The sequence below is a fragment of the Saccopteryx bilineata genome, chromosome 3, assembly GCF_036850765.1.
Source record: "Saccopteryx bilineata isolate mSacBil1 chromosome 3, mSacBil1_pri_phased_curated, whole genome shotgun sequence".
Lineage (NCBI taxonomy): Eukaryota > Metazoa > Chordata > Mammalia > Chiroptera > Emballonuridae > Saccopteryx > Saccopteryx bilineata.
In genome coordinates this window covers 89378619-89666976 of record NC_089492.1, presented here as the reverse complement: position 1 = coordinate 89666976, position 288358 = coordinate 89378619, and the positions used below count along the sequence as shown (strand labels likewise).

General features: G+C 42.5%; 2 protein-coding genes, 1 long non-coding RNA gene, 1 other non-coding gene and 1 pseudogene across 5 annotated transcripts; 2 read left to right on the top strand and 3 right to left on the bottom strand.

Moving 5' to 3' along the window:
- Positions 1-83496: 83496 nt before the first annotated feature.
- Positions 83497-87832, bottom strand: LOC136329810 (elongation factor 1-alpha 1 pseudogene; annotated as a pseudogene).
- Positions 87833-93596: 5764 nt separating this feature from the next.
- On the top strand, positions 93597-148006 carry SRD5A2 (steroid 5 alpha-reductase 2). Its single transcript, XM_066266842.1, has 5 exons — positions 93597-93908; positions 137642-137805; positions 138945-139046; positions 142080-142230; positions 146322-148006. The coding sequence occupies exons 1-5, from the start codon at positions 93631-93633 to the stop codon at positions 146386-146388; spliced, it is 762 nt and encodes a 253-aa protein (XP_066122939.1). The 5' UTR covers positions 93597-93630; the 3' UTR covers positions 146389-148006.
- Positions 119558-119633, bottom strand: TRNAS-GGA (transfer RNA serine (anticodon GGA)). The gene has a single exon. It is a non-coding gene; the product is annotated as a tRNA-Ser (tRNA).
- On the bottom strand, positions 147762-160398 carry LOC136330278 (uncharacterized). Its single transcript, XR_010730267.1, has 4 exons — positions 160308-160398; positions 160154-160202; positions 149518-149749; positions 147762-147879 (listed from the first exon to the last, which is right to left on the bottom strand). It is a non-coding gene; the product is annotated as an uncharacterized lncRNA (long non-coding RNA).
- A 2388-nt stretch (positions 160399-162786) lies between these two features.
- On the top strand, positions 162787-269313 carry XDH (xanthine dehydrogenase). 2 transcript variants are annotated; one of them, XM_066266841.1, is made up of 39 exons: positions 162787-162863; positions 196300-196426; positions 199020-199148; positions 199514-199649; positions 212768-212825; positions 213836-213932; positions 215095-215203; positions 218364-218490; positions 219386-219447; positions 223090-223158; positions 223462-223548; positions 225047-225188; positions 227445-227537; positions 228119-228270; positions 230296-230389; positions 231874-231983; positions 233893-234077; positions 235152-235326; positions 237143-237226; positions 238682-238851; positions 240936-241059; positions 243497-243616; positions 244075-244171; positions 245060-245184; positions 246259-246392; positions 246965-247052; positions 248985-249071; positions 252323-252514; positions 252713-252858; positions 253660-253741; positions 254250-254345; positions 255766-255894; positions 256538-256612; positions 259097-259149; positions 260882-260996; positions 263530-263595; positions 264953-265141; positions 266615-266791; positions 268480-269313. In XM_066266841.1, the coding sequence occupies exons 4-39, from the start codon at positions 199608-199610 to the stop codon at positions 268528-268530; spliced, it is 4002 nt and encodes a 1333-aa protein (XP_066122938.1). In that variant the 5' UTR covers positions 162787-162863; positions 196300-196426; positions 199020-199148; positions 199514-199607; the 3' UTR covers positions 268531-269313. The 2 variants fall into 2 exon arrangements, with proteins under 2 accessions (XP_066122938.1, XP_066122937.1); XM_066266840.1 differs by having other exon boundaries at positions 223459-223548.
- The last annotated feature ends 19045 nt before the right edge of the window (positions 269314-288358 follow it).

Below are 288358 nucleotides of genomic sequence, written 5' to 3'. Positions count from 1 at the left end.
TTGGTTGCAGAAGGGAAAGAGAGAGACAGAGAGGAAAGAGAGGGGGAGGGGTGGAGAAGCAGATGGGCGCTTCTCCTGTGTGCCCTGGCCAGGAATTGAACCCGGGACTCCTGTACGCCAGGCCGATGCTCTACCGCTGAGCCAACCGGCCAGGGCCTAGATCTGTATTTTAAGAATCACATATCTAGCCTTGGCCTGACAACTCAGTTGGTTGGAGCATCGTCCAGATATGCAGAAGTTGTGGGTTTGATCCCTGGACAGGGCACATACAGGAACAGATCAATGTTTCTGTCTTTCTCTCTCAAATCAATAAATTTTAAAAAAAATTAAGAATCACATATCTAAGGACTGACCAGGTGGTGGTGCAGTGGATAGGGTGTCGGACTGGGGAGAAAAGGACCCAGGTTCAAAACCTCGAGGTCGCTGGATTGAGTGTATGCTCACCAGCTTGAGGGCAGGGTCACTGGCTTGAGCAAGGGGTCACTTGCTCTGCTGTAGTCCCCACCCCCAGTCAAGGCACATTTGAGAAAGCAATCAATGAACAACTAAGGTGCTGCAGTGAAGAATTGATGCTTCTCATCTCTCTCCCTTCCTGTCAGTCTGTCCCTATCTGTCCCTCTCTCTGTCTCTCTTTCTGTCTGACACACACACACACACACACACACACACACACAAAAGAAACTCTGGGAGATAATTCACAACACGAAAAGCACACAGGATAAAATGGTGGAAGTCGATCCAAACTTAGAAAGCAGTATGACACTTTGCCAAGGCATAGAAAAAGATGTTTGTTCTATATTGTAAGTTTTGTGACTCAACTCAATGACAAATGCTGCACAAAATATTTTTGATACTTTTTACAAAGAAATAAATTCTTAATGTCAAATTATAATGTCCTAAATAAAAGTTTTACTATTTTTTCATTTCTCTATACATTTACAATCAACAATAAGACTGTTTTTAATTTTTACCATTGACAAAAAATTTTAAAGGTCATTAAATTAAAATTTTTCTCTCATCATTAAAACCACTTTGCATGATTCCACTTCCTCATTCATTTTTACAACCCTACACTACCATCAAATGACAGTCTGTACTTCTCCTGCACAGCACCCACACTTGCCAAAGTCCTTTTACCTGCAACTTAGGACTGGTTAAAAGTAACTGCAGCAGGGATGTTTTTGCTTTCATTTAAGAACCAAGTGAATAGATGAACAAGGTCAGTAAAATAGTTTCATCCCAGCCATTGCCCAGCCACTATTTTAACAGTCTAAACTCTTTCCACCTAAGGGTTTTTTCACATGTTGCTTGCTCTAAACTTTCCCCAATTTGCCTCAAAATGTCTTGCCCCTTCCTATCTTTTAAGTGAGAGGGGGGAAATAGTAAGACAGACTCCCACATGACCCCTAACTGGGATCCACTCAGCAACTACTGTCTGGAGCCATGCTCGAAACGTGCTTGGACCAACTGAATCATCTCAGCGCATGAGGCTGAGGGCGCTTGGACCAACTGAACCATCTCAGTGCCCAGGGCCATGTTCAAACCAATAAATCCACTGGCTGCGGGAGAGGAAGTGGGATAGAGAGGAAGAGGAAGGGGGGATGAAGCAGATGGTCGCTTCTCCTGTGTGCCCTTACTGGGAATCGAACCTGGGCTGATGCTCTATTCACTGAGCCAAATGGCAAGGCCCACCTTCCTACCTTTTAGATTTTAGCTTAAATGTCACCTCAGAACATTCCCTGGTCATCCAATCTAAAGTAGATTCTCAAATATACTGCTCACAAAAATTAGGGGACATTTCAAAATGAATATGAAGCGATAAAAAACAAAAGCATTTTTTTTTATTAAACAAGAACATCAGTAAAGCAAATGACAAATCAGAGAAAGTTGTTTGGTTATGCAAATGAGATGCTGAAAGTACTAAGAGTATCTGCCATTCCCTGATCCTCTAATTTTTGTGAGCTGTGTGCTAGTCTATCTCTGTCCCACCTCAGTTTATTTCTTTCAAAGTACCTATCTTTTGGGTTTGGTGTGTTTGCCACCATATCGTCAAGAGTAATCACAGTGCCCAGTGGGCAGAATACATGGTAGATAAACTGGGGGCTGAATGAATAAAATGATTTGTCTTTAGTTGAAATGAAATCTAACTTCCTTGAAACTTGTAACCATAGACCCAAGTTTTACCCACTATAACTACATTAAAAAATAAAAGTATACCTTTTGGCATGTCTACTACACTTTAATAAATTTAAAAATCTTTGTTTTGTTAACTTGGGTACTCGTTTTTAGCAACTGCTACTGACATCAGAGATATAGCAAGGAGCAGTTAAGGGCATGGAATCCTGTACTACATTGCCTGGGTTGGAATCTGGTCTCCAACACTTGCAGACATAAATTGGATCTCACTTGTGTGATTTCAGACAAGTGATCTAACCCAGTGGTCCCCAACCTTTTTTGGGCCACGGACCGGTTTAATGTCAGAAAATATTTTCATGGACCGGCCTTTAGGGTGGGATGGATAAATGTATCACGTGACTGAGACAAGCGTGAAGAGTGAGTCTTAGACGGATGTAACAGAGGGAATCTGGTCATTTAAAAAAAATAAAACATTGTTCAGACTTAAATATAAATAAAATGGAAATAATGTAAGTGATTTATTCTTTCTCTGCAGACCGGTACCAAATGGCCCACGGACCGGTACTGGTCCGCAGCCTGGGGGTTGGGGACCACTGATCTAACCTCTCTGTACCTCAATTCCCTCATTTGGAAAACTAAGATAAGCCTTCAGTTGTATGACAGAATTAGAGATGATGTATATAAAAAACTCACCCCAGTTCCTGGCACAACAATGTTGTGCCAAAGCTACGACTGTCAAATGTCTGTCAAAACTACGACTGCTACCTCACCAGCTAGACAGGAAAACTCCTTGATAGTGATAACATATTTCTTTGCCTGCATCTCTAACACCTAGCTTATACAAGTCTCAACAAATCTTGATTTAAAACCATTATCCCACAAGTCTGAGTAAGGTGCCCCTACCACAGCTTTCCATAACACTCTGAAACTAGCCCTCATGTCATTTTTCACAACAGTCATGTTACTGTTCTGTCTCGGCCACCTGACCCATGTGGGCAGGTCTACCTTGTTCACCATGTTATCTGCAACACCTGCAATGAACATTTGATAATTAAATGAAGACATTCCTCTGGGCCTCCATTTTTTTATGAGAAGCATTTTACAAGTTCTTTTTTTGTCTACTTCTGTCCACTCCTGCACAACAAGCCAATTTCTGTCTTAGTCACTGCTGTCTCTAGTAACCCCTACTGGACCTGCCATAAGAGAGGTTTCAAAATATTTAGTAAAGGACTACTTCCTTTGTTATCCTAAAAAGTGTTGATGCTAGTTGTTTTCTAAGGAATTGAGTGCTACTCTCTTATTGGTTCCTTAGCGTAGCGTCAATATACTCAAGGCTCAGAAGCAGAATAAGTGGATTAATTATATACTGAATGAATGAATGGACAGGTCATTTTCCAAGACAGAAAAAAGATATAGCACACATGACAACCACAGTCCTGGACAGTAAGGCTGTGAGTGATTTGAGAAAGCCTACTTTGTTACATGTATTCCTATATATATATAATGCCGAAGTTCTCCAGTGTAGTTATATACTTGATATTAATTGAAGCTTTTGAATGGAGAAACTGTCTCCGTGCAGAAGACAATGAGGCAGGTAGCCGCTCTCCGTCTCTTTCTGACCTCCGGGTAGGAAAGATGTGGCTGTAACACGAGACCCTGACAGCCCTGGAGCGCGGCGCTTGCTCCCAGACCTGGTGACTCAGGTGACCCGAGCACAGTTCAGTGCGCAAAACCGGAAGAAATTGCTAGGGCACAGGACCTCCCGCGGCACCACATTCAGGCACTGCGAGAACCACTCTCTACCGCTCCGCACTCACCAACAGCGAGGCGGTGAGTCCAGGCCGGTCCATGGCCAGGAAGACAACTCTATAATTCGAGGCTGAGCAGAAGTCAGTTGCAGCCCCATTCAAAGGGCCCGGCCATCTTGGAGGCCGGGCCTGAGGGGCCCACGCTTCCGCAGTCACGTGAGGGAGGACCACAACAACTACACGTGCAACCTTGAGATCTGGGTCAGGAGGAGCTCCGAGGAGGGGCGGGGTCTAGGAAGTGTGACTGAACCAAATACAGGATCACCACTCTTGTGTGCCTTCCTTTCCTGCACCAGCCTGTGATTCGGCTACCCGCTAGAGCAGGGGCTGGGAACCTTTTCAGCTGAGAGAGCCATGAACGCCACATATTTTAAAATGTAATTGCGTTAGAGCCATACAATGTTTAACACCAAATACAAGTAAATGTGTGCGTTTTATGTAAGACCAACACCTTTAAAGTACAATAAGTCTCTGAATTCTTTTTAATAACGTTGTTATGCTGTTGCTAACCAATAATGAATAAAGAACTTCTTACCATTAATGCAACTTCTGGTGCTGCATGGTTTTGCTGATTGTTTTGTAGTCTGGTTGAAACGTATTGAGGTTAAGCTTCATGCAGGCGTTGAGACTTCCATCTGTTAAACGTGGTCATAGGTTGGTCTTAACATTCTTTAGATGTGAGAAAGACTGCTCACATGCATACATAGAGCCAAACATTGTCAGTACAGCAATACTCACACACTGCAGTGTGTGGTATGTGATGGGAAGCAGGAAGCATGTTCCAAGTTTTGACAATCAGCTGGTCTGCTGATGAAGTCTTTTCATTTCTCCCACTTGTGTTTGCTTGCCAACCCTGCTTGCTGTCATGCAAGTCTTCCCAAATCTTTATTCAGTGACTTGAACTTATTCACCCACATGTCCAAGGCCTTCGGGTCAGCAGCTTGTAGCTCAAAATCTCTGATGGAGACACCAAGGATGTAACTCAGGTCAGTGCTGTCCACTGCACACTCGTGTGGATGGGTGATGAACTTAAAAAGATGAGTGCGCTCATGAAATTCTCCAAAGCGCACTTTGAATGACTGCAGGAGATTAGATGTGAAGCCTGCTAGTTGCTGGAGATCAAGATGTTGAACAGGGTCACTTGCTGTACATGCATCTTTAAACTCTCCCAGTTTTTCAAAGTGTAGTAAATGACCTGTTTCAATGTCGGTGATGAAGAGTCCCAGCTTGTTTTCAAATGCAAACACTGCTTGTTGAAGGGATAAGACTGTATTTCCAATGCCTTGCATTTTCATATTGAGCTGGTTAAGATGTTCAGTCATGTCCATGAGATAGTAGAACTTCAGGAGCCACCCAGTGTTAACTAACTCAGGATGCTCGACGTTTTTCATTTCAAGAAAAATTTGGATTTCTCTCAGACAAGCCGGATTTCACTCAGACAAGGCTGAGCACCTTCCCTCTTGACAACCAATGCACATTCTGTGCAGAAGCAGACCAGGATAATTATTCCCAACTTCATCCAGCAGTGTTTTAAACTGGTAATCATTTAAAGCTCGGGCAACAATAAAGTTGACCACCCGAATGACCAGAGACATTACCTCACCAAGCTGCTCGCCACACATCTGACATGAAGTGCCTCCTGATGTAGGATGCAGTAAAAACTTAGGATGGGTCCCTTTTCATGTTCACAAAGAAGCCCTACGAATCCTCTGTTTTTCCCCACCATGCACGGAGCACCATCAGTACACACCAAAATAAGTTTATCCATTGGTAGATTTTTTTCTTTAACGAACTCAGTGAGAGACTTGAATAAATCCTCCCTCTTGTTGTCTCTTTCATAGGTAAAACAGCAAGACTTTCCTCACATAGTGTGTCACCAACAGCATACCTTGCAATCACGCTGAACTGGGATGAATGGCTTACGTCTGTTGACTCATCCAAAGCGAGAGAATGGTGCTGCATTTATGTCCTTCACTTGTGTTGCCTCAATTTGATTTGCCATCATGGTACAATCGTAAACAGTTCTTGCCAACAGAGGCATGTCTTTTATTTGTTTGATTATCTTATCTTTATCCGAAAAGTCGTCAAAAAGTTCATTGGCAACATCAAGCATGAATGTTTTGGCATACTCCCCATCTGTGAATGGCTTTCTGTTTCTCACAATTGCTAAAGCACCAGCAAAGCTAGCCGAATTCCAGTTACCTTGTTGGGTCTAAACACGGAGTTACTGCTGACTATCTTGCACTCTGCACAGTAGCTCTTGACATGCTTTCTTCCTGCTGTCCCCTGCTGGATATTTCGATGCAAATGTAGTGTGGCGTGTGTCGAAGTGCTGCTTTATATTTAACTGTTTCATCGATGCAATTTTATCATTGCATATTAGACACACTGCAGAACCTGCTCTCTCCACAAAGGTGAATTCCTCTGTCCATTCCTGCTGAAAAGTACGATACTCTTCATCATTTTTTCTTTTAGCCATCTTCTTCATCGAAAGGGTTTCTGCAATTAGCTAGCTGACTACTTGGTTGAAAGGAGAGAAGTTTATTTCCTGACTTCACAACAACCCATGTACATTACGCATTATCCAATAAAAATTTGGTGTTGTAGCCCTGGCCGGTTGGCTCAGCGGTAGAGCGTCGGCCTAGCGTGCGGAGGACCCGGGTTCGATTCCCGGCCAGGGCACACAGGAGAGGCGCCCATCTGCTTCTCCACCCCTCCCCCTCTCCATCCTCCCTCTCTCTCTCTTCCCCTCCCGCAGTGAGGCTCCATTGGAGCAAAGATGGCCCGGGTGCTGGGGATGGCTCCTTGGCCTCTGCCCCAGGTGCTGGAGTGGCTCTGGTTGCGGCAGAGCGACGCCTCGGAGGGGCAGAGCATCGCCCCCTGGTGGGCAGAGCGTCGCCCCTGGTGAGCGTGCCGGGTGGATCCCGGTCGGGCGGGAGTCTGTCTGACTGTCTCTCTCCGTTTCCAGCTTCGGAAAAAAAAAAAAAATTTGGTGTTGTCCCGGAGGACAGCTGTGATTGGCTCCAGCCACCCGCAACCATGGACATGAGCGGTAGGAAATGAATGGATTGTAATACATGAAAATGTTTTATATATATATATATATATATATATATATATATATATATATATATTTTTTTTTTTTTTTTTTTTTTTTTTGCATTTTTCTGAAGCTGGAAACAGGGAGAGACAGTCAGACAGACTCCCGCATGCGCCCGACCGGGATCCACCCGGCACGCCCACCAGGGGCGATGCTCTGCCCATCCTGGGCGTCGCCATGTTGCGACCAGAGCCACTCTAGTGCCTGAGGCAGAGGCCACAGAACCATCCCCAGCGCCCGGGCCATCTTTGCTCCAATGGAGCCTTGGCTGCGAGAGGGGAAGAGAGAGACAGAGAGGAAGGCGCGGCGGAGGGGTGGAGAAGCAAATGGGCGCTTCTCCTGTGTGCCCTGGCCGGGAATCGAACCCGGGTCCTCCACACACTAGGCCGATGCTCCACCGCTGAGCCAACCGGCCAGGGCTGTTTTATATTTTTAATGTTATTATTTTTATTAAAGATTTGTCCATGAGCCAGATGCAGCCATGAAAAGAGCCACATGTGGCTCGCTAGCCATAGGTTCCCGACCCCTGCACTAGAGGGAGGAACTCTCACGAGCAAATAAGCCTGGGCTAGGATCCAGATGCGAGGAACCCCTTGGTGAGAGCGGGGTGGAGTGAATTGTCAGCAAAGAGGCTTCCATGGAGGTAGGGGTCGTGCAGCTGCAGAACTAGTTTTTGGGGGCTAGCTTTGTGTTTCTAATCAGTGATTCCTTTTTGGCTTATCTCTTGGTTTCACCTGTGTAAGTTTTGTTTGAATTACTGTGAAACAGACCCAGTTATCAGAAGATTATTAAAGATATGGAAAAACACTTCATAATTCTCCACACTCAAGTTAAAGATTAGTGCCCTTCACTTCTCTTTATTGGCAGTTATTGCACTTAAAATTATTTATTTGTTCATTTATTTACTTGCTTATCTTGTTGGCTGTGGTACCGCTGTGCACATCTTTTTTTTTTTTTTAAATCCATTCATTTTCCTTTATTTATTTATTTATTTTATTTTTAATTTATTTAATTTATTCATTTTTAGAGAGAAGAGAGAGAGGGAGAGAGAGAGACAGAGAGAAGGGGGAGGAGCTGGAAGCATCAACTCCCATATGTGCCTTGACCAGGCGAGCCTAGGGTTTCGAACTGGCAACCTCAGCATTCCCAGGTCGATGCTTTACCCACTGCACCACCACAGGTCAGGCTGTGCACATCTTAAAGAACATTTATTATGTACTTAAAAGTTTCTTTCAGTGCACCTGTCTCTACATTTATTAAATAAATACCTTCTAAAATTTTATGTGTTAAGGGCCAACTACATCTCAGACATGGTGCTAAATAATTGATAATCAGTTTCTCACTTAATACAACCACATTGTAAGATATGCACCATGATCATCCTCATTTTACAGAGAATCCGGATGCTCCAAGGCTCAGTAGCCAATCACAAGCTACAGAGAGCATAGAGGACCCAGGCTTGCAATTTTACTTAGTGCCTTCATCAACTTTCCTCAAAACCTGTGCAACAGCCTTAGCAGGCTCCTTACCTGTTCTTTGTTATCAATCTTTCATACCCCTGCTGGAACCTTTATTCTCTATGAATGAGATGATCTAGAGATGATCAGCAGAATACCTTTAGGGTTTCAAATTCTGAGCTATCACTTACTGGAGTTGAGCCTAACTTCTCCAAGTTGAGTTTTCTCCCTTGTAAAGTGGGGATAATGATAGTAAAATCTTTGGTACTATTACAGATTAAGTGAGATAATGCATACACGGTAACATAGTTTTTAGCTCATATGAAGTGCTCTAGTTAAAGATAATGTCACTACCCTGGCCAGGGTTGGCTCAGAGGGAAAGCGTCGGCCTGTGGGATTGGCCTGGTGTGTGGAAGTCCCGGGTTGATTCTCGGTCAAGGCACACAGGAGAAACGACCATCTGCTTCTCTACCCTTTCCCCCTCTCCTTGATATCTCTCTGTCTCTCTCTCTGTCTCTGTCTATCTCCCCCTATCTCTCCCTTCCTCCCTCTCTCTCTCTCCCTCTCTTCTTCTCCTCCCTTCCCCTCCCCTCCTGCAGCTGTGGCTGGAATTGTTCAGAGCAATTTGGCCCCTGGCGCTGAGGATGGCTCCGTGGCTTCACCTCAGTCGCTGAAATGGCTAGGTTCTGAGCAATGGAGCAATGGTCCCAGATGGGCAGAGCATTGCCCCCTAGTGGGTTTGCTGGTTGGATCCCGGTAGGGGAGTCTGTCGCCCTGCCTCCCTGCCTCTCACTTAATAAAAAAAGGTAATGTCACTTCACTAACTCCTTATGCCCATGGACAACAGTCTAGCTCTTTAGTGTGATACCTCTGAGCCGGTCATTCTTTCCCTGGCTGGAGTACTCACAGAGACCATACACTTTCAAGCCTCTTCCTTTTACCTGTGCTGTTCCCTTGACCAAGAACATCTTTCTCAACGCTGCCTGCAGAACCCTGATCCTCTCCTGTTTACCACATGGTACCCTCCAGAGGCCATCTTAAAACATGCTAGTACACTTCCTCAAAGCCAGCAGAAGAATTACTTATGCTGTTGCTTGTCTCTTTGAAGGGCTCATATGAGTAGGTCAGGCCTAACCAAGCTAGTATCCCATTTGAATAACTCGAAGTCAAATGATTAGAGACCTTAATTACTTCTGTAAAATCTCTTTTGCCACATAGTGCAACATAATCACAGCAGTAATATCATACCAACAGGTTCTACTCACACTCAAGGGAAGCAATTATGCAAAACATATATATTAGGGATCAGTAACAATAAAAGTCCCCAGATATAGTTTAGGGTGATCAAATTAAACCAAGCTAAAGACTGAGCAGGGACGACTGGCTAATTCCCTAGGATGAACTTCTCAGGGTCAAGATAAATGCCCGAAAGTAAATTAGAAATTAAACAAAATAAGATTGTTAAAGGATCCCAAAATAAAAATAGTTTTTAAATGAAATGTAAAAACTCACAGAGGATTTTAAAATCCCTTCTCCCTAAGAGCTTCTAAAATAATCAAGATAGTTTGTTGTGGTTGTTTTTTAAGGGGCTGGAGGACTTTTCCTTTTCCTACGAATAGCTGCTGGTGTAACCAGGCAGCACCTCAATGAAAGCAGATGAGTGTATTGAAAACTTCCAGGAGGGAAAAGGACCAGACTGTGCATCGAAGAATGAGTGGCCAAGACAGAAACAAGCAAACGAATAAAACACCTCTGTTTAATCTTAGTTTTTAAAAAGTAATCTAATCAATATGTTGGAGAAGATAATCCATCTCTAGTCATTTTTATAAACTAGATAAAATTAATATTCTAGAAGCAAAGACACCAAAATTAATTCAAAATGAAGTAGATGTATGCAGAACAATGCCAATGAGAAGAAACTGGAAAAGTTGTCAAGACATATATATCCATTAAACATCATAGTTACCATAGTGACTTATGGGCAATTTCTTTAAAATTTACAAGGAAGATATAATTTTTGTGATATTAAGTGATATAATTTTGTGATTTTTGTGATATAATTAAGTTGATCAAGAGGATGAAAAACAGATGCAAACATTTTAAAAAGAATATTCTTATTTCTTAATATCAGAGAGAGAGGTATAGAGTCCGAAAGATCTGAAACAATTCCAGCATAAAAATTCATAATCAGGTAACAAACTAGCCCACTGAATAAAGTAAGAATCTATTATTTCAGACCAATATAAATAAATAAATAAATAAATAAATAAATAAATAAATGGAAAAGGGCTCTTATTACTCAAGAATTCTGTGTACGGACTAAACAAATACTACTACTATTCCTCCTACATTCTAAGGTCTTATAGCTGACCTGATAATCAAATTAATACAGATTAACAGGAAAAATCAGATTTTTATACATGCACATACATATGGGAATTGCATGAACAGTGAGGTAAAATTAAGTGTATATGTTAGTGTGGACAAAAGAGAACAGAGGAGGGCAGGGGCTGAAGACTTCAAAGGAGGTAAGCCATTTACAGGCACGCAGTTGATGAGCCTCAAATGTCCCCGGCAGATAAATTCTTGCTTCAATGGGACACGGGGGGTGATCTAGCTACCAGGTTCCTGCCAGGAACCCTCTCATCTATCTTAGTCAAGTTAGGCTAAGGGGACCATCCTGAAATTTCCTCCCCGGAGCAGGCTTTTCCATCTGAATCTCTTAGGCATGTAAAGGGGGAGAGCCAAAGGTTTTTTGTTTTTTCCAAAGTCGTTTGTTTCTTAATAACCAATTAAAATAAAAATCCCCAAAGGCAGCTTTGGGATGGCAAAACATCGGTCCTCCTTCAGCTGATTGATATAGAAAGGAAGCTGGAGGTAGAAATCATCATTTGACACCAACATAATCACCATCTTCATCATAACTGTTTCAAGCAAGACTTTTTAATGAATGCTTATGCTACTGGGTAAAACTTTGAAGACTAATAGGATACTCAGATAGTCTCAATGTATCTATTATTGAGCTGACACCACTTTGACAAAGCCATCAAAGGAAATCTCACTAGGAATGGACAAACCACATCATGTGCCTTCTGATTCAACATGTATTACTTCAGTGGTATTTCTGCCAAAAATACATAACCTGAACCTAATCTTGAAAAACAGCAGAAAATTAAACACATTTTTATTGTGTGCAGAAGCCTGTGGGGAGCCCGGAACAGGGCTGCCTGAGGCCAGGGGCCACACCACAAACCCCATGAGAGTGCAGAGTCTGGGGCTCACCTCAGCCTAGGCCCTGTGGTGGCAGGGCGTCCGAAAGGTTCGTTCCCTGCGTGGAATGCCAGAGGGGTGGGCACCCAGGCCGGGCCAAGGCCATGGCTGCCGCAGCTGGGAACCGGCATGGGTGGCTCTGGCTCCGCTGGCTCTGCTGGCTCTGCTCGCAATTCCTCCTGGAGGCTGTTGTTATTGGCTGATCCTTTATCGTTCTATAACAGAGCCTTCCTTGGCCTCTCACTAGAAACACAGACATGAGGAAAGAGGTCCAGAGAATTCCCATCTGGCTCTCAAGTCTGAGAGAACACAGAAAGAAGCTTCAAAGCACTGGAAATGGACAAGTCACTTTGTTGCAAAAAACCATAATAACTAATTTAACAAAGTGTTCCATGGCTGTCAAGATTCACATAGATTTGAGGTGAACTTGTTATACACCAAGAACAAGATAAAGGTCGATGCCCCAAACCACAGGCAAGTTGAATTAGAAAGAGTGGATTCATGGAGCCTGTTCCATCAATCACTCCCCAAGACCCTCCCCTGCCCCACATCGCCACCTCCCTGCAGAGCAGAGCAGTCAGGGAGGAAAGCCTGCTACTGCAAAGACCGCCTTCAGTATAAATGGTGGGCCAAGTCCTGTCTGTCCCAGAAGCACAGGTCTTCTCACCCTCCCTCGCCCAGCCGGACAGCCCAACATCGCGTGCCCTCCTCCTCTATATTGGCTGGTGAGGGACAGGAAAGAGAACAGGCCTCAACAATAGCCAAGACTCTTACGAACCACCCCTTGCTGACTTATCCTCCTTTCTGGAGGATAAGGTCACGATCTGCAAAGATGGTGAACAGAGCAGGTTACGGCCAGCAGGGAACTCTGCTCGGAGCAGCGATTTTGCCTAGCACCATGAAGGAGGGACAGCCACCAATTCCATACCACCCGTTAGAAACGGGAAAGCTCACAGTACACCAGCCCCGCCCCCAACACATCTCTATGGAATCACTGCTTATCAGACCACTGAATGAAGGATGTAGTGGTTCAGAAGAGAAGGCCCAGAGTCCCCTGTTCCTGTCTACACAGCCGAGCCTTCTGTGTATTGATGAGGGACAGCAGCCAAGGACAGTATCTGCAACTAAATAACCGCCAGCGGTTCAAGATGCGGTAATGACGGGGTGATGAAGGACGAGAGGAGGTCACGGAACCGAGCCCCGACCACCCAGCAGGAGCTGCCTGTCTGCCTTTAGCTGCCAGCTGTTCCTCAAGGACTCTTATCCTCCTCTTCAGTACTCCATTCTGAAAAAAGGTTAGAAGTTTACAAAATGGGCTCCTCTAGATATTATTAAAACATATTATAAAACTGCAGGAATTTAAATGTTCTGGCTTAGAATTTGGAAGACAGAGCGGTGAATAGCATAGGAAGCTCAGACAAAGAGGGGTATTGAAAACAGTGTTCACCCCGGTAGCTAACTGCCTGAGGGAAAAGCTATGAAGTTGGACCTTAGTTCTTTTCTTTTTTTTTTTGGATTTAGCAAATTTATGACCTTAGTTCTTAAACCAAAATAAAGTCAAAGTGCATCAAAGATTTAAACATAACAAATAGGAGTGACTGTCAGCAAGATGGTAGAATGGGAGGTGCCAGCTCTCAAACCACCTACAGTGATAGGACCTTCATGGGAACCCAGGGAGCCAGCTTACAGGTCCTAGGACCTCAATGGAGCAAAGAATCAGAGAATAGATGAGCTGATGAGGTGGGGGGATTTCTCTCTGCTGTCCTCCCCCCCCCCACCCCACCAAGGCAGCACAGCTCAGTGCCAAGAGAGGTTCCTCAGACTGGGGAAGGTGCCCACAAGGGAAAGTGAGGGTGAGGGAGCACCCACCTGCCCCACCCTTGAAGGGTGCTGCCTAGGAAGCCCACTTCTGTGTCACCACGTCCCCACCCTCAGACCTGAGGGAATTGACCCGGCTGTCGTCCATGTGTGGCCACTGGCAACCGATCCCTACAACCGGCCACACCATTCTGCTAGAGCACTGCTGTCGGACCTTAGATTGCTCTGATTCTGCTCTTTCCTAAACAAAGGACTCCTCCTCTCCACTTGTTCATGCCCCTCCGTGGGGGCTGCCCCCATCACAGAACCTTCAGGTAGCGCGAGAGAGATCTGCTCCAGCAGACACACAGTGATCTCTCCCTTAATGCTGGCCTCCATTCCAGCAACTGTAAGGATACATTTTAAAAGCAGTGACCACAGTTAGGTCAAAAGGATATTACATAGTTTTGCTCTGAAAGAATCTTAAATTATCAGTGGAGGTACAGCCCTGGTCAGATAGCTCAGTTGGTTAGGGCTTTGTCTGGAAACGCAGAGGTATATGGTTTGATCCCTTGTCAGGGCACAGACAGGAACAGTTTGGTGTTCTTCTCTTTCTCTCTTCCTTTTTCTCTCACTAGAATCAATAAATCCAAGCAGGAATGTCTGTGAGTCATGTGCTCTGATGGGGCCCCTGTTCCTCCTCTCCGCTCCTGGTCAGAGCAGGGTGTCCTCTCCAGGGCTCCCTACTGCCCACGGCAGGGGAATTTAGGGCTTAGGCTTGAAATCAAAGATTCATTTACATTCCATATTCCAAAGCTGAGTAACCAGGGAAAGTCACTTAAGCTCTCTGTCAAATGGGAAAAGTAACCGGGCCTGAGCAGGGTCACCGTGAGAGCCACTTGGCTAAAGCATCCCCAGCCCGGGCCTGGCAGTCAGAGCGTGCAGCCAGAGCGTGCCCTCTGAGGTCTGTCTAGTGTGAAGTCCATGGGGCTTGTAGCAATCGCTTTACAGCTCTCTTCCCATGTGTCCGTGCTGTGTGCGAAAGTAGCTCTGAGGGGACCTGCTGTGTTTGTCGTTCCCACCAGCCTCCATTTCCCCGTGTGCAGATGGCGCGCTCCCTTTGCAGGGCTGTTGTGAGAAAGTGGACATGACATGCAGCTCAGTGTACCTTGTCAGTAGGGCCAAAAGCTAGACTCCATCCTCAGCTGACCAAGGCCTGCCAGGCATGAAAACAGTTCAGTAAGCCAAGAGTTCCTGAGTGCCTACTGTGTGCCAGGCTCTGTTCCGGTGCCAAGGACAGCAAGAGTGGATGGAGGACTAGATCACTCGGCACCGGGGAGCTGTCACTGTTTGCGGTGCCCCCACTGCCGCAGCACACAGCAGGTCTGGTGGCACCAGTGTCAGTCCCTGTCACAGTAATTGGCCAAGGAAGGCAGCCTCTAAATGGCTAGTCCAAAGGATATTATTTAAATGCAGACATGATGAACTGGATTTCAGATAGCCCTGTGCTCCATAGCTCAGATAGCTGTGCACACTAGTGAGGACAGGGTTACCAGTAGCCAAGTTCCCTGTAGCTAGGGAGGAGGGGGGATGTCCCTGCAGAAGGCCCAGGCCAGGGAGCTCAGGAGGGGCCACAGGGTCACTTCGGAAAAATCTGTCTAATCCCAATTATGAAAATTTACCGCATTACTACCACTCCAAAAATTTCCCTTTCAGTAAAATGTTTCCATCAATCAGTATCCATGGGAAGACTTTAGTGGCTTTTAAGAACATCAGGAAATTGTTTTGTTTTTGTTTTTAAATCAAAGCAGTAGAAAGGTAATATAGAAACCAAAAGGGAATTTTACAATGAACTCTGACTCATTTTTAGTGAGTTCTATGCTAGCAGCAAATATGTAACTATGAAAAAAGAATTTTTTAATAGGTTTTATTTATTCATGTTAGAGAGAAGATAGAGAGGTAGAAGGACATCAACTCCCATATGTGTCTTGACCGGCAAAGCCCAGGGTTTCGAACCAGCAATCTCAGCGTTCCAGGTTGATGTTTTATCCACTGCACCACCACAGGTCAGGCAAAAGAAAAAACTTTTTTAACTCCTAAAAATGCTAAAGATTAAATAAGCAATAAAGTAGAAAACTAGCAAAATCAATGTTTATGCTATATACGAAATGGGCAAAAGATTCTTAAAGTGCTTACATGCATGCACACTTTTTTGTTCACGCATTAATTTTTTTCACAATATTTATTGAGGGACTATTGACTATGTTGCAAGCTCTGTGACAGCTGTTAAAGAAATGCCAGTGAACAAAGACAAAGTCTCTACTGGTAGAAGATGGACAAAACAAACAAACACATGCTACGCTGAGTGTTCATATGGCCAATGCAGGACAAACATCTGGGCAAGGGGCTATGAAGGGGGTGGGGTGGAGTACAACCATATCTTTGGTTCAAGTAGAAACCGGAATGAAGTCGGCAAGTGAGCCAATATCTCTGAGAAGAAGGTTCTAGGTAGAGGCCACAGCTAGTGCAAGGGCTCAGAGGCAGGAGCAGGAGGCAGTGTGGCCAAGCAGAGCAGTGAAGGGACGGGGGTAGGAGATGAGATCAGAAAGTGTGGGGTAGAGAAGAGGGCGGTTATGTGAACAGGGTATGCAGACTAAAATGGTTCAGCAGACTTGGAAGAAAGGAGTAATGTGATCTGAATTATTTCTTCTAAGGGTCTCACTGGCTGCTCTATGGAAAACGGGCAAGAATGGGGGTTGGGCCTGACCTGTGGTGGCGCAGTGGGATAAAGCGTTGACCTGGAACACTGAGGTCGCTGGTTCGAAACCCTGGGCTTGCCTGGTCAAGGCACATATGGGAGTTGATGCTTCCTGCTCCTCCCCTTCTCTCTCTCTCTCCTCTCTAGAAATGAAATAAATAAAGTCTTTTAAAAAAAGGGGGGTTGGGCAGTGGCAAAAGCAGAAACAAAGAGGCAAGTTAGGAGGCTGTTGACATAAACCAGCCAAGACCTGATGGTGAAGGGAGATGATAATAGAGGAGGTGAAAGAAGTGGTCGGATCCTGCACACGTGGTAAAGATCAAGCCAGTCAGGTTGAGACAGATGGATGTGGTGTGGGAAGGAGTAGATGACCGCAGATGCTGAAAGAGTTAGAACACAGAAAATGACTTACAAAAGATTATATAAAAATTATAACAAATGAAAAATTTCCCAAATAGGATGCTAAAATTTTGAATGCAGAAAACAGAATATATTTTTCTGAATTTAAATATGTTGGTTAAAATATTAATCAGCAACTTTGGGCTTTGAAAACATAAGCATCTTTAAAATGCTGGTATAAAGTCACATGAAGCGGGTTCACTAAGACTGTGCACAAATCTTCACTGGAGTTGTTTATGTCATCAGATTGCATACAATTTCAGAAGACCTCATAAATAATAATAGCTAAACCTTGCCTAAAACTCTTCTAATTTTCTATAATATAAAGACATTATCCCACATTTGTATTATGCACATTTCTATTCTGCAAGTAAAAAATTAAAAGGAACAAAAAGTTCAATAATTTGTCCAAAGTCAGAGACTCAGAGGTTGGATTTGAACCCAGGTAATCTAGCTTCAGAAATTTACTCATTCAAAAACAAGAAAATACATAGTTTTGGTGGAATAATAATAATAAATTGACTATTTGGTAACTTGGTGATTGTTAGTGAACAGAGACATCAGAGATATCAGCTATCAAAACCATAGATGCTGACTGGTGGTAGTACAGTGGATAGAGTGTCCACTTCAAACACTGAGGTCCTAAGTTCAAAACCACGTGGTCACCAGCTAGAGCACAGGCTTGCCAGCTTAAACACGGAGTCACCAGCTTGAGTGTGGGATCTCACCATGATCCATGGTCACTGGCCTAAGCCCAAACGTCACTGGCTTGAGCAAGGGATCATTGGCTTGGCTAGAGCCCCCGGTAATGGCACGTATGAGAAGCAATCAATGAATAACTAAAGTGCCACAGCTACAAGTTGATGCTTCTCATCTGTCCTTTCCTGTCTTCCTGTCTTTCTCTTCCTTGCTAAAAATAAATAAATACATAAAAATAAAATAAATTAAAAAAAACCAAGACACATAACCAGAAAAAGCAGCCTGCCTTAATGTGGGCATTGGGCATCATCAGCCTAAAATCCAAGAGTTCCCCCAGGGGTGAGCACCAGAAAAAGAAGTAGGGTTCTGCCTACTTACCCTGTCCCTCTCCCACAGTACCAAACTCTGGGCATCCTCACGTGGTCACCAGCACGTGATGGCACATTGGGTAACCCCTAACAGCTGGCCCCCAGGTATCCTGAAGTGGCCTAACTGGGCCAGAACATGCCCCCCTCAGCCCCACAATGGTATAGTCACGCTCAGCCAGGTGTAGTACCCTGCAGGTTTAGGTGGGGCAGACCCTTAATGCCTCTGTGCCCCAAGGCCCACCTTGTCCTTCATATTCAATTTAGCAAAATTGAAGTGCACGTCAGAGCAACCCAAACTATGCTCTATGAAATGTTAGCTCCAAGAAAATATTTATGTCACACTAAAAGAGGATTTCAGGGTCAAATAAGTTTGGAAAAGGCTAGATCGAATCAAACTAAATTTTTTAAAATTTAGAACTATAAAGATCCTTTAATTTTCTAACATGCTTGATTTAGTTTGTGAGGAGTCAATGTAATATGTAGCATGTCCCCACACCCTTGGAGTAGAGATTTCTTTGTCCAAGGAGCAAAATACAGTTTAGATGATGTTAGCTGAACCCAGGTGTGGGGAAATGGAGCCATGAGCCAGCAGCTGCCTGGTCTTGTACAGTCCTGGTGTGCCCTCTGCCTGTGATTACTGAGAGCTGCAGGGAACAGCAGGCATGTGCCCTTCAAGGGCTGTCTTTTCCACTACCAGCATGGGGCAGCAAACCTGCCTGGCTGCTGCTCAGGGTCGCACTTGTCGCCACCTATTGGTTAGAAACCCTGTTCTGGCAACTGCAAATGAAATTTCAGTCTGGTCAGTCGCTCCACCTCCTCCTCATGGGGCTCCAATTTGAGAGTTCCGGGCTTTCCAGGAGGAGATGGGCATGCAGGTATCTAAAGTCACACTGAGCAAGAGTGAGACTGATCAATTCCCTGACTCTTCCCCCCACCCCCACACATACACTCAGGCCTGTCGCTTAGTCGAGGAAATGTCTCCAGCTGACAAGAACTAGGGGCAAGTGTGTCCTCCACCCGGGAAAGCCCCAGGGGAATGAGGCAGGGCGGGAAAAATGCTTTCCTTTCTGATGGATCAGTACTGTGGTGGACTGAATAAAGGCCATGAAAAGATATCAGGTCCCAAGTCCTAGAACCTTTGACTAATTCCTCGTGGGAAAGAGCCTTAACAGATGTGATTAAACTGAAGATCTTGAGATGGGGATTCTCCTGGATATCCCAATGGGTCCTAAATGCAATCACAAGAGTGAGGCAATCACCTGGTAGAGGGAGAGTTCACTCACACACGCGCGTGCGCGCGCACACACACACACACACACACACACACACACACACACGAAAGGGGGATGTGAAGATGGAGGCACAGAGTGGACAGGAAGGAAAATTTCCTGAGCCCCAAACACCTGTGGGAAATAGGCCCGGCCCCTGCCACCACCTTGATATCCCATTCCGGAGTTTGAATGTGGACAACGTGACCTCACACCACAGCTAAAGTTGACTGTCCCAGTCCGGATGGATAATTCTGGACAGGTTATGTGTGAAGTCAGAGCTGTTGGTAGCCAAATGGTTTTTGTTTTCTAAGTTTGTTTATTTGTTTTCTTGTTTGCTTTGCCACATGGAAAAGATAAAGAATGGAAGCTGATCTTCAGAGTAATGGAACAGTTACAGCAGATAGAAAGCAGAGGATGGCTCCTGACTATATTCATGTCTCTGGTCCCAGTTCCTTCCCAGACTCAGTTGTTCCTTACCCTGGGCTCTGTGAGAAATCCCATAGACCCTTATGACAAATTCCCTCTCCTGCTTAAGTTGAGTTGTTTGGTATTACCAACGGGCTTATGACTCATCCAACTATTTCTTTGTTTCTGTCTCTATTCTAGAGATTATTTAAAAATATTTACATCCTAGGCTACCTTAGAACTATAGCTATCCATGAGATACAGCAGGGTCCAATAAAATATAAGCAGAAGTCATAGAAGGAGAACTTTTCATCAACCTCTTCCATTGAACACAGTTGTGGTAGTTGGGGCTATGGCATCCATCCTGATTCTATGAGAATCAAGCATGAGAACAAAAACTGAACATATGGGATGGTAAAAAGGAAACTAGACTGGATTTCCAATGGCATAATTTTGCTGTTAAAACAAGGCAAATCACCATTTTGGCTGTAACAGTAAAAAAAAAAAAACAACCCTATTATTCTATTCTGGTCTATTTAGCCAATATGTTCCTAACTGAAACATTTACAAACAAGAAGTGTGGGTAGCATAAAGAAACCCCAGATTGGGAGCTGAGTGGCCACGCAGTGAAGAGCTTAGTGATGTGTGTGGGGGTGGGAGGGATTGAACAGTGAAAGGAGAGCGTCAGGGGAGTGGGTGAGATACGCTGATGGGGAGGTGGGGCTGGAGAACAGAAAGCAGGACCAGCAAGGGGCGCATGTGCAGGAAGAGTGAACTGGACAGGGTCAGCGGGGCTGAGCCAGGGAAGCTGTGCGGAGGGCAGTATCAGAACCATGGCAAGGACCTGAGGGGACAGGAGGTGCCCAGCTGGGGAAAGATACCCTCTGCACAGACCTGGGGCTCAAAGGGGGCGGTGAACCAGGGCTGGTTAGAGAACTGTAGGCAATAGGAGAAGAAAAATCTTGGGGCCAGGTCTAGGCGAGGGTGCTTAGAAAGTGCCTTTTCATCCACCAGCTTATCTGACCCCTGCATCAGAGGCGGGTGCATTATGAAGATGCTATTGGTTAGGAAATTATGTCCCAGATACCAGTAAAAACAGCACAGGCTTTGCATTCCACCTGCCTGGCTAGTGTGAATCACACCTGTCACTACAGAGTGCCCTGTGTGCACTCCCGTGAGGCACCTGAATTCCCCAGCCACTTTCTTTATCTGTCAAGTGACAATGAGGAGAAGAAAATGTTGACCTTGAAGAGCATTCCTAAAGCTTAACTGAAGCAATAAGTCAAGTATCATCCAGCTGCTGGCACTTAATATGGTGTTTGGTATTGTTGTCAACCGATCTGCCCATGGTCCCTAAGGACACTACTTGGGTCTCCCATGTCCCAGTCCGATGCTCTATCCACTGTACCACCACCTGATCAGGTGGCAATTTCTTAAAATAATAAATATACATTTACTACATGAACCAGTCATTCCACTCCAAGATATTTCTTTACCCAAGAGAAAAGGAAATATATGTCTATAACACATTTGTACTCAAATGATCATAACAGCTTTATTTATAGCCTTCAATGGTAAGCAACCTAAATTTCCATCAATAGGTGAGTGGATAAACAAATGATAGTGTATCTATACAATGCAATACTACTTGACAATAAAAAGGAATGTATTGTGGATTCAATCAACAACAAGGAGGATTTTCTAATCATGCTGAGTAGAAGAAGCCAATCTAAAAAGAATATGTGCCAAAAATAAATAAATGAAATGAGTATATGCTATATGGTTCCATTCATATAAAACTCTATAAAATGTCAATAGTGACAGAAAGCAGATCCATTTGTTTGGGGAGGGGAGTGGAGGAGCAGAAAAGAGTGGGAAAAGAGGGGATTACAAAGGGACATAAAACTCTGGGCAATGATCCATATGTTTACTATCTTTTTTTTTTTTTGTATTTTTCTGAAGTTGGAAAAATGGAAAGGCAGTCAGACAGACTCTCGCAAGCGCCCAACCGGGATCCACCCGGCACGCCCACCAGGGGGCGATGCTCTGCCCATCTGGGGCATTGCTCTGTTGCAACCAGAGCCATTCTAGCACCTGAGACAGAGGCCACAGAGCCATCCTCAGCGCCCGGGGCCAACTTTGCTCCAATGGAGCCTTGGCTGCAGGAGGGGAAGAGAGAGACAGAGAGGAAGGAGAGGGGGAGGGGTGGAGAAGCAGATGGGCGCTTCTCCTGTGGGAAGAAGCTGGGTATCGAACCCAGGACTCCTGCACGCCAGGCTGACGGTCTACCACTGAGCCAACCAGCCAGGGCCTGTTTACTATCTTGATTGTAGTGATTTTTTCATGGGTGTATACATGTCAGAATTTATCAAATGATACACTTAAAGTATGTGTACTTTATTATATATTGCTTATGTTTTAATAAAATTAAAAAATATTTTATTTATTCATTTTAGAGGGGAAAGAGAGAGAAAAAGAGAGAGACAGAAGGGGGAGGAGCAGGAAGCATCAACTCCCACATGTGCCTTGACCAGGCAAGCCCAGGGTTTCAAACCTGCGACCTCAGTGTTCTAGGTCAATGCTTTATCCACTGCACCACCACAGGTCAGGCCAATAAACTTTTTAAAGGGTGGTTTTGACATCCATTTGAGTGTTTGAGGTGTGGGTGGGTCAACTAGGTGAGCATGTTCAGCTTGAGGTTGGAAAGGAGATCCAGAACTTGGGGGAGAAGCTGGGAGCAAGGATTTTAGGAGTACGTTGTCCCTTCTTCTCTCTCCCTCCTTCTCTTCTCACTTTCCTTTCTCTTCTCTTCATCTGACCACCATAAAGATCTGCGATGGTAAGTATTATTTATAGAGTCAGTAGTTGAAGGAATGGGAAAGGCTGGTTGCATCAAGGAATGGGTGCAAAGAAAGGTTATTGAGGAAAGAAACTGTTGAAACACTTGGGGAATGTTTGAAGGGGGATACTTAAGAATTAGAGAAACCAGCCTGACCAGGCGGTGGCGCAGTGGATAAAGTGTTGAAGTGGGATGCGGAGGACCCAGGTTTGAAACCCTGAAGTCACCAGCTTGAGTGCCCGCCCATCTGACTTGAGCGCAGGCTCACCAGCTTGAGCGCAGGGTCACTGATTGAGCATGGAATCATAAACATGGCCCCGTGGTTGCTAGCTTGAAGCTCAAGGTCGCTGGCTTGAGCCCAAGGTCTCTGGCTTGAGCAAGGGGTCACTCACTCTGCTGGAGCCCCCAGGTCAAGGCACATATGAGAAAGCAATCAATGAACAAGCAATCAACGAATAACTAAGATGCCGCAAGAAGAATTGGTGCTTCTCATTCCCTTTCTGTCTGACTGTTCTATCTGTCCCTCTCTCTGACTCTGTGTCTGTCAAAAAAAAAAAAAAAAAAAAAAAAAAAAAAAAGAATGTGAGAAACCAGTATTATTGGAAGAATGGTGGGCATATTGGAAAAGAATTAGTAGAGGAAATGGATGGACTACGTTGTGTTTTTGCTTAGCATATTTTATTTCTGTGAATGATGGTTGCTCTTGACAGGGCTTGAGAACATGTCTGTTGGGATGAGGAATAAGCCAGTCAAGCTCAGGGACTATGCTAGTTAATGCCCTAGTATTTCTGGTGGAGCAATATGTTGTTAAAAAAACAAAAAAGCACAAAACTAAATCCCAATAAAACTGATGTCCTTAGCAGATGGGAGACATTCCACATGTAACCCTTCAGCTAGCTTAACAAAGCAAGCAATATTTCCGTGGGTTTGCACCTTCCGTTATTGTAATTCAGACCACATGAAATACTGAGAGCCTTTAAAGAGATGTAGTAATTTACCCCTTGATATTTGGCATAAAGTGAATGAAAAAATTTAGTTTTATAGAAAAACGATTAGAAAAAAAAGTAAATTATATAGAAACCTACGTGAGGCCTTTAAACAGGTATCCTGGTTGCAGGATCTTTGATAAACTATTCAGCCTATTTCCTGCTGCTCTTGCCTGAAAAGGCCTGATGATAACTTCTAAAAACTTTTCAGTTCTTAGGTTTCTATTATACAAATGCACCAAGGGTAAATTAGTCAATTATTTCAAAGAAACCATAGGCATTTGTGAAAAAGAACCCAACAGGGGTAGAATTTCTACTTTCTTACATCCTTTAAATTTTTTACAGTAATAAAGAAATGATTATTAAAATCTTAAGACTTTCCAGGAAAGATTTAATATTAAGGTCAAGTAAAATATCCAGTCTTTAGAAAGTAGTGGGTTGGATTTCATACCTGTGGCTTAAGTTAACATTGTTCATGGGAGAACAAACCAAAGAAAAATAAACCAACAAAACCCAAACTCAGACACACAGAAACACTCCATATATTAAATACAGCGTTCTATGCTGACTGATTTGTAAGATGTCACACAGACCTGTGTTCCAGTTTCTGTTCTGATTAGCTGTGTGACTTTGGGCAGATTGCTGGTCTCTCTGAGCCTCTACTCCTCTGTAAGAGGGCCCATAACATCTACCTTACCAACAAACAGAACGTGGTGAGGAGTGAGAGAAGGGACCTATGACAAAGTGCCAAGGCCAGGTTATTCCGTCCTCTTTCTCGGAGAACACCCAGTGCTGACCATTGAGAGCATGGACAGATAGTTGGCTGCTGAGTGTAAACAGTCTCCCCTTCTTTGCTGCTTTTGCTCCTCTATCCTCTTTTGAGTCTGAGTGAGAAAGGTTCTCTCCTTTTGATGTACAGGTTTGGGTTGAAATAGCCAGGAAAGTGACCTGACCAGATTTTTTCCTCCTGCCCTATGTCCTTGATTCTGTTTCAACAAGGCAGTGGCCTCTGTGTCCTGGCCAAGCCGGGCTCTAGTGTTGAGTTGTCATGAATGAGAGAGTAGGAGGTGAGGTGGCAAGCTATGTGGGGAGCTCAGAGCTGGTATTTCCAAGATCTTCTGAAGGACTCCAGACAGGACACTAGCCTGGCTCAGGCAGGCTGCCTCTCCACAACAGCTAGGCTTCTCCTTAAACCTCCCAGATGTCCTACTCTGTATCGGGGTAGGAGTGGTCTTTGGCTTCGCTTTAAAGGAGAGGAAAAGTCCTGTTTCAAAGAATGTGTGTGCGTGTGGGGGGCTTCTGCTGTGGCTCTCAGTTTTTATTTCGTCTTGAAACTAAGTTTTCTTTTTTAGAAGGGATTAAATCAGCTTACAATAATAATCACCATGTGTTACATGTCACATACTTTTTTTTTTTTTACAGAGACAGAGAGAGTCAAAGAGAGGAATAGACAGGGAAAGACAGACAGAAACAGAGAGATGAGAAACATCAATCATTAGTTTTTTGTTGCGCATTGCAACACTTTAGTTGTTCATTGATTGCTTTCTTGTATGTGCCTTGACCGTGGGCCTTCAGCAGATGGAGTAACTCCTTGCTCAAGCCAGCAACCTTGGGTCCAAGCTGGTGAGCCTTGCTCAAACCAGATGAGCTCGCACTCAAGCTGGCGACCTCGGGGTCTCAAACCTGGGTCCTCGGCATCCCAGACCAACGTTCTATCCACTGTGCCACTGCCTGGTCAGGCACGTGTCACATACTTTATATCCATTAACTTAATTCTCACAATAACCCTGTAAGAAACATATTAGTCCCATTTTACAGATGAGGAAATTGCAAAGCAACACAGTTAGTGACAGCAGTAGTAGAGCCTAGATGTGTTTGATTTAAGATAAATTAAACCTTTTGTCTCTTAATCATATTTACTAGAACCACCTTACCCCATCCCACATGCCCCAAAAGGCATCCTGGCCTAGGGTAAGTATTAATTGAAAAGAGTTATTTTCCATGTAAATATTGAGATGTGATCTCTTTTCCTAATTGTCTCATCCATAGGATGTCATTATAGAAAGTTTGCCAGCTGGGAAAAGATGCAAAGGACCCCATAGCATCAATAAGTACAGTGTGTTCTCATAAAACTGGTGCTTTTAAAAACAGCTGCATTTTACTGAGAGAATTAAATAACCCAAAATTGAGGGTAATTTTTGCAACTGAATGAATGGAGCTGCATTAATGATCTATGAACCCAATTCTGAAGTGGTCCTCGGTTCTAAAATTCCAAAGGAAGCCAGAAGAGTACAGAATGCAATGTTCTCTTAGGCGAATGATCCAATCTTCTCAGGTTGGAAGGTCTCATTGGGAGCAGTCATGATACTGAATTATTTTATGATTTTACTCTTTTAGAGGCTCTTTTAAGCCCACAGAACAGAATAAGCTGGCCTATCTCTGAGCACCAGGGCTAGACCCAAATTGCATCAACTTTTCTTTTCTAGCTAAACAAAAACAAAAATTAATAATATTTTCTTTAAAACCGAAAAAACAAAAGTTACTAAGGAGTAGTCTGAGAACTGATATAAAGAAGGACAATTTTAGATTTTGTAACTTTCACTCAGAATTTTAACTTGGTGTGAATTGAAACTGTTTTAAGTTTCATTCACTTAAAGGCATAGGTCTAGATCTAGAAGCATTATTAGAACATTCACCTTGTTATCCACATTTAAGTTCACTTTGTTATCCACATTTAGGTGGAGTGATTGGTGCAATAGGATTCTCTTTTCAGTCTGAATGGGCACAGAAACATGGACGATCTTTCAGTGTACACAAAGATGTTAACATCATTCAGAAATAAGCTTAGATCTCATTGCAACAAATATATATATATAATGTTCAAAGTCTTTGGGGCTTAATTTGGTTTTAAAATTTCAGAGAGAGTTCAGTATGGTTTTTATTGCCTCAGAACATTATTTATAAAAATCCCAAGGAACCCGCTAAAGACCTATGGAGCTAATGAACAATTTCAGCAGGGTTGCTTGATACAAAATCAATATGAGAAATCAACTACATTTCAATATATTAGCAATAAATAATATCCAAAAGAAATTAAAAATGACCATCTATAATAGTTTAAAAAATTATAAAATAAGAATAATTTTAACTAAAGAAGTGTAAGACTTGTATATTGAGAGCTACAAAACATTGTGGACATAAATGAATAAAGAGACATCCCATGTTCATGGATTGGGAGCCTTAATATGTTAAAATGGCAGTACTCTCTAGGTTGATCTATGAATTCAATACAACTTCTGTCAAAATTCTAGACATTGACAAGCTGATCCTAAAATTCATGTGGTAATGCAGATGACCGGCCCTCGCCAGTTGGCTCAGCGGTAGAGTGTCGGCCTGGCGTGCGGGGGACCCGGGTTTGATTCCCGGCCAGGGCACATAGGAGAAGCGCCCATTTGCTTCTCCACCCTCCCCCTCCTTCCTCTCTGTCTCTCTCTTCCCCTCCCGCAGCCAAGGCTCCATTGGAGCAAAGATGGCCTGGGCACTGGGGATGGCTCCTTGGCCTCTGCCCCAGGCGCTAGAGTGGCTCTGGTCGCAACAGAGCGATGCCCCCCCCAGAGGGGCAGAGCATCGCCCCCTGGTGGGCAGAGCATTGCCCCTGGTGGGTGTGCCAGGTGGATCCCGGTCGGGCGCATGCGGGAGTCTGTCTGACTGTCTCTCCCTGTTTCCAGCTTCAGAAAAATACAAAAAAAAAAAAAAAAAAAAGTAATGCAGATGACCTAGAATAGCCAAAACAATCTTGAATAGAACAAGAAAATTTTAAGATTCAACCTTGCAATTTCAAAACTTACCACAAAGCTATAGTATTCAAGATAGTATGATACTTCCATAAAGAGAATTAAAAACCAGTGAAACTAAAGTCCAGAGGTAAACCCTAACTTTTATGGTTAATTCATTTTTCAAAAAGGGGCCAAGACAGTTCAATGGTAGATATAATAGTCTTTCAACAAATGGTGTTGAATAAATTAGATATGCACATACAATAGTCGGAATTGTATTTCTACCTTACACCATCTACAAGAATTACCTCAAAGCGATTCACAGCTCAAAATATAAAAGCTGAAACTGTAAAACTCTTAAAATAAAACACAGGCACAAATCTTCCTGACCTTGAGTTAGGCAATAATTTCCTAGATAGGGTACCAAAAATACAAATGACAAAAGAAAAGATTGATAAGCTATATTTCATTAAAATGAAGAATTTTTGTGCTTTCAGCCTGACCAGGTGGTGGTGCAGTGGATAGAGCGTCGGACTGGGATGTGGAAGGACCCAGGTTCGAGACTCTGAAGTCGCCAGCTTGAGTGCGGGCTCATCTGGCTTGAGCAAAGAGCTCACCAGCTTAGACCCAAGGTCCCTGGTTCCAGCAGGGGGTTACTCAGTCTGCTGAAGGCCCGCGATCAAGGCACATGTGAGAAAACAATCAATGAACAACTAAGAAGTCGCAACGCGCAACAAGAAACTGATGATTGATGCTTCTCATCTCTCTCCGTTCCTGTCTATCTCTGCCTCTGTAAAAAAAAAAAAAAAAAAAAGAATTTTTGTGCTTTCAAAGGACACTATCAAAAATGTAAAAATATAGCTTATAAAATGGAAGTTTGTATATCTTTTTTGAAGAGTATTCAAACTTTTTGTTCAATTTTATTGGGTTATATGACTTTTACTATTGGGGTTAAGAACTCTGTACATGTTGTAGATACGTCACTCATAAGATACATAATATGAAAATATTTTCTTTCATTCTATGAGCTGTGTTTTCACATTTCATATATGTATCTTATAAAGTCACTAAATGATGAATATTGTATAATTCTACTTCTATGTGGTACCTAGAGTAGTCAAAATCAGAGACAAAGTAGAATAGTGGTTGCCAGGAGCTGAGAGTAACTAACTCTAAACCTTAATCATAAAGAATATACATTTTCCCCTGCAAATGCTCATATATATTCTGCAAAACTGAGTATAGTTTGACTACAAAGAAAATCTGGTTTCAAAAAAAAGAATGTATACTTCAAGTGCTATTTAAATTGTTTCAGAGCAAACAAAAAAAGAACTTACAAATTTATTTATCAAGAGAACACAATAGCTAATACAACTTGACAAAGCATATTAAACCCTAAAACAGAAAAACAGAGACTATGACTTATCTTACTTATGACTATCAATGAAAATGAATAAATAAAATATTAAAAATCAGAATTGAGTGCACCTTAAAATCAAAGTACATTAGGTCCAACTGGGGTCTGGTCCAGGAATACAAGAGAAGGTTAGTATTAGAAAATAAAAAATAATCTTTATAAACAAGAGGAATAAGACAGAAATAGTGAAATTATTTATTTATTTATATTGATTTGAGAGAGAGACAGGAAGGGAGAGAGTGTGCATAAGGAAAGAGATGAGAAGCATCAACTTGTAGTTGCTTGACTTTAGTTGTTCATTGATTGCTTCTCATATGTGACAAGGGTGCTCAAGCTAAGACAGAGATCACTTGCTCAAGCCAGTGACTTTGGACTCAAGCCAGCGATCTTGGGATGATTTTGATGGTCTCATACTCAAGCCAGCAACCAGCAACTCAAACTGGCAAGCCTGTACTCAAGCCAATGAGCCAGTGCTCTATCTATTGACAGTGGGGTTTTGAACTGGAGACCTCAGAGTCCCAAGTCAATGCTCTATCCATTGCACCACACTAGTCAAGCAGAAATAGTGGGATTTTTATTGATATAATAATCTCAGCTCAAATATCAACATCATGTATTTTAGTATTTATGCTAAGTAAAAAAAGCCAGTCACAAAAGACCACATACAATAGGACATAATTTATATGAAATGTTCAGAACAGACAAATTTGTAGATATGGAAACAAGATTAGCAGTTGTCTAAGGCTGAGGAGTAACAGTGTGGGGTGCTAAAATCAGAATAAGTAAGTGGTACCACCATTGTTATTTTACAGTGTGCTGGAAGTACTAGCCAGTGCAATTAGAAAAGCAAATAAATTATAGAGACATACAAATTGTAAAGGAGGAGATAAAACTATCATATGTAGAGATGATATGATTGTATATTTTGGAATTGTGAGAGAATCAATTGAAAACCTATGTCAAACTTCTCCCAGGAAGAAATACAAATGGCCAACAGATATATGAAAAGATGCTCAGCTTCATTAGTTATTAGAGAAATGCAAATCAAAACTACAATGAGATACCACCTCACCCCTGTTAGATTAGCTATTATCAACAAGACAGGTAATAGCAAATGTTGGAGAGGCTGCGGAGAAAAGGGAACTCTCATCCACTGTTGGTGGGACTGTAAAGTAGTACAACCATTATGGAGGAAAGTATGGTGGTTCCTCAAAAAACTGCAAATAGAACTACCTTATGACCCAGCAATCCCTCTACTGGGTATATACCCCAAAACCTCAGAAACATTGATACGTGAAGACACATGTAGCCCCATGTTCATTGCAGCACTGTTCACAGTGGCCAAGACATGGAAACAACCAAAAAGCCCTTCAATAGAAGACTGGATAAAGAAGATGTGGCACATATACACTATGGAATACTACTCAGCCATAAGAAATGATGACATCAGATCATTTACAGCAAAATGGTGGGATCTTGATAACATTATAAGGAGTGAAATAAGTAAATCAGAAAAAAACAAGAACTACATGATTCCATACATTGGTGGAACATAAAAACGAGACTAAGAGACATGGACAAGAGTGTGGTGGTTACCAGGGGTGGGGGGAGGGAGGACGCAGGAGGGAAGGAGGGAGAGAGTTAGGGGGAGGGGGAGGGGCACAGAGAAAAACTAGATAGAGGGTGACAGAGGACAATCTGACTCTGGGCAAGGGGTATGCAACATAATTTAATGACAAGATAACCTAGACATGTTTTCTTTGAATATATGTACCTTGATTTATTAATGTCATCCCATTAACATTAATAAAAATTTATTTAAAAAGAAAGAAAACCTATGTCAAACAATAATAGAATTCAATAAAATAGTAGCATACAAAATCAATACAGAGAAATCATTAGTGGTATAGCTATATATCTGACCTATATCTCTATATATCAGCCTGTTAGAAGATTGGATCTCACTTAAAATAGCAATCAAAAAGATAAAATATGTAAGAATTCAACAAGACACATATGAAGAAAACTTTAAAACTTTTCTGAAAGATACAAAAGATTTAATTAAACAAATGCAAACTCTTGCATGGTCTTAAAAAACAACTTCATAAGTTGACAGTTATCCCCAGGTTAAGTTATATGTGTTACATGATCTCAACAAAAATAACAATACTCCCCCTCCCCACCCTCTGAAATGGCACAGTTTATTCTAAAGTCCATATGACAAATGAAACAAATAAGATCATTTGGTGATTATTTTACTATATATACACACAAATATCAAATCATTATGTTGTACCTTTGAAACTAATATAATGTTATATATCAACTATAACTTAATAAAAAAAATTAAAAGAAAGAAAAAAAGAAAACAGCCAGGAAATTTTAATAGAGAATAAGGAGAAACCTCACTGTATCAGATATTAAAGTATAAAGTACCAAGAATTTTAGAAGGATAATAATGGTATTTAAAGGAGGCACATGGGCCAATGGAACAGAATAGAGTGTCCAGAAATAAACCTATAAACGGACAGGAATTTTTTTTTTTTTTTCATTTTTCTGAAGCTGGAAACGGGGAGAGACAGTCAGACAGACTCCCGCATGCGCCCGACCGGGATCCACCCGGCACGCCCACCAGGGGCGAAGCTCTGCCCAGCAGGGGGCGATGCTCTGCCCATCCTGGGCGTCGCCATGTTGCGACCAGAGCCACTCTAGCGCCTGAGGTAGAGGCCACAGAGCCATCCCCAGCGCCTGGGCCATCTTTGCAACGGACAGGAATTTAATAGATGATGAAGTGATATCTCAATTCAGTGGGGAAAAATATGAATTATTCAGATAGTGTTGGGACTAGAAAGACATTTAGAAAAAGATAAGGCTGGATCTATATACTTCACATTATAGTAGAATAAATTTCAAGTGAATCAAAGACATAGATATGAAAAAATGAAGCCAGATAAATGCAGATAAAATGTGGCAATTGTTTTAAATTCTTTTCCCAGTAGATCAGCCATCAGATATTTTTCAGGAAGTTTCTGTTGATTTTTTTCCCTTTGAAAGGGCCATACTTCCATGTTTCTTTGTATGCTTTATGATTTTTGTTGAAAACTGGTCATTTGAACCTAATAATGTGATAATTATGGAAATCAGATTCTCCCCTTCCCCCAGTTTGTTGTTTTTCTTATATTGTGTTTTTAAAAATTGTTGTAGTCTGTATCTGTGTGAAATGTCAGCCTGAGTATAAACTTAAGGTCTTCAGGTCTTTTCTGAGCCTGTGCCTTTTTTGGGGCATGCATAGGAAAGCATTTTCTAATTTTTCCTGTCTATGCAGTTGTTTTTGAATGTCCTAGTTATTTAATGTTTGGCTCCTAAAAGGGGAAAGAGACAAATAAAAATTTGAAGTAAAAAAAAAAGAGCACAGGTTCTTTATATTCCCTGAAATTTATCTGAGCCATATGGGAGGGGCTTGTCACAATGGGGGAAGGTGTCACAATAATGGATACCTGTCTCTTTATTTTACCTTCGTGATCAGTAACAGCAATCAATACTCAGAGCATAGATTTCTTATCTTTGGAGGACCATGTCTTCTTTTTGCCCACTCGGGCTCCTATAAGCTGTGTGTAAGCGCTCCAGGAACATACATATGTACAGCTGCCTGCCATGTGGCTGGGGGTGCAGGATGGGTAGTTAATACAATATTAAGAGCTGAAATTGACCCAAATTAACCACATTTTACCACCCAAGCCTTTCTCTCAGAAGTTGCAAGTCTTCAACTGACTCCAGAGTTACAAAATAGTTACTTCATATAGATTCTGCCAGTGCAGTTGTTGTGTGCTTCCTATTACTCCACCCTCTCAGATTCCTCTTCTTGACTGGTACTTTTAAAGCTTAAACTAAGTAAAGGTTTATTATAGTATTGTCCAGGAAAGTTAAAAGGTAAATTTTGACTTTTAACTTTAAAAAATTTAAAAAAGTAAAGTAAAAAGTTTTTAAAAATCCCCCTCTCCTTTTTGTTTTTTGTTTTTTGTTTTTATTGATTGGTTTGAGAGTGAGAGAGAAAGGGAGAGAGAGAGAGAAATAGAGGAACACTGATCTGTTCCTGAATGTACCCTGATTAAGCATTGAACTGGCAACCTCTGTGCTTCTGGACAACACTGGAACCAACCAAGCTATCTGGCCAAGGCATACCTTTTAACTTTTTAAAAACGTTTTTATTTCAATTGTATATCATTTGTAGAAGTATCAGCTCCTGTTGAGTAGATTCAGTAATCACAAGGGAGTTGAAGAGGATTATCAGAAAGATCATGTGCTATGGACTGAATGTTTATGCCCTCCCCCATTCATATGTTGAAATCCTGACACCCAATGTATTGTTATCAGGAGATGGGGGCCTTTGGGAGTTCATGATGTCATAAGAGTGGAGCCCTCATAAATGGGATTAGTGTCCTTAAAAGATCAGAGAGCCTGCTTTCTCTTTGCTCTCCACCAGATGAGGATAGAACAAGAAGACAGCCATCTGCAAACAAGAAAGCTGGGCGTCACCTGAAGCAATTTCTCTCGGTACCTTGATCTTGGACTTTCCAGCCTCCAGAACTGTGAGAACTAAATACTGTATTTGTTTTTTAAGCTACCCATTTTTTTATTCTTGTAATAGTAGCCCAATCTAAGACATAATGTGAATTTCCATGATCTCTTTTGGGTTGTCATAATTTAGTTGCATTTATGAAAATCTCTTGGGCAAGAACAAGACCAGACTTCTACAGACAACTGAGATTACCTCCAAGGATTTTCTCTTAGTTAAAAATTTTCTCCTTGGAAGACTTCCTTAAAGGTAAGAGTGATGACTTAGAAGCTTTGTATTCCCAGGCTGGACATGGAATGCTGTTCCAGTTTTTTTTTTTTTTTTTTTATCAAAATAAGCTAGATGCTTCTTCACCATGTTATTTTAGCTTTTTCAATATTCTTTCATTTTTTATTTCAGCTCAGGTTTTCACTAATTATTTCACTAATTATATATATACTTTTTAAAATGCACAATACAAAGAGAGATGTCTTTGAATTTTATTAGTGAGAGGGCTGGAAACTAAACTCAATTGATAACTATTTAACATGTTATCATTAGTTTTATGTAGATTATTGCTAATTTTTTTACTCTACAGTTCTCCTGAAATCTTTGCTTCCAATGCTACTTTTTAAATTATCACCGGGGAACAAGTTTCTCTTTCATTTTCTGTTGCATGAGGTTTTAGAACTGTTTCTATATATTTCTGCATCACTGATTCCAAATCTGGAATAGTTTTTTGGTGCATGTTCTAGTTTTTATGCAATTTTAATTTCTTTTTGTTACAGTTAATGGCATGCATTGTTTTTTAAATTGGAGTTAAATGGCAACGACTCTTGGATTGAACATAACCACAAGGCAATTAATGTTTTACAAACATCACTTTTACATAATTGTAGTTGTTTTTAAATGTAAAAAATTATTATCTGACAAAAACACCCTCTTATTTTGTTTTAAGATTGAATCATGGCTTCTTCGAGTAGGCCATGTAAGAATAGTCCTGACACCTTCTGTTATATATATATGTGGCTGTTACACACTTCAATGTCAAAGGCGCAATATTACATCATTTGTGACATGTGCATATATTGCCTATTTTCAAGTTCCCTTTGGTGATCAAGACAAGAATTGGGCTCCTCATATTGTGTGTCATAATTGTGAGGAAATCCTTCGTGACTGGACAAAAGGAAAATGCAAAGGAATGCCTTTTGGTAATCCCATAGTTTGGCGTGAACCTAAGGACCACAGCAGTGACTGTTATTTCTGTCTAATCCATACAAAGGGCATCGGCAAGAAAAAACAGCATATGATTGCAAATCCTAATATTCCTTCAGCAATATGACCTATCCCACACTCTGAGACACTCCCAGTTCCAGTTTTCAATGGTTTTATTTTTTCTAAGGATGAAGAAAGTGAACATGGTGATCAAGTGTATTTTGATAAGATGCATGAGGAAATGGTTGTAGAATCTGAAGGGTCTTCTTCTGATGCCAAGCAGTCATTAACCCCTCAGCAGTTTAGCCAACCCGAATTGAATGACTTAGTAAGAATGACATAAAAATTGTCCTCGACTTTCTAAAGTATGAGGAGCATAACTGAATCATTTGTGTGGATCTTAAAATGGTAAATTTCCTGCTAGGACAACAGAGAGGTTTCATGAAGTATCCTTGCTTTCTGTGTTTGTGGGACAGCTGAGCTTAGGAGAAACACTGGACACAGAAGGAGCGGCCGAAACGTGAAGCTCTAGAAGTAGGGATGCAAAATATTGTGAATGAACCTGCAGTTAATCGAGACAGGATCATTTTTCCCCCACTTCACATCAAACTTGGTTTCATGAGCAGTTTGTTCAGGCTTTTAATAGAGAAAGTGAATGCTTTCAACATATTCTTTCTGCTTTTCCTGCCTTGTCTTTTGAGAAGATAAAAGCAGGTGTATTCGATGGACCTCAAATTCGAACCCTCATATGTGACAAAAAATTTTCCAGGAAGATGAATAAGGAGGAGAAAGCAGCATGGTAGTCTTTTGTGGCAGTTACAAAGAACTTCCTTGGCAACAAAAAAGCAGAAAACTATGAACTTCTGGTTCAAAGGATGCTGTTGGCTTTCTGAGACATTAGATGTAACATGAGCGTTAAGATTCACTTCCTGAACAGTCACTTTGATAAGTTTCCTGAAAATCTTGGAGCTGATAACAATGAGCAGACTATTGCTGGAGCATCAAATGAGATTGTCCTCAACAAGTACAAAAATGTAAGAGTTACAAACGCAAATTTTTTCCTGAATAGAATTGAAATAAGTTTTGCGCAAATTTTATGATTAAAATAAGTGTTTTAATATGTTCTATTTTGAAATTGTAGACAAATTCTGATGCAATCATATCTTTTAGTGTATTAGTGTATTTACTGCATTATATAAATTATTATATTTTCACAAAGATGATGCCCAAGAAGACATTCTACTTCATTATGTTAAACTAAATGTTGAAACTTTTACAATAAGATGAAAACCTAAAGTCTTGAATTGCAAAAAAAACCTGTAGCTTATAGAAAGAAACCAATGTCAGATTTGAGATCAGCACGCTCGAATTAGGTAAAAACAAGTGTTTTTGTGGATGCAACAAAAATTTTTTTCCCCAATGTTATCATAGTTTTTACCAAAACTTAAAGTCAGGTAGCGCTAGCCCTCCTCCCACAAATGTCCTTCTTTTTCAAAGTTGTTTTATCCCTTTTATGTTCTTTGTATTTCCACATGAATTTTAGTAGAAGCTTGTCAAATTTTTTAAAAAAATTTTTAATTGAGTAATTTTATTTTATTTTTTCCATTTAAAACTCATTTTTTATTTTTAAATTACAGTTGATATATACTGTATTAGTTTCAGGGCTACAACTCAGTAATGAGACATTACATAACTTACTAAGTGATCATCCTGATAAATCTCGTATCTCTCTGACACCATACATAGTTATTGTATTATTGACTGTACTCCCTATGTTGTACTTTACATCCCCGTGACTATTCTGTAACAACCAATTCATACTTCTCAATCCCTTCACCTTTTTCATCTATCACCCTTTCATCTGTCAATCACCAAAATGTGCTCTGTATCCATGATTCTGTTTCTGTTCTGCTCGTTCAATTATTTTGGTATTTTTTAGATTCAACTGTTGATAGATATGTATTTATTGTTATTGTTCATATTTTGGATGTTAACCCCTTATCAGATAAGAAGTTTGTAAATATTTTCTCCCATTTAGTTGATTGACTTTTCAGTTTGTTGATTTTTTTTTGGATATTGAAGCTAGGAAACCAAAGTCAATAAAGCCCACTAGATTTCAGCTATAATGTGTATATATGATATTAGGGTGGAATTTTCTTGAGGTCCCCCCAAATAGCCTAAGACTCCTGGCCTTATTTATATCTTGTGTATATTAATCAGAGCCAAGCTCCTTTCATTGAAAAAATTTTATGATTGCATTTATTAATATCCTTGGAAGATAAGAAAACATATATTCACGAAGAGATGTACAACAAGCCCTCTGAATTACAGACACACAGACATACAGACAGAGAGCTTAAAGCTTCAAAACCCCTTACTCCCATGGGCCACTCTCATTCATAGCAATGGGCTCACATGTTTTTATAACATTTGCAAAAGTATGATAATGATATTTAAGTCACAGCTGGTTAAGACTGCTGTCTCTTTCACTTAAGCCTCCTTTTTGTTACACTTTTTCCTTGTGTGGATTGACATGGAATGGTGACGGGCATTTTTGGGATCTGGCTAAGGGGAAGTTGAGCTGGGGACATGTTTAGTTTGAGTTTAGTAGATTGTGTTTATTTGGTTTTCAGTCACTTCTGTGTATAGTTGAGTAATTTCTAGCCATCTTGGCATAGGAATGGCCTGCAGGACTACTCTACTGTCCACTGAGCTGACTTAACCTGGCATCATGACATGAAGGTACAGGGCCAAAGGTCATAACCCAAAACAAACATTTTCTACAGTGCGTGGCTTCAGAGGTATGTGGATAGTGGAGGAAAAACAAAGTTTGAAAAATAAGGAGTCATAAGCTATTCTGTAAAAATTTTTTCCAGATTTTATAGCTTATATATTAAAAAAAACTTAATAGAGGTTTTCCTAAATTTAACAATGATCCTAAAAACTTATGTGGCATCACCAATAACAAAACTGGGAAGCTGAAAGAAACGTTTCTAAAATATCAACATAGAAAACCCATAGATTTTGATCAACTGTGCTAAGGGAGAGACTGAATTACCTTTCTGTTCTCTCTATTGAAAATGATATTATTATATATGAAGAGATGATTAAAGAGTATATAGGCAAAAAAGTATAAGGAAAAATATAGAGGTTAGGCAAATTAGTTATTTAAAATATTGTATGATTTTCTTTATTTTATGGTATTATATTATTTCTGGCTTAAAAAAATTTGTGCTTTGGGTTGTTTCTTATGAATACCAAATATTATATTTATAATTTTGTATTCCTTTTCTTAAAGAACTCCTCTCTCCAAATTGTGTGAGTTTCAGGCTTCATAAAACCTCCCAATAGGAAGCTAGCTCATCTGTGCATTTGGAGGTGGGATGGGGGAGACTGTGGTGTGATTTTTTATTTGAGAGCCTAAGGAATAGAAAAAGTCTGCAGTGGTGATTGTATAACTAGGCTAGAGAATCAACCAAAGAAGAGAGGGAAGAGGTAAGAGAGCTGCTCTGGGCGTTCAGCTGAGGCTAGATAGCATATCTTCATTTTGATATAGTGAATCCCTTGTGAAACAAAATGGCACCATTAAAGATCCTGCGTGAACAGTGAAGATCAGTGTCAGATTGAAGATTTGCAAAGTGGATCTGACAGCCGACAGAATGACTAGAGCTAACTCCTGTCAGAATCACATGAATCCTTTGATGCCTCGCTAGTATGTGATCCTGAGATGACCTCACTTTCCACTGGGGTTTTGCCTTGACCATCACTGATTTTTCTCTTGTTGACATACTTGTTCTTATGGTGATGAGAGTCAGAGTTTGTGAGTCCCACTATTGTGGTTTCTCTGACGCACGTCTGTGCCTAGCCTCCTCCATGGGAATAGTTCTCTTTCCTCTCTGGAGAGGATCTGAAGGCAGATGTGTGGTTTGACTTCAGTTAGCATTCTTGAAACAATTTTGATAACTAGGGCAGCCTCTCTCTGCTTGGACACTTTCTCATCAGGTGTTTGGGACAAGACCTGAAGTGCTGATGCAAGTGAGTAGAGAGGAAACAGTGTAGCATGGTCTTTGTATTTTGGAAGTCCTTCCCAAACTCTAGGAAACTAACCCAGTGGATTGCCAAGTGGATAAGTGGTCTTTGAAATGCAGAGGGGAGCTACTGCTTCAACAATGCAGTGAAGATTAATGACTGAACTCAGAATCTATTCCTATGGCTAATACATCCTTTGATAAGGTAAACCCAGCTAATTTAGAATGGGTGGGTTGCAGGAGAAATTATTTAAATTTTGCATAATTCGATTAGGTTCCCATTCTAATTTTGCTTGTAATATCTTACTGTTTTCTTTACCAGAAAGTTCAGAATATAAGCTACTCTCCACGGTAAACATAGGTCCATGAAAACTTGACAGAAAATGAGAGCCAAAGAAGTGGATTGAGTAGATAGGGAGTAGTGTATTAAAAATGTAGTTAGGATTTATTCAGTGGTTAATGCATGCCAGACATTGTGATAACTTGCATATATAAATCTATCTATCTATCTATCTATCTATCTATCTATCTATCTATCTATCTATCTATCATCCATCCATCCATCCATCCATCCATCCATCCATCCATCATCTAATGGAATGTTTTGAATGACTTACATAAAGATGAATTAGAGATTTAAGTATCCTTCTTAAAGTCACTCTTATCTGGATTCTGCTATGCTTGTATTTCGTGAGAGAGAGAAAAGTAGAGTTACAGATGGGTGTGTTCCTACACTGATGAAGCGATGCTAGGTGTATATCAACTCATGGGAAGTGAGGTGGAAACAAGGTGAGAACCACTTGCCTGAAGATGCTCTATGCAGAAAGATGTTGCAAGTCTTGTGTATTTTTCTCTCAAATCTTCCCTCCTTTGGTTCTCAGGCTCTTTGAGTTGAGGTGGGGGATGTTTATATCTGGGAGCAAACCTCTATGCAAGAATTAGCTTGGTTCATGTACAGGATAGGAACCAAACTAGACGGGAAAGTTAGAAGCAACCAGGTCAAAGCAGCTGCTCCCTACGCTGTATGACCCTTAGCAAAGTCACGTAGCTTTTCTCAGGTTTAGTTCCCCGACTTGTAAAGTGGGGGCTAGAATATGTGGTATATGTACCTCACAGGCTTATTGTGAGAACCAAAGGAGATTGTGAGCTTAGCTGTGATTATTATTTTGAGAGATCTGGTAGCAAGATCTTAATGTTCAGTGGGCTAAAGGCTCTGGAAAATGACATCCTAGCAGTGTATGGGAATGCCCTTAATGCCTATGCCTTTCTTTTCCTCCATCCACTCCCCTCCACAAGACCTACCCCACCCAACACTACAGTGACCCCTCCACTACCCAAGCCTCTGCTTCCCAAGTGCTCAAACACACACTTTCTAAACAAAAACTGTTAGGAACACTTTCAAAGGAGTAAAAGATCACCGACAGGGCAGGGCCCCATTTTTGGTAACATGTTGATACGGTGTTTGAGAATCAGTTCTGAAAGTCATTACTTTTTCCCTAAATGGAATTTTTCCTGGAAGGCCATAAAAATAGAAGGGATTAAAAATTTTACTAGGTTGATCAGGTTACACACATCTTCTGGCCCAATACATCACAAACAAGAAAATAATAAAAGGCATTTAAATGCAGTCTTTTTTTGCCAGGGGTCTTCCCAACACATCATAAAGCATTAGGACTTGACAATAAGAGATTGGAATCAGCCGTGCCTATAAACCAGGGCTCACTCAGCCTTTGTATTCAGGCTGGGAGAAAACTTGAAGGGCATGAGGGGTTGCACAAACAGGAATTGTGAGCCAGTGGGACTGTGCTCTGGGCCGCCTCAGGCCCTGTGGCTCTTCCTGTGCCCCCCTGCCGAGAAAAGCCGGAGCCTAGTTTGTCCATGGTTGCTCTGACCAGCAGCTTCAAACTTTTCCTGAAACTAAGAGCATCCAAAATGCTGGGCGTGACATTTTACCCGCAGTGCCTAAAGAGCTTTAAGTTCAATCTTTGAGAAGAAAAATCTAGAAGAATAATGTTATCAATAAAAATGGTGGATTTCCTTTGGAGGAAGATGAAAACTTCAGATTGTGACACTATTTCAGATGCCAATCAGTTTACCTTTGTTGACTTTTTTTTTTTTTTTTTCAACAGAGACAGAGAGTCAGAGAGAGGGGTAGATAGGGACAGACAGACAGGAATGGAGAGAGATGAGAAGCATCAGTCATCAGTTTTTTGTTGCGACACCTTAGTTGTTCATTGATTGCTTTCTCATATGTGCCTTGACCGTGGGGCTATAGCAGACCGAGTAATCCCTTGCTCAAGCCAGCGACCTTGGATCTAAGCTGGTGAGTTTTGCTCAAACCAGATGAGCCCTTGTTCAAGCTGGCGACCCTGGGGTCTCGAACCTGGGTCCTCCACATTCCAGTCGGAGGCTCTATCCCAGGGGTCCCCAAACTACAGCCCGCGGGCCGCATGTGGCCCCCTGAGGCCATTTATCTGGCCCCCGCTGCACTTCTGGAAGGGGCACCTCTTTCATTGGTGGTCAGTGAGAGGAGCATAGTTCCCATTGAAATACTGGTCAGTTTGTTGATTTAAATTTACTTGTTCTTTATTTTAAATATTGTATTTGTTCCCGTTTAGTTTTTTTACTTTAAAATAAGATATGTGCAGTGTGCATAGGGATTTGTTCGTAGTTTTTTTTATAGTCCGGCCTTCCAATGGTCTGAGGGACAGTGAACTGGCCCCCTGTGTAAAAAGTTTGGGGACCCCTGCTCTATCCACAGCCTGGTCAGGCTACATTTGTTGACTTTTATTCACAGTCCATCCCCTGGTACCTGGATAGGGAGCTAGGATGGGAGGGTGCTGCCTGCCACCACCATGCAACACTCTACTTTGTCCATATTTTATCACAGCATTTCCCACTGACTTGTCTCATCCATTTAGACTATAAATCTATTGAGTATTGAGTGACTGATATATTAGGGTTCAATAAACATTTGCCTTTATAATCTCTGCCTAAGCTTATTAATTTCTCTAGATTTAAAAACTGTTTTTTCATTGATGTAATCTCATCCCAAATTATATAATCTCTGCTTGGCAATTATCTATTTGACCTATTCCTGAATCTCTCATAGAAGTCTCAAAGTCAAAATATAAAAAATGTCAACAAAAGTTTATTCCCTACTGAACACCGAACTGTCCTTCTCGACACACATCTTCAAATTTTCTCCATCTCAGTAAGTGATACTGCATCTACTCAGTTATTCAAACTAGAAATTGAGACATTGCTTTTGGTTGTTTCTTTTCCTTGATCCAGATAGTCTGTTCGCTACCGAGGGCATCTCCAAAGATGTTTCAAAGTCTTCCATTTTGCTTCATTGCCTTAGTCAGGGTCACCCTCACCTCTCACCTGGACACAAAAGTAGGCTTCCATACGGTCTCTTTGTCTGCATTCTTTTTTTTTTCTTTTTGTATATTTTTCTGAAGTGAGAAGGGGGGGCAGAGAGACAGACTCCTGCATGCGCCTGACCAACTTCCACCTGGCATGCCCACTAGGGGGCAATGCTCTGCCCATATGGGGCATTGCTCTGTTGCAACCAGAGTCATTCTAGCACCTGAGGTGGAGGCCATGGAGCCATCCTCAGCACCTGGGCCAACTTTGCTCCAATGGAACCTTGGCTGGGGGAGGGGAAGAGAGAGAGAGAAAAGAGAGATAGAAGGGTGGAGAAGCAGATGGGTACTTCTCCTGTGTGGTGCCCTGGCTAGGAATTGAACCTGGGACATCCACATGCCAGGCTGATGCTCTACCACTGAGCTAACTGGCCAGGGCCTCCTCCTGTTTTTATACCCCTATTCATTTCTTATCATCCTGTGTTAGCTTTAGGCAAATTTTAGACATCTTTATCCATAACTGTTTTACTGTATGTGTATATAGTATATGCCTATGTGTATGTATTTGTGTATGTGTTCATACTCTTTTTTGATAAGCATAATTACTACAGTATTACTGTATTTAAAAATGTAATAATATTTTAAAATGTTAAATTCTTTTGAGTCAGTAATAAAATTCTCAATATATCATAAATTTCATAGTTTAACAGTTTTTAAAATATCAGGATCCTAAAAAGTTGTTTGTGATTTTTTGACATGTTTCATAAATCTATTTTAATTTCTTTAGTTAAATCTATTTTAATCTCTAGGGCCTCTCAACCCTGTTTTTCCTCCCTTGCAATCTGTGAGTGTCTCACAGTCTGGATTTTGCTCATTGCATTTTGTGGTATATTTTAACATGTCCCTTTGTATTATTATTATTATTATTTTTTTTAGTGAGAGATAGAGGGACAGACAGACTGGAAGGAAGAGAGATGAGAAGCATCAACTCATAGTTGCAGCACTTTAGTTTTTCATTGATTGCCTCTTATACATGCCTTGAGCTGGTGGTGGTGGTGGGGGCTCCAGCCGAGCTAGTGATCCCTTGCACAAGCCCGTGACCTTGGGCTCAAGCCAGCGACCTTTGGGCTCAAGCCAGCGACCATGGGATCATGTCTATGACCCCATAGTCAAGCTGGCAACCCCATGCTGGTGCTCAAGCCTGATGAGCCTACGTTCAAGCTTGCGACCTCAGGGTTTTGAACCTGGGTCCAATGCTCTCTCCACTGTGCCACTGCCTGGTCAGGCTGTCCTTACAATTTCTTGTTGATTGGTGGATAGATTTAGAGGCTTGATTAGATTCCAGTTTAATTTTTTTTTTTTTTTTGAGATGATTACTTATAGTGGCATTGTGTTTTTTTTTTTTATCAGGAGACTTGTGATGTCTGCTTGTCCCTCTTTGGGGATATTAGCAGCCATTAATTCTTGAATACTTAGATTCATTACTTCATTAAGTGTTATAAAACAATGATATTCGAGCTTTGTCATTCTTTCTTTATTAATTAGATGGGTTACATTAATAAAGAGAAATTTCTTCTTATCTACTATTTGGAGAGCAATATTACTGAAATGAAAAGGAATCTTCTGGCATAACCCTCCCTCTGATGACAGCTTAAAAAGCTGGACAGAAAAATAAAATAGTCTTAAAAGTAACAGTAAGAAATGATAGTGAATAATTATGAGGCTGTGGTCGGCCAGGAAAGGTAGTTCAGAGAGATGAACCTTGGCTGCTTCTGGCCTGGAGTGCTCAGTGATTGAGGCAGTGCTACACTTTTGGCCGGTCAGTGTAGGAAGGAGACAGGAGTTGGAGTGAGTAGGTTGATCCGCTGAAGAACTGCACCATTCAAATATGTTTTTGCCCTAGGGGCATGCCCAGTGTGTGTGGGGTGGATGGGAAGGATGAAAGGTCAAACTATACTTTGCAGTGGCAGAGACAAGGATCGGAGTCCAGCACAGTCCAAGGGAATTAAAAACTGTTGAAACGCTTATTGCTCAGGACTAAGACTTCAACAGAATATTCCCTGGGATTGCAGGTATGACTATAGTTTGTAGGTCATCTTGGTGAATCAGAAAACCTTGGTTGCCAACAGCTAAGATACTCAGGTACCTGATAGAAGGAGAAGTAAAAATACCCTCTGAAGGAATATAATACCTTTCAAGGCCTCGACTTACTTCTGTAAGTAAGTATAAAAGAAAATGACCAGAAAACTATCTAAAACAATTAGATATACAGAGATAAAACAACAAAGAACCAGTTAGAAAAGTATATAAGCAGAGACATCAAATATTGAAAATGACCAGATATGAACTGTGCTTACTGAATTCTATTTTTTTTTTTTTTTTTTTTTTTTTTTTACAGAGACAGAGAGAGTTAGAGAGAGGGATAGATAGGAACAGACAGACAGGAACGGAGAGAGATGAGAAGCATCAAACATCAGTTTTTCTTTCTTTCTTTCTTTTTTATTTTTATTTATTCATTTTTAGAGTGGAGAGAGAGAGACAGAGAGAGTGGAGAGAGAGACAGAGAGAGAGGAGGGGGGAGGAGCTGGAAGCATCAACTCCCATAAAACATCAGTTTTTCATTACGACCCCTTAGTTGTTCATTGATTGCTTTCTCATATGTGCCTTGACCATGGGGCTACAGTGGATGGAGTAACCCTTTGCTCGAGCCAGTGACCTTGGGTCCAAGCTGGTGAGCTTTGCTCAAACCAGATGAGCCCGCGCTCAAGCTGGTGACCTTGGGATCTTGAACCTGGGTCCTACGCATCCCAGTCTGATGCTCTCCACAGCCTGCTCAGGCTGTGCTTACTGAATTCATGGAGATAAATTTGGAGCTTAAAAATTTCAGAAGGGGCCCTGGCCAGATAGCTCGGCTGGTTAGAGCATCAGCCTTAAGCACAGAGGTTGTCGGTTTGATCCCCGGTGAGGGCACATACATGAACAAATCGATGTTATGGTCTCTCTCTCTCTCTCTTCCCTCCTCTCTGGCTAAAATCAATAAATAAATTTTAAAAAAATTCAGGAGGGAACTAAATACTATAAAGAGTGACATTGAATGTTTCTCCCTGAACATTAGGAACAAGAAATTTGTTCTCCTTACTACTATTTATCATTGTATTGGAGGTTCTATCGAGGGCAATTAAGATAAATAGAGAAGTAAATAAAAGGAATTTAGATTAGAAAGAAAGAAACAAAACTATCTCTCTTTAGAGATGATACAATTTTGTATATAGAAAATCCTAAATAATCCCCTAAAAAACTACTAGGAGTAATAAATTCAGCAAGATTGCAGGATATAAGATCAATATACAAAAATCAAGTGCATTTTTATACACTAACAATGAACATTCTGAAAATGAAATTGAAAAAACAATTCTATTTATAATGCATTAAAAAAGAATGAAGCCTGACCAGGCGGTAGTACAGTGGATAGAGCATTGGACGAGGATGCAGAGGACCCAGGTTTGAAACCCCAAGGTCACCAGCTTAAGTGTGGGGTTGCTGGCTTGAGCGTGGGATCATAGACATGACCCCATGGTTGCTGGCTTGAGCCCAAGGTTGCTGGCTTGAGCAAGGGGTCACTAGCTCTGCTGTAGCCAGCTCCCCCCCCCCATCAAGGCACATATGAGAAAGTAATCAATGAACAACTAAGGAGCCACAATGAAGAATTGATGCTTCTCATCTCTCTCCCTTCCTATCTGTCTGTCCCTATTTGTCCTTCTCTCTGTCTCTCTGTCTCTGTCACACACACACACACACACACACACAAAATAAATATTTGGATATAAATTTAACAAAACAAGCGCAAGTTTGTATGTTGAAAACTATAAGATGTTGCTAAAAAATGAAAGAAAATCTAAAGAAATGAAAAAATATTCTATGTTTGTGGATTGGGATGCTTAATATTGTCAAGATGATGATATTCCCCAAATTTATCTACAAATTTTCTACAAATTTATCTCAAATCGAACACATTCCCTATCAAAATCTCAGCTGACATTTTTTCCAGAAATAGAGTTCATATGGGTCTCAAAATAACCAAAATAGTCTTTTGTTTTTCCTTTCCAAATGAGAAGAGGGGAGATAGAGAGACATAATCCCGCATGTGTCCCTACTGGGACCCACCCAGCAACCCTCATCTGGGGCCCATGCTCTGCCCATCTGGGGCTATGCTCACAACTGAGTTATTTTTATCACCTGAGGCAGAGGCTCCATGGAGCCATTGTCAGCACCTGGGGCCAATGTGCTCAAACCAGTAGAGCCATGGCTGCGAGAGAAGAAGAGAGAAAGAGAGAGAGAAGGTGGAGGGGGAAGGAGGTGGTGAAGCAGATGGTCACCTCTCCTGTATGCCTTGACCAGAGTTGGACCTGAGACATACACATGCTCTACCACTGAGCCAATAGGCCAGGGCCACCAAAAACAACCTTGAAAAGGAAAAAGTTGTTAAGACTCACAATTTCTGATTTTAAAACTTACTGCAAAGCTATAGTAATCAAGATGATGTTGTACTGGCATAGTTAGACATATAGATCAATGGAATAGAATTAAAAATAATACTTTAAATTATGGTAAATTGATTCTTGACAAAAACATCAAGATAATTTAATGGTAAAAGAATAGTTTTTACAAAAAATGTTTCTGGGCCCTGGCAGTTTGGCTCAGTGAATAGAGTGTTAGCCTGGTGTATGGATATCTTTGGTTCAATTCTGGTCAGGGCATAGGAGAAGTGACCATCTTTTTCTCTCTCCTTCACTCTCCCTCTTCTCTTTCTCTTCCTCTCTCACAGCCAGTGGCTTAATTGGTTTGAGCATCAGCCCCAGACAGGGATTGCCAGGTGGATCCTGGTCAGGGTGCAGACAGGAGTCTGTCTCACTATCTCCTCTCCTTTCACTTAAAAAAAAAAAGGTGTTTCTGGAACAATTGGATATTCATGAAAAAGAATGAATTTAACTCAAAGTGGACCATAAACCTCAATATAAGAGCAAAATTTATAAAACTCTTAGAAATAGTAAGAATAAACGTTCATGGTCTTGAATGAAAATTATTTAAAAATTAATAATTTTTTAAAAGATGTAACACTAAAAGCACAAGTAACAACAAAAAAATAAATTGGACTTCATCAAAATGACAAACTCTTGTGCTAAAATAATCTCATCATAAAAGTGAAAAGACAAGCCACAGAATGAGTGAAAACATTTGCATTTTATATATCCAATAAAGGATTAGTATCCAAAATATATGAAGTACTTACAACTCAATAATAAAAAGACAAATATTCCCATTTAAAAATAGTCAAAGGATTTGAGTCAACATTTCTCTAAAGAAGATATACAAATAACCAAAAAACACATAAAAAGATGTTCTCCATCATTAGTCATTAGGGGAATTCAAATCAAAAGTATAGTGAGATTCTACCTCACACCTACTAGAAAGGATATAATAAAAAAGATGAACAGTAAGTGTGGTGAGGATGTGGAGAAATTGGGACCCTCATACACTGCTGATGGAAATGTAAAGTTACTTTCAACAGACCTATGCTAAAGAAAAATTTAAAGGTGTTTATTAAGAAGGAAAGTGATACCAGATGGAAGCTCTGCGATGTAGCAAGAAGAGAAAAGATGTGGTAAACACATAGGTGAATCTAAATGACTATATAAAGCAATAATAATGATATATCATGGTTTTTTTTTTTAGAAAAAAACAACTATTTTCTTTTTTTTTTTTTTTTAATAAATTTTTATTAATGGTAATGGGATGACATTAATAAATCAGGGTACATATATTCAAAGAAAACATGTCTAGGTTATTTTGTCATCAAATTATGTTGCAAACCCCTCGCCCAAAGTCAGATTGTCCTCCGTCACCCTGTATCTAGTTCTCTGTGCCCCTCCCCCTCCCCCTAACTCTCTCCCTCCCTCCCTCCCATGTCCTCCCTCCCCCCCCCACCCTTGGTAACCACCACACTCTTGTCCATGTCTCTTAGTCTCATTTTTATGTTCCACCAATGTATGGAATCATGTAGTTCTTGTTTTTTTCTGATTTGCTTATTTCACTCCTTATAATGTTATCAAGATCCCACCATTTTGCTGTAAATGATCTGATGTCATCATTTCTTATGGCTGAGTAGTATTCCATAGTGTATATGTGCCACATCTTCTTTATCCAGTCTTCTATTGAAGGGCTTTTTGGTTGTTTCCATGTCTTGGCCACTGTGAATAGTGCTGCAATGAACATGGGGCTACATGTGTCTTCACGTATCAATGTTTCTGAGGTTTTGGGGTATATACCCAGTAGAGGGATTGCTGGGTCATAAGGTAGTTCTATTTGCAGTTTTTTGAGGAACCACCATACTTTCCTCCATAATGGTTGTACTACTTTACAGTCCCACCAACAGTGAATGAGGGTTCCTTTTTCTCCACAGCCTCTCCAACATTTGCTATTACCCGTCTTGTTGATAATAGCTAATCTAACAGGAGTGAGGTGGTATCTCATTGTAGTTTTGATTTGCATTTCTCTAATAACTAATGAAGCTGAGCATCTTTTCATATATCTGTTGGCCATTTGTATCTCTTCCTGGGAGAAGTGTCTGTTCATGTCCTCTTCCCATTTTTTTTTATTGGATTGTTTGTTTGTTTGTTGTTGAGTTTTATGAGTTCTTTGTAAATTTTGGATATTAGGCCCTTATCTGAGCTGTCGTTTGAAAATATCAGTTCCCATATAGTTGGCTGTCTGTTTATTTTGATATCAGTTTCTCTTGCTGAGCAAAAACTTTTAATTCTGATGTAGTCCCATTCATTTATCTTTGCCTTCACTTCTCTTGCCATTGGAGTCAAGTTCATAAAATGTTCTTTAAAACCCAGGTCCATGATTTTAGTACCTATGTCTTCTTCTATGTACTTTATTGTTTCAGGTCTTATATTTAGGTCTTTGATCCATTTTGAATTAATTTTAGTACACAGGGACAGGCTGTAGTCGAGTTTCATTCTTTTGCATGTGGCTTTCCAGTTTTCCCAACACCATTTGTTGAAGAGGCTTTCTTTTCTCCATTGTGTGTTGTTGGCCCCTTTATCAAAGATTATTTGACCATATATATGTGGTTTTATTTCTGGGCTTTCTATTCTGTTCCATTGGTCTGAGTGTCTATTTTTTTGCCAATACCATGCTAAAACAACTATTTTCAATCAAAATAGATAAATATATTTGGGCAGGGATTATATATAATTTGGGGAGGGATAAGTGGTTGTTAAACTACTATAAACTCCTTGAATTTTCAGGGGAGTGAAGATAAGTATCAGACTTTGATATGTCAAGGATACACTAGCATAGTCATTAAGAGAGTGGAAAAAAAGTATGTAATTTTCAAACTAATAGATGGAAAAACAGAATGTTAAAAAACAATCAATTCAAAGGAAGGCATAAAATGAGAGGAAATAGAGCATAGAACAGGTGGCTTAAATAGAAGGAATTAAAAAGATGATAAATTTAAATTCAAATATATCAGTAATTTCATTAAATGTAAATATACCAAATGTCCCAGTTAAAAGGCAAAGATTAAAAATTTTAAAAATTTATTTATTTAAATAAATTTTTTAAAAGACTTTTTGAAAAAATATTTTTTATTTATTCATTTTAGAGAGGAGAGAGAGAGAGAAGGAGGGAGGAGCAGGAAGCATCAACTCCCATATATGCCTTGATTAGGCAGAGAAGCCCAGGGTTAACTGGTGACCTCAGCATTTCCAGGTCAATGCTTTATCCACTGCGCCACCAGAGGTCAGGCGCAAAGTTTTTTTTTGTTTTAGGAAATACCTATTTAGCCTGTTTATAAGGGAAAGATTAAAACATAAGTTTTTAAGAAGGTTGAAAATAAAATAATTAAAAAAGACACAGTAGAATAAACTAAGAGAACACTGGTATGGTTAGCATCAAACAAATATACTTTAAAATAAAAAGCATTATTAGAATGGGTCACTTCGTAATGATAAAAAGTTCAAACTACTAGAAAGAGTTAATAATTCTAAAATTTAGTTCCTGTAAGCTTTTACAATTTGTAATTTGGATGATTTCTTTCTCATTCTAAATAAACTTACTTTTGTACTGAGTATTGTATTAAAAATTCTGTATTATTTTTCTTAGAGAATTATCCTCACTGTCTAGTTACCTGGTTGTGTAAATCTGTCCCTTACTCACTGACCCCCTGTCTCTCTGGCCTCTTTTCAATTCCTTTAATGCACAAAGTTTCAAGGCTTTTGCATATAGCTGGAATACTGGCTCTTCCTCATCTTCTAGTTCTCAGCTTAAGTGATACCTTCCCAGAGCACCTTCTCTGACTGCTCAATAATTCCCCACATAGGTATCAGGTCTCCAATTATTTTCTGTCTTAGCCCCTTTTTTTTCTTGCTAGCACTTGTTATGATTTTAAATCATTTTAATTATTTGTTTCCCTTTTTTAAGGTTTATGAGGAAGAACGTACCTTCAGTTCTAGAATATAACCCCTATGAGGGCAGTAACTGTGTCTCACTTACCATTTTATTTCCAGGACTTATATAAATGTTGACTGAATAAAGATGAAGGAGTGAATGAGCAAAAAGGAGGCTATGGAGCTAGTATGCATCTGCTCAGGGCAGGTGTAAGCAGGGAGGATGAGCCTGGGCCCAGAGTGGTGGGTCTGGACTTAAGTAAGAGGTGATTCCAGGCAGGAGAATCAGGAAACCATGGAGATCCAGCTGAAGAAGATGATCCCATGTCCAGGGCAGGTCCTGGGCAGTGCAGAGGGAAAAAGAGAAGCAGGATAAGCCCTACCCTGGGGTCAGATGTGACTCTGCCTAGGGCTGGTGCTGTTCTTCATCAGTGGGTGATGAGTCCCATGTTCTAAGTACTCTGACTAAATGCAAAGGCCTCCTGTTTTCTCCAGCATCTTTTTTTTTTTTTGCCTAGAGTCATCATCTGCAAAACATACTACTTGGATAAGATAATCTGTAAGGAATTCTCCAGGTTTAATAATTTATTTTATCTGCATTCTCTTTTTTTCTTAGAACTTCATCCTCCCAGTCATGTAAGCTGGAAAACTTTAAATTATTATTTTTTCTTTTTTTAATGTTCTGCATTATGTAGTGATTTATTTTCAGAAAGCAAAGATGCCAAGTGGGTTTTTCATTTGGCTGACCCCTTCTCACCCTCCTGGAAATAGGCCTCACTTAAGTGCACCCCTCCCCCCTTTGAGCTTCAGTAGCACCCTGGGCTTCCCTGATTATGGCTCTTACTTTACTGTGTGCCTGTTTGTTGTCTTTATTCCCCATTAGATGGTATGAAAAGAAAGAGCGGGTCTGCCTGGTTCACATTTGAATGCCTGGCACAGCACCTGGAACTCATAAAAGCTCAGTTATTGTATATTAAGTGAATAAAGTGTGGATGAGAAAGGGGCCGCATATTAAACCTGAAAAGATCAGAGGAGGCCAACATGAAAGGCCTTAGAGACTCAGAGACCAAAAGTAACTATCGAAGATGGTCTGAACATAAAAATTCCTCTCTGTAAGCAGATTGTGGCAGATAGTCACGTACTAGGCCTGTAGCTTCCTTGGTAAAGGTCAATCTTTACCTGAAGTGAACCTGTCTATTGTCTTTTTGGTTGATGATTGCCTCTCTCCCCTCATGCTTCCCTAAGTTTTAATGATGAGTCAGTCTGTTTATTCTTTTTGATTCATTCTGTAATCTCCCTAGTCCAGATGTTATCACTTTCGAATTTCTAACTAGTCTATCTAGTTCCTTTGTAGTCCCTTACCTTCTTGGTATCTGCTTTACTTTTCAAAATCACCATCTTGTCCAAATCATCCCAAGATTAAAACACTTATAAGAGCATCCCAATGTCTCAGGATAGATTCTGAACTCTGTTTGATCATTAAGGGCAGATTTTGACCCCAACCTACTCTTCTAACCTTATCTCCCACTACTTCCATGAAGAAACTTCTGCTTCTTGAGTACTGGTTTGTTTTCCCCAACACATCGTGTTGCTTTTGATTGCCATACTTTCGTAAATTCCCTCCTTCTTCCTTGGAATTCCTTACTCCTACTTTTCCACCAGTGATCTGGTTAAGTCCTTTCTTCTCAAATACTTATCCTACTCCATGGTGATGTGACACAAATTATTTATATGGTCCTTGACATAGGTCACAGCCTTACATTTCCAAATCTCTAACCTCAAGTTCCTCTACTATAAAATAAGCCACTTAGAGAAGATGATTTTTTAAGTTTCCTCCCAACCATAAGTCTACAGTTTGCCAATTTCTTTATGTAAGTATCTTTTTCTTCATATTGACTGCAATGCCTATCAATTTATCAGATATTCTTGAGACTCTGCTCTGTGTCCAAATCTGTATTAAGCTGTGTGGGAAGTGCAAAGGTGAATAACAGAGAGTCCTGGACCCTCAGGGGTTCATAATCATGTGTGAGTGTGTATGTGGGAGTGATGGGGGAGGGCGGAGAGGGGTCACAAAGACAGGTTTAATCACAAGAAACTTTGATAAGAAGATAAATTAAGAGAGGTGTGATTGAAGAATCATAAAGTGAGGTGGGAGAGGGGAGAAGGAGAGGCTGATTTTGACTGGGAACATCTAGGGAAGCCCCAAGACAGAGAGGTGATGAGCTGGACTTTGACTGATAAATAAGACGTTAAGAGTAGAATGTAGTTTTGAGGAAGGAGGATGAAAAAAAAGCAATAATAAGGACCTGACATTGAGGTGGGAGAAAACAGGGAGGGTCCCAGAAATGGTATAGACTTCAGGATGGACAAAACGTGGTAGGGGGACATGAAGCAGTCTTCTCTGAGATAGGTTGTGAAAGGCTAAGACATTTGGATTTTATTTTTTATGATATTATTAAAGATATATTGAGCAGGGCCATGACCTGATTATTAATGTCTGTTGGTAAAGTGAAGGAAAAAGATTGAACAGAAGTTTGGAAGGTGGATAGAGTCAAGACTGAAATTTTCTTTTAGCACAGAGGAGTCACCTCACCAATAATCAATAAATAACTATTGCTGACAGTAGGGAGGAAGGCAGAACAGCATATTTGAGAGACGAGAGGAGAACTGCTTTCAACAAACTAGGCCTGCTATGTGCCTGGAGCTCAATGCATCCCTCTTTAGTAGGATCTAGGCTAGGGCAAATTTCACTTTATTTATTGTTCCTAGGTTGCTTTTCTGACACTGTGGGCAGGAAGGGGGTGGGTTGGGTGAAGGAACATTTTTGTAGAGAATTCTCAGCTGTATGCTGGAACTAGATGGCGAGGGGCCAGCTCATTTCTTCTTCCTCCAGGACGCTGTGGTGCAGAGGTATTTCTGAATCTTCTGCCCTTGTTGACTTTAACAATTCTGGGCCCTCAGGGAACAACACTTTCAGAACTAATAGAAAGGAGGTGACATTTAAAAGCAATCTTTAGTTTGGTGTGTGTGTGTGTGTGTGTTGTGTATAGAGAAATTCAGTTGGTAAGAATGTCAAAAGCTGGAAGGTTTTTCTCTTTTGTCTTTTATACACTCCTGCTATGTTCCTATCTCTTGGTTGATTTTCCTTAATTCCCTGGGTCTTGTTTTTTTCTGCCCACCACTCAAGCGTTCTGTCATCAACATTTCTTCCTGCTTCAGACTTTTTCTGGTGGTTCTCATATCTTTAAATTCCAGTGACAGACTGATGACTCATAGATTTTTATCTTCAGCCATGACCTCTCTCTGAGAACCATGCTTTCCACCTGAATGCTCATTATCTCCAGCTGTGATTTGTCCCTTAGGTATTTTGAAAAACTAAGATGTCTCAAACACAGTTCCTCGTGTCCCCTAAATCTGCATCTTCTTCATGTTTCCATGAATGACACCATCAATTCTGAGTCAACTTAGCAACTTCAGATGCGTTCTTAGCTCTCGTTTCCCTCAACACTGTGTCAATGTGATGGAAAAGAAGGGGAGAGAAATAAAGATGGGCAATATGGAAGGCAAAATCTTTCAAAGAGACAAAGAATGCAAAGGGAAGCAGGGAGTGCTGAGTGGTGAGAGAAGGTAGGCAGGGGCCAGATGTCAAAGGGCCACATCTCAAAGGGCCTCATAAGTCATGTTAAGAAATTTGGACTTGATACGGGAGGCAACAGGGACCCATTCATTGAAGGGCTTTCAGGATGGGGCATATGTGATGAGTTTGGGGTTTTTAGAGGGCTTCGTCTGACTGCAGTGTGAAGAATGGATTATAGGGGCTCACACTTGAGTCAGGAAGAATGTCAGGACCTGTATGTGGAAGGGGAAACAATGAGATGACAGAGATGAAAAGGCGAAGTCCTGAACAATGGCAAGCTATGGGGGCAGCAAGATAAAGTAGGAATGTTAGATGAAGAAGAATCCTTGGGGCATAGCTACTTGGAAGGTTAGTCCTACCTCAGGTGGGGAGAGAGTGAAGAGGACTGGGAGGAGAAAGCTGTGTGGGTGTGAGAACACTCGGGGACAAATAAACTAGCCCATGAGCGTGAGGCCAGGTCTGGACTCTGACCCATCTTTTCCCCTTATCTTAGCATATCTAATGTTTATTTGCATGCTGAGAATCGAGAGAAATAATCAGGAGATGTTGAGTTAAAGTAATTGTGGAATAAATCACAAAATACAGAACTTAATATTAAAAATTGGTGCACAACGTTTGAAATAGGACCAAAAGTATAGTCCTTACAAGCTGTACTTGTTATTATTCACAGTCCTTAATGTCTTCTTTAAGAAAGTGGATTAATTTCAATTTCTAGCTGTAGTTCATGGCCTCAATTACTCTGTGAATGGTTACAAGGTTGTTTTGTATTGCTCAAAAGCCTATGTAGGAATCATTTCTTGAAGATAAAGGGTTCTTCCAAAGAGGTAATGTTAATAAATTCACAGTGTTTCTCTGATTATAAAAAATTAAAAGGAGAAACTAAAAAGTCAGAAAAGAGAAATTACTCATATATAGTGTCTCTGCTAACAGGGACTTGGAATTACACTAACCAAGCAACATCTGTCATTTTTTTTCTTGGGATTAATTAGAATAAGGAAAGAGAGAAAAGTTGATTTCTTTTCAATGGGACCCTCAGACTGATAAAGGGCAGTGTCATGTGGCCAAGGGTGCTAAGGTCAGTTTGCATTAGGCTCTTTTATATTCTGGAAGTTACTGTGGGTGAAACTTAGGTTGTTGGGGAAGAGGTTGGAGTATCCACTCACCCACCCATGTAGTAAAGTGGAGGCTTTCCCATTATCTTGGTTAAGCAACTCAAGTCTTTTCTTAAGAAGTCAATATAAAACTTAGCAACTTTATTCCCTCATAAGAAACAAGTCAATGAGAATTAAACTTCACTTACAAACTCTTCAACTTCACATATGATCTGTATTAATGAATATCCAGACACAACAACTTTGCATTGTTGTGTAGTTTTATGCACTGAACTTAAGAATTCTTCAGTCTCTGAGCTCTTCATTGCCTCATTGTTGCTTTGCAGGTACAGGACAAGAAATGGATCCTTAATCTTAGGTAGTCAAATCATTTCAGCAGCTGAGAATTTGCTGCTCAAATCATCCATAGGTATATGCATTTAAAGGCAGCATTTTAATTTTTATATATACTGCTCACAAAAATTAAGGAATATTTCAAAATGAATATAAAGTGGTAAAATATCCCATTATATCTGAATATATTCCATTTCAGATATAATTTGTTGAAATAAAAGTGTGATAATTTTTTTTTTTTTGCAAGAGAGACAGAGACAGAGAGGGACATATAGAGACAGACAGGAAGGGAGAGAGATGAGAAGCATCAGTTCTTCTTTGTGGCACCTTAGTTGTTCATTGATTGCTTTCTAATATGTACCTTGACTGTGGGGCTCCAGCAGAGCGAGTGACCCCTTGCTCAAGCCAGTGCCCTTGGGCTTCAAGCCAGTGACCTTTGGGCTCAAGCCAATGACCATGGGTTCATGTCTATGATCCCACGCTCAAGCTGGCAATTCCGTGCTCAAGCGGATCGAGCCCATGCTCAAGTCGGTGACCTTGGCGTTTCGAACCTGGATCCTCTGCGTCCCAGGCCAATTCTCTATCCTCTTCGCCTCTGCCTGGTCAGGCAAAAGTGTGATAATTTTTAACTTACCATTTGTATATTGTTTGAATGAAAGAAATGTTGATAGCTGGTCAGTACTTGAAATCATGCTAGTACTATTAAAAATCCAGTAAAATGATGTGAATTTAAGATAACCAAATTTTAATATATACAATAGTTTGTTTCTGTAATAATAAAAACTACTGCTTGTTTTGCTGAAATAAAGGAAAAAGGAACTTGCCCACCCTTGGAAGATGTGGTGGCTCCCGCAGCTAAAGGTAGTTTAGACTGTCTGATGGATGTCAAGTGTGGTTCTGATTTGTTCCAGATGCTTGGAGTGTTGTTCAGACTGTGTCAAAAGGTCAGAAACAGGAAATCATTTTGATCACTGTAACAAATTGTTGTCATTGTAACAAATTACCACAAACTTGGTTGCTTAGAACAACACACATTTATTCTCTTACATTTTTTGGAGACAAAAGTCTGAAATCAGTTTCACTGGCCCAAACCACCTTCTTGGCAGGGCCGCACTCTCTCCAGAGGCTCATAGAATCAGTTTCCTTGACTTTTTCAGCTTCTAGAGTAGCACTGTTTGTGCTCGTTGGCTCGCTGTCCTTTCCTCCATCTTCAAAGCCACAGTGTAACATTTTCAAATCTCTCTCTTCTGTAATAGAACCTCTGTCTGCTTGTCTCTTATAAGGGTTATTACATCTAGAGCCCAGCTGGATAATCCAGGATAATATCCCCATCTCAAGATTTTTAATCATGTCTGCAAAATCCCTGTTACCATACAGTGTGTCCGTAAAGTCATGGTGCACTTTTGACCGGTCACAGGAAAGCAACAAAAGATGATAGAAATGTGAAATCTGTACCAAATAAAAGGAAAACCCTCCCAGTTTCTGTAGGATGAGCGGCAGCGTGTGTGCATGCGCAGATGATGACATAACACCGTGTATACAGCGGAGCAGCCCATGGCCATGCCAGTCAAGATGTGGACGGTAGAGGAAAGTTCATTGTGTTCTGTGGCTTGCTAAATTCTAATCCGTGACCAAAGTGCAACGTGAATATCGGTGCATTTATAACAAAGCGCCACAACATAGGAATAACATTACTCGGTGGGATAAGCAATTGAAGGAAACTGGCAGTTTGGTAGAGAAACCCCGTTCTGGTAGGCCAGAGGCTATACGGGATAGCTACCTAAGGAGCCCTAAAAAATCTGTGTGTGAGCCCACATTGAACTGCACTGAATAGGTATGAAACTGGGAGAGTTTTCCTTTTATTTGGTGCAGACTTCACATTTCTCTCGTCTTTTGTTGCTTTCCTGTGACCGGTCAAAAGTGCACCGTGACTTTACGGACACACTGTATAAGGTAACATTGTAGGTTCGAGGCATTAAGACCTATATATCTTTGGGGCTGTTATTCAGCCTACTACAGTCATGAATCCTCCCTTTATCTTTCCTTGCCTTGAGTGCCTATAATGTGTCCAATGCTGTTATGGTTCTTAAACACATACAGATCAATGAGAGTTTATTTCTACCCTTAAGAAAGTTAGTGTAGAGTGGGAGACGTATGCACATAAATTACTGTAGTGCAAAAGTACCACCAGAAAGGTTTACAAATAGGGTTTTCACAGGATCAAGGAGGGATGGCTAATCCCCAGTGAGAAACTGTCCTATGAGAGGTTTTTTAGTGGAATATTAGCCCTGCAGTCCAGATGAGGGTGGTGAGGATGTTAAGAAGTTGAAAACTGCAATCTGAGGAATAGTTCAATAACCTAGAGAGGAGAAAAATATGTTGGAGGATACCTGGGGAAGAAGAATTATTCTTTCAGTTGTATAGGCAAGAAGAACTAAGATTAATGGGTAGAAATAATAGGAAAACAGATTTGGCTTGACATGAGGAAGTACTTCTCAATATTTCCTGCCACTGAGAGTTGATAGGCAGGAGAGGGTGGTTGTTTGCTGGGGTTGGGGCAGACAGCACTTCTATTTCTCAAGGTATTTTGGTATAGACATCCTTCAAGAAAGATTTCTGAATTACACAAATCAAGAAGATTTCAAAATAACTTGCAGAACTCAGAGGAATGTTAGATCAGTCACAATATGCTATGTGATGCTATGGTAACAAAAAACACCACAAGATAGGTTTATTTCTTGCTTTTACTCATCCATTTCAGGTCAGTTAGGGGCTTTGTCTTATATTATCCCTGTTTAGGAACCAAGGTAACACGTTGGAATGTTGCTGGTTGCTGAAACAGGGAAGAGAATTCTATGGTGTCTCATACTGGCAAGCAATTAAACACTCCAGTCCCAAGTCATTGCCTTATTTACCTATGCCCCAAATTATTGCCCAGACTAGTTACATGGTCAATCCTACCATATAACTTGAAGAAGGAGGACTAGGGAATAGGTGAACAAAACCAATATCTACTACAGCTCACTTTCTGGACACTAAATATTTGGTTCACTCACCTTCCCACACACAGATTGCTTCATCCTCTCCGCAGGGGAGATGACTCCCAAACCAAGGATCTCTGGGGGAAGACTAGAGCCCCTACATGTAGTCCACATGTGGTTCTTGAGGTTCTTGATTGTGAGATTTATGGGCTAAAAGGACAAGTTATCTTTCCCCTGCACCCTGCAACATGACCTGTGTCCAAAGATGGAACAGGGATAGGATGACCACAGTAAACATTTCTGTTCATGAAGGAAAAAAAATGGGCACAGTAGCAATTCTGAAATCCACCTTGGTAAGTCTTTTGGAGAGCCCTTTACCCAGTGATGGTCCCTAGAGACATAGATGACTGAGAGCTTGCATCTAACCTCAAGAAACTCAGTTTAGATGGGGACACAGATGGCTGTTAAAGTGAGAGGTAAAAATAGTGTTTTGACAACATCAAGGAAGGATGGTTAAATCTCAGTGAGCAACTTGGGAAAGCCTCAGAGATTTGCCTCATGAGACTATTATAAGTGGAATATTTCTAGATTAGCTCACATTAAGTCTCTCTAACAGGGAGAGACTTAATTTATTATAGTCAGTCACTGGGGCCCTTGGCCCCACCCTCAGGGAAATTTCTTCCCTGACATTAAACTCAATGGCCACAAGTGAGCATTGGTTAAGGGTGTGAACAGCCCTCTTGGACCACTTGCTTTCTGTAGATATGGGGAATTGCAAGGGTTGTTTTAAATTTTGAACAATCAGAGACTCTTAGTCTAAGCTTATGCTTCCTTTGGTAAATCAGATATCTCAAAAACTTAATACTTTTTTTATTAATTTGATTAAAATGAATCCCATGTGACAAATAGTCATATCCACAGTTCTCTTTAAGACATAGTTCTCAGATTTTCTATATTTGCTTTCTCATCCTGATCTCTCTTTTGACTTAATTGAAATTGCATGTACCTCGAGTTTATTGGATTTAAGTGGGAGAATCACACTTTTATCACATTAGCCCTGAATTATTTTGCTAAGTGAAAGAATTTCCTTGGTAGAGTCCCTATAATAGGATTTTTGTTTGAGATGCCCTAATCTATTCACAGGTGTTAACTCTCAGTAAATGGCTTTTTTCAAAGATTTTAATTATTGATTTTATAGAGGGGTGGCAGGGGAGAAGTAGTTGCTTCCCTCTAGCTATTCCCTCGTTGCTTGTTATATGTGCCTTGATTGGGAAACCCAGAGTTCAAACCAGTGACCTGGGCGTTCTAGGTTCGTGCTCTCTCCACTGCACCACCACAGGCCAGGGAGTATAATGGTTCTTGATAGGATTCTTTCTTCAAGGCTAATTTTAATTGCATTTGTTTCTCAAATTTATCTTTACTGGTGGAGTTGAGAAGCAGTTGTCTCTTTCAATTCTGCTAGATGTTATATATTTCTTTTTGTTCCAGTTTGAAAAGAAAACCAATACTTTTATGAACTCATCTCTCTCCTTTTTTGCAGTTTTTTTTTTTTACCAAATGCAGTGATAAACACATTCAATTATTGTTCTGTTTTCAAATTCTGTATACAAATTCACTGAGTACATGACTGCCTCCCAAGTCACTGTTAGCTACAGTTTTACCAAATGTGTTGTTGCTAGGTACCAGAATCGCCACCTTCCCAGCCTCCAGTGTCAGTTTCCTCCTTCCGATTGCATGAGCTTTTAACCAAGGTCACAGATTTTAGGTTATTATTTAGTCATATCCCTTACCCCTCCTGTTATCAATATCTATACCAGTCAGAATAGGTTAGATGGTTAGATTATGTTACAGCACTAAACAACCCACAAATGTCTGGGGCTTAAATCAATAAAAATTTATGTCTTGCTCTAGTAAAGTCCATTATGGGTTTGACTTTGCTATTCCATTATGGGTTGGGAACTCTCCAGAACATACTAGTTTATATGGGTTGGGAACTCCCCAGAACATACTAGTCTATTATGGGTTGGGAACTCTCCAGAACATCTGTCTTCCATATGATGGTTTGACATCTCACCTCCATATCAATATTTGCTTTTACAGTTACTCTGACAGTGGAACAATGGGGTACAGTGTTGAGCCATGCAGAATTAAAATGTGTGACTTCTATGCTAAATTTTGGCTAAAATAAGCCACGTTTTGTCTCAAGGAATTCAAGGAAAGGCAATTCTCCAATAGGCCTGAAAGAAAAAGAATTAGATAGCCCTAATATCTATCACAGATGTCAACTTTTTATTTTTCCAGGTAAGAGCATTAAACAATGCATATACACATACAGTACTGATACACACTATACTATATTATAACATAATGTTAAATATTATACTGCATTATAACATATTCTGTTATACCAGATTATAATATATACATTTTATATATTTTATATATGCATATAGATATATATGTGTATGTGTGTGCATATACATATATATGTGTGTGTATATATATATGTAATGCTGGTGGCGAAGGCCAAGCAGGTCCATATTGGATTTGGGCAGATGGTAGAGAAACTGTGGAGCTGGAAAGCATTGGGCCATTCCATTTAATAGAGTCTCACAATGGCGGATGAGCAAACAGGCAGGGAAAACCACTTCTCAGGCAAACAAACGGCAAAAATGGCCCCTCATAGTGGTGGGTGGGCAGGCAATCCGCAATCTGCCGTGATCCCAAGCACCCATTGCCTTACATAGACTATCCACACTATCCACACGTGGCATTGTCACATGCTCATACATTAATCAAGCAAAGTGCTTGCAGCCTGTAAACCAGTGAGCAAGCCCAACACAGCTGTTTTCTCTACAGTATGTATATATATATATAAATCAGGCTTGAGCAAGTTGTAAAGATACAAATAAGTTGTGTGAGCAAGTAGCTCAGCCTTTTGGTAAGTTCCTTTTGCCCAGTTAATAAAGAAGAAAAAATTGGCTTAAGAGGTGTTCCACAGGATAGTCTGGCATCAGCTACAGCTCCATAGTCTCACTCATGGGTGGCCCTGAAAGACAGGATGGGAAGAATGATCTGTTGTTTACTCAGTTACGGGCCTACTGTATGAAAACAGCCAGCAGATTGGGGTGCTGTCCTACGAGATGTGGTATATGTGCTGAGCCAGCTTGTTCTAGAAGGTTCTGTTTCTCTTCATGTCTTCCATTATTCCATAGTTCACCAAGGGGAGGGAGTGACCTGGCTCCTTTCTTCATTATACCTAACAGCCCACTCACATGCATTTTCCACCCTATTTCTGCAACTTTGGGCTCCGTTAATTTAGAAGTCCCAGTTTCCAGTAGAGGTTTATTTTTACCAGTAGATGCAACATGGTTTAATTAACCTGGAGGTTGAAAATGCTACTTGGTTACTTTGAATTCCTCATGTGACTGAAACAAAAGGCAGAGAAGGGGATTACTGTACTGTATTGAGCTGTTGATCTTGGTTTTTAAGGAGAAATAGGGTTGTTGCTATGCAATTGGGTATGTTAGGAACTTCAGAGACTCTCTAGGTCATCTCCTAGTGCCTCCAGTCCCAGTGGTAAAAGTTAATAGTAGACTTTGTGAACCAACGCAGGGTAGTGACTTAGATGTTTCAGGAATGAAATTTTGAATTACCTTATTAGATCAAGAAAGATTTCTAGCTGAGGGCAATGGGAACATGGGTGGAAGAAGGAAATTACAGATACCAGTCATAGAAACAAGGACTTTAGTAGCTATGGATATTTTCTTATTAAGATTCTCTAAAGTAGCTTCCACATGTTTCATATTACAGATAAGTAAACCAAGGTAAACAGAAGGTCAATAACTTGTCTGAATTCACACAGCTGTCATGTATTGGGGTTGAGCTCTAACCAGATCCATCAGACTCCAAAGCCCATATTTCTTCAATTATATTCCAAAGAAGAAAAAGCAGGAATGCAATTTGAAAGAAGGTAGGTAAATGATTGGTATAAAGAAATGATGGTATAAGGAGAATGGTTCATGTAGAGTTTCGGTTACCTAGAAAAATCAAGACAAAACTCAGTAGGACAATTTTGCCATAATTCCAAGTCCTGTGGCAGGAAGCACAGAAATAGTGTGAGAGAGGAGGCTTGTAGCCGAGGAATGTTCTAGTGTGAAGTGCAAGTGCACTCACCCCTCTTCTCCCCCCTAGCAAACCATTTCTGTGCATGTGGTTATTAGGGAGGTAATATCACGTTGAGCCCAGCATTAATCCCACAGAACAATGACGCCATGTGTGTTTCATGCACTTAGCAGTTCTCAAATGTCACGCCATTGCGAAGGGAGCGGGAATCTAAATGCTTACTTGGGACGTGTGGGATGAGACTTCAAGGGAATCTGTTAGGCACAATTTTGAATTCTCTTCAATCTGGGATGTGCACAAAAGGATCAAAGACCGCAAAGAGCATTTTTGGGTTTCGGCCTACTATTGTTTGGAGTCAGGGCTGCTCCTGGCGTTCTGGAGGAGCTGGAGGGCACATCTGGAGGGTGTTGCCTGGATGCTCAAAATACCCAAGAAAGCTCTGTCATTTCTTCCCGAAGTGCTGCAGAAGAAGTCCCCAAGCTTGTGAATGGAGTAGCAATTCCATTTTGTCTGTTTGGGACAGGAGAAATCTTTGAGCCTTCTTTAAGAGGATAGGATTTAGAGTAAAGAAACAAAGGTGGTTTTTTTTATCTTTTTATTTTTTTTTATTTTTGTTTTTGTTTTTAATTAAGTGAGAGGTGGGGAGGCAGAGACAAACTGCTGCATGTGCCCAGACTGGGATCCAACCAGCAAGTCTCTTACCAGGCGATGCTTTGCCCATTTGGGGCCGCTGCTCTATTGCTTGGCAACCAAGCCATTTTAGTGCCTGAGGTGAGGCCATGGAGCCATGCTCAGCAGCACCCAGAACCAACTTGCTCATTCAAGCCATGGCTGAGGTGGGGAGGTAGGAGAGTCAGATGGTTGCTTCTTTTGTGTGCCCTGAACAGGAATTGAACCCGGGACTTCCACATGCTGGGCCAATGCTCTACCACTGAGCCAACCTGGCCAGGGCCAATGAAACAGTTTTAAAATTGGAAGGAAGGCCTTGGTCAGTTGGCTCAATGGTAGAGCATCAGCCCAGTGTGTGGATGTCTCAGGTTTGGTTCCCAGTCAGGGCACACAGGAAAAACAGATTCTTTATCCCTCCTCCTCCCCCTACTCTCTTTCTCTCTCTCTTCTCTTCCTGCAGTCATGGCTCAATTGGTTTGGGTGTGTTGGGCCCGGGCCCTGAGGATGGCTCTGTGGAGCCCCCACCTCAGGTGCTAAAAATAGCTCTGTTGAAGGATGGTCCCAGATGGGCAGAGCATTGGTACCGGTTGTGACGCATGCAGGAGTCTGTTTCTATATTTCCCCTTCTCTCACTTGGAAAAAGAAGCCAAATAATAAAATAAAATGGGAGGGAAGTCTTCACAAAAAGTCTCTTTCAGAATGGGAGACATTGGATATTAGTAGTGCTGAGGTGTCCTTGTCAAACTCTTGTTGCTCTGTGCAAGGCCATGTTTTGGTAGGTGCTCAGAAAACTTAAAAAAAAATTTTTTTTTGTTTTATTTTTAGAGACAGAGTCAGAGAGAGGGATAGACAGGGACAGAGAGATGAGAAGCATCAATCATTAGTTTTTCGTTGCATGTTGCAGCACCTTAGTTGTTCATTGATTGCTTTCTCATATGTGCCTTAACCACGGGCCTTCAGCAGACCAAGTAACCCCTTGCTCGAGCCAGTGACCTTGGGCTCAAGCTGGTGAGCTTTGCTCAAACCAGATGAGCCCACGCTCAAGCTGGGGAGCTCAGGGTCTCGAACCTGGGTCTTCCGCATCCCAGTCCAATGCTCTATCCAATGTTCTATCCACTGCACCACCACCTGGTCAAGCAAAAAATTGTTTTTTCAATTCTATAAATTCAATGTTATTTTTATATTAGTTTCAGGTGCACAGCATAGTAGTCAAACAATCATATATTTTACAAAGTGGTGCCTCTGATATTTCCAGTAACAATTTGGCACCATACATAGTTATTACAATATTAATTACTACACAGTAGTACCTTGAGATACGAACAGACCAACATACAAATTTTTTTTAATTTTTTTTTAAAGATATGAGCTGCGACTCAGTCCGTATTTTTGTTCGAGATCCAAGCAAAATTCCGAGTTACGAGTCATGATTTGGGAAGCTGCTGCTAGTTGGTGCGTTGGCACACGGGTCCAGTATCAGCAGTTTGATATACGAGTTGACTGACTTAGGAGCTTGGTTACAGAACGAATTGAATTTGTATCTCAAAGCACCACTGTATTTCCTATGCTGTACTTTATCAGTGGTTTTCAACCTTTTCACACTTGGGGACAGGAGAAAATAGAAGGATTATTTTGTGGACCGCTGAGGCAGAAATCACCCAGGCTATAAGTAAATTCAACTAAGATCATTGGGTCTATAATTTTCATGCAACATCAGGGTGGTTCACTCTTTCGTGGACCAGTACAAAACTTCTGGTGGACCAGTCCATGGACTGGCGGGTAAAAAACCACTGCTTTACATCCTTGTGCCTGTTTTGTAACTACCAATCTGTACATCTCAATCCCTCCATCTTTTTCACCTTGCCTCCCCCCCCAGCCCCCTCCCCTCTGGCAACCATCAGTCTATTATTTTATTTTTTTTTAACTTTTCTGAAGTGAGAAGTGGGGAGGCGGGGAGGCAGAGAGACAGACTCCCACATGCGCCTGACCAGGATCCACCCGGCATGCCCACGAGGGGCGATGCTTGGTCCATCTGGGGCATTGCTCTGTTGTGGCCGGAGCCATTCTAGCACCTGAGGTGAAGTCATGGAGCCATCCTCAGCAGCTGGGCCAATTTTGCTCCAAAAGGAGCCTTGGCTGTGGGAGGGGAAGAGAGATACAGAGAGAAATGAGAGGGAGAGGGGTGGAGAAGCAGATGGGTGCTTATCCTGTGTGCCCTGGCCGGGAATCGAACCCGGGACTTCCAAATGCCAGGCCGATGCTGTACTGCTGAGCCAACCAGCCAGGGCTCAGTCTATTCTTTATTGATGAGTATGTTCCTATTTTGCTGGTTAGCTCATTTTGTTCATTAGATTCCACTTCTGAGTGAAATTATACAGTCTTTGCCCTTCTTTGACTGGCTTATTTCACTGAGCATTGTGCTCTCATGGTGCATCATTGGCCTTGCTGCACGAGGCAGGGTTCCCTATAGTCCTCCTCACTGGGAGAGACTAGAATCAGAGGCTAGGGTAGAAGGGAGCCTGAGAGGGGGTCAGGCAGAGCGGGGGCCCAGGAGCGGAGGGGACATGACAGCAGTGTAGAGTCATGGAAGCTGGTTAGGCGCCAGACTGTGCTGTGAGCCCTGGGAGTGGGCACAGCGGGGCCATGTGCTCTATTCATGGGGGTCACTAGGCAGGCTTAACCTGGGGTATGTGCCACTTTGTAACAGTCACCAGCCTGGGGTTTGTTTTTTGACAGGTGTGACAGGCATATGAACATTCTTGAAGTGCAATGATTGATTCAATCTGCCTTCTAGCAGTCCCATGAGCTTGAAGGGCCTTTGACAGATGTTGAAAATTCCTGGTAATGTCACGAATGGAAAGTGAGGACACTTGAGAATTGATTGCTTTCTTTAGCTTTTAATTCCAATCTCCTTTTCAAATCTGTTTTCAACACAAAGTACAACAAATGTGAAAACCGACAGGATGAGCCTCATCCCTGATGCAGGCTTAACAAGGGCACACCCAGCCAAAAATCTCTGAAGCGGGAGGCAGGCGTAGCCATGCCCCTCAAAAAGCAGATGCTGCAATGTCAGTCCCCAAATAGAACTGGCTGAGAAGCAGCAGAACTGATGTAGAAACTGGACCAATCCCAGGCACACGTGGGTTCCAGGGCGAGCAGCGGACAGAGCCAGCAGCGCAGCAGGTCAGAGAGCGGCGAAGAGGGAGGCTGGGAGCTCAGGGAGAACCTCACCCAGCGCTCTTCCTCAGGTCTGCCCCATTGGGATGAACTGCCCCCACTCCACCTGCCTCCACAGGGTTTGGAGGTGTCAGTACTAATGAAATATAGGGATGTCCAGGTTTCTCTCCAGACATATTGCTTTGTAATCATCAGGTGATGATCCTAGAGTTTTGTTTTTTTGTTTAAACAAGCATGTTAAAGAAAATGCTGGCATAGAGGAAAGTGAATCTAAATCATGGGACTTGGCCTTGGAACCTCATTCTCTATTGGCCTTCTTCTGAAAATGTTTGCTCTGATTTGTGACTGGTGATTTCCATCCATGCTATGATTGCAGACTCCACGGTCAGGTGTGAGGGCCTTACTGTGATGGAACTAGAGATTGTTGTAACTCAAAGTGATGTTGGAAGGCACCTGGGAAGGCCAAAAGAGGCCTCTAGGTACTTGTCACGAAACAAGGAATTCAAGGGCATGACAGAGAGATTATGAAAGCATGATAAATTTGTTAAAGTGACAGGACACATTCGAGGAGTGAGAGCGAGTGACCTCGGAGAATAAATGCCACTGAGGTCTGAGTGGAAGGTTTTATTAAATGTGAGCAAGTGGAGGGGTAGGGTGGTCCTCTGCTTCTGCTGCTGGTGGGGCGACTGCCCACATGGCTCGTCTTTGTTCCTCTTCTCCAGATAGCGATTTCTGTGTGGTCCTCTCAATGACAGGAAATTGGGGTGGGAGGAGCCAGAAAACAGGTGGTCAGTGAAAGTCCCCTCTGTGATATTCCAGCCAAGGTGGAAAAGGGGTGGGGTAGAGCTTGAGATCTTTGTTACCTGTTCTAACCCTGTCTCCAAAGAACTCCTTCAAAAGTCAGGTAAGGGGACAAGCACCAGCTACTTTCTAGATACTGTGCCAAACATTTTTTATATGTATTACTTCATTTATTTCTCACAACAACCCCAGGTAGGTAACATTTTCTCTTATACACGTAGATGATGAGGCTCACATAGGTTAAGTAACTTGCCCAAGTCATGCACTTACTAGTATCAAAGCTAGTATTTCTTTGAACATTCCCTGGTTGACATTAAAGCCCTTAGCCTTCCAGCAAGTCTTCATCTTGGGGAGGGGAAAAGGAAGCACAGAGGTGTAAAATGGGGTGCCGAGAAAGTCACACAGAAAGTGACAGTGGATCCAGGATGGACCCCAAGACACTTAGGTCCTGCGCTGGGGCTCTTTCTATTAAGCCGCGCAGTGCCTGGTTGTGGTAGGAAGCTGGCACCCTGGCAGCCCCTTGAGGTCCCCTGCACAGAGTTCTTCCTGTGCAGTGCCCCCTGCGGAGGTTTGCACTCTGGACCATGCTATGCCCCTCTTAGCTAGCTTCACTGACCAAACTGAAGCCCGAGTCTCTCTGCCACAAACCCGGACCTTTATATTATCCATCTCTTGTTTGCTGTTTCCCCTGCATGAGGATAACTAAGACATCTATATCAAAGCCAATGTTTACAAGAGTCAACTCTTTTAGGTGAGAGTTTAAAATTTTTCCCTTAAAATGGGAGTCAGGCTTTTAGTTTTAATGGTTGCCTGTGCAAACTTACCTTGTACTAAGTATCAAAGCAAAGGTTGGCCAGGTGGGGGCAGGGAATGTGGAGAGGTGACCAGAGGTGACAAACAATCCAGTGGGCAGCAGGCTGTGTTCTTTGACCTGGTGAACCAAGACTGAGTCAGGGTTGCTGCCCAGTGGCCTCAGGACACTGGGGGAGCCCGAGCCCCCACTTCCCTCCCCCTCCTCTGCACCCTATTCTATAGCCTCCTGGTGCTCTGGGGATGTGCACTGAGTTCTCTTCTTTCCACACCTTCTCTCATGAAATCCCCTCTGCCACGAATGCTCTTCCTGATTTTAACCCTCTCTAATCAATTTATATTCCTTCTCTATAGTTAAGTTCAAACTCCTTCACGAACAGTCTTCATCCCTCATATGGAGATAGTTGCTCTCCCACTTCAGACCCCAGTACCTGGTGTCTTACACTGTTCCACAAAGTGTTGACTTCTGTTTCTGTCTCACCTGCAGGATCAGAGTTTCTTAAGGGCCGGGTATCTGGCCTTTCTTGCCCTGTCTTTTCCTAGTGCCCAGCCCAGCACTTTCCAGGACAGTGTCAGTGACTAAGGACCATCATACTGAACCCCCACAACTGGATCTCCAAACACAGGTCCGGCACTCAAAATTCTTGGATGGCCATCCACCGTCCAATCTCTGAGTGTCTCCTAGCTGAAGGATCTCACAGTCACTCTCTTCACAGCCCTCAACTTTCTCCCTTCTTTCTGTGGCTCTGGATGGGGAATAGCCCTTTCGTCTAGTGGCCATTTTAGAGCACATGGCTGGGTACTGGGGCATAGAGCAATTGTGTTTCTTTCTTGATCAAGATCCATTCGGAATCCTGGCAGAGTGACTCCTGTCCTCTGTTGACTTCAGGGTGCTGGGACGTGATAGTGGGTTTGAAGGATAACTGTGTACTTCTGTGCCTGAAGCTGTGGAACTGGCCAACCTGAAGAGGGGGCAAAGACAATAGAATGAGACCCCTGGGGAAGAAAAGGGAAGACCTCGGGGAGAAGGGTTAGGTGCTGTCCTTCTCTTCCCCAAGGACATCAGAAGAGTCCTCAGAGAGATGGTTGCAATGGGCTGTGAAGAAACTGAAGGGACTTTAAGAGAAATCTGGGGGCAGACTAGACTGAAGTAGCTGACACCAGAAGTGGTTTTCAGGGCAGGAACAGTCTAGGGTAGGGGATCCCCAAACTACGGCCTGCGGGCCGCATGCGGCCCCCTGAGGCAATTTATCCGGCCCCCTTCGCACTTCCGGAAGGGGCACCTCTTTCATTGGTGGTCAGTGAGAGGAGCACATTGACTATCTCATTAGCCAAAAGCAGGCCCATAGTTCCCATTGAAATACTGGTCAGTTTGTTGATTTAAATTTACTTGTTCTTTAATTTAAATATTGTATTTGTTCCCGTTTTGTTTTTTTACTTTAAAATAAGATATGTGCATAAAGATTTGTTCATAGTTGTTTTTTTTTATAGTCTGGCCCTCCAACGGTCTGAGGGACAGTGAACTGGCCCCCTGTGTAAAAAGTTTGGGGACCCCTGGTCTAGGGCAAACAAAACTGGAGGCTGAGTAGTCAGAGATTTGCTAATTCTTGGAGTGGAAAATGATGCTATCACAAGCTTGGATTCTAGTGGTTTCAAAGAGGGTCACTGGGACCCAGGCAGAAAAGGCTTGACTTCCCAACAGTCTGAGAGGATTAATGAAAACATTCATGGCTTTGACTGGAGAGTGACCTGGAAAAGGGAAATACCACACAAGGTTATGACCCTGAACTCTGAGTTTACTTAATTTCAAAGTGGTTGTTATATGCAGTAATTTCCTAATGAAGCTATAAAGTAAATTCTGGACTAAACAGTTGATGGCTGTAAAGTCCATGATGAAGAGAGAACTAAGGGAGAGAAGATCCAGCCACTGTCCCTGATGTAGACAGAAAGTCACCCAAACAGTAGGTGAAGTGACTGCAGGGCTTTCTGCATCTGGCCTCTGGGTGTGAGCATCAGGGTCAGGTTCCCATCTGGGCTCTGTTTCAGTCATTCTCACACACCCAGGTTACAGGCAGATTGGCCCCTTGGTCTCACACAGGTTTCTGGGCGAAGGACAGAGGGATGCACAGTTATCTCCGTGAGCAGGGAGTGAGATAGAGGTAATGATGGAAGGTAGGTGGGATTGTTTTTATTAATTTTGTTGGAATGGAGACAGAGGAGTGCTTTAAAAAGTTGGCCCCAAAGCAAACTTTTAGAATCAAGAATATTTTCTCATTAATATTTACAATTAAACTGAAGATCACTTTTTCAGCAGAAATTTTAATTACCAAATAGTAAAAATCGTACTTTCCAAAAATAACCCCTTTTAAAAAAATCAGACATGTGAAAAGAAAAAAATGTTTTGATAAGACATTAATGATAATTGAAAGTCACAGCCTATTCATTTAAGGATGAATGGAGCATGTATTAGAAACTGGATTCCTTCCATCACCAGACTCCCAAGTGCCCTAATGGTGACTTGGCATCCTGGAGAATGTGGTGAAAAAACTATACTGTGCTTGCAGAATCTAAGGAAATTTGGCTGCCAATATGGCATGGCACCCACTGTGGAGTTTTTTCCTGTCTTCCTTCCTATCAGGCATGTAGAATCAGTACAATTATAATACAAGCATTCCTTACTTTAGGGCATGGTTCCCAATATGCATGATTAATTAAGGAACAGCAATCTTACATCAACACAGTTCAGATTTCAATTTTTGTGGTTCAGTAACTGTGAGTAATTGCATAAAGTACAAACTTCCCTACTAACTCTTTGGTCCACAAACCACTATTCAAATAACAATTATGTATCATGACCACTGACCAATCACTTCATTTCTTTCAGACTGTTGGTGATTGGTCACTGAGCTTCTGTTACTCAGGTCACCCACAGACAGGAATGCCATTTGTAGTTGTGTTTCTTCCTTGTTTCCTGTGACCAGTCTTTTTAATTGAAAAAAAAAATTTAATGGAAATTAAAGTGAATGAAAATTGAAAGGCCCTGGCCGGTTGGCTCAGCGGTAGAGCGTTGGCCTGGCGTGTGGGGGGACCCGGGTTCGATTCCCGGCCAGGGCACATAGGAGAAGCGCCCATTTGCTTCTCCACCCCTCCTCCTTCCTCTCTGTCTCTCTCTTCCCCTCCCGCAGCCAAGGCTCCATTGGAGCAAAGATGGCCCGGGCGCTGGGGATGGCTCCTTGGACTCTGCCCCAGGCACTAGAGTGGCTCTGGTCGCGGCAGAGCGACGCCCCGGAGGGGCAGAGCATCGCCCCCTGGTGGGCAGAGCGTCGCCCAGGTGGGCGTGCCGGGTGGATCCCGGTCGGGCGCATGCGGGAGTCTGACTGTCTCTCCCCGTTTCCAGCTTCAGAAAAATACAAAAAAAAAAAAAAAAAATTGAAAGACAGAATTGCCCAACAAAGAAGAAAGTGCTAAAAGGAAATAAGAAGCAATAACAGTAGAAATAAAATTAGAATTGAACATAAATAGAGTTCTGGAAGAAATAACCAAGTGTGGGAATGTTGATATTACCATTGTTGGAGACTCTAGATATAAATCTTGCCTTCACCAAGACAAAGAAAAGAATCTTGTTCTGTATCATAGTCTTTTGGGATTAATTTGTTCTATTTTTCTAATCTTTTGAGTCTGATACTTTAATAACTGATTTCCAGCTTTTCTTCTTATATAATATATACATTTAATGTTATAAAGGCTCCTTTAAGCACTGTTTTAACTGTTTGCAACTTTTGATGTTCTGTTTTTATTACCACATAGCTCAAAATACTTTCTAATTTCAGTTGAGATTTCTGCTTTGACCCATGGGTTATTAAAATTATTACTGATTAATAAATATCTAAACAGTTGGAGATTTTCTAGCTTTTATTTTAACACTGATGACTAGCTTAATTTGACTAACTTAATTACTGAGTAATTTCTGTCCTTTCAAATTTGTTGAGGTTTGCAGTTATGGGCTTAATTGTGCCTCCCAAAAGATGTTGCAATCCTAATCTTCAGTACCTGTGAATGTGACCTTATTTGGAAGGAGGGTTTTTTCAGATTACTAAATTAAGATGAATTTAGCCATCATTGGGTGGCTCTAATCCAATATGACTGTATCCTTATGCAAAGGGAAAATTTGAACACAGAGATGGACACATGCTGGGATAATGCCACGTGAAGATGAAGGCAGAGATCAGGGTGATGTATCTATAAGCCAAGGAACACCAAATCGCCAGAAACCCACCAGAAGCTAGAACAGAGACATGGAAAATATTCTCCCTCACAGACCACAGAAGGAATCAATCCTGCCTACACCTTGATCTCAGACTTCTAGCCTTCACAATTGTGAGGTAAATTTCTGTGTCTGATAATGTTATGTGTCTAATAAAGTATAAAAAATCAAAACTATAAAAATAGGAGGAGAAGAGGAAAGGAAAACCAGCTAAATGATTGCCACACAGGTTTAATTAAAGGATATAATATAAAGCTGTCAAACCCAACAGTGGAAGCCAAAATAATGTAAAACATGCAAAGATAGGTACCAAAAATGTTATTCAATGGTATTCCAGTAGCAGAGTATCCCTAGTGGCCAGATTTTGGTTTATAAATACCATTTCCCATACCATTTTATAAAAAAAGTATAGGACACCTTGGGAAGTTGGTTGGTTTCAGGTTTGGGGCAGAGAATATCTAGGATGAACCTAAAATAATTTGTTTTTCAGAAAGCAAGTAATCATTTAGATTAATGAGATCATGTCAAAAGAATACAGGAGCCAGCCTGGAGAGCTCCCACTGGCCAAAATTGGAACAATTTGAAGATAAAAAAAACCCCAACTCTAAATGATTAAAACATATTAAACATAAAAAATAAACAAATCTCTAATCACACTGAGAAAAATCCCAAACAAGGCAAAAGCTTGCTTACTAACCAGTGAAGCTACTACTACAGCAGCTTCTTACTCCAGGTATTAGTAATCAAAGGGAAAGAACCAAGCACAGAGCAGACACTTATATTTGACAGCTACACTGATTTGAGTTTTAAGGAAAGATCTTCCTTACTGAAGAATGACTGCTAAAAAATAGAAGGAGTTGGGGAATTGGACAGTCACAAAGAATCACTGCCCAGACCCTGAGCTGGTCCCAAGGGGAAAAATAGAAATTTATAGTGGAGATGATCTGGTAATCACCACTTTGCCCTGATGATCGAATAAACAGCCCAATGGTGGGATAACCAGAGGCCATGTGCTATCTCCAGATGCAATGCCTGGTGGTAATGCACACAGCATTACCAGTGAGGTGTTCTTGCTTATAACATCTAATGTAATAAAGTCTTTAGACCTACTTCAGTTCATAAAAAATACAGAGGATACAGGAAAGAATTAAATAAAACCACAATGAAACAAATAGACAAACCTAGAGTGTGGCTGTTCTATAAGACAATTACTTTGGTCTGTTCAGTAACAGAAGAAAAAGAGGGTGGTTGTCCTCACTTAAAAGAGACTTCAGAGCCACATTCACCAAATGCAGCATGTGTTACTTGATTGGACATTGGCTTGAATAAACTGGTTATAAAAGGTATCTTTTGGGGGATGGAGAACTGGGAAATTTAAATATAGCCTCGGTCTTAGGTGATATTAGATTATTATGAATTTTGACAGGTGTGAAAAGTGCTGTTGTAACTATGTAAAAACAGGCCCTTTCTCTTCAGAGATACATACTAAGGTACATAGGGGTGAGATATTGTAAGGTCTGCTATTTACTCGAAAATACTTTAGAAGAAGAAAGCTAAAGGAAGCAAATATTTAAAAATATCAACAATTTAAAAAGCAAGGTGACGAGGATATGAGAGTTCATTATAGCATTTTCTTTACTCTTCTATATGTTTAAAAACTGCATTAATTAAAATTTAAAAAACATTTTGTGTCTAAAGATGTCCTGATTTGTCTTTGGGATTAGTGGAGAGGGAACTGAAAGTTATTGGTTAGAGTGATAGGATTGTTCCATCACTGTCAACTTCAAAGCCCTTAATGACAAGGTTGGAAAATGGTCAGCAGGACAATTAACCAGGACGTAGATCACAGGGAGTGACCATGTGTCCAAGGACTTCTACAGTTCCATCCTGCCCTGAGGCCTCGAGTTCTGTCTCGCTGGGGATCAAACAGTCCGGGACAGTGAAACAGTCATCAGATAGCTTTACACAGCTTGTGGCCTCCCCTCTACACAATAGGGAGGTTTGACTGGGATCAGTTGTCTCTTTTAACCCTGAGAGTCATTTATCCTGACATACTTGTGTCTCTGGCCCAGTGGAGATCTGGGGCTTAGGAGAAAATGGGAAGCTCCTGTGTAGAAATAATTCTACCTGTCATTGAAACCACCAGATTTGAGAAAAATAGAGAGTGGTATTTAAATAGTTGACACTTTAACTTTTAATCTCAGAGGATTACGTACAGATTCACTGAAAAATTTAGGCTATCCTTTCACTTAGAGATGAAGACAATGAGGTGCAGAGAAAGTAAGGACTTTGTTAGTGGTAGGGTTGGGGCTAGAACCCAGGTCTCTTCATTCTAAGTTCAAACTCTTTTCAACTTGTCATACTTCCTACTCAGTTGCTCTGAATTCCTTGCCTCCATCCAAATCCTTCCCTGGTGCCACAAGAAGTTCTTCAGAAGTTTCTTCCTTCCTGTATCTTGCAACCTACTTCGATAAACATCCCAATGATTACATTGCTTTACTTAGAAAAGTGGGGGAGGCACGGGTCCTACAACATAGAGCAGCATGTGGAGAGGGCCAACGAGTGAGGAGTGCTGGTGTCGGAGGGCTGTGCTGGGAAAGAGCACAGAGCAAGGCTGGTTGACCTTCAGGCAATATCTCTGTGGGTCCTCAAATGCTAGTCTGTCTTGTAGGGCAAGAAATTTGGTTTTGTCAGTGTTTCCAGAAAGCACAAGACTTTTACTTTTTTTTGATTTCAAAATATTATTTTCTTGTGTGAAATAGTTACAATGGCAGAAGTTTAAAAATCTATATACAATTAGCAAAATGAAAAGTTGTCAATTCTCGGGTCAATTAAAAAAAATTAAGCGGCAAACTGTCAAAGTGTAGGAACCACTGTTTTTGGTTTTCCAAGGAAAAATTGTTGACTTGGAATCTTGGGTCTGGCAGGGAGTGGGGTCTTTTTGGTTGTTATTGTTTTCCCAGAGGTAGATTTAAAGCTCCTTGCTTTCAGATTCATTCAGCTCCTACTCCCCACATACACTGTTCCTTTATTAGACCTTAGCCTTGACCTAGTTCTTTTTTTTCCTTGTGTGGACCTGTTTCTCCAAGAACACAGTGAACTTGGCCCAGCAGAGCTGTGGTCTGTGTCCACCCTCATAGCTTATATCCTTTGATGTCTGCACTTCCCTGACTAATGGCCTATCAAGTCTCCTTCAGGCCACAGAAGGGATGTCTCCTGTTCTTTCTAATGATTTTTTTGGCTGACTACTAGGGGAATGGATCACATTAATACATAAAGTATCCCATGGAACAGATTCTAATTTGATGATATAATTTGAAAGCTCTGTGTAACCCTCAAATATCTTCCAGAATGATCTGCTACTATGTTCTAAAATCCTCACTGAGTCATTGTGTAGGGGTCCTCTAGAAAAAAAAAAAAGTTAAATTTTGTTGACATTTGATATCACCTGGAAATAGAAGCACATTGGAATAGTTTAAGAGAGAGAGCTGAATGGTCCACTATCATAGAGAATTTATTTGATCAACATTTTAATTTTCTAGAATCTTATAGGACAGGGGCATGTAGGTGATGATGTAGGGTTAAGATGTACATCTGAGTTTTCTTTTCTAACTAGCCTAGGTTTCCATTCTGGCTAGAGGAGGTTGCTGAAGAAAGGCATGATGTGTATGTGAGTTTCTGTGTGTGTGTGTCCCTCATACCTGGAAGCAAAACTCACGTTTAATTTTGAAGGATATTTTCATTGGATATAAAATTCTTGGTTGAAAAAATTTTTCTTTCAGTACTTTAAATATATTATTCCATTATCTTCTGGCTTGCATGGTTTATGAGAAATCTGTTGTATTTATTACTTTGTTTTCCTCTATGGCATTTCCCCCCATGGCTGTTTTTAAGGTTTTCCCCTTTTTTGACTGGTTCTCAGCAATTTGATTATGAAATGCCTTGGTGTGATTTGGGTGTGTGTTCATTTTGCTTAGGGTTTATTAAGGTTATCGAATCCATAAAATGGAATTGTCATCAAATTTGAAACATTTCCAAACATCATTTCTGCAGTTTTTCTGTTTTCTTTCTTTCCTTTTCAGGGATTCTATTACATATATGTTAGATTTAAAAAGTTTTTTCACTTATACAAGTCATGGAGTCTTCATTCTTTCCTTTCCCCCCTTCTCCCATTTCTTTTTCCTCTATGTGTTTCTTTTAGAGAGTTTTGAAAAAATTATTTAATTTTTATTTTTTTTAACAATACTTAAGATTTTTTCAATTACAGTTGAAGTATAGCTTTATATTAGTTTCAGGTGTATAACCCAGTAATAACATACTTCTATAACTTACAAAGTGATCACCCCAATAAGTTTAGTACTGTACTCATCTGATATCTTACAGTTATTACAATATTGTTGAGTATATTCCCTGTACTACATGTTTCATCCCCATGACTATTATGTAATCACTAATTTGTACTTATTGTTACCTTTACCTTTTTCACCCATCCCCTCAACCTCCCGCCCATCTGGTAACCTCATCAAAATGTTTTCTGAATCTGTGAGTCTGTTTCTGTTCTGCTTTTTCATTTATTTATTTTTTTAGATTCTATATACAAGTGAAATTATATGGCATTTGCCTCTCTCAGTTCGAATTATTTCACTCAGCACAATACCCTCTAGGTCCATCTATGTTATCGCAGATGGCAAGATTTCCTTCTTTTTTTTATGTTTGAGTCCTATTTCATTGTATATGTGAACTTCTTCTTTATCCATTCATCCACTGATGGACACTTAGGTTGCTTTCATATCTTGGCTATTGTAAATAATGTTGCAATAAACATATGGATCTATATGTCTTTTCAGTTTAGTGCTTTGGAGTTTTTTTTTCTTTTCAGATAAATACACAGAAGCAGAATTTCTGGGTCTGTCTTTGTCTTTTTTTTTTTTTTCTTCTTTTCATTTTTCTGAAGCTGGAAACAGGGAGAGACAGTCAGACAGACTCCCGCATGCGCCCGACCGGGATCCACCCGGCACGCCCACCAGGGGCGACACTCTGCCCACCAGGGGGCGATGCTCTGCCCATCCTGGGCGTCGCCATATTGCGACCAGAGCCACTCTAGCGCCTGAGGCAGAGTCCACAGAGCCATCCCCAGCGCCCGGGCCATCTTTGCTCCAATGGAGCCTCGGCTGCGGGAGGGGAAGAGAGAGACAGAGAGGAAGGAGGGGGTGGGGGGTGGAGAAGCAAATGGGCGCTTCTCCTATGTGCCCTGGCCGGGAATCGAACCCGGGTCCTCCGCACGCTAGGCCGACGCTCTACCGCTGAGCCAACCGGCCAGGGCCTGTCTTTGTCTTTTGTTATAGCCTTTGCTTTAAAGTCTGTTTTGTCTAGAATAAGTATTTCTATCCCAGCTTTATTTATTTTTTATTTTTTTTGTATTTTTCTGAAGTGAGAAGCAGGAGGCAGAGAGACAGACTCCTGCATGCGCCTGACCAGGATCTACCAAGCATGCCCATTAGGGTATGATGCTCTGCCCATCTGGGGCATTGCTCTATTGCAACTGGAGCCATTCTAGTGCCTGAGGCAGAGGCCATGGATCCATCCTCAGCGCCTGGGCCAACTTTGCTCCAGTGGAGCCTTGGATGCAGGAGAGGAAGAGAGAGACAGAGAGAAAGGAGAGGGGAAGGAGTGGAGAAGCAGATAGGCACTTCTTCTGTGTGCCCTGGCTGGGAATCAAACCCAGGACTTCCACATGTTGGGCTGATGCTCTACCACTTAGCTAACTGGCCAGGGCTCTCAGGTTTTTTTTTTTTTGTTTCTATTTTTATAAAAAATATTTTCCAGGCCCTGGCTGGTTGGCTCAGTGGTAGAGCATCAGCCTGGCATGCGGGAGTCCCGGGTTCGATTCCTAGCCAGGGCACACAGGAGAAGCACCCATCTGCTTCTCCACTCCTCACCTTCTCCTTCCTCTCTGTCTCTCTCTTCCCCTCCCGCAGCCGAGGCTCCATTGGAACAAAGTTTGCCGGGGCGCTGGGGATGGCTCTGTGGCCTCTGCCTCAGGTGCTAGAATGGCTCTGATTACAGCAGAGCAACACCCCAGATGGGCAGAGCATCGCTCCCTGGTGGGCGTGCCGGGTGGATCCCGGTTGGGCGCATGAGGGAGCCTGTCTGACTGCCTCCCTGTTTCCAACTTCAGAAAAATGCAAAAAAAAAAAAATATTTTCCAGCCTGACCAGGTGGTGGTACAGTGGATTGAGCATTGGACTGGGATGCAGAGGACCCAGGTTGGAGACCCCGAGGTCACCAGCTTGAGCACAGGCTCATCTGGTTTGAGCAAAAAGCTCACCAGCTTGGACCCAAGGTCGCTGGCTTGAGCAAGGGGTTACTCAGTCTGCTGTAGCCCCCTGGTCAAGGCACATATGAGAAAGCAATCAATGAACAACTAAAGTGCCACAATGAAAAACTGATGATTGATGCTTCTCATCTCTTTCTGTTCCTGTCGGTCTGTCCCTATCTATCCCTCTCTCTGACTCTCTCTGTCTCTGTAAAAAACAAAAACAAAAAACTTTTCTATTCCTTTACTTTCAGCCTGTGTGTGTCTTTCAATCTAAAGTGAGTTTTGTGTAGACAATATATGTAACAGTCTCATTTTCTTACTCATTCAGTCACCCTATATCCTTTGATTGGAGCATTTAATCCATTTGCATTTATTTATCTTACATTCAATATTATTTTGTATTAATTTCAGGTGTTCAGCATAGTGACTAGACAATCATGTACTTTACAAAGTGTTCTCCCAATATTTTTAGTACCTTCCTGGAACCATATGTCATTATTACAATGTAACTATATTCCCTATATTTACATTCTGGTGACTATTTGTAACTACCAATTTGTATTTCTTAATCCCTTCACCTTTTCACCCAGCTCCTCAAATTCTCTACCCTCTGGCAACTATCAGCCTGTCCTCTATATCTTTGTCTGTTTCTATTTTGTTTGTTTATATATTTTGTTTTTTAGATTCCACATTTAAGTAAAATCATAAGGTATTTGTCCTTCTCTGACTGACTTATTTTGCTTAGCATAATACTCTCCAGGTCCATTGATTCTGTCACAAATGGTAAGATTTCATTTTTTTTATAGCCAAGTAATAGTCCATTGTATATGTGTATGACAACTTTTTTTTATCAGCTCATCTATTGATGGGCACTTGGGTTGCTTCCATATATTGGCTATTGTAAATAATGCTACAATGAACATAGGGTTACATATATTCTTTCAAATTAGTGTTTTTAGTGTTTTATCTATTTGCAATTAGGTAATTGTTGATATGCATTTATTGCCATTCTTCTTTTTTTTTTTTTTTTGAGAGAGAGAGAGAGGCTGGGAGAGAGAGAGACAGAGAGACAGGAACATCAAACTGCTCCTGTATGTGCCCTGACCAGGGATCAAACTGGCAACCTCTATGCTTCAGGTTGATGCTCCAGCCAATCGAGTTATCCAGCCAGGGCTATTATTTATATTTTTATCTTTCTTTTACTTTTCTTTAAGAAGTCCCTTTAACATTTCTTGTAATAGTGGTTTGGTGATGATAAACCCCTTTATCTTTTTCTTGTCTGGGAAGCTCCTTATCTATCCTTGGATTCTAAATGATAGCTTTGCTGGATGAAGTAATCTTGGTTGTAGGTCCTTACTTTTCATCACTTTAAATATTTTGTGCCAATCACTCTGGCCTGCAAAATTTCTGCTGAGAAATCAGCTGACAGTCTTATGGGAGCTCCCTTGTAGATAATAACTAACTGCTTTTCTCTTGCTGTTTTTTCTTAAGGAAATAATATGAATGCTTATTTTATTTCATGAGTGACAGAGAGAGAGAGACAAGAAGGGAAAGAGATGAGAAGCATCAACTCATAGCTGCGGCACTTTGGTTGTTCATTGATTGCTTCTCATAGGTGCCTTGAGTGAGGGGCTCCAGCCAAGCCAGTGGTTCCTTGGTCAAGCCAGAGACCTTGGTCTCAAGTTGGTGTCTTTGGGCTTCAAGTCAGCAACCTTTGGGCTCAAGCCAGTGACCATGGGGTCATGTGGGTGGTCCCACACTCAGGCTGATGACCCCACTCAAGCTGGTGAACCTGTGCTCAAGCCAGATGAACCTAAACTCAAGCTCATGACCTTGGGGTTTCAAACCTGGGACCAGCATCACAGGTTGACACTCTATTCACTGCACCACCACTTGTCAGACTTTCTTGCTCTTTTTAAGATTCTCTCTGACTTTAAACTTTGGAATTTTAATTGTGATGTGTCTTGGTGTGGGCTTCTTTGGATTCATCTTATTTTGGACTTTGTGCTTCCTGGACTTGTATGTCTATTTCCTTTAGTTCTCTATTATTATACTTACAAATAGATTTTATTTTTTAAAAAATTCTTTTATTTATTCATTTTTAGAGAAAAGAGAGAAAGAGAAAGAGACAGAGAAGGAAGGCAGGAGGCGGGCTCAGGATTAGGAACATCAGCTCCCATATATGCCTTGATCAAGCAAGCCCAGAGTTTTGAACCAGTGACCTCAGTGTTCCAGGTCTATGCTTGATCCACTGCATCACCACAGGTCAGGCCTCAAATAGAGTTTCAATCTCTTGCTCTCTCTCTTCTCCTGGCACCCCAATGATTTGAATGTTTGTATGCCTGATGTTGTCCTGGAGGCCCCTTAAACTATACTCATTTTCTTTTTATTCCTTTTTCTTTTTTGCTGTTCTGCTTGGGTATTTTCTGCTATTTTATCTTCCAAATCACTGCTTCAGTCTTCTGCTTCTTCTAATCAATTGTTGATTTCCTCTAATGTATTCTTCTTATTGTAGTCTTCGTTTCTGAGTTTTAAAAAATAGTGTCTAGGTCTTTTAAAATGCTGTTTTGACTAAGTTCCTTGGGCATCCTTATAACCATTGTTTTGAACTCTGTGTCTGGTAGTTTGTCTGCCTCCATTTTACTTAGTTCTTTTTATGGTGATTTCTTCTGTTCTTCCACTTGAGACACTATTTTTATTGTTGTTGTTGTTTTCATCTCCTCATTTTAGTTGCCTCCCTATGTTTTTTTTCCTATGTACTAGGTAGAGCTGATATAGCCCTCTTTCTTGGTAGAGTGGCTTTATGTAGTAGGTTTCCCATGGGGCTTAGTAGCACAGTCTCCCTGGTCACCTGAGCCAGATGCTCCCAGTGCATCTCCCCCATATGAGCTCTGTGCACCCTCCTATTGTAATTGAGCCTTAATTACTGTTGACACATCAATAAACTGGATTTATTTTCTGGCCAATCAACTGGATGGTCCTGCTGCAATTATAGTGGAGGAGTTGCTGTACAGGGGCTGATTCCAGTGAGCAGAACTTGCTTCAGCATGGCTCTGGTGCCTACCTAATTTGCACCTTGAGTGTGTTGTTCATGTAGGTGGTTACATAATGCTCTGTCATAGTTTAAAGCTGTCCACAGGGTGCACTGGCTCTGGGGCCTCCCAGGTCAAGGTTAGTTACCACCTGTGCTCTGCCAAGGGCCACTAGGCTGGGCTTGGAGTAGCCTGGGAGGGACCAAGCTGTGAATCAAGGATGGCTATTACTAGTGTCAAGCTTGGGGTCACTTAGCAAGAGTTACATGGCATGCTGAGGCCTGATACTGCTGTTTGGGGTTTGTGAATCTTGAGATTTTAGGAAGTCCACAGCATGCTCCAAATCAAACCATTTGTTTGGAAACGCCATTGGCAGGGTGTGGGTGGGCTCACAAGTTAGGAGGACAGGGCAAACAATATTAGTCAGGGTGATGGAGACTCAGATATGGTGCCTGCCTGCTGGTGCAGTGGGAGGAGAGTTCATCAAAAGAACAATGGCCACTGACAGCACTTCTCTCTTTGAGAAAGCTGCCCCTTGAACCCTCATCTCAAAGCCAGACAATTCAGTTTCTTCTCATTTGTCCTTAGCACCTTTCAAGTTGTTGACCTTGTGCTGGAGCTCAGAGTGCGTGCGTTTGAGTAAGTCTTTGTATGAGCCCTTTAAGAGTATTGCCTGAAACACTTGCTAGCAGGCCTTTATGTCACTCAACCATATTCTCTACTGGTTTTCATAGCCACAAATTATGTGAATTCTCTTCCTGACACTCTGGGCTGAGGACCCTGGTGTGGGACTGAGACTCCTTTCTCTTTAGGAGGGACTTCCTCAGCCAAGGTATCCCTCTTAATTTTTATTTGCCACATGTAAGTGTGGGACCAGTCTATTCTGTGTCTCCTCCTTCCTACCATTCTTGATGTGGCCTCTTCTGTATATCCTTAGGTATAGGACTTTGATTCAGCTAGATCTCAGGTGGTTCTGAATGATGGTTGTTCTATAATTTAGTTTTGATTTTGATGTGGTCATGGGAGGATGTGAGTACCATATTTACATTCTCCACCAGAATAGGCTTCTTGACCAGAAGCCTATCTTGGATAAGTTGTATTGCTATGTATTCAAGTTTTTAATCTTTTCTTTTACAGTGTCTAATTTATTGGTAATCACATGCAGTGAATTTTTATTTATTTATTTATTTATTTATTTTTTAAATTTTTTTATTTTTATTTTTTATTTATTCATTTTAGAGAGGAGAGATAGAGGGAGATAGAGAGACAAAGAGAGAGAAAGACAGAGGGGAGGAGCTGGAAGCATCAACTCCCATATGTGCCTTGACCAGGCAAGCCCAGGGTTTCAAACCGGCGACCTCAGCATTTCCAGGTCAACGCTTTATCCACTGCACCACCACAGGTCAGGCCTGAATTTTTATTTTTATCATTAATCTTTGTTTTAATGCATCTCAAAGTTCTGTTTCAGGTTTTTGGTCAAGTTGTTTCCATTAAAAAGTACTGATTTAAAAAACTAATATCTTAAAAACTTCCCTCCCCCCCAAAAAACCCTGAAATGGTTCATAAAACATTCTACTTTCCCTCTGAACATTTTATGATGCATTTTAATCATTAACCAATCATTTACTATTCAACTTAAATGACTAATTGAGACAAACAGTTCTGAGACTGTTGTCCCATCACTGATTAAGACTGGGGTGGCAGAGCCTGGCCAGGCAATGACACAGTGTGGTAAAGCATTGACCTGGGATGCTGAGGACTCAGGCTTGAAACCCTGAGGTTGGTAGATTGAGCAAGCACTCATCCAGCTTGAGCATGGGGTTGCCGGGTTGAGCGTGGGATGATAGACATAACTCCATGGTCACTGGCTTGAGCCCAAAGGTCGCTTGATTGAAGCCCAAGGTCACTGGTTTGAGTCCAAGGTTGCTGGCTTGAACAAGAGGTCACTGACTTGGTTGGAGCCATCCATTCAAGGCACATATGAGAAAGCAATCAATGAACAACTAAGGTGCTGCAACTACGAGTTGATGCTTCTCATCTCTCTTCATGTCTGTCTGTTCCTCTGTCTCTCTCTCTATATCTTTGCTAAAAAAAAAAAGGCAGGGGTGGCAGGCATTGGGGATAGTATTCAGTTGGCCTTCTGAGCTTTCTGGGCAGACTTAGTTACTTTGCAAGCTCTAGCTGCCTGCTTGGCCACTGCTTTGATGACCTCTACTGTAACTGTCTGTTTCCTGTCACAACCATAAAAAATAGCTCAGAGGAGGATAGTCAGAAATGCTTTCTACACACATGAGCTTGCCAGGAACCATATTGATATTGGCAGCATCACCAGATTTCAAAAACTTTGGGCCATCTTCCAGGTTTGTTCCAGAATGACAGTCAATCTTCTCCTTCAGCTCAGCAAATCTGCAAGCAATATGAACTGTGTGACAATCCAGCCTAGGTATAGATATATCCAGCACTGATTTGGCCTGGAAGTTTCAGAATCATTACCTGGGCTGTGAAGCAAGCTGCTTCCATTGGTGGATCATTTTTGCTGTCACCAGCCATATTGCCACAATGAACATCTTTGACAGGCACATTCTTGACATTGTTCCCAGGAAGAGCTTCACTGTAAGCTTTATGGTACATTCCATTTACTACAGTTGTAACATGGACCGTAGCAAAGGTGACCACCATGCTGGGTTTGAGAACACCAGTCTCTACTCGCCCCACAAGGACAGTACCAATACCACCAATTTTATAGATATTCTGGAGGGGCACATGCAAGGGTTTGTCAGTTGGATGAGTTGGTGGCATGATGCAATCCAGAGCTTCAAGCAGCATGGTTCCAATGGCTTTGTAATCTTTACAGGTAGATTTCCAACCCTTGAACTAAGGCATGTGAGCACTTGGCTCTAGCACGTTGTCACTATTCCAACCAGAATTTGGCCCAAGTGCTAGTGTGTCAGGGGTGTAACCAATTTTCTTAATGTAGGTACAGTGGTACCTTGAGATACAAGCAGACCAACATACGGATTTTTTTTTTTTTTTTTTTTTTTTTTTTTTAAGATACGAGCTGCAACTCTATCCGTATTTTTGTTTGAGATCTGAGCAAAATTCTGAGATATGAGTCATGATTCAGGAAGCTGCCACTAGTTGGCGCGTTGGGCACGGGTCCAGTATTGGCAGCACAACACTAGCATCTGGTTTTTTCTCATGTGTTACCTGCAGAATTAAGTCGAATCTCGTGCACTGTATCCGTTTTTGCATCCTTTTTGCATTTTTTACTAACTTTTTTTGTGTGTGCTATCATGGGGTCGAAGAAAGTGAGTGAAAGGATAGTGGTAAGAAGAAGAAGAGAATGATGTCAATAGAAGTAAAGCAAGAAATAATACAAAAACATGAGCATGGTGTAGGAGTGACTGAACTGGCAAGGCTGTATGACCGCAATACATCTACAATTTGTACCATCCTTAAACAAAAGGATGCCATCAAAAGTGCAAATCCAGTGAAAGGAACTACAATTCTGTCCCACTTAAGGACAGATATCCATGAAGAAATGGAGAAGCTTCTGCTGGTGTGGGTGAAAGAGAAAGAGCTGGCAGGAGATACAGTGACGGAGACTGTAATATGCGAAAAGGCACGTATTATTTACGGCAACTTGAAGAAGAAAGAACCATCAACCTCAAAAGAGGCAGCAGAAGATACGTTTAAGGCAAGTCACGCTGGTTTGAAAATTTCAAGAAGAGATCTGGCATCCACTCGGTGGTGAGGCATGGTGAAGCTGCGAGTGCTGACGTTAAGGTAGCTGAGGAGTACATTGCACGTTTTGTTGCGCTTATCGCAAAGGAAGGCTACATCCCCCAACAAGTGTTCAACTGTGACGAAACAGGATTGTTTGGGGAAAAAATGCCCTGGAGGACTTTCATCACCACAGAGGAGAAGAAGCTTCCAGGCCATAAACCCATGAAGGACCGTCTGACTCTTGCATCGTGTGCAAATGCTAGTGGTGACTGTAAAGTAAAGCCACTGCTAGTGTATCATTCCGAAAAACCTTTATCCTTTAAGACTCACAAGATTCTTAAAGAAAAACTGCAGGTTATGTGGTGTGCCAATGCTAGGGCATGGGTTATGCGGCAGTTTTTTGTTTTTTGTTTTTTGTATTTTTCTGAAGCTGGAAACGGGGAGAGACAGTCAGACAGACTCCTGCATGCGCCCAACCGGGATCCACCCGGCACGCCCACCAGGGGCGACGCTCTGCCCACCAGGGGGCGATGCTCTGCCCCTCTGGGGCGTCGCTCTGCGGCGACCAGAGCCACTCCAGAGCCTGGGGCAGAGGCCAAGGAGCCATCCCCAGCGCCCGGGCCATCTTTGCTCCAATGGAGCCTTAGCTGCGGGAGGGGAAGAGAGAGACAGAGAGGAAGGAGAGGGGGAGGGGTGGAGAAGCAGATGGGTGCTTCTCCTGTGTGCCCTGGCCAGGAATTGAACCCGGGACCTCTGCACGCCAGGCCGATGCTCTACCACTGAGCCAACCGGCCAGGGCTATGCGGCAGTTTTTTATTGAATGGGTAAATCTCATCTTTGGTCCTGCAGTGAAGAAATATCTTCAAGAAAATAAACTCCTGATGAAAGCATTACTAATCCTTGATGATGCTCCAGCCCAACCCTTGGTCTTGAGGATGACATTCTCAGTGAGTTCAAATTTGTGAAAGTCTTCTACCTCCCACCCAACACGGCTTCAATCTTGCAATCTATGAATCAGAAGGTCATTTTCAACTTTAAAAAGCTATACACAAAGCACTTGTTCTGCTGCTTTGAGGTGACTGAGAATACAAATCTAATCTTTTGAGAGTTTTGGAAAGATCACTAGAACATTGTGATACGTTTATACATTATTGACTTGGCATGGCGAGAGGTTACAAGAGGAACCTTGAACTCGGCATGGAAGGAGTTATGGCCTGATGTAGTTGCAGACAGGGACTTCAAAGGATTTGAATCAGAGACCGAGAACGAGGTAGAAGCGTTGGAGGAGATTGTGTCCCTCAGAAAGTCGATGGGTCTGGGGGTAGATGAGGGTGACGTAAACGAGCTCATCGAGGAACATGAGGAAGAACTCTCAACTGAGGAGTTGAAGGAGCTACAGATGATGCAACATACGGAGTTTCTGCAAGAGATTAGTAGTGAGGAGGAGGTAGAGTCGGAGGAAGTGATTTCTACAAGTGAAATTAAAGACATGCTGGCAATGTGGGAGAAGCTTTCAAGTTTCATTGAAATGAAACACCCTGAAAAAGTTTCAACTGGTCGTGCTTCAGCACTTTTTAATGACACTTGTCACATTTCCATAACATTTTAAAAGGAAGTCAAAGCAAACCACTTTGGATAGATTTTTATTCAAAAGTCCTGCAAGTGAAAGTGCCTAAAGTGCCGCCAAAAAGGCAAAAACAGGTGATGATTAAATGAAAAATATGTAATGTTGAGCTTAGGTTAAGTTTAAAGTTAAGAAAGTACATTTTTTTACAATTAAGTTTTTGTGGTTTCATTTTAAGTAAAGAAAGTGCAGTTTTAGTTTACATTTAGTGTTAAGAAAGTGCAGTTTTAGTTTATGTGTCTACAGTGCCTGCATCCCTTCCTCCCTCCCTCCCTCCTCTGCCATTCACCTCCATTAGCCGCACTCGTCTGTCTCCAAGGCAAGAATATAGAACTAAATAACACTTTTTTCTTTTATTTCATATATTTTGTTATGCATTGGTAAAATATACATGTGTGTTTCTTAATTAAAAACATGTCTTTTTCATAATTTAGGATTGGGGATATTTCACAGGGCTGGAATGGATTAAATCTCTTTTAGTTATTTTAAATGGGAGAAATTTGTTTGATATACGAGTCGACTGACTCACAAGCTCAGTTACAGAATGAATTAAACTCGTATCTCAAGGTACCACTGTACTGACTTCTTTAACAAGTCAGTATCTCTTCTGGCTGTAGGGTGACTCAATGAAATCCATTTGTTAACACCAACAATCAGTTATTTCACACCCACTGTGTAAGCCAGAAGGGCATACTCATGGGTCTGCCCATTCCTGGAGCTATCTACTTCAAATTCACTAACACCAGCAGCAACAATCAGGACAATACAGTCAGCCTGAGGTGTGCCTATAATCATATTTTTGATAAAGTCTCTGTGTCCTGGGACATCAGTGATGGTCACATAGTATTTGCTAGTTTCAAATTTCCACAGGGAGATATCAATGGTGATTCCATGCTCACATTCAGCTTTCAGTTTATCCAAGACCCAGGCATGCTTGAAGGAGCCTTTCCCCATCTCAGCAGCCTTCTGCTCAAATTTTTCTTTTGTCATTCCCACCACATTTGTAGATCAGATGACCAGTTGTGGTAGACTTACTGGAGCCTATGTGTCCAATGATGATGATGTTGATATAAGTTTTTTCTTTCACATTTTGATTTTTAGTAGTAGTTTTCATGACACCTGTGTTTTGGCAGCAAACCTGTTATAAAAAAACCAGTGAAATTTTCATATAAAACTTTTTTCATTGTTAGAGATTGCATTTTCATATCTTCCATTTCTCTCATTATGTTCATTTTTAAATTCTTAAGCATATCGAACATACTTAAAAAAGGTATTTTAGAGTATTTGCCTGTTAATACAGCACCTCTGTCATTTATAGGTCTGTTTCTATTGATTTATTTTCTGTTTAGTTATGTGTCACATTCTTCTGCTTTTTGTTTGTTTGTTTTCTATTTTTCTGAAGTGAGAAGCAGGGAGGCAGACAGACTCCCACATGCACCCAATCAGGATCCACCTGGCATGCCTACTAGGGGGCGATGCTCTGTCCACTTGGGGCATTGCTCTGTTGCAGCTGGAGCCATTCTAGTGCCTGAGGCAGAGGCCATGGAGCCATCCTCAGTTTCCGGGCCAACTTTGCTCCAATGGAGCCTTGGCTGCAGGAGAAGAGAGAGATAGAAAGGAAAGAGAGGGGGAAGGGTGGAGAAGCAGACGGATGCTTCTCCTGTGTGCCCTGGATGGGAATCAAACCCAGGACTTCCACACGCTGGGCTGATGCTGTACTGCTGAGCCAGCTGACCAGGGCCACATTCTTCTGCTTCTTGATATGTGTGTAGTGAAGAATTAACTTTAGCCAAAGAGTGGCCAGTTCTTTGAGCCAGCTTCTTGGGGGATAGCCTGTTGGGTGAAAGAATTGGCTGGCCTTGTCCTCAGTTCCTGGAAGCTGCTCTAAATTCTTGGATTTTTCTGAGTGATGGTATCTGTGTGATACATGGGGCCCCTGACAGTTTATACTATCTAGATGACTCAAAATGGGGCTATGCCAAAATCACAAAATATGTGATTAGAGATTGGGGCTTTGATTCATGTGATATCAATCTGACCTCTGGGGATCAGAAAGAGGCAGGAGATGGAGTTTAACCACATGGCCAATGATTTGACCAACTGTGCCTACATATGAAACCTTAATAAAAACTCTGTATACTGAAGCTTGGGTGAGCGTTTCTCACCTAAGTATATTTTATGGTAGACAGTACACTGTATATTGTCACATGTGATGTGCTGGGAAGGTAGTGGATCCTGACTGTATGGGGAGAAGAAAAGGAAGCTTCATATTTGGGACCCTCCAAGATCTCACCTTATGCTTCTTTCCTTTATTTCTTTTTTATTTTTATTTTAGTGAGAGGAGGGGAGGCAGAGAGACAGACTCCCGCATGTGTCCCAACTGGGATCCACCCTGCAAGCCCACTAGGGAGCAATGCTTATGCTTCTTTTCTTTTGGGTAGTTCTGATTTTTTTTTTCTGTAATAAAACTGTAATCAGAATTATAGTGCTTTCCTGAGTTCTGTGAGTTGTTCTAATGGATTATTGAACCTGAAGGGCTAATGGGAATTCTCAACTTTATAGATAGTTGTTCTTAACTGTCTTTGGTTAGAAAACCTTTGAATTTGCTGCTGTGTGAAGTGAGGGTAGTCTTGTGTTAACTGTCCTAAGCTTGGGAAGGTTAGTTCAACTCCAGTAGTTGCCTCAAGTCAATGCAACATATTTAACAATTTGGTTATGATATGCTTTGGTATAATTAAGGTGTGTGTGTTCATTTTGCTTGGGGTGTTTCAATGTTCTTGGATATGTAAGATGGACATTGGATATTGTGAAGTCTATATTGTTACTTGTCTGGATTTGTCTTTCAAGAGGGTTTGGCTTTGTTAAATTACTTTAGAATCATCTTTGGGGCATTGATTTGACATTTTGTTAGGAAATATGCCTTCACTCTAAAAATTCCTACCACTGATGCATGCCCTTCAGGGATTACTACTTTCCAGGTGATTTCCCAATCTCTCTCTCTCTGACACACACACACACACACACACACACACACACACACCCCATACCACAACCACCTCTTACATCAAGTTTATGCTGGACCACCATTCATCTGCTCTAATCACCCTGGGAGACAGGTACCAGAAAACTAGACATGGTTCCTAAAACCAAGAGCACACTAAAATTATTCAAACTAGACAGTTAAAATAGACAATCCTAAACCTGCTTACCCTATCTTGTCTATTCCTTCCTGCAAAAACCAGAGTAAAATCTCTTGTCCACCTTTCCTCTCATTCATTCTGCCTTCTGACTCATCCTGGTTCTTCCCCATGTGGTTCTGTGTGACATGCAATGCCTCTTGTTTTTGTGAGTATAAACACAGTGATCTGTGAGTATAAATTTCATTTGCGACAGTCACTTCAGTGACTGTGTATCTCACCATACATGATTAGAAACAAATTTTAGGTACCATTAAAATGCACAAAGAGTAAATACTGCATATATGATTACATTTATATAAAGTTCAAACTTGAATATCAGGGGATCACTTTGTAACTTATATGATTGCCTAGCCACTATGTTGTACAGCTGAAACTAATATAAAATAATTTTCAATGTCAACTGTAATTGAAAAAGAAAATTTAAAAAGCAGGCATAACAAATTATGGTGTTAGAAGTCAGAGTAGTGGTTATTCTGGGAGGAGATATAAGGAAGCATGAGGAGAGTTTTTGGTATGCTAATAATCTGTTTCTTGACCTAAGAGCTGGTTATAACAATGTATTCAGTTTGTGCAAATCAATCAAGCAGTATATTACAATCTGGGTATTTTCTCTTTGTATGTAATGCTGAACGGCTGCATTATTGGTTCCGATGATCTCTCCTTGTATCCCTGTCTTTTTACCATCTAACTTTGTAATACTCTCCCCTGGAATATAAGATGTGATTTGACTCTGGAATATAAGATGTGATTTGATTTGGCCAACAGAATGAATAGGAGGTAAAAGTGTACTAGTTCTTGGCCAGAGTCTCAAGAGCTCTTGTGTGTTTCTTGCACTCTTGTGCTTCTGATATTGAGATTATATAGATATGTTGGGACTAGCTCACTCATCCCACATGAGAGCCATGTGGAATAGAGCTGTCTCAGCTAAGGTTCCCTATCCAAACCCAGCCTAGAGCAGATGAATGAATGAACAAAGACAAGATCAGCCTAATCAAGTGTAGGTCAGCTGACCCCCAACTGACTCACAGATGCATAAACTAAAGATAATTGATTTTTTTTTTTTTTAGCCACTGACTTCTACAGTAGTTTGTTATTCTACAAAAGTTAACTGGGCCTGACTAGGCAGTGGCACAGTGAATAGAGTGTTGGACCGGGATGCAGAGGACCCAGGTTCAAAACCCTGAGGTCTCCGCTTTGAGCATGGGCTCACCAGCTTCAGTATGGGGTTGCTAGCTTGAGTGTGGGATCATAGACATGACCCCATGGTCGCTGACTTGAGCCCAAGGTTTGCTGGCTTGAAGCCCAAGGTTGCTGGCTTGAGCCCAAGGTTTCTGGCTTGAAGCCCAACGTCACTGGCTTGAGCAAGGGGTCACTAGCTCTGCTGGAGCCCCCTAGTCAAGGCACATATATGAGAAAGCAGTCAATGAACAACTAATGTGCCACAATGAAGAATTGATGCTTCTCCTCTCTCTCTCCCTTCCTGTCTGTCTGTCCCTATCTGTCCCTCTCTCTGTCTCTGTAAAAAAAAAAAAAAAAAAAAAAAGAAAGAAAGAAAAGAAAAAGAAAAAAAAGAAAGCTAACTGGTATAACAGTGAAAAAAATTAAGGGCCAAAATAGTACAAAGTTAGGAAAAAGGAGAGGAGGGAGTTGAGACAGGAGAAATTTCATTTTAAAAAGTTCTACTGAGTTGGGTTCAAAATGTCACATTGCTTATTCTCCTGATATTATATGGCATCGAGAAATCTATAGCTTTCCATGGCTATGAGGACAGTGAAGTTGTAATAACCAGGAATGGCAGAGGGAGGATCTTGGTATGGATGGGGCGTATGGGGGAAGATAAATTGGTTCAGTTTTGGGTAAGGCTAAATTTGAAGTCTCTAAAGAATATGCAGGGAGGAAATGCAGATCAGAAGCTCAGGTCTTGGCTGGAGATCTAGGTTTGGGAGTCCTCAACTAGCGGGGAGTAACTGAGGAAGCTGGGACCGGCTCTGCACTGAAAGGCCAGTGCAAAAACAGCTCCCAGGAGCTGTCAGAGACAACACCTGATTACTCTGTGCAAAGTCCTTTAGTCTGCATGGCTATTCTTACATGGTAACCATTGAGAATTGAAGTATGACTGCTATTTAACTGTTACCTAACAGGGAGATGATAAAATACTTCTTGGTCAACAATCAGAGGGTTCCCTGTAGCACTAAAGTGTCATCACATACCACATGTCCCAGGAATCAGGAAACACCCCCAAAGTGGGCAAATGGGACAGTGTGCCTTTCATGGAAACAGCCGGTACAACAGAGCAAGAGCGGCGGGGAAATGCTCAAGGGGACTTCTGAGAGGCCATGAGTTGGAGCTAAGGGGGAAGAAGGAAGAAGGTGCCCAAGAAAGGGAGAGGGAAGGGGTGGGAAGGTGGGTGGGTGGGTGGTGGGTGGGGGGACATTGAGGTTGAGTCTGAGGTGGGGAACAGAGTAGAGAATTAATGGGGATAAAGTAGTGAACGAAGGTGGGACAAAAAGGTGTACAACAGCAGGTGGGAAGAGGTGGCCAACCCTGTAGGGGGAAAGCTAGGTCAAAGGAAGGTCGCGAGGAAAGGGGCACCAATCCTCGGAGGAAGGCAGCCAAGGTGGGTGCTGAATAAAAGAAAGGCAGAGGAAATAGGTGCTGGACGAGGTTGGAGAACCACGGAGTGGAGAATGAGAGAAGGGCGGCAAATGGAAGAGAAAGAAGCGCGTCTGGGTATTCAGCACGTAGCGGCATCTCCAATGGCACCACCATGTGGAGCCCGACTCACTGGCTGCAGGAGTTGCGAGAGGGCGTCTCGCAGGTGAAGCCCTAGGCGTTAGACTGAACCTGCCTAGCTCCAGGGGTCCCGGGGAGGAGAGACTCGGGTGCACCGACACGCGCACTACTCCCGGTCTCAACCCATGCTTCCAAACCCATGCTTCCAAACCCTCAGCGATGCGACTCTTTCTCAAAGGCAGGAAGTCCAGGGGCGCGCCCAGGGGATCTGGAGAAAAACCTTGGAGGAATTAGGACTAGGGAAGGCTGGTACACACTAGGGGCATGGTGGTGCAGAGGGGGCACTGATGCTGACGGGTGAAGGCGCGCAGCGCCCCAACTCAGAGGATATGACAGACGCGGGAAGTACCTAGATAAGGGGCCAAGTGTGGAAGGAACGAGGTAGGGTTGGGTGGGAGCCGGGGGAGTGAAGGAGCGCAGGGAACCAGAGGGTCAGGAGATCCTGGCGAGGGGTGGCTCCAGGGTGGGGGCAGCGTGGCCACCGCGGAGAGTGTGTGCCGGCGCGGGAGACCGTTCCCAGTTAAATCTTTCCTGTGGTTTCCTAGTCCCAGAAGTTGCAGCCTCAGAGGTTGATGGTGAGGAACAAGCTTTCCCAGGGCAGGCGAAGAAGAGTGGCTGTGTGGGCGGAGGTGCGGATCTGGGATAGGCAAAGGCTCGGGGGCCGCAAAACAACTTTTTAGCCCCATGAAAGCCTTCGTCTTTCTTCCCAGCCTGGCTGCCTCGCTAAGCGCCTGCCTCCCGAAAGGGGCATTTCTGATGGGCAGAGACAGGGCTGGCCGCGCCCAGGTGGGAGGCAGGATGGAGGGCGGGAGCCAACGCTGAAGGGGCGGACACGAAGTGGTGTCTCACGCTCCATAAAGGGGCCGTGGGGGCCGCGCTCTCTGCACCCGCAGTGGCCACTGGAGGGGAGCACGGCGCGATGCCTGTTCACTGCCAGCAGAACCCGGTGCTAGCGGGTAGCGCCGCTTTGGCCATCCTGGGAGCACTGTTACTGTACTTCGGAGAGCCCTCCGGCTATGGGAAGCATGCAGGGAGCCTGACCACGGTTACCCACCTGTCCGCCCGCACCGCCTGGTTCCTGCAGGAGCTGCCCTCCTTCGCGGTACCAGTGGTGATGCTCCTCTGGCAGCCTGGTGCTCTCTTTGGCCCCCCCGCGACGGTGCTTCTGGGTCTCTTTTGCGCACATTACTTCCACAGGTAGAGTTTTCCCACTGCGGGCGCGGCGTGCGGTATACTGCCAGCCTCCCGGCGTCTAGGAGCGCTGCGCGCAGGGCGCACGGAGGAGCGCGGAGGGGCGGTGCAGGCGGTTGCCAGGAGCGCAGAGCCGGGCTCCCGGGATGCACCTATATGGGTCCGGGCTGTCAGCCTGTCCTCTGGCTGCTCCGGGGGAAGAAGTTGAGCGGGGCGGTAGGGGAGCCGGAAAACAGGCTGGGCAGAGCTGCTGACCGGGATGTTTCCTCTCCAACTCCACGAAGTTCAGCGCCCCCAGGGACATCTAATCCGTTACCCCTTCTGTTTCTTTTTTTACCTTTCCTTTGCAGGGTAGGGGCGGGCTGGTTCAGGGATCTTGCGAGAATCTAAGTGTTGACACCTCCCTAAGAAAACAGCTCAGAGGGACTGATCAACTTAATCTTTGCGGGTCTGAGGAGGGAGGTGGGAAGAGCCCCATTCGGACTTCAATTGTGGGAAAGAGAATTGATGGGAACCCATTGGCCTGAATGAGAGCCCCACTTCTCAGGCTCTACCCAAAAGGGACTGCCCTCACCAACTAATCTACCTTTCCAGTTCCCCTGGGACATAAGTATGAAGGGGTGGAAATTAACTTGGAGCTCAAATGTTCTTCTAAATTAAGAATCCCAAGTTCAGAACAACTTTGCCTTCTGGTTTGAGAGGGAAAGACAGGAAAGAAACCGAAGGCTTTTAAGATTGGAATGACAGCTAACCTCCAAAAAAGACACAAGGGAAGAGGAGAAGACTCGATTAAGTTACCTACTATGCCCAATCACTTAGCATCTATTGTCTTGTCTCATTTAACCCTATTGCAACCTTGTGAGATACACATTTATAGACAAAGAAAGTGAATGAAGATTCAAATCTAAGCCTTAACAACACCGTGGTTCAAGACCTTTCCATCATGATAAGCAGGCAGACCCTCTATACAAGGAGAAAACAGTCCCTGGACAGAGAATTGTTGCCAAACCAGGTCAAGCGCTTGAATAGAAGCACAGCCTTATATTTTAGTAGAGAATATCTAGGCTCCAAAGATCAAGGAAATCTAGATTAGAAATTCAGGCTAAAGAATATCTCTGGAAACTGAAGGCATGATCCTCTCTCTCTCACATGGCAACAGTGATGCCCCATTTCAGGAGGAGGAAATGGAGAAAACCTGTTTTTCCTTATAATCCTTTCTTATCCTCTGGATCTTTTTTATTGGTTAATATTTAATATTTATGCATCTTAACTGAATTCTCACTCTTTTAAAAAGGAGTATCGGCAAGCAATAAGAACCACAGTTTCAAAAATGGGTGTCCTTTCTACAAATATTTACTGAAAGCCTATTTTGGACAAAGTGAGGGCTAGTTATTACCTCTTTATTTTATTCAGTTTTAGATATTTTATTTTGCACAGACAGAAGGATGTTGGGTGTAGGAGATAAGATTTCACTTATCTACCTTTTGATTTCACTGTTTTTGGAACAAACATTTGACAGAAAAACATGATTCTATCAGACAATTACTTTTTATCTTCAGGTTTACTGTCTTTTAGCACCATACAAAGTATTTTTATGAGATCGTTTCTTCTTAGAGTAATGATGAGTGCTCTCTGATGATCTTATTAACATAATTTTTAGACTTGTTTTTTAAACCAAAAGGCACTTTGTCTAATAAATTATGGCTGGCACATTAACAAAAACCAAAGAATACCCATAAAATGAATATCAACATATTCTTCATGTTTCAAAGGAGACTTTAAATTATTAATAAAGGATCTGGGTATCGATTTTGCCTGAGGGGAAATTGTCCCCTGAAAGACAACCCTGAATTAGTTGTCCCTGACGCATGAAGATGTGATATTTGCTAACCTTTCCCCTTGTGTGAACTCTTTCTTTGAAGCCACTGTAGTATTGGATCTGTTGTCATTTTGAATGTTTACAAGGTATTCTGCTCTTTGCTAACCACTCCACATATATTATCTATTAATCCTCATGTTAACCCATCTAGGTAGGCAGCCAATGTCACCCCCATTTTGCAGGTGGGAAACTGAGGCAAGCAAAGGTCCAACAGTTAACTTGGGAGCCAGGTTCAAAGCCAGAGTGTCTGAATCCAGAATTCAGGATCTGAGCTACCATAATAAACTATTTTATATGTGTACTTGCTCCCTTGTCCTTACCTTTTAAAAACTATATTGAGGCTTGATTTTTTTTAATTCTAAAAATAATGAATGTTCACTAATGAAAAAAAATTGGAAATGTAGAAAGTAGAAAAACATCCATAATTGCAACATCTAGGTATATCAATCATTAGTTCTGAAGCATTTTCACCAAAGCTTTTCTTTTATTTTTCTTTTTTAAAATTTATTTTCAATTATAGTTGGCATACAATATTATTGTATGTTAGTTTCAGATGTACATAGTGATTAGACATTTATATCTGACAAAGTGATCATCACCCTGATCAGTCTAGTGCCCATCTGACACCATATATAGTTAACAATAGTATTTACTTTATTCCCTATGTTGTACTTTATATCCCTGTGACTGTTTTTATTTTCACTTTTATTTTTATTTTTGTATTTTTCTGAAGTGAGAATCAGGGAGGCAGAGAGACAGACTCCCACATGTGCCTGACTGGGATCCACCAGTCAAGGCCACTAGGGGGTGATGCTCTGCCCATCCAGGGTGTTGCTCTGTTGCAACTGGAGTCATTCTAGCACCTGAAGCGAAGGCCATAAAGCCATTCTCAGTGCCCGGGCCGACTTTGCTCCAATGGGTTGTGGGAGGGGAAGCAAGAGAGAGAGAGAGAGAGAGAGAGAGAGAGAGAGAGAGAAAGTGAAGGGGGAAGGGTGGAGAAGCAGATCGGTGCTTCTCTGGTGTGCCCTGTCCAAGAATCGAACCTGGGACTTCCATACACTGGGCTGACACTCTACCACTGAGCCAACTGGCCAGGGCCTGTGACTATTTTTATAACTGGCAATTTGCACTTCTTAATCTCTTTCACCTTTAAAATTTTAAAATTTATTTTATTTTTCAATTACAGTTGACATTAAATATTATATAATTTTCAGATGTACAGCATTGTGGTTAGACATGTATATAACTTACAAAGTGATCCCCCCATAAGTTTAGTAAACACCTGGCACATAGTTATGAAAATATTATTGACTATATTCCCTATGCTGTACTTCACATTCTCATGACTATTTTGTAGCTACCAATTTGTATTTCTTAATCCCTTCACCTTTTTCACCCACCTCCCTACCCTCTTTCCATCTGGCCACTATCAGTTTGTTTTCTGTATTGAGGAACTTGCTTTTGTTTTGTTTGTTTGCTTTTCGGATTCCACATATAAGTGAAATCATATGATACTTGTTATTCTCTGTCTGATTTATTTAACTTAGCATAATATACTCCAGGTCCATTTATGTTGTTATAAATGGTAAGATTAAATTCTCCTTTTATGGCTGAATAACATTTCATTGTATATATGTATCACGTCTTCTTTATCCATTTACTGATTGATGGACACTTAGGTTGCTTCCATATCTTGGCTATTGTAAATGATGCTGCAATGAACATAGGGGTGCACATATCTTCTTAAATTAGTGTTTTGGATTTCTTCAAATAAAGAAGTGGAATTGTTGGGTCATATGGTAGTTCTACTTTTAAGTTTTTGAGGAATCTCCACACTGTTTTCCATAGTAGCTGCATCAATTTATCAACCAGCCAACAGCCCATGAGTGTTCCATTTTCTGCACATCATTGCCATATTGATTTACTGATGATAACCATTCCAACAGGGATGAGGTTATATCTCATGGTGGTTTTAATTTTAATTTCCCTGATGTTTAGTGATGTTGAGCATCTTTTCATATGTCTATTGGCCATTTGGATGTCCTCTTTGGAGAACTATTTAGGTCTAATACACATTTTTATTTTATTTTTTTTCTAGGAGATAATTTTTTTTGATAAGGCTCTTTTTTGATTTAAAGATTTTTGGCAGAAAAATTTCTGTACCTGTGTCTTCTTAGTCATAAGGAGCTCACCATCAGAGACACAGCTTACAACTGCTTTTAATCAGCAGCTGCCCAAGGTGACCCTAATTTTCTGGTCTTTGGTCCTTACTTTCTGTGCTGGAGCCTAATAAAGGTAACTAAAAATACTAATTGCAATAAAGATATATATTTTTTACGTTGATGTTCACACTTTAAAATTTTTTATTTTTAGAAATTAAATGTAATGGGTGACAGTGATCATTAGGGTTTCAGGGAAACATTTCTAGATAGCATATGAACTGTTCATTGTGCCCATCATCCAATGTCAAATCATATTCCATCACCGTGTATTTGTCCCTCTTTCCTCCCCTGCTCCCATCCCGCCTCTCTTTAATCTATGTCCATGAGCCTCAGTTTTATCTCCCACCTATGTACTGCACATTTTAAAATTGGGTTGTTTGTCTTTTTGTTGTTTAGTTGTATAAGTTCCTTGTATGTTTTGGATATTAATCCTTTGTCAGATGTATTACTGGTGCATATCTTCTCCCATTCAGTAAGTTGTCTTTTTGTTTCATTGATGGTTTCCTTTCCTGTGCAAAAACATTTTAGTTTGATGTAGTACCATTATTTATTTTTTCTTTAGTTCTTCTTGCCCAAGAAGACATATAAAAAATATATCTAAGAGCAATGTCAAAGAGTTTATGGCCTAAATTTTCTTCTAGGATTTTAAAAAAAATTAATTAATTAATTAATTAATTTATTTTAGAGGGGGGAGAGAGAGAGAGAGAGAGAGAGAAGGGAGGAGCAGGAAGCTTCAACTCCCATATGTGCCTTGACCAGGCAATCCCAGGGTTTTGAACTGGCAACCTCAGAGTTCCAGGTTGATGCTTTATCCACTGCGCCACCACAGGTCAGGCCCTCTTCTAGGATTTTTTATGTTTTCTGGCTTTACGTTTAAGTCTTTAAGCCATTTTAAGTTTAGTTTTGTATATGGCATTAGAAAGTGGCCTGATTTTATTTTTTTGTATGCATCTGTTCAGTTTTCCCACTACCATTTATCGAAGAGGCTGTCTTTATCCCAATATATGTTCTTGTCTCCTTTGTCACATATTAGTTGGCCATATATATGTGGGTTTATTCATGGGCTTTCTATTATGTTTCATTGGTCTATGTGTCATTTTTATGCCAGTACCATGATATCTTATTACTATAGCTTCATAGTTTTATATCAGGTAGCATTATACCACCAAATTTCTTCTTCTTTCTTAAGATTGCTTTGGCTATTTGGTGTCTTTTGAGGTTTCATATACAATTTAGGATTATTTGTTCTACTAATGTAAAAAATGCCATTGGTGTTTTAATAGGGATTATATTGGGTTTGACAAAGGAAATAGACATACAAGCCCAAAAAGCACTGAGAGTCTAAAGCAAGATGGATCCAAAAAGGCCCACACCAAGATGTGTCTACACCATACTTAAAATGACAAAGGTTAAAGACAAAGAGTGAATCTTAAAAATAGCAGAAGAAAAGCAGTTAGTCTGTACCAGGGAGCACCCCTAAGATGTTCATTTGTTTTCTTTACAGAAACTTTGAAGGCCAGAAAGGTTTGTCACAAAATATTCAAAATGATTAAAATCAAGGACCGACAAACAAGATTAGTCTACCCAGCAAAGCTCTCATTTAGAATGGAAGGAGCACCAAAGAGCTTCCCAGATAGGAAAAAGCTAACAGAGTTCATTGCCACTAAACCAGAATTACAAAAATATGTTAAAAATAGATTTCTTTAATACTAAGACAAAAAGAAAAATATGAATAATAAAATGGCAATAACTATATGCCTATCAATAATTACTTTAATTTAAAATGTATTAAATGCTCTAATCAAAAGATATAGGGTGTCTGAATGGGTAAGAAAAGAAGACTCATACATATACTGCCTACGAGAGACCTACTTCAGATCTAAAGATACACACAGTCTGAAAGTAAAAGGATGAAGAAAGATATTTTATGTAAATAGAATGAAAAAGAAAAGCTGGGGTAGCAACACTTATATCAGACAAAATAGACTTTAAAACAAAACAAATAATAAGAGACAAAGAAGGACATTTTATATACAATAACCAAAATATGGAAGAAACCTCAGTGTCCATCTATAGACGATTGGATAAAGATGTGGCACACATATACAATGGAATATTACCATGCCATAAAAAGAGGAAATCTTACCACTTGTAACAATTTAGATGGACCCAGAAGGTAGTATTCTGAGTGAAATAAGTCAGAGAAAGACAAATACCACATGACCTTACTTATATGTGGAATGTAAAAACAAAATAAATGAACAATCAAAACAGAAACAGGTAGAATAAGTTGATGGTTGCCAAATGTGGAGGTGGTTAGGGGGCTGGATGAAAAAAGTGTAGGGATTAAAAAGTACAAATGGTCTTTTTAAAACAGTTGTGGGATGTAAAGTACGGCATGGGGAATATAGTCAATAATATTATAATATTTGTAAGTTATATACATGTCTAACCACTATGCTGTACATCTAAAACTTATTGACTGTCAAGTGTAATTTAAATTTAAGATCAAATTAAATTAAAAAGAGATCAGGTGTCTTGGTCTCCTGATAGCTTTTGTCTTTCTTGGGCAAAACCCCCACTGGTTTCACAGCCAGAAACTCCTTGGCACTGGTGCTCAGGGCTGGGGAGTCCAGTGTGGGGCTGGTACCCCTTGCTCTTCAGGGGGGACCTTAGCAGCCAAGATAACCCTCTTGATTCTTGATTGTGACACCATGGGGATGGGACCTGCCTGTTCCATGACTCTGCCCCTACTACCAGTCTCACTGTACTTCTTTATATTTAGTTACAGGACTTGTTTAGTTAGTCTTCAGGTGGCTCTCAGCGATTGGATGTTCTAGAATTTAGTTGTAACTTTGATGTGCTTGTTGAAAGAGGCAAGCACAGAGTTTACCTACTCCGCCATCTTGACTAGAAGTCAAGGCTTTTACTTCCCTTAGTAGATTTTTACACTAGTTATATTTATACTTGCTATGTTGAGTGTGTGTGTGTGTGTGTGTGTACACACACACACACACACACTATATTTCCCCATGTATAAGACACACCTTTTTTGGAAAAACTTGGGGTCTAAAAACTGGATGCGTCTTATACAGTAGTTGTAGAAGTGTGTGGCATTTCAAATGCCATGGATGGAACTGAGGACAAGGCAATATATGAAGACAGTGATTTGTCATCAGACACAGATAAGGACAAGCTAATGGATGGGAATTTTGACAGTGATGAGGAGTTGTATGAATTTTATGATTAATAAAACTGGAATTCAATAACTTTACACATTATTTTTTTCAAATTTCAGGCCCCAAAATTAAGGTGCATCTTATACATGGGGAGATATGGTATGGGCTTTTCTTCTGCCTGATTAACTAAAATTTTATCTTTCACACATTATAGAGTCTTTGTAAATATTATCTAAATGGCTGCTTGTGATTTCACCTCATGTAAAAATGAAAATTTGCCTACTCATTAACTTATAGTTGGACATTAATTTCCCCCATCTTCGATGTGGGTGGGGAGGAGGAGCTAGTTAAGTAAAGCTGTGATGCACATTCTTGCACCTACATTATTTTCAGAATTTAGGACTATATTCTTAGTCAACATTCCAAGAAGTGGTTCAAAGTCCATGAGCACTTTTGCTTTGAGACTTTAAGAGTCATGTGGCTTGATAATGAGGGTACATTAAGGAAAAAACACCAGGCTGCCGTGGCTTTATCCTGTCCTGTGCATAGTTATGACACAGAGAATAAAATGGAAGGACAATGGCTCAGGAAGAAGGCTGACTCAGGTTTGGCTTAGACTCTTTGCAAAATCCTCCCCTCCCCCCAGGACTATTCAGAACAGCAATATATCCAGCTGCATAGAAGTTAAAACTCTTTGCATTTTATACAAGAGTGACACGCTAGAATTTAAGTTCCAAAAGAGAAAAGGATTTTTGTCTCCTTTTCCTTATGGCTGTGTCCTCAGTGTACAGAAATGTGCTCATACCATAATTGGTACTAAAATTTGTTGAATGCGTGAATGACCTCTACTCTGGACATCGGTACAGGCAGTTAGAAGTGTGGGAGAGCTAGTAGAGTTAGTGATTACTTAGAAACCATTATTGCTGAGATTGCATAAGCTAGGTCAACTCGGATAATCCCCCTCCCTTCGGAATCTATTGTTGTGGATATTTGGATGGTTTAATCACATGAAAATGACTGCTGCATAAGCGTGTTGCCTAATCCCACTGCCAAAATTGTTTGACGTTAAAGTTATCTCACCTCTCGTTGACCTTGACTACAGCCCTGGAATGATCTTTTGCCTAACACTCTTTGATTGTCTTCATTTTCCCAAGCAGCCTTTGGTGTCTCATGCAATGGTTATCCCATCATGTATGCCTGCAGCCACTGATGTCATGTTCAAGCCTTGGACGTGACCTTAGTGTTTGGATGACTGGAAAAAAGAAAAGTCTCGTTGCACAAAAAGTTGACTGCACTGTGGAAACTTTCTGGGCAGTGTGATCTTCCATAATGCACATCTAGAGGGAGAATACACACTTAAGAGTCTGAATTTAGAGAGATCTTTCCTAGTGTTTAGATGCTCAGACAAACGACATTCTTTAACCCTTTGAGTAGTGAGTTGTTAACCCTTTAAGTGAGGACATGTGAACGTTCGTACTATTCAAAGGGTTAATCATCCTCCCCCCCCCCCACCCATGGTGGCTTCAATAAGATGCCTTTTGCTTTACTGGTCCATTAATTCCAGTAGCATGAATTCTTCTTCATCCTTCAAGACACAATTCAGATACCACTTCCTCCAAGAAGTCTTCCCTGAGTCCCTTCTTCTCTGTATACCCAGGTCTGATGCTTTCCTTGGGCTTTCCTAGCAGCCAGTGTGCTCTTCCATGAGGCACTTCACACACCGGGTCATAATCATCCGCTTTAAGGAAATCTCATCCTCATCTGTCCAGCCTCCTTGTTTTACAGATGCAAAGCACCAAGAGGTTTAGTCAGTTAGGGGAGAAGAGGGGACTGGAACTTGAGGCTTGTGATGTGCCCTGCAAGTATTTCTCTAATCTCTGAAGAGGTACAGATGTCTCAAATATTCAGAAGTAATCAAACATCACAAAGGAAATTACTCATTGGTTGAGCATCAGAATGATGGTTAATGCCTATATTGGATATCATCTAGACAAAATTTTCTCTTACAGATTGAGAAGGAAGGAAGGGCCAGGCAGGAAAAGCCATATTTTTGTGGTCACTTAATCATGTGTTACAGACATTCATGAGGCAAAATTTGGATCAATAAAGATGAACTAAAAGGTTCTTTAGAATAGTGTGTGTGTGGGAAGGTTAGTCAGCAAACTTTTGTAAAAAGCCAAATTGTAACCATTTTAGGCTTTGCAGTCATATAGTTTCCATCACAACTACTAAAATCAGCTGCTACAGCATGAAATCAAACAGACGATATATAAACAAATGAGTAGTTGTGTTCCAATAAAACTTTGTTTACAAGAACAGGCAGTGGGCTCTATTTGCCCTCTCAGCCCTTCCTTAAGAAAACCGTAAAAGACAGCTTTATATTCAGTGCTCTGCTAATTCGATAATAAAATTGTTATATTCTATAGCAAAGCAGTGGGTATGTTTTAGAAAACATCTGCTACATTCAGGTAGGAATTCAGAAATAAACATAATTTTCTTAGAGTTCATGGGTTCCAAGTCCTTCATTTGAACCTTGTGGGAAATAGTAAGAGTCTAGGAGTTTACATCGTAAATGGGATGACATCATAAGCACATCTGAAAAATATAGAGCTATGTTTGCCAAAAAATGTAAACAAGCTTTAGAGATCTTGACGATTTTACTTTTACCACATTGAAGAAATGATCAACTTTCCCCCATTCTTTCTCTAACTTAATGTCACCTAAAAAGAACAGACAAGATAAGGAAACACTGATCCAAATTGGCAAAGTGATGTGTACAAAGTCACATGTTGAGAAAGGGGCAGAATTCATAGTGGCTTGAACCCAGGTCTCCTGAATCTTTATCAGGGTTCCATATGATCAGAACTGTGCTAGGTCCTATGGGAGACACCAAAGAAGTGCGATACCTGGTGCTTGGACTCCAGGAGGAAGGCAGGAAAGAATCACTCTTGTGTGTCTATCACTCTGTATGGTGTGAAAGTTGGATGGCAGCAATATCAGTCTGAGAAGCCAGAACAGGTAGGAAAAAGCGAACTGAAGGAGAGACGGACATACTGGGGACCGCAGTCATGCCACTGAACACGTTGAGGTCTCTAGCATGTGTTCGGGTGTGAATGTGCATGGAGTAGAGCACATGGGATAGAGGGGCTCTTATAAACAGCATCCCACTTCTCCATCAAGTTCAGAATCAATTGAAAGCCAGGGAAAATGTGGATTACACATAGGATGATGTGGGCCTCTTAACACGGTAGCTCAGAAATACTCATCAACAGGCCATGGCTGAACAAGCCCAGGCTTTCCCCCGTGCAACCTGTTTTGAAAAGACAACAGGATGAGAGAAGGGCGGAGCTGTACCTTTGAGAGGTCGCGCTTTCACATTTGCCAATCAGCTCATTCACTTCTCCTTTCCTGGGGAGGAATGGGTGAGGGACAGTGGGAAGTCCAAGAAGGATGCTTTAATGAAGAGCCCTCAATAAGCAGGAGGGGAGCATGGGTGCATTCTCTTATTAGATAGAATATGAAAGTTGTCTACATATTGATTTCTGCCAGAGCCTGGCCGCTTGGTTCTGGCAAGTCCCCATTCTGCTCTTTGACTCTCTGCCATGTATAGCACTGGGGACATCAAAGTCTGGACTCAAGTTGTTTAAAAAGTGGCTCTGCACAACCCAGGAGCCTTTCATGAGTCAGCTCAGCATAGGAGCTCTAAATTTTAAAACCCTGGGAACTGGGGCCAACAGCGCAATTTGCCTTACATTTGGTTATGGAAAGGGGGATAAGGGAAGAGGAAACCAATATTTATTGAACTCTGAGTGTTCCAGGAATTATGTTACATGTTTTGCATTGGTTATTTCATTTTGTCCTCGAGACAATCACTATTATTAATCCTGTTTCACAAGTGACTGCACTCTATCTGATTGCTGTGGTTGGTGGGAGTGAGAAGGAGTGATGGCTAGGCCCTTGAGCTGGTCCTCCAAAGGTGGTCTGTCCCCAGCTGTGTGGGTGAGAGTGTGACGTTTGGTCAAGAAAGGGACCTGTTTGATGACCCATGACTGAAAAGGGCTCTCCATGTACTTTGTTTTTGAATACCTCTCCTCTTTTTAATTTCCAAGTATCTTTTGTATTTACACCATAATATCCAGGTTTACTATCCTAGCCTTAAATCAGGCTTTGGGACACTTTTAAACTTCTTCCATTACACTTGCTTCATGTTTCAAGGCTGACCCTAGAAGTTACTGTGAAGAAAATATGACAATTTGCTTTTGACATTTCCCTCATCTGGCTATGAAACATCCCAGGACCCATTTCTTTGTATTCTATAATCTCTGCTTTTATCTCCTGCCTCTACCTGCCCTCTTTCAACAGTAGTACATTGTCTCACTTCAGTGTCTCAGTGAATGTTCTTTATTTGCCCAAAGTTACATATCTGATAAATACATCTAAATACTAGAGAACTGAGTCCTTTGTTTTCTTATTATTGAGTTTTGAAAGTTCTTTATATATTCTGGATACAAACACGTCTTTTACCAAATATATGCTTTGTAAATATAAATATTTTCATCTAGCCAGTGTGGCTTGTCTTTTTCATTTTCCTAACAGTGTCTTTTGAAAAACAGAAGTTTTAAATTTTGATAGAGTTCAATTTTGCTTTTTGCTTTTGTGCTTGTGGTATCACATCTAAGAAATTTTTACCTAGTCTGAGATCACAAGGGTTTTATCTTTGGTGTCCTTATAGAAGATTTATAGTTTTTTTTTTATAAATAAAATTTTATTTTAATGGGGTGACATCAATAAATCAGGGTACATACATTCAAAGAAAACATTTCCAGGTTATCTTGTCATTTAGTTCTGTTGCATACCCATTACCCGAAGAGAGATCGTCCTCCGCCACCCTCCATCCAGTTCTCTCTGTACCCCTTCCCCTCCCCTTCTCCCTCCTTCCCTCCCCCCACCCCCCGTAACCACCACACTCCTGTCCATGTCTCTTAGTCTCACTTTTATGTCCCACCAATGTACGGAATCCTGCAGTTCCTGTTTTTTTATGATTCGCTTATTTCACCCCGCACAATGCTACCAAGACTCCACCATTCCGCTGTAAGTGATCCGATGTCATCATTTCTCCTAGCTGAATAGTATGCCATGGTATATATGTGCCCCATCTTCTTCATCCAGTCCTCTATTTTTTTTTTTTACAGTGATTAAAAGCCTTTAAGCAAACTCTTGGCCAATACAGCAAGAATCCATAAAAGAGTAGTGTCCTTAACATGTTCACCAAGTCCAAGTTGGCCCCATCACCATGCCAAATCCCTGAAAAATGCAACCCAACCACAGTTCAGTCTGTTAGGAGCTGTCACAGGGAGCAGGAGTCCAGGAAAGTTCCCCACAGGAAAAGTCCGCATGGCACTGGAATTGTTGTCACCATTCTATACTTTGCAGCTCATGTCCAAGTCCCAATGACCGCTGCTTCTAGCTGGTAATGATTCAGGTAGACTGGAAAAAGCCATTTGCAGCATGTGTGGACATGGAGCTTCCGTTCTCCTCTGCCTGGAGAGTTGAGACCAGGTTGCTTTTCCCTGGAGCTCTGTGACTGTGGCATGGTAAAGAGAACCTTGGGATACACTAAGCTGGGTGGCAAAGATAGATTCATAATAGAAGTTGGCAAAAGAGGAAAGAGAGCTCTAAATTAGGAGTAGGTCCCAGCCTGAAATATGAGTGGGGCATTGAGGTAGGAGGGATAAAGGAAACACCATATATTAAGCAAAGCAGCAGAAAATAGGACTATCAACACCCACAACAGAGATCTTTGAGGGAAGAATAAAAAACCTGACTATTCAGGCAAAACATAGTTAAGTGGCCCTTGTGCAAATGAGATCAGTTTACCTGCTTCTCAGAAGAAACACCCCAGGCTCGTTCACAGTGTCGTAGATGGGGCCGACGGCCCTGGGCACCTTCATCCTTCAGTGGCAAACCCCAGCTTTCTGGGCAAGGTTAGGTCATAGGTGGCTGGAGCAGGGCTGGAAGAGACTGAACCCTCCCTTAGGGGAGCGAGGGGGAAGCCTACCTTCCAGTGTCCCTGTTTCCTCACAGCAGAGGCGTGTAAGCCTGGCAGGCTTTAGCTCAATGACCTTCCTTTCCACTATTGAAGCAGGACCCAGATGGCATCCTATGAGACCCCTTTGGGGTGTTGGAGCCTTTAAGGGTGTATCCTAAGAGCTGGTAGTTCCCCTGATCTCTATTGGGCTTTTTCTGCCTCTAGGTATCTTAAAAGCCATTCTCAGAAGATCTCACTGAGGGGTTTGAGGATCCCCATCCGCCAGAAGATTTATAGTTTTAAGTTTCACATTTATGTCTATGATCCACTTTGAGTTTATTTTTATATAGGATTAGAAGTATGAATCAGAGTTCTTTTCTTTTGCATTTGGATATTCAACTTTGTTGTATATTTGTTGAAAATTCTCTTTCTCTGATAAATTTCTCCTGTACATCATGATATGAACAAATATTTTACCAACCCCCCCCCACAAAAACAAAACATATGAATGGCAAATAAGAACATGAAAAGATGCTCAACATCATTAGTCAGTAGAGAAAGGAAAATAAAACCACAATCGGATAGAATTATGCAGCCACTAGTATGGCTAAAATGAAAAAGACTGACTGTACCAAGTATTGGTGAGAAGGTGGAACAACTGGAACTTTTATACAGTACATTGTTGATGGGAATGTAAAATAGCAACCATTGAAAATATTTTGACAGTCTCTTAAAAATCTATATATATATTTTATATAAAGCTACCATATGATCTATCCATTGCTAGATATTGTCCCCCCCCAAAAAAATAAAAGCACATATTTATACAAAGAGTTGTATACAAATGTTTGTAGCAGCTTTTTGTAGTAGCCAAAAAACTGGAAACAACCCAAATGTCCATCAACAGGTGAATTAGTAAACAAACTGTGGTATAACCATGTATTAGAATACTACTCAGCAATAAAAATGAATGGACTGGGATCAGAAGATGGCAGCGGAGTAGGCGGATGCACAGACGCCCAGCTCTCAACACCAAACTGGAATACAAATCAATTTAGAAAAAATCAGCATGAAAAACCAACACTGAACTGCAAGAACAGCTCTCAAAAACCAAGGAGCAAAGAGGAAGCCACAATAATCCTGGTAAGGAGTGCCTGAATCTCCTCTGCTTACAGGAACAGAAGGAGGGGGGTGAGGTTGAGAACCCAGAGAGGATTTCACAGAGGAAAAAGAGCAGAAACTACTGCTCACAGCCACTTACCTGGCGACCAGGGAGCAAGGTGGGTTGAAAAGACCAGCTTATCTCCCAAGTGGAAAAGACAGGGAGAGGGACAGACTGTGAGGGGCTAAGTATGCAAGAAACGAAATAAAAAAGCTGACTCATTCATGCTGGAGGCGGCCATAGCTGGGGGAGGGACTGAACCTTTCACAAAACAGAGCTGAAGTGCTTCCGGATCAGAGATCTCCGGACATCTATCCAGCTCCAATCAGCACAACAAGACACAGCTGAAAACAAGAAGTGGGGAGGAGGGGCAGTAACTCAGGTCTCCATGGAGATCTGAGATACACCTCCCCCTACTGAAGCTGAGAAAAAACCCTGCCCCCAGTGAGATTAGTTGGTGGAAGAGACCTTCAGCGTCTCAGGTTACACCCACAGCATTCCTGGATACAGTTTCAAGGAAGCCCCCTGCTGAGATCAGTTAACAAGACTATCACCTGTTAAGAAAACAAACAAATCAAGACTTCAAAGCTGCCCAAATCCGAAAGTGGATTACAAATAATAGCTGATACCAACCCACGAAGACCTAAAAATAACACAACTGAAAACTGGAGGCAGACAACACCAAGCCTAGACTCAATCAACTCTACAAATAAAAAAATAAAAAAATAAAAAAAATAAGATGAGAAGACAAAGGAGTGCAATCCAAATGAAACCACAAGAGACACCTTCAAGAGATGAACTGAGTGATATGGAAATAATCAAACTTCCAGATGCGGAGTTCAAAATAATGATTGTAAGGATGCTTAGGGATCTTAGAACAACAATGGAGGGGCAGTTTGAAAACCTAAATAAAGAAATAGCAAGTATAAAAAAGAATCAGTTGGAGACGACAAATACAATATCAGAAATAAAGACCACAATGGAAGGAATTAAAAACAGGATAGATAGAGCAGAGGATCGAATCAGCAAGTTAGAAGACAACTGGAATGAAGGCATGAAAGCAGAGAAGAAAAGAGAAAAAAGACTCAAAAAGTCAGAGGAAACTCTTAGAGAGCTCTGTGACAACATGAAGAGAAATAACATCTGCATCATAGGAGTTCCTGAAGAAGAAGAAAAAGAACAAGGGATAGAGACTTTGTTCAATCATATCATAGCTGAAAACTTCCCTAAATTAATGCAAGAGAAACTCTCACAAATCCAAGAAGCACAGAGGACTCCATTAAAGAGAAACCCAAAGAAACCTACACCAAGACACATCATAATTAAAATACCAAAGCTAAGCGATAAAGAGAAAATATTAAAAGCTGCAAGAGAAAAAAAAGTTATCACCTTCAAAGGAGCCCCCATAAGGATGACATCTGACTTCTCAACAGAAACACTTGAGGCCAGAACGGAATGGCAAGAAATATTCAAAGTAATGCAGAACAAGAACCTACAACCAAGACTACTTTATCCAGCAAGGCTATCGTTTAAAATTGAAGGAGAAATAAAAAACTTCCCAGACAAAAAACAACTCAAGGAATTCATTACAACCAAACCAATGCTGCAGGAAATATTAAGGGGCCTGGTGTAAACAGATAAAGTGGGAAAAGAATACAGAAAAAAAAAAAAAAGGAATACACCTTTAAAGAAAAAAATGGCAATAAACAACTACATATCAATAATAACCTTAAATGTAAATGGATTAAATGATCCAATCAAAAGACATAGGGTAGCTGCGTGGATAAGAAAACAGGACCCGTACATATGTTGTCTACAAGAGACACACCTTAGAACAAAAGACACACACAGATTGAAGGTAAAAGGATGGAAAAAAATGTTTCATGCAAATGGAAATGAAAAAAAAGCTGGGGTAGCAATACTTATATCAGACAAATTGGACTTTAAAACAAAGGATATAGTAAGAGATAAAGAAGGCCACTACATAATGATAAAGGGAGTAATCCAACAGGAAGATATAACTATTATAAATATCTATGCACCTAATATAGGAGCACCCAAATATATAAAACAGACTTTGATGGATTTAAAGGGCGAGATCAACAGCAATACTATAATAGTAGGGGATTTCAATACCCCACTAACATCACTAGATAGATCCTCAAGAAAGAAAATTAACAAAGAAACAACAGACTTATTGGAAACACTAGATCAACTCGATTTAATAGATATCTTCAGAACCTTTCACCCTAAAGCAGCAGAATATACATTCTTTTCAAGTGCTCATGGTACATTCTCTAGGATAGACCACATGTTAGGGCACAAAAGTGCTCTCAACAAATTTAAGAAGACTGAAATCATATCAAGCACTTTCTCCGATCACAACGGCATGAAACTAGAAATGAATCACAGCAGAAAAGCTCAAAAATTCTCAAACACATGGAAACTAAATAGCAGGTTGTTAAATAATGAATGGATTAAGAATGAGATCAAAGAAGAAATAAAGAAATTCCTAGAAACGAATGACAATGAGCATACAACAACTCAAAATTTATGGGACACAGCGAAAGCAGTGCTGAGAGGGAAGTTCATAGAACTACAGGCACACTTTCAGAAGCTAGAAAAAGCTCAAATAAACAACTTAACCCTGCATCTAAAAGAATTAGAAAGAGAACAGCAAGTAAAGCCCAAATGTAGTAGAAGGAAGGAAATAATAAAGATCAGAGCAGAAATAAATGACATAGAGGCTAAAGAAACAATACAGAGGATCAATGAAACTAGGAGCTGGTTCTTTGAAAAGGTAAACAAGATTGATGAACCTTTAAGTAGACTCACCAAGAAAAAGAGAGAGAGGACTCAAATAAATAAAATTAGAAATGAGAGAGGAGAAATAACAACTGACACAACAGAAATACAAAATATTGTAAGAAAATACTATGAAGAACTGTATGCCAAAAACTAGACAACCTAGATGAAATGGACAAATTCCTTGAAACATACAATCTTCCAAAAATCAATCTGGAAGAATCAGAAAACTTAAACAGACCGATTACACCAAAGGAGATCGAAACAGTTATCAAAAAACTCCCAACAAAGAAAAGTCCGGGGCCCGATGGCTTCACAACGGAATTCTACCAAATATTCAAAGAAGAACTAACTCCTATCCTTCTCAAACTATTTCAAAAAATTCAAGAGGAAGGAAGACTTCCAAACTCCTTTTATGAGGCGAGCATAATTCTGATTCCAAAACCAGGCAAAGACAACACAAAGAAAGAAAATTATAGGCCAATATCTCTGATGAATATAGATGCTAAAATCCTCAACAAAATATTAGCAAACCGGATCCAACAATATATGGAAAAAATCATACACCATGATCAAGTGGGATTTATTCTGGGGAGGCAAGGCTGGTACAATATTTGTAAATCAATCAACGTGATTCATCACATAAACAAAAAGAAAGAGAAAAACCATATGATAATTTCAATAGATGCAGAAAAAGCATTTGATAAAATCCAGCACCCATTCATGATCAAAACTCTCAACAAAGTGGGAATACAGGGAACATACCTCAACATGATAAAAGCCATCTATGAGAAACCCACAGCCAACATCATACTCAATGGGCAAAAATTAAAAGCAATCCCCTTAAGATCAGGAACAAGGCAGGGGTGCCCCCTTTTACCACTCTTATTTAACATAGTCCTGGAAGTCCTAGCCACAGCAATCAGACAAGAAGAAGAAATAAAAGGCATTCAAGTTGGAAAAGAAGAAGTAAAACTATCATTATTTGCAGATGATATGATATTGTATATAGAAAACCCTAAAGTCTCAGTCAAAAAACTACTGGACCTGATAAATAAATTCAGCAAAGTGGCAGGATATAAAATCAATACTCAGAAATCAGAAGCATTTTTATACACCAACAATGAACAGTCAGAAAGAGAAATTAAGGAAACAATCCCCTTCACAATTACAACCAAAAAAATAAAGTACCTAGGAGTAAACTTAACCAAGGAGACTAAAGACTTGTACTCAGAAAATTACAAAACATTGATAAAAGAAATCAAGGAAGATACAAACAAGTGGAAGCATATACCGTGCTCATGGTTAGGAAGAATAAACATCATTAAAATGTCTATATTACCCAAAGCAATTTATAAATTCAATGCAATACCAATTAAAATACCAATGACATACTTCAAAGATATAGAACACATATTCCAAAAATTTATATGGAACCAAAAAAGGACACGAATAGCCTCAGCAATCTTAAAAAAGAAGAATAAAGTGGGAGGTATCACACTTCCTGATATCAAGTTATACTACAAGGCCATTGTGCTCAAAACAGCCTGGTACTGGCATAAGAACAGGCATATAGATCAATGGAACAGAACAGAGAACCCAGAAATAAACCCACAGTTTTATGGACAACTGATATTTGACAAAGGAGGTAAGGAAATACAATGGAGTAAAGACAGCCTCTTTAACAAATGGTGTTGGGAAAATTGGACAGCTACCTGCAAAAAAATGAAACTAGATCACCAGCTTACACCACTCACAAAAATAAACTCAAAATGGATAAAAGACTTGAATGTAGGCCGTGAAACCATAAGCATCTTAGAAGAAAACATAGGCAGTAAGCTCTCCGACATCTCTCGGAGCAATATATTTGCTGATTTATCCCCACGGGGAAGTGAAATAAAAGACAGGATAAACAAATGGGACTATATCAAACTAAAAAGCTTTTGCACAGCTAAAGACAACAAGAACAGAATAAAAAGACAAACTACACAATGGGAGAACATATTTGACAATACGTCTGATAAGGGGTTAATAACCAAAATTTATAAAGAACTTGCAAAACTCAACACCAGGAAGACAAACAACCCAATCCAAAAATGGGCAAAAGAGATGAATAGACACTTCTCCAAAGAGGACATACAGATGGCCAATAGGCATATGAAAAAATGCTCAACATCACTAATCATTAGAGAAATGCAAATTAAAACCACAATGAGATATCACCTTACACCAGTCAGAATGGCGCTTATCAACAAAACAACACAGAATAAGTGCTGGCGAGGATGTGGAGAAAAGGGAACCCTCCTGCACTGCTGGTGGGAATGCAGACTGGTGCAGCCACTGTGGAAAACAGTATGGAGATTCCTCAAAAAACTGAAAATCGAACTGCCTTTTGACCCAGCTATCCCACTTTTAGGAATATACCCCAAGGACACCATAGAAGGGCTCGAAAAGGAGAAATGCACCCGCATGTTTGTGGCAGCATTGTTCACAATAGCGAAGATCTGGAAACAGCCCAAGTGTCCGTCAGAGGACGAGTGGATTAAAAAACTTTGGTACATATATACTATAGAATACTACTGAGCCATAAGAAATGATGACATCGGATCATTTACAATAACATGGATGGACCTTGATAACATTATACGGAGTGAAATAAGTAAATCAGAAAAAAAAAACTGAGATGAATCCATACATAGAAGGGACATAAAAATGAGACTCAGAGACATGAACAAGAATGTGATGGCAACAGGGGCGGGGGGGGGGGGGTTGGGGGAGGGGGGATGGGGTGAAGAAGGAGAGAGGGGTTAGGGGAGGGGAGGGGCATAAAGAAAACCAGATAGAAGGTGACAGAAGACAATCTAACTTTGCGGGAGGGGTATACAGCACAATCAAATGTCAAAATAATCTAGAGATATTTTCTCTCAACAAATGTACCCTGATTTATCAATGTCACTGCATTAAATTTAATAAAAAAAAAAAAAAAAGAGAGAGAGAGAGGGAAAGGAAAAAAAAAATGAATGGACTGTTGATCTGTGCAACAACATAGATGAAACGAAAAATAATTATTCTGACTGAAAGGGGCCAAGTATAGGCAAACTGTTGGTGGTGGTGGGTATGTATTTTGATATATAATGGTTTCAAAATTTGTCAAATTTTATACTGTTAATATGTGTAGTTGATTGTTAATTATACTTCTATAAAGATTTTAAAATATCGTAGTTAGGCCTGTGAGAAAATTGTATGTATGTGTGGCCCTATGTCACTGAGAATTGTTCAAACTTTCAGTTCAACAATTGCTGAAAATGTCACATATTTTTGGTCCAGAAATTTCACATGGTCCAAAAATATTTAGCATATAATTGATATGATTATCATGTATACTTAAAAAATATTAGCCTCTTAAACTATATCTAAGATGGAAATAAGCATATAGTCATTTGGTAAAAAAAAACAAAACCCACAGCACATCAAGTATATACTTTCAATAAATTTACATAGGCATGTATGAATTAATATTGATGATAGTTGGAATATAAAAACCTTTACTCCCCCTTTACATTTTTTTTTTTTTTCTGAAGCTGGAAACGGGGGAGAGACAGTCAGACAGACTCCCGCATGCGCCCGACCGGGATCCACCCGGCATGCCCACCAGGGGCGATGCTCTGCCCACCAGGGGGCGATGCTCTGCCCCTCCAGGGCGTCGCTCTGCCGCGACCAGAGCCACTCTAGCGCCTGGGGCAGAGGCCAAGGAGCCATCCCCAGCGCCCAGGCCATCTTTGCTCCAATGGAGCCTTGGCTGCAGGAGGGGAAGAGAGAGACAGAGAGGAAGGAGGGGGTGGGGGTGGAGAAGCAAATGGGCGCTTCTCCTATGTGCCCTGGTCGGGAATCAAACCAGGGTCCCCCACACGCCAGGCCGACGCTCTACCGCTGAGCCAACTGGCCAGGGCCTATTTTTTTAATTTTTGACAGAGAGAGAGAGAGAGTCAGCGAGAGGGATAGATTGGAACAGACAGACAGGAAGGGAGAGAGATGAGAAGCATCAATTCTTCTTTGTGAACCTTAGTTGTTCATTAATTGCTTTCTCATATGTGCCTTGACTGAGGGGCTACAGCAAACTGAGTAACCCCTTGCTCAAGCCAGCAACCTTGGGCTCAAGCCTGCGAGCCTTGTTCAAACCAGATGAGCCCGCGCTCAAGCTGGCGATCTCAGGGTTTCAAACCTGGGTCTTCGGTGTCCCAGTCCAATGCTCTATCCACTGTGTCACCACCTGATCAGGCAAAAAAAGTTTTTGTTTTAAACTCTTTTAAACTTTATGTCAGTGGTCTCCAACCTTTTTTGGGTCACAGACCGGTTTAATGTCAGAAAATATTTTCACAGACCGGTCTTTAGGGTGGGATGGATAAATGTATCATGTGACCAAGACAAGCATCAAGAGTGAGTCTTAGACAGATGTAACAGGGAATCTGGTCATTTTTTAAAACTAAAACATCATTCACACTTAAATATAAATAAAATGGAAATTAAGTTATTTATTCTTTCTCTGCAGACTGGTACCAAATGGCCCACGGACCGGTACTGGTCCGCGGCCTGGGGTTTGGGGACCACTGCTTTATGTGATATTTAAGTGTATGGTGTCTTATTCTGAAAGAGGGTTGCAATTTCCTGCTTCTGTTAGTCTTGTCTGTTAGTCATCTTATTCATAGTTTTGTATCTACTTGTATTTTTGTTTCAGGTAGAATAACCCCTTTCAGTATTACCTGTAATGGAGGTTTTGTGGTGGTAAATTCCCTCAGCTTCTGTATGTCTGAAAAGTCTTTATTTTTTTCTTCATATCAAAAAGATAACTTTGATGGATATATTATTCTTGCCTGGTAACTTATCCCTTTTTGATAGCTTGAATATTTGATTTCACTCTCTCCTAGCTTATAGAGTTTCTGCTGAAAAATCTGATGATAACCTAATGGAATTTTTTTATAGGCCACCTTTTTTTCCCATGCTGCCTTGAGAATTCTTTCTTTGTCATTAGTTTTTGACAATTTTAATGTAATGTGCCTTGGAGAAGATCTTTATTTTGAGATAATTACATATTCTGTTATCTTTTTGGATTTGAGGATTCAGCCCTTTCCATGGGCTTGGGAACTTCTCTTGACTATTTGCTGGAATAGGCTCTCTGTTCCCTTCTCCTAGTATACCCATTATTTTTATATTGCTCTTTCTTCCATCATTGTTATTTCTAGATTTCTATCTTTGATATCACTAATTCTTTTCTCCATGTGGTCAACTCTATTTCCTAAGTTAGCTAATTCATTTTTCATCTCTTTTACTTAGTTCTTCAGCTCCAGATTTATATTTGGTTCTCTTTTAGAGTTTCAATCTCTTTGATAAAGTACTTCTTTAATTTATTGATTTTATTTCTGAGTTCATTAAACTGCCCATCTGCCTCCACCCCACCTCAGAACTACAGTCTTGAATTCTCTCCATTTAAGTCACACATTTCCACATATTTAAGTTTATTTTCTGGAGAGTTCTTGTTTTCTTTCTGAGCTGTCTCAGAATAACTATTATCATGGTTATTCCTGGTGTTTGATGTATTCTTACTTTGATTAGGCATTTATGGCATCAATTTTCAACAAGTTGCTGCAAGAGACATACTGGTGTGCCACAAGAATTTTTAAAACATGCAATACCTTACTATTTAGTCAGGAGCACCAACCTTTTTTTCCTTGGAGTGTCAAATAAAAAAAAATGACAACAGCCAAGGCAACAATAGCTGTCCAGTGTGAATGAATGAAAATTATACTTTTGTATATTTTTCAGATTTTTTTTTGTCAGATTGGCAAAACTTATAGCATGTGTTTGGTGTGCTTCAGAATTTTAGTAATTAGTTTATGTGTGTCATGAGATAAGAAGGGTTGAAACTTGATATTTTATGGAAATGAAATCTGCTTTTTTTCTTTAAGAGTGGCACTCTCTACTTAGGAGGTTGATATGAAGTTTTTCTTTTGTTTTCCAGTAGGTGGCACTGAAGCATAAATTAAAAAAATTTTTTTTTTTCACTCCTCTGACTTATTGGATCTGCATGGTGGTGGGAAATGCCCTGTTTTTCCTGGAGAGGTTGGCATCTGCACTTTGACTAGGTTGCCTGGGTCCAAGGCACCACCTCTGTTGGGGAATGTGGTGTGCAATGAAATTTTGAGCCTGTGAAATCCCAGGGCTGTCCCTTGCAACCAGACACTGTGGTTCTGGCTGAACCAGGCAGTGCTGGGTTCAGCCATGACAGATCTGGGCAGGGTGAGTTGGGAGAAACCAGTCAGTGTGTTTGTGGCTTTGTTTTCCTCTCCATAATGGCAACTGTCAGACTTTAGCTGCCTCACATCTATATCTCCACCCTGTCACTGAGATTAGGCACAATGTGTGCCTGCTACTCAGAAAAAAATGCTTCCACTTCTCCAGTTCTCAGTGCTGCAGATAATGTCTTCTGTAGCCTGGCAGTCACTGCTACAGCTTCATCTGAGGCCTACTCCTAGATCTGGGAGGGTAGGGGAAGTGGCCAGGCTCCATGGCTTTGTTTTTTGTCTGGCCACAGTGGCTGCCAAACAGTTGCAGCTGTACCTTTGTACTCTGTCTTCTCCCTGGTACTGGGCTCAGCTGCAGCGAATACTGACCACTCAGTCTGCAATGCTTGAGTCTGTATCTCTGCTCCTCATGACTGGAGGGAGTGCCGGCGGCAACCTGATTCTTCCTCTCTCTTGAGACCTGCAGTGAGCTCTTGGCTGCATCCATGATGCCCATCTCTGCTCCTCTCCTTTCCCTCCTCCTCTGGTTGTTCAGACTCGCACACCTTCAGATGTTTCAATGTGTGAACCTCTGTGTGGAGCAGGGGATACTTTGTTAAATTACAGCTGTTCAATTTGTTGTAACTTCAAGGGCTGAGACCAGGGGAACCTCACATGCTGCCATTTTTCTGCCCTGTACATGTGTCTTTTTGTCTCTAATTACTTTTAATATAAATATTTTTCCCTTATTAATGATTTTGAGCAATTTGATTATTCTTTGGTGTATTTTTTTTTCATATTTCTTGTGCTGGGATTCTTTAAACTTCTTAAATATATGGGTTTAAAATTTTAATCAAATTTGGGACTATTTTTGTACATTAATCTTGATTCCCTCTACCCCCCCCCAGCACACCTACCTCCCCTCCCTTCTTCTATTGTTTAGGGACTTCAATTACATATCTGAGGCCTCTGTTTATATGAAGCTATCCTGTAGCTTGTGGATCTCTTCATTTCTTTCTTTTTTTTTCTGAGGTTTTTTTGATGTTCTCTTTTTTTAATTTATAAAACTAAATTTGTTAGGGTGACAATGATCAATAAGAGTACATAGGCACCCAACACAATCAACAGTTCAAATGTTATAGAAATGTTTACCTGAAATCCAATGTATTCTTCATTTCTTTAGATCCTTTCTTTCTGTGTGTCTCATTTTAGAAAACTTTTATTGCTATGTCTTCAAGTTCATAATCCTTTCTTCTACAATATTGTATCTATTGCTAATCCTATTTGGAGTATTTTCTTCTCAGGCATTGTAGTTTTTCTCTCTAGAAGTTTGATTTTTGTCTTTTTTTTTGCTATCTGCCATGTTTCTACTTAATTTTATAAATGTTAATTTTATGAAAGGCAGTTATAATAGCTGTTTTCATGTCATTGTCTGCTAGTTCTAATATCTGTGTTATTTCTGTGTCACTTTTGATTGATTATTCTTCTCATTATGTGAAGTCTTTTCCTGCTTCTTTGTATACCTGATTGAATGGTTAGACACTGTACCTTATTGGGTGTAATTGCATTCTTTTTTTTTAATGAGCATTTCTTTCTTTCTTAAATTTTAATTTATTGTGTTTACAAAAATTATAGTGTCCCCCCAAATGCACCCTCCCTGCAACGCCCTCCCCCTTTCACTCCAGGATTAGCTTTTCTGCTCTCTATAATGTGTTATGTGTGTATAATTTCACCAATCTCTTTCTCTTTTCTGATCCCATCCAATCATCCTATTTGTATTATAAATATTCTTTTTTTTTTTTTTTTGTATTTTTCTGAAGCTGGAAACGGGGAGAGACAGACTCCCGCATGCGCCCGACCTGGATCCACCCGGCACACCCACCAGGGATGTCGCTCTGCCCACCAGGGGGCGATGCTCTGCCCCTCCAGGGCATCGCTCTGCTGCAACCAGAGCCACTCTAGCGCCTGGGGCAGAGGCCAAGGAGCCATCCCCAGCACCCGGGGCCATCTTTGCTCCAATGGAGCCCTGGCTGCGGGAGTGGAAGAGAGAGACAGAGAGTAAGGAGGGGGTGGTGGAGAAGCAAATGGGCGCTTCTCCTATGTGCCCTGGCCGGGAATCGAACCCGGGTCCCCCGCACTCCAGGCCGATGCTCTACCACTGAGCCAACCCGCCAGGGCCATAAATATTCTTGAGCTTTGTTTTGGAATACAGTTAAGTTACTTGGAAATAATTTGATCCTTTCAAGTCTTGATCAGATTTGTTAGGTGGTTTCAGAAGAGTGCTAGTGCTAAGGCTAATTAATCTCCTCCTTTACAGGAAAAACTTTCTAAATTCTCTACCCAATACTTCAAGTATTATGACTTTTCCTATCTATCTGGTGGGAATGGGCTGTATTCCTGGCCATGTGTATACATTGGTCACTGTTTTTCTTAGTGTTATTGGGGGGAACCTTTTCTTACACAAGAACACTAATTAATACTTTGCTGAATACTTGAGGAGGACCCTCTGTAGATCTCTGTGTATCTCCCTAGTCTTTAGTACTTTGTCCTGAGAATTCTACATTTTTGATCTTCTGGAGTCTCAGTTCCATTTTCTTTTCTTAAGAAATCTTCTAGCTTCTCTCTGGAATCCCCTTCCAAAGGGAAATTCTCTCAAAACATTAAGCTAGGTCATTCATAAGGTTCACATTAAAAAAAAAATGCCCATCAGGGATTCTTGTCTTTTATAACTTTATATCTAGTTTTTTGTTAATCATTATTTCATAGAATTTGTCTTGTTGTTTTGTATTTTTCAGCCCAGAAGGTAAATCCAATTATTCTGTCTTTACTGGAAGCAGAAGTCCCTGGTTTGTATCTCTCTGTTCCTCAGGGTTGCAGGGAGTACAGGCATTTTAGCATTTAGCTTTGCTAATTTGACCATCTGTAAAACTGGTTGACTTGTTGTCTTCTAGTAACCTCTGCTTGTACTCAATGTTATGACAAAGGCCATTGGTTTGTGTTGCTAAACTTTCCATCAGTTTATCCAGAGTGTCACTGTCTTAGTCAGCCCAGATTGTTATAACAAAATACCATAAACTTAGTAGCTTATCAACACTAGAAATTTATTTTCCAGGCTTATGGAAGCTGGAAGTTTGAAATTACGGTGCCAGCAAGGTCTGATTTTGTCAAGGTACCTCTTCTGGGTTGCAGATGGCTGACTTTTTGTTGTATCCTCACATGGTGAAAAGAGAGTGAGTTAGCTCTCTGGCCTCTTCTTATCAGAGCACTGATTTCCATTCGTGAAGGTTCCAGCATCATGACCTAATTACCTCCAAAGGTAATTACACAAACATTCAGACCATAATTGTCTCCTTCATTTCATTGTAACCTATTGCTTTTTCCATTCTCAGGCTTAATGTGCAATGACCTTTTGATCCCACATTACACATTTCTAACTTTGTGGAGAGCTAAGCATGACAGGAAAATGGTGGTTTTCTTTACTTGGGTCCTGTGGCTCCATGTAGCTATGGCTGGCAGGTGGCTCTAAGGTTATACAGTAGGGATAGAGTGTAGGAGATATCAGTAGATGCTTCTGAAGGATAGGTTTGAGATTTCTACATAGTAAATTCTGCCACAGAGACCTCAGAAAATGCTTTTTCTTTTTCTTTTGTCTAAATGAACAATGAACTGCAGATGTAGAAGGGAGATCTGCTGAACAGGTTTCATCGTGAATATTGTACCTTTTGATTAGGGTTACTGAGTCCCAGGACAATATTTAAATGAGGATTGAAAGTCCTTAAACGTTCTCAGAATGATGGCAACATCTAGGACTTATTGCTATATAGCTGTACAAAGCTGTTTGTTTCTAAAAAAAAATCAGAAGGCCTGTAAACCTGGGCTATAGTATAAAACCAAACAACTGGAATTAGAAAACCATGACTATATTTTTTTCAAATAATAAAAAATAAGGGAGACAAAATTGCATTTTAGTGAAATGATGTCTTTGTGTTCAGCAGTGAATGTGCCTCGTCCTTAGTCTACCTTAGTAGGTTTGTTGAACTTTGCATTTCAAGATGAAAACCACCCCATGTTACCATTATAATTTATTAATTTGGTCATGACCAGTTAGCATGAGTGGCTGAGCAGATGTGTCTAAACAATGCTAAAACCCATGCCATAGTTATCAACTTAAAGGAAAAGAAAAGATAAACTAGTTAGTCAAATGAGTTGGTATTATTCAGACCAAGAGGCTGAACCAAGCCTCTTTGTTTACTCAGATTTTGATCTCCTGGGGATTGAATGAGTGAATGAGTGAATGAATAAGGTCAGTGATCAGTAGCATGTTTCTTGCAGGCATTTGTATCTCAATGATGATTATATTTCCATTACTCAGAGAAATCCTCAAACTTTTTTAAAACTTTGGTAACTCATTAGGTATTCATAATCAACTTTCCTTTTGAGCTGGAGGCTGGAAGAAAGAAGAAAAATGAGCAATTGAGCTGTTCCAGAGTCTTCCATTACTACCAGGACACAAATATAAAGACTTAAAAACATATAAACAGAAAACTTAAAAATGGTATACCATATTTTAGGTCTTCATGAACTAACCATCTCAATGTTTTTCATAGTTTAAATAAGTCTATTGAGGCACTGGCCAGGTGGCTCAGTGAATAGAGCATCTTCCCAGCACACTAAGGTCACGGGTTTGATCCCTGGTCAGGGAACATACAAAAAGCAACCAATAAGTGCATAACTAAATGCAACAATAAAGTGAACAAGTTGATACTTCTCTCTCTCTCTCCCATCCTCTCTTTTTCTCTCTTAAATCAATGGAAAAATTAAAAAAAAAATCTCTACTAAATTATTACCAGATGACATCTTCAGGGGTTGACAGTGGGACCTGGCTGTCCTCACTTACAGGACATCAGAACAAAATGGGAAGAAGTCCCAGAAGCTTTGGGGGAAACGTCACACTGAACTTTTCCCATAGAACTGCCTTTGATAGAAAATGGTTAACCACTCTATTGCAGAGGGGAAAAAATGTAGTTTTATTGAATTTAACTTTTCTTCTACTAGATTTGGCAATCTAATTTCTTTATGTGGACACAGAATTTGGAAGAGCCAAAATATCTGGTCAATGCCAATTTAAACAAATTAGTTAAATCTGCCATTGGAGGGTATTATGTTAGTGGTTTTTAACCCTTACTGCACATTTAAACCATCTCGGGAAATGTTCAAATGCTACTAATGCTCTATGTCCTATGCCTAAGATTCTGATGACCCTGTCTGCCATGTGCTTCTCTCCTTTTAGTGTTCCTAACACCCCTCAGGTGATTTCATTATGCAACCGGTAAGAACCTCTGATGTAGGCAAGTGCATATGCAATGGATGCTTTTTCTTTTTTAAACACAGTGACTGTAGGAGAGCAAAATGCTCAATAACAGGTGAAGCTGGTTCCAGCTTGAATCCCAGCTCTGATATTTTGTAGCTGTATGACCTTAGGCCAGTGGTTCTCAAACTTTTTGAAGTTGGGGCACATTTAAAATCCTACAAATAATTGTAGGTGCATTATATACAAATTTCTGAGAAATATGTTATAATAATTAAGTCAAATATTAAAGAAAAATATAAAGTCCAAGTATGCTTTTATGGTAATTAAATGAAATAAATATGACAAAAATTTATTTATTCTGACATTAAAAAACATATTTATGTTACATTTTTTGAGGTATGCTTTTTTAAAATTTGTAAAAAAGGGGTTAAAAAATTAAAAAATATCATAAAAGTTTTTTTTTAAATATAGATACATTTTTAGTAAGATTTAGTAAATTCGGCAGGTCCTGGTGTGAATGTATTAAGTTTTTTCATTCTTGCATTTATGAGAAACATGAGTCCGATATGTCCTAGCGATTTCTTCAATGTTTGGGCATATTTTTGAAAGGCAAACTCTCATTTCCTTGTCAATACGTTGAAGAATTCCTCTCTTTTTACTCTTAATTGTGTTGAGTGTAGAAAAACCTCACCATACATATCATCTGAACTTTATACCAAACAAAGGATAGAAGGAACTTGCCTCCAGTCTTTCCGGGGAACATGGGGGTAGTTTAAGCAATCTAGCACCACAGCTTAACAGCCTTTTGCAACCTAATCAGGCAAGTGAGGTGGGGGGTTGGGCAGACTGTCAACTGTCAGTTTACAGCCAATTCCCCACACCTCAGTCCCCCAAAAATCTAAACTCGAAAAACCCTGTTGGTTTTTTGGTCCCCAACAGGCACATATTTTTCTGGAATACCATAGGGCGCACCTGGAAATCTTCTAGGGTGCACATTTTGAGAACCACTGCCTTAAGCTGGTAATCTCACTGTGCCTCGGTTTCCTTGTTTACAAAATGGAGATGATTAACATACTAATCTCCTAGGGTTATTATAAACATTAAGTGACTTAATACATGCAAAATACTTAGAACATAGTAGGCACTGTAAAAATATTAGCTGCTTGGGGTCCTTTGCCAGTGTTTCCTCTACTGGATGTCTGAACTGAAATCAATTTCAATGGCCAATTATTACTCTGACAAGGTGTTTTAGTTCCCTGTGGCTGCTCTAACGGCACCACAACCTACGTGGCTGAAAACAACAGAGACTTTTCTCTCACCATTCTGGAGGCCAGAGTCTGAAATCAGGGTGTCAGAAGTCTGTGCTCCCTTTGGAAGCTCTAAAGGACAGTCCATTCCTTGTCCATCAGCGTCTTACGGCGGTTAGCACTCCTGCCTTGTGGTTGCCTCTCTGTGCTGTCTTCCCATCGCTTTACTCTGTGGGCCTTTCTTCTCTTTTTCTGCCCCTTTCTTGTATAAGGGTACTTGTGATTGCTCTAGGTCTACCCAGATTATCCAGGATACTCTCCTCTCAAGATGCTTGATTTAATCACATCTTTTCCCATATAAGATAATATTCACTTTTTTTTAATGGTTTAAAATAAAAACCATGCCCACTCCACGTTTTGTCTGAGGCATGTTTTGTCTGAGGGCCACCATTCAACCCACTGCATGAGGTCATAATACAATGTAAGTGGATGGGAGGCAGCACTGATTCGTTCTGTGCATTTGGCCAGTGCATCCCACTCTCTATTACATCCAAAACTATTATTTACAATGAATGACAGGTATGATCTGAGTTATGGACAGGTGAATGTTCATTGTTAGTGTTTGTTATTTTTTGGGAAGAACGCAGGGAAGTGGGCCATGGCCCCAGAGGACTGGTTGGCCTCGAGCCCTTTGGCATATGGAGAGGCTCCAACAAGGAAAGACATCTTGGTGGGTTCTGCTCCAAAGGGAAAAATTGGGGGAAACACTATTTTATGATTAAATGCAACTTCAAAGCCTCACCAATTCTAGCTTTAAACGCAAAAGTTTAGTGTTTATTTCAAAAGAGAACAGTGGGATGGTGCATTAATCATGACTCTCAGTTCCAAGTGACCGGAAAGTCAATCAGATAGGCTTAAGTAAAACCTGAACTTAAAAACTCTCATAACTGGAAACTTCCAACTTCAGGTCCAGATGAGTGCGGTGGTTGCAAAGATACCATCAGGATCTGGTTTCTCTGGCTTTTGGCTCTACGTCTTTTACTGACTCTATTCTCAGAAAGGCTGTTCCTTGGTAGTGGCTGGACAACCATAGAATCTAAGAGCTTACAGCCTCTCGTATCCAAGGCATGTGGAAAAGAATAGTTCTATGAGAAATGTAGACAAAACCTTAGTGGGGTTTGTTGGGTTGCATGCCCATCCTTGAAACAACCACTGTTGTGATTGGCTAAGGAGACTGAAGAGAATGAACCCTCTCATGGGCTAAGACTGGGGAAGGAGGTGAGCCCTGGAAGGAAGAACGACTGTTAGGTGGCACATATAACAAATGACTACTATAAATGCAACAAGATCTGACAATTAGACTAAAATTATTGATATACTAAAGCAGGGGTCCCCAAACTTTTTACACAGGGGGCCAGTTCACTGTCCCTCAGACCACTGGAGGGCCGGACTATAAAAAAAACTATGAACAAATCCCTATGCACACTGCACATATCTTATTTTAAAGTAAAAAAACAAAATGGGAACAAATACAATATTGAAAATAAAGAATAAGTAAATTTTTTTTAAATAAATTTTTATTAATGGTAATGGGATGACATTAATAAATCAGGGTACATATATTCAAAGAAAACATGTCTAGGTTATTTTGTCATTAAATTATGTTGCGTACCCCTCGCCCAAAGTCAGATTGTCCTCCGCCACCCTCTATCTAGTTCTCTGTGCCCCTCCCCCTCCCCCTAACTCTCTCCCTCCCTCCCTCCCATGTCCTCCCTCCCCCCACCCCTGGTAACCACCACACTCTTGTCCATGTCTCTTAGTCTCATTTTTATGTTCCACCAATGTATGGAATCATGTAGTTCTTGTTTTTTTCTGATTTACTTATTTCACTCCTTATAATGTTATCAAGATCCCACCATTTTGCTGTAAATGATCTGATGTCATCATTTCTTATGGCAGAGTAGTATTCCATAGTGTATATGTGCCACATCTTCTTTATCCAGTCTTCTACTGAAGGGCTTTTTGGTTGTTTCCATGTCTTGGCCACTGTGAACAGTGCTGCAATGAACATGGGGCTACATGTGTCTTCACGTATCAATGTTTCTGAGGTTTTGGGGTATATACCCAGTAGAGGGATTGCTGGGTCATAAGGTAGTTCTATTTGCAGTTTTTTGAGGAACCACCTTACTTTCCTCCATAATGGTTGTACTACTTTACAGTCCCACCAACAGTGAATGAGGGTTCCTTTTTCTCCACAGCCTCTCCAACATTTGCTATTACCCGTCTTGTTGATAATAGCTAATCTAACAGGGGTGAGGTGGTATCTCATTGTAGTTTTGATTTGCATTTCTCTAATAACTAATGAAGCTGAGCATCTTTTCATATATCTGTTGGCCATTTGTATCTCTTCCTGGGAGAAGTGTCTGTTCATGTCCTCTTCCCATTTTTTTATTGGATTGTTTGTTTGTTGTTGAGTTTTATGAGTTCTTTGTAAATTTTTGATATTAGGGCCTTATCTGAGCTGTTGTTTGTAAATATCATTTCCCATTTAGTTGGGTGTCTGTTTATTTTTATATCAGTTTCTCTTGCTGAGCAAAAACTTTTTATTCTGATGTAGTCCCATTCATTTATCTTTGCCTTCACTTCTCTTGCCATTGGAGTCAAGTTCATAAAATGTTCTTTAAAACCCAGGTCCATGATTTTAGTACCTATGTCTTCTTCTATGTACTTTATTGTTTCAGGTCTTATATTTAGGTCTTTGATCCATTTTGAATTAATTTTAGTACACGGGGACAGGCTATAGTCGAGTTTCATTCTTTTGCATGTGGCTTTCCAGTTTTCCCAACACCATTTGTTGAAGAGGCTTTCTTTTCTCCATTGTATGTTGTTGGCCCCTTTATCAAAGATTATTTGACCATATATATGTGGTTTTATTTCTGGGCTTTCTATTCTGTTCCATTGGTCTGAGTGTCTATTTTTCTGCCAATACCATGCTGTTTTGATTATCGTGGCCCTATAATATAGTTTAAAGTCAGGTATTGTAATGCCCCCAGCTTCATTCTTTTTCCTTAGGATTGTTTTGGCTATTCGGGGTTTTTTATAGTTCCATATAAATCTGATGATTTTTTGTTCCATTTCTTTAAAAAATCTCATAGGGATTTTGATGGGAATTGCATTAAATTTGTATATTGCTTTGGGTAATATGGCCATTTTGATTATATTTATTCTTCCTATCCAAGAACAAGGAATATTTTTCCATCTCATTGTATCTTTTTCGATTTCCCTTAACAATGCTTTGTAATTTTCATTATATAGGTCCTTTACATTCTTTGTTATGTTTAAGAATAAGTAAATTTAAATCAACAAACTGACCAGTATTTCAATGGGAACTATGCTCTTCTCACTGACCACCAATGAAAGAGGTGCCTCTTCTGGAAGTGCGGTGGGGGCCGGATAAATGGCCTCAGGGGGCCGCATGTGGCCCTCGGGCCGTAGTTTGGGCACCCCTGTACTAAAGGTTAGGTCTTTTATTTCTTTTGGTCTGCTTTTCCATATCCAATTTCTTTTCCCTGCTTCCTGTGGATTGCTTGAATTTAAAACAATTCCAATTTGATTTATCTATGGTATTTATTATTTAAAAATATATGATACATTTCCAGCTTTACTGATATATAACTGACATGTAACATTGTATAATTTTAACATGTACAATGTGATTATTTGATATAAGTATATATTGTGGAATAATATATAAGATTAATGAACACTAAGGTTAATGAACATATCCATCACCTCACATAGTTGTCATTTTTTGGTTATGTGGTGGGAACTTTTAAGAACAACTCTTTTTTTTCAACCATTATTTTATTTGAATTGTATAGTTTATTGATTTTAATTTATTGTGTTTACATAGATTCAAGTGTCCCACTAAATACATCCTGCCCTCGTGCTCCTCTCAACATCCCCCTTGCCCCCCTCCCTCCAAAGCCCTCCCCTCTTCCCTCCGGGATTTGCTTTTCTGCTCTCTACAATGCTGTTACGTGTATAAAATTTCACCAATCTCTTTCCCTTCTCTGATCCCATCCTCTCATCCCCTTTCCCTCTGTCTGCTTTCCCTCTGGTCCCTTTGATCCTGCCTCTGCCTCTGTTCTGTTCCTCAGTTCACATTGTTCATTGGATTCCTCAAATAAGTGAGGTCATATGATATTTTTTGTTCTCTGCCTGGCTTATTTCACTTAACATAATAGTTTCCAGGTTCATCCATGTTGTCGCAAAAGGTAAGATTTCCTTCTTTTTCATGGCCCCATAGTATTCCATTGTGTATATGTACCACTGCTTTTTTTTTTTTTTTTTTGTATTTTTCTGAAGTTGGAAACGGGGAGGCAGTCAGACAGACTCCCGCATGAGCCTGACCGGGATCCACCCGGCATGCCCACCAGGGGGCGATGCTCTGTCCATCTTGGGGCGTCGCTCTGCCGCAATCAGAGCCATTCTAGCGCCTGAGGCAGAGGCCACAGAGCCATCCTCAGCACCCGGGCAAACTTTGCTCCAGTGGAGCCTTGGCTGCGGGAGGGGAAGAAAGAGACAGAGAGGAAGGAGAGGGGGAGGGGTGGAGAAGCAGATGGGCACCTCTGGGAATCGAGTGTGTGCCCTGGCCGGGAATCAATCCCGGGACTCCTGCACGCCAGGCCGACTCTCTACCACTGAGCCAACCGGCCAGGGCTATGTACCACTGCTTTTTAATCCACTCGTCCACTGACGGACACTTGGGCTATTTCCAGATCTTGGCTATTGTAAACAATGATGCCATAAACATGGGGGTGCATTTCTTCTTTTGAATCAGTGATTTGGAGTTCTTAGAATATATTCCTAAAAGGGGGATGGCTGGGTCAAAAGGAAGATCCATTTTTAATTTTTTGAGGAATCTCCATACTGTTTTCCACAGTGGCTGCACCAGTCTGCATTCCCACCAGCAGTGCAGGAGGGTTCCCTTTTCTCCACATCCTAGCCAGCACCTATCATGTGTTGTTTTGTTAATGAGCGCCATTCTGACTGGTGTGAGGTGGTATCTCATTGTGGCTTTAATTTGCATTTCTGTAATGATTAGTGATGTTGAACATTTTTTCATCTGCCTATTGGCCATCAGTATGTCCTCTTTGGAGAAGTGTTTATTCATTTCTTTTGCCCATTTTTTATTGGATTGTTTGTCTTCCTGATGTTGAGTTTTACAAGTTCTTTATAAATTTTGGTTTTTAACCCCTTATCAGATGTATTGTTGAGTATGTTCTCCCATTGTGTGATTTGTCTTTTTATTTTGTTCATATTATCTTTAGCTGTGCAAAAGCTTTTTAGTTTGATATAGTTCCATTTGTTCATCCTGTCCTTTATTTCACTTGCCTTTGGAGGTAAATCAGCAAATATATTGCTGCGAGAGATGTTGGAGAGCTTACTGCCTATGTTTTCTTCTAAGATGCTTAAGATTTGATAACTTACATTTAAGTCTTTTATCCATTTTGAGTTTATTTTTGTGAATAGCGTAAATTGGTGGTCTAGTTTTATTTTTTTTGCAGGTAGCTGTCCAATTTTCCCAACACCCTTTGTTAAAGAGACTGTAAGAACAACTTTTTTAGCATTGTTCAAGCTAAATAATAACATAGTTAACAACATAATATTGCTAACTATAGTCACCATGCCCTACATTAGATACCCAGAACTTATTTATCTTAGAACTGGAAGTTTGTACCCTCTAGGTGACTCCCTTCACCTATTTCCCTGCCCTCACTCATCCCTAACCCTGGCAAGCACCACTCTTCTCTCTGTTTCTGAGTTCAGTTTCTTCGGGTCCCCATATAAGTTAGAGTCCCCATATAAGTATTTGGCTCTTTCTCTCCGGCTGATTTCAATTGACATAATGCCCTCAAGCTTCATCCATGTTGTCACAAATGGCAGGATTTCCATTTACTTTGTCCATTCATCTCTCAGTGGAAACATAAATTCTTTCCATGTTTCGGCTATTGTAAATAATGCTGCAATGAACATGGGGGTGCATATATCTTTTTTGATATCCTGTTCTCATTTTCTTTGAATGTATACCCCGAAGTGTGAATGATAGATCTTGCAGTAATTCTCTTTTTATTTTTTAAATTTTATTGATTTTAAAGAGAGAGGAGGGTGTGTGTGTGGGGGGTGATGAGAAGGGCTTGCTTCACTCTAGCTGTTCATTGGTTGTTTGTCATAGGTAGGTGCCTTGACCAGGCAAGCCCAGGGTTTCAAACCGGTGACCTCAGTGTTCCAGTTTGGCACTCTATCCACTGTGCCATCACAGGCCAGGATTTTTAAATTTTTTGAGGAACTCAATAGTGTTTTCCATAGTGGCTGTGCCAATTAACATTCTCATCAATAGTGCACAAGGGTTCCCTTTGCTTCACCTCATTGTCAGCACCTGCTATTACCTGTCTTTTTGATAATGGCCATTCAGACAGGTATGAGGTGATATCTCATTGTGATTTTCATTTGCATTTCCTTGAAGACCAATGATGCTGAGCACCTTTTTGTGTACCTCTTGGCCATTTGGTTATCTTCTAGAAAAATCTATTCAGTTCCTCTGCCCATTTTTAATTGGATTGTTATTATTATTTTTTGCTATTGAGTTATATGAGTTTCTTATCTTTTTGGATATTAACCCTTTATCAGATGTATAATTTGCAAACTTTTTTTCCATTTTGTAGGTTGCCTTTTCACTTTATTGATTTTTTCTTTTGCTATACCGATGTTTCTAGTTTGATGTAGTCCTACTTGCTGATTTTTCCTTTTGTTGCTTGAGCATTTGGTATCATATCCAAAAAATGATTGCCAAAACCAGTGTCAGGGAATTTTCTCCTTGTGTGTTCTTCTAGGAGTTTTAAAGTACTGATTCTTACATTTAAGTCTTTAATCCATTTTGAGTTAAATTTTATGAGTGATATAAGACAGGGGTCCAATTTCATTCTTTTGGATGTGGATATCCAGTTTTTTTAAACCATTTATTGAAGAGACTATCTTTTCCCCATTGAGTATTCTTGGCTCCCTTATCTAATATTAGTTGACTGCCTATGTGTGGGTTTATTTCTGGTTCTTGAGTCTGTTCCTTTGGATTATATGTCTGTTTTTATGTCAGTGCCATACTGTTTTTACTACTATGGCTTTGTAATTTAGTCTGGAATAAGGAAGTGTGATGCCTCCAACTTTGTTCTTCTTTTTCAGAATTGCTTTGATTCTTCAGGGTACTTTGTGGTTTCATACAAATTTGGGATTTTTAAAATCTTTATGAAAAAGGCCATTGGAAATTTGATAGGAATTGGATTGAATTTATAGATGACTTTGGATAGTTTAGGCATTTTAATATCAATTCTGATCCATGAACATGAGATAACTTTCCACTTGTTTGTGTCTTCAATTTTTTTCATCAATGTCTTATAGTTTTCAGCATACAGCTCTTTCACCTCCTTGTTTACATTTATTTACATATTTTATTGTTTCTGATGCTATTGTAATGTGATTGTTTTATTTTTCAGATAGTTCATTGTTAGTACATAAAACACAACTGACTTTTGTGTGTTGATCCTATATTACTGAATTCATTTACAGTTCTCATTAATTAGGCCCCATATCAATATTTGCTGGTGTGTGTGTGGTGTGGGAGCACAGTTTTTTTTTTCTGTGGTGTTTGGCTGTCGTAGAGCAACTATTTTCTTAAAAGCTCCATCTTGTTGGATTGCTCCTCTTCCTGGTCACTTGGATAGAAAGAGTAAGCTTCTGTTGGGGCTTTTGTGTGTGCCCACTGGCACTGAGTGTTTGCCAGCTTCCTCAGCTCTAACTCTAAGTCTAGATTATATAAGGCAAAAAGAAATCCCAGAACACTGAATGCTAAGTTGTTCTTTAAATCTGAAGATCTCTAGCCTGTGTGACTTCTCTTCTCCACCCTTTAGAGTCTTCTTATGCTTGTTATATATATGATGTGTGGGGAATTAGTTGTGTTTAGCAGTGGGAATCCAGGAAAGTACATTTACTTCACTTTCTAGAAGCAGAAGTTATGATGCATTTGATATGCATGGGATGTTATTTAAAGATTTGTGTGCATATGATAAATATATAATGTTTAAAGCTTATGATAGGCTCTTTCATTGATTCAGCATTTAGTCTAGGCCAGGCACTATTCAAGGCACTGCAGGTATAGTTTGAACAGAATAGATAACGTTCTTCTCCTTATACAGAGCATACATTCTTATGAGAAGAGACAATTAGCAAACAAAACGCAATGTGTTAACATTGTGAAAAGTGCTATAGGAACAAGGAAAGCAGGTTTTGGAGGACAGTGAGTGCTAGTGGCATTGCAGATTGGTATTTTATATAGGTCAGCAGAAATAATGTTTGAACAGAGACGTGAAAAAGGTGAGGGAATGTGGATATGTGGGGAAGAGCTCCCCAGGTAAGAGACAAAGGTCTGAGCTGGCACATGCCAGTCCTGTTCACGTAACAGCAGGGAGGCCAGGGTGGCTAGAGTGGGATGGGCAAGGCAGAAAGTTGAGATGAAGTCAGCGATGTGGTGGGGAGGCAAACTTTGTAGAGCCTTGAAGACAATCATAAGGATTTTGGCTTTTCCTTTGTAATGCGGGGGGTTTTTCAGAGGCAAACAGTGTGATTCAGCTTACAGTTTCCCTCTGTCTGCTCTGTGGAGGATAGGCTACAAGGAAGGAAAGACAGGTCAAGTGAGGAGGCTTTTGCAAATATCCAAGGAAGGTTAATGATGGCTGGAGCTCAGATAGAGTTGCTGAGATGTGGCCAGATTCTGGAATATTTTGAAGGTAGAGCTGACAAGCTTTGCTAGATTTTATTATGTGGAGGATGTATGTGTATGAGAAAGAAAGAGAGATGGGGGGTGTCAATGATGGTTTAAGGCCCTAGGTCTCAGCAATCAGAAGAATGAAAGTGCTGTTTTCTAAGATGGGGCAGGCACAGGGAAGTACAGGTTTGGGGGAAGGGCAGGGAATTAGGGGTTTGAAATGAAATGTATAAGGTTTGAGATATTCTTCAAACAGGGTATCTAGTAGGAAGTTGGTCATATGAGTTAGGTTTAAAGACTGTAGTCATAATGTTTGGAGACATAAATTTGGGAGTGGTCGCTCTATAGATGATATTTAAAAATATGAGATTAGAGGTGATTACATATACAGTGGCTATAAATAAAGAAAGAATGAGTCCTGGGCCCTGGGGCACTCCAATATTTAATAGTCAAGGGGTGACTACTAGAGAAACCAGCAAAAGAAAATGAAGATAAATCAGGAATGTAGGAGAAAAATCAAGGGAAAGTGGTGTGCTGGAAGCTGAACGAAGAAAGTGTTTCCAGAAAGACGGAGTAAAATGTGGCAGTCTCTGGTGGTCTCGCCAAGATGAGTTTCTGTATGGGTGAGGCAAGGAGGAAAGAAGAGAAGAGACAGAGAATGCAGACAACTCTTTGAAGGAGTTTTGCTATAAAGGAAAACAGAAAAAAGGGGTGGTGGCTGAAGGGGGAGATGGGGCTGAGAAAGGAGTTATTATATACATAACATATATATATATATGCCATGTATTTAGATATAGAACTTGAATTTATTTTGATTGACAGTGAAGTCTAAAATTTCATATAGTGAGAAGTCTTCAATTGACTTGATAATCTTAGGAATAGCATTTCTATTTGAGAAGGACTTAGTTAAATATGAGTTAGTCTGTGCCAGATGTGTAATTTTAAAGGTTGTTACTTTGATTTAAATTGGATTTGCAATTTCAGTTAACCCTTTCCAATAAGAATCCCCCCAAATGATTATTTACTTAGCAGTGATAGAAAATTTTATATTTACAGAGTACTTATCAGTCTCTACATCAGAGCAAACACAAAAGAATGAAAATTTACCTTAGAGGTGTAAGAGGAAATTAAAGTGAAGTGGTCTCAAGTCAGGGAAACTGAGTCTCAGGCCATATATGTGGGCCATGGGATTTGACAGTGAAACTCGCCGGCAATCCTCCAAAGCACTAATTTCAGCGTCTTGAGCTACTTTGACACTTCCCCCCTTCCTTGTCCTTGTTTTTATTGCTTTCTTTATTGAATTATGTTTTTTGACCTGCTTCCAGCTTCCCAACATCAAAATCATCCTGATCGGAAGACCTGTATTTGTTCTCCAGGACTCCTGGCTTTCCGGAGCCTTTTGCCTGTGCTGTGTGTTCACCAACCTCCTCTCCTTTTTTGCTGGGAGATCCAGCTAGGCTACATTTCCCAGGCTCCCCCGCGTTTGGGTGGGGCCAAAGCAAAGAGGGTGGGAGTAATATACGCCACTTCCAGCTGCAGCTGGCCCTTAAGGTAACCCACAGTCCTCCATGCTCTCTATCTTCCTGGGTCTGGGGCCGGAGGAGGAGGCGGATGCTCTGGACTGTGGAGCATCACCGAACAGGTTGGCACTGTGGACTGAGCAAAAAATGAGCTTTTGTTATGTGGAAACTCTGAGACTTCGGAATTGTTTATTATAGTAGTGAGGCTCTCCTGATTAATACCCACTCCTTTGGTTGCAATGTGGTTAGTATTGACTTTGCATTCAGACTTAAAAGGTCCAGAGGATAGGGGTGGGGAGGATACACGGTTAAATTTGAAAGCGTGACTGCATACACTATGCCCTGTGTTTTTGAATGGCAAGGACTTTGTCTTTGGGCCTATGTGGGGGCATTGTTGGCATGAATAGGACCACACTGGGAGGCAAACGACTCTTTTTAAATAGCCTTTCTGTAGTCTTCTACGACACTTTCTCTCTGAGCTCTCTCATGGGGTATAAGTGAAAGGAGAAACAAATTTTTAGCAACTATATTCAGCAATTTTTTTTTTATTATACCCTTCTAGTTGGTTTGAAGTAGTATATCACTGTAGTTTTGATCGACATGTTCCTAATGATGTTGAACATCTTTTCTTGGGCTTATTGGACATTTGTTTATCTCTTCTGGAGTAATATCTATTCAAGTCCATTGCTCTTTTAATTGGGTTGTTTGCTTCTTTGTTGTTGAGTTGTAGTAGTTCTTTATATATCTAGATATTAAATTGTTATCACAAATCATTTGGAAATACTCTCTCCCATTCTGTAGATTATTTTTTCATTATTTTATAATATACCCCACCTGTTATCCATCACATCAGGCCACTTTGCAGTTAAGACATTAAAAAAGTAGCCCCCCTCCCTAGAAACTGTGAGCACTGGGTAAGTTTGAAGTGGGGTAAAGACAAGCCTCGTGAGTGACGCCTGCCGGGGAACCAGCAGACAGGTAAAGGAATGGCTTCTCTTTAGGAATGAGGCTTTGGAAGGGCACCAGCCTAGTTTCGATCCCCCCAGTTCTGGGAATGTGGCCTGTTACTTTTCAAGGCAGTGCAGAGCTGGATGGTGGGAGATGGGACAGGGTAATTTAAAATGCCACAAAACTTGTCGCCCTCACCAAGGTCTAGCCATTTCTTGCCTACATGCTCCCCAGGTTGCTGCAAGCCTTTTGTTCATACCCAGAGTTCTGAATATAATGTTGTCAGATTTTTCTTTGCTTTTAAGAAGGGATGACCTCTTGGAGGTCACCTTCTGTCATTTTGTTCTCTTAACTAACTTTAAAATTTAAGAATAATTCTGAAATTTGGGAGGGGGTGCTCCACAAGTTGGTTTTAAGTTCACACGAACAAAGAAACAGAAAAGAGTAAATGGAAAAATCCTAAAAAAATGTTATGATGTAAGACCAGTTTCACCCAGTATTAAGACATATTTGAGGCCCTGGCCGGTTGGCTCAGCGGTAAAGCGTTGGCCTGGCGTGCGGGGGGACCTGGGTTCGATTCCCGGTCAGGGCACATAGGAGAAGCGCCCATTTGCTTCTCCACCCCACCCCCTCCTTCCTCTCTGTCTCTCTCTTCCCCTCCCGCAGCCAAGGCTCCATTGGAGCAAAGATGGCCCGGGCGCTGGGGATGGCTCCTTGGCCTCTGCCCCAGGCGCTAGAGTGGCTCTGGTCGCGGCAGAGCGACCCCCCCCCCTCCCGGAGGGGCAGAGCATCACCCCCTGGTGGGCAGAGCATCACCTCTGGTGGGCGTGCCGGGTGGATCCCGGTTGGGCGCATGCGGGAGTCTGTCTGACTGTCTCTCCCCGTTTCCAGCTTCAGAAAAATACAAAAAAAAAAAAGAAAAAAGTTTATAAAAAAAAAAGACATATTTGAAAGTATAATTATTGAAACAGTGTAGTTTCAGCAATAGAGAGATCAATGGAACAGAATCAAGAGTCCAGGAGAAGACCAATATATGTGGTAGTTTAATGTAGAACACCAAAGGCAATGCATGTCAACGAGAAAGAGATATTTAGTAAATTTACTCGCATTAGGAAAAAAATAAATTGGATTCTTATTCAACTTCTTACATAAACATAAAAAAATCATTAAAATAATGGAAAAATGTGGGAGTTATAACCAAATTATATCTGAGTGGGTATACTCTAGAAACAACTCAAATATCCATCCAAGTAAAACAGATTAACACATATGGTATATTCTTACATGGGAATAATATTTAGCAATAAAAATAAATGAAGTATAGCTATTCACAACCCTATGTTTGAGTCTCAGAAGCATAATGATGAGTTAAAGAAATAAGACAAAAAATATGCTATGATTCAGAGTATGGTTCAATTCATATGAAATTAAAATGAGCAAAATAAACTATTTTTTTAGTGATGCATACAAATGTGGTAAAATTATGCAGAGGCAAAAGGAAATGATTATTATAAAAATCAGAATGGTGGTTACCTCTGGGGTGATGGTGGTACTATGAACAGGGACCCATAGAGATTTTCTGGGTAAAGACAATGTTCTGTTTCCCTACTTAGTGATTATATGGGTATTTATTTGATAGTTATTCATTAAATTGTTTATATAGGTTTAAGAACTTTCCTGTTATATTGTACCACAGAAAACAAAATTATGAAGAAGATGGAATTTGAGATATAGAATTCAGCATATACCTTGGGCAATATTTTTCTAAGCCCTTCTTCCTGGATTCCTCTAGATTTGTAATTCCTACCATTTAGAGAAGTTTCTACTTTCTCAAGGGATTCTGCAGCCACTTTGTAGGGAATGCTGCAATATCAATAATTAAATCATAAAGGAAAGACATTACGGAAAGCCATATGATCACCTGGCTGCTATTAAAATGCCATTCTGCTGGGGGATGGGATAAGCCAGGCTTTACCTTTCTTCCTGCATGATCTGGGTTTCCCTTCTTGATTTATACAGAAAGCATCAAAGTATCCAATCCTGGGCTCCTAAGATTGAATTCACTAATTACTGGGTGGGCATGACATTTACCTTTCAAGACTATTGTAAGAATAAAGTAAGATAATAAACAAATACTACAATGAATTTTGATGAAACATGACAAATAATATCATCAACACTTGTTTTAGAGCTGGCTAATGTTATTTCATTGAACCAATATAAGGGGAAGTGGCTTCTAAAAATACGGTTTGATGTGATTATCTGTTTGAAACCTTTTCCTCTCATTGCTGTTTATATTTTTAACACTGGATCTTGACTTTCTCTCTCATATATCCCAGGACATTTGTTTACTCATTCTTCACTAGAGGAAGGCCTTTTCCAATTGTGTTACTTTTCAAGGGCTTTGTCTTCTGCATGGGAAATGGATTCCTGCAAGGTTACTATCTGATTTACTGCGCTGAATACCCTGTGGAGTGGTACACAGACATACGGTTTATCCTGGGTAAGCAAATCTGACCACTCTCCACCCAGCACCGCTCCCCACGGTCTAAATCACCATCACCTCTTCCCACCCTGTTACAGTAACCTCAGTGATTCCCTTCTCCCCTTCCGTCCCCCCTACCCCAGCCTCTCTCTATTCTGCAGCCTGAGAGAGCTTTGAAAGACATCATGCCCTTCCTCATCTCAAACTCCCCCAGTGGATTTCAGGATACAATGCAAATTCCTTACCACTTCTGAGGAAACCCACATGTCCTTGGTTCAGCCCAATTTCCCCACCTCACTTCCTGTCTCATCCACCTTGGTTACAGTGCAATGGCCTGTGTGGCCATCCTGTGGAGCCTTAATTGGCCAGCTTGTCCTGCTCCCCAGCTCTTTTGTGCAGACTACTCTCTCTGCCAGGGATGCTCTGATCCTATATATCCACGCAGCTAGGTCCCTCACTTTATTTAGGTCTTTACTAAGTCCCGCCTCCTCAAACAGACTTTTCTGGACTGCCTATCTAACATCGTAGAAAACGCTGATCATTGAATTTGTTTCATTATCTGTCAGAGGAACCAAGCCCAGGAAGGTTCGACTGTTTGTATCATATTTTGGCTCAGACCAAAAATCTCGAGATTACCCTCAGTTCCTCTCTTTATATCACAGATCACATTCTGTCCATCAGCTTAGTGCTGCTACCTTTAGCTCCAAAACACTTGCCAATGGGGCTCATTTCTCCTCCACTGCACTGAGTTCATCCTAGTCCAAGCCACACTGACCTCTTGCCTGGACAGCCACGGTGACCTTCAGACTGAACTGGCCTTCAGTAATCCTTTCTCCACATGGCAGCCAGAGCGAACACTTGAAAAAACAAGCAGCCAGAGGATTAGCTGTGCGAATGCGGCTACGTGTGCACAGCGGCATGTGCCGGAGGCGCGGGCACAAAGGAAAACAAACAAAAACAAGGAAGAGCTCTGTGTGCTCCTGTGCAGGCCCCCCGGCCCCCCCTTTTTGACCATATACTAATACCATTTTTAGAATTTGAAATTAAATGCCCTTCTTTTACTTTTTAGAAAGAAAGAAAACCACAGCAACTTAGTTTATGAGAAAAACACCAAAATGAGAATACATTTTCCACCTTCCTCTCTCTTCTTTGCCTAGGCGTCCTTTTATTTATCTTGGGAATGGGGATCAACATCCACAGCGACTACATCTTGCGCCGGCTCCGGAAGCCTGGAGAAGTCATCTATAAGATCCCGGAAGGTAATGCCACCCTGCTGCCCAGGGTCCCACTCCTCCCGGGGAGCCAGTCCCGGGGGTTACACTGTGAGTAACAAATGGAGAGGGTGCGGGGAGGGCAGAAATGACATAATATATCCCGGTTTGGGGACCGTCTGGGGATTTCTCCTCCACACCCCACCCCACCCCATGACACATTTGTGCTTCTGATTTGAACACCGAAGTTAAGGAGAAGTACAAGGTTTCTCAGCAGATGCAAGATCACATCACCCTGAAGATGGGGGTGGGGTGGGGGGAGTGGGGTGTGAGGCTTGGGATGGGGTGGAAGTCAGCTGCCACCTCGTTGAAGTCGGTGAGATGATCACGTGCTATATGAGGGTTCTCAGAGAAACAGAACCAATAAGATGCAGGTATAAATATAGATATGCAGTGTTCGTTATAAGGAATGGGCTCACATAACTGCGGGGATCGAGAAGCCCCGTGATCTGCCATCTGCAAGCCAGAGGCCCAGAAGGGCAGGTGGTATGCGTTCCCGTTGGAGTGCAGGAGCAGACCGATGTCCCAGCTCAGAGGCAGTTGGGCAGAGAGAGGGAATTCTTCCTTTCTCTGCCTTTTTGTTCTGGTCAGGCCATCAATGGACTGGACAAGGCCAGTGCACCTTGGGAAGAACAATCAGCTTTACTCAGTCTATCAATTCAAATACTAATCTCATCCAGAAACACCCTCCGGGGCACGCCCAGAAATAGCGTTTTACCAGCCATCTGGGCAGTCCATGGCCCATTCAAATTGACACAAAAAATTAACCACCGTATATACACAGAGTGTCAATATTTCCTAGGTTAGCAAATAGAGCCGAATCATGCGTGACCAGCAAATTTGCCCTCTCCAATAAGTCTCACTAGATTTATCTAATAAATAGTCAGGGGTAGTGCTTGCATATTTCCTGCCACTTGTATATTCTCAAAGGTGTAGAGAACCATATTTACTTAATCAAAAATTAGGATGAGATATCTTACCAGTGCATTTTCAGAGATAAATCTTTACTGCTCCAAGAAACTAGGGCATGAGCTGACAAATATAAGCAGGTGTGGAAGTGAGTCAGTCCAAGTAATCCTTCAATATTTTTAAATAGTTATTCATGCAGGTTAATGGCTCCCATCACTTTTCATGTTACTAGAACCCTTAAGATTAAAAATTTTCCTAAATTATAACATGGTGTTAGTGCAGATTAATAATCGTTGATTAAGAAAATAATGGTAAAACTATTATAAATTCAATAGCATATTTAAATGAATATGTGTTGCTAATATCTTTTTTTTGTGTGTGACAGAGACAGAGAGAGACAGAGAGAGGGGCAGATAAGGAAGGGAGAGAGATGAGAAGCATTAATTCTTCATTGTGGCTCCTTAGTTGTTTATTGATTGCTTTTTCATATGTGCCTTGACCGAGAGGCTACAGCAGACCGAGTGACCCCTTGCTCAAACCAGTGACTTTGGGCTCAAGCTGGTGAGCCTTGCCCAAACCAGATGAGCCCACGCTCAAGTTGGCAACCTCGGAGTTTCGAACCTGGGTCCTCCGCATCCCAGTCCGATGCTCTATCCACTGCGCCATGGCCTGGTCAGGCCTAGTTGCTAACATCTTAACAGTATCTATATCAAACAACAATAATACAATAGGTTGATATGTACCATTTGCTATATCCATAGACACTTTATAGACTCTGCAATAGGTGAGTGGTTCCTCCCGAAGTCTGGGGAGTCACAGATTGGAAACCGCGAATGCATTGTCATCCTGAAGGAAGGTAACTTTAAGGGGTTTCAGTTAGTAAATCTTCACTCAGTAACTAGACACAAAATATCAGAGAAAGCTCTTAAAAGCTGCCAGGGTTAGTTTCCAACTCTTGGGTTCTATCAGAGAATGATTTAAAAAGAAAATCTTCTTTATGTAACTATGGAAAGAAAATATTTGTTGTAGATAAAACTTTGCCAGTGTAGTGCAGGACAGCAATTTCGAGGGCAGATAACATCTACTATGATTAGAAATGCTGTGGCTGCCTGACCTGTGGTGGCGCAGTGGATCAAGTGTCGATCTGCAACGCTGAGGTCGCCAGTTCAAAACCCTGGGCTTGCCTGGTCAAGGCACATATGGGAGTTGATGCTTCCTGCTCCTTCCCTCTTCTCTCTCTCCTCTCTCTCTAAAAATGAATAATAATAATAAAAAGAAATGCTGTGGCTTCTAATATAGGTCTGGTGTCAGAATACATGGTTGGATAGAAAGTAAACTTAGAAAATCCACTGCAGCTGACTTCGCTCACCTCCGGCAGGTCAAACACCTGCAGCTCTTGCTTCCTCCTTTAAACTTGAACAGAGTGTGCTGCTTTGGAAGGGCAAGTGCCAGAGGAGAATCGAATTCCTGATCACATCAATAGTACTATTTTCACCGGGTTTGTCACTTTACCCCGTGTGACTGTGAATGTGAAATGTGCTGAGCAGTCCGGGGAAAGGTGAGAAGGTGAAAGGTGGCCTGGAAACCTTACTTAATAGAATGAAAAGCTAGACTTTCTGCCTCTCATCCTGTCCTGTAGACAGCCTGGGATCCCGCAGTTGTTAGAGATCTGGATGGAACCCATCAAGCAGGTGGGACCACTCCTCACTGTTTCAGGATGTTTTAAAACTAAGCTACAGGCTGCTGTTCCTTTGTTTTCCTTTCTCCCCAAGTGAATTCCACCAGATGGTAATGACTGTGTAGAGCAGGGGTCCCCAAACTACAGCCCACGGGCCGCATGCGGCCCCCTGAGGCCATTTATCCGGCCCCACTGCACTTCCAGAAGGGGCACCTCTTTCATTGGTGGTCAGTGAGAGGAGCACTGTATGTGTTGGCCCTCCAACGGTCTGAGGGACAGTGAACTGGCCCCCTGTGTAAAAAGTTTGGGGACCCCTGGTAGAGTCTCTAGCCCACATTTGTTCTCACTACCCCATCTGTATTGTGAGCAAAGCAGAGGGGTTTAATGTCACAGTGATCCAGTGCTGATGATTGGCTTCTGGGTTCTGCACACAGGTGGCTTGTTCACGTACGTTTCTGGAGCCAATTTCCTTGGTGAGATCATCGAATGGATCGGCTATGCCCTGGCCACCTGGTCCCTCCCAGCTCTTGCATTTGCCTTCTTCTCCTTTTGTTTCCTTGGGCTGCGAGCTTTTCACCACCACAGGTAAGCTTTCCAATCCAGGTGGCAGTATCCACACAGCTTTCCACGCCAAACAGGCTTTTAGCACAGCGAGTCAGATGTAGAAACCTAAGACGTTCATTTTTATAAGGTAAGGTTGATGCTGTAATCTGTACTGGAGGATTCTGACTTCATGGGCTTCCACTGAAGTTGGAACTTAGCTGGATGACAATAGCAGTAACAACCTCTTTTTTCTATGAGCAAAAGTGAACCCATGTCAACAAAGGCACGCCAGGTGGCTTGGGAAGCCACCCTGCCGTCTTGTTGAAGAAGGCTTCCCAGAGAAGTGACTGACATCCACACGAGTTAGTCAGCTCCGGCTCTGTGCCCTACTAGTAGGCTTGGCTGGCGATAGCTACTGTTTGGAGAGTCAGGCGGTACGAGAAGTAACTTCCATGGCCATGCTTTAATTCAATTCACTTCCACCACATTTTTCAAAGTGTGCTCTGTGGGTGGGCGCATGCTCAGCACTTTCTAAAGCGTCACGGGTCATTCTGAGGTATATGGCCAGGAAAGAGAACCACTGGGGAAAAGTATTAGCCCCGAGCCTAGTGTGGCTGCCATTTTTAATTCTAGGTTTGGTGCTAACAGTTCAGGTTATCAGAGCCCTGGAAACTCCAGGATCCTTTCCGGAATCAGTGTAATACCAGGGCTTATTTAGTTAGTGCCCTCCTTCCCTATCTCTACCCTCCATGAATCACAGCCGAGGTCATTGCTGACTTCCTGGGAAGGTAGGTACGCAATTACTCATGTGGTGCAGTTTCAGGACCATCCGGTCCCCTGGGAAATGTCAGGAAGTTGCTGGGGCTTAGAACTTTCCTAAGTCTAGTCTAAAGCTTTCCTAACTCCCACCTCCCTCCCAGTCCCAGCGCCTGGGATGTGGTGGGGGCAAGAGAGTGAACTAAAAGGCTTGCTGGCAGGGAAAGGGTGATATACTAGGTTGTGGTCAGGCTTTAAACGTGAATTTCAGAACCTTTCTCTAAAATGGCTTTTATAGTTGGAGGAGAGGCCTATAATTACTGGGGATGTGGGGTGTGGAATAGTCAGAGGGCACAGAAATGGACTTGGAACCAGGACCTGGGGCACCCCTTAAGCTCTGCCTAGGTGTTAGTCTAGCTACTGAGTCATCTCATGGTCCTGAGGGTTGCACTAAGGATGGGATCTTCCCCCCAGAGTGCAGTTTGTGCAGGCGCCTGCCGGGAGTGATGGAACAACAGCTCTTCTCATGACCTATTCTTTTTTTTTTTATAAATAAATTTTTATTTTAATGGGGTGACATCAATAAATCAGGGTACATATATTCAAAGAAAACATTTCCAGGTTATCTAGTCATTTAGTTCTGTTGCATACCCATCACCCAAAGAGAGATCGTCCTCCATCACCCTCTATCCAGTTTTCTTTGTACCCCTCCCCCTCTCCCTCTCCCTCCTCCTCTCCCCCCACCCTCCGTAACCACCACACTCCCATCCATGCCTCTTAGTCTCGCTTTTATGTCCCACCAATGTATGGAATCCTGCAGTTCTTGTTTTTTTCTGATTCATTTATTTCACTCCGCATAATGTTATCAAGGTTCCACCATTCTGCTGTAGGTGATCCGATGTCATCATTTCTTCTAGCTGAATAGTATACCATGGTGTATATGTGCCCCATCTTCTTTATCCAGTCTTCTATTTTTTTTTACAGTGATTAAAAGCCTTTAAGCAAACTCTTGGCCAATACAGCAAGAATCCATAAAAGAGTAGTGTCCTTAACATGTTCACCAAGTCCAAGTTGGCCCCATCATCATGCCAAATCCCTGAATCATGACCTACTCTTGCCACTGCCTAGCTTGGGGGTGGGGCTCCGGAGGGCAGCAGAGGGTCCCCAGCTTGTGAGAGTCAGCGCAGCAGTTCTCCCACTTCAGGCAGGGGCTGTTGCCCACCAGGGGCTGGGGGAAGGGAGTGTGGAGGAAAGGGCATGGGCCAGCAGTTGGAGGGGCCCTGAGAAGCTTGGACTGAGCTGGGCTTGGTCTATGGAGGGGCAGCCATTGTACCTGAGGGTTCCAGCTGGTGCAGCAACAAAATTCAAAATGAGTCCTTATCCTTGTGTGTCAGCACCTTCGGAGGGAGAGGAAGAGGGCGTCTTTTTATAGGGCTGACTGGGCTCTGTGAGAGGCAGCTCACCACATCTCTCTCAACATAGCTCCCAAACCCAGCCGCCTCTTGTAGAGAATTATTACTATTTGTCTTTCTGATCAAACTAAGGTTTTTTTTTTTTTTTTAACAGAATGTGTCATTGTGGTTATAACTTGAGAGCTACCAGCTTCAACTAGTTAAGAGGACAACCCGGTTACTTAAGGAGAAAGCCTTTTTAACAAGATGTATTATTCTCCCCTGGCTGCCAAAACAGATGACCACAAACTGAATGGCTTTATTCTCTTAGACTTTATTGCTTCATAGTTACCAGGAGTGAATATATTCTACCATTCAATAGATTGTCTTTTTATTTTGTTGCTGGTTTTCTTTGCTCTACAAAGCTTTTTAGCTTGATGTAGTCCCATCTGTTTTTCTTTTGTTTCCCTTGCCTGAGGAGATATATCAGAAAAAATATTACTAAGAGAAATGTCTGAGATTTTACTGCTTATGTTTTGGAGTTTTATGGGTTTGAGTCTTACATTTAAGTATTTAATCCATTTTGAGTTTGTTCTTATACATGGTGTAAGAAGGTGGTCTAGTTTCATTTTTTTGTGTATCTGTCCAATTTTCCCAACACCATTTATTGAATAGACTGTCTTCATCCCATTGTATGTTCTTGCCTCCTTTGTCAAATATTAATTGACCATATAGGCATGGGTTTATTTCTGGGCTCCTTATTCTGTCCTATATGCCTGTCGTTATGCTAGTACCATGCTGTTTTGATTACTATGGCCTTGTATGCTTTTAAATCAAGTAGTGTGACTCAACTTTGGTGGTAAAAGACCTGTACTGAGAAAATTATGAGACACAGAAAGAAGAAATGGAAGAAGATACAATTAAATGGAAGCATATACCATGCTCATGGATAGGAAGAATTAACATTGTTAAAAATGTCCATACTATCCAAAGCAATCTGTAGATTCAGTGCAATTCCTATCAAAATACCAATGCTGTATTTCATAAAACTAGAACAAATAATCTAAAAATGTATATGGAATCTCATAAAAGACCCTGACTAGCCACAGAAATCTTGAGAAAGGAGAACAAAGTTGGAGGAACCATGCCACCTGATCTCTCCCTGGTCTGGAGACAGAAGTCTGAAATCAAGGTGTGTGCAGGGCCATGCATGCTTCTCTCTGATGGTCTGGGGAAGAATCCTTCTTTGCCTTTTCCTAGCTTTCGGTGGAGGCCAGCAATTCTTGGTGTTCCGTGACTGACAGCTGCATCACTGAAATCTCCGCTCTGTGTTCATATGGCCTTCTCCCCTACATATCTCTGTCTCTGTGTCTTTTCTCCCCTTCTTATGAGACATCAGTCATATTGGATTAAGGGTTCACCCTGCTCCATTATGACCTCATTTTCATTTAATAAGTTATATTTATAATGACCCTGTTTCCAAAGTAAGGTCACATTCTCACATACTAGGAGTTCAGCATACATTTTGTGATGACACAATTCAACCCATAACACAAAGTAATATTTTCTTGAAGGTATATATCCCTGGGAACATTTTTTTGGCGTTAACTTTGCCCACAGCCTTTTGGGTCTCTATTTCCCTACATTTCTCAGGTGAATCCATGGAGCACATCTTTCTGGTCCTTACATTCTTTTTTTATTGTGATAAAATATACCTGACAACATTTACTGTTTTCAGTACACAATTCAGTGGCATTAGGTACAGTCATAATCTCGTGCAACCATCACTGCTGCACTCTGGTTGTTGACATTTTCCAACATTTGTAAGAGCAGGATGCAGGAAGGAGAAAGAAGATGGACAAATGTCCAGTGGGAAGAATCGGGCCCTGAATAAGTGTAGGTTGATTTACAAGAAGGATTTCAGGCACAACAAACCTTAACCATTGACCATTGCTTGATTATAATAATTTGTTTCTTGTCTTTTAGGTTCTACCTCAAGATCTTTGAGGACTACCCCAAAATTCGGAAAGTCCTCATTCCATTTATCTTTTAAAGAAACCAACTAAACAAAGGAACAAAGCTCCCAAAATGCTGTTGAAAATCACCAGGCTGCATAACCTGTAACCTTTAAAGTTCACATATATATGCTATAATAGTTTGTGTATACACAATAGTAGGCCTTTTGTGTTCTTCCAGCTGGCCTGGAGCGTCTGTCTGATACCCACTTAGTCTGTACTCTCACCTACCCAGGGGTCTCTATCTTTGAAGCTTCTACAAGACCCTTAGCTATTCCTCCTAGAAAGTGCAGAGCTTCCCCACATATTTTTATTCATGTGATCTAAGTACATGTAGCTTTATACATGCTCTATATCAATGTAAGAGAACGCTGTAGTCAAGAAAGTTGGGTTGAGGGCAGTGTTTATAGAACTAATTAAAAGATACATATTCTATACCCATACAAAGAGTAGCAGAGATTTAAATTCTGAAATTGCACAGCCCCACAGAGCAAATCTGTGAAATGAAAACTCAGTCACATCTTCATTTTCCTTAGTTAATTATGAAAAATAGGAAATGATTAGGTAGACTTTGAACAGAGGAAGCCCTCTCTTCAGATTGCTGAAAATGCAACCATCCATTGACCCCATTTCAAATTTGTGCGTTGTCTCAGTGCCTCTGTCTTTCTGAAGATTTCATAACCTCTGGTGGGGATAGCATAGCCTCACCCAGAGAACTGCTATGGGTTTTACTGAAGCTTCTAATGATCTCTAAGAAAACGGCATGACCATGCATGGCTACAGAGAGAGGAAAGAAGTGTTTTAGAGTGGCTACTGTGAACTCTTTTATCCTAGGAAACTGGTGGAAATACCCAAATAACGAGCAAGCATCAGATAAAGAGATGATGACAGTCAGATGCTGCTTGGCCCAATGAGGTGTCTACAGTGACAGTGAAGCTGATCAGAAGAACCCAGCAACTTTCCTCTCCTGGAATCTTCACCACTGTTCCCAGGATCTGATCAGGAAGGTGTGTCTTGAACATCAGTCCTCAAAGGGCCCAGAACAGAAGCTGAACGCTGTAACCAGAGGGAGGAATCTGGACAGAAAAACTGTTTCTTGGGGCTCAGACAGTGATTTACTCAGTTTGATTCTCTCTCTCTCTTTTTACATTCAATGTTTCCAAATTTTAAAAATGAGGTTTCTATTTTCTAGTTTTCTTTAAAAAGTTGGAAGATCTGGGCTCACGAAGCCTGCTAAAACCTGGGACTGATCAGCTGGTCTGCACTAGAGTTTGCAACCCCCGTGGAGGGGCCCACCCTGGCCCGGTGCTGAGACATTGTGCTCTGGGAGGAAGGGGATGAACGCTTGTAATCAGAATGTATAAGCTACTTGTCTCTTTGACCTACCTTTGTAACAAGCATTGGTGATATTGAGCAACTTCTTTTGAGAAATGAGCACCAGTATTATATCAGACGCAGTGCTAAGTGCAGAAATTCCCCGTGCAAGACACACAGAGAACTTTGTAAAGATCCGAGGATGATGTAGATTACTGAAAAACACAAATCATAATCAAATGTATAAGTGTTTTTGCTGTTCATTTAATACCTCCTGAATCATGGATGTTAACTAACTTTCCTTGAATTAAAAGACCCCTGGACTCATTAAGATTTCTATAAGGCTTTGGGCTGTGGTTTTTTTGTTTGTTTTCTTTTCTCATATGTTTTTTTTTTTTTTTAGTGTTGCCTTTTCTCTCTTTGTTCTGCCAACTTGAAATTAGGGTCTTGGAACTGAAACTAAAAAAGAAGAAGGATTTACAGAGCTTCTCCACCACCGTTCAGAGCTCCACTCCAAGGAGGTGCATTAAAGGTGCAGGGAAATGTGCTAAGGTTGGGCGCCACCCCTAATGTTCAGGGGGACACAGGAGCGGAGACACACTCCTTGAAATGGTTTTTAAAATATAGCTGGGGCTCTGTGACTTCCATTTCTCACCATGACACTGAAAACTACCTTTCTTTAACCCTTCATTTGATAAAATGAAGGTGTGGTAGAGATCTCAGTGTAGTAGAGATACAGTAGATATTTGTGTTCAGTTTGGAAAAGGTTTTAAGTCATAAATCACCCTTATCCTCAATATAATAAGCCACATTAGCTCCACTGTATTCTGAAGAAGAAAAGACCACTAATGAGAAATTTGCAATTAAACAGTGATTTTGGTGGTTTAAGCCCTTTCAGGAACAAATAAATAAAACTATGATTTACTGCCCTGTAGTTATGCAATGGCCTCCCTGACTTTCTGTGGGACCTGTGGCATCTCACCAAGAAGCAAGGGGGAAAGCTCTTGGCACATGAAGGGAGGGACTCATGAAGAGTCATTTCCTTTCTTGCCTGGACTTTTAATTCTCTAAAGGGCTGTGAGCTGAGATCCAGGCATGGCAGATAAGCAGGGTAACACTAAATGTAAAGCAAACCCTTCTAGAGGAAGCTGTTGATTGTTTTATAGCCTCTGCACTATGCCATGATAAAAGAAGAGGCATGGCGCCAGACGGTGATGTGGGTGGGTGCTCGGGAGGTTTAATAGCCATTGAGTGCGTTTAATATCTAAGAAAGAGATTTTCTCTTTCTCTTTATAAGTCTGCTGAGCTGTGACCTTGAAAGGTTCTATATTTTTTGTATTGTTTCTCATTTCTTCCCACCAACCACAGCCTGGGATTTGGATGAATGAAATATGTTGTTGGGGAAGGTTAAATAATATGTACTAAGCTGTGTTGGTTCCTTTCGTCCCAACCTTCTTAGGTTCAGGGTTTGGCTGTGCTCAGCATAGTCGGGGTCTAGGTGAAGGATACCTGATACTCCCTCCCACCTGGCAGGCTGGCTGAGAGGAGGAGAACGGAGGGAGGGAGCAGAAGGAGGGGGGACTTATGTGGGAGTGGAGAGATGGGGTGGGGGAGAGTTGACAAGGAGGAGAAGCAGAGGGCCTTGGGAGGCAGGGCCCCTCCTGACACAGGGCGCTCGTCCCCTTCTCCACGTGTGCAAGTTCGATCACTTCATCATCCAAAGGAAGGTAGTCCCCCAGAGCGAGAGAATAAGCTCTTCTTGTTTTCCATAAGGGAAGCGCCGAGTTTTTGAAACACAAGCCAGATGGCTGTGCCTTGCAATAAATAACTTAATTGTATTTATGTCCTCTCACCTCATAAAGATGGTTTTAAGTCTCTGCATCAGTGACACATGTGAGAAAGAGTTGAAGGAATTGTTCTGAGAAGTGTGTGCAGAGTTCAAGTTCCGTGAGGCCAATGCGGGATGAGAGCACCCAGAGTAAGAAGCACCCGCCAGGGTTTCCCTGTGGTCTGTGCTCGCTTTTACTCCAGAGGCTCCGCGGTACCAAGTCTTCCTCACAGGGATGTAGCTTTTTTCAGCACTGACTAGAAAGCAAATACATACTGTAAGATCAGTTACATTCAATTAATTCATTAGTACATTAATTCCTTTAGTTAATTAATTCATTAAAATAAGGTTCTTCCACTATATATAGAGGTATAAGCTTGAATATAAAATGTGTTACGTTAAAGATGCATATTGGGCCCTGGCCGGTTGGCTCAGCGGTAGAGCGTCGGCCTAGCGTGCGGAGGACCCGGGTTCGATTCCCGGCCAGGGCACACAGGAGAAGCGCCCATTTGCTTCTCCACCCCTCCGCCGCGCTTTCCTCTCTGTCTCTCTCTTCCCCTCCCGCAGCCAAGGCTCCATTGGAGCAAAGATGGCCCGGGCGCTGGGGATGGCTCTGTGGCCTCTGCCTCAGGCGCTAGAGTGGCTCTGGTCGCAACATGGCGACGCCCAGGATGGGCAGAGCATCGCCCCCTGGTGGGCAGAGCGTCGCCCCTGGTGGGCGTGCCGGGTGGATCCCGGTCGGGCGCATGCGGGAGTCTGTCTGACTGTCTCTCCCTGTTTCCAGCTTCAGAAAAATGAAAAAAAAAAAAAGATGTATATTGCATAAATTCTAGAGCAACAGCTTAAAAAATATATAAATAATAAACTAATAGCAGAAAAGAAAAGGAATCATAAAAAAACTACTCAACCCCCAAATAATTAAGGAAAAGAAGAAGAAATGAGCAAAGAGAGGAGAGGGGAAACAGAGAATAGTGAAATATATAGTAAATGTAAATTCAACCATATCAATAATTAGTGACCTGTAAGTGGTATAAGCATGCCAGTGAAAAGGCAGAAATTCTCAGACTGGATAAAAACGCAAGATCCAACTTTATGCTATATACGAAAAACATGCTGTAAATACAAACACTCAGATTAAAAGTAAGTGGATGTTTTCATATCATATAAAAACATTAGTTAAAAGAATCTGGAATGGCTGTATTTGTATCAAAGTAGATTTTAGATCAAGAACTATAAGTGATAGAGACGTTGCATCATGATGAAGAAGCCAGTTCTCAAGAAGATAATCCTAAATTTGTATGCACCAAATAACAGACTTTCAAAATATATAAGGCAAACATTTATATGTCTAACAGGAGAAATAATATTCATAATTGTAGTTCAATTTCAGTGCTCCTGTCTGTGAATATTCCCCATACGCTTTCAAATAACCTATATGTCTAAGAAGAAATCACAAGATGAATTAGAAAATATTTTGAGTCAAAGGAAAATAAAAAGCATGAGGTATCAAAAACAATTTATGACTTTGGATGTCCACAACTAATCATGATGTAGTAATTAGGACTATGTTTACAACTAAGGTACCAGAAAAATATATGAAACAATGTTCATATGTTAAATAACAGATGGTGCATGAAAGTAGTTTCTGTGCAAAAGGAAATAAAGAACCTGAGCTGACAATTTCCTCAATGTATTAAATACAGAACGTTTCCAAGCCACAGCACAGGGAAGGAAACCCGAACAGAGCTAGCTGATGGTCTCCCTGAGTTGATAAAACAAAGGTGAGGATTTGAGAACACCAAGAAAGCTAGAATGCTGAGAATCTGGACAAGCTGGGGAAGGGTTTAGAGAGGCATTTACTTAAACTGGGTCCTTATTATGTCCATTATAAAACTAGAGATAAAATTCAAAGATGAATAAAACTCCCAATATATCAAAATAAAAATTTAGGATAGAAAAATTTAAAAGATGAAAAGCCCTGAATCCTTCTGTACAGTAGTCCTTTGGCCTCTGGGGACTGTCTAATCCTTCTCTGGTCTTCTCAATTCAGCTGATGCCTACTCTTCCACAAATGAAGCATTCCTTTTCCCAGATTGAAGGTGCTAGGAATACTCTACCCCCCCCCCCCCCCACACACACACACTTGGCTACTAGCAGAATTATTAGCAGAGCATAATGTGGCTGGAATGCCATCATCCTTTGTAAATAGTTCTAATGCACTCTCTTCTCCATTCTAAGAGTCTTAGAAATATGTTAAGTAAAAGCAGATATGTTCTGTCCTGTATCAGTTTACTGATTATTTTTTAGCCTGTAAGAATGGTAGGAAAAACCTAGACGCTTGGTTATCTCTGAAGACAAGTCATATCAAACTTTTCATCCATTAAGCAAACCTGTATTGAGATAATTGGCTAGCCACATGCAGGAGAATGGACAGGAGCCCCTATCTCACACAATAAACAAAGGTTAACTCAAAGTGAACCATAAAGCTATATATAAGAGCTGAAACGATAAAACTCCTAGAAGCAAACAGAGAAATAAATATGTGTGATGTTGGCTTAGACAAAGATTTAAGTTATGACAGCAAAAGCACAGCAATAAAAGGAGGATTGGCAGGTTAGACTTTATCAAAATTGAAAACTTTGTACTTCAAAGGACACCAGTGAGAAAGTAAAATGACAACCCATGGACTGCGAGAAAAATATTTACAAATCATATATCTGATAAGGGACTTATATCCGGAATATGAAAAGAACTCTTACAACTCAATAATAAAAAGACAAATAACCCAGTTAAAAAACAGACAAAGAATTTGAATAGACATTTCTTCAAATAATATACACAAATGTCCAATAAGGATATAAAAAAGATGCTCAACATCATTAATCATTAAGGAAATGCATATCACAACCTCAATGAGGTGCCACTTGACCAACCAGAACGGCTATAATAAAAAAGACAGGCGATAACAAGGGTCAGTGAGGATGTGAAACAATCAGAACTCTCATGCATTGCTGGTGGGAACATAAAATGGTGCAGCATCTTTGGAAAACAGTTTGGCAGTTTCTGAAAATGTCAACTATAGGGTTACCCTCTAATCTGGCAATTCTATGTATCTATCTGCTTTTAGTTGGGTTAAAGCACCAAGTGACCTGAAATAACAATTAAATATCTCTTGGCAGGGATTAGTTTGTCTGCCAGAGCTCCTGTCATAAGGCAGAGAGCACACTAAAGGTATGAAAGCAGAGGTGAGAGACTGAGCAGTGCCTGGAGTGCCCTCTGGTGGGAACTGCTTGAATGTGCAGAAGGGGTGGTGGAAACCAGCGTTGGGATGAGAGAGAACTCGGCACCGCAGGGACTGGGGAGAGAAGCCAAAAAGGAAATAAAAAGTAAACTTCAAGGGAGAAAGATTTCATTAGTCTTAAGGAAGACAACAAATCTGCCTGTGAGTTCCCCATAACTGGAATGTTCTAGAAGAGTGCAAGATGATTTGTTGGGAACTGTCAGGTTGAATGTCTTTAAACAGCATTACAAAGAAATTAAAGAAGAAACAGTCTTCTATCTATATCCCTATATTTACTCCGAGTTTTCTGTGGTATCATTTACCTTTAGCCTAAAGAACTCACAGTAACATATCTTATAGTGCAAGTATGGTGGCAGTGAATCCCTTAGCTTTCCATTATTTGAGAAGATCTTTCTTGAAAGATATTTTTGCAAGATACACAATTACAGGGTTTTTTTTTGGGGGGGGGGTGTCAGTGTTTTAAAGATGTTTCACTGTATGCCTACCTCCTTGGTTTTGGAGGATAAAATGTGACCATTCAAATTGTTGTTGAACCTAATGAGTCGTTTTCTCAGAAATGAGGATCTTGTCATTTTCTCTGTTTTTGGTTTTCAACTGTTTGAGCATGGTGTTTCTAGGAATACTTCTCTTCAAATTTGTTCTGTTTCTTGCTTATGGAACCATGAAATCTGTAAATTTGGGGCCATTATTTTTTCAAACACTTTTTCTGCCTTCTTTTCTTTCTTTCCTCCTTCTCTAACTACATTTACATGTGTGTAAGACCTTGTGAAATAGTTTCACATATGCACAAGGCTATGGTCACTTTTTTCTTGTTCAGATTGTATACTTTTACTGATCCATCTTCAAGTTACTGCGTTCAGAGGAAAGCCGCAAAAAATAGAAACTCACTGTGTTCCATTGTGTCCCTTGCTGCCAATTTTTCTCCTTCAAAAAAAAAAATCCTACTTTTGTTTTCTGTAGAGTCTCAGGTAGTTGTTTTTGTAGTTTGTCTATATATTATAACTCTTATTGGTAGCAAGATGAGGTTTTTGTTTTTTACTTTTAAAAATATTTATTTAGCCTGATGGAGCAAGCATTTATATTTTACATTTTATTTTTTATTTTTAAGGTTGAATTTGTTGAGATGACATTAGTTCACAAAACCATACAGGTTTCAATTGTACAACTCAATAAAACATCATCTGCCCACCGCATCATGCGCCTACCACCACAAAGTCTCTGTCTGTTCCCATGTGCCCCTCCCCTTAGCCCACCTCCACCAAGCCCCGCCCCCTTTCCTTCTGGCTATCACACACTATTGTCTGTGTCTTTGTGTTATATATATATATGTTTTTTGGTTAATCCCTTTACCTTCTTCCTTTTTTTTTTTTTTCTTTTTTTCCATTTTTCTGAAGCTGGAAACAGGGAGAGACAGTCAGACAGACTCCCGCATGCGCCCGACCGGGATCCACCCGGCACGCCCACCATGGGCGACGCTCTGTCCACCAGGGGGCGATGCTCTGCCCATCCTGGGCGTCGCCATGTTGCGACCAGAGCCACTCTAGCGCCTGAGGCAGAGGCCACAGAGCCATCCCCAGCGCCCGGGCCATCTTTGCTCCAATGGAGCCTTGGCTGCGGGAGGGGACGAGAGAGACAGAGAGGAAAGCGCGGCGGAGGGGTGGAGAAGCAAATGGGCGCTTCTCCTGTGTGCCCTGGCCGGGATTCGAACCCGGGTCCTCCGCACGCTAGGCCGACGCTCTACCGCTGAGCCAACCGGCCAGGGCCCCCTTTACCTTCTTTCATCCAGTCCCTGAGCCCCCTCCCCTCTGACAGCTGTCAGTCTGTTCCATGTGACCCTGCTTCTTTTTCTATTTTGTCCATCAGTTCATTTTGTTCATTAGATTCAACAGATAAGTGAGATCATATGGTATTTGCCTTCCTCTGATTGACTTCTATCACTTAGCATAATAATCTCCAGGTTCATCCATGCTGTTGCAGAAGGTAAGATTTCTTTTTTATGGTCACATAGTATTCCATTGTGTAAATGTACCACTGCTTTTTTTATCCACTCATCTACTGATTGGCACTTGGGCTGTTTCCGGATTGTGGCTATTGTAAATAATGCTGCAATGAACATGGGGGTGTATATAGTCTTTTGAATTAGTGATTCGGGAAGATCGGGTTTTTAGGTGTTCATTTCCCAACATGGTAAGCAGAAACTAAGGGTATTATTTTACTTTGAAGTCAGTACAGATTTTATTTAACCTCTTACTATTTACACAGTCATATTCACAGAAAGTTCTTAACACATTAATGAGCACAATGAGTTAAAGTTTGTAAAGAAAATTAAAGAAAGGTTAAAAAATTTTCATAATAGCCTGATCAGGCAGTGGCACAGTGGATAGAGCATCAGACTGGGATGCAGAGGACCTAGGTTTGAAACCCTGAGGTGGCTGACTTGAGCGCGAACTCATCTGGCTTGAGCACAGCTCACCAGCTTGAGCCCAAGGCTGGTGGCTTGAGCAAGGGGTCACTTGCTCTGCTGTAGACCCCGGTCAAGGCACAAATGAGAAAGCAATCAATGAACAACTAAGGTGCTGCAATGAAGAAATGATGCTTCTTATCTCTCTTCCTTCCTGTCTGTCTGTCCGTATCTGTCCTTCTCTCTGTCCCTCTCTCTGTCACAAATAGAAAACCAAAAAAACAACTGTGCATAATATTATGCTTATTAATGAAGACAATAACATACATTTACAACATTTTTCATTGATTTAGTCTCAGTTAACTAGAACAATCTTGCTGACTTTCAATACCTTGCTTTCTTAGTAAAAAAAAAAAGACTTTATTAGCCTGTCCTGAAAGATACTCTACAGTGATGTGAGATGTTGGTTGTGTGGTTAAATGCATTTGGGATCTGTAGGATCAAACAAAGTTGAATAGGGTTCTTCTCTGCAGTATTTTTCAAAACTTGTAATATGCTAATATGAGATATAAATTTCCAAAAAGAGGACAAAATCAATATTATGGTACTTTTTTTTTTTTGCTTTTGTCTCAGGCTTTAATATGGTTCATCATACCACTGTAACTGATCTTGTCTTATTTAAAACTCTAATATTTTGTTCCTCATTGTTTTTTACACTAATTTGTTTTTTAAGTTCTGCATCAGAATATTATTCATCTTGATTACTGAGTTTTTTGGTGCCCCTGAAATTTTGTGAGAGCCTCCTTTTCCTCACTCCAGTCTCCGGAACTGATAGGGTTACAAATAAAGGTTTGTATTTCCTGAAGCATAAAATCAAACAAACTCATCAACTTATAGGACCTTTATGGCTTTAGCTCTTATCTATATGAATGTCTATCTCCTCTCTTTCTCTACTTGACTCCCTTCTTGTCGCAGAAATATTCTACACGGACTCCCCCCCTTCAAGCTTTGTTCATTTTCCACCCAAAACAGGACTGGCTTTCCCTCCCATTTCTTCTCTTCAGTGAATCCAAATTCTCCTTCAGCGTCCTGCTCAAGTCTCACTTGCTTGTTACAAGTGTCCCTGACCTCTGGAGGGAGGCCAGATGGGCTCCCTTTGCTGCTTTGCTGTTCATGCAATTCCCCATGGTCCCAGACAGTGTGTCTTGAATTACGGGCTCCCTAAAATAGTTCCTTGATCATGTTATGGGTTTATGTCTTGTTCCCAATGTGGTCCAGGGACCATGTCTCACATTTCTGTATCTTTTTATTTTATTTAATTAAAAAAAAATTTGTTTTTAGTGAGAGAAATAGGGACAGACAAGGACAGACATAGGGAGGGAGAGAGATGAGAGGCATTAACTCATTGTAGTGGCACTTTAGTTGTTCATTGATTATCCTCATATGTGCCTTGACCTGGGGGACTATAGCAGAGTGAGTGACCCCTTGCTCAAGCCTGTGATCTTGGGCTTCAAGCCAGCGACCATGGGATCATGTCTAGGATTCCTCGTTCAAGCCAGCGACACCACACTCTAGCTGGTGAGCCTGCATCAAGCTGGCAACCTTGTGGTTTTGAACCAGGGTCCTTAGCATCCCAGCTTGATGCTCTATACACTGCTTCTATCTTTTTAGCACAAAACATTGTGTGAAGTCATGCAGGGCTCAGTAACTGCTATTGATTTGATAGGCTGCTTCACAATTCCCTCAATTCACTTCTGTTCCCTTGACTCTTTGCTCTTCTCTTTTCCTTATCCACAAACCCATGAAGATCCATAATCTCAGGTTCACTTGGTTTCAGATTAAGTCTATATTCATCCCTTTTGAACTTGACTCTAAATTCTAGGTGTCAACACAAGACAAAGTTTGGAAGGACTTCCCCTAAGACCCTGGTTGGCAAACTGTGGCTTGTGAGCCACACGCGACTCTTTGGCCCCTGGAATGTGGCTCTTCCACACAATACCATGTGCGGGTGCTACCTCGATAAGGAATGTACCTACCTATATAGTTTAAGTTAAAAAAATTTGGCTGTCAAAAGAAATTTCAATCGTTGTACTGTTGATATTTGGCTCTGTTGACTAATGAGTTTGCCGACCACTGCGCCTAAGATATGTAAGTTCATGAACACTTTCCTGCAAATACGACTCAACTCACTGTGTGTAGATCAAATGCGGGGGGGCAGGGGGGGGGAGTCTGACTCTCAATCTGCCTCCCACAGGTGTAAACAGCAGAACTTTCCTTCCGGCAAAAGTAGGTATCTGATCAAGGAGATACCTGATGGAACAGTGGGTAGGGAGGTATGTGTTCTCACAACACGTGTCTTTATTCTCTAAGCATCAGTTGTTTCATCCTCTTCGCTGAGAACCTAAAACCATGCTCGCCTTTCTGCTCCTTACACTTATTTCTGTACTGAGTAACTTGCTGCCTTATCTGCTTAGAATATTGTAACCAGAAGGGAATAATGACTAAAAGGCTCTTTACAGTTTACTGAAGGTTTTTCCCAGCAAACAAACATCTGAAGTTTAGATGGGGAGCAAAGGGCTCTGGAACCAAGAGTTCTAATAAAGGGAGATCTGCTGTCATTCCTCTTGGGCGTCTTTTTATTAGGTTGGTCTTCCATGCCAGAAACAAAGCCCATGTTTTGTACAAAGAAAATCAGAATCGGTCGGACAACTCATCGATTTTCTGAGTCTTTCTGTTGATGGTCCATTGTATTAATGAGTGCCTTACTCTCCTGCAGCATGGAATAGTCTAATGCTAGTTTGCTAACTAACTGATCCTTTTGAAGGGGCAAGAGGCTGTCAAAGCTGATGATTCCTGGGATGGGGAGGAGAATAAACACCTTTGGGGAAGTTTGGATTGCTATTAGATGCTTGTCATGCTGTTTTTGTCCTCATGATGCCTGTATTGTAAAAGTAAAACAGGTCTGGGGACTGCAAATTCCTATGTCAGCTGCTTGTTCTCCTGAGCTGACCTTTGGCAAGCTCCTGGGGTCCTACAGGATTAGTCACCAGGGCCAGCACAGGCTCCCCAGGGAGGAAAAACTCCGGGCAAAAACATGGCCTTATTGCGTTTTTCCCCTTAAATACTCGGTAAGTTGCCTGGCCGGCAGACTTCAGACTGGGCTAATGTTGATACCAAAAGCAGAGGGGCCATTTGATCCCTCTGCTCTGGGCCACTCCGTTCTCAGCCTCCCAGGTGAGGAGGGATGAAGAGAGGTAAAATCAAGGGAATGGGTATCAGAGATTAAAGGAGGAAGGGATTTCCTGTTACCGTTGGGCTCAGAGGTCACCTAAGTCAATATATACGTGACCCTTGCTATGGTGTCCAAAGCTTCCCAGCTGGTCAGAGGACAGGATAGGGGGTTTCTAAACAAGAGGAAACACCAAAATGATATTACAAACCACCCAAAACAACTCACGGACGATAACTGCTGAAGCCTGAGAGAGATCAGTAGAAATACAGGGCTAGTGTCCTATGCTCTTATATATATACATAGAAGAAGAATTTCTTGATAATAAGGTAGCTATATTTTATCATCAGTTTTCTCAAATGCTCATATTTAAAAAAATAAAAGTATAATAAACCAAACTGTCTCAAGAAGAAAGAAGATTGAATAAATGAATAATAATAAACTCTAGGAGTAGGTAAAGCTGTTAAAACTGAGACTCAATGATTAAAAAGGTTACAGTGTTTGTAATAACTAGAGTCTATATATACACTAGTAGTGACCCTTATTTAAATGAGTTGCTCATTAAAAATTGCCCCACTCACAAAAGGGAAGACCTCCAGGTAGGTTTTCAGGGGACAGCTGATTTCCACCTCGGGACCTGGATGTAAAGTGGGAAGCTGCACAGCTCAGTTAATTAACAGAGAGCAGAGCAACCTTGACATCAAAACTATAGTCAGTTTATAAATATAGATACGAAAATCCCAAATAAAATGTTTGAGAAGTGTTTTTAGAAAGTCACACAGGTAGAAGAGGTGAGCTATAGAAGAAATGGGCTCAGGAAACAAGCAACAGAGGGTCATTGGAGCTTAGGGGAGGGAAGGAAGGAGGGAGGGAGGGAGGGATAGAGAGAAGGAGAGAGAGAGAGGCCAGGAAAGCGCACCTGGGGGAGGGGTGGGGAAAGATAGATATCTGCTCCTTACCCCGGCTCTTCTGCCTGGAGGGTATTTATCTGCAGGTCTCAGGAGAGGATCCCAATAGAATATTTAGCAGCTTTTCAGGTGTGTCCTTTTAGGGATTTTAGGGAATCTCCACTGATTGGGCGGCAATTCATCAGTGCAGCTGGTCCTGAAGTCAGCTGTGGTATTGCGTGTCTGGTTTTGCTGCTTTTCTGGGCCTGGAGCTGAACCTGAGACCCTGATGTTATCCCTAGTGGTGAGTGCTTAAGGGAGCGGTTGCACAAGGACCCTCATGGGAGTCGAACAAAGCTACTCTTTGGCCCCTTGCTCCTCCTCTAAGGGGGACTACTGCATGACTAGCCACACGCGGAGGAAGGAAAGTTAAAGGGAAAGCCTGAACCCAATGACCAGTGATACGCTAGTGGAGAAAAGATTACCGGGGGAATGAGATCCTTGTTTCCCTGTTGCTAGGCACCGGGGGCTTTCCACTCTGGAGACCTTTCGTGCCTGGCCTATCGCTCTTGCTCTGCTCACGTCTAACTGCCTACCATGTAACCTGAACTCATTATCCTCCTGTTCTACCCTGTCTTCCCGTGGTCACCATGTCCATGACCGATCTGGGACCTCAACTAACAGTTACTCCCTTTAACCCAGATGCGTGCCATCCAGTCTGCTGTTACTTTGCCGTGGTCCACACTACTGCCTATTTTTCTCCAACAATATATCTGGCACGATTTGCTTTATTTATTTATTCATTTATGTATGTATGTATGCACTTATTTATTTATATATTACCTGCATGGACTTTGTCACAAGGGGTGTCATAAATTTGTCTGGAAACATGCTGGGGATTTAAAAAACGTGGCAGAGTTATTCATTACAAATGCAAAAAATACACATACAATTGCAATAGTATAGAAAATGTGGGCTTTAGAAGGCTTCAGCTCACCCTTGAAGTAAAGGAAAATGAGGGAAGACAGGCTCCTGCGAGGAGAGACAGGTTCGTTTCAGTTTCTGTGTTGGCCACTCTCTTCCCCGCGGTTGTTAATGATAAACATGGCAGGTCAGCTGCCTGATTAGTCTGTGCTTGTAGAGCACTTAGAGCACATTTGGTTCAAGGACCATACTGAGACCCCACCCAAGCTAATGAATAAACTAACGAACAAAATAGAAGCAGACTCATAGATACAGAGACCAGATGGGCAGCTGTAAGAGGGGAGGAGGTTTGGGCATCTGGGTGAAAAAGGTGAAAAGATGAAGCAAAGAAATAAAACCAGACTGACGCAGACAACAGCACGGACATCACCAGAGGGAAAGGGGGTGGGGGAGGTAGAAGAGGGTAGAGACGGAAGAAATGGTGATGGACAGAGACTGGACTTGAGGCGCTGAATACACGCTGAATACAGAGTGCAGATGATGTGTTATAGAATTGTACACCTGAAACCTATATAATTTTATGCACCACTGTCATCCCAATAAATTCAATTAAAAAACAAGAAAGAAAATGAAGTCTAGTCCCCTACGAGTGACGACAGGTTCCTTCCGGTATCTGTGGAGGCTGCTCTTTGCCCTGTGGTTGTTCACTGTAAACATGCCAAATCAGCTGCCTGATTAGTCTGTGCTTGTTCAGCACGTAGAAGGAGCACTGAGAGCACGTTTGGTTCAAGGACCAGCGCCGAGACTGGTCAAGTCATATACCCGAGTTTGCTCAGTAAGTTCTGCTCTCTTGATTGGACCTGTTTATTTGCATCAGGTGGATTATTGCAGGTTAAATGCCTCCAGGTCATTAGTTTAATTAGGATCTAAGTGTCACTTTTTTACACCACAGACTTCCTCCAGTGGGCGGAGTCCAACCCCCAGAAGCTAGACCAGGCGTGGCTAACAGTTTTTGCCCCCGGGGCCAGATTAGAAAGGAAACTTTTTTCACAGGCCAGATGAAATATTAAAATTAAAAAATGTTAAATACAAAAATGATTCATTTAAGTAAACAAAATTTTATTATGTAATTTGTTTATGAATAAATGTAAGTAATTCCGTACAACAAATTAACAAAAAAACTAATGTGACGTGTTGAGGCGCTTTGCATCGCCTATTATTTTTTTAACATCTGGCTGTATACTTGTAGTAGCTATTCATAACACAGCCTCCAAATGTAAATCATTCAATCGTGATCTTGTACTTTTATTTAGATTCATTAAAGACAAAGTTTGTTCACAAATATAAGTTGAGCTGAAGATGACTGAAGATATCGTAGTTTATGTATAATGATTTAAAAGTACCACTTATTTCATTTCCACAGTGAGTCGTGTGGAGAATATTAAAAATTTAATCGCAGGCCGCATAAACTCGTTATGCGGGCGGAATCCAGCCCGCGGGCCATATGTTGGCCATGCCTGAGCTAGACGGTCACCTTTCCTGGAGACAGCTCCTTCCTGAGCTATTGTGCCTCCAGTAAGGGACGGGGTTAGGCTGTGCAAACACCGGGTTAAGGTTTGGTAGCCTCAGCTCCATGCAATAGGGCGGAGCCTGAGCAACTGCGTCTTTTTAAACAAACCAGAAAACGATGTTTTTGAAATCTCCACACATATACCTGAAACTAATATAATATCGTATGTCAACTGTAGCTGCACAATAAAATATTATTTTTAAAAAAACAAGAAATAGAGAACTCCAAAGAAAACATTATTGTATTATTAGATCAGGGATAAATCACACATGGGGACAGGTTATAAACAAAGAAAATGGCTACTAAGTGATACACGGTCTGTTTAATCCGTTTCAGGTCTCTGATAACATCTTTGCAGGTGTGATCAGGTTCTGTTAAACCCAGGCCACTGTCGCCTTGTCTTGTCAGCAGTTTGCAGGTTGTATTTGTGAGCATATCTTTCTACATATAAAGACCTTCAGAAACCTAGTTATTTAAGGGGTCTTATCTTCTTTAAAAAAGTTTATGCAATGCTCTCCCTTTACTCATAAAATAGAATAGGTTTTTTTTTTTTTAAAAAGTTCAGCCTATATTATTTTTTCCACTACACTAAGCTATATGGTATGAATAAAAATATGGTGGGAGCCAAATGCACTCATATTTCAACAAAATAGAATTTCTCTGTAGGCACTGAGATTTAAGTACCCTACCAAATGAAATCAGTTCCATTCTGAGTTCCCCTTCCCAAGCCACCATGTTTCTAAGATCTTACTACTTTTGGCAACAGAAAGAAACCTGGTTACTCTTAGACAGCAGTTTAGGCTGGACAGGTAGGGAAGTAAAACCTGGTCTCCTCAACTCGGGCAAAGCTAAGTAATTTGTCTCTCATGGCATGATTTGCTGCTTTAACCTAAGAGAGTCTTACTTCTTGTTATTGAAAGTAGAGTTTGAAAGTGTCACAATAACTTGACCACTTGCTTCAATTTCCATTCGATCTTGGCAGGTCTCCTTTGGCTGATTGTGTACGAAGTCGAATCTTGATCCAAGAAGAAAGCAGAATGAAAAATGAAGAAAGGGAAAGTAAGTAGATGTTGGGAGAAGGGAGTAGAAAAGGAAACATTTATTGAAAACTGACTATAGCCAGGCATTTTGTTTATTTTATCCCATTTAATGTCATAAAACCCTGATAAGTAGGTATTGCATTCATACTATTGATGGAGGAAAGATGTGAGATTTTGAGAGACTGGCTAACTCCCAACCCCGCATTCTTTCTATTACTACCTGGAGAATGAGGAAAAGTGAGAAGAAACAAGTTTGAAGGATATGACCCACTCCCTTCAGGGATTTGTTGAGAAACTTACACAAGGGAGGTGAGGATGACAGGCTAAGAAGTGTTATTTTAAAAGGATGAGCATCAAATACAAGGCAAGGAGATTTGGCAAACCTCCTGAAGGCGTAGGCTTATGTTATGGAGTGTTTGGAAGGATTCTGTGGTTTAGCCTGATGTGCATGGTGAGTGGTGGAGTATGTTCTATCCATTAAGGAGCAGGAAGTGGACAGATGCCAGACATGATCTGACCTAAGTGTTAAAAGAATGACTCTGCCTGCTTTGCAGGTAACAGACAAGAAGGGCTTAAATATAGAACTAAGTAAACCAGCCAGAGGACTGTGGCAGTGATGAGATAGGGTGGTGGCAAGAAGCAGAGTGGCAGTGATGGAGAGAGTGACAAGTGGTTGGATTTACATTATATTTTGAAGGTAGAGCTGATGTTATGGCTGATGAATTGGAGGTAATCTGTGAGACAAAGAGAGAAGTCAAGGATAATGCCAAGATTTTTAAACATCTTTTTGGCCTGAGCAATTGATTAACATTGTGATGGGGTGGGGGAATTAAGTCAAATTTGGGATATAATAACTTTGATATATCTGTTAGTCATTCAAGTGAAATTTTTGGAAAGACAGTTGGATATACCAGTCTGAAGATACTATACATGAGTTGGATATCAGGGCTGGAGGTATATACAGAAATGCATGGCATTTAAATCCATGGGATTGGGTGAGATCACTGTGGGAGTGAGCACAGACAGGGAAGAGAGGTCCGTGGATCAAGGGCCACTCTGACTCTTGTGTTAAGAATAACCACAGAGCCATCTTGGAGCCATCCACAGTTTCTCTCTTACACCCCGCATTTAAATCATTAACAAATCCCTCTTCTGTTTCCATGGCTATCACCTCGACCCCAGTTGCCAGGATCCCTCCCTCTGATGACTGCAATAGTTTGAGAACTTTCTTATGGCAGCCCAAGCAGACTAATGCAGATGGTAGTGACTTCTAGTCGTGCCTGATCTCTGGCTTTCAGCACCTCTCTCTCCTTCTCCCCACTTGAGCCCTGCAATTCCTTTTAACACTTTTAAACAATATCTCCTGTATTAAATCCCTTTGTGTTGAAAATGCCTAAGGTGATTTCTATTTTTCTGACTAAATCCTGACTGATACAGTATTTGCTGCTGAGAATGAGGGCACTTCATGTTGGATCAAACTGTATTTACTGACATGGGTACAACTGCCAAAGATTTTGAAAGCTCTGTGTTGCTTTGAGCAGCTGCCGTGGTTACTGTCAGTTTACTTGTTCAGTTGACTGAAACCTGACTCGGCAGTGGACTAATTCAATGAGGTTGAGGTACCTCACCTCTTTGGTATAATGGGAAGAATGGAATCCAAAGGCTTAGGGAGTGGAAGGTTGAAATGCATATTTCAGGTGTGGTCCTCCCACATTGTATGATGTCCCCGGACCCAAAGAATTGATAAATACGTTGATGAAGGAAACATTATAATTCCATCACGTTTTCTACTGTCTTTCTCTCATGCTAGCTGGGGATGAAAGTGATAGATGCCACTCTGCACTACATCCCCAGAGGGGCTAAGACAACATGGGACCAGTTACTGAATCGGTCAGAAGGGGTAGAACAGCAATCCAGATGTGATGACCCACTGAGGCTATTTGATCAGTGTCCTTAGGACTGATAGATGAGCAGCCAACTAAAGCAATAAATATAATAAAAAAATTGTGTGATCTGGACAATAGTCCCCGCACTTATGTCACCACCGTGTAATGGTGTCCTCTCACCCTAGTACCAGACTCAAGCCAGTTCAGTGGCTTAGAGCCTGTTATTTATTTGTTTGTTTATTTTGGTTAATTGATTTTGCTCTTTGGATTCCACCCAAAGTAAAATGATATGGTATTTGTCTTTCTCTGTCTGATTTATTTCACTTAGCATAATAATTTCTAGGTCCAACTATGCTGTTGCAAACGATAAGATTTCATTCTTTTTATGACCAAATAATATTCCATTGTATATATGTACCACAGCTTTTTAAAATCTATTTATCTATTGATGGGCATTTGGGTGGCTTCTATATCTTGGCTATTGTAAATGATGCTGCAATGAACATAGGAGTGCATATAGTTTTTCAAATTAGTGTTTTAGGTTTCTTTAGGTATATACCCAGGTATATTGGACTCACTGGGGCATAAGGCAATTCCATTTTTAATTTTTTGAGGAATCTCCATCCTGTTTTCCCACAGTGGCTGTACCAGTCTGCATTTTCATCAACAGTGCAGGAGTATTCTTTTTCCTTCACATCCTTGCCAACAGTTGCTGTGTGTTGATTTATTGATAGCCATTCTGACAAGTGTAAGGTGATACCTCATTGTGGTTTTAATTTGCATTTCTCTGATGATTAGTTACATTAAGTATCTTTTCATATGTTTATTGGCCATTTGTATGTCTTCTTTGGAGAAGTGCCTATTCAGGGCTTTTGTCCATTTTTTAATTGAATTTTTGTATGTGTGTTGAGTTGTATGAGTTTTTAAAATAAATTTTGAATAGTAACCCCTTATCAGATGTATCATTGGCAAATACATTCTCAAATTCAGTGGGTCATTTTTAAATTTTATTGGTTTCCTTTGCTGTGCAAAACTTTTTTAGTTTAATATAGGTCCATTTGTTTGTTTTTTTCTTTTGTTTCTCTTGGCTGATGAGATATATCAGAAAAAAATATTACTAAGAGAGATATTTGAGATTTTACTGCCTGCATTTTCTTCTAGGATTTTATGGTATTAAAACTTAAATTTAGATTTTTAATCCATTTTGAATTTATTCTTGTATATGGTATAAGACAGTGGTCTAGTTTCACTTTTTGTATGTTATCTGCCAATTTTCCCAACACCATTTATATTTAAAAAATTTTTAAAGTTTTTTAAAATTGATTTTTAAAATTTAATTAATTGTGTTTACATGGATTCTAGTGTTGCCCCCAATGCATCACCCCTCCCCCTTATTCCCCTCAACATCTCCTTTGTCCCCCTCCCTACAGCACCCTCCTCCCTTCCCTTCAGGTTTATCCCATCCTATCATCCCCTTTCCCTCTGTCCTCTTTTCCTCTGTTCCCTTTGATCCCTCCTCTGTCTCAATTCTGTTCCTCAGTTCTCATTGTTCCTTGGGTTCCTCAAATGAGTGAGGTCATATGATATTTTTCTTTCTCTGCCTGGCTTATTTCACTTAACATAATAGTTTCCAGGTCCATCCATGTTGTTGCAAAAGGTAAGATTTCCTTCTTTTTCATAGCTCCATAGTATTCCATAGTATATATGTACCACAGCTTTTTAATCTACTCGTCCACTGACGGACACTTGGGCTGTTTCCAAATCTTTGTTACTGTGAACAATGCTGCCATAAATATGGGGGTGCATTTCTTCTTTTCAGTCAGTGATATGGTGTTCTTGGGATATATTCCTAAAAGTGGGATGGCTGGGTCAAAAGGCAGATCCATTTTTAATTTTTTGAGGAATCTCCATACTGTTTTCCACAGTGGCTGCACCAGTCTGCATTCCCACCAGCAGTGCAGGAGGGTTCCCCTTTCTCCACATCCTCGCCAGCACCTACCATGTGTTGTTTTGTTAATGAGTGCCATTCTGACTGGTGTGAGGTGGTATCTCACTGTGTTTTTAATTTGCATTTCTCTAATGATTAGTGATGTTGAACATTTTTTCATCTGCCTATTGGCCATCTGTACGTCCTCTTTGGAGAAGTATCTATTCATTTCTTTTGCCCATTTTTTTTTATTGGATTGTTTGTCTTCCTGGTATTGAGTTTTACAAGTTCTTTATAAATTTTGGTTATTAACCCCTTATCAGACATACTGTCAAATATGTTCTCCCATTGTATGGTTTGTCTTTTTATTTTGTTCATATTGTCTTAGGCTGTACCAAAAGCTTTTTAGTTTGATATAGTCCCATTTGTTTATCCTGTCTTTTATTTCACTTGCCCATGGAGATAAATCAGCAAATATATTGCTGCGAGACATGTCGGAGAGCTTACTGCCTATGTTTTCTTCTAAGATGCTTATGGTTTCATGACTTACATGTAAGTCTTTTATCCATTTTGAGTTTATTTTTGTGAATGGTGTAAGTTTGTGGTCTAGTTTCATTTTTTTGCAGGTAGCTGTCCAATTTTCCCAACACCATTTGTTAAAGAGACTGTCTTTACTCCATTGTATGCTCTTACTTCCTTTGTCAAATATCAATTGTCCATAAAGATGGGGTTTATTTCTGGGTTCTCTGTTCTGTTACATTGATCTGTATGCCTGTTCTTATGCCAATATCAAGATGTTTTGAATACAATGGCCTTGTGGTATAACTTGATATCAGGAAGTATGATACCTTCCACTTTGTTCTTCTTTTTCAAGATTGCTGTGGCTATTTGTGTTCTTTTTTGGTTCCATAGAAATTTTTGAAATATATGTTCTATATATTTGAACATGTCATTGGTATTTTAATTGGTATTGCATTGGTTTATAGATTGCTTTGGGTAATATAGACATTTTAATGATGTTTATACTTCTTAACCATGAACACAATATATGCTTCCACTTGTTTGTATCCTCCTTAATTTCTTTTATTAATGTTTTATAATATTCTGAGTACAAGTCTTTAACCTCCTTGGTTAAATTTACTACTAGGTACTTTATTTTCTTTGTTGCAATGGTGAAGGGGATTGTTTCCTTAATTTCTCTTTCAGACATTTTATTGTTGGTGTATAAAAATGCCTCTGATTTCTGTGTATTAATTTTATACCCTGCCACTTTGTTGAATTCATTTATCAAGTCGAGTAGTTTTTAGACTGAAACTTTAGGATTTTCTATATACAGTATCATATCATCTGCATAATGAAAGTTTTACTTCTTCTTTTCCAATTTGGAGGCCTTTTATTTTTTCTTCTTGTCTGATTGCTGTGGCTCAGACTTCCAGTACTATGTAGAATAAGAGTGGTAAAAGGGGGCACCCCTGCTTTGTTCCTGTTCTTAAGGGGATTGTTTTTCATTTTTGCCCATTGAGTATGATGTTGGCAGTGGGTTTGTCATAGATGGCCTTTATCATGTTGAGGTATGTTCCCTGTATTCCTACTTTTCTGAGAGTTTTGATCATAAATGAGCACTGGATTTTATCAAATGCTTTTTCTGAATCTACTAAAATTATCATGTAGTTTTTCTTCTTCCTTTTGTTTATGTGATGAATCACGTTGATTGATTTACAAATATTGTACTATCCTTGCCTCTCCAGAATGAATCCCATTTGATCATGATGTATAATTTTTTCCATATATTGTTGGATCCGGTTTGCCAATATTTTGTTGAGGATTTTAGCATCTAAGTTCATCAGGGATATTGGCCTATAATTGTCTTTCTTTGTGTTGTCTTTGGAATCAGAATTATGCTCGCCTCATAAAAGGAGCTTGGAAGTCTTCCTTCCTCTTGAATTTTTTGAAATAGCTTGAAAAGGATAGGATTTAGTTCTTCTTTGAATATTTGGTAGAATTGCCCTGTGAAGCCATCTGGTCCAGGGTTTTTGTTTGTTGGGAGTTTTTTGATAACTGTTTCTATCTCATTTGTTGTAATTGGTCTGTTTAGGTTTTCTGATTCTTTCAGATTGATTTTTGAAAGATTATATGTTTCAAGGAATTTGTCCATTTCACCTAGGTTGTCTAATTTTTTGGCATACAGTTCTTCATAATATTTTCTTATAATATTTTGTATTTCTGTTGTATTTCTAATTTTATTTATTTGGGTCCTCTCTCTTTTTTCTTGGTGAGTCTGGTTAAGGGTTCATTGATCTTGTTTACCCTTTCAAAGAACCAGCTCTTGGTTTCACTAATCCTCTGTATTGTTTCTTTAGCCTCTATGTCATTTATTTCTACTTTGATATTTATTATTTCCTTCCTTCTACTACCTCTGGGTTTTATTTGCTGTTCTTTTTCTAGTTCTTTTAGATGCAGGGTTAAGTTGTTTATTTGAGCTTTTTCTAGCTTCTTAAAATGTGCCTGTAGTGCTATGAACTTCCCTGTCAGTACTGCTTTTGCTGTGTCCCATAAGTTTTGAGTTGTTCTATGCTCATTATCATTCGTTTCTAGGAATTTTTTTATTTCTTTGGTCTCATTGTTAATCCATTCATTATTTAATAACATGCTATTTAGTTTCCATGTGTTTGAGAATTTTTTTGTTTTTCTGTTGTGGTTGATTTCTAGTTTCATGTCATTGTGGTCAGAGAAAGTGCTTGACATGATTTTAATCTTAAATTTGTTGAGACCACATTTGTGCCCTAACATGTGGTCTATCCTAGAGAATGTACCATAAGCACTTGAAAAGAATGTATATTCTGCTTTAGGGTGAAAGGTTCTGAAGATATGTATTAAATCCAGTTGATCTATTGTGTCCTTTAAGTCTGCTGTTTCTTTGTTAATTTTCTTTCTTGAGGATCTATGTAGTGATGTTAGTGGGGTATTGAAATCCCCTACTATTATAGTATTGCTGTTGATCTCGCCCTTTATATTCATCAAAGTCTGCTTTATATATTTAAGTGCTCCTATATTAGGTACATAGATATTTATAATGGTTATATCTTCCTGTTGGATTGCTCCCTTTATCATTATGTAGTGACCTTCTTTATCTCTTACTATAGCCTTTGTTTTAAAGTCCATTTTGTCTGATATAAGTATTGCTACCCCTGCTTTTCTTTCATTTCCATTTGCATGAAATATTTTTTCCCATCCTTTTACCTTCAGTCTATGTGTATCTTTGGTTTTGAGGTGTGTCTCTTGTAGACAGTATATATATGGGTCCTGTTTTTTTATCCATGCAGCTACCCTATATCTTTTGGTTGGATCATTTAATTCATTTACATTTAAGGTTATTGATATGTAGTTGTTTATTGCCATTTTATTCTTTAAATCTTTATTCCTCTTTTACTATATATTTTTCCCTTTTTATTCTGTTTACAACAGGCCCCTTAACATTTCTTGCAGCATTGGTTTGGTTGTAATGAATTCGTTGAGCTTTTTTTTTCCCCCTCTGGGAAGCTTTTTATTTCTCCTTCAATTTTAAATGATATACTTTCTGGATAAAGAATTCTTGATTGTAGGCTCTTGTTCTGCATTACTTTGAATATTTCTTGCCATTCCCTTCTGGCCTCAAGTGTTTCTGTTGAGAAGTCGGATGTCATCCTTTTGGGGGCTCCTTTGTAGGTGATAACCTTTTTTTCTCTAGCAGCTTTTAATATTTTCTCTTTATCTCTTAGCTTTAATATCTTAATTATGATGTGTCTTGGTGTAGATTTCTTTGGAAATGGAGTTCTCTATGCTTCTTGAACTTGTGTGACTTTTTTCTTCATCAATTTAGGAAAGTTTTCAGCTCTGATTTCATTGAACAAGGTCTCCATCCCTTGTTCTTTCTCTTCTTCTTTAGAAATCCCTATGATGTGGATGTTGTTTCTCTTTAGGTTGTCACAGAGCTCTCTTAGAGTTTCCTCAGATTTTTTCAGCCTCTTTTCTTTTTGCTGCTCCACTTCTGTGTTTTCATTTATCTTGTCTTCTAAATCGTTGATTCGATCCTCTGCTTCATCCAGCCTGCTATTAATTGCTTCTAGTGTAGTCTTCATTTCTGATATTATATTTGTCATTTCCGACTGGTTCTTCTTTATTATTTCAATGTCCTTTTTGATGCTTGTAATTTCTTTATTTATATGCTCATTTTGTCCATCCATTGTTGTTCTAAGATCTTTCAGCATTCTAATAATCCTTATTTTAAACTCTGCATTGGTAGTTTGGTTATTTCCATGTCACTCAGTTCATTTTCTGGAGGTTTCTCTTGTTGATTCATTTAGATTGCATTTCTCTGTCTTCCATTATGTCTGTGTATTTGAGTGTGTTGTTTGTAGAGCTGGTTGAGTCTATGGGTTGGTGTTGTCTGCCTCCAATTTTCAGTTGTGTTATTTCTATGTCTTCTTGGGTTGGCATCAGCTGTTGTTTGTAATCCACTCTCAGATTCAGCTTTTTTAGTAGAGCCGCTTTGAAGTCTTGGTTTGTTTGTTTTCTTCTCAGTTTTCTTAACTCAGTGGCAGTTTTATTTACTGATCTCAGCAGGGGACTTATTTGAAAGTGTATCCAGGAATGCCATGGGTGTAACTTGAGACTCTGAAGGCCTGATCTGGCAGCTACTCTCTGGGAGCGGGATGCTTTCTCTGCTTCAGTAGGGCGAGGTGTATCTCAGATCTCCATAGAGACCTGAGTTACTGCCCCTCCTCCCCACTTCCTGTTTTCAGCTGTGTCTTGTTGCGCTGATTGGAGCTGGAGAGATTTCTGGTGGTGGATCACTTGGAACCACTTTAGGCTTGTGCTGTGTGGAAAGATCAACCCCTCCCCCAGCTATAGCCACTTCTGTACTGGATGAGTCAGCTTCTCAGGTCATCCCGTGCATTCCTCTGCCCATCACTGTCTGTCTCTCTCTCTCCCCACTTTCCATTTGGAAGACAAGCCAGCCCTCTCAGCACACCTCATTCCCAGGTCCCCAGGCAAGTGGCTGTGAGCAATATTATCTGCTCTTCTCCTTGGAATGAGAGCCCTTCTGGGCTCTCAGCCTCACCCTCCCTTTGTTCCTGTAAGCAGGGGAGACCCACCATGCCTTGGTGCTTCCTACCAGGCTTGGTGTGGCTTCTTCTTTGCTCCTTGGTTTTTGAGAGCTGTTTTTGTAGTCCAGAGTTGGTTTTTCACAATGATTGTTCCTAAATTAATTTGTAATCCAGTTTCGTGGTGTGAGCTGGGAGTCTGTGCGTCTGCCTACTCTGCTGCCATCTTGGCATCCTAAAATTGATTTTAGAAAGAAAGGGAGTGAGATCATTGTTGCTTCACTTTAGTTGTTCATTGACTATGTCTTGTATGTGCCTTGACCAGGCAAGCCTGGTGTTTTGAACTGGCAACCTCAGCATTCCAGATTGACACTCTATCCACTGCACCACCACAGGTCAAGCCCCCAGCACCATTTATTAAATAGACTGTCTTTACCCCATTGTATGTTGTTGCCTCCTTTGTCAAATACTAATTGACCATATAGGCATGGGTTTATTTCTGGGTTCCCTATTTTGTCCCATTGATCTATATCTCTGTTGTTATGTCAGTACCATGCTATTTTGACTACTATGGCCTTGTAGTATAGTTCAGTATTTTTCAATCACCAGCCTGCAGACTGTCCCACCAGAAATTTTATGCCAGTTCATGAAAGAGTTAACCACCCTGATGTTGTATGAAGATTATAGAGCCAATGATCTTAGTCAAATTTACTTATTCTCAGGATGATTTCTGCCTTAGTTAATTCTTCCCCAAAATAATTCTATTTTCACCAGTCCCCAATTGTATAAAGGTTGAAAACCACTGGTATAGTTTGATATCAGGTAGCATGATATCTCCAAATTTGTCATTTCTGAAGATTGCTGTGGCTATTTAGGTCTCTTCTAGTTCTATATAAATTTTTGGATTATTAGTTCTAGTTCTGTAAAATATGATGTTGATATTTTGATAGGAATTGCATTGAATTTATAGATTGCTTTGGGTAGTGTGGACATTTTAATTCTTCCTATGTATGAGTATGCTTTCTTTTATTTGTATCTTCTTTAATTTTGTTCTTTGGTATCTTACAATTTTCTGACTACAGGTCTTCTACCTCTTTAGTTAAATTTATTTTTTTTGATGCAATATAAATTGGATTTCTTTCTTAGTTTCCCTTTCTGGTAGTTCATTATTGGTATATAACAATGCAGCTAATTTATGGAGATTTATTTTGTATCCTGCTGCTGTACTGAATTTATTTATAATCTCCAGGCATTTTTGTTGGAATTTTTAGAGTTATCTATATACAGAATCATGTCATCTGCTAATAATGACAGTTTTATTTTATCTGTTCTGATTTGGATAACTTTTATTTCTTCTTGTCTGATTGTTGTGGCTAGGACTTCCAGTACTATGTGAAAAAGAGTGATGAAAGTGGACATCCCTCTATTTTTCCTGATCTTAAGAAAAATGCCTATAGTTTTTCCCCACTGAGTACAATGTTGTTATGTGTTGATCATATATGTCCTTTATTGTATTGAGATATGTTCTTTTTATTCCCACTTTGGTGAGAGTTTTTATAAGTGGATACTGGATTTTGTTATAAACTTTTTCTTCATCTATAGATATGATCATATGATTTTTATCCTTCATTTTGTTTATGTGTTGTATCATGTTAATTGATTTGCAGATATTGTACCAACCTTGCATTCCTAAAATAAATGCTACTTGATCATGGTATCTGATCTTTTTACTGTATTGCTGAATTTGGTTTGCTAGTATTTTGTTGAGGATTTTTGTACCTATGTCTATTAGGGATAGTAGCCTATAGATCTTTTTCTTTGTAGTGTCTTTATCTGGTTTTGGAATTAGGATAATGCTGGTCTTGTAAAATGTGCTTGAGAGTTTTCCCTTCTTTAAAAATTTTTGGAACAACTTGAGCAGGATAGGTGTTAGTCCTTCTTTGAATGTTTGGTAAAATTCACCTGTGAGGCGGGAGTCCCTATGTGTATTAGAAAAACAAGCCTATCTGTAAAACTCTGCAAGATGCCTCTAGGTGCTCAGAAGCCTTCTGGTCCAGGACTTTTGTTCTTTGGAAGTTTTTTGATCGCTGCTTTAATTTCATTAGTTGTAATCAGTCTGTTCAGATAGTCTATTTTTTTCTTGATCCAGGTTTGAGAAGTTGTATGTTTCTAGGAATTTTTTTTAGTGTTTATTATTTTATTGATTCTAGAGAGAGAGGAAGGGGGTGGGAAGAAAGAGAGACAGGGACATCAGTCTGTTCCTATATGTACCCTGACCAGGGATTGAACTAGTAACCTCTGCTCTTCTGGATGATGCTCTAATCAACTGAGCTATCCAGCCAGTGCGTTTCTAAAAATTTATTCATTTCTTCTAGATTGTCCAATTTGTTGACATACAGGGTGGCGCAAAGTAGGTTTACAGTTGTTTGTGTGGAAAATAATATAATAATTAATAAATAATATATAAGAATAAACTCTGTATTTTGCATATCCACGATTGTAAGCCTGTTTTGCCCCACCCTGTATAGTGGTTTGTAATATTTTTTAATAATTTTTTTGCATTTATATGGTGTTAGCTATTACTTCTCCTCTTTTACTTCTGATTTTATTTTATTTTATTTTATTTTATATTTTTTCATTTTTCTGAAGCTGGAAACAGGGAAAGACAGTCAGACAGACTCCCGCATGCGCCCGACCGGGATCCACTTGGCACGCCCACCATGGGGCAACGCTCTGCCCACCAGGGGGCGATGCTCTGCCCATCCTGGGCGTCGCCATGTTGCGACCAGAGCCACTCTAGCGCCTGAGGCAGAGGCCACAGAGCCATCCCCAGCGCCCAGCCCATCTTTGCTCCAATGGAGCCTTGGCTGCGGGAGGGGAAGAGAGAGACAGAGAGGAAAGCGCGGTGGAGGGGTGGAGAAGCAAATGGGCGCTTCTCCTGTGTGCCCTGGCTGGGAATCGAACCCGGGTCCTCCGCACGCTAGGCCGACGCTCTACCGCTGAGCCAACCGGCCAGGGCGAACTTCTGATTTTATTTATTCAAGTGTTCTCTTTTTTTCTTGATGACTCTGCTTAAATGTTTATCACTCTTGTTTATTTCTTCAGAGAACCAATTCTTTGTTTCATTCATTTTTTTGTATTTTTTTAGACTCTATTTTGTTTATTTCTGCTCTGATCTTTATTATTTCCTTTCTTCTACTTCAGTTTGGGCTTTGTTGTTCTTTTTTTAGTTCCTTTAGTGTAGGGTTAGATTATTTATTTGAGATTTTTTTTTTGTTTCTTGCAGTAGGAGTGTAATGCTATAAATTTCCCTCTTATGACTATTCTGCTGTGTCCCATAGATCTTGAGTTGTGTTATTATTTTTATTTGTTTCAAGGTATTTTTTAATCTTTTCTTTGATCTCATTGTTAACCCATTCATTGTTTAGTAACATTATTTAACCTTTATGTATTTGTGTTTTTCAGTTTTTTCCTAGTGATTGATTTCTAGTTTCATACCATTATTGTCAGAGAAGGTGCTTGATATGATTTCATTCTTCTTAAATTTATTAAGACTTGTTCTCTGTCCTAATATGTGGTCCATCCTAGATGTTCCATTAACACTTGAAAAGAACGTGTATTCTATTGCTTTGGAAAATATATCTGCTCCATGTGTCATTTAAGACCACTGTTTCTTTTTTGATATTCTGTCTGGAAGATCTATCAATTGATGTCAATGGAGTGTTGAAATCCCCTACTGTAACTATATTACTGTTGAGCTCTCTCTTTATATCCATCAAGATGTGCTTAATATATTTAGATGCTTCTATGTGGGATGCATAAGTGTTTACAAGAGTTATAGCCTCTTGTTGGGATTGCTCCCTTTATCTTATATAGTGCTATTTTTTGTCTCTTTTATAGCTTTTGTTTTAAAGTCTATTTTTTCAGATATGAATATTTCAACCTTAGCTTTTTTTTTCATTTCCATTTGCATTAAATATCTTTTTCCATTCCTTTACTTTTGAATTTTTTATTCTAAGGTGGGTCTCTTGTAGACAGCAATTATATTGGTCTTGTTTTATTATCCATTCAGCTACCATATGTCTTTCTTTCTTTCTCTTTCTTTCTTTCTTTCTTTCTTTCTTTCTTTCTTTCTTTCTTTCTTCTTCTTCTTTTTCTTCTTCTTCTTCTTCTTCTTCTTCTTTTTCTTCTTCTCCTCCTTCTTTTTGAGACAGAGAGAGAGACAGAGAGAGGAACAGATAGGGACAGGCAGACAGAAAGAGTGAGAGATGAGAAGCATCAAGTCTTCACTGCAGCACGTTAGGCATTCATTGATTGCTTTCTCATATGTGCCTTGACCAGGGGGCTCTAGTAGAGCAAGTGACCCCTTGCTCAAACCAGTGACCTTGGGCTCAAGCCAGCAACCATGGGGTCATGTCTATGATCCCACACTCAAGCCAGTGACCCTGCACTCAAGCTGGTGAGCCCAAACTCAAGCTAGATGAGCCCATGCTCAAGCTAGTGACCTCGAGGTTTCGAACCTGGGTCCTACGTGTCCCAGTCCGAGCACTATCCACTGTGCCTCAGCCTGGTCAGGCCTACTGTATGTCTTTCGATTGGAGCATTTAAGCCTTTTACATTTAAAGTGATTGTTGATAGATAGGTATGCATTTATTGCCATTTTATTCTTTTAACTATGTTCCTCTGCCTTCTTCTTCGTCTTTCTCCTCCTCCTCCTCCTCCTCCTCCTCCTCCTCTTCCTCCTCCTCCTCCTCCTCTTCTTCTTCTTCTCCTTCTCCTCCTCCTCCTTCTTTTTCTCTCTCCTCCTCCTCCTCCTCCTCCTCCTTTTAAAAGACCCATTAAGATTTCTTGTAATACTGATTTGGTGGTAACAAACTCCTTTAAATTTTTGTTGTTGTTGTTGTCTGGGAAGCTCTTTATTTCTCCTTCAATTTTAAATAATAACCTTGCTGTGTAAAGTAATCTTGATTGTAGGTTCTTGCTTTTCATCACTTTGAATATTTCATGCCAATCCTCTGGCCTAAAATGTTCTTGTTAGGAATTCAGCTGACAGACTTATGGGAGCTCCCTTGTAGGTAACTGTCTTTCTCTTGCTGCTTTTAAGATTCTCTCTTTGGGTAAACAGATACATTATGCCATTCTAACACAGAGAGTTTGGAAAAGGCAAACTAGAAATTTCTTTTAATCATTTTGTTTGTTTTGTTTTTTAGTGAGAGAGAAAAAGAGGGAGAGAGAGAGAGGGAGAGAGATGGGACAGACAGACAGGAAGGGAGAGAGATGAGAGGCTTTAACTCATAATTGGTGGCACCTTAGCTGTTCATTGATTGCTTCTCATATGTGCCTTGACTTGCCTCTTGCTCAAGCAACCAACCTTGGGCTCAAGCTAGCAACCTTGGGCGTCAAGCTGTGTCCATGGGGTCATATTTATGATCCCACGCTCAAGCTGGCGACCCCATGCTCAAGCCAGATGAGTCCACACTCAAGCCAGCTATCTCACAGTTTTGAGCCAGGGTCCCTAGCGTCCTGGGCAGATGCTGTATCCATTGTGCAATTGCCTGGTCAAGCTATTAATTTCTTAAGTTAGTTCAGACAAAGCAAAAGAACATTATAAAAAAACAAACAAAGATTCTCTCTTTGTTTTAACCTTCCTGGACTTGTTTGTCTTTTTCTTTCATCAAGTTAAGGAAGTTTTCAGCCATTATGAGACTATATTCTTTCAATTAGAAAAGAAAATAGACCCTTAAGGTCAAGTCAAGGAGCTAGATGCCTGGTGCCAACATGAGGTATCTAAGAACCCTCCACCTGTGTTTGAAGTCAAGTGGTATAAATGACTTCTTTTTATGAAAAGGACAAGAAGCAGGGACTAGGACCAGTCAGACAGCTTTCTGAGAAGTTTTGTGTGGCTACTAATGCTTTCCCTGGAAGAATGAGAACAGAGTTCCTGTGAGAAATTTGATACTTTTAAGAGCCTTAATAAAAGCCAGAAATATTTATTCACCAGAAAAGATTTTGTGGGTGAAAGGAAAGTTTTTGACTATGTTTTTTTCAACTTCATTAGTAGAACCAGAGTGAAATTTATAGTAAATAGAACTTAGTGAGTCATAGCTACAGCATTAACAACAGTGAAAAGGTAGAAGTAACCCAAGTGCTCATGGACAGGTGAATGGATAAACAAAATGTGTTATGCACATACAATGGAATATTAGCCCTAAGAAGGAAAGAAATTCTGATTCATGCTATAACAACAATTTCAAGACTTATAAAACTACAATAATGAAGAAATTGTGGCATGGGCATAAGAATAGACAAATAAACAAATAGAATAGAATAGAATAGAGAGTTCAGAAACAGATCCACACATGTAGGGTTAATTGATTTTTAACAAATTGCCAAAGAAACTTAATAGGACATGAAAGTTATTTAACAAATGAGGCTGAAACAAGTAAATTACTGTAAGGAAAAAATGAACCTCAACCCTACCTCATATGGTACACAAAATTAACTTTATATGTATCATATACAGAAACATAAAAGCTAAAAACATAAAGCTTCTGTAAGAAAACAGAATATATTTGTTACCTTGGAGTAGGCAGAAATTTTAACTAGAACAGAATTCATTGACAATAATATAATTAATAAATTAGACTGAAACAGAATTTAAAACTTTGTATCAAAAGATACCATTAAGAAAGTAAGTAAGCCTGACTAGGTGGTGGCGCAGTGGATAGAGCGTCAGACTGGGATGTGGAGGACCCAGGTTCGTGACCTCAAGGTTGCCAGCTTGAGCGTGGGCTCATCTGGTTTGAGCAAAAGCTCACCAACTTGGACCCAATGTCGCTGGCTTGAGCAAAGGGTTACTCGGTCTGCTGTGGCCCCATGGTCAAGGCACATATGAGAAAGCAATCAATGAACAACTAAGATGTGGCAATGAAAAACTAATGATTGATGCTTCTCATCTCTCTCCCTTCCTGTCTGCTGTCTGTCTGTCCCTATCTATCCCTCTCTCTGACTCTTTCTCTGTCTCTGTTTAAAAAAAAAAAAGAAAGAAAGAAAGTAAATAAGCAAGCCAGACACTAGGAGAATATATTTGAAATGTATGTACACCTCAGGTAGATACTTAAACTCAGAATATATACAGAATTTTTACAGCTTAATCATACAAAGACAATAACCTCAATTTAAAAGACATACCCTAAAAGAAGATACACAAATGGTCAATTAGCACATAAAAGATGTTCAAAATTATTAGTCATCAGGGAAGTGAAAACTAAAACCTCAATGAGAAACCACTTTACAGCTAAATGGTTAAAGTTAAAGTGACTGACACATCAAATATTGGACAAGAGGTAGAATAGCTATGATTCTTATACATTACCAGTGGGAGTATAAAATATACCCACCTTAAAAAATTATCTAGCAGTTTCTTATGAAGTTAAACATACTCAAAACCTAGAATTCTATCCAGAATTTCTACCACTGGTTATTTACTCAGGAAAAATAAAAACAAGTACACAATATTCAGAGTGGTTTTATTCATCATAGCTAAAACCTAGAAAAAACAGATGTTACTAATAGAAGGATAGATAAATAAATTGTGCATCCTTACAGTGCAATACCATTCAGCAATAAAAAAAGAATGAACAACTAGAAAGCAGAAGAGCATGGATGAATCCCCAAAACAATAAGCTGGTGAAAGAAATAGTATACAAAAGAGCACTTACTGTATAATCCCATTTATATAAAATTCTAAAACAGATAAAAGTAAGCTATAGATACAGAAATCAGAACTGTAGTTGCCACTGTTGGAGTCTAGCGGGTGGGGATTGGCTGGAAAGGAGCATTAAAGAACTTTCTAAAATGATAAAAATAATGGGTGTAATATGAATCTGTTTATTTGTCAAAACTCATTGGCTTAAAAATTTAAGATCTGTACATTTCATGGTATGTGAATTAAAAAGAAAGAAAGAACTCTATTACAAGGGAACTACCACAAATTATACCAATTCCTAAATCACAAATTCAAAATATATTTCTCTCAGACTCTGCATTCTTCTTGACTTCGTTTAACCCTTTGTATTGATGGCTCTACCAGTTTTTGCACACCCACCAACCTTGTTTCTTCAATTTCTCTATATCCAGGATAGAGCCCCATGGCCCATTATTAATATTACTCCTTCTGTAAATGCACAGGACTCTATTTCTTTAATATGACCCTTTCTCCTTTCTTTCCCTTTGATTCAAACTGGCCTCATCCAGCACTATAACTCACCTGCTTCCTTCTCCCTTGCAAGTCCACTTCCTTATTCATTCAGCCCTTGGAACAATGAGGCCCTGGTTAGCATTAAACAATCTTAGGGAAAAAACCTTGGGTCTATTGACCACAGGGACAGCGTTTCAATCAAACTAAAGATAAAATCTACGCTTCAATTGTGTTTTAGTTCCACACCCAGAAAAATGTTTTAGTTCCACACCCTTTGTAAACCAGACTAAGTGATGCCACGCTGACATCAGGAACAGATGTAGTGATCAACTACCCTCTACCCCCTGGTTGGTGCAAGGGCACCAACCAGTCAGTAGAGACCATGACCCTGACCATGACCCTCACTCTCTTAGCCTCCTATATAACCCACCCCCTAGAAGCCATTGGGGAGCCTGCTCTTTGACACTACTCACCTGTGACTCCAGGCTTGGCTCTAAATAAACCCTTACCTTCTGGTAGGCAAAATCCTGTCCGTGTTTGATTGGACTTTGATGTGCACAGGCAAGTGGACCCCTTTAATCCAGTAAAAATTTCTTGTAAATACCTTCAACTTTTTTTTGGCTCTATTTCTCCTATTCCATTTGCCTGTTGCTACTCAATCTTGTATAAACCCGGCCTCTACCTGTTCTATGCCTGCCTGCCTTCCTGCCAGCAGCTAAATATTTCAGGAAAAAATTCCCACAGTGGATAGATCAATATGACTTTTCAGTCCTGTGATGAACAATCTTACTCTAAGCTCATGATTTCCAAACTCACTGCTGAAATAAGATCATTCATTTACTCTTTTCAAAGAATATTTGTACATTCTCCAGTTTTCTAGTTTCATGCAATCCCGTTCCATGTCCTCTCACCTTGCTTCATATTAATTAAAAAAAACCCAACACAAACAAACCCTAACACTATATAATATAGAAACCCTATCCATTTCTCCCCACTACCAAATCCAAACCCTTGGTGGCATTACCACCCAATTTTCCTCCTCTCCTGTACAAAGCCAAGCTTCCCATTTGTGCTCTGGGTCCCACCCTCTTTTACCTTGTCAGGATGTTTGTTCCTTTGTTAGAATTTTTGCTTTCACTCTCTTTAACCCTTAAGTCTCTATTGGATCTATGCAATAAATATTCAAACATTTGCATACCACCCTCTAATGTTATTCTAATCTTCTCAGTTATTGCCCCAATTCTTTGCTTCCCTACCTAGCTGCACCCTCACCTCTTATTCATTCTTCCATGTATTCAGTTTGGCTTCTTCCCCCTCTACTCCATAGAAAACAACCTTGCTAGGTCCCTAATGCTGCCAAAGTCAACGGTGATTTCTTTGTCCTCCTTTTACTGGATCTTTCAAGGCATACTAGGCTTTTAACCACTTCTTCTTTCTTGGAATATTGTTCTTCTCTTGGCTTCCATACCATATTCCCCTGGTTTTCTCCCAACTCCCTGGTCTTCCCAGACTCCTTTGCCAGCTCCTCCCAACACTTCTTCCCTCCCCCCGATTCCAGCCCCTCTGCTGAACTCTAATATTTGAGTTCCTCAGGGAACAGTTTATAGTCCTCTTGTCTTTTAAAACCTTATCCTGTCCATTCCCATGACTTATGTGTATTACTTTATACACTATGACCTTTATTTATTTTTTATTTTTATTTTTTATTTTTTTTTGTATTTTTCTGAAGCTGGAAACGGGGAGAGACAGTCAGACAGACTCCCGCATGTGCCCAACCGGGATCCACCCGGCATGCCCACAAGGGGCGAGGCTCTGCCCACCAGGGGGCGATGCTCTGCCCCTCTAGGGCGTCGCTCTGCCGCGACCAGAGCCACTCTTGCGCCTGGGGCAGAGGCCAAGGAGCCATCCCAGCGCCTGGGCCATATTTGCTCCAATGGAGCCTTGGCTGCAGGAGGGGAAGAGAGAGACAGAGAGGAAGGAGGGGGTGAGGGTGGAGAAGCAAATGGGCGCTTCTCCTATGTGCCCTGGCCGGGAATTGAACCCGGGTCCCCCACACACCAGGCCGACACTCTACCGCTGAGCCAACCAGCCAGGGCCTACACTATGACCTTTAAATGAATATCTGTAGCCTAGACTTTCTGTGGTCCCCAGACTTTTATAATCAATGACTTTCTTGGTATTTCTATCTGTATGGTTCACAGAAATCTCAAAATGGCAATGTCTTAAAGCAAATATTTGATTCCTCATTTCCACTTCTTCATCACTCTTTTTCTTCTGGGAAAACTCACTCAGGCCCAGCTCCATCTTTTTTGCTATCTTCTTCTTGTTCCCTGCTTCCCCTCCCCAACACACAGTCTAATTCATCATAAATTGCTATTGATTCTAGCTCCAAAATATGTCTTGAAATGATTGCAGTCATATCCATATCTATTCCACAGATCTAACCCACACCACCTCATCTCTTGTCTGACTCCTCCTAACCTCCAAATTAGTCTTTCTGTTTCAACTCTTGTCCCACTTCAATCCACTCCTCATGTAGCAGCCAGAATGATTAAATAAATGAGCATAGGACAATGTCTCACACTCACAAACTGCCACCCTGACCACTGAAAACTATCAATGGCTCATTGCACTTAAAATACAATCCGAAGCTCTTTACGTGGTCTCAGGGCCCTGCATGATGTAACTTTCCTCACCAGTTTACCCTTGAACTGCTTATCTACTCAATCACTGCACTGATTTTCGTCCTCCCATTAGTCCCTGAAGTATACCAAATTATTTTTCTTCTCAGGGAGCTTGCCCAACCTGTTCACTTAACATTCTTTGCCTGTCTCATTCTGAATCAGCACTCAGTTTCAACATCATTTCCTCAGTCTGCTCTTCTCTCTGTTTTTCTGTCTCTTGACAGCCCAGTATTTTTCATTGTCACAGCCCAATTTGTAAATGTATGTATTTATTTGTGTGAGTGCTGGTTTAATATCAGTTTTCTCTAAAGATATTTAATCTCCATGATGGTAGAAACCAGGCCTGCTTGTTTGTTACTGTATATCAGTGATTATAGTTCCTGGCCCATAGTAGATACTCCATAAATATTGGTTAAATAAATTTATTGTTGAGTATAATGGAGGTAATGATAAATTCTCCAAACCCAAGCTGGGATTGTCTATTTTTCTGTGTAACTGTCCTAAATCCTCTAATCCTACACACAGATATGTCATTTTTCAGCTACAAAGTTCTATTTCTTAGCCCTCTGTATTTACATTTATAAGACTAGTAATGTTAGACATTACTATACTTGCAAATATCCCATTTTCCTCCACCTCAAGTTAGGAGTTACGGTAGGATTATATTCTCCTACTGTGTTAGATTATTGTTTCCCATGTCTGCTACTCCTCCATGTGATAAGATCATTATACCTCCTGATCCTTTTCCATCTGGTTTGCTCATGTGACCTATGGTACCTCTCCACATAGGAGGATTACATTTCTCTGGTATCTTTATTATATGCGGCTTAAGTGTCTGTTTGTCGCCGATAGCTTATTGGTTGCTTGCGTAACTGTACTAGCCAATGGGGTGAAGTTGCCACGGCATTCAAATAGTCCCATCTTCTGGCATGCCACCTCACAAATTGAGGTTAAAGATTGGAGCAATTATTATGCTGTTAAGAAATCTTAACACCAGAAGGGGTCTTTGCAATGGTACAAGACTAGAGGTTCTCCAATTAAAAATAATGTCATAATAGCTAAGTCTTTGACTGGCTCCTCTAAAGGTGAAATACATGTCATTCCAAGAATTGATTTGGCTCCATCTCAAACAGGGTTGCCATTTCAATTGAGACGTACGCAATTTCCTGTAAAACTTGCCTTTGCTATGACCATCAATAAGTCTCAGGGCCAAACGCTTAAGCGTGTTGGCATTTTTTTACCTGAGCCTGCATTTGGACATGGTCAACTTTATGTTGCCTGTTCAAGAGTTCGGGAAAGAATGGACGTAAAATTAAAAATAATTGATGGTCCTCTGCAAGGCGAGCTTAAAAATGATGGAAAGATCTACACAAGAAATGTTGTGTACAAAGAGATCTTTGACATGTGAATTAACATTTTATTATTTAAATCACCTTTATTTATTGAGCTAGCGGTAGCTCTTAAGAAATGTACCACCAGTGGTTTCCTTCATTGCACTCTACTTTAAGCAATTAAGTAGAAGGGGGAAACCCTGTGGGACACTAAGCAAAGGCACACACCCCGTGTCTTCGCCGCCTGCCCTTGGTAATTCAGTTTGAATTAGCAGACACCTTTGCACAAATCATTTTAATTTCAATTTATAATATCTAGAACAGCGGTCATTTCGTATGACCTCCGGGCTTTTTAGTCAGATATAAGCCAGTTGACTAATTTTGATCTAAGAATGGAAGTGTGCTAAGCTACTTCTGAGCAGAAACATTAGAGCCACTACATTAATCCACAAACTCTCCTTTCCATATATCAATATATTGAGAATGGTAATGTCCCAAATAGGGGCTGCTTCCTCAGCCTGAATCCCAGGGCCTTGGATAACCTGCGGGCAGCATGTCACATGAGTGAGAAATAAACCCATGTCACAGTTTAACTCAGCCTAAGCTGACTGAGTGACTCCCTTGAAGGTGGATGTGGTCAGTGTGACTGGTTCTGCCAACAAAATGTGAACATGAGTCACATGTGACATTTTTTAGGTGGGTTTAGTTTGGTCATATCTCTCCAGGCATCAGAAGTTATATCTCTGGGTCCAAATGCAGTGGAGCAGTAAAGAATCAGGAACAAAATGTAGAGAAGATTGGATATTTATGAATTGGTGAAGAGAGCGAGAATGAGGTTGTACCTAATACAGACAGACGTTGACTCTCTCATCCAAATATCTTACTGCTGTCTTTGGGCTACTCAGCATTTTCTTTGATACAACCTGCCTTCAAAGGGTCCTAAAGTCCTGGATATTAGAGATCACTTAATCCCCTCTCTCCGTGGCTGGCCACCAGTGAAGTGAAGGAGTGTGTGTAATTACTGGAGCAGTATGGCCCGAGGCAAGCTCTGGGGAGGAGTCCATGACCCCTCCCTGCCTGCTGGTGGGATTCAGGACCTTTCCCCTATAAAGTGCCTAACCTATATCATTGTTTTATTGGCAGATAGATGCACATGGTCAGGGGTTTTTTGAGTGGTTAAAATACAGTATAAATAGTGCCATACTCTAACTTCTGTGACAAGAAACTTTTCCTGTATACCTGCTCCATTCCTGGAAATTAATAAATATTATCTCCATACAATGACCAGGTAAGGAAAATGTTATCTTTATTAGACCAATGGGGACATCGGTTCAGAGAGCACAGGGATCTTTTCCATGGGTACAGAGCTGGTGAGTGGAGAACCTGGACTTTGAACATAAATATTCCTCTCCTCCCCTCCCCTCCCCTCCCCTCCCCTCCCCTCCCCTCCCCTCCCCTCCCCTCCCCTCCCCTCCCCTCCCCTCCCCTCCCCTCTCCCCTCTTCTTCATCCCTCCTTTCCCCTCCCCTCCCCCTTCCACTTCCTTCTCCTCCTCCTTCTCTCTCTCTCTCTCTTTCTCTCTCTCTCTCTCTCTCTCTCTCTCTCTCTCTTTGTTAGTAACATTGCACATAGCTCTACTAATCTCCTAGTGTTCCCTTCCCTAAATCTCATCTCTATGACCTTTTCCCTCGGAAGCTCTTTCTGGCCTGGCATTAAAGGACATTTTTCAGTCTCCTGGAATAGTACCTTTGTAACAAAAGCTAGTTCTTAACAGAATGATGAAGGAACCTGGAGGGGCAACCTTTGAGAACCAAACTAGCAAAACCTTCTTTCCCAACTCCTGTCGATTCCTCTGGCACAAGCTGTGTGAGGCCAGAGATGTCTAGAGCTCACAGTTAGAGCCACTGGCCTGAGGCAGTCCTCTCAGGGACACTTCAGATACCTTGGGTTACCTTGTGTCCATCTGAATACAGTGACATGATCCTGATGAGAAGGCCAGCACCAGGCTCCCTCTCCCCAGACCACTTCCCAGAAGTAATTGTGGGTTTCCCAATTCTGAGAGCACACAATAATTAGGGGGACTCTCCAGGGCAGCCACAGCACTCACATCTCAGGCAGTGCCACCATTGCTCCCTCCTGCTGCTGCCGTGTCTGTCTTATTATTATTTTTTTTAGCTTGAAAAAGAGAGAGAGAAAGAGAAACAGACAGGAAGGGAGAGAAACGAAAAGCATCAACTCATAGTTGTGGCACTTTAGTTGTTCACTGAAAGCTTCTCATCCATGCCTTGGCCGAGGGGCTCCTAGCTAAGCCAGTGACCCCTTGCTCAATCCAGCAACCTTGGACTCAAGCCAGAGACCATGGGGTCATGTCTATGATCCCACGCTCAAACTGGATGAGTCTGTGCTCAAGCTGGATGAGCCTGTGCTCAAGCTGGCAACCTCAGGGTTTTGATCCTGGGTCTTCAGCGTCCCAGTCTAATGCTCTGTCCACTGCGCCACCACCTGGTCAGGCTGCCATATCTGTGTTTAAGCTGATCTCCCAGCTTTTGAAGGTGACTGCATTTGATGGTGGCTATGCTATGCATTTTAGGGTCTATGGACATTTGGGCCTTAGGGAAGTTCTTGCTGGGAATTTGAGTGGCATCTCTGTGTTATGTTAAGTTTTGTAGAGAAACAGCGTCTTCCCACCCTCTTCTTCTGCATTTCCTTCTTTCCAGTGGATGCTGGCACAGCAGGGCTGGGTCTCTGGGCCCTTACTGAGGCAGTAGGCAGGTCCTAGGTATGTCACATAGGAGCAAATTTGGGATCTTTAGTTCAGATCATGCTAATTACTGCTTCTTGGAGTTGATATCTGCTTCTTATACCTTATCCTTATTGTCTGGAAAACTGGCTTTTCCTGACAGCAGCTGGGCTTAACTTACTTCATATCTCACTTATAAAGGCCAGTATAACACCATGCTGCTTCCCCCACAGCATGGTGTAAAAGTGAAGAACAGCTTCCCTACCCCGTGTCTAAGCAGAAAGGGACTTGAGTATGGGGACCTTGGCTTTCTGAGGGGGGAACCTGTGGGACCTTTTGGAGGGCAAGGATGTTTGCGCCAGCAGCCCCACAGGGCAGCTGCTCCTGCTCAGAAGAGGGGTGAGGAGAGGTTATCCTAGCTTTCTATGGTTTCTCATGGAGGAGGCGCTGACAACCCTAAGGTCTGACCCCCTTCCTGGCAGAACTGACTCACCTGACGCAGTGCAGTGTGGCTGGCATCATGCCCCTGGAAACCAGGAAGCCACAGGGGTGGGCAGGTGTTCCTGGCCCCCCCTCCCTCTGCCTGCGGTTGATTTTCTTTCAGCTACTTCCTGGTTTCCTTCCTCATCTTCTGCGCAGACTGGTTTTCACATCAGTCCTTTTCTCACCCTGACTTACAGGCCTCTCTTGCCCATTTATGGACAAATTCCATCTCCTTAGCAAACGTTTTTCAACCCCTTTCTGAAGTGTTCTTCATGAGAACACCCTGCAGTCATTGGTCACGACAGAGTCCCAAACCATTAAGAAACTCCCACACGGTCTGCTGTTTTCTGGGAAGTCCTACTTCAACCAGCCTTCCTGATTGCTGGGATTTATTCAAGTGGCACTCACTTCTTGATCCCTAGACTTTTTATTGTTGGTTTTGGCTGTTTTGTTTTACAAATGTTGAGGGTTTCCTCCATGCTTCCGTATTTGTAATCCAGTGTCGATTAGCTCTCTGCATAGTCAGTTTCCAGATTCTATGTAAACTTCTCAGCTATGAGAACAATGAGGGTGCTCAAAAAAGATCTTGGGGGTCCAGTTGAGTGAAGGAACGTTGACTTTAGAATTAAAGCCTGAGGTTCATGTTTAAACTCTGCTTCCTATTCACTCTCAGAACCTATTTCTTTAGAGGAAGATGAGCTTGTGATGTCATGCACTTATGAAGATATCATGAATCAATCCAATATTACAAAGGAAATGTAGTATGTACAGAACACAGTGCACTATGACACTGATGGTGAAAAGGAAGAAAAAAGGAGAAGAATAAACATGAGAATAAGATGACTTATGCTTCTGGCTGGGAGGGAAGCAAGACTTAGGCAAATCCATGAAAAGAGTTGGTGCTTGTCAGTCAGCCCTCTGCAGCTGAGTGGAGGTCATTGAGCAGATATTTATTGATCACTACTGTGTGTTACTGGGGTAGAGAGATGAGTAAGATCTGGGCTGTGTGGTGTATACCATAAGTGAAGTAGGCATGAAATATAATGAAACTATGCAGGGAGCAATGAATTTTCCTTGGTGGGTATTGTGTGTAGGTCTCAGCCTATCAGTAACCAGTCTTGTTTGTGGTTGGACCTTGAGGTGTTTATTATGATTGCAAGATATCCTTCAGCAATACCATCAGGAAACTGAAAAAAAAAAAAAAAAGGCTATTACTTATTAGGACCTGGAAATTACGTGACACACCTGGGGCCATACAGTGAGGTCTCAGGGAGGTAGGGGAAGAAATAGATGATAGATAGATAGATAGATAGATAGATAGATAGATAGATAGATAGATAGATAGATGAAGTGAGTCTCTGAGCCTGGGGTTCTGCTTTAATTGGGGCCAAAGGTTGGGGGACCTAGGGTTTTATAGGCTCCTTCTTTTTAAAATAAATGTAAAACATAAGAGTAGAAATTAAAGCTGGAAGAAAAAGAAAAAAAGACCCAAATAGTTAGTTATTGAAATAAACCAAGATCTAAAACAAAGAGCCTCGGCTGTGTGTGGGGAGGTGCCTGGCTCTGTATCTTGTCTCAGGGCTGGTGACGTGTTTATTCGATAACCTAAAGGGCTGGCCCAGGACGGGGCCACCTCTTGTCAGAGCCCTAAGAGTGGGGCTGTGATCAGCCTTCTCTTAGCCCTGGTGGGTCCACTTTCAGGGTTACTGGGATGACTTTGTAGGGCACCAGACTTGCCAGCAGGAAGATGTTTTGTCACCCCCCCCCCCATCCCCAGTGGATTTTTTTTTTAAATTTTTATTTTTTATTGATTTTTTGTGAGAGAGAGGAGTGAAAGAGAGAGACAGAGAGAGAGAGAAGGGGGAGGAGCAGGAAGCATCAACTCCCATATGTGCCTTGACCAGGCAAGCCCAAGGTTTCGAACCGGCGACCTCAGTGTTCCAGGTCGACGCTTTATCCCACTGCGCCACCACAGGTCAGGCCCCAGTGGATCTTTTAAGGGAGTCCACTCTATGCATGGGGTGGGCAAGATTCTCCGGCAGACAACATATTTTGTAATGTCACCAAACATTGTGAACAATTCGGAAGCTTACCAAGGAGAGGATTACTCAGGATATTCCATGTTAGAAAATACTGGTCTAAGCAGTTACATGAGAATAATAAGCATAAAATAAACTAAGCACTTCTGTCATTCGATGTTTTCTTTTTCTTAACACTCTGGCTACACTGATGCTAAATGAGATGTGGGATTATCATGTGACAAGGCACAACTTTTTCAGAGATGGGGGAGGCTCAAAGGACATGAGTAAAAGGGTCATCACACATTTGGGGTAGGCTTTGTCTTTAGAAAGAAGGATGAAAGAAAAGTCCAAGTAATTTCCCAAACCATAATACCCTAGAACGTCAGATCTGGAAGGATCGTGGTGTTTTTCAGATGGGAAGTGTCTTACTGAAAGGGTCAGCAAGAGGAGCAGATCCTTGGCTATCCACCTGAGTCTCTTGTCTCTTAGACCGGCACTTTTTCCATGGCGTCATCTTAACCTAACGTTTTATTGCCATGGTCTAGGACTGTCTAGACCAGTCGAATGGGACCTCTGTCTGTCCATAACAAGGGCATGACTAGTGAGATTTAGCCAAGGAAAAAGGTTTTTTGGGGGAGGAGCAGGCAGAAAACAAATTCACAAGCTGTCTCATAAACCGACCACTGAAGCTTCCTTTTAGCTCCAGGCAAGGTGCTTCCTACATTTGCCAGGAGCTCCCCGCTGCTACTTCATTGGCACCGAGACATGGCTATTGAGGTTGTATGATTCATTCCTGGGATTCTTGGTACCCAGGTTTCTACTTCTGTATGAGATTCTCAGAATAATGGTGATAATAAGGTAGAGATGATGAATAGGGGACAATTAATAGAATGAAAACACTGATAGTGATCAAGATAGAAAAATTATAGTTGCCAGGTCACTAAGGACTATTACCTCTTCTGGTCTGGCTACTCACCTGGAGCTAGATGACAGCCAGGAACCACAGGGAATGGGGACTTGGCTAAGAGGCTATAGCATGGTGCCTGAAGTAACTGTGGTTGCCATTCTATGTTTATGATCCTTGGGATCCACTCCTAGTATTCCTCTCATTGGGTTTTCTGCCTTCCTTCTTGCCTGCTTATGTCTAAGTCTATCGATATCTCTGCTCAGGTTCACGGGTATTACTATGCAGGTTTAATACCTTCCCCATTCAGGGTCATGTTTCCTCAATGTTCCAGGAAACTCAAAGCTGCCAAGGAGCCCTGCTTTCCTGAAGCTTCCTGGTTCTCATCAGAGAAAAAGGGCCAAGTTCAAGGGTGAGCTAGTCTGCAAGAATACTATTGCCTTGGCCCTTCTCTGCATACCTGGGGTGTTAGGGGGTGGGGTGGGAAGAGATGGCAATAGTCACAGCTTTCATTTTATTTGCTTATCCTGGCAGAGTGAGGTTGGACCCTGGGACCTTTACTAGGTCCCTAAATTGCCAAATTATCTGATTGGTGACAGCTAGGATTGTATTGACTTCCCACCATCCGGTTCTTCTTTGTCCCTATAACATTTTTACACTCTATATTTCTCAAGTGTAGTCAAGTACCCAATTTCTGTTCACCAGATGATCTCTGTCTTCAAAGCACTTGACAGGGACTGTAAGAGTGAAAACAGAGACACAAATCATCTTTGTGTGTTTTTCAGAAGACAGGCCCAAAGGGCCCCGAGCCAGCTTCGGACAGGCTGCTCACGAGTCTCCTTACTGTTTCTTTTTTCCGCTCCCCTCCCTTTGCTTCTCTCCAGGCCAGAATTTCTCACTGCTGATACCTCTTCAATGTTAAGTGACACCTTTGATAAAAAAAAAAGTGGTTTTTCCTCTGCCTCTGACTGGTATAAGGGGTAAAAAGGCCATTCTGGGTCTCCTCTAGCTAAGGAAAGCCTATTGTCTGCTTTCTAGAGTTGTCAGAAGATTCTAGAATCAGAGGGACTTAGGTACAAATACTGATTCCCCCTTACTAGCCATATGAGTGTGAATTGCTTAACCTCTCTGAGCCCAGCCAGCTTCCACATATACGAAACAAGGAACTCTATCTGCCTCATAGGGAAGTTGTGGAAATAAAGGAGCTCTCTATAGATTCATATTAGCAGCTTTGTAAATCTATGTTCTCTTCAAAATATCTCCACTATGAAGGTGATTTAGCCTTGGCCAGTAAGACTAGACCCAGGACTGGAGGCCTCTCCTTGTAGCATTTATAGAACTATACACTCTCCTAAGAGAGCTTAAGATTACATGCTGGATCAGTAAGAAAATATGAACATCTCTATTTATCCTGTCACTACAAATGGCACTAAAATAAAGCTGTCATATAAGTTATCCCCATAAGTGGCTCAACAAGAATTGCTTGGTGCACTGTGACGCGGTGCTGCTTTGTGACTCATGGGACTAAAATTCATGCTTCAGAGAAACATCAATTATCATGGTCATAAAACTTCAGGAATACTCCTGAATAGCTAAAATGTCAAATATCCATCCATGTATGCCAAGAATCAAATGGTCTTCAAGGTTTTGGAGATAGTGGTAAACCTCTTCCAAAAGTACAACCAAGGATGGAAGGGAGGGTCTCATCAAGAGAGGACAGCACTGGCCAGGCGTGGACAAGACCACCAGTGAGGGACTCACGCAGCAGGGAAGACTCTACATAGAAGGTCATCCATGTTTCCTCTTCCTCTCCTTGAGTGTTGGGAGAACTGAACAGATACTAGCGAACAGGCCTGAGGTGGCTGCTTGTGTTCTGTCTCTGGTCGCTTTGGGAGCTATGCTTCCTTTTTGAGCTTTGTGTCTCAGATTATGAAATGATGGTTTAATGGACTTTTTTTTTTTTTCTGGAGAGAAGGGGTTCCTTCTTTTTTTTAAAATAAAAATAAAGCAAATTACAGAATTAGTAACACTAAGTTCCTGTGGAGAGTGTTCTAGTTCAAGGACAAATTTAGAATGGGAACAGCAGGTGATCTTCTTGTAGACTTTTGCATCCTAAATTGAGTTCTCAGAGGCCACTGTCATAGAACTATGGAGGTAGCTGTGGCAGGTGTGAAAGAAGCTCTCAAGTTTACATATGATAACTATTTTAAAGATATCAGTAAATAGTCTGAAATCTGCATCTTTGCTCACAGGAGCGGTGATATTTAGGAGGCAAGGTAATGCTCTGGGTTCAGTTTCCACAGTGTTGGCTCAGGGATCATGAATTATCTGTGAGATATAATGAGGATACTCTTTAAGCCTCTTTGACTCTATAGTTAATGCCCAGCACAGTGCCTGAGACATGCAGTCTCATAAAGGTGGTAAATGAGTGGATGTGTGAATGTTGCCTAGTGGAGAAGTTGCTCTAAAGCCCACCCTTAAAAACAGAATGTGGAATGGGGACACTTAAGGCCAAGGACTTGGGGATGAGACCAAAGTTGTCTTCTGCTTATGCGCCCATGATCCTCAGTGACATTTGCACATGCAGTTTTGCATGTGGGTCAGCCTGACATCTGTCTGAGCCGTGCTCCCTTGCCTTTAACTGAAACCATGTTCTGTCATTGCTGCCATTCATTCATTTAGTCATTATTTAACAAATACTCCTTAGATAAGTATTGTGCCTACCATGTTCATGCAATGTTTTGTACCGAAGAAAGCAAGTCAATATCTCTGCCTTTGGGGAACTGAATGTGTTAGTGGATTTAGTCCTAGCAGCTGTTCAAGGCAAACCCAGAAATCTCTGTGGGCAAACATAGAACATTTGTTTCTTGATCCTATAAAGTAAAATACATGACAAGGATGGGAGAGGGAAATGAGATCACTGTATTTATTTAAAGACTTTAGATGACTGGCAGCTCTGCTGTCTTCATTGTGTGGTTTCCAAGGTCACCTTGGGCATTGACAATAGCCATCAGATGGTGGGAAAGAGAGAACGGGAGCTGGGACATTCATTGTTAACATCACTTTCATGAATATTACATTCATCAGAACTCAATCATATGGCTTTTATTTTTCATGCAGAAAGGGTGCTAGGAAATGTCACTCCTGGTTGGTCAGTGGCTTCCAGCAGGAACTCTTCAATTGAGAAGAAGGGCATGAATATTTGGGAGGCAAGCAGAGATGCCTGCCACACTTCTATTGGTGCAGGGAAACAGATAATAAACATGTAAGGGATAATAAACATGTATAGTATTTCAGATGAATAATAAGAAAAAAGCCAGAGGAAAGGAATAGGGGATACAAATAATTGTGAGAATAATTTTCCCAAATGGTTACTTATTGGGCCATATAGAACACATGTAAGTTGATCCTCTGAGCGAAGAAGTAAAAGCTCTTCTTCCTGAATTGTTCTAGAGCAGCTCAGATGGGAAAGAGAGAAGCTATCTGTCCAGACAAGCCCACATTGTCATCACCACAAATGTAAACCCTGGATTTACAGAGTATATTGAATGCCAAAGACATTATCAAAAAGCGTAACAGATGAAGACTGATAAATTGCGATTAAATTTGCTGTCTTTGGCTGATGGAGACATTCTCAGGCCATGAACCAATTAGAAAGATACATTGAAAGGCAAAGAGGACTGGTCTTTGTTGCCCACAGATCAGTTAGTTCTGGGCAGACCAGGTGGTATGGTCAAACACAGCTGGTTTTTGGGAGAAGAGAGAGATGTGGTTCTTGGGGTTCTATTTGAAGTAAGCCAGACAAAATCCCTTTGAAGGGTCTCATTCCAGGTGAAGACAGCCTGCAGCTACTCCAATGATCTCCATACAGTTTCTGCCCTAAACCAAGCTGACCTGAGAGCACAGGTCAACACTAACCCCATTTTCCAGTCTTTGCCACAGTGGCGATCGCCATACTCTGTGTCCACTGGGTGTATACATTCATCGTATCTTTGCAAAAGGGGGATTGTTATCACTTAACTGTGACCAAGAAAACTGAAACTCAGAAAAATGAAGTGACTTGCCTCAGGCCCAGAGTTAGTAAGCCATGGAGCCAGAACCACTCCCATGTCTGTCTGACTCCACAGCCTGTAATCTTTCCAACACACCTTGCAGGCTCCACGTTTCAGGCCCATTCTCAGCGTTCCTATCTTAAGTGTGTTTAAGAGCAATGACATTTATTTTGTGAATGACCAGAGCTTGGAGGAAAGTATTAATAGTGAACAAGAAAAGGAGGAGGAGGGCTTTGAACAGGCAGAGGAAAGGGAGTCAGAGTCCCCCCACCCCCACCCACCATATTCTGCCTTCTTGTACAACCTTTCCCATTGTCTAGCCTGGTATTTCACTTTAGTGGACTGCTTTGAGCTTTGAGGGGTTTCACTGATTAAACTGATGCTTTTTATTTGCCTGGGATGCCCGAGGGAGGGCAGAGTAATGAAGAAACCTGGTGCTAACTGATGACATGATAAAAAAAATATAAGGAAAGTGACAGAACTCAATTTTGGTTTCCTGGGTCTTATCCAAAGTCAACAGCTCTCACTTTTATTTATTATATACTCTGACTTTTACATGGCCTGGATCGGCACTTGTTATACAGAATGTCTAACTAGATACTATTCATTTAACTAGATCAGTCAGGTAAGATGCAAATGGTGGCGTGTCCTGAGTACTTACTGTACAGGCATTTTCTTTAGCCTTCGCAGTAAGCTTACAATGTAGTATAATTCTTTCCCATTTTAAGAAGAAGGAAAATAAGCCTCATTTGAAGTGGTGGAGGGACCTCTCAGTCCTAACAGCTAGTAAACAAAGGAGCTAGGATCTGAGCCCAGGTGTCCACAGCTCCCTGTGTCTGTGGCTCCATGGTCTGAAAAAATTTGTGTTTGCTTCTGGACCTCTTCTATGCCTCTAGCTTTTACGTGCTGGCAGTAGTAACCCAGGCTGAGGTTCCTTTTAATTCTGTCTCTGTGTCCACTTTTGAGTAATCCCACCTTCTTGACTCTAAAGGGATCTACTTCCCAGATGCGTGTAGGTAATGAGGGTTGATTTCCTCCCTAGTAATAGAGTAATATGACCTTTATGTTGAGGAACAGTAGCTGGTTATCTAATATCAATGATCAAAGGTTAGTTGGAAAATTGCTGGGGAGGGAAGTTAAATTGGTGTTAATATATTGAATGATGGAAGAAAATTCCATATTTGGTAAAAGGCAGAAAATTAGACATTTCTGAAAACTTCACTTGTTCTTTGCATTGTAGGCTCAATTCAACAAGCATTTCTTGATCCTTATTATAGACCTGGCACCAGCAATCTACCAATAAGCACAGTTCTGCCCCTGATCTCAGGGGCTTCGCCAACCAGAAGGCTGGATTCCAGATCAACTGGGAGGGACTGGGAGCGCCCTGCTCACAGTCCTGGGGTTTATGCCCCACAGTTAGAGAAGAACCATCAGAGATGACTTCTCTGCTGGGGAGTGGGTGAAAGATGTAAAAACTGGCTCTCACTCACTGTGAGACAGTTCACAAGTCAACCTTTCTCACTCTCGATTTCTTTGTGTGGAGAGGAAAGGTAATAACTTCCCTGCCTCTCTCTCAGGGATTTTATAAGGATCAAACAAAATCATGTTAGCGCAGAAGAAATGCTATTCCGGTATCAAGAGCTATTGTTAGGACTGGTTAGTAATCCAGATGTTCGGGGGAACAAGGGAGGACTTGGCTACTGAGCAGGGATGCTCTGAGACTGTGACAACACCTTTCATCCGGAATGGGTGTGTGTAGGAGGAAAATTGGGTCTCTCACAAGACACTTAACAAGAAAACTCTGAACAATGGGAATTAGAAAGAAAAGTAATTATTCTTCTTTCCAAGTAAAGCTTGTTGTAAGTGAAGAAACTGAACAGGGTCTACCCGTGGGGTGCAGACAAAGATGCACACCTGGTTTCAAAGAGAGGGAGAGGCAGAGCAGAGGCTGCTGCAGGCACAGGCGATGGGCTGGCAGGAACTTCTGCAGGAAGCCGGAGACCTGCCAGGACCCTAGCTCCAGAGCACCAGCCCTGACTAGACTCCAGAGAACACTTGGCCCCAAAGAGCTCACTATTCTAGAAATAATGACTTGGCTCTTGGCAGCATTTTCACTCTTCTTATCTCTCGTGATTTCCTGAAAGTGTTGTTCCAAGAGAAGGACTTGTGTCCAGGAGGCCTCAGGACTTATCTGACTTCTCCATGAACTTTGGGACCTCGCCTGCCAATGCAGTGCAAGTTATAGAGTGAGACATTCTTTTGAGGAGCAGGGTAAGTTAATTTGATGTAAGTTATAGTTGGCCTATTTATTCCAGGACCATGAAATCCTTTAATTCAGTCCAAATTTGAAAATTCATTCAACATTGAAAGCATATATAGGCCCTGGCCTATTGGCTCAGTAGTAAAGCATCAGCCCAGTGTGTGGATGTCCTGGATTCAATTCCTGGTCAGGGTACACAGGAGAAGTACCCACCTGCATCTTCCCTCCCCCATTTTTTTCTTTCTCTTCCCTTCCTGCAGCTATGACTTGATTGGAGTACGTTGGCCCTGGGCGCTGAGGATGGCTCCATGGCCTCTGCCTCAGATGCTAAGAAGAGCTCAGTTGCTGAACAATGGAGCAATACCCAGATAGGCAGAGCATCACCCACTAGTGGGCTTGCGGGGTGGATCCTGTTGGAGTGCATGCAGGAGTCTGTCTCTGCCTCCCCTCCTCTCACTGAATAAAAATAAGAAAAGAAAGCATATGTAGGAGCTCATTGGCTTTGAAAAAAAAAAAAAAGCTTATTTTAGACTGTTTTCCCCTAATTTACAACATCTGGAAAAATCACAGAGAAAGAAATGGTCCCAAATATTTTGCTGGATAAGAAATAATCATAATAAGTTAAAGTTTCTTTTTGTCAAATTTCTGTATTATAGAAAATAAATTACTATAGTTATCACAGAAATAAAATCCAAATGATAGCATATGCCCTTGTTGAAAATGTATTTCACTTTCATTTTTCAGTGCTTCACAGTAACAGAGAGTAACTTTACCTCCAGACAAGAGAAGGAGGCTGAAGACTGGCTTTGTGTGGAAAAGTAAACCATTACATATATTGATATATTGTGCATCCATGATGGGTCGCACACCTAAACTAAGTCCCATTTAATTCTTGACATAGTGGATTCTTAAACAGTAGGCATAGTCACCCCCATTACTTAGATAAGTATAGGGAGGCCAAGAGAGTGATTTTTGCAAAAGGTCCATGCAGAAGTGGTAGAGCCACTATTCAAGCCAGTCTACCTACCATCAAACCTCAGTCCTCTCCCTTTACTTTGAGAGTTTCTTGGGACTTTTGGCTAGAGACTGGCAAGGAAGTGGAGGGCTTGGAAAACTGGGTGAATCAGTGAATAGAGCAAAAGCCTCTCCATCATAGAAGGGTAAAGGTCAGGGAGAATTCACCAATCACAAAACACTACCCCAGGCTCAGCCCCCCTCTCTCTTTCCACTTCTTTCCTTCTTACTTTTAGGGCTGGGTTTCCTCGATCTTGGCTCTATAAACTTTTAAGACCAGATAATTCTCTGTTGTTGGGGATGTCCTGTGCATTAGAGGGTGTTTAGTAGCATCCTTGGCCTCTACCTACTAGATACCAGTAGCAACCCTTCCCAGTCATAACAATAAAACATAGCACCAGACATTGCCAAATGGCTTTTAGGGTTGGGAATCCTCTCCCACCCCAGTTAAGAACCATTGTTTTAGGGTGACCAACCAACACAGTGTGCCCTGGTCTGAAGGGATTCAGTGGTAAAACCAGAGTAGTCAGGGATGAACTGGGATGATTGGTCAACCTACAAATGAAATTTCATCTCCTGCTTCAATAAAGGCTGTGGTTGGGAGAAAGGCATTTTGTTGATTTTGTGGTTACCTGGTATTCTTCAGTTTCTCTAAGCCAGTGGTCCCCAAACTACGGCCCGCAGGCCACATGCGGCCCCCTGAGGCCATTTATCCAGCCCCCACCGCACTTCCAGAAGAGGCACCTCTTTCATTGGTGGTCAGTGAGAGGAGCATAGTTCCCATTGAAATATTGGTCAGTTTGTTGATTTAAATTTACTTGTTCTTTATTTTAAATATTGTATTTATTCCCATTTTGTTTTTTTATTTTAAAATAAGATATGTGCAGTGTGCATAGGGATTTGTTCATAGTTTTTTTTTATAGTCTGGCCCTCCAATGGTCTGAGGGACAGTGAACTGGCCCCCTGTGTAAAAAGTTTGAGGACCCCTGCTCTAAGCTGTTGCTGTACCAAGCACATTTGCTTAATATTCCTTTTTCTCCACTCTTACCCCCACCCCCTACCTCTATCCCCTCTTGCTCCTATGTAACCTGCAGAGGGTGTAGGGTAAGTTACCTATTTCAGAGGGGCTGTTTGAGTAACTTTATGGTTCTTTTTAGAACTGAAGGAGACCAGAGGAGGCATGCGTGCGTGCGTGCGTGCGTGTGTGTGTGTGTGTGTGTGTGTGTGTGTGTTTACGTTAGGAGTTAATGAATATTGGATGGGGGAACGTTTTCAGCTCCAAGTTAACTTGGTCTATGTGCAGGTTGTTTTACACATTTTAATTTATTTGATATTATAAAATATTTTTATCAGTTACTCTGGCAACTTATTAAGGACATGTTCCTGACCTTTTTGTCCCCCTGGATAAAAGAAAAGCCTCAAAAATGATTTGTTTTAGGGTTATTTTTGCTGTGTTGTTGAGAATCTATTAGCAGTAGTAATAATAAATATTTTATTTCTTTGCAAATTTACAAAACTCTTCCAAAATATATCACATGTCCCTTAGGCTTCTTCTGCTCTTGGTGTCCCCATTTGTGTGCCCATGTATAGGATGAACACAACAGAGTTCTGAAGGTGATAAGTAACTGGCTGAGGTCCAAGGCCAGATTTTGCCTCTGGATCACTGGGCACCACCACATCGTGTGACCTCCACATTCTTCCAGAGAATGAGTCCTGCCTGTAAGTGCTGAGTCTGCATTGCTGTAACTATATATAAATGGTAAAATGACAAGTGTAGATGCCGAGGGCATGAATGAGCTCTACTGCCCGACTCTGACAATGGCCTTCCCTCTTCTCTGTCTTCAGCATGTGGGAGGATGAAGCAGGTTCCACCAGGGCAGGGTATAAGACCACATGTACCAAGGCTGATATACTTACTGGTCCTTCCTCTGTGCTCTTTGACCCGTACATGTGAGGGGTGTGATTTGCTGTGAATGATTGCTTTCATTTTGCTTGATTATGCAAACCAGTGCTAGAAACTCTTACGCCCTGAAGCTTTAAGCAGGTTCCCTCCCATTGGCCTGATTGGTTTCACTTTTTTTTAGAGAGAGGCGTGTTTTTCAAGTTGCAGAGCAGTGATAACTGCCAGTCCTTCTTGGGAGTGAGGTACCTGGAGTTCAGGGACCTGACCTGTTGACAATGACAGCAGACGAGTTGGTTTTCTTTGTGAATGGCAAAAAGGTAAGCAGGAGCTGACCTGCTCTGCTTCCCTGCTCCCTGGGAAGGGATGTGTGTCCTGGGGAAGAGGCTGTTCTGTCCTCTCTCTTTCATGTTTGCTCTCATTTGTTCTTTCTCTCCCTTTAAAGGTGTGGCTGCCTTGGGGGTAACACTGGGGAAGGAAGACCACAGGGCTAGCACATAGTCAAGCTACTCAAGGGGCAATGAAATGAGGGGGAGGGAAGCGAGGAGAGAGGAGTCTGTGAGCTTCCCCCACCCCTACTCTCTGCAGTAGTAGAGACACTGGCACAAAGCTGAGAAGGGGCACAACTTCCAGGTGAGAGTGGAAGTTACCCACTGCACTTTTTTTTTCCCCCCTGTATTTAATCAAATATGTTCTAAGACTTCTGTTGATCTCTTTACCGAGGGAAGGAACAGGAATGTGTTTTCTTGCTACTGTCATGATATAAGAAGTACACAGTCTTTGCTTCTGATAGTTCATGTATGGAACTATAACAGCTTAGTTGTGTAAGGACATTTACTGACATCTTGTGGCAGCCATGTTTATTTTCATAAAGGGCATGCTCCCCCTACCCTCGCCCTTAGTTCACATACTGTATAGATATTATAAATCTTTTTCAAAACTTTTATTTAGAAAATTAAATTTAATGAGGTGACATTGATCAATAAGAGTACATAGCTTTCAGTAAACATTTTTATAGCATTAGAACTGTTGATTGTGTTGTGTGCCCATCACCTATAGTCAAATTATTTTCTGCCACTGTATATTTGTCCCTTTTTACTCCCCTCCCCCAACCCCTATACTCAACCCCCTTTCCCTGGTAATCACTTCACTTTTATCTATGTCCATAAGTCTCATTTTTATATCCCACTTATGTGTGAAATCATATAGTTCTTAGCTTTTTCTGATTTACTTATTCGACTTCATATAATGTTCTCAAGGTCCATCCATGTTGTCATAAATGTCACTAGGTCATCGTTTCTTATGGCTGAATAGAATTCCATTGTATCTATGTACCACATCTTTATCCAATCCTCTATCCAGGAACACTTTAGTTGTTTCTATGTCTTGGCCACTGTGAATAATGCTATGATGAACATGGGGGTGCATGTGTCTTTGTGTACCAATGTTTTTGAGGATTTTTGGTAGATACCCAGTAGAGGGATTGCTGGGTCATATGGTAATTCTAACCTTAATTTTTTGAGGAACCAACATACTTTTTCCATAATGGCTATAGCAGCTTACATTCCCACCAGCAGTGATTGAGGGTTCCTTTTTCTCCACAGCCTCTCCAACACTTATCATCTGCCTTCTTGATAATAGCCAATCTAACAGGTGTGAGGTGCTATTTATTATAGTTTTGATTTGCATTTCTCTAATAGTTATTGAAGGTGAGCATCTTTTCATATATCTATTGGCCATTTGTATATCTTCATGGAAGAAGTGTGTGTTCAGGTCCTCTCCCCATTTTTTAATTGGATTGTTTGCTTATTTGTTGCTGACCTTTGTGAGTTCTTTCTATATTTTGGATATTAACCCCTTATCAGAGCTGTTATTTGCAAATATAATCTCTTATTTGATTGGCTGCCTTTTTGTTTTGTTTTTGGGTTTTTTTGCTGTGCAGAAGCTTTTTAGTTTGATATAATCCAATTCATTTATTTTTGCCTTTACTTCCTTGCCTTTGGGGTCAAATTCATAAAATGTTCTCTATGTCCAGGGTCCATAAGTTTAGTACCCATGTTTTCTACTATGTAATTTATTGTTTCAGATCTTATATTTAGGTCCTTGATCCATTTTGAATTAATTTTCGTGCAGGGGGACAAGTAGTCAAGTTTCATTCTTTAGCATGTGACTTTCCAATTTTCCCGGCACTATTTATTGAAGAGGCTTTCTTTTCTCCATTGTGTATTTTTGGCTCCTTTGTCAAAGTTTATTTGTCTATATATATGTGGTTTTATTTCTGGGCTTTGATTCTGTTCCATTGGTCTGTATGTCTGTTTTTCTTCCAGTACCATGCTGTTTTGATTATCACGTCTCTGTAGTATAATTTGAAGTCAGGTAGTGTGACACCTCTGGCTTTATTATTTTTTCTCAGGATTTCTTTGGCTATCTGGGAATTTTTATGGTTCCATACAAACCTGGTAAATTTTGTTCTATTTCTTTAAAAATGACTTGGGAGCCTGACCAGGTGGTGGCACAGTGGATAGAGCATCAGACTGGGACACAGAGGAACTAGATTCAAAACGCTGAGGTTACTGGCGTGAGCTCGGGCTCATCTGGCTTGAGCACAGGCTCACCAGCTTGAGCATGGGGTCACTGGCTTGAGTGTGGGATCATACACATGATCCCATGGTTGCTGGCTTGAGCAAGGGGTTACTCACTCTGCTGTAGCCCCAGGTCAAGGCACATATGAGAAAGTCGTGAACAACTAAGGTGCTACAGGAGGAATTGATGCTTCTTGTCTCTCTCTCTTCCTGTCTGTCCCTATCTTGTCCCTCTCTCTGTCTCTGTCACAAAAAAATGACATTGGGATTGTAATGGTGGTTGCACTAAATTTGTACATTGGTTCAGGTAATATGGCCATTGCAAATCTTTTACTTTGATAAAAACTGACCACGTGGATTAACTTCGCTGGTGCACAGGGACCTAGGCAAGGTGAAGGTGCGATAGGGCAGAGAGGCACTTATGACATGGGAACCCGTCCTTGTGGCACTGAAAGGATGAGGACCTTTGTAATGCTAATGCCAGTGCAGAGAGAGAGCGTGCCAGTGCATTACATCGTCTCTATCCTCTACCTGCCCTCCTAACCCCACTCTTGACATGGTCACATCTGGTTTAGTTCCCCCATTGGGAATGAAAGGGATGGTAAGAGGGTAGCCACACATACATAGTTACACATTGTAAATGACCATGTGGACCATGTGAGTGATGGATGTGTCCAATGGGCCCCTCAAGCAAGCAGTTTTATATGTTTTGCTATTTTGGCAGTTTTAAGATGGGAAACAGTGTGACTGTCCTGGTAATTTTCAAGAAAATGTGTTTCATAGGGTGTCTAGTGCTTAAATTGTCAGGGTGTATTTGAATGACTAGCAAGAAAATTCCTTGAGTCATCGTAACATCTGTGCTTCAAAGACTGGATTCAATTTGAGTGGCGTCACTGGGAGGCACTGGGGAATGGGGACAGCCATGCTCTTCTAGGTTCAAAGTTGTCTCTCTGTGCCAATTTCTTTTCAGGATTGGCATCGTGGCACCAAACCAAGAGATACACCAAAGCTTCTACATGGGTGGTAGTAAGACTTGCACCCAACATTTCAAACAATTTTGTTGCATTCAGCAATTACACTGCAGAGATGTAAGAAACAGTCATTGAACTGGCTTTCTGGAAGGGTTACTTACACAAAGGCTTCCCCTGAGGAATTTTTCTAAGCAATTTTTACATTGGTGGGGCTGCTGGATTCAATGACTTTCAAGGCCATGTCTCACTTTAGGGTTTGATTATTAATGAAGCCATCAGTTCCCGTGTGACAGTACAAACTTCTGTTCTCCTTTACGGCTGGTTTGCTGTGATGCTCTGGAACATTTCCAGGGAAACCTGGCTTGGCAAGAATTGTTTTCCTATGTATTTTATTTTCACTTTAGGAAAGCAGTTTGAAATTTTTAGATGGTATTATCGCATCAGACCCTACCATCTATTACTGCCAGTTTTTGTGATGAATATCCACGTTTGTAGTTTGTAAAAATGTGGCCTCTTGAGAAACTGCCGGAAAGGAGGACAAGCAATGCAAGGAGTGACGAGGTACAAGCAAGACTATAAAATCAGGACCCAGCAAGCAGATCCCCAGACAAATTAAGGCAGCTGTGAGTAAGCGTATTCCCATGTCTGTTTGCAAATGTTCTAGATGTTTTGTTACAGGATGTTACCAAAGAAGTGACCAAAGAAGAGGTCAGAATTTGGTGACTCACTCTTAAATGTGAGCCTGCCACGCCCTCTGTCTCAGACTGCTGTCTAGGACTTTACTAGCTGGGGTCCTGAAGAGGGTGTGAGATAGAACGATCAAGTACCCTGAGGGCCTTCTGTGCTGGTGAAGTGCTTGGTGACTGTTGTTCACACCTCTTCTGACCTAGAGTCAGAGTGGAAAGGAAAGAGCTGCCCAGGATTTTGTTGTTATTGTAGTGATAATGCTTAGGAGGGTAGGATTCTTGTTTTTCTGAGCAATCCCTGTGTTAGTGGAGATTGTGGCATCAGGAAGAGTCTGGGAAGATTTAGCCTGTAGGCTGCAGCTGAAGGTGTCCAACAGTGATCCCCACAGAAATCGGTGTTAGTGAGTCAACCCTCCCTCCCTCTCTCCCTCCATCCTTCCTTCCTCCCTCTCTCCTTTCCTATCTTACATCATTGACATTTAGCAAGCTCCTCCCAGCCCTGAGCATGTGGGATATATATGGGCTGGAAGCATTTGCTATTCAGGGATTTATGAACTAGTTGGAGAAGTGGATTATGCTTAGGCAAAGTAAAATATGACAAAATGTATTTCACAGAAAACTATCCCCATGAGACACTCTTCTTAGGTATTCTTAAACCACTCAGCCCAGCAATGGCATAAAGTAGGTGCTCAATTAATGTGAATGGGGTGAATAAATGAATATTAAAAGCCCTAAGAAACCCTCTGCCAAAGAAATTTATTTTTTAAACATTATGTTTTAAATTTATAAAAAAGTTTCAAGAATACAAAGAAATATTAAATAAACTTTACTTACCTGTTAACATTTTGCCATATTTACTTTTTAATCTCTCTCTGCATATATATGTATTTATAGATACATACATAGATATATAGATGTATATATTATAAGTACACAAATATTTTTATATATTTATTTATGTTTGTAAATAATAGAAATAAATATATAAAACAAAATTTTATATCTCAGGGTAAATTTCAGACATCATGTCTCTTTACCCATTAAATTAAAAATAAAAATATTATGACAGAAACAGTCTATTTTTATTTTATTTTGTTGTTTTAAAATATTTATTTTTTAATTGAATTTGTCGAGTTATAAGTTCAGTGCGAAACTCAATAAATCATTATCTGCACACTGCATTGTGTGCCGATTGCTCCAAGCAAAGTCTCCTTTGTCCCCATTTTCGTCCCCTCACCTTTGCCCACCATCATCTACCCTCAAACCCCTTTTCCCTCTGGCGATCACCACACTGTTTTCTGTGTCTGTGTGTTGTGTGTTTGTGTATATACATATGTGTGTGTGTATATATATATTTTTTTCTTAATCCCTTCACCTTCTAACATCCTGCTCCTCAACACCCTCCCCTCTGACAGCTGTCAGTCTGTTCCATGTGACCCTCCTTCTGTTTCTATTTTGTTTGTCAGTTTAATTTGGTCATTAAATTCCACAGATAAGTGAGATCATATGGTATTTGTCTTTCACTGCCTGGCTAACTTCACTTACCATAACAATCTGTGGGTCCATCCATGCCATTGCAGAAGGTAAGATTTCCTTCTTCTTTACAGCCGAGCAGTGTTCCATTGTGTAAATGTACCACAGCTTTTTTCATCCACTCATCTACTGATGGACTCTTAGGCTGTTTCCAGGTCTTGGCTATTTGTAAATAATGCTGCAGTGAACATAATTATATTCAGAGTCTGCAGATGTACCCTTCTTGGGAGGACACAATGTCAGTCTTCCCCATTAGTTGTGAAGTGACCTTTCATCATTTGGTGAAGGTGATGTTCACCAGATTTTCCCACTGTGAGGTTTTCTTTATAATTAATAAATGACCTGTGAGAAGTGTCCAGGGCCTTCTGATAAGTGAAGATATGGATGGAAGAGGAATGAAATGGTCAAAGACTTAGGAACCAGAAGGTACTGCTCACAAAAATTCCAGGATCAGGGAATGTGCAGGTACTCCAGTGCTTTCAGCCTTTTGTATAGTGCATTTTCACCAATGAAATAAAAGTTGGTTTTGCATCTCATTTGCATAATCAAACAACTTTTTTTAAAAAATATTTATTTATTTATTCATTTTAGAAAGGAGAGAGAGAGGGAGAGAGAGAGAGGAGAGAGACAGAGAGAGAAGGGGGGGAGGAGCAGGAAGCATCAACTCCCATATGTGCCTTGACCAGGCAAGCCCAGGGTTTCAAACCGGCGACCTCAGCATTTCCAGGTCGACGCTTTATCCACTGCGCCACCACAGGTCAGGCCCAAACAACTTTCTTTATCTTGTCTACCTTTCCTGGAAGGTAGGAGGGGAAAGGGCTGAAAAGGAAGATTGGGGATATGTTAAAGGGCATTGAAAGACAGCTTAGGGAACTTGGGTGTTACCTTGAATATGTGGGAAGTCACTGGAGGTATTGAGCAAGGGACTGATGCAATATGGTGAAAGCAGAGCTGAGGACAGGAGGAAGGACCAGGTTGAGGAGAAGAGAGTGAGGTAAGAGGCCCTCACTGCCGACTACAGGAAAGCTGATGAGGATCTTCATTTTGTGTGTTTATGATGTCTCCTCCAAGAGAAAAGACATAGCTTCTTGTGAAAACTTTGTAACCAGGTCTTTGAATAAGCTGGATCTGTGCAGTATAATCGAAAATGAAAATTCATTTATCTCTCACTTTCCTTAGACTTTATTTAAGAGGCAAATTCCGGCAGTTTTGTTCCCTCTTGAATTACTTTTGGCCAATAAAAAAAATGCTATGGTCATCTCTAAGTTGCCAAACACAGTCTCAGTTCAGGACAGAGAGGTGAGGGCAAAGAGAGTTTTCACTGAGTCGGAGCTGGTGTAGTGACTTCCCACCTCTGGGGACGTCCAGTCGCAGCTCTGTGACAAGGGGCATGTGCTTGTCAGGCTGGCTGCTCTCTCTCAGCCTCTGATTTTGGGAGGTTCACTCCACGCAGACTCAGTTGGAGGTCCCATCACTTGTAGTTGGTTTTGAGAATGATTTCGACACCTCCAAGCCGGTTTTCCCTCTTTCTCACAGCCTACCCTACGTCCACGGCTAATACTGTACTTCCCATCTTTTGTTCTAATGAACTCTGTTGGGGAGGAGTGTATCCCAACCCCAACACTGACACACTTTCTTCTTCAGCTTGGCTGGTGAGCCTATCTCTAGCTGTTGAGGCATGCCAGACCACCACATCCCCTGTGCTGTAGAGGTGACATGTTAGCTCAGATGTAGTGCTGTGGGACCTTCCCATGAGGTTTGAGGTGTGAACAGATACTCCTCTACTGGCTTTAGGAAGGTGTGGGACTCATACTACAGGGTTCGCTGAAGAATTCCTCATCACAGATTCTCTCCCCATAACAGTCCCCATCACCCAAACCCTTTACCCTCAATAACATATGAGCAGGAGCGAAATGGTACTTCATAGATTTCCTTGGACATTTTGCATTGGGAAATAGCACTTCACTTTGTAGACAACCTTCTCTATCTTACTGAAAATTCCATTTGTGACTCTTTGGTTTGAGATTTACAGAAATTCCTCCATTTCTGCCATGTGTTAATGTTGTTGATTGTGGTAGCCCGATGCATAGAACACGCCACTATGAGCATGGGCCCACAGACTGGCTCTCTGCTGTGTGAGTGTGTGTGCTCCAGGGGCAAAGCTGGGTTGTGCCTGCTGCTGCCTCAGCTGTCCCTGCCTTCACAAGCCTGACCCAGCCACTGGCAATGAGATGACATGCTTGATTGGAAGGGGGCTTTGCCTTGGGCAGCCCAAGCAAATTGGGTTGAAGAATGTCAGTACATATATAGTTTGGCTTGTAGTTAATATGTTCATTCTTTTTTTCCCCCTAATTTGTTGTGTTTACATAGTAACAAGTATTCCCCCAAATATATCTCCTTCCCTCCCTGCTCCGTGTTCTCCTTGGTACCCCCATTGCCCCCTCCCCCCACTGCCTTCCCTCCTTCCCTCCCTGATTTACTATCCTGCCCTCTATCTCTCTGTGTTATGTGTATATATTATATTTTCCCTAATGTCTTTCCTTTATTTGATCCCCTCCTCTCATCCCCTTTCCCTGACAGCTTTCCTTCTGGACTCTATAACCCCTTCTCTGCCTCTTTTCCATTCCTCAGTTCACATTGTTCATTGGATTCATCATATGAGTGAGGTCAGATGATATTTTTCTTTCTCTGTCTGGCTTATTTCGCCTAGCATAATAGACTCCAGGTCCATCCATGTTGTCGCACAGGGCAAGATTTCCTTCTTTTTCACTTCCACGTAGTATTCATTGTGTATACATACCACTGCTTTTTAATCCACTCATCTACTGATGACACTTGGGCTGTTTCCAGATCTTAGCTATTGTAAACAATGCTGCAATAAACATGGGGATGCATTTCTTTTTTTGAATCAGTGATTTGTTATTCTTAGGATATATTCCTAAAAGTGGGATAGCTGGGTCAAAAGGCAGTTCGATTTTTAATTTTTTGAGGAATCTCCATACTGTTTTCTACAGTGGCTGCACCAGTCTGCATTCCCACCAGCAGTGCAGGAGAGTTCCCTTTTCTCCACACCCTCACCAGCACTTGTTATGTGTTGTTTTGTTAATGAGTGCCACCTGACAGTTGTGAGGTGATAGCTCATTGTGGTTTTAATTTGCATTTCTCTAATAATTAGTGATGTTGAACATTTTTTGTATGCCCATTGGCCATCTGTATGTCCTCTTTGGAGAAGTGTCTATTCAGTCCTTTTGCCCAATTTTTGATTGGGTTGTTTACTTTCCTGATGTTGAGTTTTATAAGTTCTTTGTAGATTTTGGTTATTAACCCCTTATCAGACATGTTGGCGAATATGTTCTCCCATTGTGTGGGTTGTCTTTTTATTTTGTTCATGTTGTCTTTTGCTGTGCAAAAACTTTTTAGTTTGATATAATCCCATTTGTTCATCCTGTTCTTTATTTTACTTGCCTGTGGAGTCAAATCAGCAAATATATTGCTGTGAGAGATGTCGAAGAGTTTACTGCCTATGTTTTCTTCCAAGATGATCATGGTTTCATGACTTACATTCAAGTCTTTTATCCATTTTGACTTTATTTTTGTGAATGGTGTAAGTTGGTGGTCTAGTTTCATTTTTATGCAGGTAGCTGTCCGATTTTCCCAACATCATTTGTTAAAGAGACTATCTTTACTCCATTGTATGCTCTTACCTCCTTTGTCAACTATCAATTGACCATAAAGGTATGGGTTTATTTCTGGGTTCTCTGTTCTGTTCCATTGATCTTTATGCCTGTTCTTATGCTAGTACCAAGCTGTTTTGAGTACAATTGCCTTGTAGTATAACTCGATATCAGGAAGTGTGATACTCCCCACTTCATTTTTCTTTTTCAAGATTGCTGAGGCTATTCATGTTCTTTTTTGGTTCCATAAAAATTTCTGGAATATTTGTTCTATATTTTTGAAGTATGTCATTGGTATTTTAATATGAATTGCATTGAATTTATATATTACTTTGGGTAGTATAGACATTTTAATGATATTTATTCTTCCTATCCATGAACACGGTATATGTTTCCACTTGTTTGTATCTTCCTTGATTTCTTTTATCAATGTTTTATAATTTTCTGTGTACAGGTCTTTAACCTCTTTGGTTAAATTTACTCCTAGGTACTTTATTTTTTTTGTTGCAATAGTGAAGGGGATTGTTTCCTTAATTTGTCTTTCAGACAGTTCAGTTTTGGTGTATATAAATGCCACTCGTTTCTAAATATTGATTTTATATCCTGCCACCTTGCTGAATTCATTTATCAGTTCCAGTAGTTTTTTGACTGAGACTTTAGAGTTTTCTATGTACAGTATCAAGTCATCAGCAAATAATGAAAGTTTTACTTCTTCTTTTCCAATTTGGATGCCTTTTATTTCTTCTTCTTGCCTGATTGCTATAGCTAGGACTTCCAGAACTATGTTTAATAAGAGTGGTCATAGGGGGCACCCCTGCCTTGTTCCTGATCTAAAGGGGATTACTTTTAATTTTTGCCCATTGAGTATGATATTGGCCGTGGGTTTGTCATAGATGGCCTTTATCATGTTGAGGTATGTTCCCTGTATTCCCACTTTGCTGAGAGTTTTGATCATGACTGGGTGCTGGATTTTATCAAATGCTTTTTCTGCATCTATTGAAATTATCATGTGGTTTTTCTCCTTCCTTTTGTTTATGTGATGAATCACATTGATTGATTTGTGAATATTGTAACAGCGTTGCCTCCCCAGAATAAATCCCACTTGATCATGATGTATAATTTTTTTCATGTATTGCTGGATACAATTTACTAATATTTTGTTGAGAATTTTAGCATCTAAATTCATCAGGGATATTGGCCTATAGTTTTCTTTCTTTGTAGTGACTTTGCCTGGTTTTGGAATGAGTATTATGTTCGCCTCATAAAAGAAATTTGAAAGTTTTCGTTCCTCTTGAATTTTTTGAAATAGCTTGAGAAGGATAGGAGTTAGTTCTTCTTTGAATATTTGGTAGAATTTGCCTGTGAAGCCATCAGGCCCAGGACTTTTGTTTGTTGGTAATTTTTTGATAACTGTTTTGTTTCAATCTCTTTTGTTGTAATTGGTTTGTTTAGGTTTTTTGATTCTTCCAGGTTGATTTTTGAATAATTATATTTTTAAAGGAGTTTATTTCATCTAGGTTATCCCATTTTGGGGCATACAGTTCTTCATAATATTTTCTTACAATCCTTTGAATTTCTGCTGTGTCAGTTGTTACTTCTTCACTCTCATTTCTAATTTTATTTATTTGAGTCCTCTCTCTTATTTTCTTGGTGAGTCTGGTTAAAGGTACATCAATTTTGTTTACCTTTTCAGAGAACCATCTCTTGGTTTCATTGATCTTCTGTATTGTTTATTTTGCTTCTATGTCATTTATTTCCACGCTGATCTTTATTATTTCCTTTCTTCTACTACCTCTGGGCTTTACTTGCTGTTTTTTTTTTTTTAGTTCATTTAGGTGCAGGGTTAAGTTGTTAATTTGAGCTTTCTCTTGCTTAAGGTATGTCTGTAATACTATGAACTTGTGTCCCATAAATTTTGAGTTGTTGTGTGTTCATTTTCATTTGTTTCAAGGAAGTTTTTGATTTCTTCCTTGATCTCATTGTTAACCCATTTATTATTTTAACATGCTATTTAGTCTCCAAGTGTTTGAATGTTTTTCAGTTTTTCTATTGTAGTTTATTTCTAGTTTCATGCCGCTGTGATCAGAGAAGGTGCTTGATATGATTTCAGTCTTCTTAAATTTATGAAGGCTTGTTTTGTGTCCTAACACGTGGTCTATCCTCATGTGGTCTATCCTAGAGAATGTACCATGAGCACTTGAAAAGAATGTATATTCTGCTGCTTTGGGGTGAAAGTTTCTGAAGATATCTATTAAATCCAGTTGATCTAGCATGTCATTTAAGGCTAGTTCTTTGTCAATTTTGTATCTGGAGGTTCTATCCATTGATGTTAGTGGGGTATTAAAATACCCTACTATTATAGTATTGCTGTTGATCTTGCCCTTTTTGTCCATCAAAATCTGTTTTATATATTTAGGTGCTCCTATATTAGGCACATATATATTTATAATAGTTACATCTTCCTGTTGTAATGCTCCTTTTATCATTATGTAATGACCTTCTTTATCTTTTACTATAGCCTTTGTTTTAAAGTTTATTTGTCAGGTATTAGTATTGCTACTCCAGCTTTTTTTTCCTTTCCGTTTGCATGAAATATTTTTTTCCATTCCTTTACTCTCAGTCTATGTGTATCTTTGTTCTGAGGTGGGTTTCTTGTAGACAGCATATGTATGGGTCCTGTTTTCTTATCTATGCAGCTACCTCATGTCTTTTGACTGGAGCATTTAAACCATTTACATTTAAGATTATTATTGATATGTAGTTGTTTACTGCCATTTTATTCTTTAAATCTATAATCCTCTATTTCTTGATTTTTTTTCCCTTTGCTCTTTTAACAGCAAGCCCCTTAACATTGCCTGCAGTACTGGTTTGGTTGTAATGAATTTCTTAAGGTTTTTTGTCTGGGAAACTTTTTATTTCTTCTTCAATTTTAAATGATAATCTTGCTGGTTAAAGAAGTCTTGGTTGTAGGCCCTTGTTTTGAATTACATTGAATATTTCTTGCCATTCCCTTCTGGTCTCAAGTGTTTCTGTTGATAGATCAGATGTCATCCTTATGGGGGTTCCTCTATAGGTAATTGACTTCTTTTCTCTTGCTGCTTTTAGTATTTTTTTATCTCTTAACTTTGGTATTTTAATTATGATATGTCTTGATGTAAGCCTCACTGGGTTTCTCTTCACCCAGACTCTCTGTGCTTCTTGAACTTGTGTGACTTTTTCCTTCATCAATTTAGGAAAGTTTTCAGCTATGATTTTTTTAAAAAGGTTCTCTATCCCTTGTTCTTTCTCTTCTCCTTTGGGAACCCCTATGATGCAGATGTTGTTTCTCTTCATTTTGTCAAAGAGTTCTCTTATAGTTTCCTCAGACTTTTTGAGCCTCTTTTCTTTTTGCTGCTCTGTTTTTGTGTTTTTATTTATCTTTCCTCTAATTTTCTGATTTGATCCTCTGCTTTTCCAGCCTACTGTTGATTCCTTCTAGTGTAGTCTTCATTTCTGATATTGTAATTGTCATTTCTGATTGACTCTTTTTTATGATTTCCATGTCCTTTTTGATACTTGCAATTTATTTAGGTGCTTATTAAGTCCATCCATTATAGCTCTGAGATCATTAAGCATCCTAACAATCATTATTTTAAACTCTGCATTGGTAATTTGGTTACTTCCATCTCATTCAGTTCTTTTTCTGGGAATTTCTCTTGTTGATTCATATGGATTACATTCCCCTGTCTTCCCATTTTTTCTGTGTATGGTTTCCAAGCTTGTTGGGGTTGTGGGTCTGAGGTTGGTATATGGAATGCAGCTCCTCCTCCAGATCTTTACCCCTCAGCCTCTGCTGGTTGCTTGGATTTTCAATATGTTCATTCTTATAGAATTATCAAGAAAAACACTTTAGTTTTCATAAGATATTCAGCACATCCCCATTCACTGTACAAATTCTCAGCTAGGACAATGGCAAAGTATACCTATGATATATTTTCCTGTCATTTTCATAGGTGGTGGAGAAAAATGCAGACCCAGAAACAACCCTGTTGGTCTACCTGAGAAGAAAGTGTATCCTGACTTGGGAATGGGGGCCTGGAAAGAGGGGACTGCAGAACTCCTTCCCTGGGCTGCACATCATTTTCTAGTGGCTGCTGGGGCGGCCAAGAAGTGTGGAGGGAAGAGCGGTGGATCCGGGCTTGGGACACCTGCATTCTGGTTGCAGCTTTGTCACATGGCAACTGTATCACTCTGGGAAGTCATCTGAGTACTGGGCCCCAAACTCTCAGTCGTGGAATAAGAAGACTGTTCTTGATGTTCCCTAAGATCTCTTTCTGCTAAGTTTCTAGTGGTGCCAAGGTGTGACCCTGGGCCTCTAGAACAAGCTCCTGGAAGGCTTCATGGTCACTCCTGCCCAGGAGGAGCTGGGCCTTCTTCAGCCTATCTTGGCCTAATGCATAAATGGGCTTCCTGAGGAAACTTTCTAGCTCTGGGAATGTGGATAGTCAGAGAAAGTGGTGTTGGTTGGAAAAGGGATATCGAGCTGTGGAACTATATGGAGGCACCATCCATCTTGGAAATGGCAGCTCTGGGAGGCTTGGGACAAGGGGACACCTTGGGAGACTTTGGGTTCTGCTCTTCACTCAGCATGGGGAAGGTGACTGTCAGAGCCCCCGTACCTTTTTGAAAATTTACTTTTATTTATTTATTTAGTTTTCACTGACAGTTTCCATTCAATATTATTTTGTATTGGTTTCAGGTATACAGCATAGTGCTTAGACAATCATAGACTTTACAAAGTGTTCCCCTCAATATCTCCAGTACCCACTGGGCACCATACATAGTAATTACAGTATTATTGATTATATTTCCTATGCTGTACTTTACATCCCTGTGACTGTTTTGTAATGAGCCCCTGTAACTTTTGTTCTTTCAGAGTAGGAACATACTCTGAGACCCTGGAACAAAAACAATAGTGAAAATAGACCAGGAGCTAACATTTCATGAGCATGTACCGTGTACAGGTGGAGTTCAAGGTGATTTCCATCGGTTATCATGTTCCTTAATGCTTGACCACGCAGTGGGGCTGAGCGGGACCAAGCTGGGCTGTGGAGAAGGTGGCTGTGGAGCGTGCACTGTAATGCTTTCCAAGTATGACCATCTCCAGAACAAGATCGTGTATCCTTTGCCTGCTGGCTGGTTGCCTATGTGAAGACTATAGCACAGCGGTCAGCTTGTGAGTGAATGAGTGTGTATGCGCACATATGTGACCTTCTAAAATCCAGACTCATTTCACATTCCATAAAATCCTTCAATAGGTCTCCATTGCCCCCAGGATAAAGTCCAATGTTTTGGCCTAGCACACGAAGCTCTTCACAATATACCCTGCCTTTCCTCTCCAGTTTTCTTTCTCTCTACGGGCCCAGAATACACTCATCAGTGTACCCTAGTACCTCATGCTGAGATAACTGTGAACAACTAATACTTCATACCCACTGATTTCTTATCTTTGTATAAGCTGTTTTCCAAGTCTTTTTGAATATATTTTCTTCCAGGATTTTTCTACATGGCTAACTGTTACTAGAACAGGGCAAAATGTTACCTCCTCCAGGAAGCCTTTCTTGATCGCCCAAGACTGTGTCAGGTGCCCTTTGTCTGAGCTAGTCCTATGGTGCCCTGTATACAGCCCTCCTGAGCATTTATCATAACAGATTTAAATTGTACCTTCACACTGGACTCTATATTCGGGGATTGACTGCAAACTATTACAGAACAGAGATTTTATCTTACTCACCTTTATTCTCAGCCCTCAGCAGAGTGCCTGGTGTATGGCTAGCACTCAATAACCAGTGTTGATTGTGTAAGCAAATGAGTGATGAATTAAGAAATGGACATGAGCAAGTTCTGAGGGGTTGGTGTCACATATTCCCTGGGGAATGGGGGAAGCAGAGGTGGGGAAAACAAGGAAGCAACTGTGCCTGGAGGTTCTGAAATGGAAGAGGCTAAGGAAGGGCCCTACAGAGAGAGGAGCACATGCTGGGCCTGGAACCCACCAGGAGCTTCCCCTTACCTCAGCCTCCAGGCTCAGGCTGAGTAAGAGGTATCTGAAGGTCACTCTGTCTCCTTTGCTCCAGCTGAGGGCTCAGGGCCCACCACGGGGGGCAGTGTGGCCATTGTGCTCTGAGTCCTAGGTAGAGAGGCCAGGACACTGGTAAAAGAGGAAAGAACATAATATAGAGTGAAGAGAAATGACACAGCATCACAAAGTCTCCAGGCCTTGCACTCAGGTCCCCTCTGATGATCCAAACGGACAATGGAATGACCTTAATCTGAGTCACAGCCACTTTTCTGTCAATGCCTGCCTGGCCCCCATCTGCTCCTTGCACCATGTTGCTGTGACGACTGTGGAAGGAATAGGAAGCACCAAGTCGAGGCTGCATCCTGTGCAGGTAACCAGAACAAAAGGGGCTCATGACAAAGCTGCAGAATTGCTTTAGGTAGTTGGGCTGAATGCTGCCCCTGGGCAAAGGAGGTATTGTGGCCTGGCTATTTTGTCATCTCCTTGGGGGTGGTGAGGGTGGGGAGTGGGGAACTGTGAAGCAGAAACAAGGGAGGCACCCAAGCTGCAGCTCCCTCCTGTGGTGGGGTGAATGTAGCATTGCATGACTCCAAGAGAACCAAGAAGTCAACTGGATCTGGTGCTGGACAGTCTGGCTGCACTGGCAGTGGAGGGAGGGTGGTAGGATGTTTTCATGTTGAGCTCGAGTATGCGTAGGAAACTCCCACCTTCCCAGATTCAACACTCCAAATGCTCTGTGCCCCTTGATAATGAGCCTATGCACTCCCTGCTTCCTTGAGTGCTTCCATTGTACCTCTCACCTCCCACCCACAGATAATACAAATGTGGGCTGCTAGGCCTCCATCCTCATTACACGGAGGTTAGCAAGTTCTGAATAAGAGAACAGAGACATGCGAGGTATCTGACTAAGGCTTTCTCCACGATGGAGTATCAGGCCACCTGAGAACAGGTTGACATGGAGAATGCTTTGGTAGAGTGGGTAGTAATCTGGGAAGTTTTGTGGACAGAATCAGGATGCTCTCAGGCAAAGTGGAATGGTGCACACATTGGAGCAGAGCACTGTGGGAAGGAAAGGCCATTGTCCTCAATGCTTTTTGTTTGGGGACACTGAGGCAGGGGGTCTTTGGGAGATTCCAGTCACAGAGGGTGCCAGAGTCAGGCCCAGATATTAATCATGCCTTGACCATTTAGGGAAACCTGTTGTTCAGAGCATGTTTTCCTTGGGCACCAAGGTGAATCTGGGAGCTTGGGCCTCTGGTTGAGCAAGTTGGTTACAACCCTTAGGAAGAGCATCTGGGACCAGACAGGTGAGGTCAGAGCAGGGTGGGGTGGTACTGCTCCACCTCCATGACCTCATTACTTTAGCATGAAAAGGGAAAATTACTAAACATGTTCAACCTACAGGAGATGTGAGAAGATTCATTAGGACTTGTAATTTTCTTTGAGACAAATAGATGAAAGAAGGAATAAGCAGTTTAAATACTAGGATCATATCTGTATAATTAGGCTAAAACCCTGCTTTTCCAATGATACATATTCTTGTGCCTGATGCTCTTATTTTGGTTCCCAAATAAGCTGCAGAGCCAGATCCCACTTCTTTTTGTCTACTTAATTTTTTCTCTTGGTTTCCCTGACACTATGCTCCCCTCATTCTCCTCATATCTCCATGTCTGCACCATGTGCTGGCTCCTCATCTGTCTAATCCCTATGGCTGCAGTGCCCCGGGGCTCTGGCCTGGGCCCCTTCCTTTCTCCATCTTCACACCCTCCCTAAGTAGGTTTAATACCATCTACATGCAAATGGTACTCACATTTATATCTTCACATTGAACTCTCCTCAGAGGTTAGATTGGAATTTCCAACTGCCTCATTGGCATCACTACATGGGTGTCTAGCCTCAAACTTAACAAAACCCTATTCTTCCCTACATCTTTCCTCCCCAGGCTTCTTCCATCTGAGTCCATGAAAAGATCCATCCACTGCTCAACATAAACATGTAGGAGTCATCTTTGATTCTTTCTCTCATATGCCACCCCCAAACTATCCAGAAGTAGTGTCTACCTCCCAATCTTGCAATAAAACCTCTATTTTCTCTCCATTTCTCTATTACTGCTTGGTCTGAGCCACCATACCCTCTTGACTGGACCACTACAGTGTCCTGGTCCCCTGTTTCTGTTTTTTCCCCTTATAATCTTAACCCCACCCAATAGCCAGAGTGATTCTTTAATGCTATAAATTAGATCTTATCACATGATGGCTTCCCATCACCCCCAGAATAAGTATATGGATCCCTACCTACCCTGGCTTGTGAAGAGCTTCCTGATCTTCCCCAGGGTTTCTCTCGTCCTGGTGGGTCCCCACCCCCACCCCCACTGACCTTTTAGTGACTCTAGCACACCAGATGTGCACCTGCTGTTCCCTTTGCCTGGGATGCACTCTTCCCTGATTGTGCTATTAAATTCAACTTAAAGATCACCCTTTCAGAGCCACCATTTCTGACCACTTCAAGGAGCTACTGTCATTTTGGGTCCTGTCATCTGTACTAATTCTCCACATAGCACTGATTTTTACCTAGAGTTTGCTTGTTTTTGTCTTTTTGTGTCAATATTTTGTTAATTTTGTGTCATAAACTTCATGAGATCGGAGACCTCATCTCTTTTCTTCACTGCCCTATCCCCTACCATACCTGGCACATAACAGGTTCTCAGTAAATATTTATGAACTGAATGAATAGCTCTGGGGATACAATACTCTAATAATGATTTCACTTTTATAAGTACCAAGATAGACTCCCAAGAGACAAAATAATAATAATAATAATAATAATAACAATAATAATTTGGACATGGTGAATCTTCTTGTAATGAGAATCTTGCAGGTTTGAGTGGAATTCTGTGACATTTACTGCATATAGAAAATTCTATATGACGCATTTCTCAATTCTTATGTCCTCATTGGTTGTCAAAGGTTTTCTTCACTTAAGAAGACAGTGGTGTTCTAATTTGGAATAGGATGTATTAGTTGGCTCTGAATAAATGCTGGTTGAGTTGGACTGCAAGATAGTGTAGTCAACAGAATGTGACACAGTTCTTCCATTTGCCATGTGTGTCTTAGGATACATCTCTTAAATCTCAGGACCTGCTTCTTCCTCTGTTCAGTGAAGGGAGCGAAGGATGAGAAATTACTTCTGGCTCTAAGAGTCACTATTCTTTGAAGGAACTGTCCTACCAATAACTAACATTGGTTGAATTCCTACTATATGCCAGGTATAATGTTGAGTTTTAAGTGAATTATCTTCTGAATCCTTCCCACAGCTCTAGAGGTGAGTCCTAGGATGAGGGACCGATGGCTCAGAGAGGCTCAGTAATGTGCCCAAGGTCACAGTTGGTAAGTGGTGGCACCAAGACTTGACTATGTACAGTGACTGCTACCCCACATGGCCCGTTGACTGGCCTGGCTTCAGTTGAGGCATGTATGGAGTCTGAGCGGGGCTCTGCCAACACAGGTGTCCATGTCATCTGTCTCTTTCAGGAGAGAATTGCCAAAAGCCATGGTTCTCAGTGTGGATTCTGCACCCCGGGCATCGTCATGAGCATGTACACGCTGCTCCGGAACCAGCCCGAGCCCACCATCGAGGAGATTGAGGATGCTTTCCAAGGTATGGCCTCGCAGCACCGCCCGGAGGTGGGGTGGCAGATGGGGCTCTGCAGAGGCAGGGCCCGAGTGGGGGCTGGGAATGGGCTTGGAGCTCGAGGTACTGCTCTTTGGAGAAAAAGCTCGGGCCACCACAACATGGTGGCTAAGATCTGCTGGAGGGGTGGCCCTCTCTCAGTTTGAAGAACACTCAAGTGGGTTTGTCTTCCGGAGGTGTCTTCTTGCCCCCTCTCGGCACGGGTACGAGGCGGCAGTGGGGGGCTGGCTCAGGAGGAGATCACTGGGAAACTCCACAGAGGCGACTGATACTGCTTTCTGTCTCAGCTTTCACCAGACAGGATTCTGCAGGGCCAAGGCCACATCTGAGGAGGGCAGCCATGCTGCTGAGGCTTGGTCAGGGATGGCTTCCTACTTCACCTCTGTGAATGGGCTTAGGAGCCTGGTCCGGGTGTCAGTTTCTCTGAACTGAATAGGGAAGGCTCCTTGTCCATTCACCATTTCAGTCCATTATTTATTCAATCAGTTGTATTGAGTCCTATCATATGTCAGACACTATACAGGGATTAAGGGGCACAGGGATGAAAGACTCTGCTCCAAGGAGTTCATACCCTGAAGGAGAAGAGAGAGTTTTTAACATAGTTTGATAATTTCAGTCATAAAACTGTGACTGGGCAGCATGGCATCACTTGGAAGAGCACCTGGATCAGACTGGGCATTGTAGGAGGACTTGCTGGAAGGGGCGAGGACTGTTTTGAAGTCAGCAGTACAGGGAGGAGGGAATTCCAGGGAGAGAAAACAGAAGGTGCAGAAGGCATCAGACTGAGGCTGGAGCTGAACCAGAAAGCCCTCACCTGCCCCGGAGCCCGCACTGACATTGCCACGTGTCCCTTGTCCCGCAGGGAACCTGTGCCGCTGCACGGGCTACAGACCCATCCTCCAGGGCTTCCGGACCTTTGCCAGGGTAAGTGGGGGCCCCGGGACATCAGTGGCTCTGCTCTTAAAGCAGCAACACTCAGGGGCCACATTTGGGAGGGATGCCAAGGACCTCTGGATAACAGAGAGGGGAGATAAGATGGCCAGGTGGCAGGTCCCTTCACTGTGGATACCCGGTGTGGGCAGTGGACTCTTTCATTGTTATGCAGAGAGCGGTTCTCATTAATAGCACGGGGACTGTTGTCCAGGAAAATCCTGGGGAACTGGCTCCTATAAGAGGCATGGTGTCCAAGACCTGACTTCCTCCAGGGCACTTAGGCTTGGCAGCTTTCCTCAGAGACTGGCACGCTCAACCTGTGACACGGGTGCTGAAGGTGGCCTGTAATAACAGTCCAGCCCCGCTCAGCACCCACGCTCCTCCTCCTTTCCCCTCTGGCTGCCTTCTGCAGTTGGCACTCTGCTGGGCTTTTGAAACTGCTCATCAGGTCTCCAGATGGGTTGTGATCCCCTGTTGTGTTCATAGAACTCTGGGTGAGAAGCCCTGGCCAGGGTGTGCAGGCGGTGCTTACCTGAACACAGACACACCTGCCATCTGGCAAGGCTCCTCCTTCCTTGGCTTAACCTCCTCAGATTTGACTGGATTCTCCAACTGGGTCAGGTTGATCCTGACGCCAGACAAGCCATCTCTTCTCAATTTGACTCCGAGTTGATGGTAGGGTCACAGACTCCTGTGCTTTTTTGCTGATCTGTAGGCTTGTAGCATTACAAAAAGAAGTGCTTCATCCAAATAATTCAAAAGTTTGGAGAGGGAAAGGGGGCTTATAAGGGTGGGAAACACCGCACCCTGATGAAGAACTAAGACAGGTAGATTTAAATGAAAATGATTGAAAGCTCAGATTCAGAGTCTGCAGACCTAGGTTCAAATCTCAGTTCGTCACTGATTCATGATGTTGGGCAGATTTTCTTGTTTCTACAATCGGAATCATAATAATACCTATTTTATAATGTTTGTTGAAAATACTTCTTGTAAAACCCTCAGAAGGGTGCTGGGCATATCTTCAGTATTCAGTAAATGGCAGCTATAAATCATGATGCTGGTATATTTCTTCCATGACTCAATCCTTGATCTTTAGAAATTGTTCAGTCTTCCCTGAGAACCAGGAATTGTTCATCTTGTCCATGAATTTATTACATAGGTGGCTTCTCAAAGAGAAACAGTTTAAACAGCCCTCCTGGTTTCGCAGAAGAGAAGGGCTTTGGAGGGCAGCTGACGGTTCTGCTCCCGCCCAGGGCTGAGCTGGTTCCTTGTTCCATGTCCAGCGGCGCTGCCCTCTATCCAGCTGCCTGGCGGAGCCGAGCGGAGCCGAGCGGAGCCGAGCGCTCTGAGCAGCTAACGTGACCTGCACACAGGGCATCCTCTGAAGCTCATGCGCACGACTTGTTAGAGACCCCCAAGCCTTTATTCAGAGCCTTTTAACTCGTATTTTACATGCAGTTCTAACAAACCTGGTTATCTGTTTTCATGCCTGTAGCATATACTAGAGAAGGGTGAGGGGAGCCTGCTGGAGGGAGCCACACTGTTCACAGCAAGAAGTAGCACTGTTCCTCCCTCCAACAGCAAGGAAGGGAACAGAGGAACCATAAAAATAAGCATGAGCTCAGCAGCTGTAGTCTACTGAGAAAAGTGGAAATCTCTCCAGGAGGAAAAAACTGTGATATCCAACCTTAGTAAACCTTCAGGGCAATGACACATTGTCTATCACAATTGTTTGCCATGAACACATCAGTGAATTATCAAGAACAAAGATTTATATTAGAATGTGCTGGTATTTTAATTGTATGGAAAATGTACTTCTGTAAAATACACCCTTCCCACAGGACTGGGTGAGTGAGGCTGGTGCCCCTCACTTCACTTGGGACCTGGGGTCCTCCTGCAGCACACCTCCAAAAAGAGATGAGAAGAGGAACTACAGAAGCCTATTTTTCTTTCTCTTTTTTTTCCTCTTCTCTTCTCTTCTCTTCTCTTCTCTTCTCTTCTCTTCTCTTCTCTTCTCTTCTCTTCTCTTCTCTTCTCTTCTCTTCTCTTCTCCTCTCCTCCCCTCCCCTCCCCTCCCCTCCCCTCCCCTCCCCTCCCCTCCCCTCTCTTCTCCTCTCCTCTCCTCTCCCCTTACCTCCTCTCCCCTCCCCTCCCCTCCCCTCCCCTCCCCTCCCCTCCCCTCCCCTCCCCTCCCCTCCCCTCCCCTCCCCTCCCCTCCCCTCCCCTCCCCTCCCCTCCCCTCCCCTCCCCTCCCCTCTCCTCCCCTTCCCTCTCCTCCCCTCTCTTCTCTTCTCTTCTCTTCTCTTCTCTTTTCTTTTCCTTTCTTTCCTTTCCTTCCTCCCTCCCTCCCTCCCTCCCTCCCTTCCTTCCTTCCTTCCTTCCTTCCTTCCTTCCTTCCTTCCTTCCTTCCTTCCTTCCTTTTGTTTAAATAGAAAGGCAAGGGACAATGTGGTGATGGGCAGGTTCAAAGCAGAGCAGCTCTGAGATCTGCTAGCGAAGCAGTGAATGTAGGGCTGGTTGGCACTGGGGGCAGCACTTGCAGGGGGTTGAGGTAAGGGAGGGTTTTTTCCTCAGTGCCAAGTCTGACAGTACTTTCTGGTTCTCAAAGGCCCCTGTGGCCGTCTGAGAGCTTTCTCGGCAACACTAGTGGGTTGTGACTCATCCTTTGGGAAATGTCAGGATAGAATGGTGTCTCCTATGATTCATGTGCAGAAATGTTGCTCCCAGTCTGCTCCTCCAGGAATTAGCTACCCTGGAAATGTGCCCGGGCTGTGCCTGGGAGTTTTCCCCACATTTACCTGTCAGCACAACTCCATGATTCTGGACTGTCTCCTAAGGTCTCGAACTGAGAATCCTGCTTTCTTGGGGACAGATCAGTCAGGTGAACCCAATCCTCCCCTAGCGCCTCGGTTCTGGGAGGTAGCAGTCTAGGTTGTACTCTGTGCTCTGCTGTTGGCACCCCAAAGTGTCCTGAGCAGTCCTTTCCCCATAGATATTGGGTCATCAGACCTGCACACCTCTTCCAGAACAGGCCCATAGTGAGTAATAAAGAGTGCTTACCTTTCTGACAAGAAGTGTCTAATCATCGGTGAGGCCATCAGGCACACTTGCTGGACACATCTCTGGACCCAGTAACCAGTCTTGGACGTCCTTGTCAGGAGCCCCACAAAGACTCCATCCAACCTGGGAGGCACCCAGAGAAGAACTTGATTGATCTAGAAAAGGGAGCTCGTCAGCGCTGAGAGAACCAGGGGAATTTCTGTCCGAGAGGCTTCCTAAGGAAGAGGACCAAGGAGGGAAAAGGGGCATGCAGATATGTTTTGATAAAGTAGGAGGTCCTATCTTTACGGAGAAATGTTCGTAACATCAAGTTTTCCTGCTGTTTCCAGGAGAGATCTTATTTGTTTCTTCACAAGTTGTTTAGTCTACATTAACCACACAAGAGAAAGTATTTAAAGCAGGGGCCTTACCTCTATGCAAAGGCAAGTGGGATGAGGCAGGGTATCTACTAATACTATCGATGCTAGAATAAGTGTAAGAATGGAATAGCACTGGGCATTAATAATGTAGGTTCTTTAGCTTCTGTGAAAAACTCAGCAGATATTTTTGTGTGAATGTTGGTCATCTCTGTAGGATGGTGGATGCTGTGGAGGAAATGTCGACAACCCAAACTGCTGCATGAACCAGAAGAAGGACCACACAGTAAGTGGGTGCTTCGCTCCCTGGAAGTCTGGGGGCCAATCTTAGATCAAAGAAGCCAGTAGATTCTCTCTACACTCTTGGCAAGGGTGGTTGGAAGAGCCCAGACTAAGAGGGTGGTGACTGTGCGCATTAGCTCTGAGTCCTCTGGCAAGACCTCCTTGTTCCTGTCTTCCAGAAGTGGGTTGCTCCTCCACCAGCCTGCTGGGGGCAAAAGAGCTCACTTAGACAAAGGGCTGCATTGGTCCTACAGGGCATTTTAAAAGGGGAGATCTTATACCACACATCTGTTCTCTTTCCCAGCAGGTCACTCTCTACCCATCTTTATTCAACCCAGAAGAGTTCATGCCCTTGGATCCCACCCAGGAGCCCATCTTCCCCCCAGAGTTGCTGGTGGGTGATGCCCCAGGGAAAAGCCCATCCGAGGCTCTGAGCCACGAGTCCCTGGGGACCCACTTTATTTCATACCCACTGGGAACTTGGTCTTTTTCTTGTCCTTTAAGTTTCAGCCTGAATTTGCCTTCCTTTCTCTGACACCCAGGGGTAAGTCCTTCTGTCACATACTCCCACAGGGAACCACATTTCCCTCCTTCTCTCACATGTGACTCTGAGGACAGGAAGTGGATCTCTTTGGCACCTGTATAATAGCAGGTGTTCCAAAAGTATCTGCTGACCTCCTGGCTAAATATAATGCATAAGCCCCCTGTAGCACTCCATCTCCTGTCTGTAAGCAGTCCATTTATTAAACAAACAAACAAAGAAAGAAAACTGTATTCACAAGCCACCACCCATGGCCTGCAGCTTTGTTTTAAGGACACCTCTCACACCTACTTTCTTGCCTTGATGATTCTGCTCCTTCACTCCAACATTCACAGCGAGGAAAGAACCAAGCCACCCTCATTGCTCCTCAAGTGCAGATTCCCCAGGGGCTGTTGAGCACAGGAGGGCTCCATGAGTTCAAGGGCCAGAAGGATAGGCTTTGCTGCAGGCCGCTAGAATACCCTTCTCCAGATTGTGCAACCTTGAAAACGTCCATTTGATTCTGGGTTTTCTCTCTCAGCGCCACCCCTCACGCACAGAACCAGCTCTCCATCACATTCCCTCTGGATCCCCTTCCTTTGCCACCCGTCTTCTCCCACACCTTGTCCATGGCTCTTCCCGGAGACAGTGGGGACAGTTCAGGTTGCTTTGTGGCTTGTGAGCTTTGGCAGGTCATGTGACAATTCTGATCCTTAGGTTCCTCTTTTTTTTTTTTTTGTATTTGTCTGAGGAGTGGGGAGGCAGACAAATAGACTCCTGCATGCACCCGACCAGGATCCACCCAGCATGCCCACCAGGGGGCGATGCTCTGCCCATCTGGGGTGTTGCTCCATTGCAACTGGAGACATTCTAGTGCCTGAGGTGGAGGCCATGGAGCCATCCTCAGCACCTGGGCCAACTTTGCTCCAATGGTGCCTTGCCTGCGGGAGGGGAAGAGAGAGACAGAGATGAAGGAGAGGGGGAGGGGTAGAGAAGCAGATGAGTGCTTCTCCTGTGTGCCCTGATCAGGAATCAAACTTAGGATACATCCACATGCCGGGCCAACACTACCACTGAGCCAACCAGCCAGGGCCCCTCAGGTTTCTCCTTTACCTGTAAAAGATGGGGCTCCTGATGCCTCCTTTACCGAATCTTCTGATGACTCAGTGAGATAATATATATGAGCTGCAACCTAGTTTCTGCCTCAATTCATGGTAGTTCCCCTCACTTCTCTTCCACATGAATTCTTAATGTGAGTTGAGTAGTAAACAAATCAGTAGATGAGTTGATCCCAGCATGGATTTAATGCAGGGGCAATGGGAATGGCAGTGGGCAGAAGGAGACAGCTCAGGAAGAAAACAACATTTTTCAGAGGCTGAAAGATGCTCCTCGGAAGCAGCTGCGTTTTGAAGGGGAGCGCGTGACCTGGATCCAGGCCCTGACCCTGAAGGAGCTGCTGGACCTCAAAGCGCAGCACCCCGAGGCCAAGCTGGTGGTGGGGAACACAGAGATCGGTAAGGGGCAGCCCCGGGGCTGCCTGGGGGCCAGTGGCCCACCGAGGAACCCTGGGCTCCTGAATTTCTGCAAAACCTCTGGCTTTGGAGTCGCACTGACAGACTGGGTTCAACCTCTTGCTGGCTGCGTGTCCTCAGAAAAATGACTTCTCCCCCCACCCCGCCCTCATCTCCCCATTTCATGTATGGGGCTAGTAATACCTCCTTCAAGGGTTGTTTTGAGCATTAACTGATCCTTGATGATTATTCTTCATCAACATTTACAGAGTACCAGCTCTGTGCCACGTGCTCCGGGAGGGACCCAAGTGCCCAGATTGACTGGACAAAGTTCCCTCTCTCACGCATCTCACAGGCTTTGGGAAGAGGGGGCGCTGGAGGTAAAATCTCCAGGCTGGTGCCTGATGGATGCGAGGGGTTCCACACATCACTCTCGTTTCCACCCTTTTCTGGGGGTGCCATGGGAAGGCAAAGGAGCGGAGATGTCCGTGTATGACTGTGTTGCCTACAGCCATAGCCACCTGGTCTATTGGTGCCACCACATGGGGCCTGAGGCCCACAATGTGCCAATAGGTCAGGAAGACTTGAGTTGTGCAGCTCTTGGTCCTGGTGCTTGAAGAGACAGGAGCAGAAATGCCCAGACTCCTGGTCATTGGCACCCATTTCTAAACTGGCGTGGTCCATTTCTACTTTGCTGGGTCCCAAGCCCAGTGAGGACTGAAGAAGATTGTGGCACGGCTGAGGTCTATCGGGGTACTTGACATGCTTTTAACAGCCACGCCTGTGGGCAGAGGCAGATTAAGGTGGGTTGAGGCCCCGGGCGCTAAAGAAAATATTAGGCCCCTTAAAAAAAAGAGAGAGACAGGGAAAATAAAAATACATATTAACTATATATTTAAATAAATAAAAATATTATGTACTATTAATGTTAAAATTGCACATATGAAACCAAACTTGGTGCCATTGAAAAAAGTGTAAAGTTGGGGTTTTGCGGGGCCCTTCAGAAGTCAGGGCCCAGGGTGTGCACCTGGTGCGCCCGCCATTTAATCCACCTCTGCCTGTGGGAGACTACTGGCTCTGCTTCTGGAAGAAGTCTCGAGCCCTGGGTTCTGGTTGGATCTGCAGCCACAGAGAAGAGGGCTGGGCTCTGCACCGGTGGAGCGCACACTGGCCATGTGTGCCCTGGTGAGCACAAGCTTGGCACAGGGTCCTCAGCCAAGTTTTAGGGTTAGGGTTAGGGTCAGCCAAGTTTTGTGACACACTGGGATGGCAGGGTGGCCTGTCAGACCTGCCTCAAGTGACGTGATCCTGGTGGCCCATATGGCCATGGCCACGGTTCCAGGGTAGCATGAGTTAAACTGGAGAATGACCGACTGGAAGCATCTTTGAGGGCCTTTGACATATGACAAGTTCCTTGCCACGACATACAACATCGTGGACCAAGTTAGATTCTCAGAGAAAGAATTCCTGAAGATGTTGTAAGCTCCAAGTTAGAAATAATTTCTTAAGACCACTGCCTCTGCTCCACCCCCTCCTCCCTTATACACCCACCCAACAGGGTAACCACCCCCAGCTGGGACAGGTGTGGGAAGCTGGGCATAGAGAGAACCTTGTCCAGCCTCACTGTCTCCATTTGCATTCTTTGTTCTGAGAGCTGAGATTCAGACTGGCCAGACACACCAAAGCCTGGGTCACCCTTCAGAAATCCTAAACAGCGTGCAAGAGGATGTGGGAAGATGAGCAGTCACTTCTCTTTTAGCCTTCCTCCTCTATGGCCCTGTGGGCAGGGCTCAGAGAGGTGCCGGATTACTGAGTCTGAGCCGCAGAGGCAAGTCTGTTCAGAGAGGGTTCTACCTCGATTAGCAGATTTGAAATTTTCTTCTCTCAATTTTCCTTTTCCTCTGAATGTCAGTCTTTTGTGTTATTGTTACTCTTACACCCCAGCTCTAATAATAGCTCAGGTACTGAAATGTGCCCATTCTTAGCGGTGTAATTTGGAGAATTTAAGAAACTTAATCTCCCTTTGCCTCAGTTTCTTCATCTGTAAACAGAGAAAAATCACTGTATCTCCCAGGACTGTTGTGAGGAGTTAAACTATGTAGTGCTTTGGAGGGTTACTGACATATTTTAATGTCCCATGTTTTCTAATATTGTTATTAAACACACGTGTGCACGCGTGTGCGCACACACACGCACGCACCCCCCCCCCCCCACACACACACACACGCCTCTAACTTCAGGCTTCCCGTTTCTCTCGAGGCGTTGAGATGAAGTTTAAGAACAGGCTGTTTCCTGTGATCGTTTGCCCAGCCTGGATTCCCGAGCTGAATTCAGTGGAGCGTGGACCAGAGGGTAAGGGGCGTTTCCCTGAGCCCCCAGCGGGGCTGAGAGGTCGGGAATGGGTCCCACAGGGGGATGCTGGGTTCCAGCACAGCCTCCCCTTCGGCTCCTGCTGCCACCTGCTGTCCTGGAGCCACCTCGCACAGGGGAAGGGGCACCCTTTACTGTCTTCCTCCATCAAGTGTCCATGGTAGGGCGCCAGTGGCAAGGACTGTGAAATTTCCAATAGTCCTTCCCATCCTGGCTACACGTTAGAATTGCTCACAGGGTTCAGGGTCAAGTGGTGGTTGGGGGGCAGTGCTTGGGTCTTTTTTTTTAATTTCTAAATGCCAGGACTTTACCCTCAGAGATCTGATTTTATTGAGTTGAGAACCACTGGTGTAGTGAAGCACTGGGTTGAGTCCTGGCTTTTATTACCTGTGTGTGTTAGGCATGCCGCTTAACGTCTCTGGGCCTTACTGTCCCCATCCGCACAGGGCGTGAGCCCTGCGGCAGCCTCACGCAGGCCGCTGTGAAGCTTCAGGGGTGCTGTGTGTGAAAGTGTTTTCCGAGCTGCGACAGGGATCGCTGTCATTCTGAGCGTGTGTCCCCAGGTATCTCCTTTGGAGCCGCTTGCCCCCTGAGCTCTGTGGAAAAGACCCTGAAGGATGCCGTTGCCGAGCTTCCTGTCCACAAAACGGAGGTGTTCAGAGGGGTCCTGGAGCAGCTGCGCTGGTTTGCTGGGAAGCAGGTCAAATCTGTGGCGGTGAGTCCCCTGATCCGGGGACCTCAAGGCCCACGGAACGGGGCCTTTCATCACAAGGCAGGGGGCTAGTCTGGCCTCTGCTGCAGACCCCATGGGCCTCCAACTTTAGTGCTTAGAACTGCCTGAGGTGTTTGTCTGAGATGCAGATTCTGGGCCCTGCCCTCGGAGATTCCGGCTCAGTAGGGCTGGGGCGGAGCCCTGCAGGTGCTTCTGATGAAGGTGGTCTGTGGGCCACTCCAGGTAACACTCACTCTGTGGCTCAGTCTTCTTCCGGAGGCTGGAGAGATGAAGCCTCTCGCCCCCCTCCTTCCTGAACGTGGCTGAGGCTCTCAGCAGGTGGATGAGTGATAAGTTAGGGAGGGGCCCTACCTTGCAGAGTTGGAGGTAGAACCAGAGGTAGACCCCCTGAGAGGAAGGTGGGGTCCCCTGTTGACTGTCACAATCAGCCTTCAGACTAGCCCTGAAATTCCCAGTTTGCAGGTGGTGCTCGCACACCTGGTATCATCTGAGGCTCATAATCGTTGATGGTGTTGGGAGGAAAGCCAACCTTTCTATTCTATACTGCTCACAAAAGTTAGGGGACATTTGCCTGACCAGGCGGTGGCGCAGTGGATAGAGTGTCGGACTGGGATGCGGAAGACCCAGGTTTGAGACCCGGAGGTTGCCAGCTTGAGCATGGACTCATCTGGTTTGAACAAAAATTCACCAGGTTGGACCCAAGGTCGCTTGTTCAAGCAAGGGGTTACTCGGTCTGCTGAAGGCTCATGGTCAAGGCACATATGAGAAAGCAATCAATGAACAACTAAGGTGTCGCAATGCGCAACGAAAAACTAATGATTGATGCTTCTCATCTGTTCGTTCCTGTCTGTCTATCCCTGTCTATCCCTCACTCTGACTCTCTCTCTGTCTCTGTAAAAAAAAAAAAAAAAAAAAAAAAAAAAAGTTAGGGGACATTTTATCGCTTCATCATGATACACACACACACACACACACACACACACACACACACACACACACACATAATATACAGTGGTACCTTGAGATACAAATTTAATTCGTTCTGTAACCAAGCTCGTAAGTCAGTCAACTCATATATCAAATTGCCGATACTGGACTTGTGTGCCACTGCACCAACTAGCAGCAGTTTCCCGAATCATGACTCGTATCTCAGAATTTTGCTCAGATCTTGAACAAAAATATGGACCGAGTCTCAACTTGTATCTTAAAAAATTCGTATGTTGGTCTGTTCATATCTCAAGGTACCACTGTGCGTATATGTATATGTGTGTGTGTATATATATATGTATTACTGTTATATATATATAGTTATATATATATACATATATATATTACTGTTTTTTAAATTAACACAAATCAAAACACCCTACTCCCATTTGCCACGCCTTGCCCCAAGCACCTGCCACTTCTGGTTGTAGATGAGGAGATACAAACCCAGAAATTCTACTGAGATCCCAGCTTGGCTGGACTCTACCTCCAGGAAGAATTGGTTTTCACTGGGCAGCCAGTTGTCTTCCTCTTTCCCAGTAATGAGAATCCTGTGCCAGGTTCTCCTTACATTTGCCAAGTGGCCAGGAAGCTCAGATTCAGTTAGAACAAATTGTTCATCCTGAAAGCTTCCTTCTAAAAAAATAAAATAAAGCTTCCTCCTTTTTTTCCTTGATCTTTATCTTCCATTTCTGCTTTCCTGACTCCATGTGGCCTCTGTGATGAACCACCTTAACCCTTTCAGAAAAAGGTTGGGTGAAATAAGTGAACAAATTTCAGGGGCTGACTCCTGTTTACTGACCAGTAAATTTCAAAGCATCGCAAGTGTTTGAATCTCAAGTTCTGCATGTTGTACCAAGTGCTGGGATTCTCACTGTGCCAGTCTTGTGTCTTCAGGGGCTGGCTGGAGGCCAGGTCTCCCTTCAGCAGGTGTCACCCTCCTGACCTGTGTTTGGGAGTCAGCTGGGTGAGCACGGGTGTCCTGGGTGGGCTCTCACGCACACATTCTGCTTGTCCTAGTCCATTGGAGGGAACATCATTACCGCCAGCCCCATCTCCGACCTCAACCCGGTGTTCATGGCCTGTGGGGCCAAGCTGACCATCGTGTCCAGAGGTGAGCTGCCTCATGCAGAGGTCAGGAAAAAGGGTCCTGGGGGAGGAAAGTATTACAAAATAGGGTACTTCCTGGTGAAACGGAGTCCAAGGTTCAATGACCCAGCTGTCCTACGGGTCAGATTCCTGGAAGCTACAAGGGATCATTTGTGTTGGGGGCCAGGAGAGCTGGGGCATTTCTTTATTAAGAATTCACAACAGACTCTGTCACCAGATGCCTTACCTGGTGGTGTGCTAGTCAGAATGCACCAGCTTGCCACAGCTGAGCTCTGGCTTTTCAGTTTGTGTTAAACATGGCCATTATTCAAAATTAAATTATATAGCCTGACCTGTGGTGGTGCAGTGGATAAAGTGTCAACCTGAAATGCTGAGGTCTCCAGTTCGAATCCCTGGGCTTGCCTGGTCAAGGCACATATGAGAGTTGATGCTTCCTGCTCCTCCCCCCTTCTCTCTCTCTCTCTCTCTCTCTCCTATCTCTCTAAAAATGAATAAATTAAAAAAATTAAATTATATAAACTTACAGTGAGATAAGTGATAATTATAACAAAAGTAATGACTATTTTAAATTTGCCACTTTACTTTTCTATTGTCTGTGCTATTGGGGTTTCTTCTGTCTAATGTATCTGCAGAGGAAATGCTGTAGAATGATGTGCTCTGTGCACCTTTCTTGTCAGAGGGTCTTCAGCACCGCCCCCTGGTTTGATGATTTGCTGGAGGAACTCACAGACTCAGTATATACTTGTAGTCATGGCTACCAACTTACTACAGCAGGAGCATACAAAGCAAATCAGCAAAGGGAAGGGCACACATTCCTGCAGAAATGGGGCATGAGCTTCCAGAGGCTCCTCCCCATGGAGTCCCAGGGCTGCGCTTACTTCTCCCAGCAGCACGTGGACTCAACAACACATAGGAGTACAGTTTACCGGGGAAGTGCTTTGGACAGTCAGCACCTAGAGCTTTGATTGGGCGCTGGTCACATAGCTCTGCTGGGCACATACCAAAGTCCAGAGGCCCAGGAGGAGAGCAGGTGTTCAGCGTAAACCACCTGCTTTTGTAGACAGTTTGGGCACAGTGAATCATTCTTATCAGGGAATGACAGGAACCCCCCTGAGATCCAAGTTCCCAGAGGACAGCAATGTGCCAGCCTTGTAAACAGGACTTTCAGAGGACAGCAGGCCTGCTGAGTCAACTCTGTCACCCCCTTTCTAACTTCACATGCTGTAATGTCACTCTGGCAGCTTGAAATAGGCTATAGTAGAAGTATTAATACCATAAAAACTAGAAAATCAGGGCTCCCCTCCAAAAAAAAAGAGTTGATTGTTAAATATTTACCAGCACACCATTGCTCAAGATGGTTGGCCTTGATCCCAATTGTGGCATCCACTCGCCTTGACTGTGGGCATCAGAGGCCAGGATGGAGAAACCCCCCGGTGGGCTGCACTGTGCTCTCTCACGTTGGCCCCCCTTCATCTCGCCTCTGTATAGGCACCAGGAGAACTGTTCGGATGGACCACACCTTCTTCCCTGGCTACAGAAAGACCCTGCTAGGTCCGGAGGAGATACTGCTTTCCATCGAGATCCCCTTCAGCAGGGAGGTGAGACGCTGTGCCCGAATCCCTCCTACACCTGCCGGCTCCAGACAAGGAGAGACCGGAGCTGGCCTTGGGACCAACCTTAGCATCTTTAACATCGACGTTCTTGTCTCTGAACTTTGCTTTTGACCAACTATATTCCTCTATGGACAATGGGAAGTTTTAGAGTAGGGGGTGCAGGGCATGAACAGAAGCTAGATGTGTGATCCCGAGTGAGGCGTTTCACCTTTCTGAGCCCCAATTTCCTCATCTGTAAAATGAGCACAATACTACCTTCTGAGCAGGTTATTGTGAGGACTGAAAAATAATTCATAAGGTTCCTGGCAGATGCCTGAGAGCCAGTGGAGATCACCAACTGGTAGACAGCAACACAGTTTCAAGAACACACACCCCTGTTGAGTATTCCTGCCCTGGTCAGAAGAGACTCGATTTCATAAGGGAAGTATGGGATCTGTGGTGACTTCACGCGGTGGGGTTCTGGCCTCTCTCAGCAGCCATACTGTCCATGATGGGCCTGTTGGTGCAGTGATTGTTGAGAAGTGGGAAAATGGCTCTCAGGGAGTGTCTTAAAAGTTTAGCACAGCTAGTGCTTGAATGAGTCTTACAAGATGTGTTTTGCCCTTGCTAATTTTAACCCTCTTATTGAGAATGCTAATTAAATTAGAGTAATTACATCCCTGAGCTGCTTTCTTAATGGTTTTCTAGCTCATTGTTATGACCATTTTGAGCAGTGATTCTCAGAGTTATATATTTCACAAATCAAAAAAATATAAATGATGAGGTTGGAGAAGGAGGCAAAAACAGGCATAGGACTGCTCAGGCTTTATTCTGTCAGGCAAGGGACATAAACACAAAATATGTCATAAACGAAAAGAGGCTTTAATACCCAGAATTAAGAAAGATTTGTCCAGAAAGAACAGTTGCTAGCGTGACATGAGCATTTCATGGCACCCCAGAGAAGGCGCCGCTGTGGATTGGCACTGTGGGTGTGAGCAGAGCCATCCATGTTCAGACTCTGGGCTCCATGCCCCAGGGCCATGTTTGACACCAGGCATTGGGACTAGCTTTATCATCAGGAGGGGTCTCTATGGCTTCTTCAGACAAAAGCCTGTGGTCATTTTGGACTTCAGCAGTGGGTCTCAGTGTGCTTTCTCCAGAAAACCTTTCCTTAAACCTCCTACCTTCTATGTGCATCAGAATTTGTGGTGCCAGGGTGAGTTTGAACCTCAACTGGAACCTGACACAGAATGGGCTGATGTCAGATGGTTCTTACCTGAAGAGTAACTCACACTCTTCTCCTATCCCCAAAGACAGAGCCTGGCTTAGGCCCAGGGTAAATGTATGGCCAAAGCACAAAGGTAGCTATTGTCTCCATGTGAAGAAGCAAGATTTCTAACCGCAGCCAGTAGACTGGTGAGGAGACAAGTTGGAGGCACCTGCGGAAGCTGCCAGCCAGAGGTTGTTTCAAACATTGTTTGGCATTCCAGTGTATCTACCTGAGAGGCAGCTGGGCCTACAGAGATTTAGGCACAGCCCGGGAGAGGCCGGTGCCCTCTGATCCTGGGGTCCAGGGTGGGGAAGACTGCGGGCCTGAGAGGGTCTCCGAGGAGACTTGATGAAAACACCCTTCCTCCTCTCGCCTGTTTGGTTGAGAGCACCCATTCTTCTTTGTCCCTGACCTAGTTTTCCTGATTAATAGAAAGAAACCTGATCCTTTCAGGTTCTGGGAATGTTATGTGAAACTTCTCCTGAAAATGTAATAGTCAGTTATGCCTCAATCTGTGATGGCTTTCACCAGCTCCTTGCTGATTTGTGATGGTCTTATCTCCTCACCTCACATCACATCCCTGTGTTCCAGGCATACCATTTGTAAAACAGGGTGGGAGACAGGTACCTTTCTGTTCTTTTGCAGGGTGAGTTTTTCTCAGCATTTAAGCAGGCCTCCCGGAGAGATGATGACATAGCCAAGGTGACTACTGGCATGAGAGTCCTATTCCAGCCAGGGACCACACAGGTGAAGGAGCTGGCCCTTTGCTATGGTGGAATGGCCGACAGAACCATCTCAGCCTTTAAGACCATTCAGAAGCAGCTGTCGAAGTAAGAGCTAATAGAAAAATAAAACTGTTACTACTGTATTACTGCTGCTGCTACTACAATGGCTACTAGTTGTATTACTATTGCTGCTACTGCTACTATTGCTCCTGCTATTGCCATGGTTACTACTACTATGATTACTGCTGCCACTAGTAGCATTAAAACTAATACAGTATTGCTGCTGTTGTATTTATTACCATCGCTACTCCTGCTGCTAATATTGCTACTGCTATTACTATTATTACACAGATACAACTATTATTACTATTGCTACTCCTGCTGCTGAATCTACTACTACTGTTACTCCTAATTGTAGTTATCACTGCTATTATTGCCGCTACTTCTACCTCTACTGGTAGTATTACTGGTGCTTCTGCTGTTACTGTTATTACTACTGCTTCTTCTACTAATACTATATTACTTATGTTCCTCCTATTACTATTGCTTTTGCTTCCATTGGTACTATTGCTAGCACTGCGAATTCCAGAGCTAGTGTTACTACTACTGGTGTTGTTGCTGCTGCTACTACTATTGGTATTGTTACTACTGCTATTACTACTGCTACACTATTCCTATGGCTACTGGTATGACTGTGGTACCACATGATGACAACTGGGTGCCAAGCCCTTCTCTAGCACTATCCTGTGTCATCCTCTCCATGAGATAGAGAAAGCTTAACTTTGGGGTCTGGCTCCTTGGTTCCGATTCTTGACTCCAACACTTACCAGATGGGTAATATAATAAGTCAACCATGCCTCAGTTTTCTCACTGGTAAAATAAATATAAAAATTTCCTACTATACTTCTTAATTTAGCTAAAAAATGATATTTCATACAAAGCACTTAGGACATTGTAAAGACTCAACAGATTTCACTATTATTTTTGTGGTCTTTTGAAATTGTACCTGTTTTTAAAGATGAGGAAACTGAGGCTCAAGGGAGTCAAGTAGCTTTCCCAAAGTCACTGAACTCTTAAGTATCTGGGCCAAATTTTGAAGCAAGATTCACATGACCCTAACCGTCCTCGCGATGACTGAGGGCGGGATGAGAGCGCTCTCTGCCGCCTGCTCTCTGGCAGTTTCTGGAACGAGACGCTGCTGCAGGAGGTGAGCGCGGGCCTGGCTGAGGAGCTGCAGCTGCCCCCTGATGCGCCCGGTGGCATGGTGGAGTTCCGGCGCACTCTCGCCCTCAGCTTCTTCTTCAAGTTTTACCTGACGGTACTTCAGAAGCTGGGCCTAGAGCATGCCGACGATGTGAGTGTGGGCCTGGGAGGCGCGGACTGGGCAGCGCTTCTGGTTGGGGGTTGGGGAAGCTGCTGTCAGGGAGACAGTGCTGTGAACCCAGTGGTGACCTTGCTTCTCTCCTCTGGGCATCCAAAGGCAGAGGAGCAAGGACCAGGGGCATAGCCCGGGGAGCCACTCAGAGATGGGAGCCAACTGGTTGGCTGAGAAGCAGAACACTGGGCTGGGGACATAGGTTCTTGTCCCCGCTGTGTCATGATCTCATTTGAGAACCTGAATAAGTCACAACTTTCTCTAAGTCTCAGTTATAAAATCTGAAAAAGGGGGTGGGTAGACCAGATGATCCTTCAGTACTATAGCTGATGCTACCATGGTTTTATATGTAGTTAGAATGAGAACATAGAATGTGATGAGAATGTAGAATGGGGCTTCTACAGCCACTGCAAGGTGTGCATTCTGGAGAGGGTGCTGGCTGACATGGGGCCCAGCTCCCCAGATGGGTTTACCAACATTTATTTTATACCTTACAGCAAGATTACATTAGGCACTAGGGGGCAGCCTAGTGTGGCAGAGAACATGCCAATGTAGTCTAGAGTGACCACTGCAGAGATGGAGCCGGGGGGACAAAAGGAGAGAAGGCTTCACAGGAATAGCAGAGCAAAATCCCTCATTTAAAAACATTCATAGTACTTATTTTATTCTGACTATAAAAGCAATAAGGACTTATTGTGTAAAATTTTATAAAATACAGAATTGTATAAAGAAAAAATTACTCTCAGACCCTAGAGAAAACCGCTGCTATTATTTTTGCTTATTCCTCTGAACTTTTCCCTACATTTATCTATCTGTCTCATTCTGTTTGTCTGCTCTATCTCTCTCTCTCTTTCTTATTTGTCCTTTTGTTCAACCGTCAATATATCTATCATCTTACTATCTTTTAGTAAGAAATGATACATCAGCCCTGGCCAGGTGGCTCAGTGGCAAAGCATTGGCCTGGCATGAGGATGTCCCAGATTCGATTCCCGGTCAGGGGACACAGGAGAAGTACCCATCTGATTCTCCACCCCTCCCTCTCTCACTTCTCTCTCTCTCTTTCTCTCTCTCTCTCTCTCTCTCTCTCTCTCTGTCTTTCTCTCTTCCCCTCCTACAGCCATGGCTCAATTGGAGCCTGTTGGTCCCAGGAGCTGAGGATGGCTCCATAACCTCTCCTCAGGTGCTAAGAAGAGCTTGGTTGCTGAGCAACAGAGCAATGCCCCAAATGGATAGAGCATTGCACCCTAGTGGGCTTGCTGGGGTGGATCCCAGTCTGGGTGCCTGTGGGAGTCTCTCTCTGCCTCCCCTCTTCTCACTGAATAATATATATATATAATTTCTTAAATAAATTTGGGGTTATGATGCAAAGTTTTATTTCCCCCTAGATTTTGTAGAAATTATATTGCGAACATTTCCCATATCATTAAATGTTTCCCACAGAATTGAGGAGAAAAAGGAAGACTTTTCCAGGAAGGGTGGGGGAGAAGAACATCTCTGCAGAGCAGCATGCATAAATGTAGGAGGGAGGGAAGCCGTTATGTGTGTTGGGGGAAGTATAAACCACTCATTATGAAGGGGCAAGGGGAAGGGGTTGTGGTGGAGAGGCTGAGGCTGTGATTAAGTACTGCACTCCCAAAGCCCGTGTTCAGTTGTTGAGATAGATCCCTCTGGTACTAGTAGGAGTGTAATATGAGGAGATGAGGGGAACAGTTGTTACTATACCAGTTGGGGACAACCAAGGTCAGTGTCAATGACAGAAATAGTCAAGGTCACCCCTGTTATCTTGCCTCCACAGAAGTGTGGTAAATTGGACCCTACCTTTGCCAGTGCTACCTTACTCTTTCAGAAAGACCCTCCAGCCAACGTCCAGCTCTTCCAAGTGAGTATAGACAATATATAACTAATATCATGGGCCCTTGCAGACCACATCAGATGATGCTGACCATTGACAAATGACTTCCTTGAATTGTATGTAGATGCTTAAAGCTCCTTACTGTTGTGCATAAGTAAGTATCCAGTGAAGAAAATGGGAATCACATTAATGTCAATGAAGCTATTTCCCCTGTCACTCATCTGAATTTTTCTCTTGGGATTGCTCTTTTCTTTACTAGTGCCTTAAAGAAAAAAAAAAATTTTCCCCCATTTTGTCTGTAGAACTAATGTGCAGAGTCAGGAATTCTCTGGAACATGTAAGCGAGTAAATAACAACAAACCCCCCACAACTTACTATCAATAAAATTTTTGAGAGGTGCTAGGTAAAGGGTCAGCCTTTCCTATAAACATTTTAGAATTTGTAATCTTTGCTGCAACTCTTCCAGTTTGTCATTGCAGCACAAAGACAGCCAGAGGCAATACATAAATGAATGTGGTTGTGTTCCAATAAAACTTTAATTGTAAAAACAGGCAGTGGACTAGGTCTGGCCCATGGGCTATAGTTTATTAATCCCTGCACTAGAGTGTGCTGGGTTGGTGAGTGAACTCTGGGGCCAGACAGCCTGGACTTGAGTCCACACTGTGTCATTTCAGCACTGGGTAAGCTTGGACAAGTTTCTTCACTTTGCGGTGCCTCTTGGGCAAGTTAATGTCGTCCACAATGTGGACGATGATGGCACCTACTTCCTAGGATGGGAGGATTAACTGTGTTTGTAAAAGTAAATGGCTTTGATAGTTCCTGGCATATGGTAAACGTTCAATAAATATTAGTCACTATTATTATTACTTTGAAAAACATATAAAAACAGAATTTTATTATGAAATGAATATGTTAGAACATTTTGAAAAAAATACAGAAAAGTATAAAGAAGAAAATTAAAATCACCTCAAATCCCACCTCCAAAAGAAAAAACATTTTTATATTTTTGTTTACCTTCTATTTTTATGTATACATGGGCATGTGTGTACTATATTCATAACACATATTCTTTATACTATGAAATTCAAATCATTTTTACATACACACATGTAATGTTTTATGTTCTGATTTTATACTTAACATGAGCTTCTTTTCTTCTAATTAAAAGTATGCCTTAACAATTGCATACTATTCCATCGTATGAGGGTAACATGGTTTATTTACCCAATCCCCAGTGAATGGGCATGTAGCTTCCTCCTGTGTTTTTTTCTGTTCCTGTATATGGTGATGCTATGACCATCTCCCCGATTGCTTCTTATTGCCGTTTTCTTTCCTTCGCCTGCTCCCCTCCTGCCCCCTCCCCTATTCACACTCCTCAGGTTTGCTTTGCCCCCTGGCCTGAAACTCTCCATGGTTCCTCTGGACCCGTAGGAGAACAGTGTCCAGAACATCTCAGCCTGACTGGTGATCATGTTGTTCCAGGAGGTGCCCAATGGTCAGCCTGAGGAGGACACGGTGGGCCGGCCCCTGCCCCACCTGGCCGCGGCCATGCAGGCCTCCGGGGAGGCTGTGTACTGTGACGACATCCCTCGCTATGAGAATGAGTTGTCCCTCCGGCTGGTCACCAGCACCCGGGCCCATGCCAAGATCAAGTGAGTGCAGTAAATACACTTGGGAGGAGGGCACTGGTAGCGCCCTGCCAGGCCCTGGAGATGCAGCCCTTCCGGTCTAGAGGTGAAGATGGGGATCTTGCAACTACAGTCTGGAGAGGACTGGGAGAGCCAGGGCCTTGCAGAGATAGACAGGGGCCGGATCAGCAAAGCCTAGGAGTGCTGAACAGGGATCTTATCCAGAAAACAATGAGGAGCTGCTGAGAGGCCCTGAACAGGACCAGGTTAGCTCTGCACTTTGGATGTTGAGCTAAACATCAATGCAAATTTTCACAAAACCTTGAGTCAGCACAAAAGGGAAGAACGTAGCCTTAGAGTCTGATGGACTTGGGACTGAATCACTGCTCCAGGGCTTAGCAACTGTGACCTTGGCCTGCGTGCTTATTAAGCTCTAGGTTTCACGTGGAATAGGATGTGTTTGTGAGGGTCAGCGATAGTGTTCACAAAGGACCTAGCAGAATAATCACCTGTACCTGCCTGTGAAACTTTGAGAGCCTGAATATCAAGAATGCCCCTGTGTTATATTAATAATGATGATAATACCACTTAATATTTATATGGAACTTCATATTTGCCACATTCTGGTTTTACATACATTGGCTCATTTATTCCTCACAATAGCCCTATAGGCGGGTCCTGTTAGTATAGTATCTCCATGTTCCAGAAGAGGAAGCTGAGCAAAGGCAGAGTAGGTTACTTGCCCCAGGTCACACAGTTGGTAAGTGGCATCACCAGAATGTGAAGCCTGGCAGCATTCTTCCGGGCTGGGCTGTGCTACCTCTGCATGTTCAGGCCAGAGACCGTGGGCTTCATTGTCTGGTGGGCACTAGACACTGAGTAGAACAGCTCAGAATGACCCTCCTAGGGCCCTGCCACTGCATGGATTTGAGGCCGGGTCTCTTTGTCGTTGATCTTCCCTCTGCTGTTACACCTAGCTTTGAGAAAGGTTCCAGAAGTGGTGAAATGCTTCCAGGTCCCTAAAAAACAAATGTTAAGATGATATGGTTATCAGCCAGCTATGAGGTAAATACATTTGCCTTTGTTCTTGTCTGGAGTCCATATTGACGGTACCATGGCCCACACTTTCTACACTCAAACAACTTTGCTCCATCCTAGCGATATCTGAATAGATGTCGGAGGAAGGGGGTGGGTGGGGGACTTTGTAGCAGCTGCAGTGATCAGGGTTTTCTGCTGCTGGAAGGGATGCAGCAGAGCAGAGGCAGACCTGACTTTGACCCTCTTCATAGCTTCACCTCAGTCCTAAGCCCAGCTACGCTGCTCTCTGCTTGGGTGACTTTGGACAGGCTCTTTCGTTTTCCTGAGATTGAGTTTCCCCAAATGTAAAGTGGAATAATGACAGTGGCTTTCTGGGGCTCTGGTGAGGATTACCTGTTTGAAAGTTGGTTGGTACTTCAGAGCAGTTCCCGTCCCTTTTTCTGAGGTGCCTCTGCTCTGTTTCCCCAGATGGGCATGGGCCAGGGTGAACAGGACATGGTTCAGACTGTTAGCATTGGTGAGCTCTCCAGGAGTTCTCCCTTTGAAATCTTAATTGCCTAATTATAGCCAGGGTGCCCCATCATTCCAGGATAGCTCTGTGAATGTAGGGAGAGAAATTTGTCTGTGTGGTGATGTTGAGGTCCATTGGATGAGTGGTACAATAAGGTCCCTGATGTGTTGATTCTGGGTGGAGATTAGCCGTGAGGTGGGTTTTAGCCAGGGTTTAATTTGTTGCTCACTATAATTTATTTCCCTTGTGCTTGGACCCTAGAACAGACTACTATTAGGTCCACAAGGGCAGGCCTGTCCTATTTCTCTTATTTCCCCTGCAGGACTTAGCACAGTGGCCTTTGCATGGTAAGCATTTAATCAACACTTGCAGAATAGAATAAGGTAGGATGGAATGGAATGGAATGGAATAGGATAGGATAGGATAGGATAGAATTTAGTGAAGGGAGAAATTAGGGTGGAAGAAAAACCGTTAAAATGGGGACAGGGTTATCCAGGTGGGTGATGGGTCTTCCACTTCAGTGTTCCTGCCTGGCCCCTCACATCACTCATTCTTGCAGGTCCATAGATATCTCAGAAGCTCAGAAAGTACCAGGGTTTGTTTGCTTTATCTCTGCCGACGATATTCCCGGGAGTAACAAAACTGGAATTCTTAATGATGAAACAGTCTTTGCGAAGGATAAGGTACATCTTGGATTTTTTTTAAAATATGAGGTTAGTGCCTGACCAGGCAGTGGCACAGTGGATAAAGCGTTGGACTGGGATGCGGAGGACCCAGGTTTGAGACCCTGAGGTCGCCAGCTTGAGTGTGGGCTTATCTGGTTTGAGCAAGGCTCACCAGCTTGGACCCAAGGTCGCTGGCTTGAGCAAGGGGTTACTCGGTCTGCTGTAGCCCCCCCGGTCAAGGCACATATGAGAAAGCAATCAATGAACAACTAAGGTGTCGCAATGAAAAACTGATGATTGATGCTTCTCATCTCTTTCTGTTCCTATCTGTCTGTTTCTATCTATCCCTCTCTCTGACTCTCTCTCTGTCTCTGTAAAAAAATAAAATTAAAATAATAAATAAAATATGAGGTTAGTGACATACATACTAAAGTTTTAATTTGTGTGTGCTCCTCCAAATCCCTCCTACTGAAGACATTATACATTTGCACATATTGTTGCCATCATCCAATTGGCCAATATTCAGGACATTCAGTAAAGGGATGATGATACACTATTAATGTTAACTCAGTGTTTACTTGTTAATTTAATTGATGGCTGCTGTTTGTACATAGTAGGATGACCCCATGCCAAAGTGGCATTAGTAAAAGGCTGGCAATTGTACTTGAATTAACATTCAGGTTCTTAAGTGTACAATATTAAGTTCCTTTAGTAAAATAAAATATAAATAAATAAACTAACCAGCTAGAAATCACAATACCACCACTATGGGTATTGATAATTCACTTATATGAAAGTCCATCTATTGATTTCAACAGTATACAGAGTTCTGCCAAAAAACAAACTTCTAAACATTCAAGACAGCTGCTACAAAAATCCATACACTGAGAGAGTAGTTCTCAGTCACTTTTAAAATTCCAATACAGATCAACTGTTGCAAATTAGAAGCGGGTCGGTATTGCTGAAGGGAAAATTCATTTTATTATTCCTGTAAAAGTGAAGATGCTCTGGACTCAAGACACAAGGACTCCAAAAGGAGAGCATTTGATAGAAAAACAAATTGCTTTCCAAACTTCAAGAGCCCCCATAATGCTAGGAGTACTGCTAGCATTATGATTACTGATAGTCATTCAGGTTCAACAACCATCGCACTAACCAATTAAGTTGATAACTTAACAGAGTGCTCAAGAAATAATTATGAGAGACAGGCAGGGGAATATTGATTCCCATTGTCAGAAACCTCATATTCCAAAGCTATGAGTTGGACAATATTTTGTTGTTTATTTTTTGGAGTATGTTGGGAGTAAATTATCTGTGAAGGAGATTCATTAAGCTTTTATAGGAACTGAATTATTAAATGAAAAGAAAACAATAATCATTATTCTATAAATCTAATGAAAACTAATTTATGGGTCATCAAGTCGAAGAACTAGCATTTGGCAACTACTGCCCCTGGGCATCTAGATGAGTATAAAATGTAATTGCTGCCTTTGAGAAGTTGTTGGTATAAATCTATGAAACAGAAGATAATAGAGAGTAGGGTGGTGGAAAAAAATAAAACTGGGAGTCGAGGCTTAAGATCTGATTATCATCTGGTAACAAGCCAATTGTGATCGTGCTGTCTGGGTCTCCATCTCTCTGTTTGAAGAGCAAGGAAGATGAAGTAGATCTGAGCTGGCAGATACAGTTCATGCTGCCATACCTCCCATTCTTCTGCTCATGACAGACATCACTAATCAATCCCTACATTCTATCCTGGGCTCAGCAGGCTGTCAGTACTAAATCATCAGAACTGGCCCTTGAGACAAAGTGAGTTTGCCATCCTGATACCAGTTACCTCCAAGTTCTATTCTACTTCTACAGATTTTTTTTTCTTTTTCTTTTTTGTATTTTTCTGAAGTTGGAAACAGGGAGGCAGTCAGACAGACTCCCGCATGCACCTGACTGGGATCCACCCGGCATGCCCACCAGGGGGCAATGCTCTGCCCATCTGGGGCACCGCTCTGTTGCAACCAGAGCCATTCTAGCACCTGAGGCAGAGGCCACAGAGCCATCCTCAGCACCTGGGCCAACTCTGCTCCAATGGAGCCTTGGCTGTGGGAGGGGAAGAGAGAGACAGAGAGGAAGGAGAGGGAGAGGGGTGGAGAAGCAGATGGGTGCCTCTCCTGTATGCCCTGGCCGAGAATCGAACCTGGGACTCCTGCACGCCAGGCTGATGCTCTACCACTGAGCCAACTGGCCAGGGCACCTTCTACAGATTTTAAACACTTAATGAAGAAGCACTCAACTCAAACAATAGAATAAGGAAATGAAAAGGCCCCAGAGTATTCCTAAGATGTACCTTAATAGGAATTTGTGGGTACAGGGGACCTCCTTTGTCCTTTTGAACAGTACAAAATACTTGACTTTATGAGGAGCTTTGTGGTGGTCTTCAGTAGTCTGGCTTTACTGCTAGGTGACCTGTGTTGGGCACATCATTGGAGCTGTGGTCACCGACACCCCAGAACATGCACAGAGAGCAGCTCAAGGAGTGAAAATCACCTATGAGGAACTTCCGGCCATCATTTCCATTGAGGTAACAAAAAAAAGGGGCTGTCTGTGGAGAAGGGCGAGCTCCGGAAGCGCACTGTTTAAGATCCTCAAGCAGCAGCAAGTAGGGTTTGACTAGATAGGTTTTTAAATCTCTTCCAGCCTTGGGATTGTGTAGTTCTATGCAACCTTCCCCACTGTGATCTTAAACTCAGTCCTTTAATGGCCACACTGAGTCCCTCCTACCGAATTTCAACTCCATTTGGGTCCTTGAAGGATTCTTTGCTTTTCTCAAGATCTAAGGTTGCTCACCTCTATCTAAGGGAATGGAGGAGTGTGCCTTTCTGGGCTACACGTGAGCTTTCTTGAAGTCTGTGTAGGAAGCTTGCAGAGATACCTGTGTGAGAGGAGATAGGCAACAACTCTGGGAGCTTCTCTCCCTCACTGGGAAAGCACCTTCCTCCCTCTGAAAGACAGGTTCCTGAAGCTTCTTTTGATCCTCAGGATGCTATAAAAAACAACTCCTTTTATGGACCTGAGGTGAAGATTGAGAAAGGAAACCTCAAGAAGGGGTTTTCGGAAGCAGACAACGTTGTTTCAGGTACGGCTGCACCATGCAGCAGTGGGGATGGGCGGCCAGTTTATGAATGAAATTCAAGGGCTGTACCTTCAATCCTGGGGCAGGGAAGTGATGTCTTATAATTTCTGAACAAATGAGTTCCTTTCATGTTTATAACAAAATAGTAGATAGTTGGCTGGGAAAGAACTTCAGTCATCTTCATCTGCACTCTCCTGACTCTAGGCTGGGCGCTCCTAAGTGGTTCTAGAGAGATCATAGTGTGTTGGATTTGGGAAGATAATGACCACACATGCCTCATTAGCCTTGAATCTGCCGGGCCTTTAACCACATGGACTCCTGGCCCTCCTTGTTCACCTAGGGCAGTCCTCACCCATTTCAGCTGCTCCCCCTCCTTTTCTTTTCTGCCTCCCTCCACACTGTGAAGGCAGGCCCGGAGCTCTCTGCACAGGGCGGAGCTGCTGTGCTGCTCAGACCCCTTTGGGCATTGTTTTCTACATGGTCTGTTGTGCATCCCTAAGTCACTTGTAAGTTAGCTCTCTAACTGGCCTGATCCCTTCAACTCTGGAAGGTATTTTTAGCTTTTCAAGCACATCTGTTGATTCTTTCTTTACCTTTTCCAAAACACAGTAGTAATAGTTTGAAAATCTTTCATTTCCACTGGCTGCAGCAAGAAAAGAGCTTCATGCCTGATGCATTTCGGTGTTGTTCTGGTTTCTTTGTTAGGGTGTGTGGATGAGCGATCAGCTCCCGATTGCTGAGGCTCTCTTTCTCACACTGGCTAGGGAACCTAGAGGTTACCTGTGAGCAGTTTGCTCTTTCCTGGGACTTGGCAAGCACATGCTCCTCTTAAGCAAACCTGTCCCCTCTGCAGCAGCAGGCTCACTGTGGGGGGTCTTGTTGCTTCCCCAGGAGAATTGTACATTGGTGGTCAAGAGCACTTCTACCTGGAGACTAACTGCACCATCGCTGTCCCAAAAGGCGAGGCAGGGGAGATGGAGCTCTTTGTATCCACACAGAACACCACGAAGACCCAGGTAGGTGTCCCGTGGGTCAGCCTGGGGAGGGCCCCGGGGAGCTCCTGTCATTGTGGGAACTGCGAAGAAGGAGATCTTCCCAGAAGGGAATTGGACGGTAGTAGTCCTGGACCAGACCCTGTCACTAACAAGCTGGTATCACTGAGCTTGCTACATAATCTTTCTGTTCCATACAATGGGACTTGGTTGGGTTGTTGGAATGATCCTATGGGTTTTAATATGTGCTTTGAGCCTATCCAGTGCTATATGGCCTTGGTCACATCATGTCTGGCTTCCGTCTCCTCATCTGTAGAACGAAGGGGTTGGGTAAGTGGTAGCCACAGGGACCAATAAAGTATCTGCAGCAGCTCAAATATTCCTCATTTCTCAAAGCCTGTAATGTGACAGTGGGTGTCAACACATCTGACAGCTGATTCTACCCTCACAACCCACCAGTTCCTGGCCTAAGAGAGTAAGTTTTGCTCTGAAAGTATGCTGTGACTAGCTGCTTGACCCTCTGGCTAAAAACAAGTGTCTGAATTCAGTCTTCAGTGACCGATGAGTTTTGAACCTCAGCACTGCTACCCAAGCATCAGCACTGGGAGGGAAGGGGGACTTTCAAATCTGGGAATTTCAGGCCTGACCAGGCGGTGGCGCAGTGGATAGAGCGTCGGACTGGGATGCGGAAGTACCCAGGTTCGAGACTCCGAGGTCGCACGCGGGCTCAACTGGCTTGAGCAAAGAGCTCGCCAGCTTGGACCCAAGGTCGCTGGCTCCAGCAAGGGGTTACTCGGTCTGCTGAAGGCCCACGGTCAAGGCACATGTGAGAAAGCAATCAATGAACAACTAAGAAGTCGCAACGCGCAACGAGAAACTGATGATTGATGCTTCTCATCTCTCTCTGTTCCTGTCTGTCTGTCCCTGTCTATCTCTGCCTCTGTAAAAAAAAATAAATAAATAAAATAAAATAAAATAAAATCTGGGAATTTCAGAATTCACAGCAGTAATTAGGCCTGTGCATATCAGTCAGGCTCTGGGTCAAGCTTAAAGTCCAGATGAGGCATTCAGAGCGAATGTTTTTTCTTTTGCCCACAGAGCTTTGTTGCAAACATGTTGGGGGTTCCAGCAAATCGAATTACGGTCCGAGTGAAGAGACTGGGAGGAGGCTTTGGAGGGAAGGAGACTCGAAGCACAGTAGTGTCCACAGCAGTGGCCCTGGCTGCATACAAGTGAGTTCTCCCAGTGGACTCCGGAAAGAAGAATAAGGATGCCTCTGCCAGAAAGGCTTTCTGGGTTTCTCCTTTTGGGAAAAAGAGATACCCCTTGCTTTGCATTTTCACAGCCTTGTGTTTTAGAACTTTGGGGCATTGGGGTGATGATAACATCACCTGGTTTTTTATATTCTTTTTTTTTTTTTTTGTATTTTTCTGAAGCTGGAAACGGGGAGAGACAGTCAGACAGACTCCCGCATGCGCCCGACCGGGATCCACCCGGCACGCCCACCAGGGGCGACGCTCTGCCCACCAGAGGGCGATGCTCTGCCGCGACCGGAGCCGGTTTTTTATATTCTCATGCATATGTCCATATGGGGCTGTGAGGGCCTGGAGGAGAAGGGCACAGCTCACATCCTATATTCTTTACCTTGTCCAGCCCAGTGCTTAGACAGCAAAGCATCCCAGCTCAGGTCTGCTGAGAGCGCTAGGTAGAAAAAGAAAGCTTCCCTGCTGTCTTCATCCCCCAGACTCAGAGGGCTAGGCTGCTGTAGAGACCCAGTGTTCTTACCCTCTGGTGCCTCCCCCAGGACCGGCCGCCCTGTGCGCTGCATGCTGGATCGTGACGAGGACATGCTGATAACTGGCGGCAGACATCCCTTCTTGGCCATATACAAGGTTCCAGATGTTGGGGGCTGTGCAAGGCCAGCAGTGCCATCTCATTAGGATGTACTCTGACGTTTTATGACTGTCTGTGAAAGTTCAAGGAGAAATAGCAACAAGAGATATTCAAATCAGCCAATAGCAACATAGAGGGGTGATGCTGGGGGAGGCTGGCAGGCCACCTCCCAAGCGACATCACAGGGTGGCATTCACTACTTTTGTGAATTTGCTCTGTTCTAAATCTGGTATTTGTCTACTTGGGTTCAGAAACATGATTTGTGAGCAGACCTGGGGTGAATCCTTCCTGTAGGATGTCCTAATGCTAACGTGTTCACAGCTTGATATGGAAATCAGAATGACTGCTTAGTAATTCACAGATGGAAATAAAAGTTCCCTGGGCCTGGACAATCACCTGCTCTGTCAGGCCACGTTTGGCTGGGCACAGCCCAATTTCCCTTTCCTGGGCTCCTATGGATGACCAGCTCCTGGTCTGACCATACATCTTGTCCCTTAGAAACTAGTGCAGGCCCTGGCCGGTTGGCTAAGTGGTAGAGTGTCAGCCGGTATGTGGAAGTCCTGGGTATGATTCCTGGCCAGGGCTCACAGGAGAAGCACTCATCTGCTTCTCCACCCTTCCATCTCTTATTTCTGTCTCTCTCTTCTCCTCCCACAGCCAAGGCTCCATTGGAGCAAAGTTGGCTCAGGCACTGAGGATGGCTCCATGGCCTCCACCTCAGGCGCTAAAATGGCTTTGGTTGCAACAGAGCAACACCTCAGATGGGCAGAGTATTGCCCCCTAGTGGGCTTGCTGGGTGGATCCTGGTCCAGTGCAGGCAGGAGTCTGTTTCTCTGCCTCCTGGCTTTTCTCACTTCAGAAAAAAAAAAAAGAAAGAAAGAAAAGAAAAGAAACCAGTGCAATCCTACAGGTCCTAGTCTAGCTGTATACCTGGGAGTCTTCCTCTCCACAAGCTGGCCTTGAATATCCCCCAATGACCTCTTCCGATTGTTTCATGACCAGCTACCCCAAAATGGATTATATTTGTCTTATTTCCAAATTATGTGGGCTTAAAGAAAGTAACTTGGTCTTTTGGGGTCCTGATTTCCTCAGTTATAAAATGACCAATACAAGTTTGTTTCATTTTTTTTCTTACATGAGAAACGGAGAGGCAGAGTGACAGACTCCTGCATATGCCCCAACCGAGATCCACCTGGCAAGCCCCCCTACCCAACAATGCTTTGCCCATCTGGGGCTGCTGCTCCATTGTTTGGCAACCAAGCTATTTTAGCACCTGAAGGGAGGTCATGGAGCCATCCTCAGCACCTGGGGCCAACTTGCTCCAACTGTGCCATAGCTGCAGGAGGGGAAGAGAGAGAGAGAGAAGGAAGAGGGAGGGGGGTAGAAAGCAGATAAGCTCTTCTCCTGTGTGCCCTACTGGGAATCAAACCTGGGACATCCATATGTCGGGCCAACACTATACCAACTGAGCCAACTGGCCAAGGCCAGGTTTGTTTCAATGATCACATTAGGTAAGGGTTGTCAAAGCACACTGAGGCTCTAGCAAAGTGTAGCTTCTATTGTTTGCTGGCCAAAAGCTATGAGGGGAGACTCCAGTTTCCTTCCCAGTTTCTCTTCCCAGCTCTTCCTCCCTGCCTATCATGACCAACATTCTCTTTAATATCCCTTCATTCCCTGTGGTAGAGCAGAAGACAGGAGTAGGTAGAAAGGAGGATGGATGTGGGGAGAAGGTCATCCAGGGATGAACTAAGTATACATTACTGGGAAGATGTTAGTTCCTTTCTTCTTGTTCTGGTTGTCTCATATGTTCATCTTTTTGTCATGGTGTAAGGTCTTGTTCTTTCTGTTTCCTCCAGGTAGTGTAAATGGGAGGGGAGAGGTAGAGATAAAAAGGAATGGGACTGTTGAGAAATCTCTCTCTTTCTCACCAGGTTGGCTTCATGAAGACAGGAAAGATTGTGGCTCTAGAAGTGGATCACTATAGCAATGCCGGGAACACCCAGGATCTCTCTGGGAGTGTAAGTAGGATTCCTCCTGCATCCCAGGGTGACTGGGAGGTCAAGGGTGTGCCCCACAGCCTGTTCACACAAGTAGGCACAAGCCTCTTCTATTCTTGCCTATTATTGTTGCAATAGCTTTTCAATTGGTTCCTGCCTTCAATTTCTCCATCCTTGGTTAATTTCTAAGCACAAAGATGATCATATTATTTCTTTGATTAGAAACTCATCCTTCTTGTTTAAAACGTTTTATTAAGCAAGCAATGTTAGTTACAAAACTTTATATATAGTATGGTGACATTGTGTGTGCATGTGCATGTGTATGCTGGTATGCATGGAAAGGTCTGAAAGAAGATACATCAAACAGTGACTGGGTGGGTTAAGGGAGGACACACTGTCATTTCCTCCATTGCACATTCTTGTGATGTTGGAATTTTAAATAATGAGTTGAGTTACTTTTTAGAAACAGCTTATTGAAGTACAGTTTACATACCATAAAGTTCACCCATTCGAATGATATAATTTGTTTTTAGTAAATTCAAAGTCATGCAACCATTATCACCATCCAGTTTTTGAACATTTCTATCACACCCAAGTGACCTCTTGTGCCCATTTGCAGTCACTCTTGTTCCCATCCCTGGGCCCAGACATCCAGTAATCTATTCAGTCTCTATAGAGTTTCCTTTTCATATCACTAGAATCATACCCTGTGTACCCTTTCGTGTCTGGCTCTCCTCCCCCCCCCCAGAGTATTTTTGAGGTTCATCCATATTATAGCATGCATCAGTCCTTCATTCCTTTTCATTCATAAATATTATTTCCTGATACAGTTAGGCCATATTTGTTTTCTGCTGACCACGTGATGGACATCTGGGTTATTTCCAGTTTTTAGCTTTTATGGATAACGCGGCGCTGAACATTCTCATATGAGTCTTGTAAGACATATTTTTGTCGGTTTTGAAAAGTAAATAAGTTACCTTGGTGGTACTAGTCTTCAAGTTTTTAAAAATCTTAATTTTATAACCCATACCAGTTACATACGCATGGACTCTTGTTGTAAAGTAAAAGTCACGCCTTGCAAGAAAAGCTGTCATTCCTCACTACCCCACCCTCTCTCTGCTAAAGGTTCTCGAATTGGCTCAATTAGGAAATGCCACACTTCAGATCTGGTGTAAAAACTGTTCAAAAAAGGAAACATATTTTGTGTTCTTTCCATTTATAACATTGGCTTCTTGGCCTTGTAAGAAAAATCAGGTTGAAAAAGACATAGTACTTGTCCCCAAAGATCTTACAAGCTTTTAAATTCAATGCAGCAAATATTTATTGAGTGCTGAGAGTGGCAACATATAGAAGCATATGGCATTGTTTCTGCCCTCAGGATGTCCACAGTGTGATGGGGGAGATTGATAATACAGACAAAAGGAAATAAAAATACAAGTTGGCAGAGTGGTCAGGAAAAGCAAAAAGGGAATTAATTGAGACATACAAAAATTGTGTAGGCTAACGAGGACTGAAAGAATTAGACACAAAAAGCAGCCTATAGGAAAGAGAAACTCTACATGGGAAGTAAGCTATAACCAAGTGAAACAAACAAAAGCTACCATTTATCACATCAGAGAGATGAATTACTGCACCTTAAAGAAAGAACAGTACACTATAAAAATGGAACGGTCAGAGAATAAAAGTGAATGAAATTGTGAATGAAAATTGTGGAAGCAGAAGGTTTGAAAGAAACTCAAGAAGCTCTCCCCCCAAAAGAGAACATAATGCGGAAAAATAGGAGACAAAATACAAAAAGACTCAAGGACCAGCCCAGAAGTCCATATAATAGAACTTTCACTAAGAAAGACTAGAAGAAGGAGAGAAGGGAATGATCAGAGGTAATATCAGCAATTTCTCCAAACTGATGAGCGTACATTTTAAAGTTGATTTAGTAATAAGTGCACGGAAAACTAAGCAAATGGAAAAATAAAGACAAAATGTATTAACTCCAGGGGGGAAATGCTATCAAGCAAGAGAAGTCATCATAGTATTACTACATGGTTCAGCTGTAAGTAGTGTTTACAGTGTAAGTAACATTCAACTGGCTTGATCAGATCAAAATATAATATAATGAGGGATAGGAAGCCGGGGTGTTTTCAGGGAAAGGTTGTTAGGTGGGAACTAAATTCTAAAAGTCTAAAACTGAAAAAGCCAGAAAGTGACAATATTAGCACATTACTTGGAAATGTGGATGTTAATTAAATATCTGATAAAAAAATAAGTGGTTGTTTCTGGGGAGTGGAAGGAAGTAAAAGGAAGGAGCCACTGTTTTGCATGACATGATTTTTGGAAGTATTTGACTCTTTTTTTTTTTTTTTTTGCATTTCTCTGAAGCTAGAAACAGGAGAGACAGTCAGACAGACTCCCGCATGCGCCCGATCGGGATCCACCCGGAACGCCCACCAGGGGGCAACGCTCTGCCCACCAGGGGGCGATGCTCTGCCCCTCCGGGGCGTCGCTCTGCCGCGACCAGAGCCACTCTAGTGCCTGGGGCAGAGGCCAAGGAGCCATCCCCAGCGCCCCAGCCATCCTTGCTCCAATGGAGCCTCGGCTGTGGCTGCGGGAGGGGAAGAGAGAGACAGAGAGGAAGGAGAGGGAGAGGGGTGGAGAAGCAGATGGGCGCTTCTCCTGTGTGCCCTGGCCGGGAATCGAACCCGGAACTTCTACACGCCAGGCCAACGCTCTACCACTGAGCCAACCGGCCAGGGTGTATTTGACTCTTTAATCAACCTGCAGTACAACTTTAATGGGAATAAAAAACTACTTTAAAATTAATAAATTCACCTATTTTTTTTTAAAGAGGGAAGTAATCAATTCTAACTAGAGAGTCTGGGAAAGGCTTCCCCAGAGAGGAATGGGGGTTTTAGCAGGTGGATAAGGATAGGAGGGGTATGACAGGTGAGAGGAATATGTAACTAGGAAAGAATAAAAATGTATTAGAGGAAGGCCTTGAATTCCATGCTGGAAGGCATACTGATTTTACTCTGGAGAGGATAAGTGCAGGTTTTCAGCAAAGACTTAACCTGTTGTGACCTAATATGTTAGTATGAGGCGCAGATTAGAGAGCAGAGACACGGAAGGCCAGGAGTTCAGTAAGGAGGCTGTGGCAATATCTCAGGGGAGAAGTCACCTGGGCCTGAGGAAGAGCAGTGGACTGTGGGGCCGGGAAAGGCAGAGAGCCAATCAGCTCAACACCCCATTCTCTCTCATTCTGGTTCCTTCTGCTTTAGGTGATGGAACGAGCTCTATTCCATATGGACAACTGCTACAAAATCCCCAACATCCGGGGCACTGGGCGGCTGTGCAAGACCAACCTGCCCTCCAACACGGCCTTCCGAGGTTTCGGGGGGCCCCAGGGGATGCTGGTTGCCGAGCACTGGATGAGTGAAGTTGCAGTGACCTGTGGGCTGCCTGCTGAGGAAGTAAGCTGGAAATTTGGTGGCACAAATCAGAGTGGGTTAGGCTACTTTGAGGGGACAGTGGTGTTGTATCTTGGGTGTCTCCCCTAGGGGCAGAGGACAGGCAGGTACTGAGGAGAGGGGCCCGAAAGCTGAACTTTAAGTTTCGCCCCCCTCATCGGCTGCCAACATCACGGCTTCCATGTCTCTCTCCTTGGGAAGGTGCGGATGAAGAACCTGTACAAAGAAGGGGACTTGACACACTTCAACCAGAAGCTTGAGGGGTTCAACTTGCCCAGGTGCTGGGAAGAATGTCTAGCAAGCTCTCAGTTTCACGCTAGGAAGAGCGAGGTTGACAAGTTCAACAAGTAAGCACCGGGAGGGGGGGAGCCCAACATTCTGGTGCCCTCGGGTTTCATATTCGAGTGTTTTTGCTGAACTCAGAATACAATAATTTAATAAATAACTTATGAGGCTGCTGAGTTTGCCAGCTCATCCATAGACTGGGAAGTGCCCTTAGTCCAGGGGCAGGTGGGCTCACAGCCTGCACGCAGCATCAGAGCCCCTCAGCGCAGTTCATCTTCACATGTTTGTCCGCTGCCTGGGCCTACCACGGTCTAGGGGGCACTGCCCAGGACTAAGGACACAGCAGTTGGTGCCTGCCCCTCTAACACTAATCTATAAATATGGCCTTGGCTGTCACCCCACCTCCTTGGGCCTCAATTTCATCATCTGCAAAGTGGGGATAATTATGCTTGTGCTGTCTTCTTTACTGAGTTATTTGGAAAACCAAATATAAAGCACAGAGGAGGCATCACCATTAGCATCAGTGAGCCAACTTTTCTCCCTGGAACAATCACAGCCGAGGTCACCAAGATACCCTGACCCAGTTCGAATTCCGCTTGGGGAAGAACAGTGATGATACTTTAAAGTCAGATGCTCAGGATAGGGGTGCGTGTCCTACTTTAGCTGCCCTGAAGGACCCAGAACCCAAAGCCCTACCTTTCTCACCCTGTCTACGTGACGGGGCACAACACAGTTATCACAGTGACTGTAGGGGCAGCTCTGAGAATGCCTAATTTCAATTTTACAAAGTTGTTGATTGAAAACATGTTCAACCTGCCGTAAATATGACAGAAGATTCTGTGAGACTGTTCCTTTCTCTACAGGGAGAATTGCTGGAAAAAGAGAGGATTGTGCATAATTCCTACCAAGTTTGGAATATCCTTCACTGTTCCTTTCCTGAATCAGGTAATTGCTTTTTATAATTCTGTCCATCTCCTCAGGACTGGTCGCCATTTCCCCCTCTGTGAGGGAGAGCTCACTGCGGGAGCTTGTGGCTGTTTGCATGAATTTCCATACCCTGTTTGTCCAGTAGACCGTGGGACAGTGAGGGCTGCACGAGACACAGAGACCTGGGGTTGAACTCTAGTTCCTGCCGGTCGGGATTGTGGGACCATGGACAGTTACTTTGCCTTTCCGATTCTATTTCTTCATCTGTAGAGTGAGGACAAATAAATGGTTTTCTCTGAGGATGGGAGGCACAGAAAGAGAGAGAGAGAGATAAAATTTTTTTAAAATGCTGAAGGGCTATCCAGCCAAAGCATGAGACTGATGCTGTTTTAATTTTTGTCTGGGGTTTATATTAGAAATGTTGCTGCTGGCTCTCTTTCCCCTTGACTGCAGTACTTTTTGCCTCAAGTCTTAAGCTGAACTAGGATTTGCTACATGTTGTGTCTGGCACTCTTCCGTTCCTTAGGCAGGAGCCCTGATTCATGTGTACACTGATGGCTCTGTGCTGCTGACCCATGGGGGCACTGAGATGGGCCAAGGCCTCCACACCAAGATGGTGCAGGTGAGCAGTCTGGGAATGTGCTGTCTGAGGGGAGGTGCTGAGAGAAACGAGCAGGGGACACACTGGAGGCAGAATCAGGCCCACGCTCTGGCCCTGGCTCTGATGCTCCTTTATTTAAAATTTTTTTGTTAAATTTTTTATTTTTATTAATTGATTTTAGAGAGACAGAGAGAAGAAGGAAGAGAGAGAGAGAGAGAGAGAGAAGCATTCATTTGTTGTTCCACTCAGTTGTACTTTCATTGGTTGCTTCCCCTATGCACCCTGACCCAGAATAAAACCTGCAAACTTAGTGTTTCAAGGCAATGCCCTAACTGACTGAGCAACCAGCCAGGACCTCTGCTGCTCATTTAAATGTGACCTTGAGCAAAACTTCCCATCTAGGCCTCGGGTTTCCTCATTTATACAAAGAGGTTGGTCATGTGATCTCTGAGGTCACTTCTGTTACCAACATTCTAGGGCTCTGTGACTGTGTATAAGGTGGGTGTGGCATGTGTGTAAAGGTAGCTAGTTCTGCACACATGGGAGACTCCTCACAGTGAAGTTGGATGGTGGCGCTGGATTACAGTGGGCATACCTGCTTGGCTCCTGTGGACTGGACAAATCAGATTTTTTAAAATGAGGGTGCCCTGGCCAGTTGGCTCAGTGGTAGAGTATCAGCCCAGCATGTGGATGTGCCGGGTTTGATTATTTTCCAGTACTATCTGGTTCTCCACCCCTCTCCTCTCCGTCCTCTCTGTCTCTCTCTTCCCCTCCTGCAACCAAGGCTCCATTGGAGCAAAATTGAACCGGGCACTGAGGATGGCTCCATGGCCTCCACCTCAGGTGCTAGAATGGCTCTGGGTTGCAACAGAGCAACACCTCAGATGGGCAGAGCATCGCCCCCTAGTGGGCTTGCTGGGTGGATCCTGGTCAGGTGCAGGCAGGAGTCTGTCTCACTGCCTCCCCACATCTCACTTCAGAAAAAAAAAAAAAAATGAGGGCTAGCTTTAAAACACATTTTAAAAATTATTTATCAATTACAGTTTAATTCAATATTGTTTTTGTGTTAGTTTCAGATGTACAGCATAGTGATCAGACAATCATATTTTACAAAGTGTTCATTTGCTATTTCCAGTACCCATCTGGCCCATACATAGTATTGCAACATTATTGACTGTATTCCCTATGCTGTACTTTACATCCCACTGACTGTCTTGTAACTAGCAATTTGTTAAAAAAGCACTTAATTACCATGAGGTTTAAGAAGTTTTTCTCCAATCAAACCTTCTATAAACTGCTGCTTCAAGTTCAGGCAGACATGAGAGCATTCCAGTCACAGTAGAATTATAGTTTACAGAATTGTTTTCTTGCCTGTACCCGTGAACATGACAGGCTCCGTGCTCACCGCCTCCCTATAGAGTGGTGTCATCTTTCTTCACAGGTGGCCAGCAAAGCTCTGAAAATCCCCACCTCTAAGATTTACATCAGTGAGACAAGCACTAGCACGGTGCCCAACACCTCTCCCACGGCTGCCTCTGTCAGCACCGACATCAATGGACAGGCTGTCTACGTAAGGAGCCTCAGGAACCAGCGGCGTTGGAGGGCTGTGGGCCCAGAGGGTCCCCGGGGTGGGGAGCTGAAATGGTCCTTGCAGGCTCTTTGGCTGGGACCATGCCTTTGGGGAACCTGTTCCTCCAAATGCTGAGCTAAAAGAGAGGCCCAAGAGCCACAGTCACTTCCACCAAAGTCAAGAAGGATAAGTGTAGGGGGGGAGGCGAGTTGGAGGAAACACAGGAGGCTCTAGGAAGACATACTCCCTGGTGTAAGAACTGGCCGCAAGACAATGGGCCGAAATTGAAACTTGATTGTGGGGTTGGCCAGGTCAGACCTACTTGCTTCTCCTCCCACGTGGAAGATGTCATCAAACAAAGGAGTTTGATGAGAGAAGGCACCTCCTAAGGGACCCTCAAACATCTTACTCTTTGTCAGCATAAGAACTGGGTCAAGGAGTGCTCTCCAAGCAAAGGCCAGTGGTGGTCCCGTGGTTTCCACTCTGGGCTTCGGTAACACCTGAGAGGGTGGCGAGGCTGTTTCAGTGGCAGCCTGGGCACAGCACTACTTGGAGGTGTCTTTGCCAAGGTCCTCAAGATTTCCCCTGTGCCAGGGCCTGCAGGGGACTGATGTGTCTGGTGTGCGGTGGGTGTGTTCTTTAGGAAGCTTGCCAGACCATCCTGAGAAGGCTGGAACCCTTCAAGAGAAAGAATCCCAGTGGCTCCTGGGAAGACTGGGTAAGTCTGAGCTGACCCAAGTGGCTTTTGCAAATGAGCATGAAATGGAAGGGCAGGGCCCTGTCCCCACCCTGAGCAGGAAGAGGAGATTGTGGTCTGGTCACACAGCAGGGAGAAGTTGAGGGGGTCTGTCTGCTTTCCAGGACAAGTAAATGCTCAACCTTGCTGGGTCCCTTTCACAGTGGTTTTCATAGTTGAGGGAAGTCACCTGAGGAAACTTTTTGACCCAGGATTTTGACAGCTCTGTGGGGATCGGGGGTGTGGCGGCCCTGAGCCTGAGAAGTCAGTGAGCACCCTCACTGTGAGTTCTTCGCTCAGGCCTGGCCCCACACCTCGTAGGTCCACAGTCTTGATGAGCCTGGTTTTCTTCAAACCCTCATCTCTCAGAGGTCTGCCCCCATCAGCGTCTTCCCCTTCCCAGCTTTGGAGTCTGTGTCCTTTGAGACTCCATTTTCAAGGGGGTGGGAGGAAAAGACATTATACAAGATCTGGTACCATTCCTGTGATTTTAGGAGTAACAGAATCAGCACTCCTAATAAGAATGAACCCAGTTCTCTGGTTTCTGGTTGGGAGGCCTGCATGTCAGAGACCCACAGAGGAAAGCTGCAAGGAAGTCTCTCTCAGGTGGGAGGCTTAGCTTCCCAAAGAAGCAAGGACATTGCTGGTGGCTCCGCTTCACCTTCCCCTGGTGTTGGAATGGGACAACTGGGCACAGCAGTAACACATAAAATGGGAGTGCACACGAGCCAGCTCAGGTAGTGTGACAGATTCAAAGAAAATCAACTTTTTCTGTCATACCCACACGTCTTCCTCTGCCTCCCGTGACCTCTGCTTCCCTTCCCACACTCATGATTCCACATACATGTGTACCGCATGAATGTATGGTGATTTGGGTAGTTTAGATTTTAGTGTAGATTTGAAAGGCAATGCTAATAAAAATATTTTCAACAACAGCCTTTATAACCTGTTGATCTAAGATTTGTCCTCAACTGTTAGCCAGATAGTCCAGTGTTCCTTCTAAGTAGATAACCTCAAAAGGCCATGACTAGAAAGGTGTGGTCAGGAGATAACAAGTCTCCTTCAGATCTCTTCAGGGCTATGTCTGTACTGTATTGAAAACAAGCCATTATAACCACCGCCACTCTATATGTATATATTTGATACTATCAATAGGTAAGGATCCTAGAGAAACTTTTTCTATACCTTGGTTTTCTTATCTGTAAAATGAAGGTAATAATAGTACTGATCTTATAAGGTTGTGCTGAATATTAAGTAAGATAATATGTGCAAATTACTCAATAGCATCTGGTACATAGCAAAGAGCTTGGTAATTGCCAACAATCATGATGCAAACTATATCAACAATAAATTAAATTTTAATGCTGTGTTAGTGCTGGAGGTACCCTCAAAAACTTACTATATAGTTAAGGAGATAGGATGGATGAATAGATAGATGGGTAGTTTTATTAATAGGAAAGTATTAATGAGAACATAGATATTAAAAGAGTAATACAGGCCCTGGCTGGTTGGCTCAGTGGTAGAGCGTCGGCCTAGCGTGCAGGAGTCCCAGGTTTGATTCCTAGCGAGGGCACACAGGAGAAGCGCCCATCTGCTTCTCCACCCCTCCCCCTCTCCTTCCTCTCTGTCTCTCTCTTCCCTGCCTGCAGCCAAACCTCCATTGGAGCAAAGTTGGCCCAGGTACTGAGGATGGCTCCATGGCCTCTGCCTCAGGCACTAGAATGGCTCTGGTTGCAACAGAGCAATGCCCCAGATGGGTAGAGCATCACCCTCTGGTGGGCATGCCGGATGGATCCCGGTCAGGCACATGTGGGAGTCTGACTGACTGCCTCCCTGTTTCCAACTTCAGAAAAAATACCAAAAAAAAAAAAAAGAGTAATACAGAGAGTTGCTGTCATAACAGCCAATATAGGGAGGAATCACCAAAGAGAGGCAATTGGAGAGGCAAGCTTGAGCAGGTTGTTGAGGCAAGAAAAGGATTTGGACAGATATGGCAGTGGAAACATGTCAACAGAAGTGCTCAGGAATGGGGACATGGAAGGGTTGAGAGAGAGTTAACACTTGAGTTTGGCTGGAGTGGCAGTGGTGTGTGCTATACCAGTGACTTGGGTCCTTAACGTCAGGCAATGGGGAGTCATTGGAAACTCTAGAGTAGGGGGTGACATGGGCAGGGCGGTGTGTTTAGGTGATCACTCTGGCTGGGGTGGGTGCCACAGCAGATGGGGGAGGCAGCTTGGGGCAGGAAGACTAGTTAGGGGGCTGCTGTAGCCCTCCAGGGTTTGGAAGTCAAGGGCCTGATGCAGAGAGTGGCAGTGAGACCACGAGGTAAGGTGTGGAAGTGAGAGTCACCAGTGAAGTGTTGATCAACTTCCACGTGAGGAGGATGAGCTTACAAAATCTTAGTGTTGGGTCAGGGCTTCTGGAAACCATGCTTACCCCTTCCTGATGGTCATTCCTTGTCCCTAGGTCACAGCTGCCTACCTGGATGCAGTGAGCTTGTCCGCTACTGGGTTTTACAAGTATGTATGGTGGTGATCTTACCCATCTCACAAATGTGCCACCATCCTAACCTCCTGGGTCCCTCCAGCCCTGAATTCTGGCAGCCTGTGGTCAGAAGAGGGCAGTTCCACCAAAACTCTTATCTCCTCAGTGGACTTACATTAATTTCAACTTAGAGATGCTCTATGTAGGAACACCAAGCTCTGTGCCAAGGAGGCAAAAGCATTAGCTGCCACAGCGAAAGACCCCTGTTCTGGTTCTAGGCTTAGTGCACTACTCCCCTTGGAGAAATCAGTGATTCCCTCTGAGCCTGTTTCCTCATTTATCACAGAATGAGACAAAGATCAACCTCCATCAGCACTCTCCTGCAAGAACCAGGGCTGTCCTGTGCTCTGAATTACCCCTGTGTGTTACTTTGTACTGTGCATCAGATGTCTTGACAGAGCTTTCCATCAAGAGAATGAGAGGGGGATTTAGAGCACATGATCTTGTTACAAAATGCAGAATTCAGCGGAACTTACAGTGAGATTTAAAATTCAGTGGCCACATGAAGAGCTAGAGACCCAGCCCACCTGATTTAGAAGCTGTAACAAGATATAATCATATTAACTATCAGCCATAATGTTTTAGCTCTCCCTGGGAAATTTACCTAGGGCCTTTTCTTTCACAGAATGGTTTTTGCAAATAGTTCAATGTTCGCTTCAAAAGCTTTTTTTTTTAAAAATTATTTTTTATTTTTTATTTTTTAGGCAAAGTAATGTTTTGCCAATGCTACCTCAGTTATGTAATATTTGACCTATATAAACACAAAGTAGTACAGATTTTCTGATAAGTTCCTATTTCATTTTGGAGTTGATAAAATTGGGGTTCTAGACGGGAACACTCAGGTGAAGATGATTAAGCGAAAGATCAAAGAAGTGGTAGTTTCTTCTGGGAGAAGCCTTCTCCCTCTGCCCTGCCCCGTGTTGGGTTTATTTTCATGTAGATTCTGATCCCATCAGCTCACATGATTTCTGTATAATGTAGAGAAGGATGTAGATACAGAGTACAGTAAACTCTGGTGTGAGAATACACACACATATGCATGTACATATATATGCAAAATTAGAATTCTATAAGATAACTCAGATTGAAAAAGAAAAACTGTAGAAGAGAGCATTTGTTTTATTAATAGCACTTTCCTCAAATAGTTTGCCGAAACTTTGAAGGGACCAGTAGATGAGAAGTAATGCAGGCAATGGCCACTTAAAGCTGCACCCAGGTGGGCATGAGCTACTGATCTTGTTAACTTTCACCTTGAGGAAGGTGAGCGGCCTGGTGAGCGGGTGAGCCAGTGTGAGCAGCCCAGGCGTCAGCCCAGGAGCCTTGGTTCTGAAATCTTGAATTCTAGCTCACGGATCCTTTGGAGTGTGACTTGCATGTCCTTCATGACCTCAGGGAACTCTTTCACTTCTGTTTTCACACATAGAGGCCAGCGTGCTGCTACGAAACACTGCTGGCTGTGCAGAATGATTCATATGAGGGCCATTGGCAAAATAGAACAGAGACAAGAGGCACAGTGCTCTGGAATACCTTGGTTTCACTAGCAGGTTAAAAAATATTCAAAACATACAGACTTTTTGGAAGAACAGCTGAATGAAAAGAGAAAACCTTTGGGGTCTTAAGATTGTGTGGGACAGGGGTTTGTGTGTGTCGGGGGCGGGGTACACGTTCATCTCAGTATGCGTGCATGCTTTCTCTTTCCTCCCCCAGAACACCCAACCTTGGCTACAGCTTTGAGACCAACTCAGGGAACCCCTTCCACTACTTCACCTATGGGGTGGCTTGCTCTGAAGTGGAAATCGACTGCTTAACAGGGGATCATAAGGTGAGAAGTTTGCAAAACTTCAGTACTAAGAGGGGAAAAAAGAAAAGAAACAACTGAATTGCAATACCAAGAGACAAACTCTGTGGTTGGGAAAATAATGCCATACCTTACAGCTTGGCAAACTTCCTATAAAGGACCAGAGATAAAAACTTTCGGCTTCTCTTGAACACTTTAGACTTAAGAGAATAACGGCGCCAGGCGCTAGGCAGCCTGGAAGTCTCCTTACAAACTCTCTCGAGATGGACTGGCTCTCCCTCTGCTCTCAGTTCACTTTTCTCTGTGGCATCTAATGAGGCAACGGCATACACTGCTGTGCCCATGGCTGTATTTTCCTAATGATGATGAAGCACGTTCATCTGCTCGGCCTCAGTAAAATTCCGTGCTCTGCTCCCCTAGAAAGGATGAACTAGATTTTCCAAGAACAAGTCAACGTTTCTTCATCTTGGTTATTTGGGAATCTATGGACTTAGGGAATAACGTGTGCATAATATATAATATTTATTTATATCTATTTTGTAGTGTTTCTACTGAGCAACCTGTTGGTTTCTATTGATTCATATGTGGCATCATACTAGCTCTCTTATCTTTATTATATGTGGCTTAAGTGTCTGTTTGTCGCCGATAGCTTATTGGTTGCTTGCGTAACTGTACTAGCCAATGGGGTGAAGTTGCCACGGCATTCAAATAGTCCCGCCTTCTGGCATGCCACCTCACAAATTGAGGTTAAAGATTGGAGCAATTATTATGCTGTTAAGAAATCTTAACACCAGAAGGGGTCTTTGCAATGGTACAAGACTAGAGGTTCTCCAATTGAAAAATAATGTCATAATAGCTAAGTCTTTGGCTCCTCTAAAGGTGAAATACATGTCATTCCAAGAATTGATTTGGCTCCATCTCAAACAGGGTTGCCGTTTCAATTGAGACATAGACAATTTCCTGTAAAACTTGCCTTTGCTATGACCATCAATTAGTCTCAGGGCCAAACGCTTAAGCGTGTTGGCATTTTTTTTTTTTTGTATTTTTCTGAAGCTGGAAACAGGGAGAGACAGTCAGACAGACTCCCACATGCGCCCAACCGGGATCCACCCGGCACGCCCACCAGGGGCGATGCTCTGCCCACCAGGGGGCGATGCTCTGCCCCTCCGGGGCGTCACTCTGCCGTGACCAGAGCCACTCTAGCGCTTGGGGCAGAGGCCAAGGAGCCATCCCCAGCGCCTGGGCCATCTTTGCTCCAATGGAGCCTTGGCTGCGGGAGGGGAAGAGAGAGACAGAGAGGAAGGGGGGGGGGGTGGGGGTGGAGAATCAAATGGGTGCTTCTCCTATGTGCCCTGGCCGGGAATCGAATCCGAGTCCCCCGCACACCAGGCCGACGCTTTACCGCTGAGCCAACCGGCCAGGGCCAACGTGTTGGCATTTTTTTACCTGAGCCTGCATTTGGACATGGTCAACTTTATGTTGCCTGTTCAAGAGTTTGTGAAAGAACGGACGTAAAATTAAAAATAATTGATGGTCCTCTGCAAGGCGAGCTTAAAAATGATGGAAAGATCTACACAAGAAATGTTGTGTACAAAGAGATCTTTGACATGTGAATTAACATTTTATTATTTAAATCACCTTTATTTATTGAGCTAGCAGTAGCTCTTAAGAAATATACCGCCAGTAGTTTCCTTCATTGCACTCTACTTTAAGCAATTAAGCAAGTAGAAGGGGGAAACCCCATGGGGCACTAAGCAAAGGGGCGTCCTCGCCGCCTGCCCTTGGTAATTCAGTTTGAATTAGCAGACACCTTTGCACAAATCATTTTAATTACAATTTATAATATCTAGAACAGCGGTCATTTCGTATGACCGCCGGGCTTTCTAGTAAATAATAATTGAATATAGATTATAGCTATTAAAAAAAAAACTTTAGGCTTTCTGGCCACAAAGATGCTGCCTCCACTCTATCACTGTAGTACAAAAACAGCCATAGACATGGAAACAAATGAGCGTGGGTGTGCTCCCAAAAAACGTTCCTGTTGCATGCCGAGTGTGGATTTCATGCAGTTCTCACATGTCGCCACATGTTCTTTTTATTTTGGTCGGGTATTTAGTAATGTAAACATCATTAATAGCTCACGGTCTGTACAGAGACAGGAGGACTGGCTGGATCCAGCCCATGGAATGTAGTTTGTTGACCCCTTCCCTCACATGATCTACCCAGACTCAAGTTCAAAGCGCCAGTAACCTGTCAACCTTGCCCTCCCATTCACATGTGGGTGTGTGTGCAGTTATTTCAGGTTACTGAGACCACTGCCACTCCCACCCCTTCCCCAGCTGCTCTTAAGAACTCAATCTTGAGCAGTGACAATGGCTGTAGAGACTGGCCGGAGGGTGAACACTCCTGCCTGAATGTGCCCAGATCATACGAAATACTATTGAATAGTACGAAAGTACTATTTGGGTTGGCACATAGTCTAAGAGTCACCAAGACCCATCCATAATCCCACACATTCTTTTCTTCTCCAACTGTTTTACTTTGCTGTCCGCTCTAGAACCTTCGCACAGACATCGTCATGGATGTTGGCTGCAGTCTGAACCCTGCCATCGATATTGGACAGGTAAGGCTCACGGGGAACCAGGGTGGTGATAGACTTGGCTACTGAAGTGCCCCATTCCCTTCCTATGGTCACCAGCCACAGCATCTTGTCAGTGTCATTTTTATGTGGATTTGGACATGGTACCAAGAGTGTCTCCCGCAGAGTGGGAGGTAGATGGATGACAGACCACCCACCTCTTGAGGCAGTAGACAGATTAATGTGGATTGACTTGGAAAGGGTACTCACACCTTGGAGAACAAGATGAATGGGGAAAACATTGGGTGTGCACACAGACGCACATGTACGTGCATGCATGCACGCACAGTGTGAAAGGGAGCATAGTGGCATGGAGATTGAGTGTGAGATCAATGTGCAGGAAGTGAGGTCTGAGGTCAGGGGAGCTTTCCCCTCCCCCCCCCCAGGACACCAAAGTACTCAAGCATAGGTTTGAGCAAGAGGAGTAAAAAGATAGCCCAAAGAAAAGCACTTTTGGAAAATATGCAAGTATTGGACAGAGTGGGTACAATAGGAGGAGATGGGGAGGAATCAGGACCTGAGGTACTGGGCATCTGGTAGAAAGTGTAAATTATATTTCTCAGAAATGGACAATTACTGAGTATCCAGAAATTTCATCATTAGTCAATCAATTCATTCATTCATTGAACAGCCATTGGGGGAGCCCCTAATATGGGCACCACTGAGCTGGGCACCACAGACATAAAGACGCCACCCCCTAGTCTCTGGCAGAACACTTTTGTCTGGCTATGTGGCACCACCTGCCTGATTCTGAGGACTGAGTCAGGGCCAGTAGAGTGTGGCAGGTGCCCCCAAACAGATCCGTAAGCTACAGCAGGGACACTCTTTATCCCAGAGGACCGGCAGGGCTGAGAGATCAAAAACCTGGAAGCTATCCAAAAAATTCCTCCTCTCCTGTGAAGCTGCTCAAAAATGCATGTTTCTCCTCAGCACACAGGAGGAGTGGGGCCCCCTGAGGGATGCTCAGCAATGGTTAGCCTGTGAGCTTTTGTCTCAGCTCGGAGTCACCATTTCCCCAGTGGCGACATGGGAGGAACATCTTCATCTGCCCTGCAGCAGGTTTTAATGGGAAATTATGCTCACCTCTGCCTGAGCCTCCTGGAATCGCTGACAAGCTGTGAAACTGACCTTCAGTGTTAATGCCTGGGCTCAGCCTGTGCCGATGCCTGGTGAAGGCCCAGGGAGGTGGCCCGGGTGCGGGAGCCAGGGATGCAGTACAGAGCTGTTCTCAGTTCCTTTCCAGGCCCCACGCTGGGTCGGGCGTGGTGCCCATTGTGGGGAGCAGTACCTGTCCCTGGAGAGTGGGAAGGCACTGTGTGGACGATCTCTGTCTGCCCTGCAGGTGGAAGGGGCATTTGTCCAGGGCCTGGGCCTCTTCACCCTGGAGGAGCTGCATTACTCCCCTGAGGGGAGCCTGCTCAGCCGCGGTCCCAGCACCTACAAGATCCCTGCATTTGGCAGCATCCCCACTGAGTTCAGGGTGTCCCTGCTCCGTGACTCCCCCAACAAGAAGGCCATCTATGCATCGAAGGTACTGTGGACCTCGGTCTGGGCTGCCTTCCTGTCTGCACTGTGAGTGGCTATGGGGGGGGGGGGGTGACAGGGGCTCCCGTTACCCGCCGTGTGGATCTGCAGGGAGCTTGTCTGGGAGAGAGTAGAGGGCCAGACACTGGCTTTGGTGGTGCTGGTTGAGGGGCGAGCAGTCCTGCCTGAGAACCAGAAAACTGGGTTGAGCATCACACCACCGGCATGTGGCTGACTGCAGCTCCTTTGGGAACAGTGAGGAATTCCTTAATCCAATCCTATGGGTCAAACCCTGACCTTTACCTATCTCTCAGGTGTGTATTCTTGATGTTTGGGCCTAGAGAAAACCTCTCAGATACAACATGAGAACCACATATTCGCTGTGGTTCTCATGTTACACCTCCTGTCACTTCCTTTAGTGGTTGCCACCTGATCTTAACACTTGGTCAGCATGTCTGAAGAATAATAACCATCTTCTGCTTCTTCCGAGTCCCCAATAAGTATGAAAAAATGGTTAAAAATTAACCAACTTGATCGATATAGTCCTAGGTCTAAGGGGGACTGATAATCACCTGTAAGCGATGAAACCCACACTTGCTCACCTCACGGGTTACATTACTATGAGAGCGTCTGGGACACTGCAGTCCCTGCCATTGGCTCGTGATAACAATGCAGTTCTGTGGGGCCCACCCCTGGAAATTTTGACTCAGTGTGTCTGAGATAAGACCCTGGATCACCCATTTTAAACAAGTGGTCCTAGTGATTCTGATCAGTGACATAGTCTCTGGGGAATAAAACCATCTCTGTTAGATGTTTTGATTCCTCCTGTGTGTCATGATGCCTACATTTCAGTAGATGCTGTAAGCATCACTACGGTGCCTGTAAATGTTGGTATTAGAGTTGCAGGTAGATTATTTCCCTAGGCTTATTGCTGTGAGGAAAGCGGTAAAATTTATGTCAGGTTTTTTTGTTTGTTTATAAAATATAACTAATTACTTTTATTTGTTTTAAAAAATAATTTTAATTGATTTTTAGAGAAAGAAGAAGGGAGAGAGACAGTGATCGGGACACACACAGAGAGAAGCATTGATTTGTTGTTCCACTTATTCATGCCGTCATTGGTTGCTTCTTGCATGTGCCCTGACTGGGGATCAAACACACAACATCAGCATGTTGGGAGGATGCTTTAACCAACTGAGCTAGCTGGCCAGGGCCTTAAATATTACTTCTGGTTGTACATTATGTGTGCATGGTGTCAGCACAGAATCACATAGTAAGAGTTAAAAGAAATATGCCAACGAGGTCTAGTCACTTAGTGGATTGATTGCTCTTGGCCTTTGATCAGCTGAGGCCGGTTAGTGCTGGTGGCTGAGGGTCCAGCATCGCTGGGCTCCTGAAGAATAATAACCATCAGGGGGTTCCTGCTGTGGAGGATGGCACCTCTCCGCCTGATTTCCTGTCCCCCACTCTGTCCCCTCAGGCGGTTGGAGAGCCGCCCCTCTTCCTGGCTGCTTCCATCTTCTTTGCCATCAAGGATGCCATCCGTGCAGCTCGCGCTCAGCATACGGATACCAATGCGAAGGAGCTTTTCCGGCTGGACAGCCCTGCCACCCCGGAGAAGATCCGCAATGCCTGCGTGGACAAGTTCACCACACTGGTACGACGCCTCTCACGCGCCCACTCAGTCTGTGGCCACTCAGTCTGGCGGAGGCCTGGGCATAGGCCTGTTCACTGCAGGGGAACGTTTGCAGATGGAACAGTGAGACGTTAGGCTCTTTTTCAGCCGGGAAGCCTGGAGCCAGTGCCGCCCTCCGCTATTCGGTTGAGGCATTCCCTTGAACTTGTGGGAAAATAACAGGAACTCCCTCCCTTAAAGCTGCAGCTTGTAGCTGGGCCTCCTTATGGGAAGGAGGGCTGTTTGATACACAGCTATCACCCACAGATTTCATTAATTCATCTTCTGTGAAGATGAGGGTAATGGATAAAAGTCCAGAAGAGCCTGATCTTTAGTGTCCATCGCTAGCATGTTTTTTGAGATCCTCCTTTGTTAAAAACACTGTGAGGAACCGTGGAGATGGAGAGAGAAAGAGGATGCTTTAACTAATTAGATGACCCACAGCTGTTCTGTGATGACCATGTGCCATGCTGATACTGGGGACACGCAGTGCCCTTGAAGACTGCAGCCTTTTAGAAAGATTTTGCAGATGATCTCGTTATACAGTGTTTGGTTTCTACCTTGGAAATGTTTGTAGCAGAGCACACAGAATTCCACGGTTGTCATAATCATTTTGGGAAGGCCCTATGTGGTACTTGTGGTGAATAATGCCTGGCAAAAGAAGACCAGGCTGGGACAGTTTCTCCCACTGTTGGCCCCTCAGAACCAGCCCAGGCTCTGAGTTGGCTGAGGTGGTCCCTGCATACACTTCAGTTGCCCGCCATGGCAGCCTCTGTTGAGGCAGCAGAACCAGGTTCTTCCTGATCCCCAAGTTGGATTTCCTCCTGGGTTGTTTGGTGGGAAATTTGGTAGGTTCTTTGGGTTTAGAGGTAAAGGGGGTACTTATGGACCCAAAGTGTTGCAGGGATGGGGAGGGGATGGGAGAACCCCCAGGCCAGGCAAATCGACCATCCCAGATGTCAGGACTGATTGTGAGGGGGGTGGGATGGGTCCTTAGGCCATCCTGCCAATAGCTTCAGCTCTGGGGTGAAAGCCACACAGACAATGTGTGGGGCTACCAGGCAGTGAGGATGTCCATAGCTCTGCAGCAACCTTGCCATAGCCCGGAACCTTCCCACCTTGGCCCCAGTGCTGACAATTATCCAAACTTTATTCCCTGGGAGGAGAGGGGGGGGGGCATGACTCCCTATCAGCTTGCACAGGTTGCAAAGTTGGCTTCTTCAAACAATGTGATGCACAACTCAATGATTTAATGAACCCCTCCGAGGCCCCAGACCTAAATCAGAAATTCTAACATAAGCCCCCTTGCTATGTGAAAACACACTAGTGATTTAAAATCCCTGCAGTAGATTTGACTGAGCAGCTGCTTCTGTGCTTTTGAAGGACTGGGAGTGCCTGGGAGAAGAGGCTACTTCTGTGTTTGCTCATCCCTGTATCTCCAGAGCTCACTAGAGTGCCTGCCATGTGGAAAGTACTCAACAAAGATAAATAAATGACTAGGAAATTAAGGGATCCTACCCTGGGGACATTTCCAACAGCTGGAACTGCAGAATGGTTGGTCTAAGAATGGTGGCTGGCAGGGGTAGGAAGTAGCATGTGTACCAGAGGGTGGGAGGGGACATTTGCTATGGGAAGACCCTAGCAGTGAATTCTCTATCATTCCTTTCTAGTGTGTCACTGATGTACCAGAGAATTGTAAACGCTGGTCTCTGAGGGTCTGAAGAGAAAGCCCCCAGCGGACTGTTCTGATACTACCCGGGGCTCCACGGAGCGTGGATTGTACCCTGCAGAACACGAATCTATAGAAGTCGCAGGATGACAATGCTGTGATTCAGCAGAATGGTGTTTGGAAGAACTCAGAGTGCATTGGAAGATTTTGATAAAAAATTTGATTTGCAAACATAATGACAAGCAAATTTAGAACTATTAAGCCCAAAGCCCAAGTGGCTACTATGCAATTAAGAATCATTTCATATCTGTTTTAATCAATCATGTATATGATCAAGTAGATTTAGGAAGTACTATGTCCCAACTCACTGGACAGACTGTATAACCTCAAGTATTGACAGTCTCTGCCCTTCAGAGAGGAATCCCACAGACCTCCAGAAGCTTACACCAAGGTTACTTTAAATCCATGTGCCTTCCTCAGAAAGTCTTTCCTTCGAACCAGTGAATGTCATATTATAACCTCAGATCCATACTCAAATTTGTAATGGTACAGTGTGGTGAGATTCAAACCTCTAATCACCTTTGGGTCATTGGAGAGAATAAAGAATGAAACAGCCTGACCTGTGGTGGCGCAGTGGATAAAGCGTCGACCTGGAAATGCTGAGGTCGCCGGTTCGAAACCCTGGGCTTGCCTGGTCAAGGCACATATGGGAGTTGATGCTTCCAGCTCCTCCCCACCTTCTCTCTCTGTCTCTCTCTCCTCTCTCTCTCCCTTTCTGTCTCTCTCTCTCCTCTCTAAAATGAATTAAAAAAAAATAAAAAAAGAATGAAACAAATTCAAGGTTAATTGAATCTAATTTTGTTAAGTTGCACTAAGTAAGATTACTCCCTAACACCAAAAACCAACAAACTCAATTATTGAGTGCGTACAATGTGCTAGCTTTCTTCTCTTGCCCTTTGTATATTTCACAAAAAAAGAAGAAGCAGAAGAAGGGTCAGGTTTAAAAATCTTCCTTTGATGCCAGAGTAACTTCCATCTAGAAACAATACTACCAGAAATCAACATCAGCCAGAAGAGAAACAGTCAGGGAGCCTGGGTTCTCATCCCAGCTGTGTCTCTATGTGACCTTGGTCTGTCACTTCCCTTTTCTGTACTTCATTTCACTGCAACATGAAAGAATTGGACTGGAATAATCTCTAAGGTCTTCTCCAGCTCTAAAAGTCTATAAATATATGACCCGAAAGCTCCAGTTATATAAAGAATCTGCAGCTATCAACAACTTGACTCCCTTACTATGATGTACTATCTGGGCCTCATGAAATCTACTAGAGAGTTTGGTAGAGAGACAAGAGAAAGGCAGACATTTCCTGTAGTTACTCCGACAGATGATTCCATCACTGTGTGGCACTAGGGGGATGATGTGAAAATGTCATGTGCCTTCATTGTATAAAATACCTTCTGCCCAACAGGGTTCATGATTCTGGCCATGGAAGGATAGTGGCAATCATGCAATCGAACCTGGAGCTTGATGTCACTACTAAACAAACTGTTAGCTGGCCGGCACAGGAGAAATGCTTATTAATCATTATAACCACACCAAATGCTAACATCGGCCATATCTTAGCCAGCCTAACACTCACATGTGCACCCCCCCCCCCACACACACACTTTTTCTTACAAAATTCCATTCCTCTGAGTATTTTAGATGGCATGATTAAAACAAAAGAGCTTTAGAAATTGAACCAGTATTTACACTGATATCCACATATGTATATTTCAGTGGATTTTCTGGAATGTTCTAGGGCATACCTGGAGACTGAGATGTGCCAGCTATATTAGTGAGGCCATGAGTGCTGAACAATGACTGAATTGCCTTTTGAGCTTAGGGACAGAGGCGAGGCAACGTGGTCATGGAAAATCAAACACACATGTGTTTTATTAGTTGAGGTGCTGTCTTCCTGAGATGCCTGGCCTTGCCCTGCCTGCTGTCTTACTCTGTACACTGCCTCAGGTCTACAGAGTGACGATCCTTGGTCACAGGGAGGCAGCCAACATACCTGCGGTATCACATTGGAACCTGCAGAGGGCGGTAGAAGACTGGACATGAGACCGAGGTCTCCGCTGGCCCTGCATCGCCTGATTCAGGATCTCAGAGTAGACCAAATGTCTTCAAAGGTCTTCCCAACTGGGGGATTGGAAGCTGATTTAGGGTTTCAAATGGACAAAAATCTCCTCAAAGGAGCTCTCGGCAGACATGAGTCAGCCGTAAAAGTCTGGCTCCTGCTAATGGCCAGTGGGGGTGGCGGGGCAAATCTTATTCTCTGAGTGTGCAACTTGCCAGGTGCTAAATTTAGTGCTTTACTTACAGCATCTCATTTAATCCTCACAGTGCCCTTAAGAGGTGGGACTTTAATTTCTGTAATGAGATGAAGGAGGAGCCCTACTCAGCCAGGCAGAGGGGTTACTCAGAGAAAACCACAGCAGCCGTGGGCTGCCACGTGGCCATCCAGGCTAGGAAACTGGGCATGTACTGGAAGCTGCCCAGCCTGTCAAGAGTGGACTCATGCTAAGCAGGCTCACAGAGACCCATGGAGGCACCAGAATGCTGACCTCTTTGCCTGTCAGCAGGGGTGGGATTCTCATGCTGGCATGGCCAAGCTGCTGAACTTCTGCCCAAAATCAAAGAATGAACTTCTTCCTACTTCAGCGCTAAGGTGGCTGGGAGTCCAGGACGGGGAGTTCAGGATGGATGGAGGTCATAGGAGAAACCCCAGGCAAGGGGTAAGAACAGAAATAGGCCTCACTGGTTGATTTATGGCTGGGACATCCCCGAGCCCATGATATTTTTATCTTTAGCTGAAGGGGATTCTGGAAACCATTCCATTTGCTGCCTGTTTTAGATCCTGGGATAAGGCTATTTGGAGCATGCAGCTTCCTGGACCCGCTGAGGTTTGACATCACCCTGGGGCCCCAGGCTCAGGGGCCTGCCCTTTTGTTTTTGTCTCTATCCTGAACTGGGGGAGTACTTGTTCCCTAAGGCAGAAGACATCCTGTGACGATCTTGTCATCTGAAACAAAGCAGTCCACTGATGGGAGTGGACAGGTCAGGCACTGCCCAAGGGGTTTGCAGCGTCATTTCTGCCATCGAACTGGCCTGGCACTGGCCTGCACGATCCCCCAGACCAAGTCAGCGTCCCAGAGCTGGAAGGACCTTGGGGACCATCAAGTTCAAGCTCTTTATGTTAGAGCTGAGCAACAAGCCCAGAGAAGGTGACTGGTTCCTTCAGGGTCCCACAACCCTGTAGTGAGAGAGATCGGCTTGCAACAAGGCTGCCGGAGTCCTGGTCCAGACTCTTTAAGTCTTACATCTATGCACTAAGTGAGACTTCTCATGCATGTGGGTCAGATTGCTGGGGGATATGATAGAAATCTAGTTATACTGGTTGGGAAGAAGATATGAGAGCTTGGGGTCCAAGATGAGCACTGTGTGAAGGAGGGGCATAGGCCTTACTGCTGCCTAAGCTCCTGGGACAGGATACTACAGTGAAATTCTTTCTTAAGCCCCACACATGGGCACAAAATAGTAAGTGCAAAACATCCCCTCGTTCCAAGGTGAGATGTTGAGTCATCTCTGAGAGATTTGTGGAGGGGGTGGCCGGAAACTGCTTTTCCCATCTTTAGCTCATCACCTACCTCAAGGGAACAAAGGATTGAAATACAGAGTTTGGGAGATTGGAGAGAGAAAATTTCTTTGGAGATAGCAAGCTGTGCTCCCTCCCTACCAAAGAGAAGAGAAGAGAGAGAGAGAGAGAGATCATTCCCCCGACCAGGCTATTGGAGGGGGAGCTTTGAGTGGACCACTCAGAAGTGTGTACACATACACACACACACACACACACACACACACACACACACACACACACACACCTTTTAGCAGGGACGAAGGCAGCAGAGCTCTCTACTGTGCCTTAGTGACAGCCTGAGAGTGAAACCAAGGATCCCTTTCCTGAGATTGAGCCCTGATTGTTGAGGGGGACATTTGGAACGGTGGTCCCCAGGCCGCTCCTATTGTTCCAACGTCGTTCTGCCTTGGCCCTGGGAGCACAGAGCACATTTCTGAGAGTCTAAGCAGGACATGGCTTGCTCCCTCTTCTTCCGCCTCACCTCCGCATCTTCAACACGTCCTAGTGGGGGTGCAGACCAAGTCCCGTCTTCTTTGCAGCCAATTGTCCTAACCTTTGAGATCTGACAGATATTAAACTGACCCATGCGTTGGCCCTCGGTTTTTCCTCTCACAAGGTGGTGGGTTTCTAGGGGTCCTCCTGGCTGCCTGCCATCGTTGAGGGTGCTGCCGTTCCTTGCTACCCATGGTGGCTGGCCTGCGCTCCCACTCCGGAGAAGTGACAGCCGCCCCAGCTCAGCCCACACCTGGTTGTTTAGGAACTGCATGAAACAGTGTGGGGCTGGCCGAGCCCCTCTGTTTCTTCTCCTTTTCCCTCTTCTCTCCCGGGCAGGCCACTTAGCTTCTCTGGACCTCAGTCTTTTCATCTGTAAATAGGTCTGGGTGAGCATACCTACCTGCTGGACTGTTGGGAAGATTGAAAGAGAGAGGGGGGATTAAAAGCACTTTGACGAGTGCAGTGCCGTTGCTTCTAGATCTTTGATCAGAACACAGATCTGAGGGAAGTTGCGAGGAGTCGTATCGAGGTGTGGGTTGATGGGGAACTGGCACACAGAGAGTGGTGGTCTTACACGAGGTAAGGCCAACTGATATTATTATATCTTAGTGCAAATGACAAAAAACGATTGATTAGTGTGTCTCAGCTTCTCCCACAGTTGTGATTTCCCAGCACGCCCGGTGGGGAGGAGGGCTGGCTCTCGGCTCCCCCCGGCTGACTAAGGGGCTCACCCAGCTGTCTCCCAGCTGGAAGGAGACGGCCCCTCCCTTTGGTTTCCCATGGAACTCAATCTTGGGAGAGGTGGCTGTGAGACAGTGGCTGGTCATTTGTGGACCTCAGCTGATGAGGACGGCTCGAGCGGCTCAGTTCTCGATTCCATGAGTCCCATGGTCAGGTCCTCCCCTTCCCAATGACATGGGCCACGTGCTTGTTGAGGCCAGGCGCCAGGCTGCGCTCAGGTTGTGCTGGAAAGCACATGGGCTCAGAGTGTGTGGGCTTCTCTGCCCTTACCGGCCTCTGAGCCTTGGTTTCCTCAGTTATAAAAGGGGGAGAGTCAGTGTTGAAACGTTAAAAGAAAGAACCAATGAGACAGAATTAGTCAGTCCAAATGTCAATAGTGCTGAGGTTGAGAAACCCTTAACTATCCCACCATCTTGACATCTGGGAAGCAAAAGAGGACTCTGGAGGTGGCAGAGGCAGACTTTAAGTCTGTCTTGTTCTCTCTACTGATCTTGCTGTCTCCGCGTCCTCATAGTACCAGTCCTGTGTAGCAAGTGTGTGATAATGTTTTCTCTATAGAGTAGAAATCTCCCAGTATAACAACATATCTAAAAATTCTGATTTCTAAATGGACACTCATCAGGTAGCCACCCAAGCATAGTGAATTCCCCCTGCAAAAAATTATAAATGGTAATACTCAACTTTGCTATTTACTTCGAATCTTTTATCACACCCACATAATTATTTATTTTGTAATATTGCTCCTTAAAACATTTCTATGTATTGAGATAATTATACCCAGAAGTGGAATGTCTGGTCTATTAGTCACGTTCTGAATATTGTGTTTATAACTAGATACACTGTGAATTTGTTTGCTTCCTTGTGGAGGGTATATATATATATTTTTCTTTTAAGAACTCTTTTCTTAAATTAAACATATTAATTACAGTATATATCAAACAGAAGTAATTTGAAAAAAATAAAAGACACATATGTACTTCCCACCCAGTTCTAAAAATGTTTGTTTCCAAGGTTTAAAAATTAATTTTAAAAGTACTGTTGAAACCTTCCATTTTATCTCTCCCCTCTCAGATTCTCCCCTTGGCCTTGAGGTAATCAATAACCCAAGGTTGACATCTATCCTTCCCATTCATGATTTTATATATTTACTGTGTATATATCCACAGGTGATGTACAGTGCTTATGTGTGAGTGTGTTTTAAAATTCATACCCCTGAACCACCAGAATGACTGAAATTAGAAAGACTTAAAAAGCAAGTGTTCATATGATACAGAGTAGCTGGAACTCTCCTACACTGTTAGGGAAGTAAATTGGTAAAAACCAATTTGAAGAACTACCCGAGAATCTCCACTGAAAATATGGATATCCTCAACCCAGCAATTGCTGAGGTGTGCCCAAGAGAAATGCATGCACATATGCACCAAAAGAAAGTTCAAGATCAATCATAGCCCCAGACTAAGAAAAATCCCAAATGTAGACGACCAATAGAGTACATAAATGCGTCATAGCATAGTCATCCAGTGGGACCCTAGCAGAGCAAAGGGAATAAACATAGCTACATGCTTCAATAGTACGTACGTCAAAACATAACATGGAGTCAAAGAAGACAGGCACAATATGAGTACACACTTTTTGGGTGTGTTATCCCATGTACATAAATTTCAAAAATAGCCTAAAACAATCTGTAGGGTTAGAATTTACAATAATAGTTACCTCTGGAAGGCTACAGGAGCTGGAAGAGAGCAAGGGGGTCTTCTGGGATGCTTGGTTAGGTTTGACTTCTTAATCAGGGTGCTGGGTTCCAGGGCATGTCATTTTGTGACAATTCATAGAAGTGTTCTTCAGATTTGTACGTTCTTATGTACATACATTATTCTGCAATAGAAAAGGTTCCTTTGGAAAAAACCTACATCCATAATATCATATGGTATAGCCTTCTGCAACTTGTTTTTACATTCAACATTATGCCTTTAATGCGTATCCCCTTTGCCCATTTTATCTAGGTCAGTCATGTATCTGTTATATTGTTTTATTATACATATAAGCCAAAATTTATTTTTTCATCCCATACTAATGGATGTGTATGCTGTTTCCAATCTTTTATTATTATAAATAATATATTTGAACATCCCTGTTTCTGCAAGGTCTGAGAATTTTTGTCTAAGGTCCATGCCCCAAACTGGCATTTCTGGGTATGTCTTCTCTGCTCCTTTATTTTCAACCATTCCTGTCATGTTTCAGTAGGGGTCTCTTAGGAATAGCATGTTTGTATGAACACATACATTTGTGTTCATGCATGTATGTTTCAATGCAATTTGGGAGATTTCTCTTTTGACTGGCAAAATAATGTGTTTGCAGCAATTGTGACTAATAATGTACTTTATTTCTGTCATCTTATTTGGTGTTTTTCTACTAACTATATTCTTGATTTCTCTTATTCTCATTGTCTTCCATTGGTTTAATCAAGCCTTTTCTTTCCTTCCCCACCCTGTTCTTTCTACTAGTTTGGAAGTTTTAGATTCTTCTTCTACTTCTGTAGAAGTAATCTTTAAATTTTTGGCATGTACACTGAGTTTTAGCAAAGCCTATGCTTAACTAATATTTCTTTGCTGTTACCAGACAGTATAAGGACCTTAGAATGCATTAATTCTCTCTTCTGTCTCTTCCTCTATGCTGCTGTTAGGATTTTCGCCGCGTGTTAGCACTACCATTAGTCACTGTTGTTATTCTTGTACAGTCAAATATTTTGTTCTATGCTTACCTTTGCTTTTCTCATCATTGCTTTTATATCTCACTCCTTTTTTCTAGATTCAATTTCCTTCTTTTAGAAACACATCCTTTAATAGTTTTTTTGATCAGAGCTTGTGAATGGTGAACCCAAATTTAAAAAAAATGTCTTTATTTTGCCCTCATCCTCAAATGATGATTCAGTTGGGTATTGAATTCTAGGTAGCAGCTATTTCTCCCAGTTTTTAGACTCTATTTTTCTGATGTCCACCCAATTGTCATTTTTTTGCAGGTGATAGATCTTCTCTCACTGGCTGCTTTGTTTCTGTGAAGGTATTCCGTTATCCAGGTATGGATGACCTTTTTCTTCATTGTGCTGGGGATTCACTCTGCTTCTTCACTCCTAGTCAGCATCGAAGGATGGTGGTGGGGCTCTATCCTACACTGCAGTGCAGAGACCACAGCTCTTACTCCTAATATTCTGACTTTGAGTTCTTTCTTTCTTTCTGGAACTTGGGTATTTCCATTTCTTTGATTTTGAACTCAACTCAGTATTAAAAAATTGTGTTACATTTCCCACAACATTTATATCCATATGAAGCAGAACATTCACTTAATTAAAACTTCATGTTGCCAAAAGTTGAAACGTTTAAGAGGTTATATTTTAAAACGTTTTGGCCCCGAATTTCAGTCCTATTTATTTTGTGTATGAATGTGCATTTCAGAGACAACTGCTGGAGTGCTCAGATTCCAAAATTAGTATATCCTACTTTTGCATGTTCCAGTTTTTCTTATGCTTTCAGTATCCATTACCAGGCAGCTAGTCCTTTCTCTATTTGCAAATATTTCTAAGGTCCACCTGTCAATTCCTAATTGCCACAGCAATTCATTTTATTAAACAATAACTGTCCATACAGGTCATGAGGCATCTTTCCAACAAAAATTTAGCACTGACTACATATAAGATATGTGTTACATATATATGCCCTGGAAGAAAAATGAAGTTGAATAAGCCTCAGGTATTGCCCTGATTAATACAGACTCTAGCAGGAGTAATAGGACAGGTATAGAAAGAATACTAATGCCAGGTGGACAATGGTAATGGCTGAAGAGACTCAGAGACTTTGATAATTCAAAGGGGTCACTCACCTACAGCTGGCGGACCCAAACCAGAGAAGACTTTATGGAAGTAGCATGTGTACTGGTGTTGAAGGATGGTTGTATGGCCAGTGGCCACCACCGTTGTGGCCATGCAGGTTCTCATTGGAATCAGGCAGATGGTAAAGAAACAGTGGAGCCAAAAAATGGTGGGCCATTACGTTTATTAGAATCTTGTACCAGCCAATGAACAAACAGGCAGGGAAGACCGCTTCCCTGTCATTCAGAGCTCCCAAAGCCCTGACATATTCTCTGGTTCCACAACCCGGAAAATCTTCTCTGGTTCCTCCTGGAATCAAAGGCCCCCACCAGCCTCAGCAGAGCTACCAAAGCTCCTCAGCTCTGGTTCCACATCTGCACTCCTCCTCCTCTGCCTGCAAAACCCAGGCTGGCGGAAATCCCTTCTCCAGCAAACATTAGCAATACCATGGCTCTCCCAAGCAGGAAGGTAATCTGCAATTTGCAATCTGCCACCCTGAGGGCAAGCACCGCAACCTCTCAGACTACAGACACATGGTGCTGCCCAGCCCAATGCAAAATATATAAGTGAGCAAACCTAAAAAACACATTTTACAAACTTATTTGCCCAACAATGGTTGTATAGCCAGGGGCTGCTGCCATTCCAGCCATTCACATGCAGGTTCCCTTTGGATTCAGGCAGATGGTAAAGAAACATTGGAGCCAAAATATGGTAGGCCATTCCTTTATAAAAGTCTTGCACTGGCCAATGAGCAAACATACAGGGCTCCCAAAACCACTGACACATTCTCTGGTTCCACAACCAGGAGAATCTTCTCCAGTTCCTCCTGGAATCAAAGGCCCCACCAGTCTCAGCGGAGTTTGCAAAGCCCTGCACCTCTGGTTCCCCATCCGCACACCTTCTCTCTCTCTCTGCCAACATCGCTTCTCTCTCAGTGTTGTAAGGTGCCAAAAGCTACAGAATTAATATTAAGATTTTAGGAAGTTTAAAGAACATTTTATTGGTTTGGGCTAGGCATACAAAGAGAGATTTTGAAAATAATCCTTATATTTTTGTGTTATTAGCATAAGACCAAGATGGCATTGTGTTGTAAATGCAGAAAGAGGAAGGAGACTTGGATTCCCTGACCTTCCCTATACCTATAGGGAAAGAGTCAATGGCTAGTCAGGTTTAGGGAGAAAAGAATTAAATCTTTTTTTGGGCTAATGGACCATTTGCAGGCATTTGTTCCCATGGAAACCATCCCTCCCCTCCTGAAAGCATGTAATTAATGTATGTATCTCTAAACAAAAGGTATAAACTTATTTCGTGATGTCAGGTTTTCTCCCCTCCCATGTATAATTAGGAGTATATAAACAGCTCCTGAACTGTTTTTTGGGTTGTTTTTTTTTTTGTATTTTTCTGAAGTTGGAAATGGGGAGGCAGTCAGACAGACTCCCGCATGCGCCCGACCGAGATACACCTGGCATGCCCATCAGGAGGCGACGCTCTGCCCATCTGGGGCGTTGCTCTGTTGCAACCAGAGCCATTCTAGCGCCTGAGGCAAAGGCCACAGAGTCATCCTCAGCGCCCGGGCAAACTTTGCTCCAATGGAGCCTGGGCTGCAGGAGGGGAAGAGAGAGACAGAGATGAAGGAGAGGGGGAGGGGTGGAGAAGCAGATGGGCACTTCTCCTGTGTGCCCTGGCCAGGAATCGAACCCGGGACTCCTGCACGCCAGGCCGACGCTCTACCACCGAGCCAACTGGCCAGGGCTGAACTGTTTTTGGGGGCTGCACAATTTGGGTCTGTTGCCCTGTGTCAGCCATTTGTGGCTGGCATATTTAATAATTTCCTCCTTTAATAAAACTTCAAAAAACTTATTTGGACTACATGCCTCTACGAACACCCGCAGATTTGTGGATTTAGTTACTTTACAACATCAGCACTCTACATTCTCTCTGCTCTCACTCTGCAAACATAGCTTCTTTCTGCCTTGTTGGGTGGATAAAATGTATTATGCTCACTTTGTTAAAGATGGCGCTGCCCACGTGGAGGCCGTTGCCCAGGTGATATTAATGTGTGTCTCTGTGGGCTGTGGGCTTGTAGCCTGGGGCTTGGTTTTAGGATTAAGCCTTTCCCACCCGTTTTGATGTGGTGTGGTATAATCCCATCATGCCCCAGATAAGTGACTTTGTATTAGAAACTTCCCTATTTCGTATATTGGATTAAAGGTTATGAATCTACACTATAAAATGGGGGCAGAACAGGAGCTTGCTCTCTTGGTTCTTGAGATTAGCATTAGAGAGCAGAGAGCAGAGAGAGGCCATGTGGAGGAGGCCAGGAGAAGCAGCTAAGATGGTGGAGTGTTGAGTGAGAGGCCAGTTTGTGCAGGGAGAAGGAAGGAGATGGGAAACAGAGGTGAATAAGTCTGGTGAGCTAGAAACCTTTGATTCTAGGAAACTCGGATAAGTCAGTAGCTTTGTGAGCACTGAATGTGAGTGGGTTTTGGAGCCCAGTGTGTGTTTTTTGTTTGTTTGTTTGTTTTATTTATTTTATTTTTTATTTTTCTGAAGCTGGAAACGGGGAGAGACAGTCAGTCAGACTCCCGCATGCGCCCGACTGGGATCCACCCAGCATGCCCACCAGGGGTGACGCTCTGCCCACCAGGGGGCGATGCTCTGCCCCTCTGGGGCGTTGCTCTGTCACGACCAGAGCCACTCTAGCGCCTGGGGCAGAGGCCAAGGAGCCATCCCCAGCACCCAGGCCATCTTTGCTCCAATGGAGCCCTGCTGCGGGAGGGGAAGAGAGAGATAGAGAGGAAGGAGAGGGAGAGGGGTGGAGAAGCAGATGGGCGCTTCTCCTGTGTGCCCTGGCCGGGAATCGAACCTGGGACCTCTGCACGCCAGGCCGACGCTCTACCACCGAGCCAACCGGCCAGGGCCACCAGTGTGTGTTTTTTACTTGCCCGCCAGGTGCAAGCTAGGATTAAAGATGATGGCCCATCAGTTTTTGGCTTCGTTGTTTCTTTACCGACTGTCCAAATCCAATGCGAACCTGCATGGGCCAGGCTGCTGTGGTGGTGGCCTTGGGTACTGGCTTTACATGCCTCTTCTCCTTCTTCTCTATCTTTTCAAAACTTTCTGGCACAAAAACCTCTCCTCCAGCAAACGTTAGCAAAACAATGGCCCTTCCCAAGCAGGAAGGTAATTAGCAATTTCACAGACCACATATATCTGGCATTGCCTAGCCCTCAATGCAAACTATAAGTGAGCAAACATAAAAATCATATTTTACAAACTTATTTGACCAACAATGGTGCATTCGTTTTCTGTTGTTACCATAACAAATCACCACTGATTAGTGCATTAAAACAACACATTGTGGCCTGACCTGTGGTGGCGCAGTGGATAAAGCGTCAACCTGGAAATGCTGAGGTCGCTGGTTCGAAACCCTGGGCTTGCCTGGTCAAGGCACATATGGGAGTTGATGCTTCCAGCTCCTCCCCACTTCTCTCTCTCTGTCTCTCTCTTCTCCCTCTCTCTCTCCCTCTCTCTCTCTCCTCTCTAAAAATGAATAAATAAAATTAAAAAAAAAACACATTGTAACGTACACCATGGTGAGTATGGTTAATAAGACTGTGTTGCATATTCTAAAGTTGTTAAGACTTGAGTTACTATCCCACGGTTCTGTAGGTTAGTGTGGCTCTGCTGAGTGCTCTGCTTAGCATTTCACAAGGTCAAAATCAAGGTGTTGGCAGAGCTGGGTTCCTTTCTGGAGGCTCTGGGGATGAATGTGCTTCTGAGCTTATTCAAGTTGTAGGATTCAGTTCCTTGTGGTGGTCAGACTGAGGTGCCAGCCTTTGTGGCTGTCAGCTGGGTGGCTGCCTTTGCTCCTAGAGGTCACGACATTCCTCATGTTTTCCAAGTTGCTCCCTGCAGCAGTGGGGGGTTGAGCCCCTCTCATGCTTTGAATCTCTCCTGCCACATCTCTTCAGACCCCACCTAGAGAAAGTTCCCTGCTTTTAAGGGCTTGTATGATTAGATTGGGCCCTCCTGGATAATCCAGGATCATCTCTCTATTTTCATTCTATAACCTAAATTATATCTGCAAACTTCCTTTTGCCCTGCAAGCCAAACTGTTTACAAGATCCAGAGATTAGGACATAAATATCTTTAGAGAGCCATTATCCTGCCAACCGCCTAAAGGTAGACTTTACATATGTTGAGCCATGCCTGAGCTGTTTAGGAGACAGAATGGAAAGAACAAAACCTGGAGGCAGGATACCTTGTGCAGGGAGCAGAGAGAACACCAAACCTTCTCAGGGTGTAAACCAACAAGCTTCCCCCAAACGATGAGAGAATGTGTGCAAGCTCTTGGACAGAATGTGTCCTTCGGGATGCGAGTTAGTCAGCCCCAGGCTCCTGATATGAGGAGTGTGGGGAGTGCAGTGCCACCTGCTTCAGTTTTGCAAGTGAGATTGCCGTGGTAACATTTCTATGCTTCCCATGTATGCTTTGTTCCTCAGAATAGAACTGTGTAATTCTGAAAACCTTCAATAATAACTTTTATTTCATTTAATATTGCGTATTCATTGCACAAAGTACTGGCAAATCAGAAGAATGTAATAATCGCCCATAGTCCTCACACTTGGACGGAACAACTTTGAAGGCTTTGTTGTTTTGAGATGCTTTTCAAACTACCAATGTATCTACTCCGCTTTCCGTGTCTATTAATGTTCTTCCTCGATGTTATTTTTAATGGATACATAGTTTTCTATTGTATGGATGGTACCATGCTTTATTTAATGAATCTGCCAGTGTTGACATCTGGCTCGTTCCCAAGCTGTTTTATTATCATAAACAACGCTGAGATGAACATAACAAGAGTTGTTTTTACAGACATGTCGAACAGGATGTCATCAGACTCTCCGCAGGAATGCAGAGGGGGCCTGGGTGCAGTCACAGCTGTTAGGGTGGACGGCCCCTTGCCCAGTTTCTTCATCTGGGCCTCTGGGCTGTACCCGTGGCCATTACTTTCTTGCTAACCTGATCCAGCTACACCCCACGGCCCCGGTTGGGACCCTGCAGCTGCATCATGAGGAGGGGGTGTCAGAGCAGCGGCTGAGAGCTGTGGAGGACAGGGGGAGCTCAGCTGGGTGTCAGTCTCAGAGTGGGGGGCTGGGTAGGCTCCGAGGCCTGGAGGGAGCAGCCACCAGGGAGGCACGAGCTTCCTGGGACCCACTCTTGGACTTTGCTTCCTTTGGAAGGAAAGGGGAAGAAAATAGCAAAAGACATATTGCTTCAATGGGATCAAGGAAGGTGGACAGTCTATTGCTACCAGCTGCAGCTAGGACACGGACAATATTTGTGCTTCTCTCACTTTATCAGACTCCCGCTTCTCTGCTCTCTCCCCGGTGCTCCTTCTGCCGCTTCCAACTGCTTGAACGAACTGGGGGAATCTTAAAACTAAACACTTCCTTCCGTGGTTTCCTCCAGGGTGGGGATTGACTGGGAAAGAGCAGGAGGATCTTTCCGGAAACATTCTGTTTCTTGAACGGGGTGTGTATTAAGCATCCATCAAAACTTGCTGAATGGTGCGCTTAAGAACTACACATTTCATGATCCTCAATCCTTAAAAAAAAAAAAAAAGAGTAAATGTGTTCTACATTTGCAAACCAGCAGAATCTTGCTGTTTTTGAGCCAGTTAACATAAATGGGAAAAGGCAGAGTAAAGACAAGAAGAAAGGCGCGGGAGGGCTGTCTAGGTGCTGACCTGCCATGAGGGATTGTGAGGGAGGGGTCCTTGGGGGGAGGGGCTCAGCTTTGTCCCCAGTTTCTCATCTGCACAAAAGGGACAGACGTAGCCTGACTTTGCAGACTTGGGCCATGGTGAGGGTTTTTGGTCCCGGTATATAACAGCCCAGAATGGTGCCTGACACATTCCTGGACCTAGGTGCCTTTTCCAGGGCAAACTGCAGCCGGCTTTGGGCTGCTGCTACGCACTGATTTACCCTGCAAGAGGCTGAGGAGTCAAGGGCACCCTGGGAAGAGTGGGAAGGTGGCTGGGAGCCCTTCTAGCTGCTACTTCTGAGGCCAGAGAAACCCCAACCCAGGGCTGCTGGGCTGGGCCTTCCCAGGGTGGGCACAGGGGAGTGGCAAGTGGAGCAAACCTCTGCGAGGGGTGAGGCAGGTGCCTGAGACTGCAACAGTACTGGCTGAGGGAGGTGGCCCTGGGTGCAAAGGGAGATTGGTTTTTGTTGGGGTTTTTTTCTTCCCTTGTCAATAAAACAGAAGAGAAATAATACCTGGGCTGGTTAAATGACTCTGTAGCCCATACCATCATGTAGGAAGTTAACATGATTATAATAAAATATTCTAAAGCAAATTTTGGAAGTATTTTATACACACACACACACACACACACAATTCTTTAGCTTTACGATGATTAATATTTGAAGAGCAAGTCGCATGTTATAAACTCTAGTTATTGGGAACATACAGGTTCCACTTGTGTTACTGCTGTCTGCATCCCTATATACTATAGGGGTGTAACCCATAATCAACTAAAATGATGATGATGAACCAACCATCAGTTTTCATGAAAGACCAAAAAGGGCAGCAATTTAAACTCATGAGCAACTCAAGATAACAGAGATTGTCCTCTGATTACAGTGAACCCTCCTGAATGTCTGTGGGAACTTCCAATGATGTCTGTGGACACGTGGCCCTGGACGTCCACAGGATGGCTTCGTGCTGGATGAAGGCCTTCCTCTTGGGGTCCAAGTGAGTGGGGTCCACTATAAACCTCAGTAGATTTTTAATGTGAGTTTATGAGTCCCAAATAATAGTAATTTACTTAACTCACTAGGTAGGTAATTGGTAAGTAATCTTTTAATGTAAAAATGAAATTTTATACAAATTAACAGGGGGACCAGTGAGTGACCCCACGGGGCTAAATATTAAACACCGAGAAGCCTGGAGCTAGATCAATAGACTCACCTGGGCTGATTCCTGGAAATGTAGCTTCCAGGGTCCCCCTCGCAGAGATGAAGTGGGTCAGGATTATGGCTCGGGAACCTGCATTTTGAATAAGCACTGGAGGGGCTGCTGACACAGGTGGTCCACATGCACACATGGATCGAGAATGCCCTAGAAAGAGAGTGGGGCCACTCTGACCAGGCGCTGGGCACACCCGCTGTTCTGGGAGCATTCCCAGCATTAGGTGCCTTTATGGGTTCTGGGAGGGTAGGAGGGTCAGGCTAGTTTGTCAGCCAGAGACAGGGAGGGCAGTGAGGAGGGGCCCAAGTAAGGTGGGCTTTCTATGTTGCAGTTGTGAGAGCTTAAAGGATACTGAAGGCCACTTAGAGAGGGATGGGTCTGTGGGGTGAGAGACTGAGAGGGCAAAGCCGGAGATGCAGTGTGAGGGGGACCGGACCACAGAGAGGGCTGAGAGGACACAGGGGAAGAAAAGAAATGCACATTCACACGGCCCCAACTGCGTGCGAATGGCTTGTGCTATCCCGTTCATTGTCACCAGTGCTCTGAGCTGGACAATCGCACTGCATCTTATCTGTCAGGAGACGTTGGCTCAACAAGGTTCAACTGGCTAACATAAGTATGGAAGTCAGGATTTTATTCCAGGACCTCATGGTTCCCCAGTTCCCACTCTTTACCTAGTGCTTTATAAGGTGAGTAAATAATGTTCCATCATTTCGTTCATTTGCCCACCGTGAATGAGTTCCTGCTAAGTGTCAGGCACTGAGATGGGGGCCAGGGATTGACTGGTAAACAAAAAATGACACTAGACTTTAACAGCAGACACGTACACTAGACAACCCCACACCTAACTATAACTTTGCAAACAGCTGTAAGAACGAAAAAGAAAAGTCTCAGGCTCTAAAAAAAGAAAGTAGGGGTTCTTGATTTATACTGGGGGGTCAGAAAAGGTCCCTGTCGGAATGTGATATTTAATCTGAGACTTGAAGGATGGGTAGGAATTAGCCAAGCTTGAGGACAGGGAATGAATGTCCCAGAATTATACTATCCAAAGGAACTTTCTGGGACGATGGAAATATTCTGTATCTGTGCTGTCCACTCTGGAGCCACAAGTCACATGTGACTACTGAGCAGTTGAAATGTGTCAAGTGTGACTGAGGAACTGAATTTTTAATTTAATTTAATTTCAATTAATTTATATGTATTTAAAAAGCCACATGAGGCTAGTGGTCACTGCATTGGACAGCAGGGCTCTAGAACAAAGGGCACTTCTATGCAAAGGACCTGAGCTGGAAAAGGTTTTGTTTGGGTGCGGGGTTGGGGGGGGCACGGGAGCAGGGCAAGGCCTGAGGGGCAGGGTTCAGCGTGTCAGGGTCACACAGCCTCATAAACGGTTTTCAATTTTACTGCCATGGGATGTTGTTGAAGGTTTCAGGAAGAAGAGTAACTTGGTCAATTCTGTGTCTTAAGAAGATCACTCACTCTGTGCTGTGGGGAAAGGATCCTAGGGGTGAAACAGGAGCAAAGAAATAAGACAAGAGGAGACGGTGGTGGTTCTGCCTAAGGGTGGACACTGGAAATGACACGTGGACCGCCTGTGACAGCGTTTTCGGGTAGAATCGAGAGAACACAGTTTTAAAGACAGACTTCTGCTCCCTAGACCTGGGTTGTCTAATATGGTAGCTACTAGCCCCTTGTGGAGACTTAAATTTAAATGATTTAGAGAAGTTCCTGCCTGCTCTAGACACATTTCAAGTGCTCAGTGGCCACGTAGGGCTGCTGGCTGCCGTTTTTTGGTCGCCTAGCTTTAGTGAACACTTCCATCATCACAGAAACTCCTACTGGCTAGTGCTAAGATCACTTGGAAAAGTATTTAAAAATGGGTCCGGAAGAGATCAAAGAGGTCACAAGTGCAGCACCTTCGCTTTAGAGGTGACGTGCTGGAGGATGCTGAAGTGACGTCACTAGAGTGGTACCTACGCCCGGCTCTCACCTGGCAGCCTCCTCCACACCCACGCTTTGCAAGCATCATTGGCAGAAACATCAGCTTTCCAAGGGCTTTGCTTCCAGAAGGAAAGGGCAGAGCCGTTCTCGCGTATCCCCCAAGCTTGTCTTTGAGGAGGGGGATGGCAGCAGAGGCAAAGGACACACGAATGGTGTGACGACCCCATTGACGGAAGACTAAACTAAGGAGCTACTGGCAGTGACTGAGTAAGCAAAGGCCCCGGAGAGTTCAGGCTCGGTTCTGACTCAGACCACTGTATAATTCTGTCATCCTGGAGAAGGAAGGGTGGGATATAAACAAAACACAGCCACCATTATTGTTTCCAGCTAACATGGCCCAGTGCTGGAGGCTCAGAGAGCGTGCCTTCAGTCACTTCTGCATGTGGTTTTCAGAATGCATTGCCTTCTGAAAACCACACCCCACAGGGCACCTCATTCAGCCATTCAGTGCCGTCCCCTCACTCAGCCTCTCCAAAGACCTTCTAAAGAAGTGGGTTTCAAAGAAACATCACACACTCAAGCTTTACACACAGGTCTAGATCCCACGGAGGGCTTGATTCCAGAGAAGCAGAAAGAAAAGCAAACAAACAAAAGCCCTGAGCTGGCAAAACTTCCTGGTGGCCTGGTAATTCTGGGAACAATGAAGTGAGTTCACAGGAAGTAGGTGAAAACAGAAAAAAGCCTTGTTTTTGTCACCTCTGAGCTTCTGGTTATGGGCGGGGCTTAGCTTCAGATGAGTCAAGTGGAGGCAGGGAGTTTGGGGAAGCTGCCAGAGGAGCAAGCTTGGGAAGGCGAAGAGGGCACAGTGAAGGACAACAGATGTCTAAGGGCACACGATTCCCCCCAAGACCCTGACTTGCTGAACCTGGGACAGACTTTGCTATGAGACTGTGGATTTATCTCCTGCTGCTCCCCCTTAGCTCAGGCTGCTCGGTAGCCCACCACGTTCTTCTTCGACGCAGGCAGTGGTGTTCTGATAGCCTTCCAAACATTCTTGCTGCCACATGCCTTCTTGGGATTGTGGACAGATGATTCATAACCACGACGTACCCACAGGTCATCTCCCTCAGTCGGTGCTTGAACTCGCGTGTCTCATTATAGTGCTGTCACTAACACTTGAGTAGGGCGACAAGCACAGCTACCACTGCCTGTGCACTGAGTGCTTCACGTGCATGAGCTCATTTAAACATCACAGGCCCTATGAGCTGTGCTGTCTCCATTTCACCAATGAAGAAGACGAGGCTCAGCAAGAACTGTCAGAACCATGTGATCCAGCAACGTGATCTTTGGTATTTACTCAAACGAATTGAAAACTTATATCTGCACAAAAACCTGCACATGGATGTTTAGAGCAGATTTATTTATAATTGTCCAAACTTGGAAGCAAGTGAGATGTCCTTCAGTAAGTTAATGGATAAATAAACTCTAGTACAATGGAATATTACTCAGTGCTAAAAGGAAGTGAGTTATTCAAGCCATTAAGAGACACAGAGGAACCTTAAATGCATATTATTAACTGAAGGAAGCCAATCTGAAAAGGAAGCACACTGTATGATTCCAACTGTATGACGTTCTGGAAAAGACAATGCTATGAAGATGAAAAGTTCACTGGTCGCCAAGGGTTGGGGTGGGGAGAGATGGATGAACAGGTGGATCACGGAGGATTTCTAGGGCAGTGAAACTATTCTGTATGATACTGTAATGAAGGGTAGATGTCATTGTATATCTGCCAAAACCCACAGAATGTACAACACCAAGAGTGAACACTAATGTCAACTGTAGACTTTGGGTGATAATGGTTTTGGGTGACAATGCAGGTTCATCAGAACCATGAACTGTGCTTGTGCAGGGCGTAGATGGTCAGGGAGGCTGTGGAGGGAGGGAGATGGGGTGCATGGGAGTCTCTGTGATTTCTGCTCAATGTCATTGTGAACCTAAGACTGCTCTAAAGAACAAAGTCTGTATTTAAAAAAGAGTTTCAGTACCTGTCCTAGGTCCCAGCACTAGTGAACCGTGGAACTGGCACCCAAACGCAGGCAGGGCTCCTTAATCCCAAACACCATGTTCTTCACTTTCACACGATCCCACCTCATGTACCCTTTCATAATTCACAACAC

Excerpts from the sequence above, each read along its gene's own strand:
- SRD5A2 (XM_066266842.1), top strand. The coding sequence starts at position 93,631 with ATGCCTGTTCACTGCCAGCAGAACCCGGTGCTAGCGGGTAGCGCCGCT. Across the intron at positions 93,909-137,641 it reads TGCGCACATTACTTCCACAG|GACATTTGTTTACTCATTCT; the intron begins GTAGAGTTTTCC and ends CATATATCCCAG. Across the intron at positions 139,047-142,079 it reads CATCTATAAGATCCCGGAAG|GTGGCTTGTTCACGTACGTT; the intron begins GTAATGCCACCC and ends TTCTGCACACAG.
- XDH (XM_066266840.1), top strand. The coding sequence starts at position 199,608 with ATGACAGCAGACGAGTTGGTTTTCTTTGTGAATGGCAAAAAG. Across the intron at positions 223,159-223,458 it reads ACCAGAAGAAGGACCACACA|CAGGTCACTCTCTACCCATC; the intron begins GTAAGTGGGTGC and ends TCTCTTTCCCAG. Across the intron at positions 238,852-240,935 it reads CGGGCCCATGCCAAGATCAA|GTCCATAGATATCTCAGAAG; the intron begins GTGAGTGCAGTA and ends TCATTCTTGCAG.